General features: G+C 40.4%; 13 protein-coding genes, 1 long non-coding RNA gene and 1 pseudogene across 25 annotated transcripts in view; 4 read left to right on the top strand and 11 right to left on the bottom strand.

Annotated features, from left to right (window-relative positions):
• Positions 1 to 38,946: 38,946 nt before the first annotated feature.
• slitrk4 (SLIT and NTRK-like family, member 4) lies at positions 38,947 to 46,188 on the bottom strand. 2 transcript variants are annotated; one of them, XM_088294210.1, is made up of 4 exons: positions 46,172 to 46,188; positions 44,634 to 45,898; positions 41,458 to 43,981; positions 38,947 to 41,193 (listed from the first exon to the last, which is right to left on the bottom strand). In XM_088294210.1, exons 3-4 carry the CDS (start codon positions 43,937 to 43,939, stop codon positions 41,012 to 41,014), a joined length of 2,664 nt encoding a protein of 887 aa, XP_088150336.1. In that variant the 5' UTR covers positions 43,940 to 43,981; positions 44,634 to 45,898; positions 46,172 to 46,188; the 3' UTR covers positions 38,947 to 41,011. The 2 variants fall into 2 exon arrangements, with proteins under 2 accessions (XP_088150336.1, XP_088150337.1); XM_088294211.1 differs by having other exon boundaries at positions 41,042 to 43,981; positions 46,172 to 46,187.
• A 95,296-nt stretch (positions 46,189 to 141,484) lies between these two features.
• LOC148338443 (uncharacterized) lies at positions 141,485 to 184,547 on the top strand. Of its 5 annotated transcripts, XR_015842944.1 has the most exons (6): positions 155,016 to 155,111; positions 155,178 to 155,271; positions 165,851 to 165,969; positions 166,429 to 166,517; positions 171,371 to 171,425; positions 172,980 to 174,230. It is a non-coding gene; the product is annotated as an uncharacterized LOC148338443 (long non-coding RNA). The 5 variants fall into 5 exon arrangements; XR_015842947.1 differs by lacking the exons at positions 155,016 to 155,111; positions 155,178 to 155,271; positions 165,851 to 165,969; positions 166,429 to 166,517 and adding exons at positions 141,485 to 141,739; positions 141,849 to 141,927; positions 184,233 to 184,547 and having other exon boundaries at positions 172,980 to 173,107; XR_015842945.1 differs by lacking the exons at positions 155,016 to 155,111; positions 155,178 to 155,271; positions 165,851 to 165,969; positions 166,429 to 166,517 and adding exons at positions 141,485 to 141,739; positions 141,849 to 141,927.
• Positions 169,696 to 184,547, bottom strand: LOC148338442 (uncharacterized). Of its 2 annotated transcripts, none has more exons than XM_088294677.1 (16): positions 184,211 to 184,547; positions 182,907 to 182,951; positions 182,240 to 182,509; positions 181,206 to 181,286; positions 179,958 to 180,221; positions 179,022 to 179,285; positions 178,524 to 178,814; positions 176,795 to 176,993; positions 175,441 to 175,498; positions 175,222 to 175,316; positions 173,640 to 173,857; positions 173,300 to 173,562; positions 173,033 to 173,161; positions 172,494 to 172,623; positions 172,380 to 172,427; positions 169,696 to 170,910 (listed from the first exon to the last, which is right to left on the bottom strand). In XM_088294677.1, the coding sequence occupies exons 1-16, from the start codon at positions 184,440 to 184,442 to the stop codon at positions 170,615 to 170,617; spliced, it is 2,883 nt and encodes a 960-aa protein (XP_088150803.1). In that variant the 5' UTR covers positions 184,443 to 184,547; the 3' UTR covers positions 169,696 to 170,614. The 2 variants fall into 2 exon arrangements, with proteins under 2 accessions (XP_088150803.1, XP_088150804.1); XM_088294678.1 differs by having other exon boundaries at positions 184,016 to 184,310.
• Positions 184,548 to 184,616: 69 nt separating this feature from the next.
• LOC148338441 (gastrotropin-like) lies at positions 184,617 to 187,456 on the top strand (annotated as a pseudogene). The gene is made up of 4 exons (XR_015842891.1): positions 184,617 to 186,082; positions 186,177 to 186,337; positions 186,467 to 186,556; positions 187,241 to 187,456. The product of XR_015842891.1 is annotated as a gastrotropin-like (transcript).
• Positions 187,457 to 187,870: 414 nt separating this feature from the next.
• On the bottom strand, positions 187,871 to 188,463 carry LOC148338440 (gastrotropin-like). The gene is made up of 4 exons (XM_088294696.1): positions 188,386 to 188,463; positions 188,161 to 188,321; positions 188,005 to 188,094; positions 187,871 to 187,930 (listed from the first exon to the last, which is right to left on the bottom strand). Exons 1-4 carry the CDS (start codon positions 188,450 to 188,452, stop codon positions 187,871 to 187,873), a joined length of 378 nt encoding a protein of 125 aa, XP_088150822.1. The 5' UTR covers positions 188,453 to 188,463.
• A 2,436-nt stretch (positions 188,464 to 190,899) lies between these two features.
• Positions 190,900 to 191,633, bottom strand: LOC148338439 (gastrotropin-like). Its single transcript, XM_088294695.1, has 4 exons — positions 191,461 to 191,633; positions 191,236 to 191,396; positions 191,079 to 191,168; positions 190,900 to 191,004 (listed from the first exon to the last, which is right to left on the bottom strand). The coding sequence occupies exons 1-4, from the start codon at positions 191,525 to 191,527 to the stop codon at positions 190,945 to 190,947; spliced, it is 378 nt and encodes a 125-aa protein (XP_088150821.1). The 5' UTR covers positions 191,528 to 191,633; the 3' UTR covers positions 190,900 to 190,944.
• An 886-nt stretch (positions 191,634 to 192,519) lies between these two features.
• On the bottom strand, positions 192,520 to 208,703 carry ccnjl (cyclin J-like). Its single transcript, XM_088293835.1, has 6 exons — positions 208,366 to 208,703; positions 207,755 to 207,863; positions 201,380 to 201,590; positions 195,755 to 196,054; positions 195,526 to 195,685; positions 192,520 to 195,045 (listed from the first exon to the last, which is right to left on the bottom strand). The coding sequence occupies exons 2-6, from the start codon at positions 207,821 to 207,823 to the stop codon at positions 194,526 to 194,528; spliced, it is 1,260 nt and encodes a 419-aa protein (XP_088149961.1). The 5' UTR covers positions 207,824 to 207,863; positions 208,366 to 208,703; the 3' UTR covers positions 192,520 to 194,525.
• A 431-nt stretch (positions 208,704 to 209,134) lies between these two features.
• Positions 209,135 to 213,345, bottom strand: c1qtnf2 (C1q and TNF related 2). The gene is made up of 3 exons (XM_088293836.1): positions 211,844 to 213,345; positions 211,443 to 211,700; positions 209,135 to 210,491 (listed from the first exon to the last, which is right to left on the bottom strand). Coding segments are annotated over exons 1-3 (885 nt in total). The 5' UTR covers positions 211,845 to 213,345; the 3' UTR covers positions 209,135 to 209,865.
• Positions 213,346 to 213,500: 155 nt separating this feature from the next.
• slu7 (SLU7 homolog, splicing factor) lies at positions 213,501 to 220,133 on the bottom strand. Its single transcript, XM_088293834.1, has 15 exons — positions 219,965 to 220,133; positions 219,628 to 219,790; positions 218,825 to 218,978; positions 218,664 to 218,744; positions 218,437 to 218,601; positions 217,583 to 217,648; positions 217,352 to 217,483; positions 217,167 to 217,264; positions 216,379 to 216,446; positions 216,123 to 216,262; positions 215,334 to 215,495; positions 215,152 to 215,253; positions 214,991 to 215,068; positions 214,038 to 214,160; positions 213,501 to 213,961 (listed from the first exon to the last, which is right to left on the bottom strand). The coding sequence occupies exons 2-15, from the start codon at positions 219,780 to 219,782 to the stop codon at positions 213,782 to 213,784; spliced, it is 1,704 nt and encodes a 567-aa protein (XP_088149960.1). The 5' UTR covers positions 219,783 to 219,790; positions 219,965 to 220,133; the 3' UTR covers positions 213,501 to 213,781.
• Positions 220,134 to 220,448: 315 nt separating this feature from the next.
• Positions 220,449 to 236,803, bottom strand: LOC148338435 (histone-lysine N-methyltransferase, H3 lysine-36 specific-like). 3 transcript variants are annotated; one of them, XM_088294176.1, is made up of 24 exons: positions 236,712 to 236,803; positions 235,832 to 235,989; positions 233,489 to 234,258; positions 231,923 to 232,058; positions 231,656 to 231,828; positions 229,024 to 230,746; positions 228,819 to 228,943; positions 228,137 to 228,368; positions 227,969 to 228,066; positions 227,311 to 227,403; positions 227,047 to 227,235; positions 226,858 to 226,950; positions 226,430 to 226,553; positions 226,138 to 226,335; positions 225,141 to 225,320; positions 224,775 to 224,931; positions 224,448 to 224,653; positions 224,245 to 224,357; positions 223,899 to 224,168; positions 223,694 to 223,810; positions 223,393 to 223,534; positions 223,207 to 223,313; positions 222,155 to 222,353; positions 220,449 to 221,635 (listed from the first exon to the last, which is right to left on the bottom strand). In XM_088294176.1, the coding sequence occupies exons 3-24, from the start codon at positions 234,239 to 234,241 to the stop codon at positions 220,881 to 220,883; spliced, it is 6,183 nt and encodes a 2,060-aa protein (XP_088150302.1). In that variant the 5' UTR covers positions 234,242 to 234,258; positions 235,832 to 235,989; positions 236,712 to 236,803; the 3' UTR covers positions 220,449 to 220,880. The 3 variants fall into 3 exon arrangements, with proteins under 3 accessions (XP_088150302.1, XP_088150301.1, XP_088150303.1); XM_088294175.1 differs by lacking the exon at positions 236,712 to 236,803 and having other exon boundaries at positions 235,832 to 236,267; XM_088294177.1 differs by lacking the exon at positions 236,712 to 236,803 and having other exon boundaries at positions 227,969 to 228,060; positions 235,832 to 236,267.
• Positions 236,804 to 237,023: 220 nt separating this feature from the next.
• On the bottom strand, positions 237,024 to 238,952 carry LOC148338434 (UPF0461 protein C5orf24 homolog). The gene is made up of 2 exons (XM_088294442.1): positions 238,722 to 238,952; positions 237,024 to 238,484 (listed from the first exon to the last, which is right to left on the bottom strand). Exon 2 carries the CDS (start codon positions 238,479 to 238,481, stop codon positions 237,819 to 237,821), a length of 663 nt encoding a protein of 220 aa, XP_088150568.1. The 5' UTR covers positions 238,482 to 238,484; positions 238,722 to 238,952; the 3' UTR covers positions 237,024 to 237,818.
• A 463-nt stretch (positions 238,953 to 239,415) lies between these two features.
• On the bottom strand, positions 239,416 to 243,086 carry atp5po (ATP synthase peripheral stalk subunit OSCP). The gene is made up of 7 exons (XM_088294441.1): positions 242,969 to 243,086; positions 242,641 to 242,691; positions 242,442 to 242,552; positions 242,227 to 242,356; positions 241,952 to 242,064; positions 241,756 to 241,842; positions 239,416 to 239,686 (listed from the first exon to the last, which is right to left on the bottom strand). Exons 1-7 carry the CDS (start codon positions 243,068 to 243,070, stop codon positions 239,576 to 239,578), a joined length of 705 nt encoding a protein of 234 aa, XP_088150567.1. The 5' UTR covers positions 243,071 to 243,086; the 3' UTR covers positions 239,416 to 239,575.
• Positions 243,087 to 244,297: 1,211 nt separating this feature from the next.
• LOC148338432 (UDP-N-acetylglucosamine--peptide N-acetylglucosaminyltransferase 110 kDa subunit) lies at positions 244,298 to 256,389 on the bottom strand. 3 transcript variants are annotated; one of them, XM_088292649.1, is made up of 22 exons: positions 256,012 to 256,389; positions 255,091 to 255,271; positions 253,738 to 253,981; positions 253,572 to 253,640; positions 250,327 to 250,443; positions 250,154 to 250,233; positions 249,777 to 249,972; positions 249,523 to 249,663; positions 249,341 to 249,441; positions 248,939 to 249,092; positions 248,639 to 248,740; positions 248,346 to 248,525; positions 247,964 to 248,122; positions 247,024 to 247,113; positions 246,801 to 246,926; positions 246,507 to 246,677; positions 246,307 to 246,423; positions 245,957 to 246,127; positions 245,548 to 245,700; positions 245,200 to 245,452; positions 244,976 to 245,099; positions 244,298 to 244,874 (listed from the first exon to the last, which is right to left on the bottom strand). In XM_088292649.1, exons 1-22 carry the CDS (start codon positions 256,046 to 256,048, stop codon positions 244,694 to 244,696), a joined length of 3,147 nt encoding a protein of 1,048 aa, XP_088148775.1. In that variant the 5' UTR covers positions 256,049 to 256,389; the 3' UTR covers positions 244,298 to 244,693. The 3 variants fall into 3 exon arrangements, with proteins under 3 accessions (XP_088148775.1, XP_088148776.1, XP_088148777.1); XM_088292650.1 differs by having other exon boundaries at positions 255,091 to 255,241; XM_088292651.1 differs by lacking the exons at positions 255,091 to 255,271; positions 256,012 to 256,389 and adding an exon at positions 251,734 to 251,824 and having other exon boundaries at positions 253,738 to 253,906.
• Positions 256,390 to 276,776: 20,387 nt separating this feature from the next.
• On the top strand, positions 276,777 to 285,817 carry fhdc2 (FH2 domain containing 2). Its single transcript, XM_088294021.1, has 12 exons — positions 276,777 to 276,949; positions 277,835 to 278,338; positions 278,908 to 278,969; positions 281,110 to 281,212; positions 281,426 to 281,511; positions 281,742 to 281,842; positions 282,031 to 282,101; positions 282,298 to 282,405; positions 282,659 to 282,729; positions 282,919 to 283,036; positions 283,151 to 283,315; positions 283,398 to 285,817. Exons 2-12 carry the CDS (start codon positions 277,886 to 277,888, stop codon positions 285,267 to 285,269), a joined length of 3,210 nt encoding a protein of 1,069 aa, XP_088150147.1. The 5' UTR covers positions 276,777 to 276,949; positions 277,835 to 277,885; the 3' UTR covers positions 285,270 to 285,817.
• A 2,194-nt stretch (positions 285,818 to 288,011) lies between these two features.
• The window catches only part of rhogd (ras homolog gene family, member Gd), a 4,196-nt gene continuing 3,849 nt past the window's right edge, over positions 288,012 to 288,358 (top strand). The window contains exon 1 of the mRNA XM_088292973.1: positions 288,012 to 288,152. The gene's annotated coding sequence lies outside the window, so the exon portion shown is untranslated. The remainder of the gene's footprint in view (positions 288,153 to 288,358) is intronic.

Raw genomic sequence — 288,358 nt, 5'->3', positions numbered from 1 at the left:
TTTAAAAAAGCGCAAGGCACTATGAGTAGCAAAAGCATCATGTTACCATGATCGTAACAATTGTGGGTGGAATTTCATTGATTTGTTTATTTTTGTTCGTTTTTTTTTTTTTGTTTTGTTATAGTTTTTCTTCCATTTAGGTGTTGTCTTTTTGAATAATTTTGCAGCTTGCGTCAAGCTGCAAACTGAATAGGCCAATCAAATGGATCAAAACTGAGTCACAAAAAAAAAAAAAAAAAAAGCACGCTACACATCGATCGATGCGGCTGAACGAGCCAGAGCTGCATTGTCGCGAACAAATTGTAGTCAGCCGCGGGTCCTCTTTTTATTATGAAACACACTTTTGAGGTGCCACATGTACCTTATCATTTTATTGAACTGCAAACAACAACCAAGCGTTTAAGGAAGATGCGGTTTGCCTTGGATGTTGTTGCTATATTTTAATTATACAAAAAGGAAGCTGACGTGAATCAAGGAAAATTTGGGATATTTCACCAAATGGTAGCGATTCCCATTCATTGATAGCACTTGTACATTTCGGCTGCAGCTATTTATTTACATCTAGCTAATTGTTTGGTATTATTGACCAAATATATATTCTGTATATTGTATCTGTACAACTTGGTGATGGCTCGCTGGATTTTTCTCGCTACCTGGTAATTAATTTTTTGGAACGCGACATGGCATTTTGACTGGCCTTACATCAGGGCCTGCACACTGAGTGGCCCGTGTCTTTCATGTGTGCACAATCATCAATATCATACCGTCGTACAAGCACAACGCCTCCTCCTCTGCCTCCTCGCCTATCTCTCTGTGCTGCATCTTGAAATCTTCCCCTCAATCTTCCTCACCATCTTCTCTTCTTTTCAGGTGGCCACTAAGAGAACATATCATTGGAGGCAACAAGCACATGTCTCCTTCCATCTTATCCGTCAGGCATCTCTCCTGTCTTGCTTCCTTTAATGTTGCTTGTTCTCACTGTCGTTCCATCTGCAAGGCAGTGTAGTGTGTGGGTGGGGTGGAGGGATTATACAGACGATAATTCATGTACCAGTTCCCATAGCGACTGCACTGTTGCACCGCAGGAAAAGTCCAAATGGCTGTCAAGCAAATGCCGAGTGGTTCCCGAACTCTTTTAAGATACTGAGGTGAAAACGAGTAATTCTGTTCATTCCTGGTTTGCACGGACATGATGCGAATATGGTGGTTCACCGGGAAAAGTTGTCCGAGTCTTTCTTGATGTATCAGAACAGGAGCAGGAAAAATAGCGCTTCAGACAAAACTTCAAGGTCCTGATGCTACATTGATACTTAAAAGAAGCTTTTCACAAAGGTATTCAATGTGTGAAGACGGCAGCTTGAAATATTTTTTTCCCATGAATATTGATTTTTTTTTTTTTTTACATTGAATTTTCAGTGTTTATGGATAATTAACCAGAATTGCTACAATTACAATAAGCCCCAAGCAGCAGTGGCTATTGAGTAGTTGGCATTAATGTGATCCAATAATTTATTGTTTGAGTAATAAACAGCAAGGCGGTGATAATAGGACCAGTAAATCCAGATTTATCAATATAAAAAATCACGCAAAATCAAAGCACGCACCAACGACATTGTACAACTAATAGCACTCTCCTCATTTTTCTATTTAGCTTTGACAACAAAACACGAGGATATTAAGCAGCCATTTTGTCAAGGTAATACCTGAAACAAGCTTTGCAGTGTTCCTTTCAAGAAAGGACCATGGGAAGTACAATAGAACACTGGGTTGCAAATGACCTGTTGTACAAAACAATTAAGCAAAGGCACAGTAACTCCAAACAAAACTAGCTTGGTGACCGTGCTATTTTCGATTCATGAAACATCTTGGAATGGATCCGTGGTTGTGCTTTTTCTCATGCCGCATCATAGCAACATAGCTCCATGTGTCACTCATTGCACGAGTCTTTGTTTTTGGCTCTAAGGCAGCACTCAGTTTAGCACCAAAGAAATTGAAAACTGCTAGCGATAGCATTATTACGAAGCTAGCATGACAATCTTGGTAATTCATCCCCATCCCTCCCTCGCATGTTATCGTGTTGTATCACAACTTGTACGCTTGACATTTTTCATGGCACTATAGCCACTCTGTGGGATGCAGTTTTAGTACGATATATAGCGAGCAAGCCCTCAAACCGTGGAAGAAGATAGAACCCAGGCAGCCAATCCATCTGGTCTGAGACGGCTAGCTAGCTGTCGCGCGATTGTGCTGCATAGTGCCGCGCTGCGGGTCTTTTGTTGCTTTTCTCTTTGTTGTTCTTTGCGGGTGCACCTATATTAGGCATCTTAAAGTTTTGAGAAAAGTGGTAAACATCGAGTACTGCATGTGAAAAGGGGAAGCCATTGCATTACGATTTGCTAGCCAAACCCAAGGTTCAACTGTTTGCGTAGACTATTTCTATCATGCTCTTTGTAGGATCGCCATTTTTCTTTTTGTCTTCTGAGGACAGCCGCGCTCGTTCACTAGACGTGTGTGCTTGTGTTTCTGTACGTATAGAGATCCACAAGGCTGCTATTTATTAGGTTCCTTTCAGATTACTTGATTCTCTCCCTAGCTTGAGAATTGTGGATCATGTCACTTATAGCAGTCCGATATTTTAAATATAGATCAATGACAGACTACTTAATCAGTCACTTTCTAATAAAAATCTAAACGATTGTGTAACATCATGCAAAAGGCAGAGTACACCTCGGACTGGTTGCTGGTCAACCACACGGCTTCTACAGACAGACAGACTTGTGGTCACCCAGTCCGAGAGCGGAAGTTGAACCCATGTGTGTATGTACTGTATAAATCCTGCATTTTATTTATTTAAAGTCCAATATTCCGTCTTTTCACAGGGAAAGAAAAGGCACCAGTATAACCCATTTCTATTGTTATATTTCTAAACAAGATACGGCAACGCTTGTATTCACTGCCACCCAAAGACTTATTTTTGTGTGCACTGCAGCAGCTTGATAAAGCCTCTGGACACAATAGTCAGGAGACGCGCGTTGGCCACCCCTTGACCTACGCCATACCGGATAACAGAAAAGCTGACAGTCGCTTGCTTGCTGTGTACAAACAAGAAAGAATGTGAGGCACACCTGGGTAGATTGTGTGAACGCTGAGACAATGGTTGTCAATAGAGCTTGCGAAACAATTAAGAACCTGAAGCGGAGCTGACAAGTGCCTCAACGGTGAAAAATGCAAAAGAATGACAAACGTGTTGGAGCAATGATGTTTTAGACAACCGTATGTCATGGGCAATCACTTCCTTGCTCTTCAAATCCATATTTATCTTTTTCCCCCCCCTCTCATCTGTCAGTGCAAATGTCTTATTTAAGACTCTCTTTTGCAGACCCTCCGGCACTTCTTATCTTAGCGCTCACCATTAAGTCACAACAAGGGACAAGCTTGAGAAACATTTACTGCCGAGACAGCATTATATAACTTGGAAAAGCTGGAGAAATGCAGAATTGCTTCGTCACGCATCATGTAGGTGATCCAAAAATATTTACTAATGTATCATATCATTTAGAATTTCCTCTTCATCATAGAAACACTCCACAAGCCATTTAGACTCAGTCTAGAAATATAATATTTTGTGGATGTGAATATTGTTTTTTTATTTTTGCATTTATTGTAAGTTATGCTTATATGTATGATACATATAGATAAATTGTTAACTCTGCTTTTGATATACATTAAGTAACGATACATTTATGTATTGGGGCGCAAATGGTTTTCATGCCAGTACAAGGCTTGGTGTATATGTTGCGTCGTTTCCCAAAAATAAATAAATAAATAAAGCAACATCCAACTGCATACTTTTAGCTTTTTTTTTTTCCTCTCTCATGTCTCCTTTCTCGTCACTTTGTGTACCTGACAGACTGTGTCGAATCAAATGTATTACATAGTAGTTACCTGCATATTAGCGGGTGGAAATGAAACATTTATTTTGTGTAAGTAGTCTCAGACCGTTTGAAGTTGATTAAACCAACCTTTTTTATGGAACTAAAACAACATTTGTTTTTAAAAACAGATTTTTAAATAAAATGAATGACAGGATTTACAATGTTATGTTATTCCTTGTGTGAAATTTGCCACCAGTTTTTGGGGTCACTCCGTGCGTCTCGTTTGCAGTTTCTGCCATGTCTTGTCACGCTTTGCTCCTCGTACCGCCACCTTCATTTCTCACTTTTCACGAGTTTTGTCCAGGTTTTCCTCTTCTCATTACTTTTTGTATTTTGTTTTGTCTATTAGCCAGTCCTATGTGGTGAGTCTGGTCTTTCGATTACGGTTGGGTCCTGTTGGTCGTCTCTTGGTAACAGGACTAAAGGTGCTGGAGACCACAAGCAAAGCAAAAATATGGATTTGGGAACGATATGCCAGATCATTTGTTCTGATTCTTTTTTACACTCAGACAAGATGCATTTTTAAAGAATGTGAACTCATAATTCAATCAAGTTGCACTCTCACCAAATAAAAGCCATTTGAAATTTTGTGATATACCTTTTTTTCCGACACTGCGGGATTTTCCCATGGTGCGTGACACGGCATATCAAATTAGGGACGGCACTCCCGAAAAACTGCTCTGGAAGAGGCCACGGTGGGCTGGAATGACCCAGATGCAAGGAAATGATGAATGAGTCCTTCTTGGGATTGGTTCCAAGTCCGTCATTTCTTACAGAAGCTCCAAATTGTGGAATAGATCATACGATTCAATCATCTTTTGTCTCTGGCATTTCAAAAACAATGGTTATATGACGGCAAAGATACGCTCCCCCGTTGCCTCTTTTGTGGACGCCTCTTGCGCACCTCAGCTGTAGTGATTAACGATGCAAAATCAGTCACTACAATTCATTTCAGGGAGGAAATTTCACATTGTGGGTGTTTTTTATTTATTTTCAGTCAAATGAGTCAGGCCTTTGGAATAACTGCCTTAAGTGCTAAAATGTTAATTAACTTCACATGAATACTCAGGTGTGGGAGATAACCATGGAGAATATTGGGGGAAAAGCCAAAGAAACACATTTGATACTTTTCACTAAACAGAACAGGAGATTGGCAAACTGCTCATGAGCTACTCTGATATAAGCGACAACTTGACGATTGCTTGACAACAAATCACTCAATAAATGTCCTGGTAAAGCACCCACGGAAATAAACAGCTGTCTTTAAAAAGTAATGTACAAGATGAAACACTGCATTGTCATTCTAGGTAAGAGACACTTGACGGCTGAACATTGCCATGCACATAATAGGTACGTAATAATTACATTCGTACTAAATTGCCCCCCCCCCTCAAAAAATAAAGACTGTAGTGATTTAAGGGCTTTTTTGGCGATGAGAATTACGACAAATTGAGCTCAACTTAATTTTTTTTTTTTCATCTGAGCTGTCCATGTCACAGCAGGGAGGCAAGCGTTGTAATATGACGTGCTTTGTCACTTCTGTTGTCTAAAACCATGACTAATTGCCACTAAAAGTCAAAAGCACATTAGTACTCTTGTCCACTTCAATCTGTGAGAGGATAAAAGCGTTCTGCGCAATATTTTGGATTTATTGACTTACGCGGGCTGAAGCGGACAAGAGCAAGAATGTGCATATACTGGTTATATTTTGCTCGGTTACATTTTTGCTAATTGTCGAGAGGCAGCCACAATATTTACAGTCGGTGCTACATTTTGGATGAACTGTAAAAGATGAACCCAACCCACCATAAAAAGCACTGCATCAGCCTAGAAGAGTTGTGACAAAAGCAACAATTGCACTTTCAAAACATCCCGTATGTGCCTCCTTTTTCTGAGGACGATTGATAAGTTTAGTGAAACTACGCCTTCTGGAGAAGACAACGAAAGCAGACATCAATCATCAGTCTGCCAGGTGACTCACGCAGTGAGTTAGTTACAGTACTTCTACAGTAACCAGGCAGCGACAAGACTTTTAGTAGTGATGGGTAAATGAAGCTTCAAATCTGCTTCATGAACCACTTGTAGTATTTTTGGACTCCAGCAGATGGCACTCTCTGTTCAAAAGCACCCTGACTCTGCACTTTTTAAACCCTTTATTTAAACCAACAGTGCCATCTACAGGACCCAAAAAAATACAACAACTGGTTCATGAAGCAAATTTGAAGCTTCATTTTGCCATCACTACTTTTTAGCCCAGTCGTTCCATTTTTAGTCCATTAATCTGCTCTACCAATAAATCCAAATGAATCTAATTTTCATACCTATCGTTCGCCACCTTATTAGTTTCTTCCTCTGTGCTTTCCCGGATGATCCAACAGTATTTGTCCTTTAAGCTCGGCTGAGTCATTTTTAGACAAGGGTCACTAGTTGGCACATTTGGTCATCTTTCATCCTTATTTATATTACTCTCCCTTCATGCTCTCGCCATTCCTGCCATGAACGTCAACAGAACATCACTGTCATGCTGGGCTGTGATATATTCAGTCATTAGTACGGGTGCACTCTCCATTTTCTACGGTAGTGCATGCTGACAAACATCATGTTCATTTCTGCCATTTCCTTTTAAGGCTCCTACCAAACACGTTTTTTGTCTTTGCTTTTCCATCTTCTCAGATATTGAAAGTTGGGAGTCTCCTCTCGGGGGTATGAGGGGGCAATTAAATATTTATGGATCAACATCCATTCCAATGTTTGATGATGGAGAAAGCCTGTGACCGGAAACGTGACGTGACTTGTTTGTGCACCACACGCAGCAGGGATTGTTAGGAGCTTGTCCTCTGCGAGTGTGTGTGCGTGTGTGGGGGTGTGTGTGTGGTGGTATGCAAGTGTGCATGTGTGTTGAAGCAGCAGATAGTATTCCGGTGGACATTTTCAACCAATAAGATTATCTCACAAAATCACAGTAATGTAATGACCTTAAGAGAAATACAACTTGTGTCAGTGATGCAAAAAAACATACTCAATGACAAGTAAAAGGACATTAGACTGACACTGTGTATACTATTTTTTTTATTTCTGTATTTTTTTTTAAATGTATTTCGTTCGCTTTTCCTTAAATACATTTTAATGATGTACTTTTAATCTTGTAAAGCGCATTGAGTTATCTTGTGTATGAAATGTGCTATATCAACGAATTTAATCCCAGAAATTTTCACGAGATGAAACCCCTCAATTCCATCGTTTTGGGGGATTTTGACTGATTTTGCAAGGCCAAGAGAATATTGTGTTCCTAATGCTATAAAAACACGGATCTATGACGTGAAAAAAAAAAAAAAGGGCTAAGACGTATAAATACGTCTTTGGGAGGCGAGGACTATGTTTTTGAAAACGTATATGTATGTCTTAACTTTCAAGCTTAATGAATTGTTTTTGTTTGTTTGTACGTATGTTTCTATGTGTGATGTAAGAGCTCCTCTTTGAACCTGTGACTCATCAAATTACTCACAGTGTGAGTCAGCCAAATATATCCCAGCTCCACATACAGTCCATACATGGCAAATCTGAATTGTTCCAGATGCAGGTGTGGGTGAAAAGCACACAGATGCCCGGCATTTATTTGCAATCATCCAAAGCTCCTTTGGGACTACGTAAGCCACAACTATTAGTGGTCGGAGAATGCAATTGCTCGTCGGTTGTTGTCTTCAACAATAACTAATAGACTCCACTTTTTACTCACATGCAGGCCTCAGCTTCCTGAATACTGAACATCATTCCAACACGCCCCAATGAGGCTGAGAGTGTTTTATGTTGTTTGTTTTCATTTCAGCCAAGCATGACTGCAGTTGGTCCCACTGTTTACCGTAGTGGGTGAGTTGAGCAGCGACACACTCGTCCTCCACATTTGCAGGATCTTCAGCCATGCTGTCTCATGATTGAGAAGGGCCGGCAAATCGTAATGTGGAAATTTAAACAGGGAAAGGAAGCAGTTATGGTGGAAACAATGCAAATTAAACTACAATTTGGGATACATATTATTAAAAAAAAACAGTAGAACCTCCAAAATCAAATGCTTCTTACACGCTACTATTATCCGGAGTGGAACCAAAATGCTTGAGGAAAACCGCCTAAAAATGTGCTGCATGTCAGAATGTAGGACGCAAGGAGTGAAGAGTTGACAATGCTTCCATCCAAGTGAGAGTGTCAGCCACAGAAACACAGGAGAACGTTTTCATTTGACAGCAACGTGACAGCCGCAGGTAGCCTGAGGGAGATCTCGGGGTGCACTTGTGCAAATGTACTGTTGATAATCTTTGTGTACACAGTCATCACAAGTTTGAATATTTTCTCTGTGAGGAAGTAATATTGCAAAGGATATATTATCTTTCTGACACTGATGTTATTGTACTCCCGGAATTTGTAATCGTGAGACCTAAAGTGCAAATTTTAATGTGAGTATGCGATGAAAACAGTAATACAGTTTTATGTCATCAAACACACCTGATAAAATTGAAAAAAAAAATGTCGTGCTATTGCATTGTCAAAATTCAATTCCAGTCTCAATCACACAGAGAGCGAGAGAGTCTTGTGACCGGTGCAAGCTGTCCTTGTTTCGTTTTCTCGTGACTCTTTGCGTTGCAGTTTGAAGGCCATCATGACAGGTCCAACGTGACGGCGCATTGAGAAACTAATACATCTCCGTGCTGCAAATCCTTTGATCCTCTAAAAACGCTCTAATTATCCCAGCAAGGAGAAACTGTGACTAAACCTGTTCATTGGATTCCTCTTGAGATTTGGAATCGGTTTGTGTTGCAAGGCTGCTTGTGCAGTTCTTCCTGGCGAAGCCATAAATTAAGAAGGGCTGTCAGCGCAAGAGACGGAACACTAATGTGCAATTGGAGAAGCGTTGCTCAAGGCTTACTGACTCATGATAATGCATCAGATTGGGAACTACTTTGTCCTTCAGCCCATGTTAGGCTATTGTTTGTGACACGAGGCACTCTCTTCAGGCAGATGAGAGTTCGATGTTGTCATGGCTAACATGGCAGTCGTTATTACTATCACTGTCATCAGTCGTGTGACAGGGTTCTGCTCTGCAAACTGTCTGTTCTAATCTTTGGTGACAGTCTTCTGCAATGTCATGGATTGAGTTTTCCAATGATACACAAGACGTTCCTTCGCCTGACTCTAGGCGTCGCAAAAGTAGGATTCTTTCTCACCGGCTAGGAAAGAAAAAAAACAGGCAAGTACGAATATGACAATAGTGATTGTAACTTTGATGAAGAGGTCAGTAGATATAAATTACAACACAAAAATTCTGTAAATCAACAATGCTCGTAACAATCAGAGATGGGCATTCCGTCCAGACTGACATTTTGATTAAGGCTACACCGGAGACAAGTAAAAAACAAAAAACAAGTTAGTAGTGATGGATAAATGAAGCTTCAAATCTGCTTCATGAGCCAGTTGTAGTATTTTTGGACTCCAGCAGATGGCACTCTCTGTTCAGAAGCACACTGACTTGGCACTTTTTAAAATCTTCATTTAAACCAACAGTGCCATCTACAGGACTCAAAAATACAACAACTGGTTCATGAAGCAAATTTGAAGCTTCATTTTGCCATCACTAGTGGTTAGTACATCCACAATTATGAGGTTGGGAGTTAGGATCTAGGCTTCCTCCCACATTCCAAAAACATTCTTCTTCAGTTAAATAAAGACTTTAGATTGTCCCTTAGTGAGATTGTGACTGTGAACAGTTGTTTGTCGATATGTAATTTAGGTCAATTTTATAAATGTATGTAGTTCACTTAGTTTTCTTTCTTTTTTTAAGCATTTTGATTTTTATTTTGTTAACATTGATGTTTTCTTTCCCCAAATTTAGTTTGAATAACATTGTTAGTTTTTGTTAACATGGTCGAGAAGAAGTAACTGTCATGGTTAGTGGCATTTGCACCCGGTCAAATTCTGAACCCACCATCAAAAAAGAAAAAAAAAGATATTACTCTTTTATGGTAAGGAGTACGGTGCTTCCATAAAGTCGTCTCAGTTGTCGGTGCACAAGTCAAGGCCCCACAGACACCCATTTCACTGACAACTGCCAGAAACACAACCAGCCTGTTTTGCGTGTGTAATGCGCCAATTCACTACTTCAGGCTGAATGCGAACCATCACAACCCATTGCTTGTCTCATGCATGTTCACCGTGTTCGTATGCGGTCGGGAGTGACTTCACTTTGCTTCAAGCTAACAAGACAAGGAGCACGTGTCCTCCGTCAAAACAAAGTTTACACATTGGCAATCAGGTTGGTGAGTGACGGTTGAATTGGCAGCTAAAAGCTTTCTTGGTTGACATTGCAACAGTTGTAAACGATTAAATTCACTCACAAGATCCCAGCCTGTTCAGAAGACTCGAAAAACAAGGAAGAATTCGTAACTCTGTCGTTAGCCTCTCTCCCATGGCATTTTTGACATTTTCATCTTATTTTTTATTTTGCAGTGGCCGGGGCGGGGTTAGATGGGGTCAGGTGAAAAGTAAGGATAAACATGGACAGGGGACGGAGGACCAGCATTTTAAGGAATAAGCACAAAGTGGCGAAAACGGAATGGTTCCCAAGCAAAATAGGGTCAATTGTCCATCTCTGTAAATAACACGACAGATTGGCCAGCGAATCTAGCATCAACGTGTACTGACTATTGCAAATATGGACTCTAAATTTGACTGAAGTTGAAGCCTAATTAAAACAAGGTATGGTGAAGGTGGTAACTTGAATGCGTACGAATGTGGCGAATGCTGGTTTTGTCAACTTTTCAGACCAATGTTGACGAAAATCAGGGAGTCGCCTCTGTCATTAACGACCTTTGTCAACTTTCCCTTTGGAAGATAGATTTCAATCATGAAAGTGAATTCTGTATTTTGCCGACTATAAGGCGCTCCTGGATAAAAGCCGCAGCAACTATTTTTGTTTAAAAAAAAAAAAAAAAGATATACAGCCCACACTAGGCTATAGGCTGCACTTTTCGATGTTGAACAAAAATGTGTCGTTTACTGCATGTACAGAACGATTTTGTACTGTGGATGCACTTCAAGATACATAAACAGATTGTTAAAACAGTGCCTTTCAACACGGCAACAACTTTGCTCATTAAAACAGAACAGACCCGAGAGAAAAAATTTTAGATTTATTTAGCTTATTTTCCGAACGTTTGAGCGCCCCTAGTGGGGAAAGAAAAATCGCACCGTTGTATTAGCCACATGGTTCAAAATCTACTAAAAAAGTTACGGCTTATAGTCCTGAAAATACGGTAATTTTGTGTTACTCGTAAAAAAAAACGTAATTACTTACAGTTTGCAGCAGCCCTTGTCTTCAAATTCCTCTTCCACGAACTGCTTCCCCACTCTACAGCACAGAGTAGTTAGTTCCGTTTGCTGAACACAGGTACATTTAAAAACCACAAAATAAATCTATACCTCTTCTCATTATAAATGACATTCATGGCTACAAATACAATTCTGTTATAATAATAGAGCTGCTAAGAAAGGCACACACTCATTGCAGACGCAGCCGTAGCGCTGCTCAGCCATCCACCGATTGTGTCGACACCACAGTCGAACAAATCGCAGCAGTTAAGCGTGGACGCCATTCGGCGTGCACGCAGGTAAGCAGACGTGGCTCCCGCACACAGATGGCCCCCTCGCAGTGCTTGCTCTGTGCGAGAAGAATACTAATGCGCATTTAAGCAAATCACTTCGGGCATCATTACACGGGGGTCTATGGCATACAAGGGGGGGGGCTAAGAAGGCATGTTTATAGGACAGTCAAGACAAGAGCTAGTTGCTGTTACTTGGGATATTAGCCTAATTATTTGAGCAAATCTATTTGGATTGAGATCGATTTCACAAAATTGGTCTCATTATGCAGATTGAAGTCAATAAAACAGGATTGCCAGATGACAACATGAATTTGAGTGTTAAGGGTTGGATGGCGACCACTCAAGTATGTACATAGAAGTCTCGTAGGCGTGTCCGTAGTCGTGGTAGCAATAGTAGGGCCAGACATGGCAAAGCAACGCAAGTCAGCTTACTTTCGATTCTAAAAGAATTTGCAAGCAAAAGCCATTTAAAAGCAAATTAAAGGAATTTGGAGAAGGGGATTTTAAAAAATGCTTTCAACGGATTTAAGGGAAAAGAGCGTCATTTGTAACCTGGATTTCAAAGCATTTACATTTGGGGCTAACCTCATTTCTGTTGGCATCTTATTCCATTTTTTATGCAGCATAACAGATAAATGCTGCTTCACCAAATTTGATTTGAACTCTGGGCTCCACTCAAAAACCCGAGTCTGGAGACCTGATGATCATTTTTTGACTGTAAAACAGTCAGCATTTCTTTAATCTAACCACTCAGCGATTTATAGACCAGTAGAAAAGAAGAATTTTGAAATCTATTCTACTCTTCTCAAAGCCAAACCTTGATTGCGAGTGTTCAAGCATTAATTTTCATGGTGTCCGACCTAAATTCACGGACATTTTTTTTAACAAGTTTTGCAAAAATTAAACCTCAAAATAGATTGAAATGAAATGTCATTATATATATCTCCATATTCATATCTATCTGTATTCTTTTACATCAAGAAATGTCTCATTACAAAAGCATCTGTGCATTATTGCACTATTTTTGGATTGACAACTCTTGTCTGTAGAGGATGAGACAGAAAAGCAACATCACATCACCATTTTATTTCATTTCTTAACAACAACACGCATTCCCGACGATCTTCTCGAGCAAATAGTCCTTTAGATCTCAACAAAATATACTGACAAGGTGCCAGTGTGTCTGCGTATGTGTGCTTGGGTCTGCTTTATTTTATTTTTTTTTGTGTGTGTGCACTATGCCTGAAGATGACTCCAAATAACATTAAATAGGGCAACCCACATGACCCAAAAATACTTGCTTCCTCTTTTCAGCTCTTTCTGATTCCTCTCATCTCCCCTGACATATTTCGAGCTATCTCAAATGGGGCTCCAACAACATCCGCGGGGCATTGTGGCACATGCACACTCATACACCAGCGCATACTCTCCACCCGATGCTCCAGGCATACAGCGGACTTTTAAACTAGCTTCGCACACTTTACCTCCGTTAAGACAGGCAGATATGTTGCAGAAACGTATCCATCAGTATGATCAACAGTTCCACCAGCATTTTCACATTCGCATATTTTCAACGTCCGCAATCTAGTTTTCACTCAAATATTATTTTTCTACCAATTCGGAGAGCAAATCTATTGAACGCTTTTGATCCAATTCCTCCTACCAGCACTTGAGTTGTGACCTATTTAGCCAGGCCATGCTGGCTGGCTTCCAGTTGTTATCTCAAAACGTTGGTCCCGAGCTGGTAGTGCTGATGAGATGATCCAGTCACATTTCCCGCAAAGCCAGATTTGGTTAAAGCTATCAGAAGGTTCCCCCTGTGAGGCTTGGATCCCGTAACATGATTAACCCACAAGCCACATGAATATAAACGCCACCCAAAAGACACTTTGGATACTAAAGAATGGGTGCAGTGACTCCATGACGTGTAACATTCATTTTACAGTTGAGCCACGACATGAAGAGATTATGTTCTCTGTTGCGTATGTGTGGCCATTTTTATTTAATCCCATATTTGCGGAAAATCAGCTTGTTGGATGCTGGATTTTAAACATTTACATTTGGCAGGTTGTGTGGGGCTTCGTTGGCTTTGGCGACGTACCACGGCGAAGAAACTAGAAAATATTACCGACAGTGGTCACATTTCCTTATTTACATCAATATGGCTCTGTTTATTATGTATTAAATAGGAAAAAGCCTTGGCACTACAAACTATAGGATGAACGGCTGAGCCGTGGAAGGGATTTGAAATATTACACATTATATTCATTTGGAATTATCGAAAACTCAATGTAACCTCACTGATTTCAAACGAGAAACAAAAGACCTTAAAAATAGCACTTCCCTTCTGCGTAAGGAGCACAAGGGAGTTTAGACTTTAATTAGCATCCGTGAAAAAAAAGGGATGGGAAACGACGGTTGCATCATGTTATTTAAGAACATGTAAGTGTAAAGACTTACCTCTTTAATCTGTTAACTGGTAACAGACTGAATTGAACTTTGCTTGGCATCTACTACTTGCAAGCAAAAAAACCAAAAAAACACTGCAGCACTTTTTTTACAAAGTGGATGCGGTGGTGGGGGTGGTCGTAGTTGGATGGTTAAAATAAATACCAGTCAACTGTTTTTTAAAATGTATAAAAACGTCAGGGATAGAAAACTTAATTGATAGAAGGGAAGGCAATTTTTCAACAGCACATCTGGGGGGTCAGGGAGGACCTCACACTTTCTCGAACTATGAGAAAAATGGCCTTTTAAATCCGGACAAAATATGTGCCTGTCTGTTTTTTAGTGGAACAATGTACCTAAAAGTATCTAAATATTTTTCACTTTTCACAATACATTTCTCGATGTGAGATCCAGCCTTGAATAACAAAAGGTTTGAACAATCAAAAGAATATATATACTGTGATTTATTTTTCTTATTCTTGCCAAAAAATAAACATTTAAAAGACGGCACAAAACTGCTGAACAGAAAAACCAACATTAAGTGCAAGAAATAATTTAAGTGCAAGAACTAATCTTATCACAAAAAATACGCTCACTTAAAACTTTTATATTTTTTCAGGTACTCTGTCCTGCATGTCATTCCAAAGCCACAAAAAAATTATTCGGCCAACTCACGCTGTAACATTCGGACGTATAAAATGCGCTAAAAACGCAACAGATGCATATCCGCCATCTAGTGGTGCATGAGATATTACAACATAAAACTATACTGTGGAACCCCGCTATTTGCGGTTGATAGAGACCGGGCTCCCCCATAAAGAGCAAAAATTTGTTTATTTTTGTCACCCGTTGAAATGCGTTGAAAAAGGAACCAAAACAAAAACTAAATAATAAATAGAAATTTGAAAAAAAAAATCTGCAAATAATTGAATGCGTTTGTATAATTTCCCCATAATTGTTTTTAATATATATATATATATATATATACACACACATATATATATATATATATATATATAAAAATATATATATATATGTAAACTTCAATAAGTGACTAAAATTAGTCAATACTAAAGAAATACCATCACACCAAAAAAGCTGTAAGTGACATCGAAACATACATACATAATTCAATAATATGAAAACAACTATTTAAAATAATTAGACTTTGAGGCCAAAACCGACAAATGAACGAAAAAGGGCCAAACCCAAAACTTCATCCATAATTTCTTAATTAGTGTGATGGGCGGGCTGGAGACGATCCCAGCTGTCTTTGAGGAAGAGGCAGGAATCAAATACACCTTGGACCGGCTGCCAACCAATCATGGGGGCGAACATATAAACAACATTGCTTCCTCCCCATGAGCAATTTAGTGTCTTCAGTTAACCTGTCATGAACACAGGAAGGCCTGAGTGACTTTATTCTGATTTGAGGCAAATGTGCTCAACACTGTTTGTGCTGCCCTATATTTTAAACCATATCATTTTTTTTTTAAATAGCAATGCTTGTTACTTCTATTCCTCATTCCTATTCAATTCTGACCTCACTTGTGCCAAAGACTCTATTTTTTTCAGGTTATGTTATTCATTCCACCTTTCAACCTGTTCCGTCAGTCTTCTCTATCTGTCTCCTTTTGGCATCATCTATTTTTCCTCTTCGTTCCCTCTTGTACCACAAGTCGTAACATCTCACTGCTCTCTCCTCATTTGCTTCCAGAGGGTTGCGCACCGATTGAATTCCATTGCTCATATTGCTCCTGATTTTCTCACATTTCACTCCCTCAATACTATTATCTCGCACTCCCCCCCCCCCCCCCCCCCCTTGCATTTCCCGCACTGCCTAAATCCCTTGTTTCTCTTCATCAAACAAAAAGCTACATTATTCAGTAAGGGAATGACAGAGTCGAGCGGAGCAAAGCATCATTTTATCGACCAATCAGAGCCCTGCCATAAACGTACCTCTGCGACCTGGTTGGGCGGACAGGCCGTCACTCAGATTAAATTGGGGTCTGTCTGATTGTGCATGCAGACGAGTGCTCCGGCAACACCCTTTCCATCTCAATCACGCAGGCTTGCCAAGTGCATGCATCCACACAAACAGGCGAGTACGCACAGCACTCGCTTTTTCCCCCCAACAAACACACACACACACACACACACTTTGAAAAGGACTTAGGAAGCTAACAAGCATGTGACATTGAGAAGGGTGAACAAGACTACACACATACACACCAGCGCACACACCGACTACATCTGTATGCATAAATCAATCGGTGTGCCGTGGCTGCATTTACTAAGGTCAAATGCAGCTTGGGTGGGTAGAAAATGGGAGGACAGTGTGTGTGACGCCGAGCTGGGGTGGGGCTGACGGAGCAGCCAGGCTCGAGGAGTGCAATGAAAATACCTCCGAACGGGACTGAGGGAAAGTAGAGAGGAGACGAGGGATGCTGGACTGATGGATGAATGGATAAAGAGGAGGAGACAAGGCAAAAACGTGAAGGTGGAGGAGGAGAGGTGGTCGGCGCCAATGATGAGAGCAGTTAAATGGAGGCTGCTTTGAGTGGAGGTCAAAGGGGGCGCTGACAGAAGGATGAGTGGGAGGATAGAAGGAAGGACACAAGAAGGCAAAGAAAGGGGCCACGAACCCATTTGCTGAGCTGGGTGTTTTGCTGACACTGTCTTGTCTGTGAAACAACTGACTTTTTGATTTCTCAGGAGCAATGACAGGTCGACTTGGGGCATAGAGTGTGACTTGCATTTATTTTATTCCCTACTGTGTGCTGCTTTTTTTTTTTTTTTTGCAAAGAACTAAAAAATATTTTGGGGGGGTAGGTGCTCAAGACCCCCCCAAAAAGGGCATATATCACACAGATTATTATTATTATTATTAAAGGGGAAGTCAACCCAAAAATATTTTTTTCAATTATCTGTTTTATAGGCCTTCACTAGTCTAAACATGGCATCCTGATTAATATTGCATTTGTGGAATATGAGTTTACACCCCCAATTCCTTTTCGTCTCCAAACACTGTCAAATGACACCTCGATTCTTATCTAACAACTCTGCTGGCTACGATTAGCTGCCTTTCATTTGTAAATGAGGACATTACCCGCCAAAGCAGCAGTGGCAACAAAAGCGCCTTTAAACACTATGATGAAGAATATTAGCTAAAAGCTGTGGCGTCAATGGACAGAACTTCAGGATCAGTTGGTAGAAGTGTCAAATGACGATCTTTAGAGAACAGGTGAGCTGAGAACATATTATTGAAAATGTTATTTTTGGGTCGAATTCCCCTTTAAAAAACAAACTGTCATGTATTTATTCATATGAACACAGTCAACACAGTCAATAATCAACAAAGCAGGTGAATGCTCTTGCTCTTGTTCAAATTAAAAATTCATATACTAAAATGGAGCCGAGATAAATTATTTAAAAACATTTTTCTCACTGTTCGTTAATCAAGACAAGGTAAAATAAAATGTATATAATAAAGATGGTAAATAACAAAATTATTTTTTTTTAAATACTGATGAGTGAAGAAACAAAGTTTTGTTCGAACTGGGAAATGGACAAGTTCTTGAGCACCATCTTTCGGCTATGTGTGCATGTGCAAAGATTAGAGTCAATAAAATAAATTGGAGGATAAGTGGTCGAAAATGGATCCTTTTATAGTTATATTTCTCATGAGACATAGCTGACATTAGATGTTTGTAATTTGCTGTACAAATCATAAAGCACATAATCCAAAGACTGTAAATAAATAATGAAGGCAGAAACATTGATGTCATATACTGGACATTGCAAGGTGTCAAAGGTCAATGTGCACTCTTCCAAGAAAACGTGAAAAAAGACTAGCAGAGGTAGCCCACACGGAGAGAAAGGATTTAAGCATGTGCAAGATTTTCAATGTTGAAATTACTTTTTTTTTTTTTTTTAAACACACTAACATATTGTTATTTATTTACTGATGTATCTTCATTTTTGGGAGACTTGACTCACATCATTAAAGAAATTAAGCCCTTAAAATCCCCTATTGCATGAAATTGTCAAGAGGAGGACCAAAAAAAAAGCAGCGAAGTCAGGCAGGCCAAACTTAAATGGTATTTCGTTGACAAAATAAAAAAAGGCAAACAAGGAACTTGGAAAATAACTGAAATATCAAAAAGTGCAAAACAACAGCACCCAACAAAAACTTAACTAAACTGGGTGAGACAGGCAGGAAGAATAAAAAAAAAAAAAAAAACGAAAAAAAACCGACGTGGACACTGACAAGGGCAATGCACCGACAAGAAGGGGCAGAAAACATGGAACTAAATACAAACAAATTGGCGAGACAACGAGGAACACCTGGACAAGACACAAAGGATTGGAAGGACCTGATTGATTAACACTTGGGCTTGGGTAGACCAACACAGGTGCACTCAATGAAGATAACGAGACACACCAAACACAAGGAAAAGACATGAAACTAAGTACTAAACCAAAAAAACACAAATATGGATCATGACAGAAATATTACATAGAAACTGGATTTTTTTTTTTGCTCCAAACTCAAGAGAAAGACAGCAAAAATCTTTTTTAGCGATCCTCCTTATTATTCCATCTTTAGAACTTTTTCTCTCTTTTTTTTATGTTCATGACTTTGGGAACAGCATCTTAAGTGCATAACTTTGAGAGAAAGCAAGTTATGCCTGTTTTTTGTTTTTTTTGTTGACTAAAACAATATATTAAGATGCAACTGGACGACACCAACGTCGTTTCTTAATGCGGCAAACAAGAACTTCTTTTCGGGGCACTTTAAAAAATGAAATCTTTCAACTGTGGCTGCGGTACCCGATTTCAAGCACAGGTGACATAAAGATGGACTGGTTATGGTGACTGTCTGCTATTTTAGTATTTTCTTTCAACAGGTCACCTAAGGATTTTATTGAACCTTTATGGGTGAGATTTTTTTTTTTTTAATAATTTGCTGTAGTAGCATATTCTGTTGTGCGTGTGTTCCTGGCAAAGTGTAAGAAAATGTAAACCAGAATTTCATGTTTCTAAGGCAACCATAGACTTCCTTTGACACTGCAATGCAGCACTCTGTTACTATGATGCACCTGCAAGATAAGCGAAGGGAAAGGAGGTCCTATCATTCTCCGTATTGAAGTGGAACTTTTTTCCCACACTAATAATTAGCCCAAGTACACATCCGTGCGGTGAAATCTAAATCTCTTTTGTTGGCTTTGAGGGTTATAATTTTACATGCAGCACTGCAGCAAATGCTTGAGCCAAAGGCCTCTCCAAGCGCTGGTGAGAGGCACTCAGCAGAGGGAAAATTGGGATTTCAACGTGGGCTATATTTATGCTAATGTCGGGTGGTTACCTTTTTTTTTTTTTTCTTTTTGATTAGGTTCATTAAAAACGTTTGACCTCAAATGCTGAAAAATCTCGCTACAATGTGTTCTTTTTTTACGACTTTTGTAATAAAACTAGAGCTTGCTGTTATATAGTTGTTGCTCTGTTTTAATGAGAACAGTTCCTGCGCTTATTTGCAATGAGAAACACTGCACAGATGTCGTCTAAAAGACATACAGATCCTAATAGCGTCTCTTACACTGTGAATAATCCAACAACGGATTTGGATTGGACTGCATTTCCCGAGGCTTTATTATAAGTATCGGAGGAGTCAAGAAGCCTTGAGACGCCAAACGTTGCAAACAACTTGAGAGAGGCCGCATGGATTTACCTCAAGGACCGATCAAGCCACAAAGAATAGAAAAATGGCAAGATCGCTTATTGGAAAAGATTTATGCTCTTTATCCCTCTACACAACGAGTCTTCCCCTGGCCCACGCTCATAACTGACGGAAGGGAGAAAGACTGGGTTGTGATATAAGACCAAGTCGGGCACACATAACATCGCCATTGCCAAACATGCTTGGCCCAGACATTAGGCAAAAGAACCACATTTTTGGTGCCAAGTGAGCCTGGCGTATGTTGCTCACTTGACAAGTCCGTCATGCAAATGCTAAGATGATTGTGCTCCGAACACATGTGATAGGGGGATGTGTGTGTTTGGCGTAAAAACTGCTGCATCTTCATTTTTTTGTACCGGGTAAAATCGAGTTGACCATTTTTGGAAATTTGGCAGACCTCCTTGCGCCATGCTGGGCATTCTGGTGGCATGGAAGCGTTTTCTGTTAACCCCCCCCTGGCACACCTAACAATTTGGTGACAGAAAGTCTGGTCTAACAGGTCTAAGTTGTGGTACAGGGGGTGAAAGGTGATTGGTGGATGTTGTTGTATTCCATTCCTAAATCTGATGATTCAAATGATTCGAGTCTGAATCAAGTAGCCAATTGTCAAATTTACGATTTCCTTTGCTTAAATTTAGACTCCACTTGACTTTTACTTGGTGTCAAGATATTTTACTGGCCTTTGACTTGAACCAGATGACTTGACAACAGTCGGACATGTTTTATTTTAAGGGAGGTCTATAACTTTTAGATTACTGGACAAGCAAAGATTTGCAAATAGTGGAACCTCGCAATTTCAGAGAGGGAGCATTTCTGTGTTACCGATGACCAGATGTCCGGAACAGGTGTACAATGCCGATGGGGATGGCAATAAATGTCGGGTGACTTATTTTTTGCACAGAAATTGCATAATGTGTGTTCTATGGAGACCGTTAAATTGAAATTTGTTGCAAATTAGTGTTTCTCATCATTAAAAACATATTGTTACAGATTGGTGCCCTCAAGTCAGTGGTAGTAGTAGTCAGTCAGGCAGTGGTCAGTGGCAGAAAGGCAAGAAAGGTTGTTCTCCCATTTGGCGATTGGTAAGTGTCATTGACATTGATTTGGAATCTTTTGAAAGACTTTGCTGGTTTGTGGGATAAATTGCAGTATTTTTTATTTTTAACTCCGAAGTGTTTTTAAGGATTCTTTTTTTAGTTTACTCATTTTAATTCTACGCCTTTTATTTTTACATCAAAACTTTTGTGCTGTAAGTGGTAAATTGAATTTTGTTGCCATGTGCTAAAAATGCAGAGGTATTTTGTTCATTTAATCTTGAGGTCCGGATTATGACAGATTGGCGAAAACATGCTGAGTGATGACTGAGAAGCTGTTGCCTCCAGAATTTTCCACCAGCCAGATGAAGTGAATGCGATTATTGCGTTTTTGAAACAGCTGTGGTATTTGAGGCTTGTGCTGATAAACGGGAGGTCTGAAAGTTTGATTCTGTTACAGTCTGTCTGTCTGTTCTATTTCTACTCAAGATTCAGAACTCTTTTATATTGTATTTGCCTCGCTAAATTATCCAGTACCCGGCAAGTGCCTCTTCAGTTTCACTCTTCTGAAGGTTGGTCACTTAGTTTAATGTCTTTTCCTTGCATTTGGTGTGTCTCGTTATGTTCATTGTGTCCACCTGTGTTGCTCTACCCAAGCCCCAGTGTTAACCAATCAACTCCTTCAAACTCTTTGTGTCTTGTCCAGGTGCTCCTCGTTGTCTCGTCAATTTTTTGGATTTACTTCCCTGTTTTCTTTCACCTCTTGTCGGTGCCTTGCCCTTGTCAGTTGTCCTTGTCAGTGTCCGCATACGTCTTTTTTCTTCCTGCCTGTCTCGCCCAGTTTAGTTAAGCTTAGTCAAGTTATTGTTTTGTTGGTCACTGTTGTTTTGCACCTTTAGATGTATTTTTTTTCCAAGTCCCTTGTTTGCCTTTTGTTTTCATTAGTTGAATACCCTATTAGTTTCCCCTGCCTCGCTTCCCTTCTTTCTTTGGGTCCTCCTCTTCCTCAACCCCCACGCAACCTGACAAAGCCATAGTTTTTCCTATTTTTATTTTATGATTTATGCATTTCAGTTTTTTAGTTCAGTGTTTGGAAGCACATTAACATGGGTTTAAATTGATTATGGAAAATGGTGGATTTGAGATAACATTTTTTTTTTTTATACCCCAGCCATTTGTTCCATAAATGAAACGGGTCGAATATTCCATTTAATTCTCTTAATTTGTTGTTCATTTTAGATTGAAAGGTATAAATGTTCTGTATTTTCAAACATGCAGCATTGCATTTCCCTAATCATAGCAATGCCAAGGAAGCACAAAGTTGTTCATCCTTCGACTCAATATTTTAGTCTGACTGAGCAATAATAGTAATGAAAAGTAATGAGAATTTGCTGAAACACTTTCCATTTTTTGAATAGGTCAGCCCTTTCCCAATCAGCTTTTATGGGCCCTTTCGAAGACAGATTTGTGAAAGTAACTCTGTGAAATAAACATCAGGAGTGTTCGTGTTATCACTGCATGATTAAAGGTTTTATTTATTTCTTTTATGAACCTTCACCCATTTTTTTTATTTTTTTTGGCTAGCAAGGAAATGTATCCAGTGAAATCTGATTAAGAAATACCCTCATTATTTTGTGAACGAAAGGAGCTCTGAAAATGGGGGGATCAAAAGAATGATAGAACCAACCAGATTAAAAACGGTGACAAATGGCAAGCGTCACTCAGCATATCTGCACACCAAAGAACGCGTTGAGTTCCAAATGATAAGAGCTGAGTGTACAATATAAATCGATGTCATTATCTGTTGGCTCACATCAGGATGACACAAAAGATGTGAAAAGGAAAGCAGTATGCCTCTTTTTCTTTACGTATAGATATTTCATCTCCTCACGCAGTTACACAATGAAAGAATGGATTTGTGCTATATGCCTTCATAACACACGTCCCCATAATCATACTTTTCCTTGAAAAAAACTGCAAAACATCTCTCTAAATAGATATTTTGTTTTAGCAACACCATTCACAAAACAAGATCCTCAGACACATCGTTGGTTGAGTTTGGTGTCAAGACTGAGTCTTTACATTTATCAAATATCATTTATAAATATGTTTTAAACATTATTATTTATAAACTGCAATATTTTAGCTGAAGGCAAAAATGTAAACTTTATGATTTCATAATTTTTCTTGGTTTTCTTTCATGTATTTCCCCCAACTCTGCATTATGTATCCTCTACAGCAGGTATGGGCAAACTATGGCCCGGGGGCCACATGCGGCCCATTAAACCTTTTAATCCGGCCCGGCGAACTTGAAAAAAAAACAAATGAATAAACTTATTTTCTAACTACTGTGATTTTTCAAAGACATATATATTGCTGTAATGCTTTTGTTCACTTTCATTTAAAATTAAATGTATTTTTTTTTTCTCCGATGAGGTGAGATTACTAAAACACTCCATCCATCTGCTCTTGGTCTGGCCTCAGTCAAATTTTAGAACCCATTGTGGCCCGCCAATCAAAAAGTTTGCCCGCCGCTGTTCTACAGCAATAATCAATAAAAGGGGAAGTCAACCCAAAATTATTAGGAATAATTTGCGTTCACTAGTCGAAACATGGCATTCTGATTAATATTGTGTTTGTGGAAAGGCCCACTACCTTTGAACACAAATTCGAATGGTTAGTGAGAGACCACAACTGCCACACCCTGACAGAGGTTAGCAGTGTGCAAGAGCTCAATACTGGCACAATACACCAACGTGCATATTGACTTTCAGGCTGAGCACATAACAGTAATTTATATGGAAATTTGTCATTTGCCGTTGATTGTTGCCTCGACTGTTGCCTCCTGAATGCAAACCATCATTTTTGTTACAAGTAATGCAAACACTGCTCTGTTGCTCTCTGTGTTCTTCCTCTCACTCCGGACTCTCGTGCGTGTCATTCTCAGTGACACATTCTCACACTTGTAATGTTTCATTTATATATATACATATATATATATATAAAGCAAACATGTATTAGTATTTTTAATATATTACTTTTATTAGATATGCTTCTTGTGTTAGCCGGAGCAGCCTACAAGTCTGGACTGGCCAGAAGCATATCCACTATATACTGTAAGGCATTTTCACATTTAGAGTGGACGATTTTTTTTTTCTCATGGATTTCAATTCTATTCACAAGTGTCAAGTCAATTCCATGTGCCATGATTTAGAGCCAGCCCCACAATTCAATGAATCACGCCTCATTAGTGTTTGCGCGCGCGTTCCTAAATTACACGCGGTGGGTGTATCATAAGTCTGGATGGTGGAATGTGTATCGATAAAAAGTGTGCAAGCCTAGCCGCGTACGGTAAAAAGTCATGCGAACAGAAAAGTATAGCCATTATTAAACAATGAAATGATCACCAATAAATTATAATAGCTCACCGGCTTGGACAAAACGTCACCCCCCCGGTTGGGAACCCCTGATTTGAACGAATGAAAAACAACTATGACTGTTTTGACATCTGTGTGGAATATTTGCATTTGGCACACATGATGAAGAATATTCAACAACTCAATTAAGTTGAGGCAATAAAATGGTTTTGGCTTGAGCAGCAACAGCAAATGTAAATCATCCATAAAAAAAATATTCAGTGATGCCATTATGCCTTCTAGGCAATATAAACACACTGCAGTCATTAGTGGCTCCTCCAAGTATAATGATCCAGACTGGTGTGTGAATGCATAAACACACCGGCAGATAAGAGCCGGTAGGATGTATTGCACTCCCCTGAGTGTGTGTGAGCATGTTGGAAAGAGACAATATATTAAAGGTCTTCATTATACAGCACATGGAGGATGATCCTGAGAAAGAGAATAACGAATGAGTAACACTTCGAGATGTGAGAAAAGTGTGATAAAGGATATGACGACGGCAAAACACTCATGTCAAACGTACTTCCTATGCACCACAAAAACAAAACAAAAAAAAAACATCACGGTCACAAGAGACCCTGTTCATGAGTTCTTATTGGTGGCACACACACACAAATGAACATTTTTTTTCTAATATGCAAGTACAGAGAGGAAGAGCATTTGGAAGCATGTATAATTTTCCTTGTGAGTGTCAATTAAATCTCTCAGATCTGTCAACATGCAAACACACACACACACTCTCTCGAGCGAATGCATTGTCAACACCGTCTGAGTTGGCAAAGAGCAGAGAGAGAGTGAGCGGGAGAGCGATCGAGGCATGAAAACACTGCAGGTAAAAAGGCACTGCAGTTTTGTCACGCTCTCACCAACACACAAACATTTAGTCTCAGTTCGGGAGAGAGCCGCATTGGTGCTGAGGATGAGCTTTCATGTCACTGATTTCATTTTAGCTGCTGTTATTATTGTAATTATTATCCCGCCATTATCGGATCTGCTCATCCATTCTAATTATTGTTCACGTTATCGAAATTAAAGACCAAGAATAAAGAAGGAAGCGGCTCATTAGATTGTTTACATTATAACTTAACTGAAACAATCACAATCGCTAGAATAACTTGCCTCGCATCAAAGATGAGTACATATGTCTCTTATCAACGCTTCTATTATTTGCATATGATAGTGGCGATTTTGACAGGAGAAAAAATTTAGGCCCGACGCCAATAAAAAGTGAAGTGTGAACCTTGCCCAGTCTCTTGCAGTCAATCTTCCACATACACAAAGTTGTAACTTTCATTTTCCAATAATTTGTCACGAAAAAAAAAAAAGCGGCCCCTTACATCATAACATCCCTCCAGAGTCCATTAAGCAACTTTGATCTTATTTGTACACAATCACACAAATATTGACTTTTGATAGACAAAAATTGTCTTTTTGTATGCTAACCATGATGTTTTGCTGTTTGTGCCAATTGTTTTGAGAAATGTACTTTAACTATTTTGCCAACTTCAATTCTGATCTGAGAAATGTACCAAAGCGACTTAGAAAAACTGCACACTGACGTGACTTAATACTCTGCACAGATGGTAATGATGTAAAGAAACATTACTTTCAAATGCAAGTTACTACGCACAAAGATGAAACTTGCTTTACTATTATTATTATATTATTATTATTATTATTATATGATATTTGATAAATAATTTATTTTAGTCAAAGTAATAAATTAGTGTTACTTATACCAAGTATTTTGACAAACATGAATCGCTATCTTGTACAGTTCCTCACACACAAGTCTAAATCTAAACTGAGGACACTGAGTCATTAACTGCCAACTAACAGATCTGTCATCACCAAGTAACGCATCTAATAGCAGGTCAACGGAGGTCTCGTCAGTATTCCAGCTGCGTCATCAACTGAGCAGACCGCTACGCTCCGAGGCAACTCGCACAGGCGCCACGCGCACGTTGAACTCGATCGACAAGTGACGGTTGACATTTCTGAGGCGCGCCACATGAAGCTCCAAAATGCAAAACGGGTCTTGGGACAGAAAAAGCAAACTGTGTGGCAGCACCTCGTCTCCATTTGCCGTGGTGCCTTGAGAGAAAGATCAACGGCAGTACGAAAAGGAACTAAAAGCTCCCGGTATGAGGTGTCTCCTGTACTCAGATTGACTTCATTTGCCTGATTAGGATTAAAATGGAGCCTTCCGGGCTTGTAACTGTACTTGGCAGTGACTCGCATTTATTGGCCAAAATAGTTTTGGCTATTTATTTCTGTAATTAAGAAGTTATTTTTAACATTTATATCTTTGTGGTTTAGGGGTATAATTATGTATGGAGAATATATATGAAGATTTGACAATAATATAGAAATGGAGAAGAACATTTTGAAAAGAATAGAACAGATTGTTAAAACAGTGCCTTTTAACACGGCAACAACTTTGCTAATCAAAAAAGAACAGACCCAAGAGAAAAAAAAATCGCGATTTATTTATTGTATTTTCGGAACCATAGAGCGGCCCTATCGATAAAAGAAAAATCCACAGAAAAGCAGCACTGCTGTATTAGCCGCATGGTTCAAAGTCGAGGAAAAAAGTAGCGGCTTATAGTCTGGAAAATACGGTAAATGTTCAATTCAGTGCTTGTGACGTCATTTTCTTGAGAGGTTTCATGTTTTCCCTGTACCTTTTTTATGTCTTGTTTTTCTCGCCACTTGTTCTCGTCAGCGCTGTGCCTTGTGTCAACCAATCAGCTGTCTCCAGCCACTTGTGTCTTGTCCAGGTGTACCTCGTTGTCTCGTCAATTTGTTTTTATTTAGTTCCCTGGTTTCATTCGGCCTGTTTTGTCTGTGCTTCTTTGGTGCTTTAAACCTTTTTTTTTATATTTGTTAATTTGGTATTTCGTTTCTTCCTTGCAAATTTTGTCTTTGTCGTTTCTTAAAATAAACTCTTTTTGGAGATTACGCATGTTCTGCTCCCGTGCTTCACTTCTCCTGTTCCCCCGCATTCATTTAGGTCCATCTTTTGCCTCCACAAAGCTAACAGCCCTGCAAAAAGTTGTATTTTTTTATATAATTGTGTATGATTGTATGTAAGATGACAAAAATGAGAGTAGAATACTTGATATTGAACTAAGAAGCAGCCTTGCTTTGTTGTACCTTGCGATGAGTCAATATATTTGACCTACTTTTTGAAGGTGTTCTGACATCAATTTTGCATTAGTACAAAGCCTTGCTGGGAACTTTTAATGTTGCTTCAGAGAAAAAAAAATAGTTTCACACTATTAAAAATTGACGGTTACATTTTAATGAGCAAAACAAACATTGACTGTTTAAACGATGATCCTTTCCATTATGTACTTACCGTCCTCAAGCAAATGATAAAAATAACAGTATTCATTCTGGAAAAAAAGAGGGAATCAAAATAAAAAATAACAATAATTATAATTTGACTGCTTATCATTATCTGAAATGTGCTTTTAATCCATCAAGTAGCTTTCTGATGTTCTGAAAATTGATGGCTGTGCAACACTCTTTAGCATTGACTGACTTAAAAAAAACACACACACACACAAACAGAAAATGGGATGTTGATTTGAATAAGAAGAAAAGCAAACATTGACAGAATTAGGAATAATATTGTGTCAAGATGGGTGCCAGTGATTGGCAGTGCTGATCTGCTCCACTTGGCAACGAGTCATCAGTTTGCGCTACTTTGAGGAAGAAATGCAAAAAATATTGCAGCTCATATTTCTGGAGGCCAGAATATCAACCCATTCATTTTCAATGCCCCGTCCATCAAAGAGCACACAGAGTCACATGGCTGAGTGGTGTTCTAAATCAGAGGTTGTGGGTTCTATCCCCAGCCATTGCGACCATGCCCGTGTCCTTGAACAAGATACCGAACCCCCAGTTGCTCCTCATCCTGCATCATCCGAAGATGAATGAGGAGTCAGTGTGAAGCACTTTGAAAAGACATAAAAGCCCAAGCCCGTTTGCAGTATAGACCACGGCGGATACTGAATATAAGCCGCATCTAGCCCACCACCCGCCTATTTCCGGCCACCATACTGTTGCCGTCTTTCCGAGATCAGGTGACAACGGGCGTTCTCATTTTAGGATGGCCGCAAGCAACACTTTACTTGGTACGGCTCAGTGTGCAATTCGCCAGATCATTCATTTTGTATGGGAGCCTCTCAATGGTCGCCACCTCCTGCGTGCTCGAGGCGCATGAAGTGAAAAATTTTTTGGTTTTGGTTGGGTCGGCAGGAGTCTTCTTCAACCTACACAAAGATACACAATGAAAGCGCCTGTTGAGACCAGATATGGTCCAAGTCAGGGAATATATATGTTCATTTCTATAAAATTTAGAGTATTTATTACTTTTGCACCTCTCATTCACCCAAGACATTTTTATGTGGCCCTTTAGGATTTCAAGTACAGTGCACTTCATATAGACAATGGACACTTTAGGCCAGGTGTGGGCAAACTACAGCCCGGGGGCCACATGCGGCCCGTTAAATGTTTTAATCCGGCCAGCCGAACTTGAGAAAAATAAAATGAATAAACCTTGTTAATGTTTTATTTTCCAAATACTGTGTTTTTTCAAAGACATATATATTGTTGTAATGCTTTTGTTCACTTTCATTTAAAATTGTTTTGTTTTTTTCTCCGATGAGGTGAGGTTACCAAAACACTCCATCCATCTGCTCCTCCCAACCAAGTATGCACCAACCATTGCATTGCAGTTTTATAGCGAATCCTCTTAACATGAACTAAAGCCAGATGATCCATCCCATCATTTTCCTATACTTATTCCCTTCAGGGTCGCGGGGAGCTGGAGCCTATGTGGGCTTACTTCCGGAAATGGCGGAGTATGAGCTGGATTTTCAATCACCGGACTCCTCCAGTATTTAAACAGAGAACCATTTCTACTCAGTCGACTAAACCCACGCTTGGTTGCAGAAGTCAGGCAATTGAGCGACTACGCCGTGAGTGACACTGGAAATATGTCTGAATTGTTATACCAACATCATAATAAATAATGCAGTTACTTGTAGGAAGGCATACACCAATACCACTTTTGTTATTGCTTGCTGTACATTTGAGTCCCACGCACTTGATAATGCTGTTACATCCTGCAATTTAAACAAATATCGGTTTGAATCACAAACCTAAGCCTTATCTTGTAGACATTGTACCATCCGAGAGTCTTGCCATCCATTTCATTTAAATGCAGCATGCAACACAAGCGTCTTTGTCCGGGAATATTTAAAAGGGCTACATTAATTAGAGAAAAAGAAGAAATAAGCGATGGAAAACATAAGAGGGCCCTGTTTCCATAGTCAGTTGCTCACCGTATAAATGGCCGCATCTGCCATTTTTGTGCCGGGACAAATCTAGTTTAGCGTGTTTGTGAATTCGGTAAACCACGCTACGCCTTGATTCCGGTGTACTCTATAGCATGTCCTCAGCGAATCTGTCGATTTTGTATAATTTCTTTCTAATCACAACTTTAATGCAGATGCTGACAATTATTTCTTAGGAGCATTTTAACGTGAGATAAAGCCTGAAGCTATCTGTAATGGTGCCTACCAAATCCAAATAATCACGGTAAGCACAAAATCTGCGCTGTCAGGAGTCTTTAAGCCGTCTACAGCATCATCCACATTAGCACCAAAGCTGGTCGGTCCATGTCCTTCAGGGGCCAATTCATTAGTTAGCAAGAAAACCTAATCAATCACAAGGCATCATGGGAGACTACAGCTCATAATTTAGTTTAGACGAACCAGAGAAAAGACAACAGAAAGACAGAAAAAGGATGGCAATCAATTATTGGCGGCTTGGCTGAATGTCAGAGAGAGGATACTCTGCAATTACGCACTGTTTTAGGTATTCTGTTGGTTCGGTGGTGCATTACGTAGCACGCTTTTAAGTAAAAAGTGGCCGGTACACTGTGTTTTCATTCAATTTTTATTATGAAGTGATAAATGGATCATACTGACTATAATCCCTCTGTGCTGCTTTCAGGCATGATGATACCAGCAGTATAATAACCCCAAGGCATACATTGTGTACACCTGCAAGAGGCAATGATGAGAGGTTTAGCAGCTTATTCCCGCTTAGCCGGCGGCTAGCTAGCTTTTGTAGGGGACCGCAGTTTGTAGATAATTGGCCCTCTTTCTGGGGCCAGCGTGACCTGCTACGGTTGGGCGGACTTCATCCTAACTTTGAAAGTGCCATCACTCTTTCTAGAAATATATATTACTGTCCACTTTACGCCAAGCTGGGTTACAGGTGATTAGCAAGGCTGTAAGAACAGGTCTGGAGACTGTGAGACTAGCGCTAACTAGCGCTATGCTAGAGTATTACCAGAGACATCGCTAAGTAGACGAGAGCATTACACTTTACAGACTGAATCACTACCTACTTCTGCATTGAATACTGACACATTTTATATTGAGGTGGCGCTCCGTGACGAATTTAAGCATTCTCCCTTAGTCTATCTTATCAATGACACAGTGTTTGCTCCCAATAAGAGTACTTGCGAGTCGACAAATGACAATCAGATTCCTACGGTTTTACCCCCCTGCCATGCCTATGGACGCGCTAAGAACAACGCAGGACCCAGGCAGACACCGTTCCTAAAACCTAGTGAAATTTTGAGATTACTAATGTGAAAGGCGGCAGTAAGGCTAATATTTGTCTGAAAACCCTCGCGCATTTTAAAAAGTATCTCTTGAAAGCCTTCCACAACTGGTTTGCTTGTTTGACCCACTTCCTGGGAAACTTGACATTGAGTTGTTTATAATTTTAGGACCTTCCATCTTAAATATTATCACTCTCCTTTGGTTATTGACCTGCTACTTAAGCGGACAAACCTCAACACAGAGTCTCAGTAATTACAGGCCGGTATCAAATTACCGTTTATTGTGAAAATTCTTGAAAAAGTTGTAGAACAACAATTTAATCAGTACATGGCTGCTAACAATCGATTTGACCCTCTTCAGTCAGGATTTATGGCCGACCACTCTCCTGAGATGGCCCGTGCTGAAGTGACTAATGATCTTCTCCTAGCTACGGACTCCAACACTTTATCGATTAGGTTTATTCCTTGATCTTACCGCTGCTTTTGACCGTCGATCATAGAATACTACAAAGTTTTAGAGCGCCTCAAAACATGTGTTGGTATTTCAGGCTCAGTACTTTCAGGTTTCATTCTTACCTCTCAGTTCGGCAGGGATCGTTACTATGCCCTCTGTTGTTTAGCATGCTTCCGCTTGGTGACCGAAATATACTGTACCATTAGCTTTCACTGATATGCCAACGATACACAATTTTAAAGGCCTTTAAATAAAAAAGTTGCAATTGCGGTAATTTACAGGCGTCCCTAGCCGAGATTATACATTGGATGGCTTTCAGATTTTTGTTCCTTAACCCTGATAAAACCGAGATGTTGATTATTACTGCATGTTGAATTGGACAAACACTCCCCCAAGACGATCCAACAACGGCTCCGACTTTCTGACGCTGCTCGTTGCAACAAACAGATGGCATTTATCGACTTTCCGACATCGGATTGGTGTGTTGATGCCTTACGGGACCGAACTATATGCTCGTGGTTCATAATATGCACATAATTTCAAAATCTTGTTCAAGTTTTTGACTAAGTCTAAATCCAATCCCGATTTGAAGGCATGGGATGAGATGTATATTCTGGGCTTTGGTTTCATGTTGTAATTAAAGCTATTAATTAGAGCAAAAGGGAATTGCCTCAGTGCCAAGGGATATTCACACATACAACACGTGTGCGTGCACAAAACACATGCCCTGTGGACATACAGTACCTATAAGTGAATTACTTCTAAAGGTATTCCCAGAGCCCTTTAGTTGCCCCCTTTCCTCATCTGCAGTTGTTCCCTTGCCTTTATTGATCTCTTCCCGATCAATATAATAAAATGGAAACAGGTGAAGATGTGCACCCAGAGGAAATAGATGCACATTAATCAACATCGCTGACAATGCTTTTAAGTTCAGATCAACTGGGTTCCTGCGATAATGGCTTTTAAGTCACCTGACAAATCATTAAGAATTGAAGTCTTCAGTATTAAATACAAATTGAAGTGATCATCAAAGTTTTATTTTGATTAAGCCTTACTCAGCTGACTACACACACTCGGCACCAGTTGAAGAAATACGTCATATATTTAGTATATATACACCGGTGCACACAAGCGGCGCGCCGGTGTGTATTCGGGCTGGAAATTGAATACTGCGCTCCAGTTTAAGTCTGTCACTGCGCTTTTGCACAGCAAGAATAGCTCAGGCCAACCTCCATTCGAAGTAAAGTTGGCCACCACAACAATTTCTTCTGAGGGGCAACTACAAAATAGAAGCTAAGGAGGCCTTGATAACCATGAACAGTGTGACTTTTTTAACTTTTATTTCAGAGTTGTCCGTCACGGAGCATTGCATATAACCTATGAACAACTATTGTGGCTCACTCAAGTAGGTTGGCTCCCCACAAACGGCTGCATTCCAGGGTGAGACTTAGGCGCCATCAATAAGACTGTTATTAACGTGTTACTGCGACGCAGCGATGAATTTCCGTCAAAATATACCCTTATGCCAAAAAAAGTGTTGACACATGGGCGATGAATTTTTTGGAATGGGTGACGCAGCTTAATTGCTTTAAATAAGATTTAAGTGTTTTTATAAAACATTAAATTGTATTCTTGTAAATCTGAAAAAAAAAGTATAAATACTCATATTATAAGGTCATTTGTGCTCATATTAAAAATAAACCCTGCCCAGATGTGCCGGAAGTCTTAAAGTTCATCCATGAGGTTAATGAGTGTGGAAAAAAAATGAGCACTAAACAACCTCTGGTGATCACTTGTGATCACGCCAACATTTTCATGAGCACCCCTTGAATATTTATGAACATATTCATAAAATATATCCTCTCCATTTAACACGTGTTTTTTATGAACATCCCAGATCAGGGGTTGTCTCTGTAGAGTCAAAAGAACAGTTTTCTGATTTTGGTGCCTTCGACACTTACGTTTATTAATTATCAAGAAAATTGCTGTACATGCTAGTAAACACGAGAATTTTTTTTTCGTGAATACCATATATTTAGAGCGGATTTTGTCGAATAAGAGCACATTGTAAAATTGGATTCCATCGGATTTTCTGTACCATTAATTCTGGCTGCCATAGCAGACTGTAGACTGGTCCAAAGGATTTAGGACGGGTTGCGAGCCCTTCACAGGGAAACTGTGTGGATTATAACAATTACAAACAATTGTCATTGAGTCTTTCAACAAACTGAAGCATGCTATATGAATAAAAATATTTGGGGAGAAAAAAAGAAGAGGAAAAAGAACTGTGAAGTAATTCACGAGACAGATTATGATGCTGTCATGGAATAATGAGTTTTACTCACTCAATTATCTTCTTTAAGAGGTTTTGGCACGTGATAATACGGATGTTGGGAGCTCATCCTTTCAAGCCAAGCGTTTGCAAAGTGGTATGTGCAGTGTCTTCAAGTTACATAATATTAATATAAATTTCGATTCATTTTGAAAATTAATGAAATGATGAGGATATGAGAGGCAAAATATCCATTAAAGCAATGACAAATGTGAGAGAAATAGTTATGTAATACTAGACAGAAAGTACTAATATTAATGAAAAAATGTGTGATTTCTTAATAAAATGTTTGTAATGTGGGAATTATTTTAAATTTGTAAAATTTGTTAAATAGTCCCCATGGTGAATTGAATGCCCTGAGCATTGTGAATTTCAAATGGAAATTATTTAAATATTTACTGATGAATGTCTGATTATGAATGCATATATTTGGGAGAAAAATGTAGAATTGTGAAAATGAGGAAATATGGAAAACGGGAAACAAAAAGACCCTCTGCTCAATTGAATTTTTGGAATTTGTTGGAATGGTTTCAATTGGTCTTGAAATGTGGAGGTAAAAAAAAAAAACCGATGGGGTGCATTCCAAAATAAGAATAACGCAACGCAAGGTAACGCTTCAAGCAATCACACGATGACTTCTGGCTTCGGAATTGCAACATCGTGCTCCGCTGAAAGTTTGCATTTTGTGTCTCGAGGCTGGCGCTCAGACGCTAACCAAACTCAACTCACTGTCTCGTTAGGACACGAAACAACATTACCAAGCAACATTTACGACCGCCATAATCCTAAAAGAATCACAGAAAATGAAAAGACATGGATTTTTAATTTAAACAGTGTCTCATCTTAATTGAATTCAACCCAATGACACACACGTACACCAAGGTTCAATTTGTAATAATATCAGATTGTAAAACACATCATAAACTTATGGCTTCAAAATTGCGAGTAAGTGTGTGTGTTTTGTATTGAAAAAAAGTGTCAAGAATCCAGTGAGCTGACATATTTAGACAGCAACAGAGATTTGATGATCCAAGTGAATCAACTAAAATGCTGACCTTCATCTTTGTCATTTGTCATTTACGAATGACAGCGTTACTGTCAGTGAACTTTAGTTTTCTTTCTTCTTTTCTTTCGTCAAAGCATTTGGACAGTCTCAAAGAGGTCAATTGGCTATGTGAAGTCTATTCCCTTATTAGTTAAGAGAAATGTACCGTGTACAAGTCTGGAGTCGATAGCAAGTATTGACTTGGAACTTGGGTGGAGGAGGGCCAATCCAGAAGAGAGACAACTAAAGCAGAAACGTTTCTTGGGTTTAGGAAGAAAAAAAAATTGCGTAGCATAAAGAAAACATAAAAAATAATATATATATATATATATATATATTAGTATGAGATTCGTCGGGCAGATAACTCCAACCAAATTTGATCAGAATGAAGCAAGAGAGAAAGAAAATTACGGAGGAGAAAAAAAAAATAACAGCTGGTGTTACGGCATGAGTATGAACTGCCAGGCTGTAAATGGGACAGCATCAGACATGTTAATTGATGATGTGGCTGTTGATGCAAAGTGAAGGCCTGGCCACGCATCTCCAGGGAGGATTAAAAGTGGAACATGTGGCGAGTAGTATGCGTTACAATAAAAAAAGGTTCTTGGTTTAAATCCCAAATCAGGCCTATCTATTGTTACTTATCCCTTTCTCTCTCCTCGCTCCCAAGCAGTATGACCTCTTGCTCCCAAAGTGGCAGCCAACAATGCCATTACATCTGCAGGAATTACTCCTAGTCATGGTAATATCAATCAATCTGAAATTACATAGCACATTTCATACAATCATCACTAAGTGCTTCCCACTAAAACGGGAGACGTTGGAGGGGTATACGCACACACACTACAGTATGACTCAGGAAATGGCTTGAGGCGAAAAAGTTTATCTTTGCTGAGCAATTTTCTGACCAAACTACTTCATTTGAGGAGCATATTTTGTACTTTACGGGATATTTTTTTTTTTTGTAGACTAATCTTGGGGATCTGAATGAGGTTTTATTCATATATCCATCCCTCCATTATCAGAACCGCTTATCCTCACGAGGGTCGCAGGCATGCTGGGGCCTATCGCAGCCATCTTCGGGCAGTCGGCGGGGTACACCCTGGACGGGTTGCCAGCCAATCACAGGGCACATCATTCACACTCACACCTAGGCGCAATTTTGAGTGTCCCATTAACGTAAGATGCATGTCTTTGGAATGTACGAGAAAACCCACGCAGGCACAGGGGAGAACATGCAAACTCCACACAGGGAGTCCAGAGCCCAGATTCCAACCCAGGACCTCTCCACTGTGTGGCAGATGTGCTGAGTAGTCATCCACCACAAGGTTTTATTAAATAATAAAAAAAAAATATGACAATGTAATCAATGAACAATTGGTTTTCATTTTCTTTTCTTTTTTTTGCAGAATCAACAGCTTTTATTTCTTAAATTCACATTGTGAATAGCTGTAAACTTTATTTGGCAATGACAAAAAAATTTAAATGGCACCTTTTTGAATAATATGTAATATTTTGTCCTTGTTTTTCACCTTCCATAATCTACTTGTCAATAAAATGTAAATGTCCAGACAGAACTTCTTTTCCTTCTGTCCCTAGTGTCGTCTCTGCTCACACTAATTCCTGTGTGAGCTCACAACCGTCGGTTACGTCAGTCTGATATTAATTGCCAAACATGTGTGGGCTTTTGAAATGAACGACGAGAACCAACGGCTCTGTTTCATTCACGTAAGACAGAAGCGTCACTACTCTCGGTTGTCTCGGCGTCTGATTCTCAGCTTTGTGCATCAGTGTATGTTAATAAGGCACCAAGTCCACACATTGACCCACAAACAGGGTTTCCAAACCGCTTTGGGAATGAGGCCCGTTTACACCAAAGGACCATTAATGTTCAGTCAACCACGCGGACATGTTTTTGGGAATGTGGGAGGAAGTTGAAGTACCTGGAAACTCCCACGCAAGCAACATGCACACGCCACTGTGAACGCCCCAAGCTAAGATTCAAACCAAGAACCAATATTGTGAGGCAGCTGCACGAACCACATGAGCGGCATTACTCGCCGAGACCTGGAGGCTATCCCAGCTGATTGTCTGCAAATGGCAGACTGGGACTGGTCCAGATCGAAATTCACCTCACTCTGAAGTCAGATTTTATAGACGAATGTATTTTCAGCACAATGAGATGGTTTCAAAGAACTGAAGAAAAATGCATAAAAAGTTTTTTTTTAAGTCTCTACAATAACATTCCAATGGCTTTTACTTTGACTTCAATCAATTATATCACCTAAGAAGTTCTGCTCTTTATAAGTTAGGAGTCAAGAGCTTGTTTTCCTGTTGCAAGACACTATTTCGAATGACAGAATCTGAAAAAAAAAAAGTCTCACGTGCGCCTAAAAGCGCCTTTCAGAAGCTACACATTTCCACCGTAGAACTTCAGCTGCACAAACAAAGTCGCAAGTCAGACAAAGTTTACATCATTTTGCTTCCGGCTTATGACACCGTGTTCTCATAAAAGTTTCATATTGTCGCCTCATGCTCGAGGGCTTAATAAACTAATAAAAGTGAGGCTCAACAGAAACAGAACACGTTCACTCGACTCTTCCAAACACAATCCAACTTAGCACGATTATTTATCTCCATGAATGCCGCTAAATATGCTGTCAAAATGGCCGCCCGGCATCTACAACTGAGCAACACCACATTTAATGAGGCAGCTGGGCGGAAGGTGAGGCATTGTTTCCCTCTCATTGGGGATGCACAGAGTAATTAGCGGTCACCAGGGGGGACGCCGCCCCCTTTTATCCCTCTTCCGACATCCACCTGACCACAACAGATGCCAACACCGAGACAGTAACATTCCCCAGCACATTGCCGGCCGACAATAGACATGTACCGCTGCGGTTACAATTGTTCCAACGCAGCTTAGCAAGGTGCTTAAGAGGAAATTAGCTCACAATGAGACAACATACCCCAGCAGAACACAATTTAGTACAGAAGAGCTAGAAAGCAAAGAAAAGACTTATATGCATATAAAATGTGAATTTAAAGATGACAAAAAAGCCAGTTGTACAAAAAGAAGGCATTTCAAACACTGACATTCCTAACTTGTTCACATCGTCCATATCCTGTCTTTTTGCACAATAGTATTTCTGTCCCATATGTGATCCTGTAGCTCACAGTGCCCCTTGTGGTCAATGTCATGTAGTGACACATAATTGCCCCAAAGTCCCCACCAGGGTTGCCACGGGAAATGTTCCAATTTCACAAAATTATTCATTTTACATATATCTTGATACATGTATTGTCGCAATGTCAGAAAAAGGTATCATAAATCTGTTGCCATTCATGACTTTCGGCGAGAAAATCAGCTTTGTATTTGATTAAACAGGACCGACTTACACCCTGAGTAAGTCAATTTGTAATTAATTTGAGTCAAGATCAGCCGTATTTTAATAGCCATACTTCCTTTTTGTTTGGTGATTTTTTTTTTTTTACTGTAAAATGGGTGTACTGAGGTTCCCTGGCAATTTTCCCATAAATCATAATAAATATCCCAATGCAAATCCACCAGTTGAGAATGCACACATCCACAAGAGGGCTGATATTTTACATTTGGGTTACAGCAAAGAATTGCATAGCACACTCAACAGCACGTTACCGATTAGCTCGAAGACCCCAACTATCAAACATTCTGACTGCAGTATTACAAATATATATATATATATATATATATAAGTCACTGCAGTAAACTGAGATGACCCCCATTTCCAGCACAATGTAGTCTCCGTTTATCAAACATCCAAGTACAAGCATGACATTACCAAGTAGTGTGATTACAAATATGACCGATCAAGCAAGGGCGGAAAAAAGTGCAAAAAAAAGAAGTGAGCATTCTGTGGGGGAGGACTTATCTAAATTCACTACCCTTTCCCACATCCCTTTTTAGTTCATAACTGCCAACGTATTAATAATTAATGAGGAAAATTCTCTGCCGTCTGGATGAGTCATACTTTCAGCTACTTGGTTCCCCCAAAAGCCCCATAGGTTGGATTAACACAGACGGAAATCCAGATTTTTTTTTTTTTCTCCTGAAATGGAACAAGCATGAATGTTTGATTGGAGCCTAAAACAGAAGAAACCTTTATACCTGTTGGATAAAAGATTTGCGGCACAAAAAGCACATGAGTCAAAGAGGCATTGCTTTCCTCAAAACACGCCAAAATTATTCGTGACTTGACAGCGTGAATACATTCTTGCACATCTTGTTATTTTTTTTTAAATTGAAATAATAAACACAATTTATGTCTCAAATAAACAAGCAGATGCTGCGTTTGTTTCCGGCAACAGTTTATACGATAACAGATGTGTGTTTGTTTCCCACAACAGTTTATATGAATCAAACAGAAGAGCTACAAAAGCTTAACAAGTAGAACATTCTGCCACTTTAGATGTTCCGTGTCCAACGCGAACTGTCAGACAATTCAACTTTGATTTCATTTACAACCGGCACTGCGTGGGAGACAATCAAGCTCATCAAGTGAAAATGTCTTACAAAACCAATAGTGCAACATGAAATAAATTCTGGCAAAGCAGTGCAAATGAATGCTCATTTTAATATTTTCATATTAACATGATAATACAAGAGAAAATGAACCATTATACAGCAGATTGATGACTGATAAAAAAAAATGTATTTATTATACTCTCCAAGTTACATTCTATTCATTTGCGATGGCAACAAACAATTGAACGTCATCGGTTTGACTTTACAATACGTTGAAATAAAAATCCGCATAGAGTTAAGTCAATGAATTTTTGAACTGCATTATTTCTTTCCACACTTTTACCTCCAACTTAAATAAAACAAACAGGATTCGAAGCCATTTCCTACTTGAGTATTCCCTAATATTGCACATTGTCTGATGATATGATTCTGTTCTTATCTTACCAGCGCATATCACCACTCCCGTATCAACAATCCAGAAACCTTAAGTTTAATGCACATTTATTTTGGTTGCATAAGTTCATAAGAAACCTTTTACAAGATGCCGTGGGGGCGGGGGATGTAAGAATAAGGAACCCGATTGAGCCCTCGCAGACTCCACCAGGCTTGTCGTGCGAAACAACACAGATCACATTTCACCATTGTTCATTATGTCAACTCGTTATGCCAACAGAAATAAAAATAAAAACCATTAAAAGAAATCAACAGTCACATCTACCTGTGACGTGGATTAGCTCTGATGAAAGTTAGTTCCTCTCGGGGCACTATCCTTTTTTTTTTTTTTTTTTTAATTATACCATAATCTCTTTAAATAATCCTGCATAGAAAAATAAACTAACTATGTTTTGAAATTCTTTTCCTATGAATTGAGAACTGACGAGAGGTGAGAAGGTTATCACTGATTGAGTCGTTTTCATTCCTTTTGACGTTTCGGGGGAGGGGGGGGCAGTCTCTAGATGATGATGTTCCGCCGTACAGCATGTGTGTGTGTGTGTGTGCATATGCAAATGTTTGTCAGTGTATTTTACAAACCAGTCCCACAGATACAAATAATGTAAGACTTACAAAATAAATTCCAAGTTACGCTTACATGGCAAGCAGCTTTGTACTCTTTTTATCCTTGGGTTTTCATTTTTAAGAAACATCTCATGACAGTGTAATAGTGCCGATTCGGTTTCACCCAAAAACGTACATTTTTTTTTTCAAATAGTAACTTGAAGCGGAAACACAACTCCATTCAGAATACACGATATATTAAAATGGCTCTTTACACAAAGAAAACAAGTCATGAAATCAATGTCTAAAAGAGTTTGGCATTGCTGCCTTCCAATGAACACAAAATTGGAGCCGTTTCGCCTTTCAGCAGAGAGCCACGCGTGTATAATCCTGACAAAATGGCATATAGTCCGTAAGCAGCCCCAGAGATTTCCCCCAAGAACAAACAAATATCCTTAGAAAGTGAAAAAAAAGGACAAGGTAGAATCCACTGAGTCATTCTTTGAAACTAATCCCAGAAAGCAGAAATAACGGATACCTGTACATTTAAGAGCCAAGGAGGATATGACTGAGGTGCCCTCGTTTTTTTTTTTTTTCTGTTCACACCCTTCTGTTATGAAATGAGCCTGCGAGGTATATTCTCAAGGACTGTTTCCACCAACATTTGATTTCTTAGGGGAGGAAAAAAAACTAATAATAAAATAATACAAGCAATAAAAATGGGAAGGAGCGGTCGCCATTTCCATAGCAGCAAAAATACTAAGACTGTCTGGTAGTTTGTAGGCTGTCTTGTGGTGTCTAGTTACGATTCAAACATGTGGCATGGATGATCCGAACGTCTGAGACTGTAACGTGAATCCTCGTTGATCCAAGTAAAAGCTCTGCAGTATGGAGCCATTTTGTCCGTCTAAGCACTGGTCATTACGATTTTCCAGAAGGCACTTTTTTGCTGAATGTGTGTGTGTGCGAGGGAGTGTATGCGCACAGCTGGCTGCAAAGAGAAAAAGGGAAGATAGAAAAGAAAAGGGTTGGGGGTTACATGATGCGTGCAACTAGAGGGGGGAGAAAACAAAATAAAAGCCGATCTCTTTGAGCATCTTTCTACGTCTACGTGTATCGTGTGTGTTTTGTACGTAAGCGCTGCACTGAATCAAACACGGCAATTTCTACATTTTCGTCAGTGCAGTCTGCTCCTCAAGCACCTGAAGGTAATCAGGTGTTCCTTGGAGCTTGGCTTTCAGCTCGTAATACTCACTTTTTCTCTGCTCCACCACAATCTTACTGTGGTTCCCGCCTATCAGCGACGATTTCTTCATCTTTCTGTCAAGAGTTTTCTCCGGGTAGCGGATTTCGTACGCGCCCATTCCTATGCTGTTGAAATCTCTCTTGCTGTCCAGGAAGTTCTGGATAAACATGCTGGGCTCTCGATTTGGTAGGAATTCCTCAAGTTCATCGATTGTGCTGAGGCGCTTGTTGCGTTCCAAGGTGGAAAGTGCGTCTTTATCCTTTTCGGCGCTACTTCGAAGGATAATTTTCTGCCTTTGCGAGTCGGCAAACTTAAACCCCGCGTCCATGTCTGATGAACGTCCGATGCCACAAGTATGGCTCTTGCCGATGTGTTCAATGGTTTGGGGGATAAATGTCTCGCCTCCCAATTCATCTCCCGGAATGGAACCTTTTTTGCCTGATTTATGGCCGTGCCGGTGGAGCTGCAGCGACATGGAGCCACACTCCTGATTGCCCAATTCCTGCCGACCAGCTGGTTTTTTATTCCGTCTGAGGACAAAGACGAGAAGGCAGAAGGCCACAAACACCGTAAGTATGAGCACGACAAGGATGCTAAGGATCATGATGGAGAGAGGTACGGGGCCTCCTGGCGGGGCTTTGCCAACTCCGGCGGGCGAAACCGAAGTCAAAAGCGGGGTGGCGCTGGTAAAAATAAAGGGTGGCCGTGCAATCAGCTTTGGGCACAGGATCTCGTTTTTCAGCAGGCGCAGTTCAATGTTGGAGAATTGCACCGGGGAGGCGCATCTCACCTCTTTAGCTGCCACTCCATCACTTAGCTTGTCCAGCCATAGCTTGAGAGCGACCAAATCGCAGGAGCACTCCCACGGGTTGCCCTCCAGGTCGATTTGAGTCAAAGAACGCAGCTGGTCCAGGACGCCGCTAACTGGTAAAGTCATGAAGTGGTTGTTTTTCAAATTTAGTTTGGCTAAAGTGACGCCTGCAAACACATAGGCGGGAAGACTCCGGAGCACGTTATTATTAAGGTACAGGAGTTGCAAGTTTGGCATGGAGTCAAATGTGCCCGCGAGCACTTCTTTAATGGCATTGTATTCCAAATATAGATACTGTAGATTTGTGAGGCCCAAAAACATCTCAGGGTGTAACTGCTCCAGCTGATTTCCGTTCAGGTACAGTCTTCTTAGATTCGTGAGGTTAGCAAACACACCTTTCTGGACGGTGACGATTTGGTTGCTACCAAGATGAAGCAAATCTAAACCTTCAAATCCTCGGAGGTCGCTCGGGCTTATGTCACGAATGTAATTCCCACTCAAGTGAAGTTTCTTGGCGTTTGGCGGCTTCGGTATGAGATCGGCGAGATTTTTGATATTTCTTTCCTGACAACTGACGCTAATGCCAAAATCGGAAGGGTGGGTTTTACAGCTACACGGCTGTGGGCATAACATTGGCGGGCTTCGTGTCTGAAAGGAGACGATCTGGCTGTTTCTTCCGAAAGGCGGCAAACCGGCTACAATTCCATTCCCGTAAATTTTAGACGAGTCTGTGGTTTTTGGCGATTTTGTGGTAATGCCAACCCCGGAAGTCGGGGGCGATGACTTGCCCGTATCAGGGAGTGCAGGTGGCATTCTAACATCAAAGTCACTTCCTGTACCCATGGGGCAAAGCTCTTGCTTATTCGTTTCTTTCAGCAGCCTGCCGTACAAATCGCTCGGTGTTTCACAGATGGCCTCTCCAATAAAAATATTATAGGGCATGTTTTCAAGCCACGCCTTGAGAGGTGCTAAGTCACAGGTACAATTCCAGGGGTTATCATCCAACTGCAGCTCGACAATCCGTCCAATGTGCTCCAGAACTCCCAAATACGGAAGTTTCTGGATCCTGTTTCCTCTTATATCCAGGTGTGTGAGGGAGGCAAAGCGAAATATGTTGTCAGGAAGTGCCTGTATGAGATTGTCATTCAGAATCACCACTTTCAACTTGTGCAGTTTGTTGAATGCTCCCTTTTCAATGTACTTGATCAAGTTGTAGTCAGCTTGCAGGTACTCCAAGTTTTCGATTCCTTGAAACGTGTCCGCTTGCAGCACCTTCAACTCATTGTTGTTCAGGTGCAGCTGTTTCAATGCACTCATCCCCATGAATGCGCCACCTTCAATGTTTTGAAGCTGATTGTTCCCCAGCTGCAGAGATACAGCATGGGTGAAGTTGAGGAATGAGTTTGGATAGAGAATAATCAAGAGGTTGTTTTGGAAGTTGAGGTGGTATAACGATGACACGGGCGGAATGAGTTGCGTCGGTCGATATACAGTGATCTTTTCACAGTTGACGTACAGCACATTTTCCACCGACAAGCAGGAGCAGGCGCTGCAAGTCTCAGACATCAAGTCCGGAGCAGACGGGTCTGCCATTGGGAGTCCATCTGACATGGAGGGGGATGAGAGGGAGGAGCTTGAGATTGAAGAGGAAAAGGCTGCCAGCAGGAGAACGAGCATCATCTCGCCGATTAAAAATCCTCCCCCAGAAAATCATTTAGTAGCCTTTGGAAAGAAAGAAAAAAAGTCAGGTGCATGCACAAGCATACGCACATGCACATCAACACACAATCATGGTCATTAAAATTCCATTTGAATTTGGATGTCATTTTTAATTGTAAAATCAAGTATTGGATGTTCTTGCCAAAAGATATCAAATGAATAGAAATCTATACCATATGATATTTATTTATTAATTTTCCAATTCCCCTTAATTAAAACAACATTGGAACAGATTTATTTGGATTGTAACACAAATCACCCTATTCACTGGACAAGACAAATGCTTTGAGCGAGAAAAAAAAAAAGGCAACATATGCTCAGGAAATGTTCAACACACCAGCTGTTGTAGTTTTGTTCCCTAAATGACATGAAAATGTCTTAGCATGTAGACCCTCTCTGCATATTCATCATAATCAAAGTCACAAGACTGCAGTTCTCTTTATCATAACGTTCTGGTTTAATGCCAGCACTGCCGCACATTGAGGTTATTTAGGAAAGCCGCTGACAGCACGCAAAAGGTTACGACTGTACAGTTTCAAAATGTTTTTTTCGGAATACACATTTTATAGATTAGATTGTTTTAAGATTTCAGCTCAACCAAACATAATAGTCCATGCAAAAAAAAAAAAATCCCGAAAACTAAATCAATACATACCTAAAGCTGATGTGACAGACTCCTTTTGGAGACTCGTGGCGGCATTGGTGGGGCATGGATGGAAAGGTGCCGCTGAAGCGCTCCCAGCAGCGGAGGAAATACACATTTCAGGGAAGCAACAAGGCTTCCCCGCTCCTTCATTTCCATGCAGACTGCTGCACATCAACGGAAAGCCAAGCGCGCTCGCTTGGATGGGGGTGGAGGGGGGGGGGGGGGTGGATGGGGAGACAGGAGAGCAGGGTGGGCTCCTATTTCACCCGATGCGTCTCTTGCTGACGGGCTGCGCCTGCTTGAAAGCAAATCAACCCCTCTTCTTGCTTGAGTCCCAAGGTTGTCCCACCTCCATGGGAACGGGAGAACATTTGCTCGGCGGTGAGGTTTAAAGGAAAGAGCCGAACGGATTGCAGTAAGGCTTGTGAAATGCAACACAAGGGAGGGAGGCAGATTCTACAGATCTTGATGGCGCGTCCAGCGACTCCTAGGCGTGAGAAGGTGCACAAGGTTGGTGATGCTATGCCACAAGTCAGCCATCCTTGTAATCGTGTTCTTTTGACAACTGGTGGGGGGAGAGGGGTGCCTCAGCAGGACTGTCAAAGCTGTGCGTCCGCTTCAGTCGCCACCGATCCAGTTAATAAACAGTGGTATGTTTGGCAGGATCCGGAGTGCTGAAGTTGCGCACAGAGGGAATTTTTTCACGAATCAAAAGGCAACGCACTTCCATTCTATAGTTCTCCTGTGTGAAATTGATATGTTAGTTTTCCATTCGCTTCACGAATCCCATTTGTATTCATCCAATTTCCCGGTTGCAGCAGGAGAAAAAAATGTTTTTAGCCGCACAAAACGATGAGTGTTAATAGTGCGAGTTCTAATGACGGCAACACTGTCCACACCAAAAAAAAAAAAAAGGAAAGCCACAAAATAGGAGGCAACAAGAGAGACAGCACAAATTGGTGCGCAAAAATGAATAATGCAGTTATTCGACTGCTAGTCCGATGCGGTTCAGGTGACCTGCAGCAAACTCTGCACTTTCCATCGTTAAAAAAAATAGCTAATGGCAAAAAAAATCAACTCAAAGCAGTAAAGTTACTATATATACAGCCAGTTGAACCATAGGGCGAAAAAAGGAGTGAGTGAGAGAAAGAGAGAGAGGACGGAAGCTTGTAGTTTCCTCTTCTGTAAGACAGCGCAGTATCCGTGTCAGGCGCGTTCTCGCTCCTTTCTCAGCCGCATTCACTGAGCCTCACCACCGGAGGAGGATGCAGAGACTGAGATGGGCGGAGGAGAGAGAGAGAGAGAGAGAGAGAGAGAGAGATTGAGAGAGAGAGAGAGAGAGAGAGAGAGAGAGAGATTGAGAGAGAGAGAGAGAGAGAGAGAGAGAGAGTAAAAATGAGCTCACGCAAGATCCTTTAACTCGCAAGATTTATGCATTATTTTAATCAAGAAATGGACATATAGGCTCACATGTCTCGTTTGTCCTTCTATATGAAAAAAAAACAGCTGTCACCAACCAGAAGGTGAGGAAATTTGAAATGATTCACCTGACAAATTGTCCGCTTGGATTTGAGTTGCACGGCCCGTCCCCGCCGTATCATTCTTGGCATCCGATCGGGAAAAGGGGAGGAGGGGCCTGGGGGAGACTGCGTGCGCGTGTGTGCACGCTTACACGCACACGAAAGAAAAAACAGGGTACGAACGCGACTGTGAGCCGCATTTTAAATGGGAGAGTTGGGGAGGAGGAGAGAGAGCTATTGTTCAAGAGTGCTGCAGTCAAACCGGCAGCGAGGAGGTGGGACAACAGTCAATCAGAGGTCTGCTCTTTATTACAAAAGGGAAGAGATCGAAGAGGAGATGGATGGAGTGGTGCAAGGAGTGCCTGAAGCACCAAGACTCCTGCTTTGAATTTCCCCAAAGTATGCAAATCTAGTCATCTAATGAGCATTGATCTTCACTGGTACTGTACAAAAGTCTCTGGCCAGCAAGATTTGTTGTTTTGATGCTGTAGGCTTTTCACATCGAACATTTAGCTCAAGGAGCATGAATTCCATCCATCCATTATTCCAGGTATGGGCAAACTTTTTTAATTGGTGGTTCACAATGGGTTCTAAAATTTGACAGAGGGCATGGACCAGGAGCAGAAGGATGGAGTGTTTTGGTAACCTCACTTCATCGGAGAAAAAATACTTTTAATTTTAAATGATAGTGTACAACAATATATATGTCTTCGAAAAAAACACAATATTTAGAAAATAAAACATTAACAAGGTACATTCATTTAATTTTTTTCAAGTTCGGCGTGCCGGATTAAAACGTTTAACAGGCCGCATGTGGCCCCCGGGCCGTAGTTTGCCCACAACTGCATTATTCCATTTTCTATGCTGCATATCCTACAGTTGCATTCAAATCAATATTGAAGCATAGAGGTCAGTTATTGCCGACTCCAGTCGTATTTATGCTTTGCTCAACCAACATGATAATCAATAACCTGTAGGTTATTAAGAAAATAGATCTATTCGTCGGAAAGTCATCACTTGTGTAGTGTTTGACTTGCCGGATTTCTGTGTAGGCAGTGTGGGTTCAGTTCTCACTCACCAAATTCCAGCGAGTAAACATATTCATGCTGTAGAGTTACCGTCAGACTTTTTTTCCCATTGTGCTTTAGGAGCTTAGAAGTTTCTTTCCTACAAATATTTGTGATGTTGCCTGCACTGCATTCACATTTTACGACATTTACTACATACAGCACAAATTCAGGGTTGAGAAACAGAACCCAGAGGATCCTCTTGCACATCATAGTGATATGACAGTTGTCCAAAAATTAATCATAAAGGAAGTCCAACTCACACCTAAATTTACTTGAACCTGAAAAAAAACCCGCAGTCTAAATATTAATTCCAAATGAAAAAGTCCTGGAAATCCATTGCAAAGGTCATACATTATTTATTTTCATCATCCAGTTTGCAAGTTTTCACAGAGTACTTATGAACAAAGAAAACTTGGGCAATTAATTTATACAATAAATTAATTTTTAGTCTAATGAAAGATGCATAAAAGATGAAAGTCGCCTAATTGAGTTAAATACTTGATTTAAACTTGTATTTTGGTTTAAAAAGAGATGCTTAAAGGAAGCAATGTCTGATGCTCAAACCAATAAAAGAAAAAAAATTGCCATCTGTTTTGTGTGTGTGTGCAAATTAAAACATGGGAGTCCATGAGAATGTTGATATTTGACAGTCTTGGACATGTTCCTGTTCTCTGACTGTGAGTGGCCGGAGGGAAGCAGGCCTACTAGAAAATGAGCCAGACATTTGGCAAAGACTCTGCTTCCATCTCACTTGTCGTTGATCGTCTTGCCATGTGGCTGTGACAACACAGGATAACATAAAAAAAGAAGAGAAAAAAATCCCATCTAATGTGTGCTAAATCACATTGAAGGCAATAAAACAAAGCATTTGACAAGCATTTAGGGGGATTTTTGGAACTTGCTTTGTAGCCATTCATTCCTTTGCAGAGAATTTGAATCGTATTTGTCGCCCTCATCTGGTAAGAAAATGAAGTGCATCTTCTTCGTAAAATAGGTTAGTATTGCTGCACAAGTCTACATAATGGAATGGTTTTATTAGATCTTCTTATATGCTGTCCATATTAACAGTGTATAACGGTACTCAGAAAGTGAATTGAATGTATTTTCTAGTACATTAAGATACCACACCTCAGCCAGTAGCTAGCGCTAGTATTGCAATCAATCGGTTGCCATGACAACTAAAATTTGCAACGTTTGTTTGAGTTTGTTATTATATGAATGTGTATTTGTTTCCAGATGAACCAAGATATGGATGCTTTTCTGTTCAGTCTTGGTCAAATTATTATTTGGAATGTTTTGTGGGCGATTGCTTCCGGTTTGCGGTCGCGTATGGCGGATGGCGCGGAGAGTAGGTCAGACGGAGAAAGACGGAGGGAGAGAGAGAGAGAGGATTGTATCGTGTGGTGGACTTATATTTGATCATCTACTACTGGTTTACAAAGGCGCACACGGTATGTTATTTTGTTTATTGATCGAATGTTTGTGTCAAACTGGTTATTGTAAATATGTATTAATATTTCGAATGTTCTTTTGAGTTTTCACGGTGTTCCATAATGGATGCGCAATCAAACGATTGTGGACATCAGTACGAAGCGTGGTTCTTGACAAGAGTAGATACACAGCCTCCTTTAGTAATTGGCAAATATTTAATGCTCGTGTTGTACTTTCTTTTTGCTCAACCAAAACACAAATATATCCGAGTCAATATCTGATTTGCGCACTGTTCTCCATGCGAGAATCGGTTTTAGCTCTTCTATGTTGTTGTATTGACTGGAGATGGAGACTCCACTTGGCCTTGTCACCCAGCACATATTTTTTGTTTTAATTAATTATGAAAGCTCATGAGTGAACATATACAAATAATTATAACAAATACAAATGGTCAATGAAGTTCATGGGAAAATAAAATGCTAACAATATAACTAAAAGTAGTGTATGGAGTCATGGCGGTAGGCAGGGGGGGAAAAATCTAATCAAAATACTAAATCGGACATAAACAAGGTTCAAATAAAATAATGGCATATTTATTCATTTGAACTCAAAAATGGCAAAAACTGTAAGCACACTGGAGAATACAAAGTGAAAAAAAATATTGTGGCACCGGCAAATAGACGAAGCAATTGCAATAGCCCACGGTCTCCTTTCTGCCACAGCTGCACCGAAACCAGCGACTTGGCAAATGGAAAGCAGGTGTGAAACAAAGAGACTCCGCCCACCAAGGTATCATCTGGAACCCAAATGACAAAATGTGAACTATTTTCTTCATTGCAACATTTTGATGTTTAAATAGCATGTCATTATTCGCTTAGGGATGCGTGTGATTTTAGCCCTTCAAGCATGACTATAGTTGTTAGCATGAGGTCAAAATCTTAAATCGCTTCATTACAATGTGTCACATACAGCAAACCACTTATTTCGAATATCTGAACAAGTAATTAACCTTGTGCCATGCCTGCCCGGATATCCTCATCATCCACAAACACTGCCATCCTTTCTGCATGACTAGCCTCCGTTTCTCAGGTGACTTAAGATACGCCACCAAATCCTCTTTTCATTCAAACCATCATAATGATGTGGAAATACTTTCAGCGAAAGCGTGACCCAATTTCAGATTGTGCTCGTCCTGGCTGAATTATTGTCGTTATCAGCTCGGCATGACAGCTTTAACCCTGATAGTGACAACCTGTTTTGGGCCGAGTGCGGCCCATTACTCTTTCAAATGGTGATGAAAGGAAAATAAATGCTTGCAATGCCGGCTAGTTTTACATAAATCGGCACTGTTTGATAGCTCATTATTAATTTAACAGCATGCGCCACTGTGTGAGGTGCTCGCCTATTTATTACAGCTGAGTGTAAAGAGTCTGCGGGAATGTGCACACAGAGGCACGATGTGTTGCAGGGAGTGCGAGGAGACGGCAGATAAACATCTGCGTGTATGTATGACAGCTAAATCCTTACAACAGGTGTGTTTTCCCTGCTGCTTACCACTTTGGAGAATTTATCAGTGCTCTGAAGAATCTCTTTGGGGTACAGTGCCACCGTGTGAGTTAGGGTTCCGTACAGAGTTCATCAAATTCATCCATGGAGACGCATAAAAAAACAGACAGAGGTTAATTGGGCGTAGATGTACCTCGCTTTCTCAAAGGGCTGAGACCTGATGCTCATCAAAGGCTCAAGGAAGAAGAACTCAGTTGTTTCCATGTGGGGGAAGTCATTCACCTATAGCGGTGTAAAAAAATGGATCTTTGACGTCTTTAGCCGTCAATGGGCGTAAATGAGTTAAAGGGGAAGTCAACCCCCCCAAAAATTCTTTGCAATTAAATCTAAAAATAGCATTCTGATTAATCTTGCACTGTGGAACATGAGGTTGGCAGAAAAGTCCACCCGTTTTTAGACATCTCAGCGGTAGTCATTTTGTCACTTATGGCAACTGAAAATGACATCACACCTGCTCAGGGGTCAGGCAACGACCAATCACGACTCACCTGTTTTTGAAGCTGAGCCATGATTGGTTGTTAGCTGAAGCCATTTTGCTTTTAGTCCCTCGGCTGGAATCAAAGAGTTCATGTAATCCAAAAGCGAAGATTGCTGACCTTGTTTTTAAGCGACATTACCGTGAAAATGATCCATTTGAACCGGAAGCTGCAGGGCAAAGGTACGACTGATGCTAATTTGATCTCAAGTCATAGACAGACTTGGGCAAGCGTTTGAAGACAGGTTTTGTCGCTGCGATCATTTTGAGCCTCGTTTTTCAATCATTTTCAGTCCTTTTATGAATTTTGCCACAACATGCAAGTGGACCAGTGGGAATCAAAATAAGAGCACCAAAACATTAATATGTAAATGATACACTTTTTTTTTTTTTACTGACACTTTGTTTTCACAAGACACTTCTTAATTGCATCCTGCTTCGCTATTTCCACTTTCACAGTTTAATAACGACATACTGCAAGCAATGCGTGAATTGAATTTGTTTCAGTCAGATGCCTTACACATTGTCTTCTTAATGATCCCTGCACATTTTTCTCATCTTTAATCTACTATGTAGTTCCCACATGATCAGAAACACTGATGATTGTATAAATGAGATGTCCCTCAAATATCCAATAAAGAAAGCTGTGGGGATTTTTATTTTATTATTATTATTTCTTGATCTGCTAGTTTCTTGTCCCAAATACAAATAGTGATCTTGAAATCATTCCGATGAACATTAGGTGTCCCAAAACAAACCACTAAGCTTTGACTGTTGAGCGGACTCTTCAGGTGTATTCACACTCCGCAACCGTTTCAGTGTCTGCGACCACCCGAGACCTCACGTCTGGCTTGTTTCGCTCGTGTCAGCACACTGTGTGATGCTCAAGCCCTGCACACGTTCCAGCATGGTTGAAAGAAGCACACACCTTCATGCATGAGCTCATGTGTTTGTATGAGGAGAACAATCAGTGTGATCATTCTCACACCAGTTGTTAATGAAGATGGTCTTCTTGCATTAAATCAAGAGCGCTGTAAAATCCACAAAGACCAAGGTACGCGGGCAAAGCCATTTTAATTTGGGAAACACATTATACAAACATTGGACAACTAATTAAAAATTTTTAGTTCGGCCCATTTTTGCGACGGCGGGCGGGGTTTGACAAATTAAAAAAAAAAAGGAATCGATTACCAAAGGTTGGAGGTTGATATTAGTCCGGCCCACCAATCCGCCCTCGTGCGTGTGATGAACCTACTCACAAAATTGGCAAACGACAAAAATTGCTTCAGAAGGCGTCAAAAGTGTCACTAACAATTTTTTTGTGTATGAAGAGACGTGAGACAGCAGTGTGCGATCAAGTGTCCCTGTATTTCCTTATTCTGACATCACGAAACCTGCGCCTCCCACCTGCAACTTGGGGCATACCCTTACAAGAATAACCAAATCCTTCTAACATCAAGAATGAGACGAGGAAGGAGACGAATTATAAATAAGACCATAATGAGGTAAGATGATTTTAATAGTAAATTAGTCAATTTATTAAATTAGTATGAGTCTTTTTTTTAAATTAATTAATTTATTTATTTTTTTGCGTAAAACAGTTTTCATGAATTAGGCCAGAACGGTACCAAGATTGACTGTCAAAAAGTGTCCATCTCTGGTGTTGACCAGTGTCATCAATACATATATGTTCCACTTTAGCGCATTCCGAGATATTGAAGCCTGCCTCAAAGATGCTCTAAAATTTGTGCCATTGGTACGAGCGGGTGGTCCTCTTGAAGGATGGCTATGATTCACCTCACAGGCGCATAAGTCAAAGCAAGAACCCTTGCATTGCCAAAGGAAAACGATCACTCTAACCAGAGCCAAAATGACGGCAACATGTAGGAGGGAAGATCTGGCACACGGCAGAAACCTTCATGCATCCACACTTTTGAACATCAAGGATCCCAACCTGGCAGCGGCCTGGAATGCAGTCAGAGCAGTGTGCAATAGCTCAGTCCCAGGGCTGTGACGTATCATACATAATGTATAAGCATCAGCAGAGACTCATTATGTGAAGAGGGAAGGTGGCCAAGAAAATATAAGAAGGATGCCTGGAGAGAAAATGTAGATGCAGGTGACATCATGTAGTTCCATATTGTTTCTTTGCTTTATATGGAAGCAACGTCTGGTCTGGAGCTTGTCATTAGTACAAAATTAGCAGCAGCTGGGAGAGGCAAAAAGTCAAATCTAAGTTTGTGCTCGTGTTCTGAATCAGTGGCATTTTCATTTTAAAAAAAAGCTGCATACCAGGAAAGCATTACTCTTGGGTAACGCCTCATAGTTTTGCAGCAATATGTTGCGTTGTGCTGAAATGACAGAGACAAGCCCGAGAACAAGGAAAGCTTGAGTGCCCTATTTCCGTAGACGGGCGCCTGTGCGGTCGTCGTAAAAAAGCATCTTCATTTTTGTTCAGGGCCAAGCCTTGTTTACTGTGTTTGGAAAATTGCGTTGAGCACCACTGGGCAGTCTGGCGGTCGGAGCTGGCGTGCCCCCCGGTGCACCTGCCAATTTGGTGACGGAAAGTGGAATGCACTTGGCTTATAAATCAGGGGTATCTCCATTTTCATGTTGGGGCAAGTCTACTTTTTATTTGTGTATTTGGTAAATCTCAACAAGGGTTCTGCCGTGTTTTATTGCACGCCCCCCCCCGCAGCTGACAATTTGTTGACCAAAAGAAGACTTGATTTTAGACTACCTTAAAGCAGATATAAATCTTGGTGCAGGTGGTGTAACACGATTTTGGCGGATTTGAGAAAGACGCAAGCATCTGTGTGGAATTCAATTCATTGCGCAAATAATTATCATTATCATTTTAAAAACATTTTTAATAGCACATTCTTAACTGCAGGGCACTGCTGGGGGTGATGGGGTGGATACAACCTGGACAGCAAGCTGCTGCTGGCCTTCTACCACTCGTCCATCGAGAGCCTGCTGACTTACTGTGTCTCTACCTGGTACGGCAGCTGCACCGAGGCAGACAGAGTGAGACTCGAGAGGACAGTCAAAACAGCGCAGAGGATTATTGGCTGGTCTCTCCCCTCCCTGTCGGACATCTACACCACCCGGTGCCTCAGCAGAGCGCACACGATCATCAATGACAATACTCACCTGAACTCACACCCCTTCGACCTGTTGCCCTGTGGCAGGCGATACAGGTGCATCAAAACAAAGACTAACATACTGAAAACAGATTATTCCCGAGAGCCATCTCGACGCTGAACACAAAACCGAGACACATTGAAGATCATTACGTGTTTTAATTTGAATTTCCTTTCAAATGCAGCAGAGAGCCAAAAATAACAACATTTTCAAAGCACAACTTGCAAATATCTAATCACATTAATCCTCTCTCTACTAAAATCCGTCAATCTCATGACTGTGAAGGTTGTCGCTGTCATGAAGTTGGTGTGGGGTGAGTAATAATACGAGGATGGTTTCTTATTTGTTTGGTCTGCAAAACAACATGACATTGACCCGATACAACATGTTGCCTTCAACTTCACTGGCTGAACCTGACAGCTGCAGTACACTGAGGAATGGAATATAAGTTGACAGTTTAAGCCTGTGAGCGCAAACTCAGGGAAAACATGCAGAACTCTGAGCATGCAAATTGTGGATTACCGCAGTCATTCAGACATCATGCATGACGGAGTTGGGGTTAAAGACAACCGTAGACATTGGGTTTTGATAACATATTTAAAAGCACATGAACGCGTGTGCTGACTTGGACTCAACATTAGTGGAAAATCATAAAAAGTACAAGAATAGATGTTATGAAGACATATCCAGTAGTCTACCCTTGCAATATTTAATTGACCATGAGAATTAGACCAATATGTATCATTTATGTCTTTTTTATTTGTTTTGGGCGAAGGAAGGAGACCACCGCTGAGGCCGGAGAATGCTATTTGATGATATAATTGCTTTAACCCATATTTTGCATGCAAGACAGAATATGCAAGGGGAAGGAGGGAGGAAAGATGAAAATGTGTGCTTTTGCAGAGGATTTCATTTTGACCGTGGATTATGTCTTTGATTTGATTTACATGGTATTGTGCTGGGAATAACCTGCTGAAAATGGTTGATTCGACAGACAACATGGGTGTGATTAGAGTTCTCGTTGCAAAATCGGCTAGCCAAATTGCATGTGCATATTTTACACACCTTGCGTTTGAGGGTAGAGAGAGATTGGCTTGTTTGGTTTGCTAAACAAGGTTTGCACAGTGGATGGAAAATGTGTGCAACACAAACAAAATGCCATTTCTAAATCCAAACACACTGGATAATGTTACGAGCACATATTTGTATAGCCCAAAGGAGAGGGTTAGAAATGTCAGTCCGAAAATTAATCACAAAAAGTGAACATTTTGCAAAACAATTTCTCTCTTCCTATTGGATGTTTGTACCTTAAAGCTGTGATACTATAAAAGTGAGTTGTTAATGAGATGGTAAATACCAATGTGACTTAATTTCACAACTTATCATGCCTTGCATCTAGGCTGGACGAAGATCCAGAGTCACTTTCCAGTGACGTAGAGCCGCCTGACTGACTTCATTGTCTGAGACACGGTTATGCAATGGCCCAAGCATGCCAAAAGATCAGTATTGAAGCTAAAAAGTAAGCAGAGCTGCACTGACTTTTGTTGGATACACAGAAAAGCATTAGCATCTGATAAACTGGACATACTTGGTTGACCAGTGAAGGAAAAAAAAATAATTGTATTTTCTCACCGTTGGCCCAGCACTGTACAGGAAAGTGCACAGTGCTTATTTGTACGAGACAAGGCAATTTAAATATTGGCTTCAGCAAGGTAAGATAAAGGGTGTGTATAGTGTGCTATAATTCTTCATCATTGGAGTACTTAAAAAAACAAAAAAAAAACACCTGGGAACTCTTGGCAAAAAGCTGAAACCCGGCAAATAAAAACAAAAGCGCCTTCCTCATTTAGACACCCAAGAAAGTAAGAAACATCTTGGGAAATAAGGGAACTTTTTTTGTAAGAAAAAAAAAACAGCAATCATGTTCAGATTTGTTTTAGCTGAGTAAAATTGCCTTTTTTCCTTCCTCAGCACTTTCTCCTGTTTTTTGTTTGGCACTGCAGCCAAGTGCATGCAGTCCTCATGCACATAGTTTATCGATCATATTCTTATTGAGAGCAGAAAACGATATCACCAATAACAAATGTTTATTCATAACCATATTTATTTCACGTGCAATCTCGCTAGTCCTGGTCATCCAATACTGGAGTAAATCTGAACCCCTCACCCCCACCACCACTTCCAGTCTCTTGTGTCGAAACCCACAGACTGATTGTGCTGTGAGCAAGTATAGGCTACAGCATGGAATTATTTGCCTCAGGCAAAGAGACCACAGTGACAACCATGCCGCAATATTAATGGTGATGAAATTGTTTTGACTTGATTTTTTTTCCATATATTTATTGTATTTATTTATTTATTGTATTCATTTATTTATCTATCTATTTATTTATCTATTTATATATCTATCCATTTATTTATATATTTTTTTTTATCTATTTATTTAATATTTGCCCAATCTCAGAAGAAATACCCAGTCTTGACCACACAATTTTAAAAGGCCCAAATCTCCGCACTTAGATGCTGTGACAAACCATTCAGCGAGGCCAGTTTATTATTAAGGACGAAAAGCGACAATGACACGTTCCAAAATGCTCATGTGTATCCTTTTTTTTTTTTTGTCATACTCCACAGTATCACAGCAACCAAAATGTCAAATCAACCATCTGTGTTGTCGAAGAGATTCTTATACTGCCATGACAAGAGGCATTAACACTCAAACTACTATTGCTTAAAAGATGTTAAAGGGGAGCAAAGTGGCTGCCAAATTAACATTGAAAGGTCAAACTGTTTTCTGTTGGTTTGCTTTAGAAATGAACACGGAAATGAGGGATGTTTTACACGAAGCTCAATAGCATTAGTTGCAATTATTTTAGCAAATTGGACTAAAAGCTGTTTGTTATTTAATTGTAATGCGGCATGTGCGTTTTGCGTTTGCCAAAATAACTTTGGCTGAGTCAAAGGGCTTGAATTAGTCAAATGAGCCTTTGCTAGATTGTTGCTCTGCCTAACAAATTGTGCGTGCTGTTAGGGGGCATGTCGACATCTTTTACTGAGAACCCAGTTGCCTATTGGCAACCTCTATCAAAATTCTGGAGAGCGCCATATGTAAAAGAAGGTTTCGTGCTTTAGGTATTGCAAACCGTTTTTACCATGGAGCAAAAGGGAAAGCACGGCAAGTATAAAATGAACATTGAGGTGATGGAATTAGAAGAGACTAAAAAATGTACAATATATATATATATTCTTAATCACAGCACAGTCTGGAGGTCCAAAAAAGTTGCGTTGTGATTAGGGTGCACAATCTTGACAGCACAGTTGAGGCAACGTGATTTCAGCAGTTAACTCACCTGGTGGAATTATGATGTCGACATGGGGGAGGAAAAGATATTTCTTCCTTACTGAAACCGCTCCACTGTCTGGAGCTGGCGCTCTGCAGTGGAAGCTGTGAATTATCCACGAAGAGTGCGGATGCGAAGTTGCAGTCACAAGTCACAGGCACACATTTCATCAGCATGATCAGGACGACAATTGATTTGATTTGTCAGAGCCTTTTCTCGAGATTCTCAAGGCGAGACACCAAGTCTGTTGACTAAGGACTGTACTGTTTGTACCGTCTCCTCCAGAAGGGCCTAAAATGGACATTGTAGGTTTTTTATGAGTTCAGACTGCAGTCCCATCGCAAAACATCGTATATGTGTATGATTAACCCGACTGCGGCTCGTCTTACGATTTCAAAAATGAACCGAACGATGACATGCTCTCGTTTCCGTTTGATTTATTCTTGGGGGTCGCACTACTGAGCGGAAGGATTCACAACTGTGCCGTCACATTTTTTTTTCTCTTCTCGTTCCCTCTTGTCAAACTCATGTCACTACTGTCTTTCATTCCTATGTTTTGATCCCAAGTGTGTTGACAACCGGTCCCAGTCATCAGTGGGCGTCTCCACATGCTGTCATTTATTTCCCCCTTGTGACAACTATCTTTTCTTCTTGCCACCTCCTCAAATTCAGCTCTTTTATGCTAGGTATTTTTTTTTTGTTAGTTGGTGGTGCTTATAGTAAGTTAACTGGACAAATGACAGTAAACTTCTTGAAGATTGAATATTAAAGGTGTTCCATGAATGCCTCGCATTGTTTTGCTTGCTGCCATCCTATTTGAGCACTTTTGAAATTACAATTCTCACCTGATCCCAAAAACCAAAATCGATCAAATAGCAGACAAATACGAAAGGAGCACAGCAACAAAGCTATAAAATTAAAGTCAAAATGAGCAAATGAAATAAATGAATATGAACTAAAAGCGACATGAGAACGGAGGTTCTAAACCAGAGGTGGGCATACTTTTTGATTGGCGGGCCACAATGGGTTCTAAAATTTGACAAAGGGGCCGGACCAGGAGCAGATGGATGGAGTGTTTTGGTAACCTCACCTCATCAGAGAAAAAAAAAATACATTTAATTTGAAATGAAAGTGAACAAAAAGCATTACAACAATATATATGTCTTTGAAAAATCCCAATATTTAGAAACTAAAACATGAATTCATTTAAATTTTTGCAAGTTCGGCGGGCCAGATTAAAACATTTAACGGGCCACATGTGGCCCCCGGGCCGTAGTTTGCCCACACCTGTTCTAAAGCCTACTCAAAATAACATGCACGTGTGTGCACGGACAGGGACTGTTAAACTGAATCAATGCCTCACCATGCATGTGAGTCCGGACAAGGACTAAAAGGTCAGAGGTCAGAGAGGGCGCGTGTGCGTTCATAAGTTAAAAGTAGCTCAAAAGTTCAGAAGCCTCAACGCCATTCACACACTGTCATGGTCTGTGTTTGTTCCTCTTGGTTTCGTATTTAGTTTCATGTTTGGTGCGCGTCTCATGCTAAAATCTGATTGTGTTCAGCTGTGCTTGTCGTCTCATTCCAAAGTGTGAGGCAATCAGCTCCCTCAAACACTCTTGTCCAGGTGTTCCTCGTTGTCTCGTTACTTTATTTGTATTTAGTACCTTGTTTGCTGTCACTTCTTGTTGGTCCATTGTCATTGTTTCCTGTCGTTGTTTGTCTGTTCTCCATGCCAGTCTCGTTTTCCCCGGTCAAGTCCTTGTTTTGCTGATCTCGGTTATTTTGTACCTTTGTCTTTTCTGACTTCCCAGTGCCTTGTTTGCCTTTTTATTTTGAATTAAATTCCATTTAAATTTCCCCGGCCTCGCTTCCCTGCATTTGGGTCCTCCTCAATCGCCACCACAACCTGACACACACTTAAAATCCAAATACAAAAACCGGACTGGCCCCAATGATTGATGAAATCATAATTTAAAATCTTCATTTTATCTCGACTTGGGTTATCTTTGGTACAGTGCAGTTATGAATAACCCATTTTATGAACTTTTCAGGTTATGCGCAAAATTTGGGTCAAAAAGCTGCCTTTGGTCAAGTCCCATGTTTTGTTAAGCGAACCATCAGCTAGATTCGTGCTGTGCTTCTCAGACTGTATAACGATCATTTAAACCCAATTAAAAAATAGAATAAGAATGAAGACTGGCTAAGATTGTTGCGATATTTTGGAATTAGACTCATTTTCAATAGAGGAGCTGGTGTCCTTCTTCCTCCCTCACTTTTAAGTACTTATGTTTGTTTTATGTGGTATTTATTCATTATTTTTACTTGTTTTTATATTATGATGTATTTATTTTCGGCCACACACTGATTAAAATTGAATCTAAATATAACAATTTGTGGGCTCAAACGGATTAATTACATTTGCACTAATTCCAATGGGAAACGTTTTCTCAAGTAACAAAAGGGCTCAACAGAATAAATTAAGTCGGAAACTTGAGTTACCACTTTAATAACGTTCTCTTGATTCTCTTGTTCTTGTCCACACACATTCTTGTTCACGCTCATGAGGGAACTGTTTCTACGAAGCTGTTTTTTGTTTGATTTTTATTTTTTAAATATGCATCTGATTTTATCAGAATTCATCTAGGAAATATTACAATTTGATGTCGCAAAAGGATTTTACTTCATGTACATCTGCCAGAGAGAAGACGAGAGAGTGAAAGTGATCAACAACTAGCACAGAAATAAATAAATAAAATAATGCCACTGTTCCTCCCTCCCTAACTGCGTCGACATGAATACCTTTCACCAGACTGCATCAACATGACGTATGACCATCGATAATTTAACATGATTTGAGAACACATTTTGGGGATTTACAGTAGCTGAGAAGCCATTTTTACGCTTATAAATCCAATTTAAAAACTCCTTCCCCCTGAGCTGTTGATGCCTTCTCAATTACTTTTGGACTTTACTTTTTCAACGCGTGCTGTTAAGGAAGTATAAATATATGACTTTAATTCGAGATGAAGTCGGAACTTTGATTTTAATATAAAATCTCGTTTTGTAAAGTGTTAACGTCAGAAACTTAAACGATGAGTAGTTTATGCTTTGTTTTGGAACATTTTAGCATCTGTGGGAAGTAGTTGACATTTGTCTACCACAAGCTTTAATATGCTCTTTATACAAACAACAACAACAAAGTACTTTGGTTTTCTTCTTTTTCTTTCAACGTAACATATGACGGTTTTGATTTCAATGACGATGCCATTTTTATCGATTTGCCGATGTTTATCTTCATTCAAATTTGCCATGTTCTTTTTTTATTTGTATTGTCCCCCACTATGCGGAAAGAACAAATAAATCTGTGTCTCCAACCCAAGTTAAACTACTCCTCGACAATATTAAACTAACATTAGCAGTGCATTTTGCTGCTTCGTCACATTTACCCTTCACGCCATATGTGAAAATTAACGGCTGTGAGCAAAGCGAAGTTAGAATAAAATAAAGGATAATTACTACCATGGTGATGATCGTAGCATAGCTTAAATGTAGCGCGAAAGATAAAGAGGCATGCTTCCAATGCTAAAGAGGCAACACTGAAGCATTTGGCTTTCACAGATGAACAGCCTTATCGAAAATAAATGAATGCATTTGTTGTTTTTGTGAAAGCAGTTTGATTTAGCTGCTCATTGATTTTACACTGAATATCATCATTCACAGTCGCCAAAGCAATTGGCTTGCACAGCAGTGATTCAAGCGACGGAACTTCTTTTTTTTCACAGCTGTGACGCTGAATGCACACAACACCGAGTGGATATATAAATATTCTATGTGTGCACGCAAACAAAATAACGGATAGCTCGTTTGTTAATCACAAGTGCAAAAATGCATTTGCATCTCCACTTGCGTGCCATTCACGCTTGTGGTTAGCCAGTATCACATCGCAATCATTGTGTGATGCAGGATGCCAAAGAACAGCTCACACACACACACACATGTGCACACACTAATCTTTGCACGTGTTATGGAATCGTCACCCCAATTGATGGATTGGGTTCCTCGTGGCTCCGAAATGGCAAGCTCACTTTTTTTCCAAAGTATCATTGCATCTATCAGACCCTTATTAGTGACTGACTGTGTAAGCTTAAACGTGTGTGCATGAACATGTGCAACAAGCTTCTCATCTCTGCAAATCTGTGCGTGTGACATAAAGAAAGATAGAAACCGACTGTGCAACGCGCCGTAAATAAGTCTTTCAAGAGAGTCCGTATTGTGTGCACTCCATATATCTTGTTAACTGGCAACGCTTTGAAGGCGAGGTTATTTAACTTCCAAGTGAGTGCATGCATGCACACGACTCCGCAGTCAATGAGTGGATTCATTGCAGCAATACACTCGTAAGCGCAGTGACGTGTGGTGAGTTTCATGGCTGGTAGGGTGTGGACATTTGAGTCGGATTTTCAAATGTCTTAGCTTAACAGGGTGGTGTATTTGCCATAAATTAGCAACCTGTCAAAACAAATGGTGAAATGGTGTTTTTTTTTTTGTAAAGCAGAATTAATTAGATCCAATTTTGATTGGTTGTCTAGTTTAACTGAAATATGTAACACACAGGGGGCGGCACGGTGAAGGACTGGTTAGCCTCACAGTTCAGAGGCGCAGGGTTCGATTTCGGCCTCCTTGTGTGGCGTTTACTAGTAATGGCAAAATGAAGCTTTAAATTTGCTTCATGAAGCAGTTGTTGTATTTTTGAGTCCTGTAGATGGCACTGTTGGTTTAAATAAAGGGTTTAAAAAGTGTGCTTTTGAACAAAGAGTGCCATCTGCTGGAGTCCAAAAATACTACAACTGGTTCATGAAGCAGATTTGAAGCTTCATTTACCCATCACTAGAGTTTACTTTCCTACTGTTCGAAGGCAGCCGTGTTAGGCTCCAGCACCCATCGACCCTAGTAAGAAGCGGATCAGACAATGGATGGATGGATGTAACACACACACACACACATATTACTTTAGCCTGACTGTGGAAAAATACACAGCATATTTAAGGTGTCTAAAAACATATTTGACATGATGAAATAGAAAACAGGCACTTGCCAAATACAAGCCCCCTCAACTTATTTAAGGCCATTTCATACTTTCCACATCAGTGTGTCTGCAGGATGTGCATTGCCAGGAGTGAAGCCCAAACAGTTTCGAGGTGCTCTTATAGATGCACGCACAACTCAGTCGCCGTCATGTCTATCTTCGCTCGTGGCCGAGAAGTTATTGTTTATCGTACCATCCACAGTCAGGGTTCTATGAAATGAATTCACAAATATACAGAATTTTGCTCAATCCATTCATAAGCAGGATGAAATCTAAGTGACAAGCAAAGTTTTGCAAAAATATCTTTTACCTGTAGACAAAAATAGACAATTCAATGCATGAGTGCAACCGTGAAGTGTTTTTGATCTTCCAAAAAAAATCAAATGAGGTTTTCTCTTCACAATGGGCTCTGCTTTGAAAACAACATTGATTTCTGTGCCGGTCTATTAAAGTTTAATAGATGCCTTAGCTGTCCAGATTCATGAGCAGTGTTTTTAAGTGGCAGGATGACAGATCCTTTTGTTCGTGTTAGTCATCATTGTTTGGTGCTCAAGACAAATGATAAGATGACAGTGGTCAGAGAAACACGGCAGGCGTGAAGCTACACTTGTGCGATCAAACAAATATTATCCCCAAAATTCCTTCTGGAGTTGGACAGCAGACCTCCACACACCTAGCCCACACATACACACATGTGGGATGCATCTGCATAATATAAATGAATTTGAAAATTACAAATTTCATATTCTGAAACAAAACATGAGTCTTTTAGTCAACCGCTGATCTTTTTATCCGACAGTCCTTTCCACCAACATCTAAGTCCGACACAGGTGAGGCTTCCATTCGTGTAGCTAAAAAGTAGCGGAGGACAGAGGAGGTCATTAAGTCTGTCCGCTGTCATCATTCCAATTTGCAGATACGGTCGAATGAGCAGCATTGTGTTGTTGATTTGATTTCTAGATTGCAAAGGAGCCAACAGGTGAGATGCACGCAGTGAAGGGTATGGGGCTCATTTAAACTCAAACTTTAGCTCATCTCAGCCTGCGGCTTGGGCTTAATTAGAATGCATTTTAAATATTGATGGGGCTCGTTTTTCCCCTAGTGGTAAACCACACATTGAAACGGGAGAAGAGAAGAGGAAATTTGATGAGAGCAAACACCTACTTCAACAGCTCCGTATTGACTTATTCATTAATTAAAGAAGGATGAGTGGCAGAAAAGAAGCCAAAAGTGTGCAAAGCCTTAGCCGCTTTTCGCAATTATTTGGACTAGAACTCTATCGCTAGGTGTGCGTGTTTCAAATAATTTATTCAATGATCAATGCTGTCAATATACCGTATTAAGCAACAGCACACAGTTTTTGAATGCTTTGGCTGTCAGACCTTCACGGTGGATTTCTCGTTTTTTTGGGGGATCTTCGATCAAAGCTAACAGCAAACAACCCATTTTCATTTAAAGCATGGGTGGGCAAACTTTTTGATTGGCGGGCCACAATGGGTTCTAAAATTTGACAATGGGACCAGGAGCAGAAGGATGGAGTGTTTTGGTAACCTCACCTCATCGGAGAGAAAAAAAACATTTAATTTTAAATGGAAAAGCATTACAATTTATATGTCTGTCTTTGAAAAACCACAGTATTTAGAGAAAAAAAAACAAGGTTTATTCATTCAATTTTTCTTCAAGTTCGGCGGGCCGGATAAAAACCTTTAACGGGCTGCGTGTGGCCCCCAGGCCGTAGTTTGCCCACATCTGATTTAAAGGAAAGGCCTTCGTATTACAGTTCTGCATTTTGTAGGTGATTCTCCTGGCTTCATCAAATCACGATCTTCAACTCTGGCTGGAATTAGCACCTCCATATATGAGTTTCTCGGTCCGAAAGGGTGGAATACTCGTTCCAGGTTAAGGAACAGAAGAATTTTGAGGATTGGCCACAAACGAGGGAAGATTTGAGCGGGGGGTCGACAGGCAGGTTGGTGCTGTGCCCGCAGGGATGGCGACTCTTTATCAGTCCCTGAATTAGTGATGGATAAATGAAGCTTCAAATCCGCTTCATGAACCAGTTGTAGTATTTTTGGACTCCAGCAGATGGCACTCTCTGTTCGACATTGGGCTGAAAGCACGCTGACTTGGCACTTTTTAAACTCTTTATTTAAACCAACAGTGCCATCTACAGGACTCAAAAATACAACAACTGCTTCATGAAGCAAATTTGAAGCTTCATTTTGCCATCACTACCCTGAACTATGGTTACAAGCTGCGGGTCATAATCACAAGATCAATGATCGCAAATAAAAGCGGCCAAAAAGTAGCTGAGTAGAGTGGAATGGACACTTTGACCAAGTGTTTAGTGCAGCGATACGTGCCCTGTTGTTGTCTGCGCAATCTCGGGTGCGCTCACTTCTCGCCGAGTCACTTGGCTCCTGCTCGGCTGCAGCTCATCCGCAACCGTAGTGAGGATGGATAAATGAATCACTTCAAATAAGCAACATTGAAAGCAATGTAATAGCCACGTACTTGTGCTTGGAATTTTCAGTTGAAACAACAACTGCAGTCAAGACCCTTTGAGTCTTATTGATTAAAGAGCGGAACAGCGAACAATGCGTGTATCTTTCTGCGGCTTGTTTCTTTCCCGCAAATCCCAATAGAGGCCTAACAACACACGCTACCAGCTGTTTGAACAATGTCATCCAAAAGCTTTTTTTTTTTTTTCAGGACAGTGGAAGCTGCCATACACTGAATGTCACTGTAGTTCTTTAAATAGAGAAAAAGTCAGCCAGGAAAAAAAATGGTAATCGCAATTAAATAAAGGAAAAGAAGAACAATGGGGCCAAAAATGGTTTATAATAAACCAGAAAGAAAAATTTCTAGGTTCCATTCAGGGGGACTGTTCAAACAAACCCGAATTGATCTTGTCGAGGGTCGGCATGCACCAATTGATTTAAAAGCGACAACCCAAGGAAGAGAACCTGGGCACCATCTGTGACTGGCAATCATTCAATCAAATCTTGAAATAAGCTAAATAAGAAAAACAATTGTGAAATGCAAAATAACGAAACTGACGTGAGAATTGATGAAGATAATTATTGCCATTGGGAAACGAAGATCAAATACTCCATCCTATCAAACAAACAAAAAAAAAAACAGTACACGGGAATAAAGTGTTTACATACCACATTATTAGTGGAGATTATATGCTACTGACAGCCGATCAGAAGAAGAGACTACGTAAGAATTCGAATGTCATAATGGTGAGACAAAAATTACTTTTATAAATTTGGATCAGTGTTGAGTCTTTTTTTTTTTTAACATGTTGCTTCTTGAATATAAAAACAAACACGCATTGCGTACATTTATTTAATCAGTGACTCAATTCCAACAGTAATCTATAGTTGGCAGGTGGAGTCTGTGTACATTAATTATTTGCCTCAAAGTCTTTCCATTGACTTTCCCTACTTTCTAACCTTCAACTTTTCTGGAATGCAGCATGAAATCTCTTTTTGAATGCCGCCTGAGGGTCTTTCTATAAGAAGTGTGCATGTTGTCTCCATGCCCACATGGGGCTTTTGTCCAAAAAACAATTTCACCTATAGACGTTAATAAAATATTCTTCTTAAAAATAACATGCTATCTCTGTGATTATTCCTGAAATCCTTCATTTCTGCAGTGAGAATAAGGTTTGCACAACAAACGGGGGCTAAAACTTTTCTTGCAGTCTTGAGCCAATCTTCTGTTGATGTGACGCATCATCATTTACATAAAACAGCTGAAAAGAAGCCAGGTCATTTCTGCAGGCCCGAGTCGTGCGGACCGTGTAGTTTTGTGGAAGGGAAACCGTAGCCAAATTGCTTAAATGTGCAGATGCATGATTCTAAGTCGCGTAGGTGTTTGAAAGAAACCGAGCCAAACAAACGCTAAACTGGAGAAGCTACAGCAATTTGAAAGAGGAACACAGAAAAAAATGTTTGATGCATGTCTGCAATTTGCAAAACTGCTGTCTCATGACTCGTTCCTGATCCGGCTGCAACATAATATTTTCCAACCCTTGCTGGGAAGAAACTTATTTTAAAGACTGAGGGGGCATATCATAAAAAGAAAAACACATTTGGAGTGCAGAATGAGAAAAATCAAGAGCAGGAATAATCCTGCTGCACTGAGTAAGGGTGGTGAGAAATGATATATTCTTAGATAATAATCAATTATTAACTAATGCAATGCTAGCGGAAATAAAAAAAATCTGTAACTCAGAATTGCGACGCTCCCTGAATGTCAATGTGGTGCATTTCAAAGTGCTGCAGTACGAGTATGTGATACGCCTGCGCAATATCAAGATACTTCAGGTAGTGATGGCTAAATGAAGCTTCAAATCTGCTTCATGAACCAGTTGTAGTATTTTTGGACTCCAGCAGATGGCACTCTCTGTTCAAAAGCACACTGACTTGGCACTTTTTAAACCCTTTATCTAAACCAACAGTGCCATCTACAGGACTCAAAAATACAACAACTGTTTCATGAAGCAAATTTGAAGCTTCATTTTGCCATCACTAACATCCGGTATTCCATGACACGGAAATGTTACTTTGCTCGATTGATAGAATTGCAAGAGATTACGTTCTTGCGCACATGACAAGCCGTTTGAGTCTCACTTATAGCACCTGTCAGTTTCAAATCACGTTCATGCAGCTGCTCCGCAAAAACCCGTCTCGCTATCGTAATGAATACACATTTAAGTCAACTAATGACATCTAACACCCGACAAAACGGGATGACAGTCTCAAATTTGTGGTTTGTGGTGAGAGCCAGGTGAGCGTCGCACAATCAGTGATGTCACAACACAAAGCGAGCAATTTGACTTTTGTTGGTGAAGCAAGTGATCAGTGAATCCACTTGCGTAACACTCTAATGCAGCCGATTTGTTAACATGCTTGTGATATTTTTGACCCAAAATGTAATCCACAAAAACAAAACAATAGTTTACTTATCTTTAATGTGGACTGTATTTCAAATCGGATGGTAGTCCTCTGAACCAATCCGATTGTCAGGTGACGAGAGATTCCCAGGCTTAGCACTGAATGTAAAAAGTAAAGAAGGAACTTTGCTAGTTTTAAAATGATTCCAGTGTGAAACTTTAAAAAAAAAACTTTTAAAGACGGCACTGGAAATGAATGCCCTGATCAGTTAAGAAGGTGAAGGTTGTGGCCTTGACTAATCGTCCATAAGGCACAGTGGCAGCAGAGCCACAGGGAGCCACTCTTTCCAACGCTGTGTGTGAGTGTGTGTATGCCTGCATGGGGGACAGAGAGAGAAAATATTATGTAAATATGCATTATTTTCCTGTCAAATGTCAGGCTGCCAGCAGCTTGCCAGCTTTTCCCTTAATAGCCAGGGAAGGCAGCTAACAAGGATCATGTATGCATGAACGCACACTTCGACGCAGACTAAGCAAATTCACTCAATCGTTTATCATGGGCTGTAAGTATACACAATTCATCATTTAAAATAGCGTGAGCAGCAGAAAGGAAATCAAAATCTTGTCAGACAGCCATTGACAACACTGACCATGACATCTTGTCTCGCTGTACTTGGTTGACATCCATTGCAGGGCGTATTCCGCCTTTTCACCGAGTCAGCTGGCATAGACGGGGTCCATAATCATCCATTGAATGTAGACTACAAACGTGTGGTAGGAGTCTCATGCTCTGGCCCATGAAAGCCAATAAATTACATTGTCGTTATAAAATCTTTTTTTTTTTTTTTAATTTTTCAAGTTGTGTTTTTATTTCTAAATTGGTGCCGAACATTTTTTTGATGGTTCCGTGAAATTAAGTTATCTGAACAACAGCGTCCAAAGTCATTTATGGTCAAATAAAATGGTCATTTATCCCATTCAGGAGAGGACCAAGACCACATTGGTTGACTGTTCGCATAACGTTAAAATGACAGGATTTACCTTTGAAAGGCTGTCTTGTGTTTTGCCATGTTTGCTATCATTCCTTTTTAATATGACCGAATGAAGTTGTTGAGTCCTTGAGTATGTTTTCCACACAAACCAGCGCAGAATGAGCGATGATCCACCTCTCTCTTGTGTAATATGTATTCACTTATTCATCAATCGCCTCTCGCAGATTTCAGAATCCCCAAGAAAGCAAAGGCCTGCCAATTGGAATCCTAAACCTAATGTGAAAGATCCCGATGCAGCGGCTGCAGAAGGTACGAATCTTTATGAGTGACACGTAATTTATAAAATTATAACAAGTTGCCTCCTGGTGTGCTGGTATCATAATATCTCATCACGGGTCAGGTGATAATTTGGTAACGCAATGGCAAAAAGATATCCATTGCCAACGCCTCATTTAAAACAATTTGAGATAAAATGGAAGAATCAGAACAACAGACACTAGAGAATATTTCATAGATTTTTAATTCAGGTACATTTTACCCAAAATATGATTTATATTTTCCCAACTAAGTGGCTGTGTGATCCGACATTTATTGGCTAAATTCTTTAGTTTGTATTTCTAACGGGGTACGTTTATTGAGTACATTCATTCGTTGTTTTTTTTATTTTTTGAAAGAGTTGGAATATTTGACAAAACGTTAATAGGGAAAGCTTGTGACTGATATAAAATAGGTAATGCAGTATAATAACATTTGATTTTTCCTTCACTGCCTAAAAATTGTCAGGTATGTATATTTCACATGATTTCCATGGGTGAAATTTACGACTCCACTCAATCGTTCTTTGCAGTGAATTTGCAGTTACGGTTTTGCGATTTATGTGATAACTACTCCAGAGAAATGAAAAATGCCTCTCCAGCCGTGCGGGCTAAAGAGGCCAAAAGGCGAGCATATGGCATGTTTGCAGGTAAAGTTGGTCAGTTTTAGCACGGAGCTGTGATGGTTTCAGAATCAGAATCAGAATGCCCTTTATTGTTATTGTACAACGAGATTGGAGAGCTCCCTTCGACAGTGCAATATAACAAATTCTATTATTTTTATTATTATTATTAATATAAAAAAAGTTTGGTCTAAGGTTTGAGTTAGCCTGGTCAATTTCAGACATTAAGACAATTACAGTGATATTTCTTTTAGATTACCATTTATACAAGGAAACCATACACAAATGACACATTTGCATTTTTTAAAAATTATTTTTAGGTAAATTAAATTTGACTTGAATATTTGAACATTTTATATTTATTATATTATATATATTTATATCCATTTATAATTGTGTTTTGTATAAAAAAAATAATCATTTGAGTAATCGGGATTTGAATTATTAGTAATATAATTGTGATTAATATATTTTTTTTCATAATCGAGCAGCCTTATGTACACTACATTTCAATGGAATACATGAAATAGCTCCTAAAAAATACATCCCATTTTTACTAATACCAAACTGGTGGGGGAAAAAAAATACTGTCATTTATGTGTTGAGTATACATCGGCACCCAGTAGGCCACTTGGAATGTCACTGCATAATACGATTTGACTGCTGAAATCCATATGAAAGAAAGAAACATAAAGAGGGTGAATGGGGAATTGAGGCAGGCAGTTTTTGTGCGAGGAGAATGGATAATCTATAGGCATGGATTTACACTCATCTGCTCTTCTGTGGCGCTTACTTGGCACTGAAAACAGAAGACTTCATCAGTTATGCTGCTTTTAGTCTGTATAGAGACGTCTCTTCCTCGGTGTGTCGGCGTGCGTCTCTGGAAAATCAAAGCATGATGACGAGATCGCTCACAGATTGATTGATTAATAAACAAACATTCATGCAAAAGAAATTGTTGCAACTGATTTGAAATAAAAATAAGACATGTCTGAGGTTAGATGAGCTCTTTCGCTTGATTTTGTTTTCTATTTGTGGTCATCATGGACGCAAACTGTCCCTGTATGAGGACAAGTCCTTGCAACAGTCACATGAATTTTATATAAAAGTCTTGATGGATTTGTAAATGAGATTTGCATATTGATGACAATGGAAAAAAAGATTAGGCTTGCTTAATTTTTGTGGCATAGATTAGAGAACAATTTCCATCTCAATCCCCCCGTTGCACAGTCAAACGCTTTTTAACTCCGCAACCGTGAGCGGTCAGGTCTTTTAATGCGCTTAAATGTCTACTGTTAATATTTCTTGAGCAGCATTTATCAAAATATGACTGTCAGGATTCGGTTTTGCGCTGCTTTGTTTTTTTTGTTTTGTTTTTTTTGCTGTTACAAAGAGTCGGCAAGTGTGTCACACCTGCTGGTGATTGCCATCAGCATGGATATTTCGACACGGGAGAAACAGCGGGAAGATACTGAGTTGTTGTTCTTTGCTCGTCACTGATTCTGTAGCATTTTGCCTGTTTTGCTTTGGTCGTATTCTGCCAGGAGTTACTCTTGGCCTGCTTTTTGCTCAAAAGCACCACTGTGAATTTGGTTTAGTATTTTGTTTCATGGTTTTCCTTCTGTTCCTTTGGCGTGTCTTTCGTTAAAGCTTATTGTGTCCACCTGTGCTTGTCCGCCACTCCCTAGTGTTGACCAATCAGCTCCTGCCAACCTTTTGTGTCTTGTCCAGGTGTTTCTTGTTGTCTCGTTAATTTGATTGTATTTAGTTCCCCGGTTCCTTTCAGGCTGGTCGGTTCGTTGTCGAGGTATCTTGTCAAGTATCTGTCGTCTGTTTCTCGGAGTGAATCAGTCTTGGTTTTGTGACTTTGATCCTTGTTTTGTACTGTAATATTTCAGTTTTTCCCAGTGCCTTGTTACTTTTTTTTTGCATTAAATACTCAATTAAGTTACTTGTGCCTCGCTTCTCTGCAGCTGCCAGGATGGCCGAGTGGTCTAAGGCGCCGCGTTCAGGACCCAGTCTCCCCAGGAGGCCTGGGTTCGAATTTCGCCATTGTGGGACTAATAAAGGTAATATTATTATTATTATTATTATTATTTGGGTCCTCCTCAACCTCCACGCCAAACCGTGACACTTCCTAACAGGATTTTTTTTTGTGTGTTCTTTTTAAAATGTGATTTTAAAGGAATAGAGAGTATAACCAAACATTTACTGTAATTGTAAGGACAAAAAAAACTGTCTATATATTGTCGTGGGAATATAAAAATAAAAAAAGAAATATAAAAAATAAAAAACAAATCGACATATCAGGATATGAAATTGTAAGTATATCTCGCAACACCAGTTACAAAGCATCAAAATAATCCCGTGGGATCAAAATATCGCCTTATGGAACAGCAGTAGCTTAGTTGTACACTAAACAATGTAATGTTTGAGTTCTTGTGAACTGAAAATGAAGAGGCAAAAAAAAAAAAAATTCTTGGAATTCCATATTAATGCTCATTGTTTATTCAAGCTGCATTTTTGTAACTCTATTTGGGCAGCACTTCTTTGTTTATAAATGAACCAAGAATCATTTCAGCTTAAATGACAAAATAATAGTCAGTACGCAACAAAAATATAAGCATAGCCCAAAGACAGTGGATTTCAACCACCGGGCCACGGCAAAAAAAAATATGTGCTGTACTGCCAGTTTAGTTATCACTCTAAGGCTGAAAAATATTTTATATGTAAAAGTGAGGGGCTCCTCTTCGTTTCTTCTATCTATGAAGTGCTCTTAACGTATGCTTATTACGCTAATATTAAACCTAAGATAGCAAAACGAGTACAAAACAGACCACATCCAAAACCCGCTCTGAGTAATATGCAGCAAGCGGTTCTTTTTAATACATGAAGTTATATATGTTCATCCATTTGTTCTGTGGTGCATTATGTTGCCACATTTCAGGTGGATGATGCTAATATAGTTACAGAATGTGGCTTCACGTTTATTGTAACACCCACAAAATCCCCCAATTTTTGTGTTGCTCCTTCATGCACATTATAGTAGATCTGTGGAGTCTGTTTCTTTCAAACAGCGACCATATTATGCTACATAAAAATACACAGTGGATTTGCGTTTAGTGATGTAGCATTTTATTTGTCAGCCAACACCACCTCTGCATCTGCGGGCCCGGTGGCCGGTTCGCAAAATTTATGGAGTTGCTGCACCAGTCCGCGGCGAAAAAAAAAGGTTGGAGACCACTGACCTAAATGACTGTTAGAACCAGGACTTGACATTAGCACCTGCTAATGATGCCTCCGCGCCCACTGAGCACTTTGTCGGTTAATTATGCGACCTATAGAAAAAAAAAAAAGGATATCATTCGAGATGTATGGGAAAGCGTATTTTAAGTGACAAAGGCTTTCAGGTTGGTAGTGCCGAAACATACCAGTGGTGGGCGGTCAAGGACTTCTGTGCTGGTCTAAGATATTCAAGAAATCAGGATCATATTCTTAACATTGATGTCATTTTATATCCTAGTGTTGAAATTTTAGGTTAGAGTTTTTATCCAATCAGAATTCAGGAATCAACACAACAGAAAGTCATAACTGGCGACCGTTGTAAAATTTAGAATATATTCTTGCTTTTTTTTTTTTTAACCACAAAAAGTGTGGATTTAATTGCAGATACACTTGCGAGGCTATTTTCAAGACGTTAGTTTGTCCAATACTCACTCAGTAGTGTCTTTCTGTATATCATTTCTCCAGCCGTGTTGTCATAAATGACGGTCATATAAAGGGGATTTATTCAAGTCGGACAAAGTAGGACTTCACTGAAGGCGTTTGTGTGAAATGCACGGCCTGCCACTGAAACATCCAGACCAATTACATGCATGTTAAAGCTGTCCCATGTGACTTTACTCAAACCTTTGCAATGTAGATTGCTTGTCAGATGGTAATCAATCCTTCTAGCGTAGCTACATAAACGTACGGAGAAATACAAAAGAGCAGTGGTGAGATGTTTCCCAGTTAATCTCCGTTCCCACCCCCACGTATGGTCACAAGCGACTGTAAAATGACTCATTTTACTGGAAGATAAAATGGTGAGTTACAACATCCTCCCTACAAATCCCAATTACTGGAAATGTGCAAGTGCATAATAATGTCAACACTGCATCAATAAGGGGCCAGAGGCATTAATTTGTCAAGCAGTGAATTCTGCTACCTGTCATTTAGTGGAGCGATTAGTCCACCCCCTGCTTTTCTTGTGAACGGTTCCAGCTTCGAGCAATCCTGCACGAGATCAACGGTATGGCAACTAGATGGGTGGATGAATTTGATGTCTAAGTGTCAAGGATCTTCATGTTTTATATATGTCTGTTTGACATTCATACATTGGCAAGGAGTGTAAATAATAAATTATGGATTATTTCAGTCTTGGGTCTTTGTCCCGAACTTTTTTTGGGCTCATGTTGTGAATAATGAAAACTGTTGTAAGTGAATGTAACGAACAAAATGTTTTTTTTTTTTTTTTAATTTTTTAATACAAACATCTTTTTAAAGGTTTGAATAGGCTCGCATGTCGCAGTCATCCTGCATGTTGCACCAACTGCAAAAAGTTAATTCAAGGTACAACCAGTAAGTAGCCTAGTGCAAGGACATTAATCAGAAAGGACAATTGGACCTGCTGTAATCTCTTTGTTCGGGAGATAGACAGCACTATGCACGGTGACCCTACAGGGAGAGGAGGGGATTACTGATGAGCCCGGTGTGTGCGCGTGGGGGTGCGTGTGTGTGCATGCCTGTGGGGGAGTGTCATTTTTTTTCCGAAATGTCTATTCTATTGAAATGGAGTTAAGTTCAACAAGCTATGATTGCTGTAGCCTTCAGTGATGCTGCAACAACTGAGGCTACATCCAAGCATGCAGAAAGTCATTTTTGCAAGACCGGAAAATGTTTGTTCTGAACAATTCTGCCTTCATTCCAACCAGATCTAGAATCTCTTGAATTTCTGTAGCAAAATCCAGAGCTTTACTACTTTGTCATGCGAGAATGTGAAATAAGGGAAATGTCTTACTGATGTTTTTAATGGTTGTTAATAAGAGTGTTTCTAAAAAGGTCTGATACGAGATGACAAAATACAAAAAAAATTCTCGTTATCATTAACCGAGTTATGCTTTTGGTTTTGCGAGTAATGGCCGTAGATTGATAATTCACACTGACATTGTGATGGACTGAATATGTTAAACTGTATCTGAAATTAATTTCAGGACTTCGTTCTTAGGACGTGTGTGTGAAGAACAAAGAGTTGAGATTAAAATGTGAAACGGACTGCATACTTGGATTGTGTTTGGATCAGAAGTAACTCAAATAAAATTGAAATCCTGTTTAATTCATAAAACAAGATAGCCGTGCAATTTCAGACTTCTGACCAACGAAAGTTCAAACTGTGCTCCAGTAAGATATTTCTCCACCGTAGGATTAATTAGGCTGGAGCGAATCAATATTAATTCATAATTAATCAGTCCCTACAGCGATCCATTTCCCTGCGTCTGGCCTGGTGTCGCAGTCTAAGCAAATAAAATGGGAGTTTCCTGCCCCGTCCGTCTTTTCACAGGCCATGCCGAGATTATCTCACCAGAGCGGTATCTAAAAGGTTCCTTTTAATGAAATCTACTGAAATAGATGTGGACTGGTTCTTCTGAGATGTGGACACATTCAAATTTGGAAGAAAATTCCTCAATTCATAAATAGATTGCTCAATACTATCATTGGCAGGAAAACATTAAATTAATAAATCTTGTTAATGTTTTATTTTCTAAATATTGTGGTTTTTCAAAGACATGTATATTGTTGTAATGCTTTTGTTCACAGGATGGCCGAGTGGTCTAAGGCGCCGCGTTCCGGACCCAGTCTCCCCAGGAGGCCTGGGTTCGAATCTCGAATTTCCCCATTGTGGGACTAATAAAGGCATTATTATTGGCTGCCAGGATGGCCGAGTGGTCTAAGGCGCCGCGTTCCGGACCCAGTCTCCCCAGGAGGCCTGGGTTCGAATCTCGTGGCTGCCAGGATGGCCGAGTGGTCTAAGGCGCCGCGTTCAGGACCCAGTCTCCCCAGGAGGCCTGGGTTCGAATCTCGAATTTCCCCATTGTGGGACTAATAAAGGCATTATTATTATTATTATTATTAAAATTAAACTTTTTTTTTTTTTTTTGGAGGTTACCAAAACAATCCATCTATCTGCTCCTGGTCCGGCCCCTTGGTCAAATGTGGCCCGCCAATCAAAAAGTTTGCCCACCCCTTCTGAAGGTTGACAGCACTTCACCCTCCTAAGGCATTTGATTGTTTGCCCATATCGCTTTGAGAGAACAAAGTTTGTAGCAGTTTGTTGAAAATGTTTTGATAACATGCACAAATCTCTTTTGGCAATGGTGTGCACTGCTGTGCAAGGATGCATGCCTTCGTTGCTGGTGTTATATTTAGTCGTAATTAATTTCTAAACGGCCACGATGGTGCAAATTGAAAGCGTTTACTGCAAACGATATCAATTTTGTTGTTGAGTTATTTGCATAAGTTATTAAGTGAGAAAATTGAGTTGGGTGGTTCTTTCGACCTTGGGTTCTTAAAAATGAACTTTCAAGCGCAGACAATTTACTTCGTATGAAATGAGCCATCGCTTTTCAAACACGGAAAGAAAACACAAAGTGAATGACACTCCACCAGTATTTGCGTTTTAATGTAACAATATGCAACATGCAATTCTAATTTCCAATTTTCAAATTAGGTCTAATTTAATTTCTTTAATATGAAGATTAACATCGATCGTTACCCAAAAGTCTTCATTTATTTACTTTAATGATTAGTATTGAGGGCGGCACAGTGGGTGACTGGTTAGCACGATGGCCTCGCAGTTCAGAGGTTCAGGGTTCGATTCCGGCTTGGGTCTTCCTGCGTCGGTTTCCTCCGGGTATTCTGGTTTACTCCCACATTCCAAATAAATGGATGGATGGAGTAGTATTGAACATTGACAAAAACAATGTCTTATTGTAAATGATGAACATTTGTAATGAATGCGTAATAACCATTACGCTATTTACTAGTGGGAAGAACCCACCCCAACATTTATTGAACATATTCTATTATTTCTGCATCATCAATACACATTGGTACAATTTAAAGAAGCAAAAGTCATTGAAAGGAAATCACAGTCATGGATTACATAAGAGGAGCTCTCACTGCTGTCACACCAGACGAAAACTCAAGCTTGAAATGTTTTCTTCTACTTTACTTACTAAATTTGCAAAGGTAAAACCTATTTGAACTTCAGCCGTACTGATGCTTTCTTAGTCTGACAGTCTTAGAATTGGGCCTCGTCGCTGTCAGCCCCCTCGGGAGGCCCACCTCCAACTTTTGCTTCAGAAAATCTCTTCAGTCCGTTTTTACCACTCGTTAAACTAACATAAAGGTCTTATTCATCCTGTAGAGAAGAGTGTCAGTTTCTCCGAAATCTTTTTTTTTTTGACTCCACATTGATGTGTCAATGTTGACTACAGAACCAAATTCAAATAATAAAGAATTGAAACAAAGTCTGCCACGTTTTCATCTCCAGCATTAATAACGTATCTGATTTGTAAGATGCAGTCATGACAAGTAGCACTGCCCCTGTCAAACTGTTGCGCCCCAAATGTGTGCAGTCCCAGGCTTCGAGACTAGTCGACATTTTTGCTTTTTAGAACAGTCCGACATTTCATAACATCTCTGATAACGAGTTCATTTTCTGAATGGTAACCAATAAAAATAAATGTAAGTCCACCATGATTTTCACGTAAAGTATTTATCAAACTTGTCATAAAATATCTTTTGAATTACAAAGCTTCTCATCACCTCTCTCCAAAACATCATCTGGCCTGCTCGCAATGTCTGTGGCGTCATTATTCGGCTTTATGGTGCAGAAAAAAGACCCAAGTCGTATTTTGTCTTTAATGTGTAGTCTAGACAAAAAGCACAACCAAAGACTTCAGCAACCCAGTCTCTAGATAAAGTATTAATGAGATACTGTTGCAGGCTTGTTTGGTTTTGTGTTGTGGTCATGCACCGCTAACTCACGTCCAATAATGTTAGTTTGGCTCATAAACACTACAAGTAGTCTAAAACTACCCCTGGTGATGATGGATAAATATTCCATTTAATTGGATTTCATTTGTTGGAGTCTCGTTCTATTGAACTGGTCTAGTTCTAGTTTTCTATTTAATCTAATATAGGATGGTGTCGTCAGGGAAACAGAGATTGTATATTTTACTTGCACCCATTGACAATGTTCCTTCAAAGCCTTTTAGAGCAGCCATTATAATTTTTTTCCAGGAAAAGATTGAACAGACGTGAAAGTAGGCAGCCCTGTCACACACACACGGGAAGAAAAAAAATCCTTCAGCATTTAGGGGTGTACATGGTAAAGTATTTCCGTTTATTGGTATTATGAGATGGTCCTTAGAATTTCTTTTTTTTTTTTTTAAGACATTTTGCAGTAAAATCTCTTCATCATCACGATGGCTTAAGACACAAATTCTGTATCCGCAGTTCCAGTCTGAATTGCAGTCAGGCCAATTCCAATCACCATTTCCCTCCCTATACCCATACAGTGCCGAGGATGTTTTTCTTTTTCGTTTCTTTTTTTTTTTTCCTGACGCAAATGTGACAAGATTCTGGTTTCACAGGACTATGAATGAAGCGTGTGAGAGTGTGTCCATGTGCTATCCAATTGCTTCCTGCTAAGCCAGGGTCAGCGCATCAATAAACATGTTCCAACACGGACACAAACATTTGATGAGGGAATTTGAGACTGTGAGAGGGACACTGCATGTTGGATCAGCTTGCAATTTACTTGAGCTCGAGCTGTTTGTGGGGGGGGGGTGTACATCCTTTTCTGTGGTACAAGTGGCAAATGTTACCTTCTCTTACCAAAATCAACATACAGTAGAATACACAAACTGTGTTTTATACAAAACTGCTTATTATTGAGGCCTGTATGTTTCAATGTTGTTCAAAATCCACTAATGAGCAGCATGCAGCTTAATACGATACCTTTGCCTCGCAAACATTTTCCTTAATGCACTTTTTAATGAACCTTCATCGGGAGACACATTTTTGATAGTCCAGTGGGGTGTTTTTTTGTTGTTTTTTTTCTTTTAATGGCCAGTGTTGTCATTCATCTTGCAGGTTAATGGACTACCTCATGTTTGTCCTCAGACGTAAGATTGTCCTTTTTTCCCCCATTATGCATGAAAACTCTGACTTGTTTGGTAATGTGGAGCAATTTTATTAGCGAGAGTATGTTACCTTCCTTTATTTGGGCACCCTGGAAAATAAACCAAAACCATCCACAGAAAAATTGAAATTCAAAATAAAACTTGAGAATTTGCAACACCTTGAGTATCCATGAATATACATTATTAAACGGAACATATAAATACCGTTTGGCCGCAGGTGTCCACAGTGTGTGTTCCGCACAGAGATCATCATGGATTAACTGTACCCTCGCCTGCGGCTGTAGACTGGAGGGAATGACAAATGATACTTTGGTGAAAAGAACACCCGCCACTTTCACCTTGTGACCATTTTTTCAGGGTTATGAAGTTTGTCTCGAGTTCAATAATTGTAATTAAAAGCAGAGAACATCATTAGTGCAAATATGAGTGTATTTTTATTTAGTTATTTTTTGCTACTGTGAATATTCAGATCGTCACATCAAAGCTGGGCATATCCACGCTTCACTCCTCGGTCAGCAATTTCACAAGCCTGCTCAGGAAATGTTGTCTTGATAAATGGGTGAATTGATCTTAACGCATGGGTTGAAAATACCCCCTTAGGTTGCCGCCCAAATGAAAATAAAAATGTCATTATTCCATAGCCGTAGCCCGTGATCATGGGCTCAGGGGTAAAAACTGGCACATCTTGATTTTTGTGCCAGTGGAAGCCTCATTTAGAGCGTAATTTAAAGAAAATAAGAGGAGCCGCTTTCATTGGCTGAGAAGTAGGTCGGCTGCTGTTTACTCCCACAACGGTGCAAACATCCATTTCCAGTATTTGTGAAACTGCACCCACGCGCAGTTTTAACTAAGCTTAGCAGTATTTACAGTAAATCCCTATTTTGCAGTTAGATTTTTTTATTTTGTTTATATAAATGACAAATGTAGTGTCAGGTCTTTGGTTGAGAAGGAAGACCCAAATGCAGGGAAATGAGGCACGCAGTGGTTTGAACAAAAGAATTCGCTACGGACCGGACGACAGACACCTGACAGAGACATTGACAATGACAATGAACACTCAGGACAATAACGAGCACAATAACGAACACCTGGACAAGACACAAAGAGTCGGAGGGAGCTGGACGACAAGCACAGGTGGACGGAATAAGCTATAACGAGAGACACGCCAACGAACACGTGGAAAATCATGACTCAAAATTCTAAAATAAAATGAACAAACACAGACCATCACATGTGGGTGAGATTTAATACATTTTTTTCTTCCTACACCTTTTCAGGTGGAATTTCATCCTATGTGTTGTATGTTGGTTTATTTTATTGGTAAAAAAAAATAAATAAGATATGTCATTGCTAATCTCCACAGCGTTCCACTGTGAGATGCCTTTGCCTAAAATAAATGCGTAAATTAAATAAAACGGGGTTGAAGAGAAACCATTCCGGCGTATACTCTGCCTCTCATCCAAAGTCAGCTGGCATAGGATCCAGCACACCTGCGACCCGAGTGACGATAAGCGGGGCAGAGAATAGATGGATTTTTTTTTTAAAGTCATCATAGGGCCTCGTTGTCCCCCTGATGCAAAGTCCCTCGACCGGCGCAGACATGTCGGTATGTGTAGACAAAAGAAAGATGCAAAACCAAGTAGCATCCATTATTGTCAGCTTGTAGGAGAATGCCTGGATTTTTCACAATTTTGACGCCTCATTTTCTATAATTGACATCTCTTTCACGTTCAAATTTGGCAGCATTCTTCTGTGGTGTGTCACATGTAGAATAGATTAATTTTCACTTTACAGGGACTTTAAGATTCAATTAATAATTCTCAAAAGTGCCTACTAATATCAGTAAGTTTCTCACGGGTAAAAGAAACAACTCCAATCTGCCCCCTCATTCTCCCGCTAGTCAAAGTTCTGTTAAGGAGCCACAACTGTACAAGAGGCCGTTTATGGCTCATAGAACTTGAGTAATGGAATGTAATTAACTTTCCCTCTCTGTAGCTCTTCGCCCAGTGACAGAGTCACTGTAGCAATGCGAGAGAGCAGCCCAGACACCCTTGAGAAAACTTGTCATCTACTTGTGTCTCTCATCTTATTCATTCTGTCACCACCCACAGCTTGTGATCATAGATTAGTGTTGGAATGGAAAATGAGTCAGAAATTACATTTCAGCAGCTTTACTTTAATTTTACTGTCCGCCACATTGTTTGAAAAGTCACTCACGTACTTTGCTAAGTCGGCATACTTTACAGATGAATTATTAAGTGTGTTGTTTTTCAGAAACTGATACAAACAACGACACTTTACACTTCAATTTGTTTATGTGTTTGCTTGCAAAAAATAAAAATATCAGTGTCCCCCCCATTACATGAAAATTATGTAAAAAAAAAAATATTCAAATGTCTTTTTCCATAAGTGCATCAAAATAGCAGTACTGCGTGCACTTACACTCTGTTTGTCCATATGACACCGAAAGGAAGTCATTTACCACACATGGGGAGACAATATTGCACACAGCTTGAACGGAATATTATTGTTCCATTTTGACCAGCTGAAATAGCCAACACATTCTTGAATGATTTGAATAGAACAGAATTGATGTTTGCAAAATAGAAAAAAATTGCTGTCTACGGTAATTACAGCTGCGCTGCACATACGGAATTTACAGATGTCTTTATGTTTTTTGGGTCAACGGTTTAACCCGTATCCGGCCAATACAGCCAACCGAAAAAAACCAGGTTGTATGAGGAACAGATTACAATCTGTTAAAGATGAACCTATAAACAACAATATATCACACTAGACATTATCATATAGCTGTTAAAAATGTGTATAATGTCATAAATACAGAAACACATCTCAGAATTAACCTCATTGCATCATCAAATTTGCCTTGGGGACACCAGTTAAAAAGACAAGTGAATTACACAAAAACATGTCACGGGCATTATTTTGTGGTCACGTCAGAAGGAACCCCACAATATATGGTCAAATGTTTTCACAATAAGTATTTCACGTATATTAAGTTACATTAGTATTAAATATTGAACATTTTCAAAGGGATATTTTTTTTTCATCTATTGCTGGATATTAGGCTTCTTGTTTTAAAAAAATACGTGACACTATCTTTTTATAGTTCACATGCACTAGGTGTAAAAACTGGTACTTCTTCATTTTCGTGAATTTGGCAACACCCCCTTTTAACTATGAAAATACCAAATGAAAACACTCCATGTAATTGCGCATTTGGACTGCGCTTTGGGCTTGACTTGCGCTAGGAACGAAACTACGTTTTTGATTTGACCTTTAATTCAAGGCCCTGTTTACACGTTGTCGATTACAACGGAGCTCAGGTGTAAAGCTCGTGCTTTGCGGCAAGCTTTGCTTTGATAGAAAATTGAAATCTAAAAAAAGGTGTGCTCTCATAAGAAAAAAAAAAAAACTCCACATCATCACACTGCTTATAAAAACCAGTCCAGACCTACCGAGGGCCAATTGAATGCATTCATACCAGCGGCATCATGCTGTGGTTTGTTTACGCCACCCAAGTTTACAGTCCAGTCATCCAAACTGCAGAGACTCATGTACTCATCTTTGACCTCCCCACTGAATAATGCAGGGTGAAGCCCAGCATATCCGCAGGGACAAAAAAAAACCCAAAAAACATGTTCTTTTCAGGTGGAATACATGTACTCGCAAAACATTAGTGGATTGAGAGCATCCACACTTAGATTGCGTATTTAGAATGGCTTTTTCCCAACCTCTGCCAGACTGGAAAATCATGAATCATATCCCCTGATTGAGATACACAATTTCAATCTTCGACAATAAATTTGATTTCATTCCAGTTACGTTCCATTCCGACATGACACACGCGTCACAAGCAGTACCGTTCTATTGCTTATTTGTTCTTTCCTATACCACCCTCGGAAATATATTTATAGGAAGAAAAATCCATTTCAACATCTTGCACTTGATTTATTATTGTTAAAGGAAATGAATTTGCTGCGATTGGCTGGCAACCAGTTCAGGATGTACCCCGCCTAGGCACCATTAGACAACCAAGTGAAATGTATCTTGGAGTGAGCTGTTCTGTACTTCTGCCCCACTGTGATGTAACACGGGGCCAAATTCACATCACCATCCTCACGCAGATTTTCTCCCCCAATGGCATTATCATTTACGATGGAAAAAGATTCAGACCCAGTGAAACGGCGAGCGTATAGCCAATACATATACGGCACGTTGGATTAAGCTTCATAGTAGAGCAGTAATACCAGTTGTTGCTCACAAAAGATAAAGAATATATGCCTGCGCGTAGTTATATTACCTGTCGACATGTGTTGCTACACCATTTGTGGCTTGAAAGGTAACAACCCCAACAAAGATACATATTATTAGCCTGTGTGCTTATGGTGTTTCCCATTGTAAGTGCGCATTTATTGTTTATTGTCGTTTTAAATCCACAAGTAATTCTCTTTGTTTTATGTTCAGTTGGACAGTAAACGTCAACTAGGAGCGGCTATTAACAGCTTGAATAAGTACAGAGTATGAAAATATAAGTAATTCATTATTACCCTTACAGGGATAGTTATGATATTATTAATGTGGTCAGTAGATGAGGAATAAATTAATGAAAAGAGGCGCAAGATTGCCCGTTTGCTTAAACTCTTGCCTGATTTCCTGCAAAAATTGCTGTTGGGATTACACGGTTGTCTGTGTAAGTGTGAACCAACCAGAGACATAAAAACGATTTGCAATTAGCATATGTAATATCCTGCCTGTGTTCTCAAATACGTCACCCTCACCCTCATTCCGCTTACGTGGATCAGATGCGTGTAGCCTCGAGCATCGCAGGACCTTCAAATGCATGAATTTTTTTTTTCAACAAATATTAATTTGCAATAACAAGCAAACACATTTGTTTAATTAATTGATCAACTCGATTTCCTTCCATGAGATTTTCATTATGAAAACCATATTACGGGTTTTACTGATTTGCTCGAGCTTCGTGGTCGAGGAAAATAACATCTTGAAGCCTTTTCATATTTCACACACACAGCACAGAATGATCCACTATTCTGACCCTGGGCATCAGAAGTATTCGACAGGATAAATTAGTCATTAAAAAAAGACAATTAACGCCAACCAAATATGACTAAATGATTTGCTCTATTTCTTTAAACAAGAATGTATTTGTATTTAATTGAATTTCCAATGACACATTCACCTCCAATAATGCTAACACCATTTTTTTTGTAACCCTCACAAATTGTAACGTTTTCTTTCTTATCTGCTTGATACATGCATATTTCCCCTTCGATTATCATTTGCGTAGCCGATCATCAATGAGATTCCCCCTCGTATACTGTATATCCCCTTCATATATTGCTACCTTGGCTCTTTTTGCTTGAGATATCGCCGGAGGAAATTGCTTGCGCAAATTGAATTGAAGCATTTGTCCTGATGTTTGGAAGATAACAGGTCATGTTCTGGCCAATTTTCCATTATTTTAATACGTACAGTTTGCATGATGTTGCATATTTTCTGGAAGAGAAAGCGAGGTCGTGAATGACAAACAGTGAGTGAGAGAGAGATGGACAGTGCTGTGTCAATGTTTTGATGGTTGAACTTTCTGCCACCTCAAATAAGCATAAATGATTTGCCATGTTGGCTGACATTGAAGGGAATCTTGGACAAAAAGCGACTGTGAGGGCAGAAGATGAACAGTAAACGGGTAAAAAAAAAAAGAGTGAGGTGAACAAAGTGTTGAAGGCAGCAGCAAGGATGATAGTTGACGCCAATGAAACCAATTTCATGTTCTGTTTTCATCTAATAACAAATTATGAATAAGTGTCAGTCTAGAGGGCATTCGAAAGTATGTTCGACATAATTGTCTGTTTCGCTCGGGCTTAATTAAGCGGTGATCGCAAAAGCTCAATGACTTGAGCATTTAGGACGTTGCCTACTTTGTCAAACACTTTGCTCAGCTCAAAAACTGTCAACTGTGGAAACATGCAGGATTCATATTTGTGTAATTTGAATTGTGTTACAATATCCGGCTATTTAGTTTAGTTTAGTTTATCAAACGTGTATTTTTAAAATGCATTTTGTTGATGTTTCAAAAGGTTTGGTGGAGGGCAATAAATGACATGGCGTGTGGCGCACCTTTGTTACTATGGTAACGTGAGTATGTTCATCTGTGTGGCAATCGGCGAAAAAAAGAGTTGTTTGCAGTAAAATACATGACAAAAATGAATCTCATAAATACAACTACATAGTGGAAGCTGCTCAAATCAAGGTTATAATTGTTAACAAAACCGAACAAAATAAACTGAAATAGAAAAAAAAATCATTACTGAAATAAAAATAAAAATAAAAATGTTCCTAAAAAATGAAAAATAGCGGAAACTACATGACATTATAAAGGTCAACAACAAATATTACTCAGAGACACGTTTATGCATCTCTAAATGTATTTTTGACACAAAAAATTGCATTTTTCTAACGGTTATGGTTTTTGATCTATTCTCAATTTTTAAGTTGGCTCGCACAATATGGATATTGCCGTGCACTGTAATTGTTTCAGAAAACATTCCAGCAGTTGCTGATCCTATCCCTAATCATAAATATTACTAAATATGTTACTCTTTTTCATATTGTGTTACTGTTATCATACAATTATTATGATGAAAACGTGATGCGCGAGAGAAAAAACAAAAAGGAATCGAGGCAAAACAAATCATCTTGAAAAGTTTTCTTTTCTGTATCTGATTAAAACATTTTGTATCAATGTATTTAACAAGTGTAAATATTATTGACATTTCCTTCTTTTTCTCTATTTGCCAATTCATATCTTGCATGTGCTTTCACAGCTTTAAATGTATTAATTTAGATATTTCTGTACGTCCATAAAGAAAAACGAATGTCAAAAACTCCTTTGAGAATTGTAGTTTATTTTTGCAATATTAGTTACATTCTCACACATAACTTAGTGAGATTTCTTTTTATCTTGCACTTGGTAAATAAATAAAATGAAGCATTTAAACTAAAATGTAATAAAAACCAACAAGCTATCCCGAAATAACCCCGGCTGTAATTAGCCTATAAAAACACTTGTTGCTGTGCTGACGAGTTGTGTTTGTGCTGTTCCTGTTTTAGCACCTGTAAGCAGAACACAATGTTTGTTTTAACAAATTGGGCAATGTCTGGCCTCCAGACTGTTAACTTAAAAGCCATGGCTGGTTTTTATCTCTCAGGAATATTCAGCTAATCCTGTCTTCTCCAGACAGATGCTACAATTCATTGCATCGGTGTAGAACGTACAAAGCTATTAACGTTGTAAATCACCAGAAACCGATAGACTAGCTCTCCAGCTTCATTAGTTAGAACGTTATATATTTTTTTATTACCGCTTTATACTGGAGTTATAAATCCAACTCAGTGATGCTGGATAAAATACAACTGAGGGCAGATGGATGTTATTGTCTAGGTAATGAATCCACATTTTAGAGATCATGTAAACATGCTACATCACCCTTGCGTGTGTGTGTGTGGGGGTGTGTGTATAAATATTCATGTGAAACAAAGGTGCTCCTTTCAAGGATCCCCAGAATATGACGAACAAACCTCTGCCGTTTGGTGACGGTGGTCGACTTGCTGAAAGTCGAGCCAATAACGATGGGACAAAGCATTTGTCTTGTGTTTTAAGTCTCAATCTTCAACTGTACGACAAATTGACTGAATTGAATTGTACTTTGCTTTATGATTTAACAGTCTAGCTTCACGCCTCCCTCATTCTCAATGTTGAAGTCAAATCTATTCCAACGTCCAGTGGTGGGTGGTCAATGCGTTCAAGTTCTTCTCTGCTGGCCTAAGATAATCAAGAAATTATAATCATATTCTTCACATTGATGTTTTATATCCTAGTGTTGTCAGAGTTTTTATCCAATCAGAATTCAACTAGCTCGTGTTGCCAGACAGATTTCATATTACCAGTAACGCGCAATATTCGTCGTCGAGGCCTGCGGACAAAATCGTGAGGGCGTCTGTTCTGTGTGAATGAGGGGCTTTTACAGTTGATAGACAGTTGCGATAGCCAATCAGATCACGAGTTGATGACAGTAAGGCCTTCTTGCTGGCCTTACGTTGAAGGTGATGAACGCGGCTTATGATTGGATACTCACTAAAGAGGGGGCCATGTTATGCGGAATCAACACAACAGAAAGTCGTAACTAGCGACCGTTTGGAAATCTAAAATATATTCTTGCTTTTTTTAAGCCACAATGGCTGAAGGAGGGAAAAGTGTGGATTTAATTGCAGATACACTTGCAAGGCCATTTTCTAGACGGACCTTTCAAGAGAAGCTAAGTCGTCCAACAGTCACTCAGTACTGTGTAAGTGTCTTTCTCTATATTGTTTCTCCAGTCGTGTCGTGTCATAAATGATGGTAGTATGAGGGGGATTTATTCAAATTTACTTCACTGAAGGCCTACGTGTGAAATGCACGGCCCGCCGCTGCCAACATCTCATTTTCTTACTGTATATTTCCTGTGCTCCCCTAACACTGTGAATATTTCAAAGACCCTCGCGTCTCGAAAGAATGCATCCTGCTGGTCGACATAACCACCAATCGCTCTGATCGTTCAGCTCACTTCATTCATTCCGTTTCATCTTTTTTTTTGGATCCAAGTCCTCCCTCGCTGTCCATCAAACTTAATTTAACTCCTTTTCTTTTCCATTTTATGCCCCACGGAGGGCGCTGGAGGGGTGCCTTTGAAATCCCCGATCCCACAGTGCAGTTCCTTTCCCTCTCAGGGAAATAAATAAGTCAATAACATGTCTGATCAAGTGTTGTTTGGGGGAATGCTTGGAACTAATGGTGTGCAAAAAGATAAAGGACGCAGCAATGAAAAGCCAAAAGAACAATGTGATTGAAAGCCACCGAGGTATTGAGAGGAAGACGAAGGAACACATGTTCATGTGTAGAGGAGATAACCATTCCCATGGTTAGAAACCATCTGCTTGTTGCGGCAAATGTACTTGGTTGTTTTCCCTGAAGAGATTGCGTGAGTTGTTTTCCTTTCAATCACACCATCGGGCCTTCCATTCCATTTCAGTCCGAATTACTGTCATGTAACACATCATTAATATTCCAAATGAAATCCGTGGCCTCATCAGGTGGGGGTTTGATGTGAAACACTCCTTGATGATCAAAGCCCGGCGTTGAAGTGAAGAGTCGACTCAACAAGTCCAGCTGTAACTTAACTGTAAGAATCATTAGAATGCAATCGGCGGACATTTGTACTCTGAGCCAGGAGACAAAGGTGTATCATGCAAAATTGTCCAAGTTGATTGTAATAGTGTTTGTTTATTGCGTGAACACTTGTACATGGAGATACTTCAGGCAGAATCTCAAATCCAGATGGAAATGTCATCAAGTGAGTCCGAAACAGCCAAGTAGCCTGACAAGTCAGAAACGGTAAGAAGTCAGAGTTCTGGGAAGACATTGTTAATCATAACAATCGCAGTCAGGGTTTCATGAACTAAAATGCTCAAATGCACAAAACCTTGCCCAACACGTCCATAATACAAGCAAGAACAACTAAAAAAAAAACGCTTCATTTACTGACAAACAAACCAAAATTAATGTTTTTGAATGACATAAAACGCACAAGCGTGGAGACTAATGATGAAAGATGAAACCAAAATCAGTAACAACAAAAAACTAAGTTGTGAGGTGGTGGACTAGTATTAAAAAAAAAAAAATGCAAGACCAAAGGTGGAGCCCCATAATTAGAAACATAACGCAAAGAGAGCTTGCTCAAGTTTGACAACTTAAAGGCCTCTCCTACTTGTATGTGAAAACATTGTGACAGGAAACAATAAACAAGACAACTGTATTGGTAGAACAACACCACAAGAGAAGCAAGCAGGCCTGTTAAAGATAAATAGAATATCTACATGAACACTCACAAAGACGAGTTTGAACAAAGGCTGCTGAAACCAAAGTACTGTGAACGCGATATAAGAAATCGCGAGATAAAACAAAAGCGAAACTAGATCGCCGATTGGCTTGAGCTGTCTTTGATGCTTAACAATTTTTTTTCCCGTATCCTGTAACTTCCAAGGGGATCATTTTCTCTCACGGGAGGATGTACATGTATGACACACTTGTTCACTTGAAAGATTTCATGGCAGCACAGATAACCGCAAAGCACACAAGTTGCATATAGCGAGCCGTAAATAGCTAAGCTCCTTTAAGTCACTTTGAAACTCGAGAGCATCCTGTTGTACAGTCGTGACAGCTTTGAGGGCTTTGGTTGCCTCCCTCTGTTTAATATCCCAAAGTGATGAGCAGCTCCATTAAACATTGTCAAAGCATGATGTATTTCAAATCAGCTTGCGGTTGACAGAGGGGTTAAAAATGGGCCACGTCGCGCCTGCAATAGGCATCAACGCCGGCTTGTTTTCAAAGTTAAGTAAACAACGTAATCGTCAGCGCGGTCATGCTCATATTTTAGGATCTGACGATTCACATGCTTCAATTCAGCCTTGGCATCGCTACGCTGATGTATATGTATAAAAACCCGAGGCAACAATTTGGTATGGTACACGCACATTCGGTATACTGACTGCTGGGCGCGGGCGCCTCCTGTGTGGGATCAAAAATGCTTGCTTGTTTTCTCACTTTGCATAAATGGCGAGTCTTTAATTTATGTTTAGACAAAAGAAACAATTCATTTAGAAAAGTAGATCGTGGACTAACATTCACTTTTAATGTAAAACACTTCAGATTTCTTTGAAATGTATTTTTGTTTTATAATTAGCAGCACATTCACAGCACTCACACTCTGAATCTGGGTGTGTCGACGTTCTATCCATGGTAGTGTAGCGCCTCTCTAGCCTGGGTGACTATACTGAGAGGTGGCTAACCGAGGTTCTATCGATCACTCAAAAGCTATTTACTGGGTCGTTAAAAAGTAGTAAATTGCAATTTGCTTTTTACATGACCGGTAACCGTTGCCCCTCTAATAATCTCTCTTAAGAGGACAATAACATTGTAAAATTATTGGACCTCAAATATCACTATTACTCATAACTAGTGCTGTCAGCCGATTGAAATATTTAATCATAATTAATCGCATTTTTTCATAGTTAACTCGTAGTTAATCTTATTTTTTAATTGTAAAAAAAATCCCTCCCATTTTTTGGTATATGATGTATATAATTCAATATTTTATTGAATTGCAATACCTTCAATATATGAGAATTGATTTTTTTTTTTGTTTTTATGCAAAAACAAAGCATTGGATTTGACTCACACAAAACAGCATCTCAACAGCCTTTCTAAGGGATCAAATTGGAGTAATATAAGAATTATAAAATGCCAACAAAGTGCTAATGGGCTGTCATATTGAGGTAGTTATGATTACTGAGAGAAGTCCAGTAATCACCGGTGAGCGCGACTGCTTCCGCCTTCTCCGCTTCCTGCAAGTCCTAAATGAGGGTTGCAATGGCAAACCGCAAGGACAGTTCGTAAGTGAAGTCGTAGGACGCACGAAGCCAGACTTTCGTCCTCCACGATGCTAACACGGAGTGGCCACCCACTTAGCTATGGCTTCGGCGAGTCTCTGTTTCGTTGATCCATCCATCGGTTTCTGCAAATTATCCATGGATGCCTGGGTTTGACAAGGGGCTGGAGAATTGGCATCAGTGGTGTGCTTGGCCATCAAATGGTATTTTAAAGTGGACATGCTGCGATGGTAGTTCAGAGCACAATGACAATACACACAAATGACTTTGCTCTTATCAATGACAGCATTAGGAAACTAAAAAAAAGAAAAAAACTTGCTAATGAGATTCCACACTGCAGTGTCGGCCAGGTCCTCTCAGTCCACTTCTTAATCCACGCAGGCCTCACTTAATGCGTTAGCATGTTGCTAGCTGCTGAGCAAAGTCCATGCGGGCTGATTAGCCTCTCTGTTAGCTGCTAATTCCACGAACGTAGGTCTTCCATCGAGTAGTCCACTCAAACTGACCAACTCTATCACTGTTAAACTTTTCTAGGAGTTCTAGTTGAACACTTTCGCTAACAATGATAAAAGGCCACTTTACTGGGCTCTCGCCTTCGTTACTTTCCTCAGCAACAGCCTCTGCCGCCGTCCCTCTCTCTCTCTTAGCGCGGATGTGATCCGCTCATTTTAATAACAAAAATAAATACACACATTTACGACACAAACTGTGTACCTAAATTGTTTCATGGGCTATAAGAACAAAAATATTCAAAAAGAAATTATAATACAACAAACAACTTGTTAGAAATGTAATAAATCATCCACTATTCAACCTTATTGAGAAACATCATAACCTTATTACTTGTACATAGAGTTGTACTTTTAACAACAATTTTATTCCTAAAACTATGAACTTATTAAACCACATTCAGTAGTATTTTATAACTTGGTGACGGTAGGAAAACAGAAAATATTTTGTTTGACTTTTCAGGAGACTAAACAGTGTTGACATGCAAAGCCATCACACCATGTTCTAAAACAAGTATACCTCTGCGGATGACACAATCTTATTGTTATTTAGGTACTGCCATCTCGAGAGCTCGGCAGGGCGATAAAACTGACAGCAACTTCATAATTGCTTTGATAAACAAGTCAGTGTTTTTTCTTGAGGAAAAAAAAGGTAATCACTTTACACTATCAATCAACTGTTTTTAATTTCCATAATCACAGGACTCTTGGAGCCTGGCAAGCATCCGTTAGTGTTGAGTACAAGCTCCGCCAGTAAATGTTTGGCAGAAAAGATTAATTTTGGTCATTTTCAACCTTTTGTCTGTTCCCTACCCAGATTCGGAGCCTAATGAGAATTACGCTTTGTGGACTAAGGATTCAAGCTCATTATTGTACATTATTTCACAGATACCAGAACAACCTCTTAAACGCGGAATTGTGTTAGATGAGCATGTCATGAAGCTACGAGCAGGAAGACGTATTATGACTCATTTATCTCAAGCTCGGTCAGCCATTTTAACAGTTCTCTTGGCAAGAGAAGGATTGGACTGTATCTTTCTTGAGGAGATCACAAGTGACCTTAAAATGACAGGGAAAGTTGTTTTCGTTTGGCAAGATATTAAATGACACGAGACGAAGCCGCCTCTTTATTAGGTGCGTTATTATGGCACTTCCGTGATGATTGGGATTTTGTGAATTTCTTTCTGCTCAAAACTTTCTTGTCTTGATTCTGTTAGAAAACGCTTTTGGAAAGCGCAGTATTATTTTTGTTTTAGTGGCAACATTGCAAATTTTTTTACTGCAGCCACATAACAGGAAAACAATGCGAGTACACAGAGGGACTGAACACAAATAAACTGTTCCTCAGTGCAAAACAATAGTTGCGAGCCAAGCCTGCGTTAAAACTATACTATTGTGCAGTTGCTTGAGTCCACACTTTTAAGAGGGGGATACACTAGAGAACAAAAAAGAATAGGGAGAGGAGGAGGAGGAGGAAAGAGCATTTTGGAAACCGAAATTGTTGAAATGTATTTAAATTATGATTCCAATACATGGGTGGGCAAACTTTTTGATTGGTGGCCACAATGGGTTCTAAAATTTGACAGAGGGGCCGGACCAGGAGCAGATGGATGCTATGTCTTGGTAGCCTCACGTCATCGGAGAAAAAAAATACATTTAATTTGAAATGAAAGTGAACAAAAGCATTACAACAATATGTCTTTGAAAAACACAGTATTTAGAAAATAAAACATTAACAAGGTTTATTCATTTAATTTTTTTTCGAGTTCGGCGGGCCGGATTAAAACGTTTAATGGGCCGCATGTTGTCCCCGGGCCATAGTTTGCCCACGCCTGTTCCAATACAATGTTAACTCATTGACTGCCATTGACGTCAAAAATGTTTACTCGGCTGGTAGTGAATTCACGCTGACGAAGTTAACTGACAAGCAAACTTAACTAAACCTCAGCAAATTTTAGTTTGGCCCAAGAGCTGACCCTGAAAATTTCCCTCGTCTTTATATAAAACAGTTCAAAGAGACAAGTCATGAACATTTTATGTACGTTCGTGCTACTTCAAGCTCTGGAATTTGAAAGCGCAAGACTTTTCTCTGCCTCTAATGAACCCTGTGAAAAGTGTCGAATTAAATCTCTTCAGGCAGAAACAACAAGGATCAGACTTTTCCGAGCTCTTTGAAAGATTCCTACGAAACAAACCCTCCTCCTCGAATCGAAGTTTTATGGTTATTCCCTTAATGCTGTGGGTGGGAATAATTTCACATTTGCGGTTCCACATTCCTCAGTGTCCCAGGTTTTAATTGCCGTGATGTCTCAAGTATAATTAACGCCCTAATTGCAAACATTTGTTCCGTGGATATAGTGTACACGGTAAATGTATCCACACTGGCATCTTTAATCAAATTCAAACAAGCAGCATCGGTTAGGGCTCTTTTCTATTTGCGTTATTGTATTTATTTTTTTGTCACTCGTCTTTCTCGTCTTGCAGCAGGCCGACTTGGTCAGAACGATTTGCCATTTTCAAAAAGTGTTTTGGTGTCAAAGCACGCTTGCTTTCAGACAGTCTGATAGCCGCATCATAAAAGAGAGTTCAGTAACCGCCACAATCTGTTTTGGTTCAGCTTTTGTTTACTCTCTTGTTTCATGCTCCAAGAATCTTTTTTTTTTTTACTTGGATAATAATGTGCATTTTGATGATATAATTTCCCCATCGCCTGTTTTAGGAAATAAATAGCTTCTTTTTTCTGTAGATTATTCGTGTACTGCCTTGCTTTGCCTAATTCCCAGATCTTGGTTCCGATTTTGGACCCGAACTCCCATCGGTGTCCTCCAGTCCCCCCAGTGTTTCATCGTAAAGATTTTCAGTTCCTCCTTTCATGTTACCTTGCCCTCCAATACATTATACGAGACTCAGATTGTTATTTTTAACATTACAACCTCAATTTATGTAACTCCTTTCCTGATTCTGACTCTTATTTTGATTTCTCTGGTATGTAGTGTGGTTAGTCTCCTCCAAGCCAGTTTTCCTTTTTTTTCTATGCGCCCCACCTGTATTCCTCAAATCTTTGCGTGTTTCATCATCACTTAGTTCCGCGCCCGCCTCTTCATGTCATTCCGCTCATCTCGTGCCAAGCCTGTCACTTCATCTCTCATGGTACAAAACTGTTCACCCGTTCTACCTGGAAATCTCGCGGCTGTGTTCAACTCCTGCTCCGGCTGCGCACATCACGCGTCCACCACTTGACCATTTTTCAGTGACAACTAAACTAAAAGTGGATTTATCATTGCGATTGTACTCTCATACAAGTTAATTTATATCAACAGCTAACGTTACAGTTCCTAAAACGGTGAACAAAATCCTACAACATAATCTGGACAATATTTAAAGTTTATGATGGGCACAAATGTTAACGCTTTTATTTTTGCTTTCTACATTTTATGGGCTATGAAATAAAATATATATTAAAAAAAAAAAAAAGCTTTCTATGTAGATGGCCTATTTCTCTCAAGTATTGTTCCTGTGTGGCTATCTCGACAAAGTAGAAGTGTGCACACTAGCAGACGATAAATTATTACTAGATACGACTCCTAATTGGATACATTTCACTTTTATTATTTCTTCAAAGGAAATATGTACAATGTACAATATTACCCAAGCCCTTTGACTTGCACTGTTTATAGATTCATCAAAAAGCAGTTTGTGTGCTCCTGAATTTTTGTGGTAACTCGCCTTCGGGCTGAATCTTGAATGAGAAGAGCCTGAAATCTGAGGTGCCAGTCTGGATTGGAAGATTCTGTGAAGTGCAAGCACATCCAAATTCTGAACATAGTGTGTTGTTTGTGCTTTTTTTTCTCATAGTAACAATGGTCTAAATATGTTAGAATGCTTTAGGGCAGTTGTGGGCAAACTATGGCCCGGGGGCCACCAGCGGCCCATTAAACGTTTTAATACGTTTAATGAATAAACCTTTTGTAAATATTGTGTTTTTTCCAAGACGTATATTTTGTTGTCATGCTGTTGTTCACTTTCGTTTAAAATAAAAAAAAATTCTCCGATGAGGTGAGGTTACCAAAACACTCCATCCATCTGCTCCTGGTCCGGCCGCTCTGTAAAATATTAGAACCCATTGTGGCCCGCCAATCAAAATGTTTGCTCACCCCTGCTTTAGGGATACTTAGTGAATCAGGCAAAACGTGTAAATTAATTGTTGATTCGTGCAGATTTTTTTATGATTGGTAGCAGTTATACCTATTAAACTCTTAATAATCCTCATTTTTTTCCATTTTCTTTTTTATTTCATTGTTTCCGTTTGATTCTGGACCATGGCAAGACTTTTTTTTATAAAAAAATATATTGAAAATAAATTGAAAATCTGGGTTGCAGTTGGTATGTTGATGGCATGTTTTTATGCAGTACCGTATTTTTACGGCCAAAAGACGCGCCGTATCAAAGGGCGCAGTACCAGTTGAGGGTGCTATTTCTGTATTTGATACATAGATAGAACGCACTATATCATTGGGTGCAAACAGAACCGAGCAACCGAGCAGTCGCGCTGGCTGCTCAGTCGCGCTAGCGCGTTTTTAAAATGGCAGCGGGAGTTCGGTGGTACTTTATTTGAGCTTTTTAACAATGTGCTGAAGTTGTCCTCATCCAAAAATGCACCAAGTCCTTGTCTTCTGTATCCAAGATAAACAGCTGGACACGTTCTCCACCAAACACGAGAGTCATTATCAGTCTGCCTCGCCGTCTCGTTGCCGCGTAGCCCCTCAGATGGGATGCCTACACAATGTCACTAATCAACAAACGATGTGCGGTCACGGTGTTACATCAAAACTAAAACTATCACCCCAAATCAATTTAACAACGTACTCACATTATTATTAATCAGTCATCATCCACAGATCCATCAAAATCGTCTTCTGTATCAGAAATAAACAGCCGGGCAAGTTCTCCCACAAACCCGGCAGGTTCCCTCTCGTCATTGTCAGATTCCCCGTGTCGTGCGGCTCCTCATGATGCCGTCTTTTGCGAAAGCCCTAACAACAGAACTAGCGGACACGTTTGCCCATATAGGGGCATTGGGGGCTGCTTTGCACTGGGGGCGTGCCTTTGCGTTGTCATTCACGCCCATCTCCCCTCTCACGTCCGCCTGCTGTCGTTAGCCACGCCCGCCTTCTCTCTATATAAGCAGTGTGCAGGCAGTTAATGCTCGCTGTCAGCCCAGCGGTGCACTTGGTCCACATAATGGGCGCTCCGCCTCAAAAGGCGCCCTGGCTTTTTTGGACGAGTTTCAGGACTTTAAAGTGCGCCTTATGGCTGCGAAAATACGGTACTTTATTTAAGCATTCCCATTCTAGATATGCAAAAACTGTCGGCATTTTCATTCCAAATCTTTCAGCCGTGTTTCATTTTAATAGCACAATAAGACTCAAGCATGTGACCTTGCGGTAAACAGAAGGAAAGACGAATAAAATAATTGTATTGTCCTCAATCAGGTTATATCCATGTGTCCTCTGTCTGTATGATTTGCACCGCTTCAATGTCATATTATCTCTCTCTCTCTTCTGTTTGCCGTCCCCTTTGCCTCGCTCTCCCTCGACTAGAAATGAATAAAAGGCCCGAGAGGGTTACTTGAATACAACTTTAATCTGCGTCTTTCTCTTGCTAGTCTGTCTTGCGCGTTAAGCCTCGACTGGTTGTCAGCCAGGCAGTGACGGCCGACGCTTGTTAGCTCCTTCTCTTTTCTCGACTCTTTAATGTCTCTCATTGCATTTCAGTAGCCGGGGTGTGAACGAGAATATTGATACACAAATTTGAATGCTGGATAGGCGAAAAGAGCAAAGAAACAACAGATTATTCCCTCAAGGAGCACACGGTTCACAAAAAGGCCTATAATGTCGAAAAAAACGACGTGGACTAGCACAAACGGAGTCATGTCTGAAAATCTTCATTAACAGATCCATGGATTATTTTCCTCCCGCTACTCAGACACTTTTGTAGCACTTAATACCACGCACATTTGTAAATGTGGGTGGAGAGTTGTACAACTGCAAATCAACTCATGTGTGAGTAATCGTGTGAATAAATATGTTAATTATATAAATACCTCAAAAGTGTTAGCTCCAAGTGTTAGAACTACAGTACAGACACTTTTAATTTGTTGCAAACGTGAAACGCTGCTAAATTACTCAACAGATTGTAGATATTAAATTATTCAGACATTGTTTTTATGATTTGGACGTCATACAACAGTCTTCTCGTCGATCATAGCGGGATGCGCCTAGCTCTCGCACCCTCGTTTATATTTTGCCTACATACTTTGCCTACAGTTGCATTTTAACGATCACCTCCTACCTGTCACGTTACTGTGCTGCGAACATGTAGGAGCCAGCCGTAAAAAGGGAACGCTGTTGCAGTCACTTGTTGGTTCCTTTGCTCTGGGGTGACATACCTGCAGTTGGGAGCAGGCAAATGTTTTTCTGTAAGCAAATTTGCATCAAATTCTGACATGGTTAGCCCAAAACTAGAGACGCTAATGAAGGAAGTGCTATGACGTGACGCAGTGAGACAGTAGAGACAGCAAGTAAGTGCCATAAGCAAAAGTTGAAACTTTCATGTCAAGTTCTGTAAAAGTTTTGTTTTTTATCGTTGCTAAAGTGTATATGAGGCAAAAATGTTGAATAAGATTATATGATAGATAATTATACTTAAGGATTGTTGGCCTTCTTGTGGAAAATACAGTCAAGTTGTTTTTTCCAGATATTAAAAAAAAAAAATTGAAACCAAAATTGCGCATCCTGACACAAAATATATCTCGACTTAGGTTTCATGTCGTTGATTCCGTTGTGTCTCATTTTCATTTCTTGTCAACTCATTTGGTTTTCGTGCCCAAATGTTCTCGTCAGGCTGGTCCCTTGCGTTTTCCAATCAGTTCCCTCAGCCACCTGTGTCTTGTACAGGTGTTCCTCGTTTTCTCGTTTGTAGTTTCCTGTTTCTTTTCAGTCTTGGTCTTAGCATTGCTTCTTTTGGTGTTTCTGTATATCAGTCTGTTCCCAGTTTTGGTTTGCAACTTTGTGTCTTGGTTTTTGGACTTCCATCAAATTTCTTCCATGTGCCATGTTTAGCTTTTTGTTTTGTTATTGGAAGCTAAATTCATTTTGTGTTTGAGTTATCCTGCATTTTTGCCTTGTCTACCTGCTTCCTTACATTTGGGTCTTACGTACCCCACGTTAATTCTGACACATTTTGTATTTTGTCGCTTTCAGTTCTCAGTGGCTCAATCCTGTTCCTCGGGATCCGGTGTCCTGCCTGATTTCCAACTCTCCCAGATGGAAATGATCAGGCTGATTATCTACCTTCTGCAGACCTTGCTGATTATACGATCACTTGAATCAGGTGTGTTGCAGCAAGCAGAGATGGAAAACAGGCGTGTATGTGGATGTGTCTTGTGTTTATGTTGAGTGGGTGGAATGGGTTTTAGTTTTTTGTTGTAATTTGGATGTTTTTATTGTACAGCACTTTGAGCTGCATTTTATGTATGAAAAGTGCTCTATAAATAAAATTTGATTGATTGATTGAACAAGCAGGACACCGGCCCTCGAGGAACAGGATTGAGGACACCTGGTTTAGTGGTCATACTCAAACGCATCAGCCAGAACCATCTGACCAAAACCCTTGAAAAAATATCCAGCAATCAACTCTTAAAACTGATTGATTACAATATTTTTTATAAACTTCAATCCATCTTTCGTCGTGAACTCTATAATGACACAGCACTATAAAAGTCAGAAATGACGTCCTCGTGCATGCTGACAGAAGTGGACACTCCATTCTCATTCTACCTGTCTTAAATGATACTCTCAATCATCAAATCATACTTGATCGAAGGCAAAACTGATCGGATGTTTCTGGTACAGCTTTAAAGTGTTTTCCTTCTTACTTAACAAATAGCAGTGTTAATAATCCTGTTCTCTCCGCTCCAGTATAGTGGCTTTGGGCCCATTCTGTTTTCAGTGAACATGCTCCCGTCGGGTCAGGTGTTCAGCAGCTTTCATGAAATGTCAGGTCGATGACACTCGGATCTATTTCTTTGCCGAACCCAATAACTTGAACAGGCTGACCTCCCTCCATGAGTGCTTAGCTCCTACCAAAGAAAGGATTAACCAAAAATGTCTTCATGTTAAGCCTGGAAAAACTCATGTTCTTCTTATCGGTCCTGAAATCTTTGTCACTGCTGCTTCTCAGTTAATTGGCCCACTTTACCAGGACATGAAATCCTCTGCTAAGAATCTCTGTATCGTCTTTGGCCAGTGTATTACATTCATCGATCACGTCAGTGAACTGAGCCACTGCATCTTCGTCTTCACCTATTGACCTCCCCTCTTGTTTTATTGTCTTCTGGTATATTTCTCTGTGTCATGTTTGCTTTCTGATCTGCATATTTGTCTACTTTATATCTGTTTAATTGTAATTTTGCTTGTGTGTATGGATTTTGTAAATGTTTTTTTTCCAAGTACTATATAAGGAAATGCTAGCTTGCTTATTTACTTTTGATTTTGATATTGATTACATCTGGTAGCGCCTTTCCTCATTACTCGGATAAAATATGACAATGGCTATTCAGACAGCTGTCCAGACTGCGACTGCATAACATCACATCTCAATAAATTAGAATATAACAGCAAATGTGAAACTTGTAATTCAAACTAGGGCTTTGCAATTAATCTAAATTCAATTACGATTACTACACTTGATTACAAAATTGGCAAGATCATAAGAAAATATTATTATAGACAGTATATATTATTATATATAAGACACTGTTAAAAATAGTACTGAATTTACGTCTAATACTATCGTGCGTATACTTGAGTTCGAAATTTGGGTGTTGAAATTATTTATTTAGTGGTTACAACAGTTCTATGGCAATTTATTAATATGTAGTATAGCAAGTAAATTGTTTGTTTATGCAAGGAAATTAGACTCAAATGTATACATTTGAACCTTTTTTTTTTTCCTTTTAACTTGAAATAAATTTGATTTGTTTTGAAATTTTTGCCTGAATGCTGTTGGCAGTTTCAACTGTACAAGAAAAGCAAGCAAATAAGTCCAATCAGTGCTACCTAGTAAAACTACCTAAAATTTCCAGTTCATTCTCATTGTTTCCCACAGAAACCTTACCGACATTCCTCATGGAATGTTCCAAAAACATATTTTTGTAACAAATAAATTGCTTGAATAATCGTAATTTCAATTATTACTAAAATAATCGTCACTGTTGGTTTTTTTTCACAATCGAGCAGCCCTAATACAAACGTAGATGCACTGTACACAGTGACATCTTTAGTTATTTTTCTCATAATGTTGAGGATTATAGTTTACAACTAAAGTAAAGATTCACAATCTTAAAAATATATATATTATATAAAGAATGAACACCTTTCAAATTCATGCAAGGTTGGCCTCCCCCACCTAAAAAAAATTTATGTATTGAACAAATGTGTTTATTTTGTGAATTTCACTCAGAATATAAAAGGCATTATTATTATTATTATATTGGGATACCATGAGACAGCTTTGCAAGACGTGAATACGGAGTTGGAGAAAAGATTGCCAAAATACTGCGACCTACTATTTTGGGCACAAGGGGCTACCGTGACCGCCGTGGGCAGAGTGAAAACAAAGCCTAACATTGCTAAATGTTCCTTAGATATTTGTGTGCATGTCTTGACTGGACATTAATTCTATCCCGTCACGCTTTAGGCGGTGGAGTTGTTTGGGCACAAAAGCTTCAAGATGTCAGTATGCATGTGACAGACAACCAGAGTGACAGCTGGCATGAGTGAGTCAGTGGGCTGCACGCAGCTCCACCATACGTCAATATTTGAGCTTATTTTTGTTTTAAGGATGACAACAAGAGGAAACACAACAGCACCATGCCATCCTCCCATGACATACTGTACGTCACCAGCTAAATATTTGGACAACTTTTTAATGCCATTAATAAGCCACCAAGGACTAGATGGTTAGAGTTTTGTTGAGTATGCATTTTTTTTTTTTTAGTTTCTGCTGTCAAACATTGTAAAGGGACTAATGGAAACTTGCCATCGCTAAATAATAAAATGGTGGAATCGCAGTCATGTCTATTTTGGATTTACTGCACATGAAATACAAGCACACAGGATGGTAATGTGAACTATTTTCATACTGCCTAGATACCTAGCAGTGGAAATATAAGCCTCAATCTCGCACAAGTACCGTCTTTTTGTTTTGTTTTTTTTTAAGCTCCCAAAATGTTTGTAGGGGAAATATGTTTAAAAAAAAATGTTCTAAAGTAATATTTTTCAAAATTTTAATGCCAAAATGTCTTTATGAGTATGTGTCATCAGTGTATTCTGAATATGGTAATTACAGTTGTTTTGGATATATACAAAGTAAAAAATACATCATTGCAATACATCAGAGGGTCCTGTGATTTGAATACAATAGCAGACTGCAAAATCGATGCTGTGGAAGTGGTAGAACAATGACGTCTTTTTCCAGTATTACGCTTATTCAAAGTCAAGAATGAGTCATGTGCTTGTATCTGTAGATTTTGAGCAACACAGAAATTGTGCCACTCACACAGTTTCAATGAAGCTTTTTATGTCTTTACCTTTACGCGCGTTTGTATTCACTGCTATGTAAGAAGTATATTTCATCGGGCCGCCACCAATTGTTCTGTCGATGGGTTCGAACAACAAAGTTGTCAGAATTTAACTAAGCATAATTTTCACGCAAAACTTGGATGGCTGCATGAATTGTAATTATTTGTAAGTATTTGTATTTTGCACAGGGAAGTTACTCAAATTACTTCATCTGTTGTTCAAAGAATGACGTTATCAAGTTTTACCACCAATCACTAAAGTTTTGTTTTTCCGTTACCAGCTGAGTAAAATGTGGAACAGTTCCCCCAGTGGTTGTCCACCTCTCACGCCCTTAGAATTTTTCGTGGCACGTCCCGGTTTTGATTTGCAGCGAGTCTGCTCGATAACAAAGTCCCAGCTTTGTTCCTGCCATAATTTTCTTCATCACATTTAATATTAATTTGTTGTTTTGGCTCTCAGATGGTGTAAACGTCTGGCATCTTTGTAAATGTAATAACACTTGTCAACGTCCAATTTTACAATCACTGAAGATGAATTCGTTTCACTTTTCCAGCCAAAGCGCTGCACGTTATAATTTTGAGCTGACTGCTCTTGACAGTGAAATTCTTTGCCGCTTGAGCTTTCTGCCTATGGGGGTTGAATGTGTGTCCCTCCACAGTTAACCCGCCTTACTCCCTCTGTCAAGAAGCAGAACAAGCATGATGACGGATGAATACAGAGGGTGGAGTCGTACATTGGCAGATTTGAAGATTGTCACGCACATAGAAATAAGCAAATAGCAGCAGGGATGAGTCCATTGCACACTGCAGTCTGGTGATGTCATCAACCCATTAATTGTAGTCCTGAAGAGAACATAATATGGATTCAAAGGTGGAAAATATTCTTGAAATGGATGCTCAATGCCATCGTTGCCTATTGTGTTTGCCTTGTAGGCCGTAGCTACAGTGATGGGGTCAAACAAGATGGGAATAGTCAGTCCAATTCCCCCTTCAGGATAGAGTGAGAATGTTTATAGATGAGAAGCTGGAGAGTGACCTCTGTATCTCATCAGGGCTTGTCTTTTTGTGAGGGCGAGTAATGTTTGTAAATGATAGCAAATATAAGCAGAAATGAAAACTTGAAGTAGGGTAAATATCAATTTCAAGCTTTATAGTGCGCCAGAGGTGAAGATTGATTAAATGAGGTGATGGACAAAAGCAAATAGTGTCCATGTAAAAACTGAATGAGTTTTTAATTCACTCTGCAACGTGTATTCAAAACAGGCCTCCTTGATGAAAAACATCACAGGGAGCGAGGTCAGGTGTGGAGGGTGGTTGCTCCAGCAAAGTGATGTTCTTCACGGGCTGAAATGTATGAATGCTCAGGGCGTTGTGAGCTGGCGTCTTGTCATGGCCCTGCGGCATGAACTCGGAGTGGACTCGGTCCCCCACATTGAAGAAAGTCATCAAATTGACTTTGACTATCTTGCTGGATTTGGTCCTCGTGACACTGGAGTCTTAACGACTCATCACTGGTGATGACTCTACCAGGCAAGTATGGTCTCATTGGTTTCATCGTCGCGCACTGTGTTCATTGCTTGGCGACCTGACACAGGGGATATGTATATAAAAACATTTGGGGAAAAAGTCCAATCGCTGCAGAGAACTCTAAGGACACTGTTATATATGCCAGAGGAATATTAAAGGGGAAAACACAAAATTTGCAATACAGGTTTGAAACACATTTTTTTAATCACACCAATGATGGAACTTTTATGACACACCTTGTTGGTGTTAATGTTTTTTTTTTTTTAACCAGACTTTTTGCTGCTCTCAGGGTGTTATTGTGTCTGCAGTCTGACAGCAATATGGAAGGGGAAGGAAACAGTACTCTTGTCAGAAGCTGTATCAGACACGTGTAACTCTGCAAAAAAATGCTAAAGTGTCTATTACTCCCAAAATACTTTCTAGAAGAATTGTTACAAAGACTTTTCAAACCTGGAATGTTTGCACCGTTGCACTGTTGGCACCCTGACGATTGCCGAAGGCTGTAACAGACACCGACTGCAGGGGCATGACCCACAGCAAACACCCCCTGCCCAGCAAGGCGGATCGGAGCTTCTGTCAAAACAGCAGTGTGGCTGCAAACCGCAAGCTATGAATGTCAGTTGGCCTTGTCTGAATAGCAACAAATGGCATCTGAAGGTCAACTTTGAAAGGCTACTCAAATTCACAGGAAGCATCCACAGCCTGGTGTAATCCAGGGCCAGCCGTAAACCCAGATCAACAGGCAGCCCTGTTGGCTGACTTCCCCCTAATCTGCTTCATCTTCCCATGCGAACAACTAATCCTTTTACGTGTACTGTTGTGAAACAGAGACGGGATCACGCAGCTTCCTACTTCGATCAGTTTCCGCGTTGATTGTCTCGTTTGAACGGCATCCGTGCTTTAGATATTAACATTTCATATTTTCACTGTCTTTTGTCCTGCACATATTTTAATAATTTCCATTTTTAGCAAACATCCTAAATGAATGCAAAATGTGCTAATTTTTACCTTAGCTTGCTTACGGGGGGGGGGCAATGTAAAAAGACAACTGTGGCTTCAGGATCTTGTCACCACATCTCTGGGCATCCAAAATGGCCTCAGTAAAATCAACATCAACTTTGTCCATGCATAACTCCACCGCCACCAAGGGCGACCAAGTCCACATGGTGACATAAGTGAACTGCTCCCCACACTCACTGTCTGTTGTCTGGCTCTGCACAAAATGTGAAAACCGAGATTCATTCTTGAAGAGAGCAGCTCTCCAAAGTGTGAGATGGCATTGAGAGTGAGCATTTGCCCACTCATGTTGGTTACTGCGACAAACGGCAGTCAGGTCATGACCCAGATGAGAGCAATGAGCAAGCAGATTGAAATTCATTTACAGTAGTCTAAAAATAGCGTATTTTCACGACCGCATATTATCGGGCGCAGGTATGTCAGGACATACCCTACACGCCAGCATGTATGTTTTCAAAAAGGCAGGGTGGGCAAAACTGAGGCAGTCACATGTCGTTGGCAGTCCCTCGGGCTTGATGGCAGCTTTTGTGACAACTCAAACGGCTGTTGGTCAATCACTTTCTCTTATGATTAGAGAAAAAAAATTTTTCTTTTCATCACGCCGCCTCTATATGTATATTCAAAACTTAGTTACTTATCTGTGCCAAACTACAAAAAAAATGTTTTCCCCGAACACTAATGACTTCAGAACACCCCCCCCCCCTTTTTTTGTTGAGGTTTCCTCATCAATCTGCTTTCTCTGTATCTCTTATCACACTTCCTGATATTACTTTAGCAAAGCACGAAAGAGATGAGAAGTACATGTTACTAAGCCTGAGACTCTCATCTTCCTCCCTGAATTGGGACGGCGAAAAGGATCCCTTAATCACTACTTAACAATTGATGCAGATTCAACAAGGGAAACTGCTGGAGGGGAAGGTGCAAGGGAGCTGCAATTTCATCCCCTCTCACAGGAATATTCCTCAGATGAGTGATGCATTCTCTGGCAAGTCTTAGTTGTTTCAAATAAGCATAGAGAACAGATGAAACAGGCAAAAGATGGACTGATGTCTTCATGCAGAGCAGACAAAACAGTACCTTTTGATTCAAAAGCTTCGAAGACGGTTCAGAGTTTAAAACAAATGACGTCCAAGGCAGAGAAGATTAGTGTCCATTAATTGTCTGACATGGCGGGGTGGGTGTTTCCTTAAATGCCTGCACTTTGATGAACAGAGAAGAAAGAAGCTGAGAAACATCACAATCAGTTTGCAAGATTCATTCCTTGGGGGGGAAGGTTCTTTCCGGGCAATCACAATCTTTGCCCTACCAGGAATTTGGGATGAAGATCCAGATAGTTCTCTTGACACGTGTCTGATTCGCAGAGAGAGGGAAGAGGGTAATAAATAGTTTTTGCACATAATTAACCGAAATTGGAGTTCTTGGTTGAATAATTTCTGACTTTTAGGCAGGAATGAGAGCCTGAGACAGACTGACGCAGGCCCCAACCTGATTGCGGAGTCTGTCAAGATACAGTTTGCCAACATTTGGACAGTGGAATTGATAGATCCTGACAATCTCTTAGATGAGAACATCTGAAGTCTCCTTGGTGGAAGGAAGCTTTGAGTAACTGAAGTGGGACACCCAAGAATATCGCTCTACTGTGATCAAGATAACAGAGTTAGCCTCTGAAGAAAGCCATTAACTCCTTCACATTTTTTTGCCATCTTGGGCCATCAGAAATGCTCCTCGCCACAAAAACGGTCCTTATGCCCATTGGATGGCATGCAAATTGTCCTGCGCGAGCCCAGTGGATGACAAAGAGAGGGAGGGGAACCCAAGATTGAAAGGATAGTTGCTTGGGGTGTAGTGATTCATCGACTACCTCTATTTGTATATTCCTACAATGCAACCGCGTTGATCTCTGCTGTTCCAGCATTTTCCGTTCTAAATTATATAAAGACAGAAAAACATTTCATTTTTGTCTAGTGCTATGATTTCTAGATGTCTCACAATACTGAGCAACAACCTACAAATCTCACAATGGTCACTAATGATATCATTACATTAGAATGAACATAGTTTATAGTATAAAGGTTAATGTAATCATTAGCATCAGATATGCATTAGAATCCCTCTAATCTCGTTGCACTCTTGAGTACAATGACACTAAAGGGATTTCTAATTCTAATTCTAGAAGTGTGTTCTTTAGCGCAGACATCTGTCAAACATTAGATGTGCAGGTTTCACTCTAAACCATGTCATTTCAAACTGGCCTATCAAAAAGTTCACTGTGCAGCACCGGATCACTTACAAGGTTGTAAATGTTTGATACGGCTCTTGTCAGGTTGTATTAATCGTCCCGGGTGCTGTAGCGCGGCTCCCCTCGCAGACCATATGGCCAAGTGCAGAATGCCCTATCTCAATGCTGATTTATTTATCATCGTCTCATGTCTTGAAGGCAGAGAAGCATGGCCTAAATCTGTTCTATCAGCACTGAAAACTATTAGGACCAGTGGAATGTTAATGGGGCAGGGCTTTCACATGTATGACATTTGATCAATATTAGTAAATCACAGATTTATTTTCAATCATCAAAAAAGCTTTCATAAACTTGCAGCGCAGTACCGTGCAACAGCGTACGCGATCAATCACTCCCCAAGAGTTCCAATCCAGAGAGATAAAAACAGAGGTAAAGTTTTTAATGATTTAAATGCATAAATTGTGTGAGGGTGAAAGAAGCCCAACACGATTCTCAAGAAATCTGGAGGCCTTCAACTTTCTGTTTCCCAGTCACAACAAAACATTAGCCCCAATGCCTCCTCTGTGTGTTGTTGTTATTTGAGTCTAATTAGTCCACAATATAGTTTAGCCATCCTGGGACTTCTCCGTTAATGAGGCTATTTTCAAGAAGTGTTTTACTATTGTCTAAATAGGCACAGATCTGTCACCTGTACGTGTTTTAATTCTTCATGGACAGCTCTCACTTAACTGGCAATATGTCCCAAAACCTCTATAGTGTATAGTTATCATATAATTACTTTCTTTTTTTATTGGCCCTCCGAATTACAGCAAGTCCCGATGAGTCCCATTCAGATGACTCTTAACATGCTAATGTTGTTTTAGCAAGAGCTAAGTAGCCACCAGAGTGCAAGTTTAACCGTACGGTTTATTGATTAGCGTTAGACAATTTATACTTCATTATCCTGCTCAAATCTCCGTAGAACGATTGCTCATCTGCTTCTTTCGGTGGTGTCTGATCATCCTCCACCTTTCCTTTTGTTGTTCTCCTCACCTCGGAATCAAAGCGATCGCTGCGGTTGGGCCCGCCACTGTGAGTTTTGCAAAATTTCTTCCTGAGGGTTTCTTTTTTCTTCAGACGTTTTTAGATCTATTGGGTTCATTTAATGAATATTTTCCTCGAACATCTCCTTATAAAATGTGGCCTTAAGTTCCAAATATGTTCGAATGACACGTATTCCGACCCGGATCAGGTTGACCTTTAGCCTATCGCAGCCAGCTGACAGTCGACCGGTCGGCAGTCAATCAACATATAATATACATAAAATCATACAATTCACTCTCGCATTCAAGCTAGCGCTAAGTGGAAGCTGACCCCAAGCTGCCCGCGAGGATGTTAGGCGAGTGAACCACTAAGCTGTCAGCGACTACATTTTGTAATCGTTGTAAAATGCTTGGTTGATTCAAATGGCAAATGTTAACCACACTGTTATTAATTCTCCATACATGCTTGTCATAACACAACGTCATCCACAGTTAAAGAGGAAATGTCATTTGGCGATGAACTAAATGTGAATCGAACATAATGATGATACCGTTCTACCAATAAAAATATTACACTACAATAATTCAAGAACTGTTGCATAAATTGGTGGATATAAAACTGAGCAGTCCGGCCATGTACTGTAGTTATTCTGCGATTCTTGCAAGGGACTTCATGTGTCCTATTTCTGAACTTTTGTATCCCATAAATTTTGGCAAGAAACTACCCCCAGGGATCTTCCATTGGAGATGAATTGATGTCTTCTCGTTTGTTCTTGCACATAAATCACTCATTTTGCAAATCTCGTAATGCGAATGCAAGTCACATAAAGTGCAAAGAGCAAGGGGGCGGTTCCATAAATAGCCAGGTATGCAGCAAAAAAAAAAAAAACTGCTCCTCTGCTATGTACGTCGAAGGCATTGTCGCAACTAAAACCCCAGATCACACTTTTGATGTTCAATGTTAATTTACAGCAATTTGGAAGATTCATCAATTCCAAATATTGGGAATCCTAAGGCAAACACAATCTGTTTGGCTTCCAGATTCTACTTTGAAAAACAATAACAGGAAATAATGGAGATTGAATTCATTTGTTCAATGCTCAAATTATCAGCATCATAACCTTTTCATTCGCTGTCCAGGCAATGTTTTAAGTAGTCATCAGAAAATGTTGGGTAAAGTCCAGACATTTGACTCTGAATGCTCAACTGAAAATTGCACACTATTTATATATGTAATTTTATTTGTGTATTTATCCGCCTAAAAACAATTAGAGTATTGAGCTCCATTTCCAACTGATGTGTCATGGTCTGTGTTTGTTGATTGTGGTTTCGTAGTTGTTACTTTGTGTCTTGTCAGCTGATTGAGTCCACCTGTGCTTGTCGTCCCGGTCCCTAGAGTGAAACAATCAGCTCCCTCCAACCCTTCGGTGTCTTGTCCAGGTGTTCCTCGTTGTCTCGTTAATTTGTTTGCGTTTAGTTCCCCGTTTGCTTTCACTTCTCGTCGGTTCATTGTCCATTCTCTTGTGCCCTTTGTCCAAGTCTGTTTCCTAGTGTTTGTTTCTTTGATCCTTGTTCTACACTTTAATATTTTTTTGTTTATCTGTGTATCTTGTTTACCTTGTTGTTCTTTAAATTAAATACCTCTTTGACCCACTCCTTGCCTCGCTTCCCTGCATTTGGGTCAACCACCATGCCAAGAACCGGCATGATTATTATATTCGCTAATTTCTTTGCGACCCAAGGGCAAATAATTTGAACTGAGCTATTTTTTGCCTCGACGCCACAAGGCAGTTAAAATTAATGATGTCTCGTTGTCTGATTCATTTTACTACAAGTGTTGCTTAGACTGTGCCGTCATTTGTTAATTCTGCTGCCGAAGTGTTACAGTTAAGGAGAGGACCGGTGTCAGAAGGGTCAATCAAAATATGAACATCGTAGCTTGCCCAAGGGGTGGTGTATTTTTTTCAAATTTTATTCCCCAATACGCTGTTATTTTTTAATGTGTGTGCTCATTTTCATGTCAACATTTGCCGTACTTTAATGAGCCTGTGTGGGTGTTAAGTGTTGTTATGTCTGATATAACCTCCTGTTTTTCCATTCACTTCCAGTAATAACACCAGCAGCGCCGCCAATACATTAGGGTTCTGTTTTAATCCATTGTTCCGTTTCTTTCCGTCACCCACGGCACTTCATTTAAAAACATAAACGCGGTTAATGCTTTACCTTGTGGCTTAATGTTTGTCTTGTGATTTCGCCAGCATGCGTAAAAAGATATGACGGGCCATACAATGTAACTATAAATGGGATGTTTACAATATTTATGTGCAAAACAAACCTCATTTGTTGATAGTGAAAATATTGAAGTAACGTGCGTAAGTCACAACTATTTCCAACCCCTGGACAGAGCAACTCTCAATTACCGGGCTGAAAAAGGGCAAATCTTCATACTGTATTAATTTATTCATACCTACAGGCAATTCAAAGCCTTCAGTAATGTGATGCAATGTTTTTGGACCTTGGAAGGAGACCACAGTGCACAGAAAATCGATGCTAGCGCTTGCAAAGTGAATACAGAAAAGGCCGTGCTGAAATTTGAACCCAGATCAAAAAACGTCTTGCTGGTTAAATGTTAAATGGATGCCTTGGCTCAGTAAATATAAATATTTATAGTGCTGTAAAACTGTAATAGAATGTTGATTCAGGCTTTTTTTTATTTTATTCTGGAACCAAACTGTGATGGCACCACCAAAACCAGAACTGGCCCAGATTTCAAACAATACTTCATGAAATTTATTATATCCAGAGGCCTACCAGTGCTTGAAATAGTGAACCATGTACTCTCAGCGGCCAAAATGCAGCAAGTACTGGCGATCAAGGCAGCGGCTTAATAAATATATTCACTCTCCACTCCGCAATTTATAGATAATATGATTTAAAACAAGACTTAACGCATTTCATAACCATACATGTTGGCCTATCCGTCGATGAAGTCGAGAAGTGTGGAGTCTTAGTGGCTAAAATGCTCACAAGTATGGTGTCAGTGGGCGATCAAGGCAGCCGCTTAAAAAAAAAAAAATCACATACTGCACTGCCCTATATATAGATATTGTGATTTAAAACTATATTTAATGAAAATATGATTCTATACTGTATGTAGGCCCACTAGTCAATCGTATAGACACGAGTACGTAGCACTGAGGATGATGCCATTTGCATAGCTAGAGTAAAAAGAACTCAGACGATATTTTGGTTTTAGCGAAAAAAAACTCAGAATATTGAATATAACATTTCTTTAAAACGCTAGAACGTGTGGAATTGATTTCAAAGTACATTTATTGCTGAAAGTTGCACTGGTGGCCCAGCATTAGTGAACTTCGGGTGGCCCCACACAGTCGCGTCGTGGCCCCGGGCCATCGGACTTCGGCTAATGTTGGACCGTGTGAAGCGTTCCAATGTGTCTGAAGTCACAGTAAAGTCCGTCAGCCAAGTTCACTCGGATGTCGTAGTCTGTGTTGTATGCAGAAAGCAGATAAAACTAAATGTTTTTTAAAAAACCCTCACCAGAAAGTTGGTTGTTCTTGCCCATATTTTCATCCCTCCTATTTGGAGACAAAGTCCGCAGTTGACCCCCATTTATCATTAGAGCTCCATTTTCAAACAGCCCCGATGATCATGAACATTTTGTCCTTTGATGATATCACTTCACCCCAGCAAGCGTAACATGTAAAGCCCATAATTTTGTATTGTCTTCCCTTTGTAAAATTTCTCTGCTCGATGTCGTGTCTGTGTTGCTGTATTTAATATTTACGCCACGAGCACAAAGTCATAAATTAAGAGCTTTATTAAAGCCAGTAATGAAGTGATTTGTCTTGTCACAAACAGTAGGCTTCTTATTGCCGCGGATAAAAAGTGAATGACAACATATCCATGTGTATTTTCAACTCACAGTTAGCAGCATGCTGCTGTCATGGTGTGCTTGCAATTTGAAATGAGTCATATTTTTATAGCCAGCAAGTAATGTGAGACAAGTTATCATCCCACCTTTTATTTCCAGCTATTTATTGCATTGTGGATCTTTATCCTGTTGACACACCCGTGGCGTGCCGCTGACACCAATCGAATAACGAGTCATCACGACATTCCGAATTCTTCATAGTCATTTTTGTCCCCGCCACAGCTCAGGATCAAGACACCCTTCTATAAGTGGCCTACTTTGCGCCCTGATCTAAATCCTATATAACATCTGTGAAGGGACCTGAAACATGCAATCGCAAGAATGTACCCTTCAAACCTGAGATAGGATCAGTTTCCTCTTAAGGAATAGGTCAAAATATGCGTATGTATTAAGGGTAGATCATTTTTCATTAGGACCAATTTCTTTTCTTTTCGATACATAATCCAGCCAATGTTTGTAATTTAGTGAAATATTTTCTTCTATGGTGCTTTCCAAATGTTTGTATTGGCTAAAGTCAATGTTTTCTGTTTTGTTTAGGCAGACATCCGGCCCACAGCGAGTCTCAGGTTTTTTTCTCGTGTTTGTTGTCAAGTGCGTGCTCATGAGGCGCTCAGTCAGTTTCTTATTCAATTCACTGCCAGCCACTTTCAAAATTTTCCTCATGTTGCCAGATGTTTTTGAGCATTTTTGGTAAAGAATGGATTAGCTCAACGTCACTGTCATAGACCTCATTCAGGACGATGACCATGACCAGGCTGGAAACAGAATATAAAACTGAACTGAAAATTAATTGGAAAGCTAAACTTGAGTATCTTCGATGGATAGTTTTTGATCCAGTGATCTAGCTGCGGAATCCAAGAATAATCAATAATTAATCATCATTAATAATTAAAACAATCACTTGATGCCAAAGTGTGAATGCAGTGATTGTGTTTAAAGCCATAGATGTAAACCATAACTAACAATCATGAGTACTGGTACCTATTTAAAAATGCATTGCAGTTAACATTTCCCACTACCAATAACATACAAAAGTGACCTTTTTTAAGATATGGTGAAGTTTGAGTGAGAAAATTCCAGTCATGTTCTCTTTGTACTTGGATTAGAATTCCACTTTTCAGCACGCTAACTCATTAATTAAATCCATTATCTCCGTTTCTGATGAACTCAAAACCCTTCTTGCATAAATTATGCAAACTACATTCGAATGCGTGAAAAAACTTTGATTCTATATGTTAGTCAAAAAACCTGCCTGACGTGCAAAATAATTCCTATAATCGCTCATAATCTCTTTCTCCCAGAATCGATATATTGTAAGAATTTCAATGCAATTTTATAATTATCAGTCCCGTAATTGAATGGCAGCCAGACCGCGGTGTATATTCCCGCCTCGCTGTAAAAGTCAGCCGGGATATGCTCCAGGTCACTCCTTGACCCAAACAGGATGAGCAGTGTAAAATGGATGGATGAATAATGTGACGGATTTAATCATTTAATGGTACAAAGACGCAACGAAGAGTTCCTTCTAAATAGGACTGAGTTCAGATTCTGATTTGGGGAGAAAAAATATTGTATTCTGCACATAAATTTCCAAATATTAACATATAGTATGCCATAGGTAGGCATTGGCCGATAATGGGTTTTTAAAAAGTAAAGGTTTCAATAACCGTTATAGCGTTTTTCACCAATAATGAGCAGTGGGGACTTCTAAGCAGGGCATGATATGATTAGCTGTTTTCAGCGATGAGCAAATGAGCCACGTCTGGTAAGTTTATTAAGGCTTTATTAAGTCTTTTTTTTTTTTTTAGGATGAGCAGAGCGGGGAGGGTTGAGCAGACAGAAAAGGAAAAGGCCTTTTTGCTCTCTCGAGTCCAGTGCATTGTCCTAAAAAAAAAAAGGTTGCCAGTGGGTCCGAGTTAGCCCCAAGGACAACACAAGTAGCCCACGGATTTATTCTTAAAAATACTTCACCAGTGATGGGACACTGTTGCATATGAACACGAATTAAAACAGAAGAATAAAATGAGTTATTTAGTTAAACTTAACATTGTACACATTTTTCAATGAGCCAAATTCTCTTTTTTCCCCCCAAATTTTGAAAAATTTGAATACCTTGATACATTGTGTGCGTGGCCTTCTGTCGAAATAATAATGACACTTAGGACAGAAGTGCGGTTATGCAATCATGGCAAAGCAAAGTGTGACTGCGTCGCAGTCCGACTGGGCCTCCTGTTACGCAAATGTGCTGCAGTTTAATGACTTTAACAACAAAACATATTCTACATACATTTAAATGTTCAATGTGGTCGGTTTGCTATCCTCATCCTGTTTGGAAATGGCAATTGAAATACTGTCAGCATAACAGTGACGACTTTCTCCATGTGGCTCACTCATTGTGGTAATGTCGGACATTTTTCAAAGGCGGTAGCCTTAAAAAGAAAATCAGTTGAATAGTTTGACATGTATCAAGGTGAAAACAAAATTGTTTTGACCTTTGATCAGCTCAAAGGAATAGGGTTCACTCTTTCGAAAGAGAGAAATATTCCCAGAATAGCTCAAAAGCATCACGTACCTTCCAATTTTACCCTTGAGCCCACCGACAGCAGTACGTTATTAATCCTTCGAAATCAATGTGGTTCATGCATTCTCATTTGCAGTGAACACGGACCAGGGACAAGCCTATGCAGACTTTTTTTTTTTTTTCAGGGATTACCTTTACTGTGTTAGTGAGGAAAAAATGTTCATTTGAAAAGTCTCAATCTATTTTGTTAAACAAAAAAAATAAAAATAAAACACCTTTCCATTCCTAAATCTGTTGAGTCTGTGTGGGATGGAAAATGAACAAAAGACATGAAACACAAACGTGTGGGAGAGCGCACGTGTTCTATGTCAGTCTAATGGGAACTGCAGATTTAAGTATAGTCTCACTCATCTTGGGGGATTAAAAATGTAAAGCTTCTTTGGGAAAAGGAATCAGCGTGAGTGCGTGTGCGCACCGATGGAATATTATCCTGTAACTACAATTATTGCTGAGATGATGTCATTGGTGGGTGTCCGAGACTAATGTGCACTACACCTTTGTTATATTGTGCTTTTTGAACTCTGCGGGAGAAGAAGGCTTGTTTAAAAATAGTACTAAGAACTCGAGCGTATCAAAATTCCACAATAAATTCTTTTGCGGTTTTAAACCATCTTGTAATGGTTCACATCAGATTTCTTTTTGAGAGCCTTAAAACATGCTGCAGACAGCAACTATTCACTTTTGTAACTTTAAATGACAAGTTTTTCAAGTTTATTGATACATGCAAGGTGGGCCTACACACTGCATACCCTCTGTAATGCAAAATAAAATAAATAAAAAAACAATACTTTTATTTGACAGTTTTAGGTCAACCATTTCATTAAGGGCAACCAGATTTAGAGATTTATGTAAAGTGACAGATGGATTATAGATCTTAAAACAATGCTATTGTACGTGAGTCAAATAAATTAATTTTGAAGGCATCCGTTTTCTACCGCTTATCCTGATCCGGGTCATGTGTGAGCTCAAGCATATCACGACTGATGGTTGAGAGGTAGCTTAAACCCTGGGACAGGTCACTAGTCAGAGACGTGGCAAAAACTCAACAATTATTCAATTAATACTTAATTCACAAATGTTACATAAAAAATGTATCTAAATAAACATTTAAACAGTTTACTGTTAAGATTCAATGCAAATTTATTTTACTAAAAACTGTAATACAACCGAACTGTAGAAAAGCTGTGATTCTGTTCAGGACAAATTTAGGCATAAAACTGCTAGCATGCTAGCTCAGCCAGTTTTTGGGTATGGTTACAAAAAAATTCCACACCCACCAGGCAAATTTTTTTTTCCTCAACAGGGCTCAACAGAACAGCAATTGGAGAGCACACGCAAGCAAACAATCATTCACACTCACATCATACATCCAAAAGCAATTTAAGTCTTTAATCAACCTAACATGCATTTTTTATGGAGTGTCCAGAGACAGTGAGGTCGCTGCACTAACCACATGCTCCACCACGTTGTTCTCTTTTTATTTATTTGTTTTGAAAAACATGAATTTGGCCGAGTGGAGCAAACATCAACCATGGTGAATAGGACAGCAGTGTAACTGGAGATTTACACCAGCTAGTGTTGAAGCTGTCACTTTGTCACTTTGTCCCCTCGTGCTGCCAGTGTGAGCCTGTCAAAGAGGCCCCGGTGGTGCTGTCTGGCTCTTTACAAGTGATTTCACACAGTCTGGCACACTTTTTCTCACATTGTCTAGTTGGCCTTTAAATGTGGAGGATGAAGGAAGCTCAAAAAAAAAAATGGGTTCGGGTTTCAGCCCCTTCTGAAGCACCACGCACAGCAAATGGACAAAAGCACAAGCTCAACAAATGCATAGAACAGTCTTTTTTATTTATTTATTTTTCATTTTATTTTATTTTTTTTAGGCCTGTCAATTTGAAGAATCTATTCCGATCAAAATGACTGACTGTTTGGCACACGTTGAATATAATGATAATCAATTTCTTTAAATTCCACATAGATGCTGTATATTCCTATCGAGAATTCTGAAGGGAAGAAATCAAGCACGGCTAAAAACTGCACTACCATACCTATCAGCTAATGATGGGAAAAGGAAGCGTCAAGATGCTTCATGAATGAATTTTTGTATATTTTGACACTTCTAGATGGCACTGTTGGTTTAAAGAAAGGTTTGAGAAATGGCAAGTCAGTGTGCTTTGAGCTCTACGTCGAACAGAGTTCCATCTGGAGGAGTCAAAAAAATACAACAATTGGTTCATGAATCATCTTGAAGCTTCATTTTCCCATCAGTACTTTTTAACTCCCTGACAAACTAATAAATGTGCTTAAAAGGGGCGCGTTCAGACAAAGTATTAATTTGCATTCACAATCACACCTCGAGACAATTTAGAGTGTTCCATCAACCTAACTTGCATGTGGGAGGGAAACCGGAGTTCCCGGAGAAAACCCATGCAGGCATGGAGAGAACATGCAAACTTCACATAGGAAGGCCGCCCACAGTGCCGCCCTTCCTTTTTCATTTTAGCCAAATATCCTTCCAAAAACACAATGAGACATTTTAGCCCTCTAGGAGGAGTTTACACAAAACGGTTTTTACCTCTAAACTAACGGGGGAAAAATGCTGGTTTTGCTGTATGTATGGCAACTGTGTTTGGGAGAGCACAATATCTGATTTCACATTGGAGATTTTTTTTGCTGTTCATTTTTTTTACACTGACTAATGTTCGCACAAACCAAGAGGAAAGAGTAAAAGATGAAGGAGAAGAACAGATAAACAACTATGTCGGGTCACTGAGCTGTCACTCGAAAATTATTCAGCCAATGACAAGCCCACCCACCCATGAGGTTTGTGCCAGAAGTCAGGAAGCGTAAATGAGAAATTATGTAATCAAGAATAAAAATCGAATCAATGAGAAAGAAAAGGAGAGAATGTTGAACAAAGTTGACACAAATATTTTCACTCTAATTAAAAATGTTGCTTTTAGGATAGGTTTTTTTTGTTTTTTTTATGTTTTGGGTATTTTTGCTGCATACAGCCTGCCATACAATGGTATAAGGCTCACACACGTTAGAATTAGATCACATATTTTAAAAGTGAATGATGTACACACCACTAATCATGTAAAAGTACTTCACTTACAAATTACAATACATGCCTCTAAATATCTCCGATCACAATTGAATGGAGGAATTCGAGCAATGTACACCAAAAGAGAAATCTATGAACTTAAATAAACATTTACAACGGTATTCACTTTTAAAGTATTTGCACCCATCAAGAACGAAGCCTCAGCTATAGCTCTGAGCTCTTTTTGCTACTTTGATACAAGCTGAACAGACGTATCTGAAAAATAGAAAATTGACTCTTGTTTCATTCCTAATATCAAGGAGAAAAACGTCTACTGGAAAATAAATTGGAAAGTGGTGTCGGAGTAGAAGCGGTGTTCACGATAACCACTGGCAGATAAATGCCTGCACACTGTTGAACAATAGCTCCACAAGTGAGCAGTGTTCAACTACAAAAGTAGCCGTGTGTGTGCGCACGTACAGTAAGTATTCCCACCAACGGACCTCTGTCAAATGGAAATTCCCTCACCCGGAAAAAAAAACGTATGCCTTAAATTCTCTACTACTATATTACATTAACGATCGATTCCTCACAACGGAAATTCTGATATCCGGAACCCGGAAGCCAAAGCGAAGCCCGCAGTAGCGCTAACTCAAGCAGTTCCCGCTCCATACAACGGAAAAACGTTGACCACTCCGCCATGAAGATGACTTCTTTGGCAAGAGTTTTGTCGTCTGTCGATCATGGCATCCAAACGACGAAAAACGGTTAGGACCACGGAAGAGAAGGTGAAATGCATCCGATTAAGCGAAGCAGGATACAAAAAAAAAAAAACAAGGCCTCGATTCTGGCTCAGTATGATTCCGGTAGTTTACCTGCTCAGAGGAAATTGCTTGCGGCTTGACGGACAAAGTAAAGCGGCGTAAATGAACGTGTCCTGGAATGCTTTCACTGTTGTGCTAAAAAAAAAAATTCCCGCTAACTGGACCGCTAATTAGAGAGAAGGCTATTTTAATAGCGCTATCTATGGACATGGAGAACTTCGAAGCGTCCTGCGGCTGGCTTCAAAAGTTGCACGACGTCAGTTGAGCAATGCCGTCTTGTGTGGTGAGGGAGGAGATGAAAAGTTAGAGAGCGAGTGAGTGGAAGAAAAAGCTAAAAAAAACTAAAACAAAAAGCTGTATTTTGTTAACATACTTGCACATTCATACAGGACTTATTATATAAAAGGCGTGAGCAAACTAAGGCCCGGTGGCCACATACGGCCCGTTAAACGTTTTAATCCGGCCCGCCGAACATGAAAAAAATTAAATGAATAAACCTTGTTCATGTTTTATTTTGTAAATACTGTGCTTTTTCAAAGACATATATTTTTGTAATGCTTTTGCTCACTTTCATTTAAAATTAAATGTATTTTTTTCTCCGATGAGATGTTACCAAAACACTCCATCCATCTGTTCCTGGTCCAGCCCCTTTGTCAAATTTTAGAATGCATTGTGGCCCGCCAATCAAAAAGTTTGCCCACCCCTGCTGTATAGTATTCACTGGCTTGCTAGAAGTTTTACTAATAATATTTACAAATAGGAAGACCAACACACCAATAATTTATAATTCCACACCTTAATTCCCACTGCTGTGTAATTTCTGGCCTTTCGTCTCGGCATTCATTAATTTCGGAGGGAATTTTATTTTCCTGTTGACTAAGTTTTCTTTGCCTGTTTTACATATGCTGGCCTGCCTGCTTGCTTCAGAAAGAAGAGGCGCTCTGTGCCACTAGTGTAAGTGTCGGCCTTGCTTTTCATCTCTGACCCGTGTAATATTCGGCCTGCTTCTTGGGTGTCAAAGGCCTCACTGGGAAGACACAATGACAAGAAGGCCTATCAGCAATGACAAAGAGTTGACCATGCATACGGCATATCAATTAGTGATGCTCTACTTCTTGGCAGTGGACATCCACATAGGAGATGGGAAGAAAGTTGGAGAGCCGGGTAAACTGTCTCCAAAACCCAAAGGTTTTGTTTTTTTATTTATAGCGCCAGCACTGTTACTGTTCTGTTGCGTGCAACGCTTGATGCAAGCTAAAACGTTTGTCCCTCACTAAATCGCAGACGGTTCACTTTTTCCAGGTTCTGTGCTTTGAAGATTGTTGTCACTCTATCCCAGTGAATATTACAAATGACTTCAGACTTGCTAGCAATAAGTGCAAGCCAGGAGGAACGATTGGTTTAAAGACAGAGAATGTGCAAAATTTGGGATCGGTTCAACGCAGTTTAAGTGCAACATTTTGATTTCAAATTAAACTGGTTTAAATTACGCAGTGAACGCATAGTGAATTAAGTACAGCCTGCTATCGACCTACTCGTTACACATTGCAATCCATAACAGGTGGTAGAAGGAGGATGGACAAAGCCACCGGTGCTCTTTTAAGTGCTTTATTGAACAAACCGTTACAAAAATAGAGTAAACGAGCACATTCTTAGGCATCTATCTATCTATCGTTTTATTGCTACAACTATCAATTATACTTCATCAGTCATTATTTGTTAGACCAATGATCAAGTATACTTCAATACATAAAAAATAATGTTGCTGATAATGGGAACACATTTTGGCAATTTAAACGTATCTTTCCCGTGTGCGGAAATTAATTTGAGTTACTAATTTTATTTATAGTGTGCAGTCTGGGATTATTGACCGATCAAATAGCAGTTTCAATATTTATATTTAAAAAAAAAAACATTTTTCTGATACACAATCAAAAGGCAGTATTCTCTCATCATCGAGTTGAAACATTTAACATTACACCCCACACTAATACGTTGTTAAATATCTTCATTAAAAGATAACTTGAGCTTAATTTCAAATTTTGCTTACTGCTTTTAAATTTTTGTTTCCGATATTATCAGTTTCTTGATCAATATGTGTTAATGAGTTTCTATTAAATTGCCTCACAATCCACAACATTCTGGTGTTAGTTCATCATATCATTTTTTTTTCTTTAGTTTTTTTCCTCCAACATATGTCAAGCCTGTTTCTCGAAACCTACAATACATTTCCATTCAACTTAAATTTAGCATAACTTATTACTCTACACAGACGATAATATTGTAAAGAAACAAAAATGTAAGTTGTAGTCAAATTCCGTCTTGTGATTTCTGGAAGCAAGCATCAATAAGCAACAGTCAGCCTGTTTGTGTTGAAATAACCTTTTAGCTTCCTGTGGGCATTCAACTCTTGTTTCTTTTCTGATTTGTGTATTGTCGTTCCCAACTTTGAGTTCCGACTTGGGAGCCAAATCAAATGTGGCATTAATCTACCATTTCATACCTTGAAGTTACGATCAGCTTTGTCTTGCGTTTGCACTGTAAGCACCGAATACATATTCCTCTGTCATGTTTCCCTTACATTCCTCTTTCTCAAGTTGTACCCTGCAGTCCTCAATATTAGTTTTCTTTCTCGCCACATGTCCCTTGCGCGTGTGTTGTAGATAGAAAAGTTGAAAGTACCGTGCCAAGGGTCATTAAGCGATGCTGCAAACTTCTGGAAGTGTTTCTGTCAAAGAGAAACAGCATCACTAATTTATCCTGCAGATCTCACCAAAAACTTTTTTTTTAGAACCATAACAGATTAGGTCCATAGATTGGTTTGCTTTTGATATTGTGTGGCGTGATGGACAACGGTTTGCAAAGTAAGTAGCCCGTTTCGCATACATAAATTATGCTCTTCTTGAGAATGGCACATCTAATTTGAGCACCGATTAATTAACCGTTTCATATATTACAGGTAACGTCTTTTTTTCCCTTCAGACCATAAAAAAAAAAACATCCTCCTTTAAACATAGTTGGGAATTGATTATCAAAAAAATTATTTGTTTATTTATTGGTTACAAGGCCATAATGTTGCTCTTTAACTGAAATTATATTTTTAATTCTTAAATAAAGTTTATTTAAATAATAATAAATAAGTTGAGAAAAATTTGATTGGGATGGCAAATAACTTTTATTTGTATTCCTGCACCAGAAAAAATATATATTTCAGGATTTTTTTTTTTTTTTACAGTACATTCTATCGTTTGTTAGACAGTTTCCTGGAATTAATCTTCTCCTTTTGATGACAGGTGATCTCATAAAATAAAGCATATATTGAGCACTGTATAGTTTTGAATGTAATAGTTCTTCCCCACAGGGGCGCCACAAAACACTATCAGTAAAATAAAAACATTTTATTGCATACATTCAGGTTTTACTACCAATACAATTTTTGTCGAGATTACCATAAAAATAAGGCAAGGAACAAAAAATATACAGTCAAGAGCAAGAAAGAATCATTTGAAACTGATCAATCTTCTGTTGCCTGGCTCCAGTCTACCTTCCAGAGTTTTATTATTCAGTGCTGCCTATAAATCCATAAATCTGCCTGACAGCATCTCCCAAAACTGGAAAATAGTAAACAGTGATGACCTACCCAAGTGCATAACACAGAAATATGTCACAGAAAGTTTTCTCGTGATCTTTTTGACTCAGTATAACATCTTAATTATTATATAAAGTTGGCTAATGAGTCATATTATTCTTGCATTTCACAATAATTAATTTTCATTGCGAAATATTTTATTTTATTTATTTTTTGGTTAACCTGACTGATTGAGAACAGTTTCTTGTTTACAATCCACACCTAGAATGTTCAAAACACTGACTCCGAGAAACATGAATGTCAATCTATGTACGGTATGTGTGCTTGCAATTATGAAAATACTGTATGATCCTTTCTCACTCATGTTTTTACTAATTATCCGTCTGTGGCTCCTTACGTGATGTTTGGTTCATTTTTATGTTCATGTCATTTTATCATTTATTAGTCAGTAGTGCCTAAATTAAAAATGAAAATTGCTACTTGTGCTTTGTGAGAATTTGTTTAACTTCTCTGCCATGTGACCGCTGTGGATCATTGAAAAAATAAACTAAGATTCTGTGCATTACATTTGAACAGAAGACCTACTCCAGACAGATTCGAGCTGGTCTAATTACAGTTTGTAACAATTCACTGTAGGACTACTACCAACAATGTCCCACACTCGCCATACCTCAATTGCACATCTGTCCTCTGTTGTCATGCCAGGTTCAAGTCGATAAACTAATGAGAGCAATAAATCTCGACGATGCATGGCCAGTTATTTTCCTGTCGGCCATAAATGACCACATTTTTAATAAAAAAGAAGGAAAGACATTTGTATTGTAAATTGTCAGCTTTTTGTGTCAATAAACGATATTCATGTCAATGTGGTTTGTCAATTTCTGTCCGTAAAAGTCCGTCCATGTAGCTGTTCCAAGTTTTAGGCAAACTAACAAATGAACGTTTTTTTGGGAGCATTTCTATCCTCCCCTAAATTCCAACAGCAATGATTGAACTAAAACAAAAGCCAGTGGCCCAGTAATAATTCTGTCTGGCCTGTCAAGTCATGTCTCAAGAAGATAAGAGCTTCTGATGGCATTTCGTCTGTGCCGTCTGTTGACGTGAAGGTTTCCAAGGTCGCAGCTTTATGGAATCGGGTTTACTCCATCAGAGGAAAGTTGTAAATTTATTTCTGTCTCCGTCGCTTTTCATCTATCTCAGATTGTTCTTGTCTTCAGTTTTCCCCATCACGAAACTCCTTCTTAAAACCAGATCTATTGTTGGTTCACCCTCCATATCTTTGCAGTCTCTCCCTCTGTTGTGTGTCTGCGCGTGTAATTTTTGTGTTTCTTTGAGGGTATGCAAGTGGAGGTGACTTCTATGAAGATTTGCAGCAAATATGGAGCAATATGCAATTGAGTGGAGCTTAACTTACTTTACATAATTGTTGCCTGCCAATGCATTGGCAACGTCTCAGGGTTTAAGCCCCTGATATGCTGAACGGGAGGAGAAAGGAGGAAGAGGCAATCACAGGTTACTTGGGAAGACAGAGCAAGAGAATTTCGAGGGCACGAGTCAGTCATGAGCGATGCCTCATAAATCATTCTATTTTTTGTGATTTTTGTTCATTGGGATCTTGTCACTGTCAGAGGAACCTCCTATGTCCAAATTTAGTTAAGTGTACATTCTTTTCCAGAAATAGTCACTATTGGTGGGTTTGTTACATTTGTGTATTGTTGACAAATTTAAACCGTTGAAAATGGCTTGCACTCCTTTTTTGTTCAAAAGTAACGGTTTTGCAGATACGGGGATTATGTCAGTGATCTATGAACCACATACACGGTTCATTTGTGCTACACAACAGTGACGCGAAAGCTTTAGTAGACGTCTGAATGAAATGACGACATCGAGGCATGATCGTTTCATTTCTCCAAAACGTTTCTACCTCCTCTCAGAAAAAGCCTCAACAGTTTAGAGATCACAAATAATTAGTCAGCGGGCTTATTGTAGCCCAATACTGTATATGAATACAATTAAAATATATTTTGCTATATCTAATGTTTACGCAACATTTAGTCATCCATGTGAGCACCCCCTATGGGAAAAAAGAATGCGGTCTTTTTTAAGACACAAACTTTTTTCTGTCCAAAGTTAATATTAGATTCTTCCCTGTGAGCCAAACTATTTATATTCCCCCAACAAATAAAACAGACATCAAATTAGGACAACAACCCATCTTGACTACAAGTTTTGGAAAAGCTCTTTCAAAGTGGTGGATAAGTTAAGCAGGTTTAATCCTCAATGTTGGTCTTGCCTCCTTAGTAGACGATCCAGCCATGCAATTTATGCTTTTTATTAATAGACTCTTGGCTCTCAATTATAACGCCATGACATTAGCGGCGCATTTGTGTCAATTAGCAGTAAAAGCTTAGCCACTTGTCAATGCCTTAGCCTTTGCCTAATGCTGGTTGATTGGTCACAGATTATTCCGTGCAAAATGAAGCCTCAAACTGGACTCTATTGCTGCAAGGCTCATGAACTCATTTTGACCTTTTGGGAATGACAATGTAAGACCAGACGTAATAGAGATGCCCGCCTGCTCCCCGCACCTCCCACAATGATCGGGTGTCAATTGTGAAATAGCAGTTTGCAGAGCACACGCTTCTCAATAGGCCACAAAGCCTAAGCCATTCTCCCACTCTGCATTCTCGAGGGTTGTTTCAGACTGCTGCTTGGTTCTCATCCAGAGATGACTGCTTTGTTGGCCAAGTGTAAACTCATCAGTACGAGCAGCATTTTCTCCTCTGGCTGTTGGCCTTGTCCAAATCCCGACTGCTGCCTTGCTCCTGGCCTCAGTGCAGGCCAGATAAGAGGATTTTCCCCAACTGCGTTTTTGTACCTCGGACGCCAGCTGCTGACACTGCTGAGCCGGTTCAACATAGTTTCACCACAGTGTCATGTCTCATCAGGGGGTGCCGCTTCTGTCACAGTTTCACTGTTTTTTCTTTTTTTTTTTTTTATTATTTTGTGTGTGGCTTCAAATTTATCTGCTGGATGCTGTCTTGTCAGACTAGAATGACTAAGCATCTTGCCATTTTCATTCCTTCAAGAGCAAATATGATGTAGATGAGAATGGATGATCAGAAACATTTGTTCAAATAAACTCCACACTTGGATACATATTTATTTATTTATTTTTTAGCAGATCGACAATTTATGTGGGATAAGTGACAAAATCCACACTACTCCTCCTAAGTCCAAGATTCAAGCTCTTGACGGGCTCTGTTGTCCAGCAACCCTGAGTAGACCTTTACCAAGTAGGCTGAGGAATATGATTCCTCTGTTCTAGGGAGAGTATCTTTATGTATCCACATTGAAGCTTGGAAGCAATCTGTTGCTCATCCACACATTTGGTATTTCAAGTGATGTTTTTCCAGAGGGAAATATATGTCACTTTAGGTGCTAAATGATGTTGAGCCGCTTCTGTTTGTTGGTAAGACGGTGTTGCATACTAATACTCCTTACTTGGTCTTATTGACCACTTTCAGGGATCTTGTTGCATAGAATTTCTAGACTATCACATAAACATGAAGGAATGCTAATGACTTAAAAAAAAACTTTTAACAACTTATATTCTCTCTAAAACTACAATAAAATTCATATGAATGCTTTGATAATAGGGATTGATTTTGGAAGAAACGACATTACATGCGCAATATCACCTCCAGAAGGGCAAAAGTTCATATTCCAGGAAGTCGACGTTAAGAACATTTGAGGATGGTGTGTGCCTGCTTCACCAACCATTTCTAAATGATAAAATTAAAGCCTACTTTTTTCGCCCCTTTTGCTGGCAAATGACGGGAAACTACCAAAAACTGACTGAGTAAGCACAGACAAAAATGGGTTTTTGTTCGTCCCTGATTGCTGTCTCAAATGTGACGTTGCCTAAATTGAAGAACATCAACAAATATAACAAGAAAAAGAACAAGAAGAAGCTTAAAATGACGATCTGCCGATGACAGATTTGGTTGACTTGCAATAATGACGGACGGACGATGACAAACGGGTGGGTTGGCCGCTGGCGATTGACAAACGTCAGACCCGCAAAATTTACTGATGCGACCACCTCTATCACCAACAGGCTTCAAAAAAATCTTTGCTTTGCTTCAGCATCATGCCAAGCTCCTTTTGTGTCTGCCCGCCCAAGTTCTTCTGTTTAGTGGCCTGCTTCTTTTCCTGGATGCAGGCCTTTACCTTTTGTTACGAGTGGCATATTGTTGAGGATGTTTACAACAACCTTTTTGAGAACAATGCTGCCAACACAAAAATGTAAGTCATCTGTAATAGCCTCTGTGGTCAAAAATACTCCAGCTTGTCTCACTTAGAAGTTACCTCTCAACATTTCTATGCTTATACATTTTGATGCAACGGTAAGAAAATTCTAACCCAAGTGACTCATGAAAAAGTTTTACAAGATTCATAACTCATGGACGCTCCATATTCTTTTTAACCCAACAGATGCGTTCCTTTATCTTAATCTGCTTCGAGACTCTTATTCATTGGGAGAAGAAGCCAACATATTCTATGTGTGAATGCTTAAATTTTTAAAAAGGGAACGAAAGCAACAGCCTTGGCACTGCAGTTAGTGTAAGAAAGTCCGCGCACAGCACGAGTCATGGCAGTTCATGAATTAGTGTGATTTCACAAAATGTTCCTCAGAGGCACGTATTAAGCCAAGTGAAAATGTTTCTCTCTCCCACTATTCTTGGAAAGAAAATGTTGCTCCTTCAAAATAGTTGTTATACATGTTAGACATGTTTTGCGGGGTTGGAAATAAGGTTTAAATATTTGACTTTAGCAACCATTCATTTTCTATAGCACTTGTCCTCATTAAGGTCACAGGTGAGCTGAGCTGGAACCTATTGTGATTTCAATTTTTAAATTAAAATTTCTTCAAGCAATGAAACAAATACGCTATAAATGAGCAGAATTTTTTTTTATTTTAGATATTCCGATTCCCTAGCAGTTAAAACCACGCATGCACTTCTGCTGCAAATGCTGTCAGGACGATCAGTACTCGAACTTGACTGAATCTCAGACTGCACTATATTCACCGTATTGTGGTGTGTCGTGTTTAGGAGGAACGAGCAAATCCACCATTATAAGCGCTCTTTCGGCAGGGCCAAGCGGTGCAGGAGATGAGAAACCAGGGTGAAGATTAGGAATCCAGATGGAATAGCATCAGATTGAGTTTGAGACAGGCAACTGTACAAGTCAACTGCTTCATCACAGAATTTTCTGCCCGCTATTATTTTTCTATCACTACCATAAACATGGACAGCTTCTACATGTTAATTCTCTTTTTGCCTGCATTGCAATGCATCTTCACTGATTTAACATTCCTCCCCAACCTTATTTCCCACCCCCTTTACTACAGAGCCAGTTAATTCACGCCTTGGCAAAAGCCACACTTTAATCCACTAAGTGAAACTAATTGTTAGACAATCAACACTCTATATAATCACCCACTTGATTTGAATCCCAATTGAAGCAGATGCTTCGGGGGCATAACGTCTCGCTGTGGTTCAACATTATTACTTCCCGTGCATCTCCCTCTGCCTACCAACATACCACTACTATCTTAACATGGTCGCGTATTAAGTGCGGTCCTTCTTGTCGCCCAGCTATGAGTTATTATCCCATCTGCTCTTCCATCCCTTAGCTCTTTAGAGTCTTGTAGCACTTTGCAAGCCATTATTTAGCATTGCAAGTACTGTTTTAGTGCAATCACTATTGGGCCGGCATCCAAAATTAATGCTGCTACATTTGTGCCGACTGTGTATAAAGGCAGCTAAAACATTCATCATTCCAACTCGGATGATAAAACGCTGGTTGCATCGCCCTAGAGTACTTAAATCATTCAGTTAATGCCGTAAACAACGGGGTCCTATCAGCAGCGTCTTTTGCAGCGCATCCGTGTCCAGTCGGTGTTCTTGAGGCCCATCTCAATTATTATCCCCGAGATGTCATTTTGATGCATATTTCATTTTATTCTTCTCTTAATGCATCCAAGGGTCCTGACACTTGTCACCAAACTTACCTCCATGAAACTCATTCCGTCCTGTCCTTACATCTTCCACTCCCCTTCCTTTTAACTTCCCATCATTCAATGATTCAGCGAGCCGTAGGGAGTCTGACAGTCTGTCTACCCCTTCATCACTGACCTTCCTCTTTCATTTTGTCGTCCTCCTACACTTGTCTCCTTCCCTTCTGCATCATTGTGCTCCATTCGCTCATTTGCCCGCAGTCTTCTTTTAACCTCATGTCTTCTTTTCCTCGCCTTCTTTTTGTCTTTTGTATTTATTTCGCTGTACCGTGCACCTCTCTATCTGCTGGATGGTGGTCTGTGTCCTCTTCCTTCTGTTTTCTTTGTAGGCCTATGGATGAATTTTGTTTACTTGCCTGTAAATTGCTTTATACAAATGGGCTTAAGCTTGGATGCTTATGAACGTTACAGTTACAGAACCGTTTTTAGGAGTTCCAAATCAGTGAAACCTCCAAAATCCAAATCTGTTTTATGTTGGTGGTCAAGTTCCAATTTGTTCTTAAAAAAAGTAAATATATATATATATATATATATATATATATATATATATATATATATATATATAAAATAAATTAGCAATGATTTTAATAATTCAATTGTAACTTAATTACTGAAAAGACAATGGTGTAAGATTATGATTTGTCATGCGAGTATAAGATTTAAAATGTCTAATGAAAGAAAGCCAATATGATGTGATGAGTATAGTGTTGTAAAAAAACAAAAAAAACTTTTAAATCCGTGTGACCAAAGTGCGTAGAAGGTTTGCTAACCAAAAACATGCCGACATAAATTGGCCTTTTAGACAGCTTTATCTTGCAGACAAGTGTATTAATACTCTAGGTAAAATCATAAACTGTAAAATTTTCATCCATTCATCAATTTTGTTCACTTATCCAAGGTCAGCTTCCAGTTTCCCTTTAACAGGGAAACCCAAAGTTCCCCAACCACTTTAGCCAGCTCTTGCGGGGGGATCCAGTGTCATTCCTAGGTCATCTTGAAGAAGTTTCTCCAGTGTGTCCGGGGGTCACCCAGTCCCACTTCCGTCCCAGTAGTATGTGACCAGAACACCTCACCAGGAAGACTTCCTGCTGCAGAATAATTAAATGCCTAAGCCACCTCATCCATCTCCTCTTGATGTCGAGCCGCAGTGGCTCTGTTCTGTGCCCCTCTCCCGAGTGATGAACTTCACTCTTAATCTGTAATGCAGAGCCTGGAAACCCAGCAGAGGAAACTCATTCTGGCCACTTGTATCCGTATTTTGTTCTTTTCTTTTGGGAACATGGATCAACCGGTAAAGGAGTTTTGCCTCTCAGCTCAGTTCCTTCTTCACAGTCTGATGCAGAATCCACATCGTACCTACGCTTCAACAATCCGCCTGTCAATATCCCGCTCCATTCTTTGCATTTTTGCAGGTGTTGATTCTCGTCCTAACCACTTTGGACTCGGTTTTGCACCACTTCAAATACGGATAAAGATCGCGACTGCAAAAGGTTGCGACATAATGTGATATCCTAGAAACACTCATCGGAAATGGTGACAAAGGGCGGCGTTGATGTAGTCCAACCCTCACTTTAGAAGAATCTAGCTGACCGTCAGGAATGCGAACCAAATTCTAACTCCGGTCATTCAGGGTCCGAACAGTCAGTATTTGGTATTCCAGTACCTTAAACTCCCGAGCACCTCACCCATGAGAGCTTTTTGGATCTCATCCACCCCCAAGGCGCTGCCATCGAGGATCCTTTAAACCACTTCAAGCGTTGTCACCTCCAGAAATAGGAGAGCCCATCTCAGAGTCCACAGACTGCTTCGTCACAGCAAAGCGTGTCTGTGAAATTCAGAAGGTCTCTCGAAGTATTCAACATCCCGAGTTGAGGTCAGTAGCAGCCTATCACTGCGATACACAGTTTGGATAGTGCTCTGCTTTCCACTCCTGAGGCGCCGGATGGTGGATCAGAATTTCCTCAAAGTAGTCCGCAGGTCATTCTCAATGCCCTCACCAAATTCCTCCCACGCCTGAGTTTTTGCCTCAACAACTACCAGAGGACAGGACGGATTACTACAAAGCTTGGGAATGATTGTGATGAGATTTCATGCTCTCAGAAGAACACTTTGTACCGAGTCAAGCAAAAAATAACATTTAAACGGAACTATTTTCCGCTATTTCCGTCTGTGCAAATTCCGTGTTCGCAAACCAAGCAGAAAAACTGTGAGTCTCTTACAAAACACAGAGGACATGCACGTATGCGTGAAACATATGTTTACTTCTAATTATAGGGCATTTCTGTTCCAGGAGAACAAGTTCAAGATGCAAGTCGACTTAGTCATATTCCCTCAGTTTCATGTGAGCATTCAAATGCACAACTCTCAGCGAACACAATAAAATGAGAGAAGAGTCATCGCCTTTTGGAGTGGAGTGGGAACGTCTGAAGACCTTTTAATGACCTTGTAGAGGGATTAGTCATTATTTTGTGGAGTGGTCCACTCAAGCCACCAACGTCTTGACAGCTAGCAGGAAGAGGCCGAACAAAATGATTAAGGATGACATTTCTGGGCTGAGACCTCACCCATGGAAGTGGAGTCAGAATTGTGGTTAAAGTATCATGTCTGCTAAATGGCGCACCTCCTTCAGCCACATGTCAAGTCCAATTTTTGAAAGAGAAATATTGCCGGTAGATTTTTACTTCCTCACTGCACTCACGAGAGGACACTGCATCTTTACTTTTAATTACAACACTTCAACACGACCACAATTAGAACAGGACTTGGTCCATTAAGCAGCTTTAAATAATGCGTAAACCGATTATATTAATGTGCAATGAAATACGGGGTATTTATTGTTGTCGTAGTTATCGGTTTACACTTTAAATGCATCTAATTTAATCTTTTTCTTTTTACTTTTTACCACCATCCCCTAAAATTAACACGATACGTTAAATTAAACACCCGCCGAAACAACATTAAACTTTATATATTAATTATTCTACTCGGAAAGTGGTTACAAGGCCATGATTAAATAACCTCTAGAGATGTTGTCTTTTAGAAAGTCTACACACATTATTTAGTCTTACGGCTACAAGTATAATCATGCCATAAACAGAAAAAGTGAAATCATCTGTCAAAACCACTCTCTGAACATTTCTCGTTTTTTTCAAATAAATCTTTCATTTTAAAAAGTGTTTTTTTTTTTTTTTTACAATTTTACATCTAACCACAGACGAAAAGATCTGAAGGATTGCTAGCACACACAATGACAATTCCCAATTTCTTATTTTGTTTCTCATTTCCCTTTTTTGAATTATATATTATTTGCTTAACTGATTATTTTTCAGACGCTTTTCATGTGAAAAGAAGAAATATGGTTCACTCACTTGTGACAGGAGATTTTTTTAACGGGGTCAGATGAGGATACGAACGGCAGCAGTGACGCGGCAAAACCCTTTTTGGGGAGTGGGAAGTGGTGGTTTTGGATCAGAAATAGACCTGACATTCGGGAACCTCACAAAATTCTAATCTCACCTGCGTCTTATTTCTAGTGCTCAGGTTGACTCCAGAGTGAATTATATATATATATATATATATATATATATACATATATATATATATATATATATATATATTTATTTAGTTTTTTTTGTGTGGCCAGACGGGAGAGTGTAAATAATGGTCATAATTGTGTATACTTAAGCAACTAATTTAGTAAGCAGTGTTTAACTGTTCTGGAAAAAAAAATGTTTGTGTGCTTTTAGTTTTGCAAATAGTTTGAGTGGTTCTGCTTTAGATCTTAATAGTTTTAGAAATTATACTATACTATATATGAATCGCTGTTAGAGTTTAAGCATTCAGAGAAAACAAAACGTCAAGAGCCACACTGCCAGATTCTGGTTGGGAAAGCGAGGCTATGCTATGATTCAAGTCATGGGTCATCCAACAGGTTAATGAGCCAAACCACAAAACACACACCATCTGACCACCTCTGTGAGTGTGTTTGGGTATTTGCATTTGCAAGAGAGCGATAGGTTTTCTGTGTTCCGTAGTCCTTTCTTATGGCTTGTCGTGACGTTCTCATATCTCACATGAAATTCTAACAGAGGGAGAAAGTATTAAAAATATCAATATAATCTTTCAGGCCATCCTCCTCATTGTTCCATCAGTTGGTTAAACGTAGCAAGGACCAAGATACTTGAGTCTATGCTGAACTCACAAACTCTGCTGACGTATTTTCTCAAACTGGTTTCTCATGAAACAAAATCAAGAGCGAAAGTGCATGCAGGGTTATCGTTGCGGAAATGGAATTCAGGGTGTTTGGAGAGTGTGGTTATCGGCTGAAAGATACTTGCATACTTGAGCAACAATGGTGTCATTCCACCTCAGAAGCGACACGAACCAATTTATTCTTGTAAATTCTGCCTTTCGTACAACTTTTCACATTTGTCAGTAAATTATTGTAATTTAAGTTTGGATTACATTTTACAGGATCATTTAGTTTCTTTAATATCTAAATACATTAACACCTAGCTGAGGGGTCTGCAACCCGCGGTTCCGGAGCCACATGTGGCTCTTTCATTCTTCTGCTGTGGCTCTCTTTGACTTTGGAAAATAATCAGTATTTCACCAAAATTTCAATTACAGTCTTATTCTCAATACAATTGTAAATGTGAAGATTATGGTGGCCAAACATTTTAAAACGTTTTTTGTCCTTGAAAATATTGACACGAGACTGTCACTGTTCTGCTGTTCTTCTGGTATCTATTGTAAAATGCGTTTATGTGTTTTAATTTGTGTTCTAATTGCCTGCTAATTTATATTACACCATATGGAAAGCGCTTTGTTACAGCTCCATCTGTTGTGAAATGCGCTATTCAAATACATTTGAATTGTATTGTATTATTTTAGTAGTATGAGTGTAGTAATTGTAATTGAATTCCGATTAATTACACACACATCTAATCTGAACCATATTAGTTTGTCATGTTATTGTGACCTCCAACAATTATTGGAGCCTTTTTGTCTTTTTTCAGAATGGCACCTACGATCCATTGAGTCATGTTGCGTGCAACAAGACATTGTGAATACACAATTTGTATTAGGGAACCCATCATTAGCACAATCGTTAACTTGAAGCCAGCATAGAAAGACATGACGCAAATTGTTTTTATCCATGCCAAAAAAAAGTCGCCAAAGCACTGTGGAAGCTGACTAGCAGCAGGGGCACTTCTCATATGTTTGGGGTAGACGTACAACTGCTGTGTGTGCGCTAATGGCCGACACCATACAGTCACCTAACAGCGAGGAGCATGATGAAATGGTGTTATGTTTTGAACGGTGGGGGTTGCCTCAGTGTGCGGGTGCAATTGATGGATCCCAACTTTTCATTCTTGGCCTAGACCAATCCCCACTGGATACTTAAATGAAAAGAAAATAACAAACAAGGCTGGCATTCTATTGTCCTACAGGCAGTTGGGGATGGAAGAGGACTATTTAAGATTGCTTTTATTGTAGCAGCAGGGATTCTGCAAGATGCCAGGTTGCTACCCTTGTCTGGATTAGAGGGTCTTGTAAAGAGAGCTTTTCTCCTCCCGTGTGAAACCCAAAACATTTATGGACATGATGGTGGATTATTTTGTCCTTGGCTATGCTGCCTGCTCACGCCAAAACTGATTGACTGATGAAATGGACAAACTTGCGCACCAGCAGCTTTTGTGCAAGACGAAAAACAGCATAGCCAGTGTGGTTGTTGGCAATCCAATTGGCAGACTAGAGGGCAGATGGAGGTGCATATTAAAATGTAATGACTGCAGTATAGAGAGGTTCAAACCTCTGGTGATAATGTGCAAGTGTTTTGCACAACCTCTGTGAAATGAATGGTGATGAGTTCCGAGCGGAATGGGGTTCCATGCCTTTAACCCAGCTTGAAGGGCCACCTGATGTGTTCGGGCCGTCCCTCCATAAGTATCTGCATAATGTGGTCTACGAGCTTATGATTTTGATGCTGTGCACATCTGGGTCTCGCATCCTTTTTCCCTGAGAGTGTTGACAAAGTGATTGCTTCTTTTTCCTCTTTGCTTTAAAATAAGGCAAGACGCCACAACAAATAAGTAATGATTTTATTTTGTAGTATGCAATTTTATGACGGCGTCCTTCAGAGAGGATTGGCCAGGAATATTTGTTTTCTGAGAGCATGTAACTGTAGCCAGCTCACACTACTCTTAAATCATTCACTGCCATTGACGGATATAGAAGGCAAAAAGTAGATTCATTTTATCTGGAGCTAAGCATTAGCATGTACGGTCAAAAATGATGCTCAAATATTTTAATTATATATATATATAATTTTGACTTTCTCTCAAGACCGCATGTCACTGTTGGCACGTAATTCTTCCAGTCCTCTCCCTCACATGGTCGCTTTGTCCGTCTGCCCCCTTTCTCAACCACACTTGATTGGAGCAGCTTGGGAATAGGCCCACATTCTTCCTCCGACGACTTTGATACGGCAATGCTTTCATCATAATTTTGTGTCTTCTTTGTCTAATTAGAATATATGATTTCACTTTGTTTTGTCATTTACCTTTTATCCACAAAGAAAGGGCAAAAAGAGGGTAATTTGTCAAATAATTCACAATGACAGTAAAAAGCTTCTTTCATTAATCATTAGACCGACCTATGCGGCACTGTAACGAGAAGGACTATGAAACCGCAATTAATGTCTTGCATTTTTTTTATTGTTTTTATTTAATTAAAAAGAGGGGTGAGCCCAAATTGATTTTTGTTTTCCCCTTCTCTAGTTTCATCTTCCAAAAAGAAAAATATTCTTAAAATATTTTTGAAAAACAAAGAATGCGACAGACTACTTGGGGTGTTTGCAATCATCGTTAAAGATGTTTGTTTTAATTATCTTGATCACTCTTTCAATGGCAATTCAAAAATAGCTTCCTATGACCACATGACAGCTGACGGGTTGTTTTGATTTGATTTGAGTCACATTTTGGCACAATGACACATTTTCTCCTGGGCAGAAAGTAGTCATGCTTTTTAAAGCCAAAACATAAACAGTGTCTCACTTTGAAGTACACTTTGTAAAATATCAGGTTTCCCTTAAAAAAAAAAAAAAGGACTCAACCTAAGTGTGCACTTGTCATGCAATATGAAATACGGTTTATTTAGTAATTATGTCCACATCAGGGCGTGTTTAGGTTACTAAATTGAAAGGAATAAAAAAATTGTAATGCCAAAGTCTGGAGTGTCAAACCTAAGTCAGCCCCACCCCCAAGGGTAGTCTAAAACCTACAATTTCTTTGAACGAATTAAGAGGATGTTTTTTCTTCATTGTTACTTCGCAGAGGCCGAGGTTTGTGGGTTCGATGCCAGCTGCGGCCTTCCTGTGTGGAGTTTGCTTGTCCTCCCCGTGCCTGCGTGGGTTATCTCCGGATACTCTGGTTTCCTCCCACATTCCAAAAACAAGCATGGCTGGTTGATTGAACACTCCAAATTGTCCCAAGGTGTGATTGCAAGTGCGGATGGTTGTTTGTCTTTGAGTGCCCTGTGAAGGGCTGGCAACCAGTTCAGGGTGTCCCCTGCCTACCGGCCGAAGACCAGCCGGGATAAGCTCCAACACGCCCGCGACCCGTGTGAGGAGAAGCGGCTTGGATAATTTATGGACGGAAATTTCCCACACTTGATTTTCACCCTCATTGTAAGGAATGGAAAAATGCCTCCTATGGCCAATAGCCATCATTGAACAGATACACTTTATAGACTGTGCGATGTGCAGTTTAAGACTACCGTTATCTGTAAAGTCATAAATAAGGCGATGAAGTGGTCGTTGTTCAAGTTATCACGGGCCATAACAGGGTTGCAGGCCGTGCATTTTACCTGCTAGTCTGACTCGTCTGACTTGCATTCAAGTTCTTCATTGATGAATGGGTTCATGGTTGTAAACTCAGCTAGTTTCCCATGTAAACGTGATATGCAGGTTTAAAATGTGGTTCACAGTCAAGACATACTGGGCCAAAGCAAGTATGAGGTACGGTCTGTCGGTGATCTGTGAACAGAACATATCAGTCATACAGTGTTGGGTTGGTTCGCCATCTGAAAGATCTTTCGCCTCATTGCCTCTCGGAGCAGAAGGGCAGCAGGCCAGTGGCCTGTCAGCACATCATCGCTCTCCTGTGACTTTCATTTATTTCTTGTGTGGTCCCCCCCACACCCCAAAGTATCTCCACAAAACAAACACTTTGATTGTCTGCTGCTACATGTGAAGGTCAGCCTTTAGTTCAGCTTGTTGAGGTTTTATAATGGAGAGCTTTGTGTGTTGCTTGGAGACAAACAAGACTATGTAATGCTCTCCATATAATGCTAAACATCAAAGGTAAAAAATATCCTGTCATATCTTTCCCTTTGTGTGATCTCTATCTATCTATCCATCTATCTATCTATCTAGCTAGCTAGCTAGCGCTAGCTAGCTTGGTAGCTAGCTAACTAGCTCTACCTAGCTAGCTAGCTTGCTATCTATCTGTTCTCAGTATTTTTCTTTTAAATAATGATATTCTGTCATTTGTAAACCCTGTTAATTTTCTGGGGTTGCATGGCAACTACTATACGTACAAATTTGGGAGTTTCACATTGTCAAAGCTATATTACTGTCACTGTAGACTCTGATCCGCCCACCATTTGACTGGTGTGAAGGGTTGTCGTTCACAAGGGAAATAGTTTTTCTTCTTTATTGTGGCTTTAAAAGTAACTCCAAGCAGTATTTGACTATTTAGTGCTCACCATTCTTGACTGTTTTCAGATTGACATTGAAACACTTGTCAGAATTTAATAAAAGTACTTTGACACAGAAGACACTGGAGTGTATTCATGCTGACTAAGTGGATGTGCTTACTCCTTTCCTACTGTTTTTTTTTCCTTACCACCATCAGAATAAATGTCAAAGCCAAAGGAAAACACGTACGGAGTTACTCCATCAATCCTGTCTGAAATTAGTTCATTTTTCTTTTGTTTTTAGGAGCACCTGAAAAGATTGAAGCAGTACGGCAAATGGGATTTCAACAGGCTTAAAATAGACTTCTTAATCATTGCCATGCAGTGAAACAAACACATTTGGGGGGGGGAATGTTGACTCCTGTGTTCACAGCAATGCGCAACTTTAGTGTTTCAACCATCAAATGGCACACTAAAACAGCATGTTCTCTTTTATACAACAAACACTGCTGTCAAACAGCAGAGTGAAAAGAAAAACCTTCAACTTGATTTGTTGATTTGAGGCGTGGATGGAAAGGTGGAGAAGTGAGGCAGGCGAGCAGGAATCGGCGTAAAAAAGTTATTTACGAAAACTTAAACGAAACAAGGTACTTGGTCACATCAGAAATACACAGTTAAAGCCAAGAAAAGTAAGCATCATGGATCAACTCTAAGCCCCTTCCTCTTTGTAATCCTTATAGATAGTCTGACAGATGAGGTTAGACTGGAATCTCCATAGACCATGATGTTTGCAGATGACCTTGTGGGCTGCAGTGGAAGTAGGGAGCAGGTGGAGGAACATTCACTAAGGTGTGCTCTGGAAAGGAGAGGACTGAAGATGAGCAGGAGAAAGAATATATGTGCGTGGGAGACGAGATGGTGAGGGTAGTACTTGAAATACTTGAGGTCGAGGTGAGGTGAGGAAACAAATTCTAGCGGGTTGGAATGAGTGGAGGAAAGTCTCAGGGTGTTATGTGATAGAAGAGTCTGAGCTAGGATGAAGGGGAAAGTTTAGAAAACATACAACACAATAGAAGTGAAGAAACAACAGGAAGCCAAGCTGGAAGTGGCGGAAATGAAACTGTTGAGGTTTTCTTTCGGAGTCACTAGGATGGATTAGATTAGAAATTAGCTCATCAGAGGGACAACCAAGGTTCGGTGTTTTGGCGTAACAACTGAGACAGCCAACTTCGAAGGTCTGGACACGTCCAGGGCAGAGAAAGCGAATATATCGGTCAAAGGGAGATGAGTATGGAGCTGCCGGGAGAAAGAACAAGAGGAAGACCTGAGTTGATGGATGTAGTGAGAGCTCGAAAGGATGACACGCTGTGGCGACCCCTAACGGGACAACCCAGAAGGAAAGGAAGAAGAAAAGCGAGATTGAAAGTAACCAAGGAACCCGATCGACTCTACAGACTACGGCAACATGACGTACCCAAGCACACTCGACGTACGATGAGCAGACTGGAGAAACCGCTGAGCTCAATTTAAAAAGAACAATAAACTGATAAGACACAAGAAGGACACACCTGAACATGACCCAAGTGGCTGGAGGGAGCTGATTGCTTGACAGGCCTGACAAGAAAAGCTCAAAAATCTAAATTAATCGAGCAGACCAGGAAAAAAAGTCCAATTGACGCATCAAAATAATTTAAAGTGAAACAAAGTCAACAATGGCAGAGATCATGACGTCATTAACTCAATTATTCATGCCTTGCCTACCCAGGCATCAGTCGTGGCTCATTTTCCACTTGGAGGTGATTTATTTATTTAATTTTAACGTTTTCTTTTTTAAATGCAAATATATTTCTAAAATGCACAAATTGGGTTTGCTTGACAGATCAATTTACAGGTCAATCTAAGTTCCACCCTCACAAGCTCTGGGCTGTGAACAAAAGTGCAAGGTCACTAATCCAAGCAGCAGAAATAAGTTTCCTCCGCAGGGCATCTGCCCTGACACTTTGAGATCGAGTAAGGAGCTCGCTCATTCGGGAGGGATACTTCTTTTCCAGTCTAGTGAACTTAAGTGTGCGTGTTCGGGAGTTGAGCTGAGGCCGTTCGCAGCCAGTTAGCCACAAACCTACTTCACAGCAGCTTGTAGGTGATGCCTTGGAGGTGGAACCAATTAGAAAGCAACACTAAGAGATTATTTTCGTCACAAAATCTTTAATTATCGATATTGCTTTACCAGCAATTAATCATCCGTAAGGAAAACTGTAGCTAGTCAGCAGCAATCAGAGTCCTGAAAATTTAAGTTTCCTTAAATTGTGCCACAAACTACTTTGTGATTTCTGACATTGCAGCTAAAATTTTCAGACATTTTTTATTATATCTATATTTACTGTATTCACTTCATTTTTAATTACTACGAGCCCAATCTTAAACATAATTGTCTTTCTTTTTTTTAATACATAATAAAGGTTCGGGTAGGCAGTCCAATGTAATTCATTCTGTTGCCTCTTTCACCTCACTCATTCTGAAGTCAAGTCTGCTTTTGTGTGTGTGTGTGTGTGTTGTCTTTGTGCGTCATGATGATATATTGGTGTACAGACTCAGCAATCTCTGTAATCTGTCTTAGTTGTCTGTATCTTGATTACCTGGCATGTTCACAACAAGTTTGACGTTGGAAAGCATCATAAAAGCTCGCCGATCCTTCTGCTTGTCGTGTGTCCCGTGCGTCCTATGTCCTACGTCGACGTCCCCCGCTGAGAAGCATCATTTTTCATGTCTGGCTGCGTACACATTTAAAAGACTGTATAAATGGACCTGAATGGGTATACATGCTTTGTTCTTAATGGGCGATGTCAGCAAAAGGCAATAACACAAATGTACTCATTCATCAATCCATTTTCTGTTTGGCTTTTCCCTCGTTAGAGTGGTGGGTGAGCTGCAGGCTGTCCTCGCTGACTTTGGGCCAGAAAATGAGGTACACCCTCGACGGGTTGCCGGCCATTCGCAGAAGGATATAATGGCGCCTTGGGGTGCACGTTTAATTAGTTCTGTGATCATACTAATAACAGTGAACACTTGTATCCTAAATCATTTTTCCTGATTGAAACAAATGGAAATGACACTCATCTATGGCCAACAAAGAACAACCAGAATTTTTGTATTGTGCTCGATATTAAGGAAAATTACTAAAATACTTACATGTTCTGCTGCCACCAGGGGGCAGTACAAATCCAGTCATATACTGTGGATCCAAATAAGTTTGAGTTACCGCTCCTTACAGGGATTCTGTCGGTTGCAATAATATGAGTGGATTTTTCACTGAGGATAAAGAATGTATCTGTTAATGTTGTAATATTGTCTGTTTATATGTATTGCGCCACCGTTTGTGTTCAAATATCTCTTGCTTGAAGTGTTGAGTGCTGCTGCAGGAAACGTATTATCGGAAATGGAGACACACTAACGTTGGAATAAAGAATGCGCCTTTTGTAAGAAACAACATTTTGCCAATTCAGTACAGCATTGTGCAATATTTTGGATTTATGTCTGTGGGATTTTTTTTTTCATGCAGAATTGCAATTTGTGTAGTTGGGAGCTGATGTGGAGTGAGTGGGCCTACCTTACAATTTATGTGAATGCATTTCTGAGGTTTTTGATGTTTGGGAAGACGTATCAAGGTCAACGACACGTCATGTATTCAGTTTGTGCATGATGTGTAATAGAGAAGCAGACCTTGGCCAAACTTCAGGCTGTTTTATTCATATATATATATATATATATTTAGCTAAATGCATTCATCTCCATCAAGCCCTGCAATGGATTATACTATTTCAAATTTGGAATCCAATATCGCTTCCGTGCATACTAATGTACTTGACAGAATGTGCCTTTACATTCAGAGCAATGATTGCCGATGCAGGTATGGTGTAGGGTTGCAGAGAGGGGGAGCTTGAGAAAGAGCTGTTGCGTTTGACAGCTTCCACGTGATAAGTTGAGAGAGCAACAAAAGAGATATTATGACTGGGAGAAAATAAGTGTGAATCAGTGGAGCTCAAATAGTTCTGTAAAGCTATGCGAGTGATTTGAAGAGCACAAGGAAAGACTCTTATTTAGGGACTGTTTGCCAAGCTACAAAGGTGAACACGGGGTAGCTGTGGAGCTTCTGTGAACTGAAGTGTAGCCATCATCATTCTGTTTTCGTGAAGGTATGAACTAAAACAAACTATAATTATAGAGAAAATGTGTTACCAAAAGATTTTGTATTTGGCAATTAATTTAAGACTCGAGCCTAGGATTAAAATAGCACGGCCGTTTCCCAGAAGAGGAGAAAGTTGAACAATCATCTGGGAGTTGTAGTCCTCTCAAAGTTTGTTACACAGAAGCAGCAGTCAATAAAAAAGAGCCAGCAAATGACGTCGCTCCTCGGAGACGAGTTTGTGTGGCGTTGGCACGAATGGCTCAGCTGGTCTTGACTTTAACTCAGCCCGAAATGCAACGCTAGGTAAAAAGTGATTTCCTCTTTTGGTACATACATGAAAAATGTATATACGCTATCGAAAAAAAATTGTACACTGAACACGTAGGTGAGTTAGACACTTGGCAAACAAGGCATCCTTCGCTTTATTATAATTAAGGCGCATGGATGCATTTAACTTTAAATCTTGAGCATGTGTAAAACACTTTAAAAAAAACTAAAACTAATTCAAACTCAACTAAAACTAGGTGTTTTTGTAAAAACTAAAACTAATAAAAACTAACACAACCACCCTGAAAACTAATTAAAACAAAATAAAAAACTATTATAACCCAGATGTGGACGTTTATATATGATGAAGGGATGAGGGATTCAATGGGAAATATTGTTGCCTACTCTTCAATCATCACACAATTCATTTTCGGTTATTGTCATGGTGCCAGCGCAACTAAAAAGCTCTCAGCAAAATGGCAAGTTCGGAGGTTTAAAAAGAAAATGTTTTCAACTTCTATTTGGCTAAAATAACTCTAATCGTTATTGTTCATTGTCTTATTATCAATATTTATTTATTTTTTTACAGACTGGAAGACCCGGTTACCGTTGGCATTTATTTCTCGAGGTGACTTGCATGTCAAAGCCAAATGCTGTCGGTGTCAGATGTTCGCAGCTTGCATTGGGATCTAATTAAGAACTTTTGGAAGCCAAAATGTCAACGGAAATTCAGTGTACAGCAAACAAAAACTTTCAAACACCCCGACACAGAATCTTTATATTCTTTGACGTGGATAACCTCATGTCGTGTATCTTTGCACTCGAAAGATAATGTGGTATTTGCTCAATGAAATTAAGATGAAAAATAAACAAACGTGTGGAATGAAGGTAAAAGCCATGGATGTTTGTTCTGCTCTCTTCAAGGCACAGTCAGCACAATCAAGAAGGGTTTTGCATCCATCATTAAGACTTCATGATTGTATTTTAATTTGCGGCTATACACGAATTATTGTTTGATTTTGTAAAAAAAAAAAAAAAAATAGCATGTGCCCGTTAATGTCCGGTTTTGGCATGGTGGAGGATTGAGGTGAAGGACCCATATAGCGAGGCAAGGGTAACTTAAAGGGTATTTCATTGAAGAAAACTAAAAGGCAAAAACATGGGCCTCGGATATACAAAATGATCAAAGTACAAAACAACAAGGATAAAGTAACAAAAAAAACTCAGACTTGACTCTGAAAACTGAAACACGCTGAGGAACAGATGACATTGACAATGAACCGACAACACTGAAAGGAACCAAATGCATACAAACAAGATAACAAGGAAGACCTGGACAAGACGCAAACGGTTGGAAGGAGCCGATTGGTCAACCCGAGGGAATGGTTAAAAGAACACAGGTGGACACAATAAGCATGACAAGACAAGGAAAAAACTGAAACTAAATTCCAAAACCCAGAAACAAACAGACCATGATAGTCAAGACTTTTTTTTTTTTTTTTTTGTAAATCGTCGTGTTGGTGTAATTATCTTGTGATGTTAATGGACGCGAGGCTCATTTTATTTTGATCATCAATTTCAGAGAATGTTTATTTAAGTTCTCCTCTTTAGCATTTAACTAATTCCTCCCGTCAAGCAGGAAACCCAATTACTTCCACCAAACGAGAAAGCGCAAAGGCAAGAGGTATTGTTTTCACTTCATTGAGTTGGATTATGCAAAATCTACCACGGCGGGTGCGAATGCTCTTTTTCTTCCCAATTCTTTTTTTTTTTTTTTTTTTTACAAACGGCAGCCTGCCGAAGATGTAATGTTGCAACTCCTCAGCGATATCTTCATCAATCCGGCAGTCCCTCTCCTCATAAAAGAAAAAGGTAAGTCATTTCAAACACAAGGAAATAACACACCACTCGAAGAACTAGCAAGCTTCCGGAAGCGATTCACGCAACAATGAGCTGGAGCTTGAGCCACCCCCACCTTTGACTCGAGATCGTCAGAGCAGATTTGCTTCGCAGCAGCCGCTACACAAGCAATCATGAGTATGAGAAATGATTGCGGCAGGAATTCGCAAACAACATTGGAAACCATAGTTGTATATGGTTTGAGGTAACAACAAGTTTGCGTTATCGAGGGGATGTTTGACTTTGCGCCTGTCAACTTACTGTTGCCATGGTAACTGTGGCTGCACTGCAATTCGTTTTTTTTTTTTATGGTTGCATAAGCGGTCATGCTGATAGATGTAGATGGATAACCTTTCTCCAGGTGCTGCTCGGTGACAATGACATGATTGATGACAAGTGATTCTGAGTCCAACAAAAACTAGACGCATGATTTAATGTTCATAATTTATTCTTTTTTTAAATAGATAACATGGGGTAGTGGCTCATGGAAGCATTTGGGCTTCAGCTTCTTGTCAAGAAATCACTCCAAACAAATTGGCATCAGTTTCAAGGTTGCGTTCAAGTTCCAAAGAAAACGATTCATTAATGATGTTCCATAATGGCGATGGCAAGGACAACCAATGATACATAATGACTTTGATTCTTCCGAGCCCGTATCTTTGTGTTCCTGCTCTGATGCAGTTTATTTGTGCCGCATTGTTTTGTATGCAGCAATGATTTTTTTTTTTTCCCCCCGCTCATTTTGCTGCCAGATTGTCACACCTCATTCTTTTCTTATTTCTCTATTACAGTCCATATAATTGACAATTTGGTGAATATGTCAGTGACTATTTTGGGATCGTTGTCCACTCTCTGCCTCCATTTTAGCTTTCATAACTAGACCACTTATTCATTTACTTGTATTATTTCATTGATGTTGATCGAGTTTCTGTTCCAAATGGTACCATAGAATTCAATCTTGATCTCCTGCATTGTCTTAAAATGATTTCACCTCATATATTACGAATAATGGACATGAGAAGAAGAAAATATTCCCCCACAAACTCATTCATCATTATTATTGTCGACCTCTTTTCATATTCAGTCTTTTTTATTTGTTTTATTTCGACAAGTCGCGAACATTAATGGGCATGTATAAACAGAACTACCCAAAAAAAAAACAACATATGGCAGTGTTAGCTTAATGCTAGTTTTTAATCCATATTCCCTAATAAATAACTCCACCCAGAACAGATAATGTATTTGTTTTTGGAATTGGTTAAGCCCTTGATGAAGTTTGGCTTATTGTCTATATTTGCTCAATTGTCAGTAACTGCGAATAATATAATTGGAGACAGTGAGTGACTCGTGTTTGACACAGCAGCTGCCTTGATTATTCGAAGACTTTGTGCGCTGGATTTCACTCAATTGCTCTTTTTGTAAGAAATTAACTCAACTTTATATAACACTTATACGAAATGCACATTATTATTAATAATAATAATATTTATATAGTTTTTTTAGAATAATGGTAATGAGTAAAATGTTCATTTTGGACAAATATACCTGAATGAATTAATACAATTCTTGATATTTCCCCAGTGTTAATTACAGTAAAATGGAAGCTGTTTCTGCAACAAACAGCAATGCCCAGAAATTTACCAATGACCCGAGTAGAAAAATCAATAGGATAAGCAATTGTTAAAATATTTGTGAGTGAATGCCCTCGATGGTGACAAGTTGCAATGCTTGTATATATATATTAAAAAAAAACGTAAAAATCATTTAGCAAAAGTGCATCCCAAATATACGTTGCAGTTACAAGACAATTTAATTTACCCAACACACACACACACACACAAACAAAATTTGATTTGAATATTGTTTTACTGTTTTTCTAAGTAAAAAAACAAAAAGTGCAAATCGGATATTATATTCCCATAATGTGTTGTGGTTCTTTCATAGATCATTTCTTCAGTTTAATGTCAAATTGAATCCAATCAGTGACCAGCAGAATTATGATGAAAGCACAACGTCCTATTTTTAATCCTGACTCTTCAATGAAACATTGATCAAACAATGTTGCAACACATTTGACTTCTGGTGTTCTATGTAAGTTCACTGGTTAGGTTTGTTCTGCCTCTGATGATATAATTGCTAACAAGTTGCATAGTGTGATCAATTCAAGATCAAATAATATACATGCGGCTGAAGGGAGTACCAATTGGAATTTATATAAAAAAATAAACCCACAAATTTTCAACTTTCCACTCTACTGCACAAAAAATAAATCAGATATAAGTGGCCACGTCTAATAACAGACATGCACACTAAAGTTAATATCCTGCCAAAGAATATATTTTGCATTGGCTAGAAGTATTCACTAATAAATGAAAGCTACTAGTAAATAATTTGGCGGTTCAACAACAGGTTCAATGGAGATTAACGGCACAACATTTCGGGCAGTTGGCACTTTAAAAAAAACTATAAAAAGATTTAGTCTGAGGTCTGTCTTCATACATTATACAAAAACATATTTCAATAAATGGAATTGTAGCATGGCTTGAACAAACATCTGGATAATTACCTCAAACAGAACCTTGTATGCTGTGAATCATATCAAACTATACCGCTCACATCTCAAACATTGCGACACTGCGGAGCAATTATTTGATTTACAATCAAGCAACATCTGCTGGATCGCCCTTTAGGGGCATTTTCAAGAAGGAAAACTGATGACGCCGACAACAAAGGATTAAGAAATTAAATGGGAGGGGATGTCTGGTCTGTTGAAAAAATATAAAGTTAGTTCAGTTGAATGAGGTTCTTTTAAGCCGATGGAGTCTGTTTCCATTTCAGAGTACAATAGTTTGCGTGTGTGTTTGTGTTTGTGTGTGAGTTAGTCCAAGTTTAGGTAGGACCAGTCAACAGTTTAATATATTAAATTCACCTGTATGTATTTATTGATATATTACACAATATAAGTCTGAATATTTTTTTATTATAGGTGTCACAGGTTCATTTGTGGAAAGAAATGAGAATGATGGCACAGTAAAAAAAAAAAATGAAGTTCAGTGGGTTTTGATGACCCCCAAAATTGCCCAGTAGGTGAAAAAGATATTTACAGTGACGACTCAAGTGACAAAATAAAGCAACCCAAAACAGAGAAAACATTTACAATTGAAAATTCAACTTCAATTTAGTGTGGTTCGCTTAGGTCTTGCATCAGTTAGTCACCCACAACGTTACTAGGCTCAGCCTTGCTGACAAATGAAGTCGAAACTCTTTAAATATGCTTAGCGCCTCCCTCTGGGCAAACCATTTAAGATTATTTGGTATTTATAATAATAATATTCATATTTCACATTTTGTTAACTAAAAAGGAACCCAAATAATATCGGCAAGTTGTAAAAAGGGCTTCATATCACAGGTGTCAAATTACTACAAAAAAATACAAATGATTGGCTAAAAATGGTTCAGTCCGAAGTCAGGTGACCTCTTCTTCCGCCACCGATCGCCATTTAAGGCACGGTAAGGAATGCCTTGATTTTCTCTGTATATCGTGTGCGACCTAGGCGGCAGTATGCAGGGGAGTGTTTTGTCGTGTATGCGTGTCGAGCGAGTGTCGAGTGTGCACCCCCAGACACCAGCAACGAGTTTCACGAATTGTCCTGGCAGTGATGAAACAGTCTTTATGGAAAGTATGACCGGGGACTCTTGCACAGGTCCGCGGGGAAAAAGTCAGAATGGAGCGTAGCTTCGCGGGAACAAAACGGCCGATGCGGCGAGGGAGTGACGTCATTCAACGGCGCTCCGTCTCAATAGCGTTTAAATGTGCTCTTTGGTCAGAGTTGGGAATAAATACAATTAGCAAATTACATATGCCGTTTTTGGTTTCAGTAATGACAATACGTTACCGACAATGAAATGAGGCACGTTAGTACGCACACCACTAAAATGATCTGGGTTTGCAAATGGCGGGGGTGCCCGTTTCTAGATATTTTTGTTGGTCATAAAAGTCGTTTTGCACAAGCCATTTTCTCATTGTTATTAAATATGTAAATATGTTTTTGCTCCCATTGGGTTGCTTTTCTCCTGAATTTCATATGAAAAACTGATTGGTTGCAGATGGAGTACGTTTGTTTGTGCTGGTCAAATTGCTTCATTGTTTTGGCTCCAGTGAAAACGTGCCACGGTGCACTCCCGTTAGCAGTGCATATGTGGCTGTTGTAATATCAGGACTATTCTTAATTAAAATTATATTTAAAGTTATGTATTCTTGTATATTTAATATAATTATTACCTCCTGTGATATTTGAAGAATACAGGAGACCGTAAGTCATTGTAAAATGACAATTCATCTGATGAAGTAAATTTCAATCACACCAATCTGCCGCAAATCATTTCAGTATCCATCATTGCATTATGGATAGCCAAGAACCAAAACCAAAATGTCAGGAGTTTAGAGAATAGTAAAAAGTTAAAATGATGACAATCATTGCTCCAAAATGTCAGTTGCTAATTATCCCACCAGAAAGCCTGGCCTCCCATTCCAAGTAGTCGTATTCTAAAATGGCAGTTTACAGATCACAAATAGATCCAAAAGACTCATGTAAAAATTGTTTGGCATTTCCATACAAAGAACTACAAATTAGCAAGACGCACAGGGAACTTTAATTATCTCCACCGCCAGTGTTTGTGTTTGGCACAGGCCAATTATGAAAATAAGGTTCAAATAAAACCTATTGCACCAAACATAATCGCTTCAAGACCAAAATGTTGTCCAGTGAGAGCACAATGCGTGTATATCTATTTATCAAAACATTTTTCAAAATTACATTATTAATTCATCATCTTGAACGCAGATATTCTGTCCTGAGTCAAAGGTCTGTCTCAAAATTGATTCACCTAGAAATGAGTTTGGCCGACTGGAGGAACCACGGGGAGAACCTATCCAAGCGCTGCCCTCCGACAAAGTTTTCACTTCAAAATGTGATGTCAGAGTCTTTTGCCCAAAATGAGCCCCCTGTTGTTTATGAGCAGCGAGGCCAGGTCAGCTCACCAGAAGGCTTGTCAGGCAGGTTACACCATTCGCTCCCCCCAAAAAAGTATTTAACTAACAATGTGACCCCGGTTTGTTGGCCATACGCTTTTCAAATCACTAAGTTGTCACCTGTCAGGAAACGGCGCACCTGCTAAGGCAGCATCTGGCTCTGTGATACGCACGCACGCACACCAGCGGGATGTCGTTACTATGCAGCATGAATATTTAACTGATTAATGTTCTCACAACTTTTAATGGGGCTGTTTTAAAAGTGGGGGATAATCAACATTATAAGCTAAGAAAGGGAAGAAAAAAGATTGGCAGTTCCGGTAAAAAAAAAAAAAAAAAAACTTTTAAAGGACTTTCCTGAGGTTATAACCTTGAAAAAAATACTTTCACACCTTTTTGAAAGGCATTATGTTGCGTACGTTACCATTTTCAGGAACCAGTCGAGTAAGAGAAAAACTGTAATGGTCAACAACACCTAGAACGAATCATATTTAATGTACCCCTGACCTTGCAGGGCCTTGGGGATGACTGATTTGCAAAAAAAAAAGAAAAAAATGATGGAGCCATCCTAGATAACCTACAAGCCGATTTTCAGTATCTTGGTGTTTTGTTTTGTTTTTCCACTTCCCTTTATTAGTACCAGAAAGAACAACTAACATCCTTTCAAATCAGTTTATGCGTCGCCGTCCGGCACCAACAGATGCAATTAGAAAATTGATGAAAAATGAAGCAAAGATAAATTAGACCACCAATACCGGGGGGGGGGGATACCAGAAAGTGTCTGCGGTAACGGAAGGTGACCAGTAGTGAGCGTCACCACAATGAAAAACCAAGACCAAAAACTTGTGAGAAGCATTAATTAATAATTAAGAGTTTCGAATTCACTGATTGTTGTTTTTGATTCCGTCTAATGATAAATGCTGAATCAAGTGCTTTTTATATTAAGCGTTAATGACACCATATGTTGCCCAAAGCCTCACATTCACCTATTCACACACAAATAGGAGGCCGTTGCCATGCAGGGTATTGCCAGGTCCACTTGGTGCAAATTCAGGTTCAGTGTCCAACTCAAGCACGCTTGGACATGGTCGCAAAAGTTGAGAGATGTTCGGGTTGGGAGACGACCTCTCTGCCGCTGAGTCATGCCGCTTGAAATTAAAAAATTGGCAACCATGTGGGTGGAAGATGAGCAGCTTCCTTAATATCTGGTTTGGAATTGTACTCGGGTCCGAGTGATGACACCTGACATTTAATGGAATCCTACTAGATAGTGTGGTGACTGCAGGACTCTGAAGCCTACATCTTTGTGAAATTTGATGAACACACAGCAGGATTGTGAATTGAAGGAAGAGACATGCTGACACTCCGAGAAAAGCAATTCTGCGAGTGAAATGATATGATTTGACAGCTTAGGTTTTCCTAAGTAATAGAGTGAACACAATAGGATATCGGGTTTGGGAGACAAGTCAAATTGGGCCCTATTTCACTCGGGGCGGGGGGGCTGGCAATGGGGCTAAATGTCATTGTCAGAAAGTGGGAAGCAGGGGAAAAAAAAACATTCGGTTGGGCTGTGACAAAGAGGAAAGGGCACATTATTGGGAGCGTGCAAAGCATGTTCTTACCGCGACCTTTATAGTTCTGTTGTAACACCGACACAGTCATTTGTGATGTTTCAATAAATGATAGAAGGTAAAATGAATTTCACATATATCCGATCAGAATATTTCTTCCCTCGACCGGCTATAGCAGATGTGGGCAAACTATGGCCCGGGGGCCACATGCGGCCCGTTAAACGTTTTAATCCGGCCCGCCAAACTTGGAAAAAAAATTAAATGGCTAAACCTAAATGTTTTTTTCTAAATAATGTGATTTTTCAAAGACATATGCTTTTGTTCACTTTCATTTAAAATTAAATGAATTTTTTTTTTCCAATGAGGTGAGGTTACCAAAACACTCCGTCCATCTGCTCCTGGTCCGACGACCCTTCTGTCAAATTTTAGAAGCCATTGTGGCCCACCCCTGGGCTATAGCGTACGACATCGTCTCTTTATCAGGATAGCGTTAGGTAGTTTCCTTGTGTATTTATTAGTCTTGACAACTTGCACTTTTTACATGTTTTATTTATATCGCAGATTTCTTTGCTGTTTAATGACCTTCCAACATTGTCATCCCGATTGTTATGAAATGTTTTTTTCAGCCGTGTGCTCATCCGATAGCTCCGAATGTTAGCCATAAGGACAAAATTTAAGAGTTCGTGCCTCATCAGGCTACGGCTGTGAGGCGAGACAGTTTTCGATCCGTTCTTCTATTCCAGCACTGTTTGTGAAACATTGCATTCAGTTCACTCAAGAGTCACAGCCGGGAAATTGCCCAGCGATGGATCCAGTTGAAGAACAATATCTTTTGCAAACAGCAGAGATGTAATAACTGAAGCCACCAAAGCAGACGCCCTATCTCCCCCACTCTCACTTTTTGGGTTTTGGAGTTTTTGATTAAAATTGAGAACAAGGAATAGAGTCAATTTTGTCCGCAGTACGTTGCGCCAGGTGGCGTCCTCTGTGGGGAAATATCTTTATCCGGGTGTCCAGCCCGTCTCACCTCTGTCACTGGTTTACTCAAGTCCAAGTCTTAGCGCAGTTATAATTTCCCCTTCTTACTAAATCCCTCAGCGGGCGCTCTCATGACTTGTCTGAACACCGAGCTGAATCAGACCTCTGTGACTCCCAGATAGTGAGAAGGATCACTGCTTTCTATAAAGACATCAGTGTTAGTTGATAGCACATTGCCTTGAGTTCAGACTTGACAAGATATAGCTTCTCTTTCTCAGAGGGAAAGTTATCCCTCGTATACATCTCTCCTGACAAGACCTCGGTGCTACCTTGTGAGCGTGCCAGGAGCCTTGACTCTCACAAGCTATCTATCCTGTTTTGCACTGCTCACATTGTTCTCTGCAGCTCGGCTAAATCTTGGCCATTTTTCACACGAGAAGCCGCCCATCTCATGTCACGCCTCACTTCTTGGCATCTTCCAAGTTCTTTTGGCAAGCCTCTTTCATCACACCATCGCATTTGTCACATCTTTACACAAACCTTAATTCTAGTTTGGATTTTGTTTTTCCATCTTGATCACACTGGTACTGTATTTGTCACAACCCCTTTTCCGTCATATTCATTATTTCGCGGCAATAATTTCAATGATGACAATTACACTATACGAGTGATTCGCTATCAACTTTGTGAAAGTTTAAAAAAAGCCTCTGTTAGTTGCTAAAATGTCAGCAGTGGCAGAGCAAGACTTTTATCCTTCGGGGCACCATTAGCGCCCGAAGCTCTCTCTGGGGGTCCACAAATAAAAATAGGTCCCCTCCGAGCCCCGTCAGTGAAAAGAAGTTCAAAATTCACTTGTGCCGGTGCAGCTTGTTAAAATGTACAAGTTGTCAGCTTTTCAATGTGAGTGACGGGAAACTCTATAACTTTACAGCATTGTCTCGAATGGTGTGAAATTATTCTATAGAAATGACGAGTGAGTTGCGACACTGTTTTCCGCTTTGGCACTCAAAGATGAATTTCATTTTCCAGTGAGAGCGCAGGGCCGCGGCAAGTAATGGCATATGTTTCTTTGAAAGACTTGAGACTGGTCAGATAAGACTTTGAATGCTTGGTGTTTTTATTTTTTTCCTTTTCCACATCATTTAGAAGGATGTGGTGGGACCTGTGAAACTTCCAAAGCAGCCAACAACAAACTTCAAAAACAAAAGTCAGTTGAGAGCCACAGGCACACATTTAAAAAAAAAACAAACAAACAAGTACTCCAGTCAAAGCAGCAAAATAGATGTGGTTGTTTGATTCAGTTTGTCTATATATACGCAGGTACAATTGTAGCACAAAACCACACTGAATGGTTTTGTTGTTGAAAAGAAATTTACTGGCTGCTTCTAACTTCACAACTCCATACATAAAATGCCGTTTCTCTACGAGACGGATCGGCTAATATTTAGCTTTTTATGCAAAATCGATGATCAGTCGTAAAGTCCTAATTTGTTGATCGATCAATGACGCCATTGATTGGATCCGCAAAAAACTATTTAGCAATCTTGTTCACCCAGTTCTGTGTTGATAAGCCAAGATTTCTCAGCATAAACTGTCCCACTTTCTTCCCCCCCTCCCAATATTTTAAAGTAAATTGTTTTGGGGTTTTTTTGGGATGTGGGTTTTATTTTCCCCTCACTCCATTTTTTTCCATATTAAATATTTCTCAGCGTTTTTGAGTGAATATTTATGATTTTTTTTTTCCAAATGTATTTCAATGGGCATAGATTATAAGTCAATTTTGGCGATCCGTGGGGCGGGCCAGTCCCAATCCCACACGAATAGCGAGGGTTGACTGTACAATAAATAAACAAGTTGAAATAAATTAATCCATATTCTGATTGGATCAGTGATCTTTTTTTTTTTTTAATTTGCTGATCCGCTCCAATATGCTGGTCCTGTAAAGCCCATTTTATATTGCTTATGCTGTTCAGGGTCATGGCAGTTGCAGCCTAACTCCAACTACAACCTTGACCCTGCACAAAAAACAAAACAAAAAAAAAAATCAATGGATGTCCTTTAACAAGTCACTAAACCCTCAACTTGCAAAGCAAAGATTCCCACCGCATCCAATCCATACATTGTTGACGTGAGTGCTGGCCAAAGCATCACCATCTTGCTCACATTAAAGCTCAAAGTAATTAAACTACCGCCGTCGAAACCTAATTCATAAAAGCAATGAATAATAACATGAATGTGAAAAACGTCTCCACTGTGACCAATCTTCTAACCACAAAGCCTTTAGGAAAATGCAAAACAGAAAGTAGACCATGCAGCCAGAGTGCGAATAGTAAATCCGTACAATCCGTTCAACAAATCCAAAGATGCTTATACACGACTGAATGAGCAGAGGCTGCGCCATGACCAAGAAAGCGTATTCATTCACAAAGCCAAAGCTGAGTCTGTGCCGTTAACGGGTCACATAAAGCACGAGAAGGTGTTGGGGTTATCGGCAGTGATAAAAGGTTTTCTCTGTAGAATGTAAAGACTCAAGAGTATAACTGGGGGGGGCATTTTCTCTCTTCCTCTTTCTCACGCCCAACGAGAGGGCGTCATTGAAAATTGTTGCAAGCCAGGCTTCACTTCTGTTGAGCAGATTCATAATCTCTGATTAATTTAACTGATATATTGAATTCAATTAGTTGTTATATTGCACTGAAGAGGGGGGGAGCGCTCCAATCTTGTACAGTGAGTACAATGACAATAAAGCGCATTCTGATTCTGAGTTCTGTTTTTCCCGATTGTCTTCGAGACCTTGAAGGTGTAACCGAGTGTGATTTGTGATTGGACGAAGGAGTCAAGGGGCAGGGAGAAAGGAAGTAATTTAAATAATTTTATCGATAGTTCACTGCTTGTCCTGGTTGCTCTAGTGCTGACAATCCTGTGATCACGGAGTCCCTCTCGCAACCGATGTGGGGGAAAAAAACGATTTAAACTCTAGAAAATTGGGTTTCATTTGGAGCGAGAGAGAGAGCAAGAGCTCAATCTGTGACCAAGTGGCCCGGCGACCACTAGTTGCCCATGACTAATTTAAGACGTTGAACATTTACAAACAAAGTCAAAATCCGACAATGAAGTGTTGTGTATCCCGTTTAATTGCAAAGTCTTATTCTTGACTCAAAGAATCAATTGTTCGAAACACACTGCCCTCGAGTTCTTGTGCAGTCTTGCTATCTGAAGCTCTTATCACTTACTGCCAAGGACCCTTTGAAATTTCCAAAGGCACTCTTCAGATCCTTTGGCCGCTGTTGTTTGTGGAGGTTTCACATCAATGTAGCGCCGACTTTTCAATAAGTCCCGAGGCCTAAAGGCGGCCACAATGCCACAAAGAAGTCACACGTGGGAAATGCGGTTATCACACTCGACGTCGAACCAAGCTGTTCATTTCAGTGCAATGCATGCTGATCACATCTCTGTAAATGTTGAGTGAGGGGGTGGAATTCACCTCATGAGGTCATCCAGATGGTTTGTCAAGTGGTATTTTATTCCAGAATGTTCCAAGCAAAGTTGAATATCAATACAAGCTCAAATACAAATTTGCAAATCAGGAGCTTGTTTTCGTGGACTTTTCAGCACCGAGATTTGTTGCTCTTGAATGTCAATATTTGCATAAACTGCACTGAAATATTTTTTGACACTACCGGATGAAACACCTGTTCAGAGATGGTGCACTTAGAATTTAGCTGCATCTCATTTAGAACATCAAATTTGGGCCTGATTTACGAACGGTTTGCACATGTATATGCTCAACTCCAAAGTTGCCACAAATCTCGCTTTTTTTTTTTTCCAGACCATGTTTGAAGACCCACAGGCCTGATCGACATTAAATGTTTGTCGGCTTGCAATTGACGCATGTCAAGATGCCAATGATCTTGGTTGTGCATTCTGATAATATTAAACACACAAACTGCCGAAATGAGTAACCTGAGCATTACAGCGGCAAGTAAACTATACGCAAAAGATTTCCAGTTGAATGAACCAGTCTGCTTTGGAAAAACAGTTGTGGACCACCGGACTAAAGCACAAATGAGTGGCCCACCTCAGGTTATCAAATGAACTCGTCTTGGAAAAACGGTTTATCAATTAGTGCGTACGTTTGACTCTACATCTTACCCCCAATTTTCAGTAAGATGCTCACATTTTAAGGATAGCCATGCATACGTCTTCCATGTGGCATCCATGTGATCACTGTAGGAATGAGACGATATTGTAAAAAAAAAAAACGCATTGAGTACCGTAACGGTAAAACGGCGCCAATTTAATCTTCTTAAAGCATGATTAAAGCCTTCCAATGCATTGTGTTGAGAAAATGGAGCCGGGGCAGAAAAGTTAATGTAAGGTCATCCTCTGCATATAGGCTAGGGGATTTGTCTTGGAAAAGATGACATAAGGTCAATTTTTCTTTTTTTTTTGCTGCTCCCTGCGCCACTGGATGAACGGCAGACCTTTAAACCAATTCACCGTCAAGCATTTCACCTAAATCATCCCGGACTGAATGACAACTCGTCGATGCGCTAGTCCTACCTGAAAGCGCTCCCACCGCGCTCCCACCCTTGCAATTCAGTCGCCGTGGCAGTGCCAGAAGGAAGACAGATGGCATATCGAAAACAGAATGAAGTTAAGTATTAATTTTAAGCATGAACACACAGATGTTATCTACCAAGGACCACATCAATATAAATGAAACATGTTTGTCTGTGCGTGTGTGCGTTTAAGCAACCACTGTCAATGCAGCACAGCAAATAAATTACAATCAGTAGAACTGTACAAGTGAATGGACGTACGTGGACTTGCACGCAACTATGTTAACACGTGTGGTACTTTATCACTCGGCGTGGGGTGAAAGTAACATTTTTATTTTTTTTTTGCGACACTTCAGTTGCAAATAACAAATAGAATCACTCACAGCGGTTTTCATTCACAACGTAACACGATTCACATCGGGGAATTAAAACATTTCAAATCAGTTACGGAGTTACAGAGATTTAAAGGCCGAATAAATAATTTTTTTTTTTTAAAAAGCATACAGTGCGCCCCCACTAGTCTAAACATGGCATTGCGATTAATATTGCATTTGTAGAAAATGAATTAAGGAGCAAAACATTCTTATGCATCGCTGTCAAGCAAAAATGACATCACAGTTGCTCAGGGGGGGTCATGTGACATTCGCAAGTTGAGCCGTCATTGGTCGCTAACTGAGCCCAGAAGAACACAAGAAGACTTGTACGACTAAAAGCTTTAAAAACGTTCATATCCTCTGTCGTGCCGCTGCCGTAGTCTTATCTGCTCTAGTTTTTGAATATTTTCTGACCATCAAAAGCCGACAAAACCTCTCCTCAAATTGATTGTTGGAGAGGATCCGATGCCCCAATCAGAGATTTCGCATTTCTCTTCTACATTTTCAAACTGGTCTCATCATTTCTCTTCCCATCTTACTTTCCAGCTCAGCTGTGACTGGTGCAGATTTTTTTTTTTTAAAGATCCCAGCACTCAGGGGGTGATTTCATCCTTCAGCGGGCCATGAAAGCTTTTTATAAGTACACCGCCACCGCCAGCGCATTAATCGTCTCACATATATTGATTTGGCTGTTCTGTTGTGCAAGGCGGCATATGGAAGGTGGGACAAGAAGAGACAATTGGACGGCTATACAAGGAACGGGCAATCGAACGGGAGAAGAACCAGAGCAGAAGAATCTGGTAATTAGACTTCTATAAAGAGGTCGTTTGAATCCCACTCATGCATATCGCTGTCATGGAAGAAAGCAGGAACTATATAACAGATATGAATTTAACAAAGAAAGTGTTAAATGCAAGACTGCTGCAAGAAATGAAGTCCATGAATTGGACTAGAAACATTTATCACTGTCAGCAATCACTACGTGCAGCAAAAAAAAAAAAAAAAAAAGGGCGGTGAAAGCGAAATGCGCTTTGACAAAATTCCTATTCATTTCTACAAGGCCAGTGGGACTAAAATGCAACCGAACAAAACAGTTGATTGATGGAAAGTGTAGTCGCACTTCCAACAAGGTTGAACAGCACAGTACAGACATACCGATAACCTGGACGGATTTAACTGCCACCCCACCAGTCGGTCACAAGATAAATAACATCCATGTCCTCATCCCGCCCTCGAGATCCCCTTTCCGGCCTGTTTTCAATATCTCCCTCCTCCAACACACAATGATCACATGATCAGAATCGTTATCAGGCTGTTGAGCAGATTTTAATCAGGTTTGTTGGAGGGGCGAGACATCTAAAACAGGCTGGATAGTGGCTCTCGAGAACCAAACATGGCCACCCCTTGATGTTTACATTCTCACAAACAAATGTAATTGGAAGTGGGAAAACATTCCATACAGCAAGTCATTTCACAGCACCCCAAAATCAATCAGTTCTCAAATTGTTAGCCTGGTGTGTGCTTTTATCAATAGTCGCATGGATTGTGTCTCTAATGGCTTTTTAACGGTCGCGTTCTAAGAAGACCTTTCAACAACCATGACTCATTTAGCATCACCTGTTGTGACGACAAAACCCAATACTGCAGTTCCTTTTATATTACACACTCCTTTTTGTGACTTAAGAAAAGTGGTGCTTCAGCTGTAATTCCAGGAATTTATGAGATACATTGACAGAATCTTTGCTGAGTATTCACAGGTCCAGATTTGACTTCCTATTCATTATGAGGCCAAGTGGTTAGCACGTCTGCCTCAAATGACTTCAATTCCTCGCCAACGTCCTATTGACTGTGGCCTTTGATTAAGAGGCGATCAATCCCAGGTGTACCCCCCACCTCTTACAAAGACTTCAACCCCACTTCGACCCTGAATAGTATAAAAGGTACAATACAGAAAATGAATGGATGGCCCTTTCTATTTTTTTTTTTATATATCCCACCAGCTTTCAAACATGCATTTATTGGCCTCAAAAAACGTGAACGTATGCGTGACTCTGCGGAAAAAGGATCGATTCAAATGATGTAACCCTGAGCCCATTTTTTGAAGTCGTTGCATCAGAGTGGAAATTAGAGTTCACGTACTTGTTGACAACAAATCTTCCTGACATAAAGGTTCCCTGGCTTTAAAATGCGGTCCTGTTGATGTGCCAAGCCAATTCAACAGCAGCTGTCAAAAAAAAATAAAAATCCATTTATCAAAAAACATTGCGAATATGCGTCAGAGGTTTAGCTGTTCTATTTTTTGTTTGTTTTGCTGATGTGGTGTGAAAAAACATTGAATTATCCATCCATATAAAGTATCCAAAGCAAAGTTTAATAAAATGCTCACTTTTAATTATGACCCTCCCCCATACAAACAGAAATCAGAATTTGAACTATCAACCTTTTAAGGGTGCATAATTAAAAAATGGACATGCCAGGCAAATTTCAACAGTCATTCAAATGCAATGCAACGTGCGTGATCAGAATGGAGATCACTCATCTAAAAGAGGCTGGTTTAGTATGTTCGACCAAAGTCCTCGAGGACACTCTTGGTTCCCAGCGAACACAACCGCAATCGGTGAAGTTCAATGATATCACATCAGTTCAGCATCCGCAAGTCTATGCAATCCCACAACATCAGTTAGATCTGACATTTGCAGTGCATGGCAGAGCTTGTGTCTTCAAGTGTGGCGAAAGAAGACTGCCGATGACGAGTCAGCATGAAACACGTCTGAGTCACACAAATATGATAATAAGAGACCTTGTCCGAGGAGGAATTCATCAGCAGATAATACTGATCCAAAGAATCTGAAGAATCCTAGTTAAGGCAAAGAAAAGTGTGGTTTGTTTATTAACAAAGAGACTAGCGAGATACAAGAACGGAATAAGCTGGGTCATTGTAGCCAATCAGCTCACTGGATATATCATGTGCGTATCGGTCGATCTCGCGCCGGGAACCAATCACGTGACTTAAATGAATGCCCGTGGGTACGTACAAAAAGCCTCCATGCCGACTTGCCTCGGCTGGATTTTTTTTCTTTTTTTTTTTTTATCTTTCTTTCTTTGTTTAAGAATATTTGGGGGGGAAAAAAATACTAAAAGCCATGAAAAATGAATCACCAAGGGGCAATGCAACACTGCGCTCCCATTTTTTTTTTTGTCATGGTCCGTTCCGTCATGTCATGTTTTTGTTTATGTTTTGCTCAACGGGCGTGGGGGCGTTCCTTTCCAGCACGTGTCGAGTTGGCTGGAGAGACACGCCCACCAGCCACGCACCTGTCACTCGTTGCCTTCCTTGATCACCTCGCCGCTGGAGAGACTCGCCACCTGCGCCGCACCTGTTACTCGTTTACTCATTTAATAGTCACTACTTAAACGCCCGGCGCTGACTATTCGTCGTCGGTGCATTGCCCCTTTTTGCCCAATTTCCGGACATCACTGCCTTGCTTTGCCATTTCGTCATGCCACTGTTACTCTTTGCTCTCGTTCATGCGCATAGATCACAGCTCAAGTTATTTGTCACTGTCCCTGTTTCATAGTCCAGTTTAGTTCTGTCCCGTCGCGTTTTGTTCGTCCTCATTGTTTCGTTTATTTGTTCCAAGTACCTTGTTTGCCCTTTTGTTTGTTTGGTTAATTAAACTCCCTTTAAGTTACCCTTGCCTTGGCTTCCCTGCATTTTGGGCCGCCCTCTTCCTCTCCTACCTCCTCCACCCGCGGAGCGTAACATTTTTATTTTATTTTATTTTTTTATTTTTTATTTTGATGAACTCAAATCAAACCAGTGCATCGTTCACAAATAAAATTGGGCACCAATAATTTGCGGAGTTTCGCTATTTGTGGGCGGGGCGCGAATAGCAGAAGTTGACTCGACCCCAATTTTTTTTTAATACACATTTGCAAGAATTGAAGCATGTGAACTGTATCGAACTTCACGTCTGTCTGCATAAATCCATAAGAAAAATGTAAATTTGTCGTCAACAAAAAAACAACACAAATTTCAATAAGCAGTCAATGAGTGAATATTCCTAACCACACACACACACACACACAAACACCTCCTAACATTTCAATCAACTTTATCTTGTTTTTAATTTGAACTTAGGCTCGCTCAATTACAGGTTTCCAGCACACAAAGCAAAACAATGAAGCAATCCAACCTTTCCTTGGCCAGTGTGTGTACCAGCCTAATTAATGAAGAATATATTATCCCAACTTCACTTCTGTGGGTTCATTTGAATATTTGTAATGGCAACGTAAGGTAATTGCATGCTAATGTAGGCAAAGGTGCCTGGAGGGTAATTTAGTACACAGAAGTGTCAGGAGGTGAGTTGGGGAGTCAGCTCCCATCTGTGCAGCACTTCAGGCCGTGGACTTTACCACTGTGGACAAGAAAGGACAGGTGCTGGAGGTTAGAGAGGAGGGGCAGAGCGCATCAGTTTTTGTCTCCAAACAATATGTGTGTGTGTGTGTGTGTGTGTGTGTGTCAAATAGACAGATGCTGGCCTGGCAGGTGCACCATCCCCATGACAGGTGAACGCTTTAGCGGCTTTGAAAGCCTTATGGCCAACAGAGCAGGGTCACATTGTTAGCTAAGTACTTTTTGATTCTTCGAGGGCGCCATGCTTTGACCTGTCTGACATGGGGATGCAGTTAATTAGGTTCTTCCGAAAATGCCGGCAGCATTTGCCCTCCTTCTGTGACGAACACTCACAATTTAGAGGCTTAATAGCAGTTCACGGCAAAATGTGTCCTTGTATGAAAGAAAAAAAAAAAAATAATAATAATACCTGTGATTAACTCGGACTTATCTTGATTCCAAACCAAGTGAAATTGGGTGTTCGTCTTTGACCTACGAAAGAAAGTACTGAAAGTTTAGTTTATTGTGGTTTGAATAATGCTTGAAAAGAAGAGAACTATTTGCATTAAATGACTTGGCATTTAAAAAAAAAAAATGTAAAACAGAACACTATACTTTTTTCAAGGTTTGTCTTTCACTGGAATAAATTGTGTGGGAGCTCATTTCACAGATGGATGAGCAGGACAGACTAACACATTATTGGCTTTTAATCATTCTATAAGATTTGGTGCAAGTCAAGAACTCGTCTCAAAATGCATTGCTTACCCGATTTCTTAAAACTGTCTTGTAATAATTCCTTACTTGCGTTGTCATACACGGCTGTAATTTATTTCCGACTCGGCAGTCGTCAGTACACGATAAATGTTTCACCCGACTCAATATTTTTATTTTTCTGATGGATGATGAGAAATGCAGCAGCTAAGAAAAACATGACAGTGCGGCAGTAATATGTGAACATTTGATATGACTGAATTTGGTGGATGCAACGCCCTACCTTTTCTTACAGCTTTTTTTTGGGGGGCAAACAGATTTGTATTTTGGCGCATAGATGACTACTAAGATGCTGTTTTTGAAGGACCTGGCCCATTGATGAGTTGGGCACAGGTGTGAACAAAAACCCTTCGATACAGATTTTTCTTAGAAACTTTGTAACAATAGGTGGGCTCGGTGCATGACCGGTTAGCACATCTGGCTCACAGTACAGAGGTGCAGGGTTTGATTCCTCCGGCCTTCCGATGTGGCGTTTGCAAGTTCTCCTCTTGCCTGAGTGAGATTTCTGCGGGTACTCCGGTTTCCTCCCACATTCCAAAAACATTCATGGTAGGTCTGTTGGACACTCTAAATCTGGTGTGGGCAAACTACGGCCCGGGGGCCACATACGGCCCATTAAACGTTTTAATCCGGCCCGCCGAACTTGAAAAAAATGAAATGAATAAACCTTGTTAATGTTTTATTTTCTAAATATTTTGGCGTGTCATATTGTTGAAATGCTTTTGTTCATTTTCATTTCAAATTTTTTCGCATTTTTTTTTTTCACCGATGAGGTGAGGTTACCAAAACTCTCCATCCATCTGCTTCTGGTTTGGCCCCTCTGTCAAATTTTAGAACCCATTGTGGCCCGCCAATCAAAAAGTTTGCTCTATATTGTCCCGAAGTGTGAGTCTGAGCGTGGATTGTTGTTTGGTTTTGTGTGCCCTGCGATTTGCTGGTAACCAGTCCAGGGTGTACCCCACCTATGGCTGGGATAGCTTCCAGCGTGACGAGAAACGACTTGGATAATGGATGGATGGACCTTGTATCAGCACAATTTAGAAACTTCTCGTAAACATATTGGTGACTTTGATTTTTTTTGTTGTTGTTGTTAGAAGGCTCATTCAGCTCCCCTTAATTCCTTCACGCAACGGGTCCTCGGTTTATGATATCTGAGTTGTTGTGGTTATTAACAGCTTCCAATGAAATCGTCTGCGTAGCTGCTTACTAATATGTCATCACGGGCTACCAAAAAGGCACACTCGTTTTCTGCCATTTAAAATTTTATCTTTGGTATTTGATATTTGTGGTTGAATATTTTCTATACAATTCTTCACTGTAATTAGGACTTCAATGCTGTGTTAACATAGCTTACTTTTATATTTGTGTACAAATCCAAGTTAAAGACGCTGCAGTAAAAACATTTAACAGATTGTTGTAACCCAAGGACACTTTTACATATTTAAATATCGACCACCCTCACACGACCTCTAACCCAAAATATCCATGAATACAACCTCACAGATATGTCTATGTTTTAAACAGAGATGACGAAATACCTCGTATCCATCCAACCATGTAAATACTTGGCTGTTTAGGTTTAGAACATCTCCGAGTGGAAATTTTGCTCACTCGCTCGAAGACATGAAACTCCAGCAATACAATGTTGCAGAGTGAGGTGTCTGCGTTACGGTTGACTGTCCCTTATTTTGTCCCACTCCTATCAAGAGTTTAGGTCTGTTAATATCTCGGATTGCAAGTCATTCATCAAACACAAGTGGCTTCAAGTGAGTCCAGCAGACCGCAGGTGTGCTTCTTAGATATCGGAGTGCTCAACAGTGTAGGTTGTGAAATGCGGAACAAAGCCGTTCACTCTTTGAATTGCAATCTTTGGCAAATGGCAGGTGTTAAATTGGTCCACATGGTTATGGGATTTCTACACGGAGAAATTAGAAACATCGTCCTGGAATTATTTATATACAGTCGAACCTCAAGTTAATGGACTAATTGGGGGAAGTGGACATCCGTTTGCTGACCGTTATATCAAAGTATTTTTTTCGTGGCCTAAAAAAACACACCGTACAGTACAAAATTGTTTTGTAGTTTTTTTCATAGCCTAAAAGTGACTACAAAAATATTTAAAAAAAAAAAGAAAATTCTTGGAACCTGTTTGAAAAGTTTTTAGCCAAATTTTCCGAGTTTGTGCTTTGGGGGAGGATAACGTTGAGCGTCTGGTCGAATTCATGAGCCACGATGTCAGCGCTTCCTTTTTTCTCTTTGTTACGATCGGATGCCATTGATAAGGCTTTGCAAAAAAAAAAAAAACAATTATAATTTGTGTACGATGACTGCCCACAAACAATCTGGAAACTATTATTCCTGCTTTCATTTCATCCCGGCTTGATTATTATTTTCTCTTTTATGTATGCTCCCAAAAAAATCCCTATCAGCACTTCAACTAATTTGAAATGCAGCTGTTTAGGATTTGAACAAGTTCTAGGAAACATGAGCACATCTCATTTTATCTTCCATCAGTTTTTAGAGTCAACTTTAAAATTTTTCTTCTTACATTTAAAGCGCAGAACAACCAGGCCCCACCTTATACCTCCAGTCTGTTAATGACGCTGGAGCCCCGAGGTCCTCAGATGCCGCCCTTCTGAATAGCCCTCAAACGAGGCTGAATAACAAAGGCGATAAAGCCTTTGCAGTTAGGCCCCCTTCGGCTTCGAAACAGCCTTCCAGCGGAGATCCGTGGGGCGAAGTCATTTGCTTCTTTGAAATCACTCCTTCAAACTCACTTTTATTGCGTCGCTTTCCTTTAATTTCTTTTTACTCCTTCCTTAATGTTGATTATTCTTTGCATTATTGTTTTTATTGTGTATGATTATTTTCTTTGGCTGATTTTATCATGACTCTTACTTAATTTAACTTATTTTCTAAAGCACTTTGTGAATCCTGATTTGAAAAAGGTGTTATATAAAAAAAAATCATTATTATGAATAGATTAATACTGTGCTTTTCAATTATCTTATGTTACGCCCCCTCTAACAAAAAGAAAACACTTGGCGCCCCCACCACCCGCTCTCCGCCGCAACTATAAATAATAGCTATTTCGTTGCAAAACAAACCTACACCGTAGAGTTAATACTCGCTGCGCTCAATGGGCAATGAGAGCGCCACTGCCAACTACTGGAGTGGATGTGCAATTACACATTATTGTAGTACGGCGGGGAAAAAAGCATGTTCCCCAGGGTCACACGCGCCCCCCAACGGCATTGCACATAAACCGTTTTTTTAACTATACATAATGTACGATTTAGCCATTAAATTTAGATCATTTTTGAAATTTTGCCAGGTATCAGCCAATACAGTTCAAACAAACACTCACTCTGAAATTTGATTTAGGAATGAGAGGAAACTGGAGCACCTGGAGAAAACCTTTAGAAGCACGGGGAGAACATGCACCCTACACTTCCAAGTTGTCCCAGTTGTTTATTTTTACTTCTCATCTCGAAAGGCTTTCCATAATTTTTTTTCAATTGAGTTGATCACATTTGTGATGAAAAAAGCTTTGAAATTATTTATCTTGGGCTCATTTTACTTGAGAAAAAAAAAGTCAGCATCGCCGGCTGGTATGTAGCTTTATAGGCATGATCGAATTTCAATAATAAATGTGGGTGAATAAGATGCCAAATTTAAAGAAGGGATGTTAAAAAGAAAATCATGGATTTAACATAAAACAAGCTATTTTGACATCTAACTGCAGACAACTTGATGAGACTTTCACTGAGATCAGTCATTTCCAAAGTCGCCATAAAATAATTTGTATTCGTTTCAGGTTTGAAACAAAGTTTTAACAGATGGCGAAAAAGAATGAGTGTCATTACAGAGATGAAAATTATATATTACCTACATTTTCTTTTCAGTAACAATCAATGGTTGTATTTGAAAAGGTTGATGCGTCACAGATTTGTGTTCATTTCCCAGCTGGCGCTCAGATTTCATGTCGAGACAACTTTCTTACCTTACAACACAACACTTGACCATTAGCTTTTTTTTTTTTTGCAACAAAAAGTGACTCCTCAATGAGAACCAATTTAAAAGCAAATCGCTTTTTTGACAGGATAGACACACAAGTCCCATTAAATAGAGCGCATGAATGAATGACAAACTAAGAAGGCTGCAAATGATCTCCTGTTTCTATTTTCTGCCAATGATAAAAATAAACAATTACATGCATTGTTTCTCCTGCTCGCACTGCAATCGCACAAATGGTCAGAACCACAGCGCAACTATATATAGATTTGATCTTCAGCAAAGCAATCCATTTTCTACATCCATCTATTTTCTATAACGCTTATCTCGTTCACGGGTCACAGAGAAGCTGGTTCCTATCTCAGCTAGCCCAGGGCAAGTGGCAGGGTACACCCAAGACTGATTAATCACAAGCCTGACACGGAGACCAGTCACAATTACCCTTTGCGGTAATTCAATCAAACACCTTTGGTTATACAACGTACAGTGTGGACTGTGGGGATAATTCTGAGCATGTAGAGAAAGACCACTGAAGCAAAGGGAAAACATGTAAAGGCCTAAACCAAGGCTGTCAAAGTTGTTCCTCCCTGTTTTCGATATCTCACTCCTCCAACACCCCTGATTCAAATGATCAGCTCAGCAGCAAGCTTTGCAGAAGTCTGATAACATTCCTGATCTCAGGTGTGTTTGGAGGAGTGAAACTCTCAAGACTGGACTCGGGCAGTGCTGCCAAAAGAGTCACCAATCGTCATAGCAACCTTCATAGCATTGCGTACAACTCAAAATGAATATTAGGCATGTTGGACGGGTACTGGGGCCCGCCCAAAACAAAAATCCTCCTCTCACTCGTTGTAGAAAGAGAGAGAGAGAGAGAGAGGAGGAGAGAGAGAGAGAGAGATGAGAGAGAGAGAGAGAGAGAGAGAGAGAGAGAGAGAGAGAAGAAGAGGAGAGAGAGATGAGAGAGAGAGAGAGAGAGAGAGAGAGAGAGAGAGAGAGAGAGTGAGAGGAGAGAGAGAGAGAGAGAGAGAGAGAGAGATGAGAGAGAGAGAGATGAGAGAGAGAGAGAGAGAGAGAGAGAGAGAGAGAGAGAGATCCAATGGGATTTCGATTGGGTTACATACGTTTACGTACAAAAATTAAAATGCTGTGCTTAATTAGTCAGAATTGACTAACCACTACGACACCATGCTGCCCTTTTTATCACACCATTAAGAGAAAAGAGCAAGTATGGTAAATCGAAGTTCATAAACAGCGTATAATTTGGGTGGAAAAGGTCAAAGCAGTTGATGGCTCCATCCATCTAAGATAGCGTCTGACCTAATAGTGGACCGGACGGGCTGCCAAGGTTGATTTAACAGAGCTCGAGATGCTCGACAGCTTTAAAAGAAGATGCAGAAAGCCAAACCAACCAGTGGAGTTGCTTCCAATGTTCAATTTCTGTCATTTAAAATTTCTACCTCCGAAAAGGAAAAATTGTTCTCCCAAGGACTAAGTAGGGATGAGAATCTCTAGTCTGAGATGTTGATTTTCTTATTTTCTTGACGCTACTTTGTCCTGAGCCTTCATCATATCTAAACCCAGTCTCAACCAGAGGTTATCTGCTGATGGCCTCATCCATCTAATATGACAAGCAACCTCTGAGATCTGCTTTGGAATCACGATGGGTCAAAGTGAGAGAGAGGAGGGGCCAAAATTCATAAATAAAAGCACAGAGAAAGTCAAAAAAAGAGGAGAAAGTTGAAGTATGAATCTGTTCCCTTGCAATACAGTTCTGATGAATGACGTGGGCAAAGATCAGGATTGACAAGATAAGGTTGTTCTAATAAAGCTGCGAACGGTATTCCTTGACAGTGGATTTTGATTGATTTCGTAGCAAAATCTAAACAACAAAAGTGATTAGCTGCCGACACTGTTGAACAAATACAGAGCAGTTTAGCGTCAAGCTAGCGGACATCATGGCTAGCTTGTAGCAAACCTCTTACAGGTAATAATGCTCATACCTGTACGCACGTCAAGAATTCCGATTAATGAAAAGAATTTTTGTGCCGATGCATTGTGCTTGTAGCAGAATCCCTTCAGTTCAGATAAATATTGAAATTTTTGATAATCATCTTCAGCAGGCTTTGTACCTGATGTTGATCTTCATTGATGTCATGAAAGCATTCCTTAAGTGTTTTCACATGTTTTGTGTTCCTCAGGGGAGCTGCCCTCGGTATCACCAAGTTTTGAACCCTTTCACTGATCCGGTGAGGATCTGCAGAATTGTTTTGGGTGAATCTCACTGCCTTGTGGGAAGTGACGTTAATACAGAGACGAGGTACCAGGGGGATCCTTTTAACGCTCAGTATATCATTTCATTCCTATTTTTTTAATTGAAAAAAATGATAATAATAATAAATAATATAATTTGTATTTATAATTTGATAATAAATTAACAAATATATTTTATATCATATTTATATTATTTTTTTATGATTATATTTAACAGAAGTACAGTAATCCATGTGAGACCAAAAACACATTGTTTATCATCATCGATTCATTCTAAGTACAAACCAATTTACTTATGTCACCATAAAAAGATTGAAGAAATGCGTACCGATCCGTTCTGCTTTGAGATCACCACAACCTGGCGTTCGGCTGTTGATTTAGAACGACTGACAGGTGTCGCTCATAATGCTGTCAGCTGACTTGAGGACACTGTAGCAGGAGCACCATTTGCTCATCTGGTTGCCTGCCTCACATCTGAGATTGTATTTCTGTCCTCTCCTGTCAGGCGAGACCTTTCATGTCGTACCTCGTCTTGCTTAGTTTGGTGGTGACTTGACAAGCAGATAAATCTTCGAAAGCACATTTGGCTTGAAGGTATTTTTATTTATTTCTTTACACTTTTAAAACTTTTCAAGGTAAATGTGGCTGATTGGATCACAGACAGTTGGGTGGTCTGGCACGTGATAGTGAGGGTCGAGGTTCATGTGTTCATATTTCACGCGCATCTTTACTAGTGAAGCTTCAAGATGCTTCATAAATCAGTTGTCTGAATGATACTCGCTGTTCAACATATGACTGAAAGCACACCAACAAGCCATTTCTGAAACCCTTTTATTTAAACCAACAGTGCCATTTAGAGGAGTCAAAAAATACAACTTGTTCGTGACACTTCTTGAAGCTTCAACCATGTGTCAATATTATTATATTATATTATATATTATTATAAATATCATGAACACGCAACCCAAGTTTGCTTACCTGTGGGGTTTGATCGAGACATGTGTCATCCAGCCGTAACGGCACCGCGTCTCCAAACAACTCGTCGGTTGGCACAATTATGAATTTCACTCCCAACTATTTGTTTCGATTCAATAAAGATGCAAATAGAATATAAACTAAATAGGCTCCGAGGTCTGCAGAGTCAGATGTTGAGTTCCAAGTAAACATTGTGAAGCGGCATTTAGCTATTATGCTGCACACCAATGGAATAACCTGCTCACAGAAGTGATGTCAAAATGTCAAATAAATAATCAAAAAAAAAAATAAATCAGTTAGTCTGAAAGGTGCCAGCTGTCTTATTTTTCTAGCTCCAAGTGCATGTTAAAAAGTATGCTTTTAACATTTAGTCGGTCCATCCTCCGCCCACCGCTCTTGACCTGGACAGTCGTTACTCATTGTTCTTATTCATGAAAGTAATCGTCCTCCACCCTCGTCCGTCTTCGTCCCTTTAAAGCGTCCTCTCGTCCCAACAACAAAAAAAAGACTGTGCATGTCTCTCTTTGCCAATGCATCCCTCTTCTTTTCCTTCCTTCTTCTTCTTCCTCGAATCTTTGTTCTTCTTCATCTTTTTCTTCTCCACGTCATGCAGACCAAACGTTCCCACTTGCGCGTTTTCAATGCAGTACACGCAGTTGTTGCAATTGAAAAGTTCTAAGGCAATTTTTGTCCCATTTTGCGGAGTAGGTTGAAGTGAACTTTAGGCCGCATCGTGTCGGCATCGAAAACGCATGTAGTATGTCACGCACACGCATCAGGGACGAATATAGGGGCGGATGAAAATCCACTTTGGCTCTTGCTTGGTCTATCCTTTTTCTAAAACCTCTCGCCACTCCATCCCAAAAATGTACCGCAATAGTTTTTTTGTGTGGTCGCGCCGAACTGTGTACGTTTTTCAAATCTTGGAAATTAACACTGCCATTGACGGTTATAGAAGCCAAAAATTACATTCATTTTACCTCGGCTGGCAGTGAAGTAAAGTTTTGGACAACTTTTGCTTCAAACATTTATGTTGTGGCCATGTCGACCAAATGTTTGTTCCACTCTCTTTTTTATGACTTTGTAACTTAGTCCAATAATTCTGATGTACAAGGTGCTGTGAAAAGCAACGAGAAATGCCCTGCACCTTGTATTTACCTTCAGGGCCTGCAAGGTCTCTCACTGTGAGAGAAAATGAGTTTTGACAATTAGCATTTTCCTAAAATTATCATGTTACCCTTCATCCCTCCATTATGGAAGTTTTATGAACAAAAGCTAATAGAAACTAATCTGCCTTTTAATAAAAACAACCTTTGGACATGAGCAAAGGACACATTTCTGCCGATTAAAATTTCCCATTCATTGTATGGTGGAAAAGGTTATCAGGTTAAGTCAACGTTTTTACCGTCCTTATAATTATTACAAAATTGGTCCATGGAAAAGCTGACAACAGGTTCTGATTACTTATGAATGGATTTGAATAACTTTTGAATTATGCAAGGCCATTGGTTCTAAGCTGTAGTCACATGGGGATACCGCTAGTGACGTCATGACCCACTTTTGATAGGTGTGAAGAACAATTAAAAAAAAAAAAAAACATACTGAAGTAATGCACACTATGGCTACACGTTCAAAGTGCCTTTGAGAAGACTGCAAACTGAAGACCAACATGCCAACTGAAAAGACAAAATGTCTGTAACAATGAAATGTCATGTCTGTATCGTTGCAACGTGACAAACTCCTGCAATTTTTTATCATCTGTCCGAGACCCACCCAAAAAAGCTCGGCAACCCACCAGTTGAGAATCACTGAGCAATATATACCGTATAATATATTTATTTATTTGATTTTGACATTGTATGTTTTAACTATAAACAGTAAAGCGAGCCTCTTTAGAGTTGGCTAACTTTAGCAACGGTTAGCTTGTCAGCATTATTAGGGTTTCAAACTGATGCAGAGAAGAATCAGGAAAGAGTTGCAAAGATGTTGTAAATAAGAGATGTAATTTTTTTTTGTGTGATGAAAACAAATTTTTCTTGTACTGCTAGATGCAAGATGGAGCCTTTTACGAAGTTCAACTCAAATGATTCTTCCCATTTATGTTCATCAAGTTTCACCTGGCTTGGAACGAACCCTCGAACTAAGAATGTTGATTAGGAATGAACATGGTAGAAAGGAAGAAATGCTCAGTTGAGGCCCAACCAGAAATGTGAGTTGAGAGTGCTTTTAGTGTCGTCATTCTGCAGCCGTTGCGGCAATTAAAAAACAAGGCAACAGCACCCTCTTGTGTCTGAACATGGCAGGGGACATTTTAGAGAAAAAAAAGTGAGTAGGAAGGACCAGTGCTGTTGCAACATACTTAGAAAGTAAAAATCCTGTATTGAGTGATCTTGGCATATGGTCAAATGTAGAAGTCAAATTTCATGTACATGTGTACGTGTCAAAAATATGACATGACAAACAATCATTTCACACAGGTCTCTTCATTTCCCGCCCTAAGAAAGTACAATGCCCCCTGTTTTGTTTTGACCTCAAATATAAATAACGTGGCCCATTGGTCCTTTTGAAAAATCAAATGTGACTCCTGAGCATGAAAATTTGTACATCCATGAGCTACATTCATTTGAAAGAGGTCTCCCAAGAAATTTAGGGGTTCCTTGAGACGTCTACTGTAGCCGTAGGTCGCATTAGGACACGATTGTGTATTCAAAGCAGTACAATTGGGAGGCAGCTTCATCAGTTCTGAAAAAAGAGTTTAGTTTTTGGAAACATTTGTATGATAAAGCGACACACAAGCAATGAACCAGGAGACTTTATTATGAAATATTTGCGATATATACTGCATATATAAAAAGAATGCCAAGTCATTGAAATCTGATAATATCAAGGTGAACAGTTGGTTGATATTTTTACAATAATAATAGTAATTACAATAATCAAACAATAATTACCTTCTTTGAATAATCCCTTTTTTTGCCTGCTGGCTGTACTTTAAATCAGAATAAAAACGTTATAGTGTGTGCTATAATATGAAATGTTTGTGGGAGTTATCAATAATATTTATTTTTTAAAATATAATTATTGGAACTGATATTTTGTCCAGTAAATAAATAATCCCAGACTACGAACCATAAATGGTATTATCAACATAAAAAATACTGTACATATTCAAAACTGAACGATTTTTTTTTTCTTTATCATCAAAAAAAAAAAAAAAAAAATAGCAGCTCCGTGGCAGACGATTCGCATTTTGATGGAAAACCGCCAATCAGAATGAGCACTATTTTACATACTGCAATTGATGGTACAAATTCTCTCAAATCAGATCTAAAAAGCAAAATGACTTATTCCGTCGCAATTTATTCCCTGCTTTTTCGTTTATTCCTGCTTGTATTTTGAGCATGTTTTGCATTTTATTTTATGAAACCATGACTGTGATGGGTGACACACAAAAAAAAACTTCTTAGCCATTAAGGAGGCTGCTCATCGTGGAAATCCAAATGAAACGCTACAGAGACGAAGGTCTTTGCAGGTGAAAAAGATACTTCTTTGGAATATAATCAGGGCAAATTTGGGGGTGGTTTTGGTTTGAATTAGAGCGCAGATAGAAAATTATAAGTCAAGACATATACGTCAAAAAAGTATCCATGAAAGAGCCCAACACAACAACTTAAGTCTTTTCAGGAAACTCCCTCAGCACTTTCATCTCGAGAAGATCAAGGCATCTTAGTTGCTTCGAGATCTGCAATGGAGGGCAGCCTCAGCAGGTCGTGAAGTGTACGGTCTCGGCGCTCAAGGTGAAAGATCATCGTTCTGGAAGGTTCGGGTCCTTTCCCCCTTACCATATCGATCAGTGCGCGTGCTCTGTCGCTGGTTGTCATTTTCCCCTCGATTATTGTATTTTTCTCACCATCATTCAGGACTGCTCCCAAAAGGTTATCCAACAATTGATTTACAATCTCTGCATTGACCCGTTCCGCAAAGTCAGCTCTCACTCTCAGAAGCTCATCATCTAGAATAAAAAAAAAAGAAAAAATCTTAAAATTGTTACCTAAATTATGCTTTGGATTAATAGTGTTTAAATTAAGGGACTTAACTTCCAACAAGGAACAAATTGTATTGCGATTTTTCTGACACACATATTGCGATTTTGATTTCATTTGCAATTTTCTTTAAAATGTATTTGCAAACATGACAGAAAACTACGAAACTACTAAAAACTACTTTCTGTCAAGTATAATTTTGGATTCATGAGCAATTGTGTGTATAATTATGTCAATAAAATCAATCCATTAGCAAAGCTAAATTGATTCAAATATATATTTTTGAGACTTCTTATTGCATAGAACTCAAAACTCACGACTCTGAGGTGCAAAATGGTGCAAATATTATTGAGGAGATAAATAAATATTTAATCTACGTTTGACATCAAACTTCTTCGTCATGATGACATCAGTCGTTTCTGTGTTCAGGTCTGAGAGCGTCTGCTAAATGGCTAATGTAGCCGTCATCTTATTTCATATCGAGGTACGTATTGATTGAAAAACATTTCTGTTCATATCTGCTGTCTCTCCGCCCTAACGCAGGTCTAGCCAAACATCTGTTAAAAGTTGCCAGTACACCTATGCACTTAATTTGTCTTTCCCAACGCTGTATTTCACTTTAGCGATTAGCAAGCATTTTAGCAACACCTCGTTTGCCTCCTCGTTTAAAAATGCTATTTCTTTGTGGGGTCGTTTATTTGTCATTACGCAGCCCGTTGCTGCTGCTGCGCACGAACTTAGATATAGTACGAATCACTTTGCCGAACAGCAGCTTTGACGATCTTGAAATCGCATTGTCTGAGATTGCGATTTCGATCCCTAAACGATCAATCGCTTTCTCCTACCTGATGCTGATAATGAACGACAGCAAAATCGTCGGAGTTTGTGCATATCAAGGTTCACAGTAAAGACACTAGAAGATAAGCAGTTTGTTAACGTTACACTTACTCCATTGTGAATATCCTACGGACTCAAAACTGAGACGGACTTTGCAGTGCCGTGTGTGCCAACCAATCACAGCCTCTCCATACGCGGCAGCTTTTCATTTTGGAGAGGTGTGCGGCAAAGCGTGGAGGTGTGGAGCACTCCGCGAGAGCGACCAGGCTTGAGTGACGGTGAACTAACATGCGGCATCTCCTTTGGTTTTTTTTTAATTAAATTCTCTTGAAAACTTCTTGGCGGCTGTCTGTTTACTTGAGCGGCCCGCCTAAGTATTAACAAGGTGTGGGAAATACATATATTCATATTCCATATTTATACTTGATTTATATTTTTTTTTTGTAGAACTTTCTTCTTATTATGCATTTTCCCTCTTCTGTGTGATTCTTATCACTTGCAATAGATACATATAATTAGCTCATAAAAAAAGAATTAGTTTTTTTTAAATTAATGAGTGTTTTCAGTAAAATCAATGCAAAAATAACAAATAGGCTGTCACCATATGTCTTCACTTCAGGCAGAAAGGGTCCAGCACTTGAGTAGTCACCTGAAAAAAAAGAACCCATCTTGATAATATGTTGGTGATGGCATTTCTGAAATGATTAGCACGCACCTTGTCGAATCTCACATCTCCACACTGGCCCAACTGCATTTTCAAGTGTTAGAGTGAATTTATGCCCTGGTTGTTTGATGAACACCTCAATAAAATTTGGGTCCCAATCTTCATATGTGAGCTTAAAATCCTGTGAAAGCAATCGAAAGGAATTTCAAATAAAAAAAAAAAAAAACGCTGAAATCAAGTGAAAATGTCAGCATTGATGACAATTTCAGGTCCCTACATAATTTGTTTATTCATCCAGGGAGAACCAATAAAACCCGGCAGTGACATTGAGGCATTACAATTTAGTGCAGAGAAAGTTTTAAACAGGTGCAGCGATCATGTACAGTAGCTTTCATTAACTTTTTAAACGAATGAGGTGGGTTTCATTATTTAGTGTTCCAGTCGTTTGGGGCAGAAAATCGAAAATCATGGGAAAATGAAGCTTCAAGGTGCTTCATGAACCAGTTTTTGTACTTATTTATTTTTCTACTCCTCTAGATGGCGCTCTCTGATCAGGATTTAGCTCAACAAAGATTGTTGTTCATCCATACCTTTGGGTTTATTGTTGCACCGTCAACCTCAGTTCTGAGATTGAAGTGGTCATCCATTTCCAAGATCCCTTGGGGGTAAGACTTCACAATCCTTTCATAACCTGTCTTTTCTGCTGTCTTTTTTAGTTCCTGTGGTGGAGAAACACACTACAGTCAGCAGAAGTTAAATGAAAAAAAAAAAAAGGGTGACTGCAGCAATTGTGCCATCAAATGACTAATAATTATTATTTCTGCAAGTGAGGATGATTGCCAATTCTGAATAATTACCACTTCAAGAGCAGGGTCGCTCGGGATCAGATAAACATGCAGCGTCAGGAATGCTTTCCTGGTCTGGTATATGAACACTTTGCACTTCAGGAACACTGGCAAGCCAACCCAGTGGCAGAAGCGGAGAAGTACTCCTCTTGCAGAGAAAGCTGGATGAGGTAGCTTGACATGGGATGGCGTCACCTCGGACACTTTTTCCACAGAAATTCCATCACTATGTGAATGCAGAACTGCAAACTTCTCCAGAATTGTAGGATCGGCAGCTGCATGAGAGAAAAAGCACCATTATCATTTCCACAATATGAGACAATGTCTTCTAATGACAGTCCTCCTCACTTACTTGTGCAGATCCAGTGTGGCAGATAGACGTCGTCAAAGTGCCCATCAGTAACTGTGATGTCCAGCAAGGGGCCTGCAGGCTTGTACTGCAGAGCCTTAATCGTGTGATCGTGCTCCCACCATTTTCCAAAACGGTACTTAAAGCTCAAAGGCGAACGCTTACAAATCCAGCGCAGGCCTGAGACATTGCACTCAAATTTACCCGGTGGAGAGAGGAAGCTGGTGGGACACAAGGTTGTTATGGTAGATGAAAATAAACATAATCATACTCAAATTGAAAAAACACAAATGAAATAAAATAAGAACCAGTGTTTGAAACATGACCAACTGCATTTGAAATTTACAGAACTTAGAGTGTCCAGAAAAGCACTACATGAATGTGATGTATTATTATTATTATTATTAAAAATATTTTGCCATCATCTGAAATTTCATACACGTTATCAGGGTTTATTAAAAAAAAAATGTAAGCATTTATTCTGTATTACTGTGCGGTAAAACGATCGTTTGGGAATTGCACATTTCAGAGCTGGGCTTTTTTTTTTACAGAATTTTGCTGGTCCATCATTCGTCATCCATCAGCGGCCAGTCCGTCATTCAGTCCATCGGGTAGTTTGTCAGTCAGTTCTTTGAATTCCGTCAGTCCGTGGCTGCCTGCAGCTGTTCTACTCCTAAAACACCAAAAGGTTTTAATTTCAACTTTAAAATGGTTTCCCTTGAACAGAATCCAACTACGCATTCTGGTCACGGGTAAATAAAATCCAATACAAGTAATGCACTCCAATTGCTGTTTATGAATGCATGCACTCTCACACGCATAAAGAAGTCCTCTCTAACTCGGTTAGTGACGATTACACTCATGGATGCAAACCCACTTCGGACCGGTCCGTCAATCTGACGGAATGCCCACCTCTGATAGTTCACTCACATAAGTGTCACCTTGACGCAATGTCATTGCGCAACTGCCCCTCTCTCGCCAAAAGTTGACACATTTTTTTAATCTTGTACACAATACCATGTATTGGGAAAATACCCAAACTAAAATGTACACAAAAAAAATGGTATCAAAAACTAAACTAAAAGAATAAATAATAAAGAACAAACCCACTATGAAATCTAAAAGTAACTGAATTTGAAGAACAAAAGTCAAGAAAAATTAACTATAATAAAAACACAGCAACTGTTCTAATCCTTGTGGGACAGGAGAAAAACTAAAAATAAAAATAGTACATAGAGATGCTGACTGTTGCCACTGTTAGAATAAAAAAATAAAAAATAAAAAAAAAAGCGTAGCACTGCCCCTCCTCACCAAATTTTCTGTTCACACAGCTACTGTTCGTTCCAGGAGTATTGTTTTAAAAATGGTCCTCTATACCGTATCCTGTGATGTGGTATTTTTGGGGATCATGAGCTGTTCCATTCCTTCTCTGTCCATTTCCCTTACAATGATTCTGGTACCAGTTGATCATGTTGTCTTACATTCATCAGTAATTAATTCTTTTAAAATGATGGCCGCAACACCAGATATTATACTGGATTGGATTCCTTCTGAGCGTAGTCAGAGTAGTGAAAATGTGTTTCACCTGTACCAGGTACAGCCACCATCCTGGTTCACCAATGGCTCAAGTTTAGTCCATTCATCATCGGCAACTTTTGGAATTTCAGTGAACCACTTTGCCTGGAATGAAAGAATGAAACATGAAATTACAATGTAGATCGGACGTCAATTTTCATCTGCAGGGATCGGGTCAAGATTCCAAATAAAGGAAGACAATCGATATTCGGTTACAAGATGTACTTACTGTGACCATTTCAAAGTGTTTACTTTGGTTACACTCCAGTCTTGATGGCTCACTTTGCCTGAAAGAAGTTTAAGAATTAAAAAAAAAAAAAAAAAAAAGTTTAGACATTTGTGTTTGGTGTGTGCCAATGTAAATTGCTCTCAATCTACACGGCATGTTCCCCCCAAAAAGCTTTGGAGCACCTCTGCGCAGGCACCCTGCTAAACAGTCGACAAAATCAAGCAACACAAGTTTCTGATCTTCATCGTGATATCCCGCAAAAGTAGATTGTTAAAACAACCAGAGCACAATCAGCTTTTTCACATAAATAACTATCAGAGGCGAACAAACTCCCAAGTGGGGCGCTTTGATAGCTAGCGGTAGTTATTATTACTAGGCGCATTTCTGCCGCTAACGGGTGCGGTTAGCTAACCAGCTATGCCCACACATAGAAAAGGAGTCTTCCCTGGATGCCACAATTTACGCAAAAGCTTGCCTTTATTTAAAGCGAGGAGGTGACAACGCAGCTGAGCGTGTCACCTGACCACCGGCCGAGCCTTCTTCTGCAATTTGTAGATTGGGACATTCATTCTTTGTAAACAGCGCTCTGTTTCTTTAGTGGAAGTCAAGTCCAAAGTTTTCTTGGCAATATTATGTTCTATATCAGGAGTGGCTAAACTTTTTGATTGGTGGACCATAATGGGTTCTAAAATTTGACAACGGGGCGCGACTAGGAGCAGATGGATGGAGTGTTTTGGTAAGATCACCTCATCGGAGAAAAAAACAAACATTTAATTTTAAATGAAAATGAACGAAAGCACTACAACAAAATATTTGTGTTTGACACACCAGATTATTTAGAAAAAAAATTAACAAGTTTTATTCATTTAATTTTTTTCAAGTTCAGCGGGCCGGATGTGGCCCCCCGGGCTGTAGTTTGCCCACGACTATTCTATATGCTTCTAAATCTAAACTCGGCATTCCTATTAATATTGCCTTTGTTGAATAAAAATTAAGCAGAAAAATCCACCTGTTTTTATACATCTCAGGGGGCGGCCATTTTGCCACATGCTTTCAGCTGAAAATGACATCACAGTGCCTAAGTGCTCACCATGCGATCCTCACATGACCAAACCGGACCCGTTTAAAAATTAATATATGAAAAAAATTAATAAGAAGTGGAAAAAATCATCCAGCTATACAGAAGAAGTACATCTATTTGTAGAACATAAAAAAATTTATCCATCCATTATCTGAACCGCTTCTCCTTACGAGAGTTACGCATGTGCTGGAGCCTATAAGCAAACTAAAAAAATAAATCATCCACATACAGTCACATCCAAAATTCTCGCCCTTGAGGGGCAAAAAAACTTACGCTGTGTTGAGTGTTTGTGGCTCAGGCTGAAAGATGCAGCCGAGGATCAGTTTTTGTTTCAGATTATCAAAGCTTTTCGACACCTTCTCTTCAAGACTTTGGATGGCTACTTCTCTGACTTTGAGTTCATTTATTTGAACGTCAGCATCTCCAGCCTTCATCAACAGAATGTCTTTATATTGATCAACAAGGCATTGCCCTGTGGAAAGGAAGAGAAAAGATTTACAAATCCCAGTTTGGAGTGTACGGAGCCCCTTAGGGGACACGGAAGAGAAAAAAAAACTTTGCGTTGCCTCGCAAAATCTTTGCGTTCCCTTGCAAGGATTGCATTCCCTCGCAAAGTTTGCGTTCCTTCGCAAACTTTGCGAGGGAATGCACAGTTGTTTAGTTTTTTCTTCGAGTGAATGTTTTTTTTTTTTATTATTTCTTTGTATTTCAAGACAATTTCAAAGTAAAATTCAATTAAACTCGCCCACGGGTGAACACACTCCATCTTTGCTGCGTTTGTTTACACGGAAGATGACCCGGAAGTACATAAACGCGCATTAAAAAAAATAAACATTCACTCGAAAAAAAAACAGCAACTTTGCATTCCCTCGCAAAGTTTGCGAGGGAATGCAATCTTTGCAAGGGAACGCAAAGTTTTTTTTTTTTCTCTTCCGTGTCCCCTAAGGGGCTCCGTAGGCTTGAATATTTGATGTTCAAAGTTGCAGTAGTAGTTAGTATTGGCTTGATTATCCAGGACCAGTACTTGCTTATTGTGGTATGTGAGGTGCGATTGTGTTTAGTCTATAAACACACAACTGGTGCTGCGTTCTAAAAAAAAAAAAATCTAGGGGGTGCTATAGTGGGACATCTTTTTAAACTCAGTAAACAAATAAAACATTGATGATTTTGCCAGGCCTAATATGTGTGCCCTACCACTACGATGAAAAACAAGTCTTCAGACCTGTACTATTATCAAATGTGAGAAATCTTTCTAAGAAATTATGTGATTGATTTTGTTGTCAAAGCGACATCAAACTTTAAAGTCAATAAAAAATGGCCGACTTCCTGTTTGGTTTAGCATATGGCTCCAAGAGACTGGACATGTAACATATTCCACCAAAATTTTCACAGATCTAGGTGAAACATCAGGGGCCGCTTTTTTTTTCTAGGGGGCGCTAGCTAGAAATTGAACAAAAAAATTATTAAAATATTGATGATTATGCCAGGCCTAATGTGTGTGCAAAATGTCATGATTTTTCGTTCATATTTAGACCCTGAAAATCAGCATTGTTTTATTGTCGAACTGTGTGTCGCCACAATTTTTCACCAAGCCTGATGAGAGCGCAAAATTTGGTGAGTTTTTCTGCATGTTTAGCGTGTCAAAAATGTGATGACAGAATTGGAAAAAATAAATAAATAATACTAATTTCTCCAAAACAGTAGGGCCATCACAGCGGTCGCTGCTCGGGCCTTAATAATAATAACGTAAATGGTGTTGAATAACAATGAAGTTATATTTTGATGTTGCAATCGTTAAAATATAGGTGTGTCTGGTTGGTAAAATATCGACATATGATGGCTGCCAGGATGGCCGAGTGGTCTAAGGCGCCGCGTTCAGGACCCAGTCTCCCCAGGAGGCCTGGGTTCGAATCTCGAATTTCCCCATTGTGGGACTAATAAAGGGAATATTATTATTATTATTATTATTATTATTATTATTAAACAAGGTTAAACAACTCACCGTACAGTCGAGGCATTATACGATTCAAGCAATGCAACATCTTCGCCCTTACTTCGGGACCTTTCAGCCAGACTAAATGATTCAGTTGTAACAACATACTTTGAATATCAGGTTTCAAAGAGATCACCAAACTTTTTTCCTTGGAAATCAAAACCTGATCCGTTTCAAGGTCATCCATCAGTCTAATTAAAGCTCTCTCTAACATAAACTCTGAGCTCAATTCCGGAAGCTCTTCAAGTTCTTGAAGCTTTCGTAGCTCATGAGGCAGCAATTGTCCTCGGTGATGGTCAGCTGAAAACAATGCAAATAGAAGACGTCAGTTCTATCAGACGAGGATAACGTGCACTCTTTCCCAAGTGCTCATTCAAGGTCCTCTGTAATTTATTGATGATCCTGGACAGAAAATTTAGGTCTACAATACACAAGTCGTTACAGGAAGAGTTATTCTTATAGTCTGAGTGGTAGATGTAATAAAAGTAGTAGTAATAGAAGACTTACAGACATGAAAAAAAGTAGCATCTCTTTGCTTCATGAAAAACAACATCTGCTTGCTTGCTTCTGGACTTTTGTCGAGCAGCAGCTCAATCAGAGACTCCGCTTTTACTCTCCTTTGAGCTATCTCAAACAGAATATCTCGACTTTCGCTGTCTCTCAAGACATTAGCCTTATGAAGCTCGAACAAAAGTTCATATAAAAGTGAAAATGACACCCGTAGTATAAACCCAAGCCACAACTTTCGAAGCTTTATTGGTCCTGGGCCATCTGAAAAACAACGTTAACAGAAAAAGTCAGGACAGTAAAGCACATCTGAAGTGGATGAACAAATGTACAATAGTAAACAGATTAATTTTGAAAAAGGTCTCTTTTTTTTTTTTCAAAGTGCTTGGTGACTCAAAACGTGTAGTAGGAGGAGCTTGAACTCTTTTCGCCATAATGATGTTCAATACGAGCTCATTTCAATGTTAGCTCAACTAAATTCATTGGGAAAACTGAACAAAACGTACAGGGACTGGTGCCGCTAGCGCCAGCTTCTAAATAACATGCCTTTACAAATTTACGGATGTTGTTTTATTGCTGGTTTCGTGTACCTTTATGATATAATTCAAGCAGTTACACTAATAGTGATCTTTAGCATTTGAGGAGTTATAGTTAGTGATGGCAAAATGAAGCTTCAAATTTGCTTCATGAACCAGTTGTTGTATTTTTTGGAGTCCTGTAGATGGCACTGTTGGTTTAAATAAAGGGTTTAAAAAGTGTGCTTATGAACAGAGAGTGCCATCTGCTGGAGTCCAAAAATACTACAACTGGTTCATGAAGCAGATTCGAAGCTTCATTTACCCATCAGTGGTTATAGTGCAGTCAGTAAGTTATACCGCATGTACAGTGGTGTAAGCAATTGCAATAATTCCTCATTTACAAAAAAATAATACTCACAGACTTCAAAAAGAACAGGATCTCTTTGCATTAGGAAAAACAACATCTTCCCATGTGCTTCTGGACCTTTGTTGAGGACCAGATCAAGCAGTGAGTTTGCTCGTTCTCTCGTGTGCGACATCTCAGACATTATCCCTTGGGATTCCCTGCCACTCAAGACATGATTCTCTTCAAGATCATCCAACACCTCACATAAAAGTGAAAATGACACCCGTGATATAAACTCGGGCCACAACTGTTGAAGCTCCATTTGTGCAGAGTCATCTGAAAAACAACGCAAACAGAAAAGGTCAGGCCAGATCGCTCAGACCGGTCAAATATACAAGTGCTCCTTAATAGACTTCATTGAAAATAAACAATTTACATTATTGTTTGAAAAACCGCTTAAATAAAAGTAACAGTTCCCAAAAACCAAAAATACTCTCAAAACACGAGCAGTTAAATACAGTAATTAAGTAGTTGTGATGGCTAAATTAAGCTTCAAATCTTCTTCATGAGCCAGTTGTAGTATTTTTGGACTCCAGCAGATGGCACTCTCTGTTCAAAAGCACGCTGACTTGGCACTTTTTAAACCCTTTATTTAAACCAACAGTGCCATCTACAGGACTCAAAAAAATACAACAACTGCTTCATGAAGCAAATTTGAAGCTTCATTTTGTCATCACTAGAGAGCGCCACTGCCAACTACTGGAGTGGATGTGCATTTACACTTTTTGTAGTACGGCGGAAAAAAGCACCCCCCCCCCCCCCACACACACACACTATTTGAGAAGCACTGGCTTAAGGGTAACAAAAATTGTGGCTAAATCATGATTCCATTTTTTTTTTTAATTCAGGTTCCACATTTTTCCTTACTAACTTGTGTTCTCAGATTTAAAAATAAGCACTTAAAACAATCGAATACAAATATATTGTGCATAAAACTAAAAAAAAAGTACACTTGATCTGTAAATAACAAATGTACTTCACTACACAGATGAATGTTGAAAATGTTATTATACACTTGTTATAACTGTTCCCCAGACTAAGAACAAGCTACAGTGTGTCATAATCATTTCTTTTCAGCAAAGTACTACTTATCCCTCAAAAAAACAGACTTCAGTATTGAACTTGATGCTTGTCATGGTGAGAAAAAAGTTTCAGCATTTTTGTTGACTCAAAATGTGTAGGAGGAGCTCAACTCCTTTCGCCATCATCATTGAAATGGTAGCTCAGCTAAAGTATTTGAGAAAAGAGGACAAGACTTACAGCAACTGGCGCTACTAGTGCCGCTGGTGCCACTAGTGTCGCTGGTGCCACTAGTATCCTTGCTGCTACTGGCGTCAGCTTCTAGAAACATGCAAATTTACAGATGTTGTTTTAAAATTACGTTCACGGACCTTGATCTCTTTCAAGCAGTTTCAGTATAAATAATATAATATGCCCCATTATTCTAAATAATGGCGCTAATAATTTTCACCATCTTATCAATTATTTTGCTGCTCACTTTCAAACTCAATCCAGCCTTGTGCAGGTCTACAATCGTGCCGCTTTCTTTTGACAGCCCTTAAGTTTTGCACATTGAGGTATAGAGTAGTGGTGGTTAAATGAAGCTTCAAATCTGTTTCATGAACCACTTGTAGTATTTTTGGACTCCAGCAGATGGCACTCTCTGTTCAAAAGCACACTGACTTGGCACTTTTTAAACCCTTTATTTAAACCAACAGTGCCATCTACAGGACTCCAAAATACAACAACTGGTTCATGAAGCAAATTTGAAGCTTCATTTTGCCATCACTAGTATAGAGCTTGGAATGTAAAGAAATTGATTCGTCGAACCGGTGTGTTTTAAACACAAGTTGAGATCCGTACTGAGGATGACTGGTAATTGGTTGAATGTGCACAGCTGTGTGGCACACTGCCACATGAGCAGCTGTCAATCTGTAGGGAGCCAGAATTCAGTCTGAGATGCGGATGATCAATATTTCATCCTTCGGGACGAATGGCGGGTGGATGCACAACACCTTGTAAATTTTTAGATTGTGCACTTTTGACTCATATTCATCCTATTCCGGATAACTATACAAATCCATTTGAAACTGGAGCTATTTTTTTTTAAATAGGTCAGCAAATTTAAAGATTCTGCAGGGAATTGAATAATTATTTCCTCCACTTTATATAGGAAATCTAAAATGAAATATCACGTGTCACACACAAATAGGATACACTGCGAATAATTGTCTTTTTTTTTTTTCTATACCGTATTGGCTAAAAGTGGTTAGTAAAGGACAGTTTCGACTCACCGAAAAGTTCTTTGAAAAGAGTAGGATGTTTATGCTTTATTAAAGACAGCATCTTCTTGCTCGCTTGTGGACCTTTGCGAAGGACATGATCAGTCAGAGACTCTGCTTGTCGGCCCACGTCAGGATTGTCTTTCACGATCTCATATATTTCGTGGAAACTCAAGATATGATCCTCTTCCAGATCATTAATCAGCTGTTGTAAATGTGATAAAGACACCCTCGATATAAACACCAGCTTCAGCTGCTGAAGGTCGCTTTGTCCAGAGTCAGCTGAAAAAGATCGCAAACGGACAAGGTTTTATTTACTTGGAATGTCGGAGTGAAAAAACTTTTTCAAGTAAATATCACTCTCTCCATTTTTTTACGAGACAGTTTCATTTTGAAAACGTTGCCGATGTGATACACCTGTTATAAACCTCCCTCCGATTGAGAACAGCCACGCTGTGTTGTCATGATTATCGCACTTTTAAGGAACGTGCTCTCGATCCCCCCCAAAAAAAAAACAGACCTCAAAAATGAACTTTATGCTTGTTTTGTGAGACTTGACTTTCAAATTGCTTGAGGACTCAAAATGTGGAGTCGTAAGAGATCGACTCCTTTCGCCACAACCATATCGAACACAAGCTCATTTAAATGGCAGCTAAGCTCTAAACAGGAAAAGACTTACAGGTGCTGGTCTGACTGGTGCTGCTGGTGCCACTGGTGCCGGCTTCTAAAAAACATGCAATCACAAATTTACAGATGTTCTCTTAAATGGACATCCTGGAGCTTGAGAAAGAACTTGAAAAACTAAAGTGATGGTACTACAGATTCAGATGGGGACGCTCGTGTTTTATTTGACCGTGCCATGGCGGGATGTCGACTCGTTCCACTTCAAGCTCCAACTTGCCGCTCATTTATAAACAGAGGAGCCTAAAAAGCTGAAAAGGTCTTCCACCAATTCTATTGTACAGGCCCTGATTGGTGTCTGGCCAGAAGTCAGCAAATACTTTCATGAGACGTCTTCCTTTTCCTGTTTCAGCCTATAATTTAAGTGGGATTGCTTGTTTAGCGCAGGAAAAACAGATGTACGATCTAAATGATAAAATGGGCAACACAAATAAAAGGCATTTTCGATTTGTGACTGCCCCCTACCATGTTTGCGGAAATAATGACAAAGAATCCTTTTAGGAAGGGCACTCCTCGATTGAGTCTTCTGATAAGCTCAAGGCATGAAACTCGGATCTGCGGGAAAATGTAACTTTGCAACAGTTGCAGGACAGCCAAGACCGGTACAGGCAAGATGCGCTTATGACTCCTCCAATGCAATTAGCTGATAGACGTATGACGATATGATTACAGAAAAATTGAAAACTTGCAATAGGTCCGGTGTACATAAGGGAACCAATTTTCACTGTCTGTGGCAATCTCCAAGTGTGGGGGAGATTCTGAGAAGAGATTGGATTTAAGGTTCCAGAGATTCTTTCCTATAGATCAGAGCTAGAACCAAAACTCTTTTTATTTGGCCTATCCCCTGGTGCGTGTCATTTGAAATAATTCCACATTTAATGAATGAATGAAACAATTAATTTTAGTTAAACATTTCATGCTTTATTTATTTATTCATTTATTTATTTATTTCATTTGAGCACTCCTCCATACCTTTGTGCACATCTAACACTTCTGAAAAAAAGGCACTAATAACCATCTTTTGCTGATGGCTTTATTATGCAATCGAGCCTTGTTCAGGGCTACAATAAAGTCCCTGGTCATGCACAAAAAGGTATCGATACTTGCATTCATGAAATTGATTCCACCAAACACACAGATTTCTGACGCGGCTCCGGTGTAGCGTCGTCCCTGCTCGTTGTCGCGCGGTCGAAAGTGAAAGCAAACATTATTAACCCGCCCATTTCCGGTCGAACTTTTTACAGTCTACCGTTACTTAAGAGCTATTCTAGAGAAAACAAAAACATCAAAAATACTAGTTACCGGAACTTTGTTTCCCCGCCAGATACCCAATCTCCTCGAGCGAAGCGTTTACAACGTTGTAAGCTTCATCGTTGCCCAGCGAGGAAGTCAAAACGCTCAGCAGTTCGTCTGTCGTGCTGTACGTCCCCTCCTGCAACGACCCTCGGCTCACCAGTTGCTGACACAACCTCTGGAAGTCAGCAAGTGTCAATTCTGACAGCGTCTGCGTGACATTCGTTGCGCTTGAAGCCATCGTTGCTCACAAACCTCGGCAGGTCGCCGTGAAATTCAGGAAATCTCGAGGAGGGGAAAAGAATGCCTCAAATCTGAGACATCGCGGAAGTTTGTTCAGTGATGGCGGTGGAGGTGGCGGTGGGGTGGCCCAACTTTGGGGTTTTTTTGGGTGGGGGGGGAGCAGACTTTACAATTCAATAACATGTGTCATGTACAATTAATTCCAAAATGTAATACATTACATATTACATGTGAAAGTAATAAGTCCCTTTACAATATTACTGTCTTTAGAGAGTAGTTAGTTACTGAAGTTTAAGATGCTTTTAAATATTTTTTTTAAATCGGGGATTCATTTGTTTAATAAAGACTTTGACTCTTTGAAAGGAAAATGCTAATATTTTTTACCATAGCGTAGCTGTTAAATTTAACTAGAAATGAGGACATTTAACTGTATTGTGTGGGTTATAATATTAAATGTTTCCTCTTGATCAACATTTGTATCAGTAATACTTTTCTTTTAATATAACTATTTTAACCTATATTTTCACAGACTTTAAACCATACGTGAAATTATCGACATACTCAAATTAATTTACACTCCAAAAATGTGATGGATGACGTATAATTGATCATCCTAACAAAACAGGGAATGTGTAATAAAAATACTGTATGTATTGATTATGTATTGGTCAAAACTGACCTGAATCAGTTGTAATTACATAGAGACATATGTTCGAGGTGAAATAACAAAGATATGGAAACAATAAACGAGCGCACTGAAATCTAATTTAGTGGCGTGTATTGTAGTTTGGATAATGACCTGTGACGCGACAGCTCAGTGCTGCCACCCAGTGTCCATTTTGCAAAACAACATACTGATCGACCAGCAGTGAGAAAACGATGGCCCGGGCCCACATGCGGCCAATTAAACGTTTTAACCCGACCCGCCGAATTTGAAAAAAAAAAAAATGAATAAAGCCAGTTAATGTTTTATCTTCTAAATAAATCTCTCAAAATAAAGCAGAAATTTTCACATCAGGATCGTACTGTTTGATTGACGGAGGCTCGATGTGCGAGTGGTTAGTACAACCGCTATATAATATGACAATTTTAGGGTTGTTGATTCAACAACATTCTACTCTATGACTGATATTTCATCCATTTGCTCTACTTATTGGCCGCATATCTCAGTTTACCTCAGGTAAATTTCTGTCACATTTATATTGGATGGCCGAGTGGTCTAAGGCGCCGCGTTCCGGACCCAGTCTCCCCAGGAGGCCTGGGTTCGAATCTCGAATTTCCCCATTGTGGGACTAATAATAAAGGCATTATTAGTGGTAACAAAATGCTTTCGAACAGAAGCGCTGTAGTAGTGATGTACACATTAGTAAAGAATGCAGTTTTCCTCGAGGAACATCTCTTTGGGGCGTGTTTATGTTTCTCCTGGCTGTGTGAGTGACATCCTGAAGTATGCGCTAGGATGGCTTGGTTGGCAGTGTTTCAAAGAGAAACGAGCATGTTGTGGGCGGCTACTCCTGTTTTGATTTGTCTCATGTTTTCCTTCCTCACGCCTTCTCTTTTCATTCACCATAATGTCTTTCACGGGGAAATATGAGCTGGAGAGTCAAGAAAACTATGAAGAATTCCTCAAAGCAATCGGTATTGGATTTCTTTTTCCATCAATCGATCAATATGAGCCATATCGCTCACCTAACCTTTGTTAAATGTCTGTATTTGGAATTTTCTGCCAAAGGACTTCTGAGTGCCAAGACTGACTGCAAAGTCAAGACAGAAGTCCTTCAGGATGGGAATGACTTCACGTGGACTCAAACAACCCCCAACTGGACTTGGTCTAATAAGTTCACCACCGGTCAGGAATGTGAGCTGTTGACAATGACAGGCTCGAAATTCAAGGTGAGTTTACATTGTTTGTGGGAGGTGGGAGTGCGGTTTTAGGGGTTCTGAAAAATATCGATATTTGGGGTTTCGATTACAATCACGTGAAAGTTGCATGTGTAGAAATGGCATTTATTGTTCTTACAGGCCCGCGTCAGTATGGAAAGTGGGAAGATTTCAGTGCTTTTTCCGCAGTACCTCTTCACAGCTGAGATGTTGAATGATAAATTGGTTGTGGTGAGTGTCATTCATAATCATAATCCTAGATTAGCCATAAAGTGGACATATTATGGAAAATGTTTTTTTAAACTTAGTCTTGTGTAGAAAACGTTTGGTGTCTGTAGTGCCTGTCATCCTGTCAAACGGGAAATGAAACCACAATGTAATTTGGCGGTATCTGCTAGTGATGGCAAAATGAAGCTTCAAATTTGCTTCATGAACCAGTTGTTGTATTTTTTAGTCCTGTAGATGGCACTGTTGGTTTAAATAAAGGGTTTAAAAAGTGTGCTTTTGAACAGAGAGTGCCATCTGCTGGAGTCCAAATATACTACAACTGGTTGATGAAGCAGATTTGAAGCTTTATTTACCCATCACTAGCATCTGCCTATTTCTGAACATGTGACAGAGAGCAAAATGTTCTACACTGTCATAAAACAGTTTGAACAAATTTACATAATTATCACAACCACGTCAGCTTTCTCCTCATATGTTAAAGATATTTAGAACTGAAATAATGCTGCACAGATCTGATTCTTTGTCAATTGACAATTTTGTGATGAAGGGCTATATAAAGGAATTTGACGAGATTTGAGTTGCTAGGCGACATAAGAACACTCCCAAAACTTCTGATTTCCGTTCATTTGAAGTAATAATATGCAAACCTTAAACTCATGTTGCTCATTCAATATGCTCGCGTTATAGATTTGCGTCACTCCTGGAGAGAAGGGTGTGACTTTTACAAGAGTGAGTAAGCGAATGTCTTGACTGCAAGACCCAACACGCTTGAAAAGAACCGACGCCGTGCCCGGAGAGCAGACCAGAAGTTGTTGTTTGCCAATACTGTAACGATACAAAACATCTATTGACTTGAAATGTACTTTGACATTTTAATGTGTAATAAAAATATCTCGTCACTCATTTTGACTCTGTGATTTTTTTTTTTCCATGAAGGTATTGGTAAAAATTAGATTTTTTTTTTTTTCGTCAAGGGCGTAAGAAAAATGTTATTTGGATGTCCCCTCATAGGTATAAAATGAGCATACCCAACATACCGTTTGACAACAGTAATGCATGATCAATTGAATAACGTTGTGTGTGTGAGTTTTGTTGTTGTGTCTTCGTTTTGTGTCAGAGTCTATCCACATCACAATTTTGCTCATTCTGATTCTCCTTTGCTAATAATCGACTGTATTAACATTAAGCATGGGGAAATTCTGCAGGCACATCCCACACGGTGCGACAATACACACCAATAAAGATGCAGAGGCGTGGCTTGTTAAATGGTTCATTCTTTTAATTGTTATTCAAATTGGATTTTGAAATATATTTTGATTACTCTGCTTGTCTCTTGCTAACCATCCTGTTGGTAACCCCGCCCGGAATGGAATTCATCTGGAATAAAGATTAGACAATCAGGTTCTATCTTCATAGAAAAGTTCTCAAGTGTAAGCCATGTGTATGCTCACCTCAATGAGTTTATCACCAGATATCTCAGCGGTGTAAAGATATTTTGGGCAATGGATCTTGATTTTACCTCCATCCAAATTGACAGTGCCCTAACAATGAAAGACATCAAGTTTGGTGTACAATTATGGTGGATTTTTTTTTTTTTTTTTTTTTACCGTGAATTGTGTGCCATCCAAATCTTCCAGTTCTGCCTCCTTGCCAAGCAAGAATGTGTTGGTCAGAGTTTCAGCACCCATATACTTGGTAATCCGGAAGTAAGGGCCCTGATAGATGTCTGTCACAATGTCTGCATTTTCCAACTCCACCTGTGTCACCCCTGCACAGAACATGACACGAATCAGTCACTTTGATTTCCAAGTCAACATTCACGCGTTTCCTACCAATAGCTTGCAGGAACTCCGTGTACTTCTCCCGGCTCTCCAGCACATATTTGCCGTTGAAAGCCATGATGAAGACTAGCGTACCGCTTGACTGTTGTCCACAAGCTTACTGCTACCAGTTTTTATACTCCACTTTCTTGTGTTCATACAAAACATTGGGTTGGTCCTAACTGCCTCACGCAAATTGATGAAAATCATCCAGTCGTCTGCAGGCATTTGTTCCGCTTCCAAAGCAAATTCTGTATTTTCCAGTCTTTTGCATTCTGGATGACAGGATCTCATTGGGTTCTTTCCAAACTTGAGTTTTACGGGGTCAACTTGTTTCTCAGTGTTATAAAATGAAAGGAAACGTGAGTTGGCAGTGAAACACATCCATTTTCTTGTGCGTGTTTTCATCAGGGTCCAGGGTGAGCGACTTGAATGTCGTTAAGACCATGTGATGAAGTCACACATTGTCACATCGACTGGCCACTCTGTGTAGGGGGGGGCCAAGTGAGTATAAGATAGAAATCAAGAAGGGGGGGGTTGACCTTCTTTCGCATCTGTCTGAAAGGGCTCCACAGCTGTCTACTCGATCTTTCTTGCATTCATGAAGTACTTTAGCTGAGTATTCAGGCAGTTAATGATATCGCTTTCACCAGATTTGTCAAAAAGATTATTTCCATCTGCAGTCCATCTATTGTTAGAGTTTACTTGTACTTTATTTTAATTTTTGCAACAAGGGCTATACTGCCACATTTTTTCCAATTATATTCATTTTTATTTTATTTTATTGTGTAGCAATAAAACATATATTTTAGAAATAAATGGAGAAAAAAATCCCTGGAAATTGCTATTCACTTCATGTAATTTTACGATACGACATTCTGGATAGGCGGGTCAGAAAATGAAGGGATGGATGGGTGGATGTATTTGGGTATAATATCGTAAATCGGATCTAAAGTTACCTGCATGGAGAGATTCATTTTTGTCCATGTCAGACATCTTAGACATTATCTGTGATGAGAGGCAACAAAACGCAAAAACCTCATCGCTGTACTTCTTAAGAACAATTTTCAGGTATCAGTACTTCACTTTTTACTTTACTTTTCTACTGCTTTTCCTGAAAAAAATAGACTTGTTACTTTTTGGCAGCACAAAAAACACGATGATTTGGTTGATTGATTAATTGATTGATTGATTGCTTGATTGATTGATTGATTGATTGATTGATTGATTGATTGATTGATTGATTGAAAATAAAAAGCATACTGTCTATACTAGCAAGTTTTGGCATTTAAAAATAAAATATAATGTCTGGTCAGTAGTTTTGGAGTCTCACTTTGGCTTCTCCTTAAGGACTGACTATTTGTAGTGTGTTCCTCTACGGTTATTCTTTTCATGAATATGGAAAACCTAAAAAAAAAATATTAAAATGAATGTGTGTGTGTCAAACAGTCTAAACACTTTTAATGAATATGAAACGTCTGGATTCAAACCCACAACCAGTGAGCGAAGCTACATGGTGGCCAGGGGTGGCCATGTCAACCTTTCCTGACATGTCACATGGATACAGTATTCGTAGATCCGTTGCAACTCTGCCACCACACATCTATATTGACCGTATATTTAAAGAACAAAATCGCACTTGACATTAAACTCTTTAAGAATCTGCCTTTCGTCAGGATCATCTGATGCTTAACATAATTTTCAATCAAAATCATGACTTTCAGTTCACGTCATAGAAAGCGAAACATCATAGCTGACATCATACCAACCACAGTCATGGTTTCATTATTCATTATTATTATTATTATTATTATTATTGTTGCTATTATTATATCATTATATAAAATGCACACATATACCACTCATGTTCAATACGTTAATAACACAAGAAGGACAAAATCCCATCAAAAAAAAAAAACGATATGATAAACAATGACTTCTCAGTTAATGAAGGGGGGTGATGTGAGAGCAAATGCACACGCACTTGCCTTTCAGTAAAATGTGTCACCCTGGCCAGCCCGCTGCAAAAGTCCTACACTACAACAAGAATGAACATACTAATCATTGACATGTCAGTGTCAATCAAAGCAGGATTATCTTTGTAAAAGGCTGAATGTTTTGTTTAAATTCAACTCATTCTGGAAGAAAGCTGCATTGACAAGCTATCTCCACTGAGAGGCGCTCTCGAGTCAGAACGGGACCTTCGCGTCTGGATTTACGAGTACAGCAAACCGCAATATTAGTTATGTACCGTTTTGTTATGCCTATGATTTGATTTGTACCATATGGACATTTATCTGGCTCCAAGGCCACATCTGTGACCTCCGGTATGAATAAAACTGTGTAATAATAATAATAACAAATCCAACGAAATCCGATTCATATAGAGTATAGACAATACAAAGAGATTCTCACAAAACACAAAACGCGTCATCCCAGAATTGGAGGAAATAGAATTGTAACATGCATGCGCTACACAGATGGACAAGAATACAGAATAACACAAGCACAGAAACATGTTGAATGCTTGTTTATTAGGATTAAATGCAGTTTGTAATATCTTTTGTCACATTACTCTGCTTGTCTCTTGCTAACCATCCTGTTGGTAACCCCGCCCGGAATGGAATTCATCTGGAATAAAGATTAGACAATCAGGTTCTATCTTCATAGAAAAGTTCTCAAGTGTAAACCATGTGCATGCTCACCTCAATGAGTTTATCACCAGATATCTCAGCGGTGTAAAGATATTTCGGGCACTGGATCTTGATTTTACCTCCATCCAAATTGACAGTGCCCTAACAATGAAAGACATCAAGTTTGGTGTACAATTATGGATGATGATTTTTTTATTTTTTTTTTTACCGTGAATTGTGTGCCATCCAGATCTTCCAGTTCTGCCTCCTTGCCAAGCAAGAATGTGTTGGTCAGAGTTTCAGCACCCATATACTTGGTAATCCGGAAGTAAGGGCCCTGATAGATGTCTGTCACAATGTCAGCATTTTCCAACTCCACCTGTGTCACCCCTGCACAGAACATGACACGAATCAGTCACTTTGATTTCCAAGTCAACATTCACGCGTTTCCTACCAATAGCTTGCAGGAACTCCGTGTACTTCTCCCGGCTCTCCAGCACATATTTGCCGTTGAAAGCCATGATGAAGACTAGCGTACCGCTTGACTGTTGTCCACAAGCTTACTGCTACCAGTTTTTATACTCCACTGTCACGCGGTTTATTATCTTCATGCAAACCACTGGGTTGGTCCTAACTGCTATACCCAAATACATGAAAATCTTCCAAGTACAGTCACGGTAATCACTTGTGTTTAGGCAGTCAGTCTGCTTCGATCATCAGGCAAATTAATCACAGGATGGTTTTCTCACCTTCACATGCTACATGATAAAAAGTTCCACGCCACAAACTTGAAGTCAGGCATTAAACCCAGTAACAAAATCATGGATTAGAAAAGCGCTACTTAGCACGAGTCGACTGCTGTGTCAAGTACTAACATTTCTGTTTGCAACAACATTGTGGACGAAGGCATATTTCTCCCTCTTGTAAAACGTTAGTGCTGTAGGGCTTTGGGATGGAATATTCCACCCTTGCAAACAAGAGCAGGAGTGAGAAAAAGTTTATAATCTGATGAGTTCACAATAACGCAGTGGTGGGCTTCAATTTACCTGCATCGGCCACAACAAAACATATCAGCACAATCTAATGCAGGGATTACCAATATGGTGCCTTCAGGGACAAGGTTGTTTCCGACATTTAGGACCAAGAGTAGCCATGGGTATGTTCTAAAAATAGCTCACCAGTAATGGTCACGTAGAAGTGGATATTTGAAAATGGAAACATACTTGCAATTATTTCTAGAAATAAATTGTTGCATATTGATATTTACCGCTTCCTTCCGAGTTAAACTAATCATTGTGAGAAATAATTAATATGAAACAGCGTCTTCACCTAGATTCATAATTACTAGTTCAAGGTAATTTCAGTTTTTATTTCTAGAAATGTTAGTTCTTTTTCAAAAAAAGGTTGGCGACCCCTGTTCAGAGATCCAAAACAAGCGCTGTATCAGAGTAAAAAAAATAAAAAATACAGACACAGACAGAAAAATGGATTAACAGATATTGACATCCCCAACCTCAGTTTACATGTTTATTTTTCCATGGCACATGAGAAAAATACACCATTTTACAATTCAGTGTGACAAAGCAAAACTAGTCGATACATAAAAAAAATTAAAAAAAACGTAAAAATATAACTTGGAGGTTTGTGGTGTGTCAGTGTAGTTCAGTGCGAGTCAAATCAGCACCAATCACAGGAGACAAATAAAACACGCAGTCATGCGCTAAACTAAAGACAACTGCTTCCAGTAACATCTCTCACTCAACGGTGGCGGCTGCAATATGCAACAGTCAATGTTTGTAGAGCCTACTGCCCTCTAGAGGAAATACAGAAGTAAGTCAGGTCACACAATTGTTCCAAATAACTTAGAAATAACAGTGAAGCGGTGTCGTTCAGAGTTCAGACAGGAAAAAAAGCATATTGCACCTTCGTGGGAAGTTGATCAAGAAGTCATGAGCATGTTGAAATCTACACGGCACCAGATTCCCTAAACGCTCAAACCACAAAACTAAACTCCGAAGAAAATGTCAAACTGTACATAAGAGAATGAAAAGGACCCTTTTATCAGTGGAGGAAATAAGTACTTAACCGTCAAGCCCATCCACAACAGCTGGGTCGAAAATAGAGACCATTTGAGGTATCGCCTTGAAAACTGGCACACGGAATCTGGATGCGTTTAAAAGAACAGGAAGTGGAAAATTGGGCACTTTACAAACGCGGAACACAATTTCACGCGACTGGATGCAGATGTTTGTGGAGCAAAACGCCGACTGCCAGCTTGTTCTATTACGCAGATTTCACAAACGTATACAATACACTTTTTGGCCCCCAACAGTGCTGCGTTGGGCTATAATATGACGGAATGATCGAGCAGATGTTTGGAATTATGAGCATGTGGGTTCAATGTTTAGGACATTTTTATAACAGTCCCTCTGAAATTGTGTTTTTAGAAACGCATGGTTGGTCGGTTCTCCAACCCGGACTTAAAGCATTATAGCACAGTATAAAGGCTCGTTTTAGCCTGGAACCTGAGCCGGCTTGACAACAAAAATCTTGTTCTCGGTTGGTATAGAATAAAAAGATAACAAAACCAGAGTTTATAAATAAAAGCTATGGCATGTTCCAATGTAATATTCAAGTAATCTTGTTCAAGTCCCTGATACTTAAGTGGTTCACGTAAACATCATCAACACAGACAGAACCAGCAGTTCAATCGAAGGCAGCAGCAGCATTTCTTATGTACAGTACACCACGTCCAGGTTTGCTTCTCCACGCTGGTCCAGTCACATCAAATCTTTGACACTTGGTTCACCTTACGTGCGCTGCAAAGGCGCGACTTTGGAAGCGGAGAGGAGAGATTCTTGAAGGCTGGGGAGAGGGGGGTGATAAAGCGGGCCAGTGCAGGCTTTTTTTTTTTTTTAAGCTGTCGACCTCACCTGCTGTGCACCAAACAAGGAATTCTTCCGCCCCTCGAGGACTAATGCAGTGAGGAATTCCCAGAGGGGCCCCTTCAGGCTTGACGCAGCCCACGCGTGTTTAATTGATGTTTGGTGACATTCAGCGCGCATGCTTTTCCTTACAGGCCAAGGACTGAAAATAAAAACAGCTCTGCAATGGTGGACCCCATACTTGTGTTTTCCCTCCCAAAAATGTGGTTATTTTGGTCAAATTAAGTCTTTTATAAAAATATATATACTGTATAATCAAAACGGCAAAATATTCTTTTCACAGCTTTGTTGTTTTTTTGCACTTTTACAACACTTGGCACTGCTCGCATCTTAGTCTGAAATATCAGTCAGTCTGCTGAGACGTGGGTCATGTCAGAGTGATGACCTCCACGGGGTCTCTTTTGTCTTTGGACCTCTGCTTGCGTTTGAGATGTCTCTGTGAGAGGGGAGGGAGGGCGGGACGCGCTGAAGGTGTTGCCGTGCCGACGGAGAGAGAGGACAGATCTGCAAGAGGCAGCGGGGACGGGAGCGCCGCGGCGCTCTCCCGCTGCCGTTCTCTCTCCGTCTCCTGGCGTCACCTGTCGAAGCAGCCGGCTGCGAAAGTGTGATGGGCACCCAGGTAACCTCCGGTGTAGGCCACGCTCAGGCAGTGGTGCGCCTCTCCGGCGAGGGCCATCTGAACGGATATTGGCCCCTGCAGCGGCAGTGCACGGGCCCCCGCCTGCAGGCCGGTGGTCAGACTTGAATAGGAAGGGAAGCCGCCTCCGGCATTCAAACAAGAAGCGCCGCTTAGGAGCCCCATCCGGTGGCTCTGGAAAAAGTCCTGAGGCACGTTGACCACAGGCCCCAGAGCCTGAGCGTCGGCAAGCGTTTGCAGCTGAGACAGGGAGGGGGAATGCTGGGTGATGTTTGGGAAGCGGTCCGGCTGAAAGAGCAGCTGTGGCGTGGTGGAGGTGGACGACGAAGACGGCGGTCTCTGAATGGCTGACACCGGAGAGAGGTGAGAAGTTTGGCCCTGAGGTTGCAGAGAGGAAGCTCGGTGCGGAGGGGTGCACTTGGTTTTGTTGGCCTCTTTGACGTCGTTGTCGTGCGCACTGGGGAAAGGCACAACTGTGTCAATTTTGGGATTCAGAGAAGACAAACTAATATGTTCCTTAAACCTGAGCTAGTTTTGTATCGAAACATTTAACTCCCACAGCCAGGCTGCATGCAGGACCATTAAAAAGTATGAAAATAAAAATGAAAACAGCTCTATATCAATCGAGGTTATAATCATTTTGGATTTGTCAGTTTTGATTTTGCTTTGAGTTTTTTGTCTCGTTAGTTTTAGTCTTTTTTTTTTAGCTTGAATTCCTGTTCGCACTATACCACAATCCACCCGCTTTTATCTGTCACATTTAGGTCAATAAAAAATCTAATTCCAATTTTTGTTTGTGTTCTTTTTTTGTTTTTTAAACTCTCCTCTTTATTTGATTTGATTAACGCTAATGGTTTTTTTTTTTTTTTAAATTTTGATTTCATTTTGTTCATTTTCATTAACTGCAATAACCTCGGTGTGTATGAGTGTCTCTTACAGCAGCATGAGTTCGATGCACTGGGTCAGGTGGTCCCAGGTGTAGCCGGTCAGTAGATGCAGCGCAGTAGTCCAGCTCGGGGAAATCTGCAGGCAAATACGCGACGCTGCCACACATGCGGCAGCAACTTGGGATGGTCGGAAACTAAGGAAAGTGTGATCTAAAAAAATTTTTAAAAAAAGGTTTAGTCAGTCGTGAGCCCAAAACAGTTTGTTACCATTTGACTCACCTTGCAGTGAGACTTCCAGGAAGTAGTGAGTGTATTTCTCCATGAAAGCCTTGGTTTTAGAGAGGGAGGACAGGGGCCAGCCATTGTACAGATCTCCCTCTTGCACCGAGGCATTGAGGTAGTAGTCGATGAAGTGGGCCGGTGTGGGCATGCACAGATTCCAGCCAAACGTCTCCAGCAGCAGAAGTTCCATTTTGATCAGATCCTTCTTGTTGAGAATCATGTTTAAATTACACATGAAGCCCAGTGAGTTCAGTTGCTCCAGTTTGGGTACTCTGTCCTCCTTCTCTTCAAATTTACCTGAAAAGAAACATTGACACGTCACAATAACAGAAAACATTCTGGGGCCAACTTGGCAATAATTATTATTGAGTATCACTGTATGGAACAGTTACACATCGACAAGCGCATGCATGTAAATATTAAAAACATCTTTCACTCATCTTTTTAACTAAATCATTACATGCAATACGAATTCTGAAACGCTTTTCCATGGCTCCCTAGGACTTTTCACACTGCACTTAGCACAGCACAGTGTGTGGTCATCCAACACATTCATTGTATAGGTGCTCTGTCGTTGTGATGACAGACGGCCCATCCAATAGAAAAGTTGGTGGCAGAGTGATTTCAGAGTGACGACAGCAAGAGATTCGGCCAGAGTTGTCCAGTAAACGCCATTAAGAGCAATCTTAACGCAAAACTATGCGTGCAGCAGTAACGGATCTTAAACATCGCTCAATTAAAATCACATGATGTAATCAGACAACTTGCTTGACTGTATGCAATGCGAAACTAAAACTGGGACGGATCCAGGAGCCCCACCAGAGTTCTATAACATTGTTTCAAAATGGTTACCGACAGGCCAAGATCATTCAGGTTTATCCGATGTTAAATGAGCAATTAACATCGACAAAAACACACTCAGTTGCATCAGGCATCGGATCATCCTTAAAGAGCCCAAGGCCAGCAATCACAAAGCAAGCACCTGCTTAACATGAGCGGATAAGTTGACCGGCACTGAACATCTGGCAGCAAAGCAAAGGCATTAAGCTCGCAAGTGGCGGAAGTGTCACTGTGATACCCACGAAGGATTACACAAACCTAACGCTGTCTATGAAGAAGGCAGCTTCAGCCCTCGTGTGGTATTTCCCGGCCTTATAGACATTACAGCAATGCCATCATGGAGAGCTCCCAGCCCAACCAGAGACACCCCCCCCTCCCCCCCGCCTTTCTATTTCCATAGCAACTGCCCAAAGCCTAGGGGGTCTGTGTGACCAAATGAGGAGGGAAGATTCAGCCTTGAACAGTTTAGGTCAAACGGGTATGCTTTGAGTGCAAACGTTTACTAATCACCAAGCGGAGATATTTTGGCGATAAGATACTGACTGGTTTGATTGGGAGCGCAGGTACCAGAGAAAACGCTGAAACTTCAGAGCCAGTGGCTTTGTTGGGGAAAAAAAAAAAAAGAAAAACAAAGCAACATCATGTTTGATGGAACTCATTTTGTGTCAAGAAAGGGAGTGCTGCGCCTTCCTCCCGAGTGTGAATTTTAGCACTGACCTACTGTTAAGTGGGGGGGGTTGGTGAGTGAGCGAGCCTGAGCAGTCTGGGTGAGCGGGGAACTGCAGCTCAACTGGCCGTGGGGGTAATTAGCGGAGAGGCAGTAATGGCGTCTCTCCAGCAGAACAGGAAGCGCGGCGAAACAAGGCCGTTTACACTCGGCGGAGCTCGCTCCACTTGCCACATTCTGTCACCTCGTATCCTCTGCTTGCAGGCAACTGTCTGCTGCCGGACTGCTATGTCCACACAGACGCTGCCATAAAAAGTCATCAACACCCCCAATCTCCACTTGGCCGCAGCCTCTTTGATCTTAAGAGACACAGCGAGTCCATCTTCCTATTGTGCTCTTTGTCTTCTGGGCTCCTTGTAATTGGTAATCGACAATATCAAATACATGGAATGTCTGCTTTTGAAAGGGACAAATTAAAAAAAAAAAAAAATCAAAGCAACTCGACAAAGGCTTAAGTGCACCATTTTTGAACAGCCAATCAGAAGTCAAAGGGCGATTTTGGAAAAATGTTTGCATTTTTGGTGGGCAATCATATGCTTGGCAATATACAGGAGTTTGCTTCAAAAAAAGCAAAAGTGACAATTTCGGGGGTGGAAAGCTCTCAGTCAGTAGAGCGGGGGTGAGGGTTCAACATCAAAATGCCAAACGGCTTCAGGGAACGATTTTTGTATTGCCCTTGCATTCTGACATCCGATACAAATAGAATCATATATCAATCCATTCTGTGAAATATAATTTTCAGACGCTGGATAATGTTCCTCGACAGTCTCTTGCGGCACAGTCCATCAACAAAATACAGTAGCAATAAGATATTTTAGCTGTTAACAGTAAGCATTCCTCCTTTATACATAAGCGACATCAAGCTGCATACATATTGTAAGGCAAATGTTACATCAAGACAAAGGCCAGCTTTGTTTTGCCGTGACAGAGCTGGCGCATTCCTAGCCAGTTAGTTCAGCCTACCTGGAATGCAGGCGACAAGATGATCCTATCTGAAGCCAGCGGCTAGAGGACGTGATACGATTTCGTTATGTTCAATTCAAGGACAGGACACCTCCTCTTTATCATTCTCACGACATCCACAGGTGATGGCAAAGATGAGAACAGGACGGGTAAACAGAGTGGGGTTAAAGGTCAGGGGTTAGGATAAGGCAAGACAAGGATGCAGGGCCTCTTCCCAGGTGTGCCGTTGGGGGAAGAGGTGGGTCAGGGAGGGATTAGAAACCCGAGTGCGGTTGCTGCTGCTCAACAAGAGATGAAGACATCAAAGAGTATACACTTTTCACCCCAAGTGAGATTTCTCGAACGTTTTTCTGAATTCAAATTGATGGTTCGACTCACCTGTGAATTCTTGTCAGTTGCAATTACACTTTCGTTGGCGTAATCATTTTGGCAACATTAAATGACTTTTTAAAAGGAAACATTTTGGGTGTGTGCACATTAACAAATATTTCCAAAACAAAACTGTTGGTTTATAGTACACTCCTTCATAGCACTTAACTAAAATTGAGAAGGCGCTCAAGACCTCCATACGAAGTGCACTGATAATAGTAATGAGATTAATAAAACAAGAAAATTGATTAAGCATCCAGGCCACATAAGAACTATGAATTTAAAATACAAACGTGTAAAAAATATACATTCTGCGCTTCATCCTCCTTTCTTTTTTCCCTCTTTGTGTTGACGTCCATGGAGGAATTTCCTTAGCCCGCTCCAATCCTTTTATTTGCTGCCTCATCTTTCATCAGGAGTGTGAAATTGCTCACAGCTCCATCATAGAATCTCCTTGTTGCCACCCCTGGCTGTGGCAGCTCTCACAATGCAGGTCCAAGTCGACCCTTGACCTTTGATGCTAATGGCCAGTGAAGTGGCCACGAAAAAGCAAAGAAACTGTGTGTGTGTGTGTGTGTGGTTGGAGGCTCTGGATCTGTTACAAAGCATGTAAATGCTGATCCGAGTTTGTAAGCCCCTTGCACGACACAAAACCTTCTTTTTATTCTTAAATGGAATTCTGCAATATTTTAACAGCACATTCAAATGACACGTGGGACTATGAAAGCCTCGATGTGCCAGAACTAGTCTCAAAAAGGATACAACAGTGGAGGTGGGTTCCTTTTGATATACATTTTGGGGTGGTTTCGTTCCAACATATCCCACTTTGCAGCCGCCCCTGTTTAACATCAGCCGCTAACTTTCCTTTGAAGTAACACGCCGCTCATTTCCCAACCGCCCCAAGGATGATGGGCTGCTTTTACTGGCTGCCCTGCCTCAGGACTGACTTGCTATGCCGGTCCGAGACAAGGTGAGACAATCAAGTGGAAACAGACCAAGTAGCGAAAGGTAAAAGGTCACCACAAGAGACCCGGCAGTTTAAAACAGGAATATGACTTGAATGTAGATCTTGAACGGGTGATCAGTGTAAAAATCTATACGAGCTGGTCACAAGGTTGTCCTAGCAACCAACATGTCATTTAGCAATGTTAGCTTTAAGTCTCCGCCATACAAGCACACATCCTCTCTGCTCTCAGTCTGCATTCCCCTCCCCCTCTCCGAGAAAGGTCTGGCTCCATGTCCTGCTTGCATTGACAGGCTTTTGTTTGAGGCCTGACTCGGAGAGCATATGGCAGGTGCCCCTCAGCCCTCAGTTCCTCCCCACCCCGAAGGTCAGAGGCCTGTGGAGGTGCAATGTGTAGAGTCTAGAACCCAGAATTTTGTAAGATGCTCTTTTTTGTTTGCTCTTCTGGAATCAGGTCAAGTGTCCGATAAAAGAAATGTAATTGCAATAATTTGGTGTTGGTGTGTTTAATACTCGAATTTCCCCAAAGGGGATCGATTGTCATCTTATTCAACTACTATCAAGTGGCAGCATATCTGAACGAGCTCAACCAAATGCCAACTAAAACGGCAATAAGAACTCATGTCATTCATCTTTGTCAGTGTCAGTAACAACGGAGCATTAAATTACTTTTTTACATCCAATTCAATGTTGTAGCCAGTCATTGTAGTTCATTTCTTTCTGCAACACACACACACACAAGTCAGGATGTGTGATTACAGCCTCTAGATAAGAAGTAACATAACATACCACAGGGATGTTTGAGGAAAACAACAAGGTCCCTAAATAAATGCTACTAACAGCCAGTAACATTTGTTCCCAGGGGGGCCTGGAAAATCAGACTATAATCTTACTACAGCAAAAGAAGCTCATCCATTATCAAACATCCACCCAGAAAGACACAATGGAGTAACAGGATTAAGCTGTGACTCCTGGGAGGCACAAAGGAAGTAGCGATTAATTAACCACAGCATTTTTAAGAAAGAATGAACGTCTGAGCCAGTTCAATAATTAGGCCAGATTCCAAGGCAAGCCCAGAAAGATAAAAAGTATTGACAACTCAGAATCAAACATCCTTTCAAGCCTTCATCAATCATGGTGAGACGACTTGGAGAAGGCAGAGGAGAGCGACTCCACAACAAAAACATATGATCAAAAAAAAAAAAAAAAGAGCTTATCCATTACATACGCAGTAATAAGCGCTGTCCGGATTGGCTTGACGTCTATAATCACCCTCAAAACATTTCTTTTCAATGTAAACTATTTCTCGTCTTATTCTAATCCATCCTACCAAATAGAAGACTGATTGCAAAGTCTGGCCCGAGCATCATTCCTCACTTGTACACAAACATAGGCTGCACCCTCCCAAGCAAGTGGGCCCCGTTCCAGACACCATCATAGTCTAATTACCCATGATGCCAGAAGTTGCATTCGAGTACCACAAAAAAAAACAAAAAAAAACCTTGCTGCCAGTTCATCACCAAAAAGAACGGCAATTCCAGTATTTTTGGACTAATAGCTAGTATTGTACTCGTATCGAAGCACTGTGAACAAATTCTTATTTGTGGTGCTAGCTGAAATACTGAAAACAGCAAGAACAAAAAAGTACCAGATATTTAATAAAAACTGGATTTGTGTGGAGTTTTGCGAAGGTGAACGATGAATTGTGACATGACAGAAAAACACTGTACATCGATTAGAGTGCCATGGTTGGACTTACTGGCTAACAGCAGACATGACAGGGCAATGACATAGAGCTGCTTGACAGCCACATCGTAGTGGTCCATGAAGAGGTCCAGCAGGTAGACGGCCAGGTGGCGAGCCGTGGGACATAACTGGTAGCGATTACTCAGAATGGCCAACAAGTCCGCGAAGTAGCGACGCATGCCAATCTGGGGCGAATGCGCTCGGTACACGGGTAACTTCAGCTCCTGCGCAAGAGAAGGAAAGACGAGTAAATGATGAGGGTGGGGGCAGCAGGGTGGACAGGAAGCGATGGCGGAGAGATACGGGGGGTAGTAAACCACATGCATAATAATGGTGAGTTGCGCATGTCTCCCACTGACACGGTTTACGGGCGTAAAATACTCCGAAAAGCCGGCTTCCATCACATCTTGATTATGGTGTCCACTCATTTCAATATCATTTATTTCTCCTTCGCTGCAGCGAGGAGGAGCTAATTTGGGTCACTGAAGAGGTCTGAAAGTATTGGGCATGGGTGTTTGTGTCTGTGTGTGGTTGGCTGGGTCGAGGGGGTAGCTCTTCTCGGAGACGGAGGAGTGGATAGGATTAGGTTTCACCCCGAGCACATCTCCCATTCATGTCCAATTAGCTGCATGTGTTTCAAACTGGAAGGAAGATCCTCAGCGTCTCCTCACTCAGCCATAGAAAAAAACTAAACTAAGAAAGCACAAGGCTCTCGTTTCTCTATCTGCCCCCGGAGTATTCAAGGCATATTTTGCTTTGTGCACTCACAGAGGAGCTACGTTCACCACGCATAAGCTGCTTAGGGCACAAAAATATTTGCGCTTCCAAAAATGTTTTGCTCTCTGAGAAATACAGTAAAAACAAAGGCTTTTGATTTGGATTTATTAGGAGATTGGGGATTGCCGGAGTAATCCTATTTGAAAATTGCAAAGGGTCTTTACAGGAGGAAAATAGCATCGGGGCAGTTGCTTAGAAGGCTGAACTCAACACTCGGCTGAACATAAATTGCTACGGGGGCAAAATGTTCACTCTGTTAGGATTACACGAAATGTCACCTATTTATCTTGAACACCATTAAAAATAAACAGTGCCCACCACCCTCCCCCGCTTCCTACCACCCCCAAATCCACATAAAGCAACTCCACCCCCTGTGCCAGAATCCACCACACCATCCAGTCGGCCCCAAACTCTCCTCCCACTGCTTCGGGTTCTGCCTCCCGTCCATCTGTCTGTCTGGGGGCACAAGGGCTGCAGGAGAACTAGGGGGGGTGTTCGGGAAGAGTGGAGGGGGGGGGCTCTTAAGAGTTGGTGAAGGGGGGAGTGGAGAGGTGCCTTTGTGGAGGACCTGCACCATAATTAAGGAATCCACAGCTGCCTCTGGCTGATTTGCATGTCTGATAATTTGCCACATGCTCCACAGTGCCACTATCTCCCACATCAGGGCATTAGCACTGCAGCACACGTCATTAAAAGCTGGAACAGACCGTGGGGGAGCGGGCAGCATGCAGGAAACCACAACACTGCATGAAGATGTTTTGCTGCTCCAAACTCCGCTAGAGTTTGTTTGTTTTCATTGTGCCAATGAAATTACTTCAAATACTCATGTCTAAGTTGACATCGCTAGTTAAATAACAAGTGATTTGGTCACTGTGCATCCCATTATGTACTCTTAGTCAGAAGCAAATATTAAATATCTTTACTGCAGTTCCGCGGAAAGACCAACAGTAATAGACAATGTGCACAAACTTCATTCCAGGTTGATTGTTTACAAATAGCCTACTTAAGGATGTATTTGATTAGACTTTACGCAAGTTACGCAACTTAGCTGGACACAACGTGAACATATTAAAGTCACTTACGGAGCACAAATCCCATTTTTGGGGGGCAAAATTTATTTTAAATAAAAATATTTCTTTTGGAAAAAAAAAAACAAGACCTAAAACAGTACAGTTTGGATCCGCACCTAAATTCCCTGTTCCCTAATTGTGGTTACGTTTGAAAATATGCTCGGAGAAAGCATTGCTTCACTCCCAACTGTTCGTAAACTCAGAGATTCATTCAAATGTGCCGTCCGGTTATTCAGTTGCCCAAAGAAGCAACTGTGCAAAAAAATAAATGAATAAATAAAATAAAATATAAATCAAAGTAGCATGTGTATATCATTCTGAAAAATCACACAATCCTCTTCCACTTTGTAATACCTCCAGCTCTATTTTTTTTATCTAGCACTTTTTGGAGGGATGACTCAAAAAGTGCTGCACATAGTTAAAAAAAAAATAGTCAGCATTAGGTTTTAAATTGAGGTGACCTCTGGGTGTTGCCTTAACTGCCAAGCTCAAATATGTCTCAAGATTTTCAGAATGCGGTGGAGACTTTTTGCCACGACATTATTTTAGGCTGCTGTGAAAATAAGTCTTGTGTAACAGTCTGCTCTTTCAAAATACATGCATGGAACCTGTGTCTCAGACCTGGACTGAAGGAAATTCTGTCCTCCACGCCTCACTGTTTGCGTGTGATACGCCTCAGAAGCCACAGTAGCCGAACGCCACACATCACGAAGGGGCCATCTCGCACATTTGGGGTTTATTTGCAGCTCGGACTACATTCAGACAGCCAGGCCAGCTGACAGCTCACTCTGAATCACACCCTGTGTTTCTGAATAGAGGATTGTGCAAGCGCACGTCTACTTTTGTGCTCAGAAATATTACTATCAAAATCTGAAGCCTTCACTTCACTCGACCCGCACAGGATGTCTAAAATAGTCATCTATAATCTACTCTCAGTGTGACGCTGGCGTGGACTTGAAGGTGCCAGTCAAGTGACAGATGTCTCCATTAAAGTGGCACGGGGGAAGAAATATGACCACGGTTAGGGTTAATTAAGACAATCGCAATTAATGAGCCTCAAGTCAGCCATGTAATGCAATTAAGATCATTTTAAATAGGCAACTGGGCCGTGTAATATTTTCCCTCCAACGTGGAACATCAACATTTCTTCTGTCTCCACAGCAAGATGAGACGCATTTTAAGAGGGCAAACTATGGCCCGGGGGCCACATGCGGCTCGTTAAATGTTTTAATCTGGCCCCCCGAACTTGAAAAAGATTAAATAAATGTACCTTGTTAATGTTTTATTTTCTAAATACTGTGGTTTTTCAAAGACATACATATTGTTGAAATGCTTTTGTTCACTTTCATTTCAAGTTACATTTATTTATTTTCTCCGACGAGGTGAGGTTGCCAAAACACTCCATCCATCTGCTCCTGGTCCGCCCCCTCTGTCAAATTTTAGAACCCATTGTGGCCCGCCAATCAAAAAGTTTGCCCACCCCTGCTTTAGATCAATCGTGAACCTCAGCTGTGCAAACCTGACATATCTTCAGAAGGAAAAATAACGAGAAAAAAACAAACCGAATTGAGGACCTGAGAGTTCAGAGCGGACTTAGCCCCCTTAATCAACACTGTCTCTCTGAATAAATGATTAATCTTACTACGTTTAACTTTCAACAAAGAGGATTTTTTTTTAAGTACAAAGCATGAAAAAGCTAAATCTCACCAAAACTTCCCCCGGGTTTCCCATTTGGTTGTTATATGCGACGGATTTCAGAACATGTGGAATATACCGTTTTCCATCTCCACTTGTTGCCAACGATGGTAGTAGAGGAGCAAAAAAGGCAATATCATGCTCATGACCTTCGCCAGCGCTAACGTTTCACGGCCATCAACCACCGTTGCTATAAATGTTTGCGGTGTTCACGTGCGGTCACGCGAGAACTTGGACAAGCATGTTATCTTCTCAGGATTAATGTCTATTGTATATTGAATGGAGATAGAGATGCCTTTGTGGACAAACCACAAGCTTTTTAACAGCACTTAATATTTCATAAGAAATTAAGACCGTTAACACGGTCTGAAAGACGTGTGCGTAGATTATCAAAATGTTTTGCGGGGAACAAAAACATCCCTGACGGGCCTCATCTAATGCCTTTAATTTAATTTTCAGTTGATTTTTCTTTATCACTGTGAAACAAACCAATCAGCGATTGTAGAGAGAGAAGGCATGACCAAAGTAAGCGTCAATCATTTACAATTATCGTCGCCACTCACAGAGGCTCATGTGAACAAACAGAGGCTCTCGCAAAGCAGACTATTATAGTTTCTTCATGTCAAGGGTAATAAACGTGTTCTTTGAGGCACGGACGGCTGCATATGAACAGCTCCATATGAGGTCATCAGGTAAGTTGATCACCGTTTATTTTTAAGTGATAGTACATTCCAAAACAATACATCATAAAACCGGTAACATTTCATTTTTGGCAATGTTCCGTCATGAACAAGTCAAGCTAGCAATGTAGCACCCTTGCCGTTTAGAGTACATTGAGGCTACATTCAAATCTTGCTAGCACGCTCCAGCTTTAATACCACCACCACTACCAAGTCGCAATTTAAGAAATCATCAATGCAGCACAAAAACGCTGCGTAACAGCAGGAGTTTTGTAATTTCAGATTGATTCAAGAAACACGCGATGGACTGGCGACACTGATTGCACGTGTTTCGTTCGGCAGAGCAGCTGCATATGAATGAGGAGCACAGTTCATTCCTTTGTTGTTGTTAACTTGGCTGATAAAGACATTTTTCATGGATCACCCCCAGTCATGTTTAACATACAGTACAGTATGGCTTTATACTGAATTCAAAGTGGGCCCATTTTTACTAAAATAGGGACTTTTCTTGAAGCTGGAAACCTTTTTCACTGGCCAGCATTCTTTTGATATGCCAAAGTTGTTTTAATGCTTAATTTGGGGTAATTTTGTCCTGCTCCGGAAATGACGTCTGTTTCTTTGATTGGCTTGTTTTTGCAATATCGATATTTTTGACAATTAATTTAGTGCGCTTACAAAATGTACTTTTATCATTATTAAAAGTTGTGTTTGGGCATTTTATCACCTGTGCTTGCATTTGTTTATTGATAACTTTGCCTTACTTCTGAAGTTTGGATTGATTTTCACATGAAACATGACGAGCGTATCGTACATACTAATAACATAACTGCTTCACTAACTTTGCTGCCATAGTCAGATTTTTGCATACATATTTCTTCATAGTTTAATTTAAGGCATTTTGCAACATATGCATTGGGCAATGGAGAGACATTTCCTGCAAAAATCTGACTTTGGCAAAAAAAAAAAAAAAAATTAGGCAGTTAGTGTTATTAGCATGACGATATAGAAGGCTCTGCGATAACGATTGCTGTCTTTCATAATATCACATCAAGAACGAAAGAATACCATACAGACATTATTCCATTGTTTGGACCAGCACAGAAAAGATCTTCATAAACAACAAATTGCACAAAATCGAGCAGCTTCGTTAGCTTTGAGGTGCCCTTTCCAAACTAATGTCAATGCATTGCATCATGCACTGTTATGGATGAAAGTCAAGGACATATTGTCGTTGCATAAAATCTGGACCTCACACAGACCTTTCAGTCTGTTTTCTAAACGACTGTCCACCTGTAACAGACATGGCTTTAATACACCACAAGCCTCGAATATAAATTTTTACTTGCCTTTACCAACAACTAATGCGCTGAAAAATACTTTCTATATCAAGTCATTCCTTACTGGAACTTGCCACCTCCACATATGATATAATTAAGCAGTCATGTTATCTTTGAAACAAAGCTAAAAAAAATATGTGATCAATGGTGAAATTTGGCTAATGTAGCTCAAGTAATACACCTGTCTAATTGTTTCACTCTTGTATTTGTATCTTTACGGTTGTGGAATTGTCCATAATTTGACTTGTCCCTATTGTTTACCTGTTTGTAATTTGTAAATGTAATTCTTTTAAGTTTTTCTTGATTGTGAGTGGACCCTGGGAAGAATAGTCTCTGCAAAGGTAGTGACTAATGGGGATCATTACATAAACAAACATTCTTGAAAATACAGACAGAGCTTCATCAAAGCTGCAGCATAAAGAGAACAATGTCATAAGTTGTGTATTTTTTTTTATTTAACAGAAGTAATGAATATTTAAAAAAAAACTAAAGCACGTTTCGGGGGAAAAACCTTGGTGTTCAGATTCAGCAACATCACAAACCCATTCATGTTGCTAAATCGAGATTCAAATATACATCATCAGTGCACCTTAGAGAAACTGTATGGGATTAAGAGACTAAATTGTTGGAAATAGATTGTCACTGCACTGATGAAATCTTTTAATTTTGGTTGTAAATGTAATCACTGCTTCTGATTGTGTAAAAGGTTATAAACGAAGAAATGGCCTGACTGTCCCTGGCAGTCAACCAGTGATAAAATCGAGACTATCTGTTTCTACATCAGTGTTATGTTCAACAACGTAACAGCCGCTTGGCAAGGTGGACTCACCTTGATGCGGAGGGACTGATGGATGTCTGCAGCGAGCTGTCCTTTCCACCATTGCAACTCCCTTTCCATCTTTTCCCATCCAGAGGAGACTTACAGGATCAGCTTGGACCTACAGAGACACACGTGGTCCACAACATCAAATGTCAAGCCGACGTAGGTTAATGATACGATTTTCTCCTCAATATATATACTCCCGGGAGGAATTCTTATAGGATTTTTACAATGAGCAACATGGAAGTCTTTTGGGGATTTCATAGCATCCTAATCGAAAAAGTTCATATTCGGTGTCGGTCTGATGCCATTTCCACTGATGGGGGATTTAAATGGCTGATCAAAGGCATCAGAGACTCTTTCTGATAAGCCTTTTAAAAGTCATTAAAAATAATAAACTACAAGCAGATACACATTCGGGTTGCTGTTACAATGTGTTAGCAGCACCACACGTTATACACAAGTTAAAGAGCCCTCAACACTCGTGTTTAAAAAAAAAAACGGGGCGAAAAGGAGCGCGTTGTGATTATACGACTTTGCCCCTCGTTCGGACAAGGTTATTTCGTCTTGAATGCAACGGGAAACTTTCCATATCCGACCTTGTTCAGTGTGCCACTCACCGCTCCGACGGGAATGCCCCCCAGACCCCTTTGTCTCAGTCCGACATCCTGAATGAGACAACTCCGCTTCGGCTCAACTTTGAAGAAAGCCCGCTTTATTGGGCGAAAAGGCAGACTTGGTGTACTCGGAACGAGTTCGCTCAAAGGCTACTAACTCCGAATCCCGGTACGGACCGTTTTGCGGCTGTGTTGACACTTTTCCGAGCGATTTTCTCGGCGAAGCTTCCGCTGCAACAGTCGCCTGCTCGGCTGCACCAGCTGCCGCTGTTGCGGCGCGAGGCTCGTGCGCTTGAGTGGAGGGTCCCTCCTACGGACTGGGAAATGTAGTCCTTTTCCAATCTGGCTCTGTTAATGGACTACACAGCTCGGATAAACTGCCATGCCTTTATCCCACCGCGCTTGGTGATGCCCACAATAAAGTCATTATCTTTGTTCAATTTATTTTTGAATTGCACCAAAATATCAATGTAATTTTTTTTTAATTGACAATTTCAGAGAAGAATTTAACAAACAATTATACAACGTTGACTACGCGACAAGGAAACTACACACAAGAACAATATAATGCTAACTTGTAGCTAAAAACTGATAAATAAATAAATAAATATTATTCAAATATAAAATTGGTGGGATGATAAGAACAATAATAATTATTTTGATTTCAGAAATTTGGAATAATGAGTGAACGCTGAAGCGCATTGTCAACATACTAAAGGTTACCGTACTTCACTTTTATTCATTGTTGAATAGCGATTTAGCGTTTGTTTTTAGCGCCATCTGGTGTCAAAGTTTGTTCATTTAACCAGGGACGGCCAAACTTATTCCCAACCGAGGGATACACACTGGAAATATTGTGCGAGTGGATGTGCGTGGAGTATATGTTTATATATTTTAGAATTAGAGTTATATCCGTGATATTAAAAATATTTTTAAACTTTTTATTTTGCTTGTAACGTTCATCTTTTTCGTGTTATAATGTTGCATGGAAATAGCCAATAGTTTGTAATATTCAACTTTTTTTAAAATGACAAATAAAAAATAGCATGACAAATTTTGATTCGACTATTTTTCGGGGGGTTATTGAAAAGAAGAGTGTGAAATCTGTAACAACTTCTTTACATTTTAATTAAATTTATTTTTATTTTATATATTTACATAACAGCGCCCTCTGCTGTCAACTGAAATTAACCTCAACGTACCCTCTGGCTCATATTGCAAACATCCCACCTCATCTGTTTTCGAGGTTTGGTCACATGAGTGCCCGATGGCACTTTGACATAAATTTCAGTCGACAGCAGGGGGCAGTGATGAGACATTGAGATTGATAAACATTCATCTTCTTCAATGCTATGAATCTGAATACCGTGTCTTGGACATGAGAGGGCACACAGAACCTATTTTTGTTGAGAACATTTTTGCTTCGCGTTCCCCTTTAAGAAACAGGGAAAGAAAGATGTGGAAAAAAGATGAAGAAAAAAAAGAACTCAGTAAAGTGAAATATCAAGTATCACCCTGTAAATTAGCTCTTTTATCATCCTGATCAGCATAGACGAGGAAGCCTGTGAAAGTGCTGTCAGTCCAGAAGGGGTCAAAGAAGAGTCCATTCTGCTCCGAGTAAAAGATCTGCAACCAAACTTGGTCCAGATGCTGCAGATGGAGGACGGTGGAACCGGACGCCACGTCGTGGTTCCCTGTATTTGCATCAAACGTCTTAATCTTGTATTGTCCATTGTGCACCAGCCCGATAGCGAGGTGCTTGTTGGCCACGGTGATGTCATAGGTGAAGTAATACACTCCGGGGATAGCGCAAACAAACTTCCCACTGCTCGCATTGTAGTGGTTGCCGTCGTTGAGCAATATGCGGCTGAAGCGGATTGGTGTGCGTTCTTTGGGGTAACTCTTTGACACGGCCACAGAGAAAGCCGAGCGGGCGGCTGTGCCACAATTGCAGCCTCCAGCTTCTCCTCTCTGACCCGCATCCCCCTCGTCTCCTTTCTGCCCCCTTTGTCCAGCTGCCCCCGGTGACCCCCGTTGGCCCTTTAGTCCGCGAGGCCCGGCCTTGCCAATCAGGCCGGCGCGGCCTTTTAAGCCTGGTTTGCCTGGATTTCCGGGCCTCCCATGATCCCCTAAGTGAGAAATTAGAAGTGGTGTAACTTTTTATACATCTACATTGGGGTGCTTGAGTAGATTTAGGCTACATTTGTATGAATGCTAGACTATTTTATAATGTCTGGAAAAAAAAAAAGGCGCCAAGAGTCACTGACCGCTGATGTGAACTGAAACGAAGACAACAACTTGTTTACGGTTGTGCAGCCAGACGTATCCCAATAAAGTTTAGCTAGGCTTTTTTAGATTACCTCACCCCCAAAAAACTATTCAATTGAACATGTTAGTAAGGAGGATAAATGGATGAGATGTTATTAGAAAAATATGTTAGCGGAAGACATTGTCGAACAGGAATCGCTAACATGTTTGGTTGCGTGGTCTTTGAGTAGTTTAGCGAAACAAAATGGTTAGCCAGCTAGCTTGCGCCACCGCTACAGCACGCTATTCATTTCAGGGTCAAAGGAGCACACATGTGCCATCAATCAATTTAATAGCCAGTCCCTCAAGCATGATATTAATATCTCTGAATTTCCACCACATCTATTTCTAATCAACTTACCGTATTTTTACGACCATAAGACGCGCTGCATCAAAGGGCGCAACACCAGTTGACGGTGCTATTTTCGTAGTTAATGCATATACTAGGCGCGCCGCACTACAAGGCGCGAGCTCAGTTCGCGCGAGCTAGCGCTAGCTCAGGAACTTAATTTACCACATGTAGAATCAGCTTTTGGCTGATGCGTACATTCTCACCTTGGCCTGAAGAAGGCTAAAATCATTATTCAAGCCATTTCATTTTTTTTTTAAATCACAGTGCTTTTGTCATATGACGTCTAAGATTTATGCATCGGTGGATTGAGCTGCACAACAAAAATGTTAAATTAAATATCATAGATTGTACAACAATTACAATAAGACAATGAGCCGTGCTAAATGGTCAGCAGGAAACAGACTTCCAAACCAACAAGTACCTCCATCTCCTTTTTCTCCCTTCTCTCCATCCTGCCCATCTGGACCATCCTTCCCAGGTGCCCCCATTGGCCCAATTGCTCCGGGCGACCCAGGATCTCCTGGATTCCCTGCAGGCCCCACCGGGCCTGGCAGGCTGCAAACCAGATTAGAAGAGTGGATAGTGATGTTGCGTCCTTTCTTGGGTGAGGAATAAATGGACTGGGAGAGGACCGCCGTCAGCAGACAGGCCATCACGCACACATGAAGCACAGCGGCCACTGAGGAGTCATGAAAAGATTGAGAACATGTAGGTTAGGACCAAATATTTGGTGCAGCTTCTGAAAACATGCAAGCTCAGGCAGTTAAAATGAACTGAGGCTACATTCAGTGATTCTTTACAGTCAGTAGAAAACAAACTCACTGGTTGAAAATGATGATGGGCTCTTTCAACACACTCAGTGTCTGTCTTCTGCATCAGGTAGCATTCGGTCCTTCATAATTTTTTTTTTTTTCAATAGTCAAACCAGAGTGTATTCTTTCGGAGAAACGCAGCAAGGAAATGTGAAACTCAGCGACTCGCAGTCCGTAACATCCGCCCAGCTCCTCAGCCCCCCTAAAAAACAACAAATACTTTCACCATGATGTCATTAAATTCAAGTCAGAGCAACAGTTTAGCACAGCTGAAGTAATTAGGATTTGTAAACTAAGATTGCATGAAGGTAAAATACAATTTTCTAAATTAAGAAAAAATGAATGAAAATGAAAATTCTTCCTGTCTGAAATAGGTGTATAAATGATTCCGGATGCATTTGTCATTGTGATGCATGGTCCAGCTGTTGGGGGAATGTGTGTGCTCGGACACCACCGTATTCACGTTGAACTTACACCACATGAACAGAAATTGGAACAGCGTGTTCAGAAAGAATTGTCGAGAAATCCAAATATTGATCACTTTTATCAAAGAAAGAATTTAAATGAGAGTTTTATATAGAGAGAGAGCAAGAGGGCATGAGAGAGCGAGCGAGAAGGCGAGAGAGAGGGAGAGAGAGAATGATATTCATCACTGAGGCTTTGCACTAATAGAGTTGAAATTAATTAACTCATTCACTACCAGCCGAGTTAAAAAAAAATCTTTGACTTCGTTAGCCGTCAATGGCAGTAAATGAGTTAATCAGCTATCACTTTAATCAATAAGAATTTTAGAGAATTGATTAATCATTCCAAAGCCTATCTTAATTTAAAATTGTTCAAATCTTGGTATTTCGGCCTCAACAGTAAGTATTTTCAGATTTCTGTCATTCTTCATGTAAAGAGACTGATCTTTGTTTTGAATAAAAATAAAACATCCCAAACATTTTTTGGGGGGGGGGAGACTGAAAAAAAGGAAAAATTTTTAGTCCTCTTTTCTGACGTTACGGACCAAACCAGTAACTGGATTTAAATTATTTGTTTTGGCATTTTCTGCAGTGTGTTAAAAATAATGCTCTCTTTTTGAATTAAGGGATTCAAATTATATATTTTTTTTTGGGAATCCGATTCAGCGAATGACAAAAGTATCAACAGATGAATCAATGATTACAATAATGGTTAGTTGCAGCCCGAAACCAAACTGTACTTTTCCCAGTCAATAAATAGTATATAATAATAATAATAATAATTTTATAAAATGCTCCTCTCGTGATAAGCACTTCTGGCTCCATCCTTCCTGCACGGAGTTGGCATGTTCTTGTAGTTGTTTGGTTGTAATTCAAATTTTGCATGTTAAACTCGGAATCATCCATAGGTGTAAATTTGAGTGTGAATGGTTGTCTACTGTACATGCTCAGCAATTGACTGGTGTCCAAGTTGTACCCTGCCTCTTACGCAGTCAGCCAGGACAGGGTCCGACCTACTGTTGACTAATGAAGATAACCGCTCTAGAAAACGGACAAAGTGCGGTGTGAAAACTTTCAGAATAATTCATGTTTGGTAGGAATTTAGCTGATGATTAATTTTTGGCACTGTTATAAAAGTGTTTTTCTTATCTCAATTGTTTCCTGCTTAAAGTTATAAAAATAAATAAATCCAACTAAAACACATACCACAACGCAATTTTATTAGAAAAAAATGCATGAAGCTCTCATGACTTTTCTTTGATTTAAATTACTGTGAAGGCAGTTTTAGATGACTACAATGTAGGTAAAAAGAAAGAAAGCTGTCAATTTGTCAACAAGTCTCCCGTAAAGTGGAAATGCCCAATCACTTCCGGTCCTTTGCGAGACTAAACTTATGTATACTGTGCGACATTGTTTCCCCGAGCAGCAGCTCTGGGAGAGGCCTTGGCTAAAGTTTTGCGGGGGCAACGGGTACGAGGGAGGGGTCACTGTCCAAGAAAGGAAGCCATTGGATCATCAGGCCGGCAGCGTTTCATGCGGAAGGCCTCGATCTCCTCCTCGGTGGGGGCCTTCACTTCCTGCAGGCTGTGGTACGGCCTCTTCCTCTCGTCCAGCTGCATCATTGCTTCCACATGCTTCACGCGCTTGTCTTCTGCTTCCAGAGCCTGCGAGGAGAAAATGGGTCAGCAAACCGGAGACAGCAAAAAGCGGCTGGCGGGTCACAAAGGACAAGCAAACGACCTTCTTCAGCTTCTCTTTCTTTTTCTCTTCATCCTCTGAATCACTGTCGTCACTGCTGACGTGCTTCTTGTTCTTTTTGTTCTTCCTTTTCTTTTTCTTCTCTTTCATCTTTTCTTGGTGCATCTGATGGTTGACAGAAAGATGGGTAGATTAAAAATGTAGTTATGTGATATTGTATTGATTGCTGTTTAAGGCAAAAGTGCAGTACTCCCTCCAAACCAGCAGCGGTGCTGTTGAGTTCATCTCAAGAACAAGACGGCTTCCAGTACAACAGTAATGGCATGGTTTCCCACGTATGATGTCTCGCACTATTGTTAGCATTAATCTAACATACTTTTGTTAAGAAATTAAATTAATTGGCTGAATAGTTTGAGTGCTAAAAAAATAAGTTTACTTCTCTTTTGTTTAATGTGCTACAGTAAACGTCTACCGGGAGTGACAAATAAACAGCTGGAACAAAGCAAGCATACTTTGCCTCCCTCTTATTTAAAAAACAGTATGAGCAAGAGTCTTCATTTTGTTTCTTCAAAGTGATGTGTGATAATCTGCCATTTCTTGACTTTGACAGTCAATGGGAATTTACGTTGACCGCTAGAATTAGCACTCGGGATGTTTCTAAAACTAAGTTTGTCTCGTATTAAAGTACAGGATAGGTGTAATTATTTTGGATGTGTGTTTAGTTTTACATTAAACTCCAACATGGGCGTCAATGAACATACTAAAGCACTTTATGGAGGGCAGAATAACATTCGTCACAGGCTGGCTGTTCAAGCAACACGGCACATTCAGGGTGCCTTCACAATGTCGAAACTTGCCAACACACATCGCTCTGTTTGGCACATCAATCGTTTTTCTTCTATTTTAATGTTTTTATGATGGTAAGAAGCCAAAATTGAAATCAAGATCACATTTCGATGACTAACTTACCCCTACTAAGCATTAGTATGTCTTACCTCCAACAGAGTCTTGGGCTCCTCCTCCTCTTGCAGCTCATTCGCACCGTCTTCGAATGGAACACACTCAGAATTGCTCTTCAAGATTAAAACAAAACAAAAAAAACTACATGAGTCACAATGTCAGCCAGAAAAAATGTGGAAGTGCCCTCTGCACTCACAATTCCAATGCCGGCATCTCCTGTGCAGTAACTTTGTTTGACCATGGAGTGGCAGCACTTGTATCCCCAGAAGCCTTCCTTCCAGTAGGAGCCCCAAATACACTGAGGAGCACAACATTTTGGTCAAGGAAAACAGAAGCCAGCCAGTCACATACCTTCAAAGCGTGCTAAGCCGTTCTTACGGTGTGATTGTTGATGAGTACGTCTTCTTCATACTTGGAGCGAGCAACGGCTTTCTCGAGACCTTTCAGGACAGCGCCGTGGCGAGAGTACTCCACATAGTCTTCTGTCTGAGCCAACAGCAGCTCTCGCGGGGGTGCGTCCAAGTGCTCCTGGCCTCCATACTAAATAACACACACACACACACACACACACACACACACACACAAAAAAAAGACACCTATGGAACAACATTTTACAAACAGGGAGACCGTATGCCAAAAACTACAATTTATCACGACATATGGTTTGTTCAGCAATGCAGTTTTGGAGCTTCTGAATTATCTGAGGGCTTAGTTGGAGCCAGAAGAAGGAGTCATGTAATGCCAGCCATGAATAAAGTCCTTTCAATTCAGTGTTTGGGTCATTTCAGTGTGTGGTGTTATTTGGTGCAGGCTTTTGCAAGAGATGTTTTTCAGGTCTGTTCGACAAAGTTGCAAATGCAATGTTACATAGGACGGGGTAGTCAAGTAATTGCCATACAACGAGGATGAAAACAAAAAGGCTTTCATGTGGCTGCGGGCTTCACCAAAATTATTCTCTACCACATGCCGTTAATGTATTTTTGGGGTACAAAAAAAGCTTTCACTGATTCTATAATAATATCATTATGAAGATAGCTGGCAAAAATATCAAGATATGAAATTTGGGCACAGGCTGAACACACACACAAATTGGGAATGTTGGTAAATCCGCCCCTAAATATTTCATGTAACTGAGTCATGGCGATTCATTTTCAGCAAGCAGTGTACCCTCTCCAGGATGCTCTCCCTCTGCTCCTCTTTGAAGTCTTCTTTCTTGACCTTAAAGGACCGATGAAGTAGCTCTAGCTTGGTGGGGTCAGCCTGCAGATGAACCTCAGAGCCCCTCTCGTAGGCTTCCCAAGCGAACACTAGCAGGAGATACACAAGCATGCTATCAATCGAGACGTAACGCTCACGGAAGCGGCTTTTTAATGTAACTCCTGTTCATGTTCTTCTCATGATTAATGGTTTCTTTGTGACTTACTTTGTGTTTGAGCCATGGTGATGGTGTCACCACTGTAGCGGGCAAAGTTGTCTCCGGCATAGCCCACTCTGTAGACAAAAGCCGAACGGAATATCAATGGGGAGCAACTGAGGATTGAGGAAATCAAACACACATAAAAAAAAAATAAAAAAATCCATTGAATTTCACACTTCAACATTTTGTAAGATAGCCGTTGAAGTCAGCCAGAATGGAACAGAAGACTCAAGACGGTAACAATTAGCGACCAACCAATTGATGGGCAGGCCCAATTAATAAGACGGAATTAGCTCTTTTAAAATCAGCCATTTTTTTTGCATTTTCTGTTTATATGCATCACTACGGTGGCATTAAAAGGAAACTCAACTCAACTGTATTTATAGAGTAAGACAACCACCGCTGTACACAAAGTGCTGTACATGGAGTAAAAGTAAGTCATACAAAAACAAACAATAAAACAAATTAAAGAATGGTGGAAAGAGAAAAGTATGAGGACGGTGAATGGGCTGTCACTTGAACAGCGCTTTTCTACCTTCGGCACTCAAAGCGCTTCTAGCGCTTTCATCTACCGACTGATGACATCATCAAGCCCAACTTGGGGTTCAATATCTTGCTCAAGGATACTTCGACATGGTCACAACGGCCATGGATCAAACTCATTGAGCCACGACGCTGCATGACATGTAGAGTTCATGAAGGTATTATGATGACAATTGTTTGAACATGAAATGGTTTAATTTCATAACTTTTACAGTATTTTAGATGTTACAGCCTTATTTGCAACAACTTACTCGTCTGGGTTCATGCCAGTGCTGGAGTACGGGTTCTCTCTCATTGCTCGGGTCTTTGGATCATAGTAGGCAGAGTTTGGATCCAGGTTCCTCAAGTACTGTGGGAAATAGAAACACAAATTAATGGACATACACGCACACACAACACAACCGTGATATAAGCACTTGGGGCAGGCGCCTCTTACTTTAGCTGTGTCTTCCCTGATACGCAAATTCCTGACAGTGATTCGTCTCTTAGAGTCAAAGTTCTGACCGGGCATGTCAATGTCATCTGCGTATTTATCTTCATCCTCATCCTCGCTGTCATGTTCCCGCTCCTGCAGAAAAAAAGATGTCAAACAACAAAAGTGCTTTTCATGGTTAGAGTTTAAGGACAAGAAGACCAGCTCATTGTCCAAAGAATCCAGAACGCTTACCGATTGGTCCAGTTTCCCTGATGCCAACTCATCCTGAAGCTTGTGAGCCTTCAGTGTCCTTTTGGCCTAAGAAGTGAAAAAATAGGACATCGTCAAATAATCGTTTTAATCAGATGGGAAAATGTGCACCTAATGTGAGCAAAATACAATTTGAGTTATATGTCGCTAGACATGGGCCGATTACAGGTTTGATGGTTCACCAAGGTTTTAAAATGTCAAGGTTTCGATAACCTCTAAAACTGTCTCTCACCGATAACGAGCTTTTGTTTTCTTTTCTTTTTTTGAGAAGACTTCCAACCAAGCCACACCCAGCTTCAATATGATTGGCTATAAAAGTATAGAATAGAATAGAAATCCCTTTATTGTCATTGTACACAAGTGTGCAACGAGATTAGAGCAGTCTCTTTGACGTTAATGATGAGAGGCCAGACACTTTTTTTCCCGTTCACAGCTAAGCAGAAAGGGGAGGGATGAGCAGTTACAGTCCACACAGAGAGAGGTTGGGAGCAAGGGAGACGAGAGGGAGCAACTACTTAGATGGATGCCTTTTTGCTATGTCGATTAAGCAGTAGTTAGCCCCTTAGTGTCTGTTCTAAAAATAGCTCATCAGTGATGGGACACTGTGACTTACTAAGACAAATAAAAAACAAAAGAATGCTAATGTTTTTTTCTTTGTCTTAACTTTAACTTAACATGATGGAAATTTCTCAAAGTGCCACATATTCTATATTTTGTTTAATAATATAATAGATTGTGTTCAATGCAAACATGCTGCATTTATAACTGATTTTCAAGTTGTAATTACCTGAACTAGATTTCACACACAGTCCACGAAGTTAAGTGAGGTTGCTTACCAGATCCACTTTTGCGTACTCCTCCACTATGCGCTGGTGCTCCTCTGGGTCGTAGCCATTCCAACGATCTCTCTTTCCGTCATAATCCAGTTTGAGTTGCACCTGAGAATGTTCATCGGGAGCGATACCAGTGCCTGTGAACTTTGCCCCGACTTTTCTGGGTCGCTGAGAACAGAAAAGTCATTGATTTAAAGGCACCAGTCCAACAATGGAAGGTATCATTATACCTCCAAGCAGTCTTTCTTCTTATGCGTCATCGCACCACAGTTTTCACAGGCACCCTTGCGGAATTTTGTAGTAACAGTGTTCTGTTGGCAAAGTTGACATGAGTTAAGTCATTTAAGAGTTCAATTTCTTCCATTCCTAATCGTGGCTTGTTTCTTCTCACCTCTTGCACTCCTCTCTTATACCATTCTCCAATGGCAGAATAATTCTCTTGTATTTCTCTCTGTGGTCGCTGATGTTTAAGTGTGGGCCTTTTGGAAGGGTCAATATACCACGGCACGGAGGATATATACTGAGGGATGTGTGGGTTTATGTCTCTAGAAAAGTAGTGAAACAAAGAACAAGTGATGACAATCTGGACAATCTAGTGGATGCCCGATTTTTCTTTATGCCTCAAGTATTAGAGGCTAGTAACAACAAAATTCACGAGTATCTGACACCTCGAAATAAGGCCTGAGTCAACACAATACCAATATGTGGTATCAATTCAGCCAATTTTTGTTTCATGTGCTCATTTTACAGTAAACATCAATTGTGAGTGACAAACCAATTTGGAAAACTGTGTGAGCATGAAATTGAGAACAGATGAAAAGGAAAAAGTTGCAATGGAATGTTTAAAAACGTGTGTGTTAATACATTAAAATCGTGTTGTAATAGATTTAAATCAGTTTAAAGCGAAACTGTGCCTGACTAGGAAATAAACGTGGGAGAGGGCACCCTGGACTAGTTGCTCGTCAACCTCATGGTGAGAGGTTTGTCAGTGTTGTGATTTTCTGATTATTTCAAAAACTAAAATCCATCAACCCATAACTAACAACGTGCGAGCCAGTGGAAAATCATTATCTTGCTAAAACAACCACCAAAAACAACAATTACAGTCGATACCTGTACTGTAAGCACAATACATTATTGTTACTTTCACAACACAAACACCGCTGACAAAACGTGCACTTAATCTTCACTTACTTGCCCTCTTCGTCCACTTCAGCTGGCGCGTTCCCCAGTTTTCTCTGTTCTTCGAGTTCCTTCTTCTTCCTCCAGTCCTCCCGGGTCATCTTTTTGGGCTCATCCAGGTCCACGACGCCCTCCACAGCGGCGTTGCCGTTGTTCTGCTCCGTCATGACTTAATCTGCAACACAGCACATACGTATACATATGATTTAGCCATCGACAACATTCAAAAGCAGAACAGATTCTGTCCACATTATGGTAAATACATTTGTTCATTTTAGGTGTGCCGTAATTCAGTGGCGTGGCCGGAATATTTTATATCTCATTAATGATTGACGAACAAACGGGTTACCTTGTCTGGTTACTTATCCAACACTAATGACTGAATCTTCTCTCGTAAAAGGCTACATACATAAACACAACATTAGCTTCCAAGGTTCGCCATTTTAGGCCAAGGGAAGTACGTCACAAATTTTCTTGCTCTGTGGTGCGCAAACGTGCCAAAAAGTTAAAGAGCGCCATCGAGCGGAGGCGATGGTCAAGTTCAGTTACTGTTTCCTGTATGAGCTCAAACACGTTCGTTCCAAAATATGTTATAATAGATTATATTGCAACGGTTATATTATAATATGCCTTTGAAGAAGTGGGATCACCTTTCACGTGTAGAATTTTTTTTATTTGATTGTAACAAAATGTAAATTGAATTAGAATGCAACATATATGGATTGCCTTGGGCATCAATGTATTTATTGTGATTGGGTATTGTATAAGAAAAAATATTTAAATGTTGTAACTTGTAAAAATTTTGTTACTTATAAAAGATGCTTGTCTCAGTATGCAATGACTCCAGTGTGTTTATTTTTTTCAAATGGGTCAAAGTATAACATGAAAACAATGACGTGAGAACATTCCAATGACCACGCTTGTTTTTTTTCTTTTTCTTTAGAAAACATTGTTAAAGATGGCAACAACAAAAATGCCCTTGTGATTACAGTTTTGTCAGATAAAAAAAATCTTACTTTTTATACTCAAGAAAAGTCTTTAAAAAAGGTCAGATGTAAACAATGTGTGATAGAATGCACAACTGAAGCTAAATGCACCAGACACAAACAAACAGATATCAACAGAAGTAAAAGAAACTGAGTGAATGTGCCCCTCAGGCCTTAGCACCGATATGAATCCCAGTCAGTGCAGCTGTCCGAGATAAGGCAATGTTGTACCAGGGAGAACGCAATGTCACATTTGAGTACAGTAGATCACTTTAAGGGTCACTTGTCATCGTCTTCGCTTCTGCCCTCATCATCCCCCTCGACGTCTTCATTGCCAGCATCTTCGTCTACATAATCACCCCAATTGCCATAAAAGTGTGGCTCCTCCTCCTCTAGATTGCCTCCGTACACTAACTCTATCTCTCCAACGTCGTCATCTGCTTCATCATCATCATCTTCGGCATCATCATCGTCATCATCATCATCGTCGTCGTCATCATCATCATCATTGATGTCGTCGTCGTCCAGGTCTACCTCTACTCCATACACATCCCCTTCCTCCATCTCGCCATCCTCGCTCTGACCTGTGGAGGACGTTGGGCTGGAAAACGCTTTCTCTTCAGATTTGTCTGTGAGGTAAGACCCGCTGGAGGGGATGAAACTTGAGGTAGCTGTCTTTGTATTTATGTAGAGACGAGGTGGAGGAGGAGGCTTGCAAGTTGCTGAGCCAGCCTGACCGCCGTCCGAGGTGGCGGGTAAAGAACCATCAGATCCCGAAACTACAGAAGAAGTAGGTGGTGCAGCAATTGGCTTTGAGGTGGTCGCGTCGGGCACGTATTCGCGAATCTCGCCTGGTTCCAGGGGGTCGGGCCCGCAGGGGTCGTGTTCACTGCAGGACAGCTTGCCATCCAGCTTGGAGATGAAGAGCATGCCATCGAGATGCGCTTTGCAGAATGAGCTGGGGCACATCTCACAGAAAGAAGCCGCTTCTATACCGCAGATGTCACACTGGTGCCACGGACACTCCCATCGACCTGGAAATTACATCATGGTCATTTATTAGTCATTTTTTTGGGATGGGTGCCAAAATTACACATAAGGGATACGAGTATCGGGTACTCTAGGAGGATGTCGATACTAGCCAATGATGCACTAAACTGCAGGAGTTGGTCACATAGACGACTCCAATTGAAGTACATAAATTAACGGTCTTTTCATATTAATTCATGTTCAATTGCCTTTACTTTAAGGTTAACCCAGCCTATGAAACCAAAACATGTATATACAACAAATCTGATCTTTTTTATTGCAATAGATTCATTCATTACTTGAATTTGTTTGAAAAAATACATGGAAAGAGGACCTGGAAAAAAAAAATCACGTTAAATTGCGATTGCAATATTGAGACATTCAACAAACATTCAGCCCTTAGCTACAGTCCAGAGGAAAAAAAAAAAAACTGTTCACGTCTTTACATTCTCTTTTGTATCGTTTACACAATACAGCCAACTTCATGACAGCCAACTCACTTGACGGCGTAAGACACTACTTGCCTGCAGGTCTCTTGGCCAGGTTGAGACAGTCAGCGTGGTAGACCTTCGGGCAACCGGGCTTCTTACATGACACGATCTGGCCCCCATCACCGCAGCTGAAACACTCATCCTCCCTCTCTTTGGTCACCGCTTGCTTGGTCTTCTTCTTCATGGCCCCTCTCCTCTTCCCTTCCTTCATTTTCTCAGCTGGAGGCTGGTTCTGAACAAGAAGGCAAAGCCATATCGCACATCATCGATTAAGTTCATCTTGCCAGGCTAGTAGTCAAGGATACATGGCCATATTTTGTTAATACCCAATCGGTCATTAACGGTTATGTGGTTATTTGTGGAGACACTGGATTTACACTACTTGTCTGACTGAGATGAGAGATTTTTTTCACAGTGTCAAAGGTATGCACCACGGAAGATTCACCGTAGCTTGTGTAGCAAAGTAAGTGCGTGTGTTCAATTGTAATACCCAAACATTTGATCTAGTCACTTGTAACTGTGCTATAAAGAACATTCGAGTGTGATTTTCATCCACATCAAGGCCTCATTCTGATCAGAGGACATGTGATAGCAGGGTTTTTCTTCCACTTCTACTCCACTTAGTTTTTTTTAGCTACCCACCAGATCAGATTGTCAACACATTATGAAACGGACCTTGATGTAATACAGGAACCTACTGCTGTCGTAAGACTGGCAGAACCAAAAAAATAAACATAAAGGCTTGTGTGTGAAATAAAGAAAGATGAGAAGGAAGGATATTTCAGCCCTAATTGTAGTTTGTCTTGATTAGTTTCATAAACAGACAACACTGCTTCAGGTAGATGGCATTAACAAAAAAAAAAGTTATTTTCATGTACTTGGCAAATATGTTTGTTCAATTTAGTTTGTTGCTTACATTAACAATAATAACATTGTAGTAAACACTTGATTTTTTTTTAGACACATTTTTGTGACAAAATCCTACATTCAAGAGTAAAGAGGGCAAAGAAAGGCAAAGTTCAACAGTCTGAAGATACGTGGTCCTAAATCAAGGACAACCAGCATCAGAGAGTTGGAATTTTTACCTTGGGTCGAACACCAAGGAAGCCGCTACAGTTGGGTGCTCCACATTTACAGGCTGTTTTGCCATTGCCAAGACACTCGAGGTTGTAGTTGAAAGTTAGCTCCACACCTAAAAAGTACACTTTTTGTCAGTACATTACTCAGTATCGCGCAAAGTATCACAACGTGTCGCAGATTGTCGCTCAAACCTTTTGGGATGTCTTGCAAAGCAAACAGTCCCACGCGGGTGTCCCCATTCACAGTCCATTTCTGAGTTTCACAATTTGGCTGGCAGCTGTGATTCATGAAGCGAGCCTGATTCCCTTTGGGTCCCGCATCGATGATTCTGTCCTGAGATTGAAAGCCAAAACGATAAAACATGCATTATCACGAATATGACTTGTTCATCGTTTTCCATTTATTAGTGTTTACATGCTGGTGTCGTTTAAAATATTTGTGTTCTCAGGATACCATCAAGCAATACAGTCGAAGGAGTAGTCAGAATCTTACCTTGTCTAATGTCAGCATGTAGAAGTTAAAAATGTCTTTTTCCTGAGCATATTTGATTCGGGCCCGACATTCTTCTTCGTCAATCACCTCCCCGACATATTCACTCACAAAAGCTCCCTGTGGCGAACCACAGCAGCACATCAAGTGAAAAGCGCGACCAGAACAAACACAACATGTGAGCTATGGCGCTACATTTTGGACCCACCTTCTTGATGTCGGACACACTGCGTAAGCCCCAGCCACGCGATAGTGTTCTGAATATCTCAACAACGGTGTACTGCCGTTTCGTGAAGGTCTGATTCTGACATCGCTCCCCTGCAGCGCAAACTTGAGGATGGCACTCATACAGCAGCATGCGATTAATGCACTCCGAATCCACGCCGCACGGGTTCTCGTCCGACGCCTTACAGTTGCAGCGTGGGACCTCGGACAGGTCAGCCGTGATGATCTGCACCTTCCCAATCGGCTTGTTGACCTAAGAAGCCAAGACAAGTGCTTTTATTTACAACGAACTGCTGGTGACAAGGAAAACACCCATTGAGAAAAATCACCTTGATGTGTTTATACGGAGGAGGTTTTTTATGAATCTTTCTGTCCTCCTGAAGCTGCCTCATTTCCTTTTCAGCTTGAAGCTTCCGGAATCTCTCCGCTGCTTCAATCAGGGCTACAAACAAAGACACCGCTTCGCTGATAACATTCAAACAACACAACTTGCCTTCCAGATGATTATTCAAAATGCACGAGAGTGCATTACCTTTTTTGTACACGGCATCTGCCCCTTTGCCCATTTTCTCAATGTTGTGCGTGTCACCCTCCATGTAGGGGAACACACGTGCTTGGTAAGTCCAGACAAAATCCTTGGAGCCAAAAAACTGCACCGGGAACTCCCCGACCTCGTGTTTCATCCGTAGGATGTTATTTGGGACATCTTTGGCCAGACACACTTCAGCAGGCCACCACCTACAAAGAGTTCAAAGTTAGATCTCATTTTAGCAATACAAAATCAGCACAAGAGAATCACACGTTTACGAGCATATTACAAAATTCTTTCTTCTACTTACATTCAAATGCAGAACCTCACCTGTAACGTCCCCATTTGACCCACAGTATGTCTTTGATCCGCGGCCTTTTTCCTGCCTTGCAATCATTGCAGAACCAGCTGCCTTGGGGCATCTCTATATTGAGACATTCCTGGTGAAAAGCAGCAGGGCAGGCTTCACAGCAAAGCAGGCTGCCTCCTGCAAAATCATAGCAAAAGCATTCAAAACTGGGATGACGCCTTGTATTTATCATGATGGTTTTTGTTGACGAAAGGCTTGTAACTCTGATTTGCGACTATGAGACGAGGAATATTAAACAAAAACGACAAACTGCATGATCAAATCCCAACAATCAAATTCAAGTTCATCCATAAACGATAAAAAGGAGATTTCAAAAGGGGACTTACCTTCCGAGCACACGAAGCACCAGCTGACATTGATGTGCTCATGGTTCTTGCAGCCCTTCCGAGGAGTGAAGTGGTTTGGACAGAGAAAACCGTTGTTGGCCAGCACCACGCTGCCAGCTGCCATGCAGTTGTCATTAGCGTGATAAGCCACAGGGCAGCGCACGCAGCGAGCCAAACGTCCTGCGGAGCATGAGAAGAAAGTGCAATGTATTTATTGTCATTTCGGTGAGAATGTACTTGGCTTTAGTCAAGGAAACACATACAGCACATTGGGCTCAACCCAGCACCTTTACATAATGAGTCATTTGAGTGAATCACCAGAGTAACATCTGTTTTGTTTTTTTTTGTGCATGAAAAATTGCCTGAGGTTTTTTCCCCAATATTTCTCACAATCACAGCTATGGATAATTTAGAGCAGGGGTGGGCAAACTTTTTGATTAGCGGGCCAAAAAGGGTTCTAAAATTTGACAGAGGGGCCGGACCAGGAGCAGATGGATGGAGTGTTTTGGTAACCTCACCTCATCTGAGAAAAAAAAAAAAAATTTTTAAATGAAAGTGAACAAAAGCATTACAACAAAATATATGTGTTTGACGCACCACAGTATTTAGAAAATAAAACATTAACAAGGTTTATTCATTTAATGTTTTTCAAGTTTGGCGGGCCGGATTAAAACATTTAATGGGCCACATGTGGCCTCCGGGCCGCAGTTTGCACACACCTGATTTAGAGCGTTCAATCAACCTGCCAAGCATGTTTTTGGAATGTGGGCGGAAACCAGAGTACCCGGCGAAAACCCACGCAGGCACAGGGAGAACATGCAAACTCCACACAGAAAGGCCGCAGCCGGAATCAAACTATTTAGAATCCGTAAATTATTAATTAATTGTTAAATTCCCTATAAAACCTGCCCATGGAAAGTTTGCAACTGATAGTACAGATTGTGGAAATGTCTACCAATACAAATCCCCCAGACACATAATATATGAAGCTTCTTACCTTTGGAGCTGCAAGCATTGAGAGGATTGGCGATGTGACATGACAAACAAACGTGTAAGGGGCAGCGGAAGCTTTTGTTATGTCGCTGCGAGGCTGAAAAGGCCATGATACAGTCGGTGTGATAGAACTTTCCACACAGTGGGATTATACATCGCTTCACGCCACCAGACTTCTTACAGACAAAGCATGTGTGAATTCCTGAAATCGGAGCAAAGGAATAATGTGCTTTCAGTTCATTTAAGGCAACACAAACCAGTCGTAGCCATCATAAATAGACAGAAATCTCACTCACCGGAGGTGCACTGTTGGCAGTGAAATTTTCCCTTGGGAGCCGCAGACAAACCAATACACTGTGGGTGAAAGGCTCCATAACAGTGGCCGTCACATACCAGAAGGTCTCCTGTCCTCTCACACACCTACACAAAGGCAACGAGAAATCAAGGTCAACCACCTCCGCTTACAAGTACAGCACAGTAAAGTAGAGTATCTCCCTTTTCCTATACACAACAGGCATTTGTCAAAGTTTTTTTTTTTTAACACATGTATGATTGATAATGTTCCAAAAAAATACCACATGCATGACCCACTTCTTAGTTTTTTTTCATCACAACAGTCATTTTGATGAATCATTGGTGGAGCAGTGGCTGAACACAAAAATACCAAACAAATTGAGAGGACTACCTGGGTTAAAGTTCATACATTTTAGAAGCACCATCTCACCTGGCAGACATTCTCCTTAAAGGACGTAGCACCTATTTTCCCCTTAACATCCCCTTGGGAAGATGGACTGTCTATCAAACTGGCATCACACACCTACAAAAATCATGATCATCAAAAATCATCTATGCCAAATAATAGATGGACACTTTTTGTTTTTATTTTCAACAGACTGAAAGATAGATTGATCACCTCAGCTTTGGGAGTTTCAGTGTCCATGTTGTGTTTCTCTTCGGTGCTGCAGGGCATCAACTTGTCCCGCTCAGGGGACTTGGTCAGAGTGACATCCTTGACATGTTCATCTTCGGAGAGTGGAGTGGTTGTAACAGGAGCGGAAGATGCATCGGGAACAGGTTTGTCTTCTTTCTTTATAGGAGCAAGCTGTTAAGAACAAATGTATTTATTCTATATTATTTAAACATCATAACTTTGGTAGGCGCTGGGACTAATACTGACCATGTGTTCCATAAGTTTGAGCTTCTGAGGTACCACAGTTTTCTCGACCAACACTTTTACTTCAGAGAAAACCTTTGGCGGGTACTTCGGCTCCTGTGTGAAAATGCAGTAAAATTAAAAAAAAAATGCAACACACATGATCAGCCAGGAACTTGACAAAGGAATATCGTCACATAATCCTCTATCACACAACTTATCGATAATTTTTTAAAAATATTATGTTGCACTGGCTGTTTGCACACAATACAGTGAACCCCCTGTAAAGACCCAATGCCACAAATTTTCAGACAGTCCTTTACTCTCCCGTAAAAAAACGCAAAAGCCCAAAAATCCATTTTTGGGATTGAAGGATTGGATTCTTAAAAGACGTAAAAATGCGTCCCTGGGAATGAATGAGTTAAAAATTATCCATCTAAATTCTATTCTGTAATACAAAAAAGTTGACAAATGTGTGTTCCATTTAAAAAAAACATCGGGGCCACTGCAGGTCAATCGCCCACAGCATTGCACAACCGCAAGAGACTACCACCTTTCACTTTTTCTTTTTTTTTTTTTTTTTAATGAAGAGACTTCTGATACAATCCAATAGTGGCTTTGTCGTTAAGACCTGTGCCTCATGAGTCTATGAATGCACAAAGAAGAGCCGCTCATTACTTACCACCTTCTTTGGAGTGACCGACACTTCTTCAATGGTACAATCCAAAACATTATGAGACAGCTTCCGAGGCTTTTTCCTTTCTGGTGTTAAATCTGTAACTAGGAGCAGAAAGATATTATCACGTAATGTCCCGGAATGACACATGGGATTGTTAAAACACTACAACACCAGAATTCGGAGGTAGATCAGCTTCTTCGGCTGTGATTGCATCATGAGAGGGTTGAGTTGGTGCTGGGGAGGTGGGGAGCCCGTCAGGGGGGCAATGATCCTGAGATTGATCATGAGCCTCTGTAAATGGAGATATAGAGGGCACTATGGAGACTGATGGTGAGGCAAGTGCCTCAGATGTGATGCTGAGATCCAGGACCGGCGACACATTTTCACTGGTATCACTATGAACCTGAGAGGCACAGATACAATTTATCAATACGACCTTTAATGTTTGACTACCGCGGAGAATAGACTCTAAACCAAACAATGCAGGCTGATTTACAGTTGTCTTAATCGGCTTTCATTTGGTAGTTTCTTTTTACGTAGAGAGCAGTAAACACAATAATTGGAGAGGCCTTGAGAGATCAGGCAGAATGCTCGAAACTCGCTGGCACTCCAGAGGTTGTTTTTTTTTTAAGTGAGTTCATTTAGTTCTCATTTATTTAATGGCAGCATAAATTCCTTCAATGAATCACAAACAAACAGATACTGAAGTCTCTCTTTTGGACATTTTAACATTTTTTTCAATGATTGTTTGAGAAAATGTCTTCAGATTAGCATTTTTTTGCACCTGGGGAAGGAGACTTCCTGTGTGGTTATGATTGGTGTGTATGGAATGGGAGTGCAACGACCATATTACCGTAGCGGATAAATCTAAGCTGTGTTTCAGGGACTTCTTTTTTGTGGCGAATATTTGTTCATATTCCTCCATGGACTCCAGGAGTCTTTTAGTTGGTTTCCGGAGACGTTTGTTCTCTGAATGACCTGCGTGAACACACAAAAACCCTCTTGGAGTCAATTTTAACCAACCGTGTGGCCAAACTGAGTAGTAGTTCTTGACTTACCGGCTGCGCTGCCTTCCTCTGAGAACGAGTTATTGTCTAGCAGCCTCTCAGATTCCAAGAGAACGTCTGGAGATGCTCTCATAGAGTATGATCCGTTTGTTTCGTTCTCCTCAAGCATCTGCCAGCGCTTCTTTGGGGCAATAGGAGATTCAGAACTCTTGTCAAAGTAAGCGGCAGCAGGATCGCAGGGAATGGGATGATTAGATTCCGCTAAATCGGCGTGGCCACTGACAAATTCCCTGCCGAAAGCCAAATCGGCCATGTTGGCGGAAAGGCCAGGTAACTGAAGTTTCAGTTTGGCGGGAAGTCTCTGTTTTCGCCGTTGCTTGTCAGAATTCTCAAATTGCAACGGAGAATTTTTATAGTGATAGGTATCTGCTGACATGAAAGCTTTAGTCCTCCACTTGGTTTTCACAGTTGATAATTTTCTCGTTTCTTCAATCTCCGTTTTAATTTCTTGTCTCAAAGTGCCAGAAGTACCCCACAGCTGATCACCGCATGACGTTGAAGGAACGACTAAAGGCTCCTCTTTGATCAGCAGCGGCGGTGGTGGGACAACCAGGGGCCTGCCCTCCTTTGCTCTCGTGTCATGAATGTCTTTGAGGAGCATGAGGAAAGTACTGAATTTATAATTAGAATCAGTCCGAAACGTAGCCACCTGGGAGTCGCTGTTCTTGTCAACAAGAGACTTAAACGTGACTTCCTTTACATCCAGGAAAGCATCCATGGGACACAGTGTCGAAGAAGGGGAAGGGGAGGACGATGATGAGCTCACAGGGCTAACATTCTCCGTCTTAATTTGAATATGATGAGGCAAGGAATCCTTTATTAATGTGCCAACACTATTTTTTTTCTTGTCAGGCTTCCTTATCCGCTTCTTTGGAGTGCTGTGATTTACACAGGATGACGCATCAGTGACTGATTCCCAACAGGGGGACGTTTCCGATTTTAACAGAGATGTATCACCTGGTTCATTCAGACGACAATCATCAGAGTGGGATGACATTTGGCTTGCAGCCAATGAATTTTGGAGCTCAAACCCATCCTCCGCTTCCACGGCAGTCGTCTTGAGACGACCACTCCCAAGAAGATTCACAGGCAGATATTTGATTGGACTGTGCGAAGTTTCTTCATCGTGCTTCAATCTCAGATTTTCACAGTCCAAAACGTTCATAAAAGCGCTCGCAGGATTATGTGACTCTGCAGAATGTTGGACTGTTTCTGTGAAAATTGTTTTTACTTGTGTGAAGGGCTTTTCTTGTTCCCTTACTGGAGACACAGTCACGCGTTTTGAACAATGTAACACAGGAACCGTTTCCAGCTCTGTAAAAGGTGAGTCTTGTGGTTCTTTTTTCAGTGGCTGGCTTGTTGTGCGAAGGTCCAATGTTTCTGTGAAGACCGATGATCCCGTTGACCCTCTGATGATATGCCCAAATATGTCTGACAGACATTTCTTTTTCTTTTTGTAAGTTTTGCTCTGATTGGACAGAGATCCTGCCGAGTTTCTGGCAACGTGTTGCTCAATGCTTCTGGGAATAGTGTTAGGGGATGTGAGTTGACCATCGTCATAGAAAGCGGGGGTGTCCTGAGGTGGGCTGTTGACTGACTCCTCTCCATTGAGAGACACGGCAGGCAAACACTTGGGGTTCCATTCTCGCGCAGAGAGTAAATGTTCAGCTTCCGTCACACTGACTTCCCATGCTGACTTCAAACTTTTGGGTACCTGCAGAAAGTAAAAACAAGATTTGATGGCAACATATGACATTTAAAAAAAAAAAGAAAGACAAAAATAACAGGACGCAATAAGAGGCGGGAAGGCAGGGGGGGCGTCTGGTCTGGTTTGTCATACTTCGATAATAGATCAGATCAAAAATATGAATATGGAAAGAAAGTCCACAAAACTGAGTTTGATTTTATATGTCAAGAAACGTAGATAAAATGTAACCATTTACACTCTGGAATAATTTTTTTAAAATTATGTTCAGTTGGTCTATTTTTTTTTTCCAGCAAGTTTTTCTCTCTACAGCTTATTCTCCAGATAAGCAAAATTCCACTGATAAGCTGTGCTAAGACGAGCTGATTACGATTGTACTCATCTACAGCTACGTGGCAAATTGTTTGAGCGGTCCCAATGGAGACAGTGCAGTGAGAGGTGTGTGCAGCTCCCATATACAGTAGGTCAGTACAATCATTACAGGATATACAAACAGAAAGCTAGCAAAGTAGAAATTAGTGCTGACTTTTCTCTTAACCTTGCATGGATGGGAATTTTCCATTTTGTTTTATGCAGTTTTTTTTGTTAAAATAACAAATAAAATGATCAGTTACTTTTTCATTTTTGTAATTGTAATTTGTACAGAACAAATGATATATCGATTATGTCGCCTGTCTTCCTTCAGTCCTTTCCATTCCCACTGGCAAAAATGTTGTGGAAATCGGTTCAGTAGGTTTTTCCTGTTATGCTGCTAAAAGACGTGAGTCATGTTTCCACCAATTGCGACAGTTCAGTTAGCGTGTTGGTTTGTGTTTTCTCTACTTGGTGTATAGGTGGGAAATCGCATTATAAAAAAAAGAGTTTAAAACCTACACTACTGCATTTTCAGAAAAACAACAGTTGAATACTGTGTATTACCATGTACTTGTAGTCTTTCTCCTTCTGCTTCCCTCTCGGTCTCAGCATGGGTAGGTCATCAAACTGATAGCCCCCTTTGAAAGGTAAAATGGCGTTCCCTGGGACCCAGGCGCACTCGACCATCTTGCCAATCGTCTCCAGGAAGTACATGCGACAGGGGCGGGGACTGGGCACTTCAACAAAACAAATTGGAACGATATGATTAAAGATAAAACATTATATTATCATCATGGCATCTGCGGTCGGCCACTCTGAAGGAAAGCTTACGTTTCATCTTGGTGTGGAGGCCCAACTGAGGGTCGCAGAGAACTCGGCAGGGCCACCAGGGCCGTCTGTTGAACTTTGCCCACACTAAGTCGCCTTTTGCATGTTGCACTGATGGAGGAGGCCTTGTTTTTGGACTCTTGGATTATGAGAGAGAATCAAATCAATCATTTCAAATGTATCCATGAAACAGGTGAAAATGTCACTTCCGATAATCAAAAACATTTGTGTTTACTGAGTTAAGTATGACAAGTTGTGTCAGAAAGGTTCCAGGACTAGTGTCACAAAAAACATACTGAATATAAAATCCAAAATACAAGTTTCCTCTTTCAGACCAATGCACTTTCCCAGCCTTCCCTGCCACACTTTCATGCACTATTCAAAATAGTCTTCCGGGATTCTCTACAGTACCATCATCATTTGTGTTAACACTTTCCTTTTATTTTTCGTACAGTTATCATATTCTCACAAAATGATTCCAAAACGAATCACCGGAGTTGCCTATATTGAGAAAGAAGTATGTATGGGATCTATTTAAGTACAATTGCTTCTCTGACTTCACCCTATATACTCATTCCCTGCCCGTCCAGTTAAAAGGAATCTTTGACGTCTATAGCCGTCAATGGCAGTGATTAATAGTCACAATTGTGCATAGTAAAACAAGCTGACCACATCTTTGTAGTGGGTATAGCACACCATTTGGATTAAAGTTAATTTTTCTGTCCTTTTTTTTTTTTTTCAGCCGTCTACTCTATAGACAGAGTAGCACGCTCTGAGTTTTGTTTCGATAAACTCATTTATGATCAGCTTAAACCTGAACTCTGGACTTAGTTTTTCCTGTCTGCCTTTAGTCAATTTCTTCCAAAGTTCTGAGGACTAAGTGCGACTGTCTGCCTGTCTTTTGTCAGCCTGCTGACCGCCACAACAAGCCCAGGAGAAAAGAGCTGCTCGTGACCGACATGGTGACCGTCGGCCGATCACAGCTCAGTCCCAGCTAAGAGACTCATTGTAGTTTAAAATATTTTGGGTATCAATCTTAACACACTGCTTTCACCTCTTTAGGCTCAAACTAATGACATGAGACACATGTCAATATATTTGACCAAATATGTACAACAATATGATACAGTGCATTTCTACACCACTGTGAACTAAAACTATAATGGTGTGTGTCTGAAAACTAAACAGTCAATGACTAACCTCCAATGTCGAGTCTGCGATTTCACTTTTCAAATTTCATAATTGACGCAACTCTAATCTAGCATGCAATTGCCAATGCTTTAGCGGTATTTTAGATATACGGCGGGTTGTTTTTAGAAAACGCTCAATTCTCATCTGCAGATGTGAAATCCCTTTTTCTTTTTACACTGCCATAACATGTCTCCAAACTGTGCCACTTGAGAGCAAAAAATAAATTCTAACTTGTGTCACTTGACTCACAGTGTAAATTCAGCCTTCGAGGCAGAATTCCCCCAAAAATCTGGCGTAGTACAACCAAGAAAGACTTAGACACTAAGACTAGGTTTTCCTGAGGTGCCAAACAAATAATTTGCAGTGTTTGCAACTCACATCAGAGTTGCTTCCAAATGGTGAAATAAGCCTCGGATCCGTAGAGGCAAGATCCCCATCACTTTCCGATTCCTCGTCCATGCTCCACCCGTCTCTCGTGGTGATGTCTGGCAGTGCGCTCGGACTCAGAGTGGGGTTGAGTTCCGAAATAGTTTTAGACATCAAGTTAAAAACAGTAGGTTTGTATGTCCTTATGTCTGAGCCTGAAATGTTTGAGGCGCGAGAGCCTGTAACAGCATGCTCCCAAGTCTGGTGATAAGGGTTGAAGGCCTCGCTCTGTTTGTACACGACATGGTCGTGTTGCTGCTGCTTTGTGTCACTACTGTCAAACAACGTAGTGCCAAAATGCAGGTAGCCATTTGAGGTGGGAGAACAATACTCTAGGCTGTCCGGACTGTGAGGGGGGAAGCCATTTCTGTTGAAGGGTGGCAGAGATTCAAATGATGTGTTATCGTTGCACGGCAAGGGAGGCAGAAGGACAGATGGTGGCTCAAACACATCGTCCCCGACCGGGCTTGAAGGGCGCAAGAGCTTCCTAGCCTGGTGGTCAACCTTCTTGACCACCGCGTTAAAGTCACACAGCGTCTTCAGCGGGCTGTAACAGTTGGACGCCGATGGCTGCTCCGAGCCAAGCTTCGCCATGCCGCACTGCCTTCTGTAGGAAGCACCCACAAAGCCATTGCGCGGCCTCGGCTCCGGCTGGCTGGCGGAGCCAAACGCTGAGCGGAAAGCCGGTTTGTATGACTGACTCATGTTGTCATGGCTCGGCCCTGTCAATAAAAAAACAAAGGGTTGTTAGTTTTAGCTCTTATTTCCACTAAAAGTGCAGTCAGAGCAAGCTCAATAATAATGTAGAGTGAGAGAAGTGGTGGAGAACTTGTTTTCATTGCAATCGCGGTTGCCTGAAGGGGGGCAAGTAAATGTCATCAATGTCGTAAAATGAAACATCATCAGCTTCACTCTTTAATTGTGAAATTTGATAACATTACCAATCATTGGTATTCTTTTTAGGAAATGTAGGTTGGAGACAAGAGCAACAGCAACAGCTTGAACCGTCTGAATTATTATGCTATATAAACACTTAAATTTGTTTTGGCTCCATCTGAAGATCTTGGGAAGATTTTTTTTTCTTTATTGAACATATCGTTAGTCATAGCATTTTATATATTATATTATCCAGAACTTGAACTCTGCTGTAATTGTTTACAGACTAAGCATGTGCTTAGCATGCGAGGGAGTTACAATTTTTATCTCTTACTTACTACGTTTTGTGTAGCTACCCTAATAATTGCTGTATCAAATTGCTCATGCATTTAGTCATGTCCGCTTTTAGGGCTAGTTTTGAAAAATGTACACAATGTAATGCAGAATTATGAGATGTAACGATATATTCTTCCTTTACTTTACTGGATTAGTACTACAGATGGGCTGACTGTAAAACCAAACTGCCCTTCTGGGACTAGTAATGGATTCTGAATATGAACAGCACGTCTGCCCCAGTTCTGAGATTCTGGGTTTGAATTTTGTCTCCTGCCGTCCTGTGTGGTGTTCGCAGGACTATTTTAGCAGGCCAGCTTCATCCGATATTCCAAAAGTAAGGATGGGTGAGTACCAATACCACGTATCCTATCGGGCTTGTTTAAGAGTACCGGGTACTTATCAAGGCTACCGATACCAGCCTCCAATACTTGAGGCAAAAGGAATTGGAACATGGGATTGGTGAGTAATCAAAGAGCGAATACTCATGCTGGTATCAGTCACAAAAAGGGACAAATCGAACATCCCTATCCAAAAGCATTCGTGCTGATTGAAATTGTACGCAGGTCTAAATGTGTGTAGAAATTATTTGTCTATTCGTGCCAAGTGATTGGGTGCATCTGAGATCTCGTCCTAAGTCAATTAGTTTCGGCTCCCGCACAACGGTGACCCTAATGAGGAAAAACAGTAAAGAACAGGTAGTGATATTTAGATTATCTAAAAATAATACATGTGTTTCAACATAGATGTCAGGGAACTTGCTAAATATTCAACTGTAAAGTGTTTTCCCCGTTCCTGATTTTGAGACAAGTTGTCATTACATGGCCTCAATACAGGAGGCGGGTCACAACAAAACCTAACTTGTGCGTGACACATTTCATTCATAAAAAACCCAGCACAGTAAAGCTACTTGGATTGACTGCTGAGGTCCACTGCTATGGCGGAGGAGTCAATGGAGGAGGCTGTGCAGGAAGGAGGTGGTGACACTGAACCAGCACACAAACACATATATGGGAAAGCAGACATGGGAAGCAACAAACAACTCGGGAAAATCAAGCACGTGTGGAAAGGGGGAGAAAAACTCACCATGTGCTGGTCGGTCACTACGAAACCAACAACGGATGCGTGATTATGAGGCACAAAGCAAGTGTTAGTGCACAGATGTGCACAATCCCAGCAGCGGTCCCCGAGTAGGCCGAGGCAAGGCGCTCATTCTCTGCGCCGGCCCTCTCCGCGAACTGCCACTGTAGAAACACAAAGTAGCACTTCTGAGAAACACAAAGCGAGCTCCATAACGACCAGCTCGTGTCAGCGAGCCAACGGCGGTCCCCCCTCTGGCACTCCTGCTAGCTTATTGACTACATGATCCTCGCCTGGTTGGCCTCCGGTTTGTGTTAAAACAAGCCCAGAGAGCGAGCGAGTGTGTTGGTGAGCTGCAGCCAATCGGCACCGCCACCCAACCCCCCAGTCAGTCCGTCAGTCTGCTTGCAACACAGGCCGTGACACCCAAACCTCCCGAAACGCGCGCGCGCGCACACACACACAAACACACAGACACGGGTGCATTGCGCACGCGCATAAGGTTGACTATTAGGACACAAAGCATGCATATGAGTCAATAAACGAATTTATGAATGGCCATTTAACCCAACGCGTGTTCCCACAGCGCGGGGCCCGTGTGCGTTGAATACAGTACAGTGTTACAAACAGCGGCGGCCATGTTGCTTTCTCACTCCGACGGGACGAGGAGCGAGGCCGTTTGGGCAAAATGCGTTGAAGGGAAACGACTGTAAACACAAAAGCTAAATTTATCCACCGATAAAGCTGTTCACATTGCTGTTGATTTTGACTTGCTCGCACAGGCCCGTGGGCGCCGCTTCCAACTTTGCAGTACAACAAGACTGCGGGCCACAAGATGAGACAAAGAGAGGCTTGTACACACCGCCCTGACAGCACATGTACTTACCTCGTATTAGATTTGAGGTTTTACACCAAAACGCTGCCAATTTTAGTCACGGTTTCGGAGAAGAATCATCTGGAAACACAAGTACTTGTTCACTCTCCCCGCCACAGCACCGTTTAAACACACAATGTCACCCTTTATTACACCCCAAGCTGTAAGCACATCATGTGAGCTATTACAGGTTGTTATAAATGTATCGCCAATTAATTGAACAGAATGTTAACTAATGTGTAATTTTAGGTTAATTGTTGTATTTAGAGACGGGGGCCCTCTGGTGTGCATCGACGGAATAACGCCTTCGATTTAACAATAAGCCATGAGCATAACAATTTTATTTTTGTTTTTCAACAAATTGTAACAACATGCTGTGGATTTATACATAATACGGTTACAAGATATAGTTAAAAATATGTGAGGGTGTTTAAAACCTTCAGTCAGACAAAAATGGTAAAAATAGCACTCCCAACTACAATGTATTAATAGCAAGTAACCTCCAGTAGTTTATACAGTAATTCCCAACCTGTGCCATGAGCAATAATCAGGTGAGTCACAGGAAAGCGACTAATTGTACTTAATTGGTCCAAAAATGATATACTAGAAATTGTGTATCTTTGCTCAACTATTTGTCAGCAACATATAGTGACAGGCCGGGCAATTAAATGCCTTCTGTCAGGATGGCAGAAGGTATGAGTACATAATTATCCATGAACCTCCTTTAGTGCCAGTTTGTTTTGGTTTACGATCCTGTACATGCATCATAAACAACAGTATTAACACTTGAACCAGCTGTAACAAAAAAAATGGTATTTACAAAAAAAAAAAAACTATATTTGAAGTGGATAAGACATCTACCTAAGCTCAAGTGGTGGTGGTATAACTGGCTGTTTATCACAAAATACTAATATAGAAAATTGTACAAGATACTGGTTCTATGTTTTGAAGGAGGCATCACATTATGACAAAAGACTCACTTTTTAACACTAACATGATAACATGCATGCTTCCCTCCCAAGTGTATCTTGGTAAAAGAGAAATTGTTGACATAGATTAGACTGTACATTAAAATAGAGTCAGGAAGTTGAGTGTCACCATTTTTTTCATTCTCCAATGTTATGAACTGTTTTCATCCGCTTTAACGAGAGGCTCGCACAAGTTTCTCTTCTCTATCATGGCATAGGCAAGCAGTGGAAGATCACAGCCAGTGAAGTCCAGTTTCGGCGGACTGAAGTCGAGTTTCTTGGTAGCATCAACACCACTTTCTTGCTCCTTGAGCCTCGCAGGACTCTTGACGCTACCGGGGGGCCTGCCGGGGCTCACCTTATAGCCGGCTGCTTTGGTGGTACCGAGGGGCCTCCCGGGGCTGGTTTTAAAACCAGCAGCTCTTGTGGTCCCAGGTGGACGCCCAGTACTTGTGCGGTAACCAGCTAACTTGGTGGTCCCCAATGGTCTACCTCTCCTCCCAGACTTCACTTTGCCTGTATTTTTTTTGCCGCTGTCAGGCCCGGAAACCTCCCCGCTATTGACTGTCAGTGGCTGAAGCTGAAAAGGATTCTGGGTCTCCTGCGTCGGACCCGCCATCACCTTGTGCATGTTCTGTGGCAATGGAGCCAAGCCTGCAAAAGACAGGTGCAAGCCAGAGTTTGTTGGTGAGCAGGGGTAGAACTTGTTAGATTGGAGGCTGCATAAATCAAAACGGCTTGCTGGGTGGCAATCCTCTGCGGGTCCACTCATACAGAAGTCACTGCCGCTGCTACAGGTCACTTGATGCATCATTTTCTGTTGGGGGGTGAAGAGGGGTGGGGGCGCCAAAATAACACAGTAACTGATGTTATACACTCAACCATAGAAGTACCGGGATCACACCGAATTTTAACGCTGTACACGACAACACGTTATTCTCCACTAGTCAATGAGGAGTAGCATGCATATACAAGGAACGTAGTTCTCTAAACTAAAGAAATGTTAACCTAGATTTGGGTAGGAGGCGGTGGGGGGTGGGGTGGAATCACCTACCTCAGTTTCGTGATGACACACAGCAAAATGTTAATATAGTAAAGTTAACAACGATCATGTCTGCGACCAGGTGTCCGCAAGTAAAAGCGAGCAAAAGCTGCGATTTTTTTAATCCTTCAGACAGTAGCCGAGATCAGACAGGAAGCCATTTTCGCCTGAAAAAAAAAAAATCATGTAGCAAGATGGAATAACCGCGCATGCGCAAACCGTACGATGTCGTACTTCCGGGAAGAACGTCATTTGAATGAAACGGTGACGCAAACAAGCAAAGTCCCAACTGTTGTACATTTTAAATCCTTTTTTTGCGGGGGTTGTTTCATTATCAAATTACACAGAAAATACATTTTTGTAAAGACCTTGTCACAATACATACCATGCTAAAACGAGGCAAAGTAAATGTGGAATAGCATTGTTTTGGCATTCAGAATGATGCAGTCAGTGCGTTATAAAACAACCACAATAATACATCAAGCATAACAAATAAACCGGATATAATTGTCCCTTTTCGGGGTTTCTGCAGGCTGTTATAATGTCGCCAATCAGCGGACATAATTGTCCCTTTTCGGGGTTTCTGCAGGCTGTTATAATGTCGCCAATCAGCGGACATAATTGTCCCTTTTCGGGGTTTCTGCAGGCTGTTATAATGTTGCCAATCAGTGGACTTACAATTGAAAAATAATTATGCACAAGTGTATTATTATTGAGAGGTTTTATTAACATCCAAAATGAATTGAAGTACAGACACTGGAGATCTGGAGCAACTGCAATGCTAAACAGCTAGCAATTTACATTTATCAGCATTTGTCCACTTGATGGTCATTTCCAAAACAGATGCAAGATGAAGTCCACGGGACTTAGGTTTCTCTCATAAGCTTGGTCAGTTTCTGAACCTTTGTCTTTGTGGACATGTCCACGTACTTGTCCCCGATACTGACGATCATGCCGCCCAGGATTGAGGGATCGGACTGGAAAGAAGAATGCATTTAAAGTCACATACATTTTATTACGGCTATTGCACAATGCTAATGGTACAATTGTAGATCATACAGAATTACAATAAATCAAAATGAGTCCTGAAATGGGAGATTTTTTTTTCTTAATGAAAATATCAAATAAAAGGGCATTAACAATGACATACATCTTTAAGTAATTTGAGAAATCAGTGGACGTCCCAACACATCATCAGTGTGGCATTTGCAAATTCACAGATTTTTTTTTAAAGGAACATGCCCACTGTTAGTTATTAAAAAAAAGTGCCCATTTGTGATTTCCTGAAACATGACGCAAAAAAATAAGTCTGGGGCTAAATACTGTTTTCAGCAGGGGTCTCCAACCTCTTTGAAATAAAAAGTTACTTCTACCCATTTCTTACACACCCGAAATAATACCTCCTTTACGAATCCCCTACCCTTCCCAACTGTCTAAACACTTGTTACACTGAATACATTTTACTTTTAAATGCTAAATTAACAATAGCGGCTGCCGATTGTCGTCTGCGTGCAGAAATTAATGAGTGGAGCAAGCTCTGCCGCAGACGGTATATGAGGATGACGAAATATTCGTATATACATTTCTCTTAAAATGTTTTTTGTTAACCAGAATCTCAAATCACATTGTTGCTTGAGGTACAATCCTGAGAGATAAATGTGATTTGGAAATCCTTGTGTAAACCAAAACCAAGTCGCCATGACTTCAACTTCTTCTTTGTCAATGTCTCTCTCTCTTCTAAAGCAGACGAAAAAGCAACTTCCACCGGCAGTTGAGAACCGCAGTTATGGCAACTTGGTTTTGGTTTCTGCAAGGATTTACAAGACGCATTAATTCACGAGGATTGTACCGTTGGCAACAAAGCAACACAGGATTCTGGTTAAGATAGGCTTTTTTAAGCTAAAACGAAAAATTAACATTGTTATTAAGTGGCCGCTTTGTCATCTTTGTGTGCTGGCAGAGGTAGAGCGCACTCCGATCCAATTTCTGAAAGCAGCTGCAGCAGTTGTTTGCTTTCCTTGAATTGGGCTCTATTTTTTGGGGCAATCTGAATAACCAGGGGTGGTCATTCCACCAGACTGAAGGTATTTCAGGCCAATCCACGAGGACCCCGTCCGTTCTTTGTTGGTGACAGCTAATTGTCATCGAGAACATAATTTTCACGTCACACACGGGCACTGCACAAGTCAATGACTGCTCATCAAATAAAGAATTTTTTTTTAATAAAAACAGACACTCACACACGCAAACCACAGTGATTGGTGAAATAAAAACAATTTGAGACATGTCATTGAGGTCTGTAGGAGTGAAAGGTATACAACACTTATTTTTTCTCTGTATTTGACTGCATGTCAGGTAAGCGGAAACTGTGTGCGACGTATTCGCTGTGAGTCCATTTTCTATGACGTTCGGCTGTCGCCGAAGAGGGTCTGAGCCGGCCTAAAATACTGATAGAAGTTCAACGTCTGACGATAGCCACCTCTGTGGATAACTGAACAGCACATTTAAACGTTCAGAGTTTGCTAACGGTCTGAGGAGAGCAATGCGCGCAAAGCTAATTTCCAAACCAGAATGCACCCACGTTGAGGGAACGTTGTATTGGGGGTGACGAGATGTCTAATGTCCATGTTCTGGGTTTTTAGGAAAGTAATTACGAGCCAAAAAAGCTTTTTTTTTTTGGCTGGTCTGGCTTGGACGAAAGAAAAATGGCAAAAAAAAAAAAGTGATGTGATGGTCACAAATGAAAACCCGTAATAGAGTAAAACCGCAACAACTGAACTGCTAAGCAGTGAGGGAACACTGCACAGATATAGGTATTGTAAATGCTCGATGCACATGCTTAGCTGTTCACGGTTTCCTACACTGCAACGTTTTGAAGAGTGTTTGAAATGCTATTCAAGTGTTTATGGTATATGTATGGTTTCATCTATTAATAGAGTGCAATATAATTAAATACAATACTGTCTGAAAAGCAAATCTTATGATACACCTACCACTGATGAACAGAAAAGATGAAAAGAAAATGAAATGTTAACAAAAATCATACCTTGGTTTCCAACTTGATAGTTTCACCCTTCTGAAGGAATCCATTAAGTGCAACTTTCAGCTCAGCGAGATTAGCTGGATCCAATGGCTGTAATCAATATATATTGATTGGGTGCATGCATGCATAGATAAAGTAAATACTAATGGACAACATGAAAATGATAAATAGGATAGGCAGAAACATTTGTGCGACCTACCTGAGCAGTGGTTACCATGCAGATCACCTCCCCACGGTGTGCACTCATCATCTTGCCAAAAGCAGCGATGACATCACCAGTTAGAGTCAGACGACCATTGTCAGACAGAACATCTGGAGAAACCAGAAATACATCAACACAAGTACATTTTTACCCAAAGCTCTAAAGATACAAGTCCGGCATGCAACACTAAGCAAACATACTCTGATATTGTATTTCTCACCAGCGGTAAAACATGTATGATATTCCGAAATTAGCTTCAAGTGACAACTCACTGATGAGGTTCACTGTGATAGGGGAGACTTTTGCCTTTGCAAGGGCATCATGGAAGGTCTTCTGCTTGAGGCTGCGCTTCACATGGGGGTTCATGACAATACTAGAAATTTTGGGGTCCTTGATGAGGGCCTTTGGGGTAAAGCAATATACCAGAAAAGTAAATCAACTTTGCAATTTTCCAAAATGGCTTGGACTTACAAAACACTACACTTACATTCACTTTACCCATCTCCTGCTCCACTTGGTCCAGTTTCTTCTGCTTACTGGCAGCTGAGAACAGAGCAGTAGCGTAGCGACCCTCCACACCATAAACCTGGATGGGTGGCTTGAAGGAAATTCAACATTATAAAAAAACACACACAATCCTATTTTCGTAGTAAGGTCGGCCACGCTACATGTTTTATAATTTTTACCTTGACCAGTTTGGCTGCGGGCCGAATGGCTGATGTGCTAAACTGGCGGGCCTGCACAAACACAAGGAGCAAAACTTTAACATGAACGAGATCGAGAACGTAAGCGTATTAAAATTAACACTCATACTGTCCATTGTAGCTAACGGGTAGGCTAGCACTTTAGCAGTCATTCAAGTGCAAAGCCGCGTGTAAATATTCGTGCCGATCAAAATCAATAACGGGTCTTCATTAAGTTTATAGTACGTCATGACGACTCGTAAACACATTAATATGGAGTTTAAACCCTAGTAAAACTAATAAAAATGTTCAAAATCATTGAACATCTTACCTGCTGTCCTAGCATGAGTGCTGCCATTTTCTCCTCCAGCTGTCCAGACTGGAAGCATAGACTGCGCATGTGCAATGAAGTGATGATGACTCGTTGATCCATGGGAGTTGTAGTCCTTTAACTCGAGTGTGGCCATTCGATGCACAAAGAAATATAAATATTACATACGTCATATTATTCTTCGGAGTTCCAACATAATTACAGTCCTATTAATATACTTTGTAAACTTCAAATTTGTTGTGTTTATTGAGTCTCTTCCCACAAGCTGTCCAAGACTCGTGGCGAACGACACTATCATCACCATTCCTCATTTATGATGAATTTAACCAGAGATAATCGTTTATGCTGTTAACTAGGAGTTTGCTGACTTTATTCTATCTAGGAAATGTTTCGGGTGGACTGAATCAATATTTTATATATCTGTATTCAAAAGTCACTTTTTGTGTTCCCGCGGTCTATTGATTTTATGATAAAAGTCCAATAAAATAAATCCAATATCAACTTACTAGTCAATCAATGCTTATTCCAGCAAAAATGCACATCAGTTGTTCAAGAAAGACAGTATATATTCTAAATTCCCTTCAAACCAATCCACACCAATGTGGCTCAAAACAAAAATGTTCAACAGATGAGGGGCGAGTCACATTTCTTCAAAAAGTGTGCTTCTTTTATAAATGTGTGGATGAAACTGTTTGAAAACATATGAACTGAAATTTATCATGCCTAGCCCATCAGCTCAGCACCGGCACCAACCTTTCCTTTCTTCTCTCCCTCATAGTTGCTTTATTTATACGTCCATCCAGCCTTACATGAAATAAAGTATATTAATGCCTCTATTTATAAATTACCATACGCAGACAAACAAATGCTTGAGACTTTTGTTTTTTCAAATTGCCATCTTTATTTTCCCCCATATCAAGAGCAAATCATAACCGACAGCATCAAGACTATACAAACCATAACTGCTAAGAAAATACTTACCTAGGCTGCTCCTTCAGTGTGATTTAAAACAAGACCAATCCGCCCTTTCAATATTATACAAATTTAGAACTTGAGCTTCTTTATCCAAATTAACATTGTTAGCAAGCATCGTAACATAAAAAAAAAATACTAGATTGCAAATTTGGTGAAGCATTGTTCTCATTACTCGAAAAAACAAAACAAAACAAAAAATGGACATCTACTCATTTTTCTCATTAAATAACGCAATACGAGAAACTGGAGAGCAGTTGCAATATCTGCTAAAACAAAATCTTCAAAGCTGAAAGAACTTGCGTAAGACTTACAATTCCCATTGTGTGATATTCTCATACAAAAAAAACAAAAGCAAAATATTGATCCTTTTATAAATAAAACTATAAGGGTCAGATATTTGCGCCACAAGCTTCAATTAGTCGTGTACATCCAAAAACACACACAAACAGAAGAGAACGACTACTGAGCCAAGAAGTTAAGAGTGTTCAGTGGTCACTCAATTGTCTCATGCTTTCCTCTACTGTAGTCTTAATCACGATACAAAACGTGATTGGGAGTGAGGGGGGATAAATGTCTGTGTTCACGACACTTTGAGCTCAACTTCCAAGAGAATGTGCAACACAATCATTCACAGAAGAGGGCTGCGAGTTAACCATTCAAACTAGGACGCTCAATGATAGTTTGGAATAAAGATGGTGGGGAGGAAACACTGTGGTATTTTGTGAGAAAATTGTGGGAGGGCTTCCAGGTTCAGGCACTGTCACCAGTTTCAACTGTGTGGACTTGAAACATGTGTTCTGGCTTGCTGCCTTTGCTGTGGCGCTCCCACATCTGCAAGTAGAGCCTCTCCAAGTCCATCGTGTACTGCTTGGTGTTGAAGAGAGGACTGCAGATGCGCTGCTTCCAAACACGTGCCCTAATCATCTTCAGGCTAAGAGAGGAAAAATAAAGGATTAATCAGCCTCATGTGCAACAAACATTGAGCAAAAATAAATAAATGTTTTTCAAAAGGTAGTAAAAACATCTTCCTACTATTCCATATCGGATCCCAGTTTGACTGCTATGTCCTCATAGTCCTGTCGACTATGGGCGATGAGTTCCGGACAGCCAAGGCAGCTGAGTTGTGAAGCAGCCACGCGTGACGCAAGGGTTTCACCTTTACCAGGATGTTAATAGGTGGCAATTAGTCCATTTATATTGCTCGCATACTCTTGACAAATAGTGTGTGTTTTGTCCCGATATAACCAAAACCTCACCTGGCATAGTGACCATGGGTGTTCCGGCCCACAGAACATCCATGCCTGTGGTGTGCCCATTGCACAGAGGCGTGTCTAAGCACACATCAGCCAGCTGACCCCTCCTAACATGTTCTTCTTTGGGGGCCACCGGCGAGAAGATAATGCGAGACGCGGGGAGGCCCATGTTCTGCGCATACTGCTGGATGTTGGGCTCACCCACTGCGGGGAACCGAAGGAGCCACAAGACACTGTTCTGCACACGCTTTAGGATCTGGACAAAAGAGGAGTTGCAAAACATTCTAAACACAATCTTACAAGGATCATTTGCTATCTGTGTAGTACAGAGTGGAGGCAGCTCTAACTTACATTGGCCCACATTTGAAGCGTTGGGGGGTCAATTTTGTAGAGTTGGTTGAAATTGCAGTAAACAATGGAGTCCTCTGGGAGACCATACTGGGAGCGGGTTGTCACAACAATTGTGCGCGGCACCTCCTCCCCTGTGGCAGCTTTATTGTTGATCTGGAAAGGGTGAAAATAATCACTTGAAAGAACTATTACAGCACACTATCGCAAAGCATGCAGGGTTCCTTCACATCAAGACAAAATAATGGTAAACTGTTGGCTAATTGGGATTTGTTACAAGGTCTTTTTCTTGTCCCTGAACCACCAAACCAACTTAACACATTTCTATCTGGATGAAGACCTACCGCTTGAACATCCATTTGCACTGGCTCGATAGAAATGTGGAAAATGATCATCTAACTGTTATGCATACCTGTGTGGTGGCAAGGCCATTGCTGACAGTGAAGCTGTTGATGGTGACCTGTATTTGGCCCTGGTTGATCATATTAATGATTGCTTCAGCAGCCGTGTTCATCGGGATCACAGGCATAGACAACGCTCCATTTGTGTCTGCAGCAGGTTCCTGATTGTTGTCACATTTCATCTGGCCAACAGAACAGATTCCACCAAAGTTTTGAGATGCATATTCAGCAAATCTTGCACAAACAAAAGTCTTACTTATTCAGATGTCAACAATAACTTTTGTGACCGAGTTGGTGCTTCAGTATCGTTTAACACAACCCCTCATATCACTTTTCTTCCATCGTCAAAAATCTTATCTACCTTAATCACTTTGACATCTGGCAGACTGTCCAAGAAGGCCTTCAGGTCAATACCATTGAGAACGATGCGGTTATCAAAGATGTGACCATTTGATTTGAAATCAATAACTGCCTTTTTCTGTGAATACAAAAAAAATATTGGCACAACCTAGTTTAAAAAAATAAATAAACAAACAAACAGCACATGGAGGCAGTACAAACCTTGAGATGAGGAAACATGTTGGCATGATCGCCAATAAAAAAGGTATGTGGCATATAGGCAACCTTCTCAGAATATTGCTCTACTACTTCCCCGGGCGATGTCTCCTTGTCGGTGATGATGTAATCCATGAAGGGCGCGCCGCTGGTTCCAGGGTAACCTAGCCACATAGCCTAATGCAGGGGAGGAAAACTAATTACTTTTTAAAATTTTTTTTTTTTTAAATACACAAGATTGACTTGTTTCGACAATGCAAAGAGGAAGCTTGAAATTAGGCATCAAGATGTCGACTTTACCTGAATAGGAGCAGGACGGAGGGCAAAAAGCTCATTCCTGGCCCCTTTGGTGTAACCATTCATGTTGACTAGAATGTGGACCCCATCCTGGTGAATGCGATCAGCTGCCTTGCCATTACAAGGAATCTACAAGTAGAGAATAGTTTCAGTAATCCTGAGTGTTTTTTTTTTTTTTAAATATTGATTCATTAGCAATGACCTTCAGAAAATGTTAATCAGTCACCTGTGAGAGGTCTGTGAAATTATGAGCCTCTGCCACCACTTTCACTCTGAAGTTTGTACTGTCATCAGGGCTCAGCGCATAGCAAAACACCTTGGGATGAAAGGGAAAATGTAAGTTATAAACAATTGATCAAATAAATTATAAATACAAATTATAAACAAACTGTCAAAGTTTAGACCCATCTAGAGGCTGCCTTTTATTTTCTAAAATTCAGGAAAAAGTGGCACACACACAATTCAAATGTCATGGAGGTTTTCGAGTCAGGTTTCAAGATGATGTATAGCACAGAGTCAGCCCTGTTACGAGTTATTAATAATAACTTCCTGGCAAACGACAGCGGAGACTGTGTTTGTCCTGTTTTGTTGGCTCCGACTGCAGCGTATTTTTCTGGCTCGTTCACAGCACCATCTGGGCAATTGTGGTAGCGCACTAGATTGGTTTAGATCCTATTTGGCTGGCAGGACTTTTTCTGTTAACCCAGGTTGCGCTGAGTCTCGTTCTGCCCCTCTGTCATCCACAGGGTTCTATTTTGGGGCCCTTGCAGCATTATTGTAATGCACTTTACTTTCGAGTCAACCAGTCCTGCTCGGTGCCTCGGGTCTGCAAGCCCACTTTCAGTCCATTTTTTCCAAAACTAATTTGAAGACATTTTTAACTTGAGACTGTTCAATGTTCTGCCGTTTTCTGGTGTCTACCGTGTTAGTGTCATTAATTTGTATTTTGACTTACTACTTTCACAGTCTTGGTTATTGAATTATTGCTTCTTTGTGTTTGCGCTGTGCGCTTTGTTACAGCTGCAACTGTTATGAAATGCGCTATACACAAAGTTTTATTGTATTGTATAAATATTTCTCTACAACCCCCACCAATGATTCTTTTTGGGAAAAGCCCAATAAGAGAACACCACACCAAGTTAGCATTTACAGTGAAGGTGACTCACCTCAAATTTCTCAGGATTGTGCATCCCAGGAATAGACTGCATCAAGTGGGAAGTCGGATGATTGCCAAAGTCTGAGCTGACATAACCTACACGCAGACGTCCACCATTGGCAGTCAGGTCTTTTGGATGCTCGAAGGCAGGTTTGTGCAACGCATTGATCTGTTCAGAAAGCAAACGTGTAAAAATGGCATGAGTCGAGATGCTACACTAGGAACTTGCATAGTGCACTTTGCTACAACAATCTCAAACATTGATGCTATTTATATCTGCAGGCTAATCTTTGACAAAAAAAACCCGCAAAAACCCAGTGACAACAGTCACTTCCACCAAGCCCCACCATCCCCTAACAACTTAAATGTTATTCGCTTTGATGAGAGCGTACCTTGTCCAGGCAAAGGTTTCCATGGCGTTCAGCTATGGCCTTGCGAAAGCCATGCGAGAGTGGGTACAACATACTGTGGTGAGGGTGCACCGATGGTAAGCGATTCTTGTCCAGCTGGTCAGCAACAATGCTTACTAGTTTTTTCATTCGCTCATCATAATCCGTCCAATCACACACAATCTAAAATAAATTGGGAAAATATCATCATTTCCAAAAATGCTATTATAAGGTAAAACATTGCCCATTATTAAATATGTAATGACAATATATTTAAAAAAAATATATATATCAACCTGCAAACAATGTGCCAGGTTACAGTAAGCATCAGGGAAATCAGGCTTGAGTTTCAAGGCGGTGCGGTAAGATGCAATGGCCTCAGGGATGTTTCCAGAATCCTGACAGACCAAAGATCAGCATACATTAGAAACATGAAACATTCTTTTTATAAACAATACTTCATCCATCTTAGTGGCAAGGGTTATCGCGCTGCAAATACCAAAACTATTAATTCTTGTATTGACACTGCTAGAGAGAAATGACATGTCAAAAGGTAATTGGTGCAACAGCCAAAGGAAAAGTCCAACAAAGCATACTTTGTGTATTGAAGCCAAATTGCTGTGAGCGTCAGCAAAAGCAGGATTGATCTGGATGGCACGGGTATAACACTGGAGCGCTCCTTGCACATCTTGCATTTCCTTCAGCGTGTTGCCCATGTTTGAGTAGGCGTCCGCAAAAGTGGGGCTAATCCTGTAAATCACAGACAAAGTGTTAGTGCCTTCTATGAACCGCAGTGTGATCTGTGAAGAGCATGATTACTCTTTACAGTCAACATGTGATCTGTCACGTTCTGCCGCAACAGATTAAGTCAAAATATATGTATAATAGAGGCAGTTTATCATGTAACAGCTGTAGTGAAAGAACCACAAAAAAATACATCCAGGAATGGCACCAGCTTGATGATCAGTCATCCTTTTTCTTATTGCATGAATACAAACCTGATGGCTTCCTTGTAGTGCATGAGGGCCTCCTGGAGTTTCCCCTGCTGTTGCAAGACACTGGCTAGGTTGGAGTGAGCTGCAGCAAACTCTGGGAACACCTGGAAACATTGAAGCCATTTTGATGATCCTCTTGAACAGACATTTTGCCCATTAGTAAACTCTTATCAAGAAAGATGTACCTCTAGCGCTTTCCTGTAAAGCTGAACTGCCTCCTCAATGTTGCCCTGTTCACGTTTGATGTTAGCCAAGTTGTTCAAGGAGTCTGCGTGCGTCGGGCACAAACGCAAAGCTGTGTTGTAGCACTCTTCTGCCTCAGACACCTGGAAAGACATTCGCAAAGTTAGCATTTAGTCATTGACGTGTCGAATGATGTGATGGGTCCGCCAAACTTTGGGTCAATTGCACAAATCTGTGCTCCAAGTAGTTGCCTTACATTGCCCTTCTCCTTCAGTGCATTCGCCAAATTGCAGTAGGCATCTGGAAAGTGAGGCTGCAACTCAATAGCTCGACGGTATGTGTCGATAGCCAGGTCAATGAGACCTTGCTCATAGTAGACACAGGCCAGGTTTCCATGAACAACTGCATGGTTAGGACTAAGACTTAGGGCTCTCAAATATCCCGCCACAGCTCTGGAAACACAACAGATGCATGGTTAAGACTCCTATTTAATCAACAACAATGAATTGTGTGCAACTGTGTTAAGTGTCCTTAAAATAACATTTATTTTATTTATTCAACAACAAATGTGGTTACTTTAAACAGGCCAGATAAGGAATACACACAAAAAATGCCAGGATTGAGATGACCGACCTGTCAAAGATTCGGGCTTCCTTCAAAACGTTTCCTAAATTGATGTAGGCATCAAGGAAATTTGGGTCCAGTGTCACTGCCTAAATAATTGACATTCAAGTACACAAGTATATGGGATTAACAAACAATATTGAGACATTTCCTACCAGGTACTTGAAAATAAAGCAACAGACCTTTTCAAAATGGTGTATGGCCAACCATATCTCCCCCTGGGCATTGAACACACAGCCCAGGTTGCTCCAAGCCACTGCAAAGTTGGGCTGAGTCTCAATGGCTTTCAGGTAGCAAGCCTTGAGTTCCCAATGGAAAAAAGCAACAGGAAAGGAAGAGAATAGATGGAAAGGGAAAAGTATAGTTTGGAGAGGGGGGATAGGGGATTGTAAAATAAAAAAAGGTGGAGAATAAAAGAAAAAAACAAAACAAAACAGGGCAGAGAAAGTAAAATTAGTGACTTATCTCCAGGAATACAAAAAGTGAGTCTACAGCATGGGCTCGCATGCGCGTAAATCTGCTGCGCTAAGCTGCAATGCTTTTTCCTACGCCGCGCAGATCCAACCAACACCTACACATCAGCCCTCATCGTGCAGTTATGGCCACAATTTTAAAGCTTTTGTGGCAAATTTTATATATCTGGCCTTCAAACTACTCATGAGCAGCAACAAAAACTGGTTCACTCTATTATTGAGCGAAATAACGTTCCATGTACAAGCAACACGTCTTATGAAGGCATGACATCTCACAACCTGCGATGGCGAACTGATTGTGCAGGTGATGGTCCCTGAAATGCATGCGCGACAAAATCACGCAGGCGCGCGGGGTGTATGATTTGCCACCACCACAATGCAAGACGCTTGCGCAGCCTCACTGCTGGCAGAGGCCATCGCTTTGCCGCTTCGCTTGCTTAACGGCCTGGTGCAACGGCCACAGACCGACACCCTCTGGCAGAGAGCCGGCAACACCAGACTGGCACACTCTCAACCCCACTATCTCTTTGAATAATTGCAGTTGAGGAAACATTAGCACAGAAACAGAAGTCTAGGTAAGGATGCAAATAAAACATTTTCAAGTCAGTAGGGACTTTTGAGGGCAAACTTGTACATGTCCAAAGATCAGAGATATCGGAGGCTTTTGGGGGCGAGGCTGGTTTTAAGGGTAAGGAGGTCTGCAACCAAGAGGCCATAGGGATTGGGGGAGGGGTCGCATGCTGGCGCGCTGTGCCTTTTTAGTGGCCAGGAGGGCATCGCTGCGCAGCCCCTGCGCTACTGTAGACTCACAGCGTAATATCTGCATCATCAGAGCGCTGCAACTCGATAAAGGAAAAAATAAAACAAAACTGGAAAAATAATCAAGAGTTATGTAAGAGTTAGAGCGTTCTTACTTGTTTTTCACCATTACGGCTTCCACATCCAAGTTTCTTTATACTTATAGAACTCAGTAATTAGTATAAGCATATCTTAAAAATGCTTACTGTCATTTCTTTTGCTACTTTTTTCATTTGCTCTTCAAGAGATGCCACAAGAGAGGAGCTCAAGCGTGAAGTGAGGTGGTTTTTCTTTTGCTGGCTGTTACAAACCCGTTACCATATTTTTGGACTTTGTCAGAGTGGTGGCCGCGGCTGGCTGGAAGAAGAGAAGACTGAGGCTGCCCCTAGTGTTCCTTTCCGCCGGGCACCTACGCAGGAAATAGTGTCACCCACCTGAAACCTTCTATACAACAATTTCAGTTGAGGAAAACCCAAGAGAGACAAAATCAGAAACAACATTGTTAGTAAAATTGATAAACAATGCATTTGTTTTTCAATATGGATGGTTCTTCCAAAACACAAATATAACCAACTCTATTTAGTATTCATTCATGCAAAGAATGCTGTGTTTAAAAGAAAACCCAAAAAAATGTTTTGGGGAAGAGGGGGGGAAGAAAGGCTTTTGTGTGTTTGTACGTTCACATTCAACCAGTTGTATGAATTCAATTTAGTTGTCACTACAGGAGGGTAGATACTGGCTTGATCTTAAACATAATGAACTGATCCCATTGCTTTGGGGAAATTACATATCTGAAGCAAAATGGAAGAAGAATTAAGCATCGATTTTCTGCCTTTTTGCATTTTCAGGAAATAGTCTAATCTTTAAAATGCTTTGTCCTGGCCTGCTCTCTTGAATCCTGGCCAATGGGGATGGGAGAAAAGACTGTGGTTTATTTGGATCTAGAAGCCTCCACAGCTCTGAAATGAAGAAGTCATCGCCGCTGCTGCGCACACCTATCCTTTTCAAACCGCATCTGACGCAGGTGGTGGAGTAAAGATTGCGAGCTGTCTGCCTGACACCGATGGAAAGCACCACTGTAAGGTACTTGAGTTTAAGCTTTAACAACTATATGGGTGACTAAAAAAAAAACTAAATAAGAATGGGCACATGAATAACACTGTTGAAAAGTTGTCTGAGACTTTTTTTCTGGGTGTGAAAGGTCAGGAAGACAGCTCTAGGCGCGCACACTCCACCAATCCTTAGCAAGCGCGCGGGGGTTGGAGCGACAGAGCAGAGGAGCGTGATACTCCTTGATACTCCATCCCCACTCCTTGACACCCCCATCTAGCATAAAATAAGAGGGCCTGTAACCTCTGGGACAACTGCACACCTCCAGATTTGACCCGGCCCAGGGAACCCCATGTAATTGGAAAAGAATTGAAGTGGCAAATAGAAGCCTAAAAGTTCTCAGTGTGAATGGGATGTGGGGGAAGAAACAAGTGTAATGTCTATTAACTGGAGATAATACTGGAGTACAGTCGCTAGGTTACAAACCATCCTATCTTTAGCACTGTAAATATAAACTAGTACTTATCAGTTCATATATTATTCACAGACCGAGCCAGCATTTTCCCCCCACAGTCAACTATCAAATGCACGAAGAAAAATTATAAAATGTCAAGTGTTTGACTTATTAGAGCCTTTCTTCCTAAAGGGTGGGGAGTGTCCTCTTGTAAAAGGTCAAGGTAAACCAAAAGGAATAAGGACAAATGGTAATATATTGAAGGGAAAGAAGAGGTCTACTATACTGGGGAAACTAAAATCTGTCTTTTAATTCTATAGGAAATGATTTATCACAAAAAATAAAACATTTATTTCTTTAGGTTTACTCACTTGGGCATTAGACAATTTATGGTCCAAGACACCAATTGATTATTATATATGTTTTTAAAAAGTATGCAATGCATACTTCTAGCGAGACAAAAAAGGTCTGTTTTCTGCGTTATATGGGGTATAATACGCTAAAGGTGAGAGTCTCTATTTCCTTTAAAAAAAAAAAAAAAGGAATAATGACAGTGGAATAAGGATGGCTTTAGTAGGAGGGGTGACACTAAAAACAACACACAAAACCAATCAAAGCTCGTCATTTCAAAAGCCAGACCAGGATGACATACCTTGGCCTCTTCCAAGCGCCCAAGTGCTTTAAGCAAGTTGCCCAAGTCACTGCGCACACAGTAAAGATCCTGGGAAAGAGAAATAAATCACTTGTGAATATTTTGCAAACAAGTATCTTACAGGTTACATTCTTGACCTGAATTCAACGTGAAGTATTAGACTTACAGGGTTGTACTGTAATGCAGACACATAAGCCTGCACCGCTCCTTCCATGTCCCCCGCAGCGACCAGAGCTGCTGCCAAGTTGATGTATCCGTCGATGAAATCGGGCTTTAGTCGCAAAGCATGTCGGTAATGTTCGATGGCCTCCTGCAGTTGCCCTCGCTCCTTGTATACGTTCCCCAAATTGGAGTACGCTTCGGCTAGCATGGGGTTCTGTTTGATGGCCAACGTACTGAAATGCGCTGACCTGATGGGTTGAAAATGAGACATATGGGTCAAAAGTCAGGAAGTGAATTTCAGGCACCACCTGCAAGTAGTGAGAAGGAGCAATAGCACAATATGATAGGAAATTTAAAGAATACGTCGATCCATTCCCGCATATGACCTTGTACACTCATTAACTCAACTGCACAAAACGAAAAAAGCAGTAATTACAGCAGGCAAAGGAGAGTGGTCAGAATTAATCTGCTCATACTGGATGCAAGTAACCTCCTGGAATGCTCACTTAATAGTAGTAAACTCATTAACATGACGTAAGATTTGACACTTAAGCTAATCGGAGACCGTTTTTGAGTGCTGCTATTTTGATTACTGTATTAATGCAACTATAAGGCACACATAAAGATGATACATTTTCTCCTCAATGTATATGATGGAGCGCACCTTGTGCATCCGCCAAGCTCCAAAATCTCTAAATGTTGTGCGACTTTGATGAGCGCGCCACTTGACCTACTGAGAGCATTTTCTGGCGACACGCTGCTTATATAGATGAAAGGTGGACATGAAAGAAGGATTAAAGAGGGAAGGGTCGCATAAAAGAGGGCGCAAAAGAAATGCCCCCAGTATTTAATTGATTTATTGAACATATAAACACATTACAAGATAAGTACTGTATAGTCCAGCAAATGAACTTGGAGCTTGCCATCATTTCAACCAGTGGACAGCGATGTAAACAGGGCATTGAAATTGGAGTTGCGAGTAGCATGCGAGCGATGGAGGACAGACAGCGAACACAGCTTGACTAAAACTGGGAGTGGGAGGCAGTGTCGGGTCAGTTAAGCAACAATTTGTGGATGGATTGTGGATGCTTGGGCTTAAGTGTCTGCTTGCACTGTTCTAATTTAAATCAAACAAATTCACGACCTGAAAGTTAAAAGTTTCATCCTACAACATATAAGACAAGAATTTCATTATGAAACCTGTAAAGAAAGAGCTTGGTCAACGACTCAAAGGCTAAGAGACCGTATTTAATTCACAAGCGAGCAAGCAAAACCCAGAAAATGGTTCTTTAATGACAGAGGAAATCGTACTGACTAAGAACCGGGTTGCTTTGGACCCTTGGTGAGCCCACCTCACCTGTCAAGCCTTCGGCACTGGAAGTGAATGGAGGACAGCAGCAGCAGAACGCCTGTGTTATCAGGCTCCTGGCGCCACAGCTGCATGCAGTGGCGCTCTGCTGCCTCAAAGTCCCCTGACTGATATTCCCGATGTGCCAGCTCAGCCAACCCTTGGAAGGAAAGAATACGTTTTGTCGGTTCTGGAGCACCAACACAGGCCAAGGAGCAGGAGGGGAGGGGGGAAACAAGACATTAGATGTGATGGATGGAAAATGGCAGACAAATGAAAAATAAATCATAAATATTGAAAACATAAACTCAACACAAAGCAAGATGGTGATTTTTACTCAACAATAAAAAGGTGTGGTTGTCCTTGGAGGTTACAGTAAAACTCAACTAGCCATTGTGTGAAGAGGGGCATTTTTTCCATGCATGAATAACTGCCTCCACATAAAAGCACTGCAAAGAGACAGCACAATACCTGAAGTGTGCATGCTGCCTTGCAAACAAGTAACCACTTTACTTACAAATGATGAAGAAAACATGCATGGGTGGAAAAAAACATATAGGAGTGGGACAGCATAGCATCATTCATTTACAGAGATTGAGCACCAACGCACAAGTATTGCTTCACATTAATCCTGCATATGATATTCAAGTAATAAAGAGGAATTAGGACGCAATTAAACCTGCAGAACGGGAAATAAAACTCACATCTGCCGTAGCAGGCTTGATCACGTGACCAACGTGTATTACATAATCGATGTAGAATCTGACAATACGGGGTTGCCGTATTAGATCACTACGATACACGATGCAGAACAAAATCTTGACCTTGTACTAGCTCGGTCACATAACAATTAAAATGACACCCCGTTATTCGATTTATTCCCGCACCCCCCACCTCTCACGCTATTTTCTCTTTTAAAACGAAACCAACCTGTGCTGTCAGCCACGTTCCCCACGGAGGTCGTCATCTCCTCAGCCTTCGACTCTTGCACGGTGGACGTTAATGTGTCAGCCGTCAGGTTTACAGTTTTAAGAAGAAAAACGGGCGACCGGGCAGTCGTCTTTGTCCAACAACGAGCAGCAAGCACGTTGCCAGCCAAACGGCCAACCGTTACCTTTAATTTTCGTCACGTCACACGCTGCTAAGTCAATGTTGTAGATTGTACTTGGTTAAAAAAATCGCGAGCCAATTCAAGTCACACGATAAATATACAGAGTGCCATTAAATCAATTTTTTTCAAACGAAGGCTAACTGTAGCTTCGTGACAATGCACCCAACGACTAGAAAATGGCGAAGTGGGTGTAACCAAATTTTGGCCAAAAGTAGTTCCGCACCTTGTGGATTCGACAAACGTATAAATCATCCAATAATATTGTATTCGTGTAACATTAAAAACTGATATGTAAAAACGTGTGTTTTTTTTAATCAACTACTCACAACGTGCTTCTCTCTAACCAAAAACTCAGAAAATACCAATGACGAACTATTATGCGCGGACGTATACATTAGCGCAGTAATGATAAGGACAGCCACAGTAAAACCGATGCGCGAAGTGATCACGTGACAGTCTAAAATAAAGTCTGTGCAGATACTCAGATGACAACAATTGCACCACAATGTAAAATTCATATATATATATATATATATATATATATATATATATATATAGCCTATCAAGCTATCTTCGGGCGGTAGTACAGTTTTACAATATAATACAATACATTGGCTTTATCTGGGACAATGGGCCATACCACAACATAAAGGGGGTGTCTGGGTTAAACCATCACCACCCGGTACATACACACAGATCACACCACACTTTAATATATATAACGCATTTCACGACAGTTGGAGCTCTAACAAATCGCTTTCCATACAGTGTAATATGAATTCGTTTTGTGATTTTTGACCTGCATCAGACTGAGATTCGATTTGTATTGTGGTTCATTTATTGATCATGAGTCTTCCAGCAATATGAATAGGCCTGTATGAACACGTATCACCTTTTCACTGGTATTTCTTTTGACATCGTGTTGTTTATTTTCTATCTGATCGTTCTTCAGTCACAGCCCACTACATACAGAAATTCCGAATGTGATGAATGGGCTGTGAATGGCACCACTTAAATTCCAGTCTGTCTTGTACATATAGTGTTGTCGTTTATCGGTGTTGTTATCGTGAAACGAATGAATAAAAGCTGTAAATTAGTTCACGGCTCGATTTTGTTGAAATGCAGTATGACAGAATGGTCAACAGGGGGCATCCTCTGTGAAGTAATTGGAGTCAAAATTTACGGAGCCCTCCAAATGCTGTTTCGGGTCGGGGCCAAGGATGTTCTCGGTTTCCGTCCTTACGTCGGGTATGAATTCTTTACTAAATTGGAAATAAAGACGTCTTGGCCCAAAAACAAGAAACAATCCAATGAAAAACAGTAAATATGACGATAAGTGAGAGCGCGCCGTCGGTCTCCCGCATGAGTCATGAATTTACTGAATCATCCACCACTCAAAATGATTCATTGTACACCGTTCATGACCTCACAAATGCCGCAATACAGTAAATATCCACACTAAACAGACTAGAGGCCACAAATACAAAACAAACAAATCATGAGTGAGTATCCCTTCTTGTAAAGGTTATTCTTGTAAAGGTTATTCTCTAAACTTGTAATAATGTACTGCAAGTTCGAACTGCTGCAAACCGAGAATCCTTTGTACACTATCCCGTCAGATCAATGTATATTTACACGATCTGTACTTTGTGATTTTGCAGTTTAGATACCTGAAAACAAATTTATGCACGGCTATCAAGGGTAATTAAAAAAAACGTAATAATGTAGAAATATATCAATAATGTCTAAAAAGTAATTTAAACATTTAACAAAACAAAAGGCAAAGAAATAAAAAATTATAAGCTTCACAAAAAGTTTGCCATTGTTTTGTTTTTGGGTGACATTTCAGCATGGATCTAATATGATCTACAGGCTGAACTCAGATTGACCTTCTGTAAACCTTTGGCTTAACTCCCACTGTTCAATGTTTCAGAACGTTTTGTGCAACTTGCTGCTCTTTAACAAGGATCTAAATGGCAAAACTCACAACAGGTGCTTGCTCCATGAATGGACCAATAACAGGTTAAACAAGAACTGTTATGTCAACACTCTTCATCCTGCATTTTGTCATCATGAAACCAAAATGAAACTGAATCAACAGAACCTTGCCAACGTAAGGCTTCAAACAGGAAGGAAAAGGCCATCCTTTAGAATGTTCATTGATTAAAAACCTGTGGTGAATTGTGCCATTCATTTGTTAGAGTTAGTTCACATGTCAGGACAGAAAGTATATAGTTAACCCTAAAACAAAATATCACTAACTAAGCATTCTGGTGTATTTAGGTCGGCTACATGCTGATATTATTTTGATTCATGCTTCATCACAGCTTTTCTTGGACTCCGGTGTAATCATTGGACTCATTCTTTCATTAACATACCCTTCTTCCTTGTATATTTTGACAAGGGGGGAGGAGAGGGTTCTGCTTTCTGCACCCTAATTTCCAATATTGTTCCCTTGTGGGAAAGTAGCTGACATCATTGCCCCCGCTTGGATTTGCTGTGTGTGCTCAAAGCATGCAAGGGCTTCAGCGTTTGTGTACTCTTTCCACACGTTTCCCTCCTTCGCTCTCACTCTTCACACAACTTTCGTGGTCACCCGATGATGTCATGCGCGCTTGTATGCGTCGATTGCATCTGACGTGCTTTATCTTTGTGCAAGCCACATCCTGGCATTTAGGGGGTGAGCACATCTTCACTCGCGCATCGAAAGGGTCGGCGACAGCTCTCCGCAACAAACCCCGCTTTCTTTCACACGGGCTATTTTTGGACATACGTGAGAGAAAGAGGTTCAGTAGCTCATTGGGCAATTTAAAGTGGTCATTATTAAAACACCATAATTCATAGTTTTGGCTGAAGATGTCACAAATTTAATTGCTGCTTGTCAATGGGTGGCCTTAATTTCAACCCAATGGATAAAATCCAATACAGCATGATGACCCACATTTTTTAAGACTGCATTCATTGATATGTCAATACAGTTGATTTGAGGGTTGAGGGAGTTCATTCATTAGATGGATTACATCAAAGTTTATCAATAAATGTGAATCACTGCATTACCCTTTCATCAAGTTCTGGTAGAGACAATAAAATCCAAGGTGGTCAAAGAACGAGCCTTGTTTATTCGTTTGGTTTCATCTCACATTTTGGAGCACACCAACATGGACTTCATTGTGCTTGTTTGTTTACAGACACATTTTGGCCTTTGGTCAAATAATTCACAAAAACGGCGAATGCTTACAGATTGTGCAAAAAAAGGCAGCGATATTAGATATCTCCCAGACATATTAATCATTTCTAGCAATTTGAATCATTTTCCAGGCCTTTATTGAAAACATTTGCCAGCTGCAGACTTATGTTTTATAGCTGCTCATTTCGTCCTTCGAAGTCGTGTCAGAGCATACAAACTATCCACCCCTGTAAACAGCTCGACACTTTGACGTTTGGCTTAAAAAATACACAGATCAGTGTTGAAATTCATGGTGTTTTCCCAGTATATGTTATAAAAGAAAGAGTTCCTTTAGAGTTTACGTTGCATGTTACATTAGTTACACATGTTTATATGGAGTCTTTTTTTGTCATTTTGATTGAAATCGTTCCAAATGAAGATTTCTGGTTTACATGTGCTCCACCCTGTTAATCAGATCAGCTGTGTTACAGCCGTGTGACATGCGGAGATGGATGTAAAAGTAGTTTATCAAGATGGAGTTTATTCACCAATTTAGCAAAGTATTTGCGATTCACCCCATGAATCAGAATAAAGTTCCATTCGGATTCAGCCCTTTTATTCTGATTGAGGTGTTTATATGGTGCATTTTTATTCAGTTTGGTCATTTGGATCCTGTCTAATTGGAATACATGTAAACCCGGCTATAGTCTGACTCGAGATCGGCTTGACCGTTTCCCATTCAGTTATTTCAATGTTACTGTCTTTGCCACGCTCCTCGCCATGCAAGTGTTTTCATTTTTCACTTGCGCGCTTGACCGTTCGTCTCACTAAATGGCTACGTATGTCAGTGACTGTCACTGTCCTTTTAAAAAAAAACAAAAAACATTTGACTCAAGTGGCAGCGCATCTGATGCTGGCTTGTAATTTCAATTTTGTAAATTGGAGCAGGTTATTACTGTTGATTATATCCCGCCCCGGATGGCTAGACCACACGCATGCGCCAATGACCGTTTTAACCGTGTGTCCATCACCAAGAGCAGAACAGGTCAGATCTCAGATGCCAGGTGTCGAGGCCTGTCTGCTGATTCCGTAAAATCCCATCATTCCATCACTTGTCATTCATCATGACTTCCTGACCCGTGTCTCCGAAATTCTCTTTTCTCCTTCTTCTGTTTCGGAGGATAGTTGTGGCGCAGTGGAGGACCCGGTGACACCTATGGTGACAGCAGCTGTTAGTCTCCGCTATCAGTTACACCAAATGATTGACATGACTCTCCAACCCTGCTCCATTCACGCTTAGAATGTCTTCCAGCTATGACAGCGAAAATGTCTTGACTCGGCCTTTTTTGCCACTTCCGGCTCTTGGAAAGCGGTGCGTCACAGACACACTCCCTGTTTTGTAATATTATCCTAACCACAGACATGCTTACTTACGACATGGTACACCGCAGGGTTTTAATGGTAAGTGCGGCCTCCCCTAACGGGGTTAAGATTCTATCTCCCATGAAAAATATTCTCTTCAGGTAGAAAAGTCAACTTATCCTCGCTTTGCCAGATCTCATTTAGATCCACCCGAGGGAGCATCAGATGGCGCACAATCCCAGAGACGGTATGTCTGGGGTGGGGGGGGGGGATGAAAGTAGACTCCCCCAGGCTAGCTGGAGTATTGGAGGGGCGCTTGGATGTCTTTGTGGGGGTACGTTGTACAGTTTTCAACTCGCAAGAAGAATCAGTCGTTGTTTCCTGACAATTTTCTTTCCATTTTTGGTTGCTTCTGCTGTTTCATGAGCTTGCAGCTCTGTTAGTCAAGCGTATTTTATTCTGTTGCACAAGCATAGACTTGCTTTACGAAGCGCATTGTGGCAGTTCATTCCATGTCAATTTCATGTGCTTATTGTGAAGTCTCAGTTTCAGATCATCTGTTATTTGAAGCCCCAATTCCGTTTGTTTTGCACAAACCATATTATGTTTACAGCAGCACATAATGAGTCATGACCCGGCCAAATCTTTTGTGAGAATTTTGTTGGTTTTGTTTCTTTAAATTGGTGACAATGTATTCTGTAGAAATAAATGACACAATGTCACAGGGGGAAATTGCTATAGTTATTTTAAGCAATAACATAATAAATAAATAAATAAATAAATAAATAAAAAATAATTTTTACATTTCGAAAAAATTTTCAATAACAAAATAATTCACCCATTCTGAATAGTTGGCGGATCGCAAGTGTTCTAAATGTATATAGTTGCTGTGTTTAGCATGCTCAAGATTATATGACAAGTTACCAGAAATGACTGTTTCCGCAAAATTCTCTAAATTATAAAATAGATGTTTTAAGATATCAAAGAAAAAGGCAAATATTTGTCACTTATACACCTTCTTAAAGTATTTAGCCAAATATAAGATCTACAGTTATCAATCCCAAACTTTTTAATTTGACTTTACCCTAATAGAATATCCTTGTTTGAGTGTTTAAACTCTGGAGTGGATTGTACAATGTTGGTGGCTTTAAAAAATAAATAAATAAATGTAGTCTGGCTTATGTGCAGTTGTCATAAAACAGCGACCATATCGTATTAAATTGTATCTCATGCACCCTTGGTTGGGAATCCCATCACTGATGCATGTAGGGTAATCATATCATGATGTCAGACGGCGTTTAAACAGTCCTTGAAATAAAAAAAAATGTGCATGAGGCTAATAATTACTGTACGTTTACTGTAAACATCAATTTCAGGGAACATCCTGTATTTATACTGTACTGGGAATAAAAAGGTGTTTGCCTGTGGGGCTCGCCCCTACTCCACCGAAAGACTCAATCGCACTTTACAGCGCTCGCCTTCTGCCAATCGCTATTGGCTTTTCCGCATCATTCAAAGTGGCCTTCCCCGCCAGTGACAGTTACAGCATACAGTAATTGAACCACGGCCAGCCCTGAGCAAATAGGACCAGTGTTGTGTGAGAGGGAAAAAAAAATTGGTGAAACCTTTTATCCAGAAAAATGGATCATCCGTCACTGACCCCCCACTCCCCTCTTGGTGCCCCTCTCCTCCCTCAGGTTGCGTAAGAGGCCCTACCTTGCGAGCCAGTCATGGCGAAGGGGACTTTTTGTCCGGAGAGAAGGTTATCACCAGGGAGTAGAAATCAGCCTCTTATTGGGCTGTGACCTCAATACACTATTGTCTCATCCTTAAAACCATTTGCGACCAGCAGGAAGGCGTTGTTGAACTGCGTTAATGGCAACCAATCTCTGTCCAGTTTGACAGTTCTTAAGTCAAAAGTCATTAATGACCGTCTTCATATCCTTGTGAGAACTATTCCCTTTCTGTCATATTAATGCAGGCTCAAATTATGTAACAGCACACAATGTCACAATAAAGGATTAGGACTGCTCTGAAAAGATAAGCTTTGTGACCCAGAGGTGTTTTTCTATCTTTTGGTGTTTTATAACTAACTTAATTATGTCATTTACTATCATCGGTTATCGCAACTGAAGCAGACATCAACGGGCTTATGCGCCTCTCACAAAATGATCCACGTGTTCCTCTCGTACGGTTATTATACTGAACAGTTATTTACTCATGCAGTTGTTTGAACAGTTTAAATCATATCTGTCTTTTCCCACCCAGTTCTTTTCCTTTCCAGGTATCCTGTTTATATGATTCACACAGTCACAGAAATACAGCGGAAACTGGGACACTTTGAGTCTGTTTTCTAGAGCAAATTCCGCTCACACACATTTGAACCTTTGAAATTGCATTCTGAAAAAGTATTAAAATGTTTACCCAAAAATTGGACTTGAGGTCATATCAGGGCAAATGAAGTGTGGATTTATTCATCATCAGTGCAAAAGCAGCCCAGCCGGACCGCAGCGACTGTGAAAGGAACAGGGAAGGAATTGGGAGGAAAAGGCGTATCTGCACCCAGTTGACCGCGACATCCTCTACCCTTGCCAGGGGCTGCAATAAAACAAGAGGCAATAGACACAACACACATAATGGACCATAGAGTCAAGTGCAGCAATAATTAATGCATTTGCATCATCTGCTTAGACATATGGGACCATTGGAATTAATTTATAGCCATTGTTTTTTTTTACTAATCTTTCCGCAAGACCACTTTAGGTCCTGCAAAACTTTCCTGTTCTTTCTGTTCTTATCCTACGCTTCTGTCCCGAAAATTAAAAAACAACTGAGCATCATGTGGTAACATCCTCCTGATTTTATGAGATTAAAATGTTTTGTGTGGACTATACTTTTGACCGTCCTCTTAACTTGAACAGTTGTTTCAATGAAGGGGGAAGAGAACGTGCGATTGCATTCAGGCACAGCTGTCGGGGGCCTAGGTCACTGGTGTCACAGGAAGAGAGCAGAGGTTATTGCCGTTTATTCCAACAAGACTCTTCTTTGTTGTTGTGCATTCAATGGCCATCTCAAGGTTCTCTCCATGTTGAAACATTACAGGAAAAAGTCATCTTGCATATTTTGTTTTTTTTTCTGCAATCTTGCAGATTCACACAATTGCATCCCTTCTGCGTTATCTTTCGAGAAAACAAAACAGGAACCGTAGACAATTTTGTCTTGCTGACTGTTTGAATGAAAACAATGTCAACTCAAAACTGGGTCCAAGTTTAGGAACTTCCCTTGGCTCTCCTATGCTTACCTCAGATAATATTTATAGGAGGTTATCTGTATCTGAAGTCAACAAGCACTCGCAATAGAAATGTTCAAACAATTTGCGAGAATACAATAAACACTGTCGTAGGCAGCAGTTTCCCCTTGAAAGGACTGTCAGGTCTACACGTAAGAATTATTTCCTCCAGCTTCCATCCAGGAAGCAGACATGGCAATAAAAGGTTTGGGATTGCAGATTCAGAAGTGAGGGTCAACGAGAGAGTGGATGAGGTGCTGACCTTTGACATCATCGTCCCGCGGTTGCAGACTACACGTCTTTAAATACAAATCAATTTCAAAGTCTAGTATATATGTTGGTAAATAGTAAATGGGTCACAATCACTTTTGGAGTCCGTCTCCTGCACACTCGAGCTGCAAAAGTAAAAGGGCTTGCCTAAAGTCTCCCACCATTTTGGAAATTGTCAGAAATCAAAGGGAGGTTCGCTTCAAGATTTAACTGTATTGCACATCATGGTGTATTTTTATTTTCTAAGCAGGAGCACCAAGGATCCATTACAACACGTACAGTTCAAGGGTCTTTGCATTAAAGGCCAATTCTGTGCCAAGGCCTACGCCCCAGGACCACCCACCCCGTTGTGCCACATAGTAGCTTCTCACTCTACTTTGACGCCCACATTGTCACGATTGAAGCAATCAACCGTGTTGTGTTGATGCTTGACCACATCCCCGGCGAGGGCTAGGCATTACGACAGCCATGTCTAATATGTGACTCTTTTGTGGGTCACTGGACATGGCTGGGATACATGAAAATCTACAGTAGAGGCTTTTGTGCAACCAGACTCAAAACCTAAACGATGCCAAGGAAAAAGCTGAGATTGACAATGGTCCATCAAACGCAGGCTTATGAACCCGATGGAGTGTAATACTTCGAAAAGAACCATTTTCTGTAATGCTTTCAGGTTCACGGGGGAGGAGTCCACAGATCCACCAAGACCCAAAAACCTTCGCTGGGTTCGACACACCCGTAGAGTAGTTGGCGGTTGGTTCAAGCTCGGTGCTACTAACGCCACAACAGCTAGTTGGTAACAAGCTTCGGCTGGCTACTAGTGCGGCTAAACATTTCGGAGTTTCTCCGAAATCAGTAATCCTCGCCTGCATGGCGACGAATGAGCTGCACTTTTGAATAGTATCGTTCTAACAAAGGGCTGACGAGGAAAGACGGAGGAGCCATGTTAATTGCTAATATAAACTAAAATTGACAGGTGACATGATTAAAGGCTTGGGTGATTGAGTATGTGCACTTTTCACGAAAGTCTGGCTCTAATCGCGTTAAAGCGGTGAGCATACAACTTGTGACAGCAAAATGGCAATTTAACAGGCAATTTAATAAAGAACTTATTCAATACAATACACGACTTAACAGGACAGAAACCAGAAATGGATTACGTCACGTTTAAGCGCACACAAATATTGAAAATGGCAGTTATATTATTTGTCTGTTTTGGAGTCTGGAGTTTTGATTTTGAGGTTGACACAGCAAATGTTCTCAAAATTACATTACCATATACAACCCATTCAGAAATATGAAGTTTAAACTGAAAATAATATTTGATTTTAAAATTGAAAAATGTTTCTACAATCGGAAAATGCACAATGTGAGTTTAAGAAATAAAAATGGTTCATTATATAAAAAAAGAAAACCTATTGTTTATTTGTTATATTGTCATAATTTTATTGTTCATTAAAACCCTTGCTCCAGTTCTCTAACCTGCAAAAAAAATGACTACTCAAAAATATAAAACTGGTCCTCAAATGAAGTCATTGATTCGAAAAACTGCTACACAAATTATTTCAAGACTTGTTTATAGAGACAGATAACCATTAACACCGTCACTGAGAGATGATGGAACCCATGCTGCCTGCACAAAAATAAGCACGGCATACCACTACACCATAAGTGACGCTACTAGGAAAACACCGTTTTGGAACTGTGCCATTGGGGGATAAAAGTTTTCTTTTCAACACAGCCCCCGCATCCCCTCCTCCATGTCTTGCTCAGGTCACAGTTGGAAGACCATTGAGAATGCGCCGTAGTCCATCCCCCAGCAATGCTCAATGAGGGAGGCGTCAAACATGAGCTTTGCCATTCACGTAAGCGCATGTGTGTGCATGCGTGTTTATGTCAGGAGTGACTTTTCTGCCCTAGCGTCATCACCCGAGCCAAACTCCAGGGTCAGTCACAAATCACCCATTTCCATTTCTTATTACAATGTAATTACCGGGTTCCATTCAACTCACTAAGCACACATACATACACAGACATGTTCCAGTGAACTTTTTACACTCCGTTGTGAACAACAGGCAGGTGTGAGCGGTGACAACAGGATGACAGGGTTCAACACTTCTGCTCCCCGCTGACTTCCTCTCGCACGCCCCAGCTCCACTGTGAGCCACACCTTGCATCAACAGAAGATACAAGCGCACAGCACACAAAAATGTGCTTGTGTTTGTGTCTGGGGTTTCGACACACGCCTGGTCACCAGTTTTAATACCCGAATACCTCGACGGCGTTAATCCATTCGACTGAAGAAATGCCCATCGACTCAGGCTTCAGTTCACCTCAAACCAATGCTGATAACCTACAAGGCTAACCTGAGACCTTTGACCTCAACCTTAGGGCTCTTCAAACAAGACATTGGCCTCTAGGGTTTCAGTGCGCATATTTTAAGGGGTTTCTTTTTACTTTCCCTATTTTGCTTTCTCTCTGTGTCCCCGTCTAGTCGTGGATCTGGTTCTGCTCTCTCGGTGGTTCGGTTTCAGGGGCAGAGCAAGATAATCCATTTAGTCTGTTTCCTTTGGAGCCCATTTGGGGTTTTTACAACACTTTGCCAGAGGTTGGTGCGGCGCACATGTGAGGAGTAAACATCAATAGATGATTTTGTTCATCCCCGAGGTTCCCTGGTTTAATATGCCGTATCTTGTTCTCTTCTACTTTCAGCCACCGAAGTCTCCTATACACCAAATAAACAGTACATAATAAATGGATGGCAAAGGCAATGATATTTGTTTATGTGTTTTAATTTGTGTTCTAATTCCCCGCTAATTTATATTACACCATATGGAAAGCGCTTTGTTACAGCTCCAGCTTTTGTGAAATGCGCTGTATAAATAAAGTAGCATTGTACATTTTATATTTATGTTTACATTACAGTGGTCCATTCCAAAGCAATGTTTATTAATTTGGAATAGGACAAAACAGTTGTGTTTCTAAAACTCAAATGATTATATTGTAAACACTTCCACTTTGTACTTCACTGTGTTTAAAAAAAAAAAACATGCAAAACTGTTCATTGTTTCAAGAGTCAATTCCGTCTTGTCAGAGAAACCAATCGCTCCCATGACCACACAAGAGTCACAAACGGAGGATGAATCGGAATCATGACTCAAGCCTTCTTCCATGAAAAAAAAAGAACAAAGGAAGATGTTAAGCATGTCAGAGAAATTAGGAGGTTGTAAAATACAGATCAAGGGCTATATTTTCGTAGACAGCACATATTCGCCCGGCCTAAAAACTGTTTCAGCTCCATTTTCATAACATAAAAGAAAGACTTGAGGCCCCGGAAGTTACAAAAAATAATTACAATTTAACACCACAATTTGGACAATAACATACATAAATCACACATTTAAAGGGATGTTAAAAATAATATATACATATGGTTAAATTGAATTAAATCCTAAAGATATTGAATAGTTTTTTTTTTTGTTTTGTTTTTTTGCACAAGGTTTCTTAATAATTTCTGGAGAATTTAGCTAAAGTTTCTTGACCCACTCTGGAAAATGAGTTCCACTTAGGGATCCAAACTTGTTCAAATCCATTCATCCCACATACCAAAACAAGCATATTAGGTTAATTCAACATTTATTCTTATTCATAGATGTTATTTGAGTGGAAATGGTTGATTGTTTGCACTGCATGTGCCCAGCAGTCGACTGGATTCCAGTCAAGGTTGTTCCTTGCAGTCCGGAGAGGTCCCAGCTCACCTGTGACCCGAGTAATTATAAGCCACATAGAAAATAGATGGATGAATGGGAATGGGCGATATAAAGCATCCCTATCAACATCAAAAGCATTGTGCACAAATGTGAGCTTTAAAGCTCTCATGAAAAACAGAGACTCCATTTTCCCTTTTGATTTGTGTTTTCATCTCGATAAACATGCTTCGAATTACAGTTGCACGATACACACAAAACCCTTTTCTGCTTTGCATTTGTCAACATCACTCACGACTATTGAGGCTTTCCTTGAGCCTCTTGTTGAGTTCTTTAGGTCCTCTCAGGGTTGAGTGGTTCATAAAGGCTCAGAGAATGCGATGGGAAGTAATGGTGGATAATAATGCTAATTGGAGGCGATTGCAAGCGCTTCGAAAGCAGTAAAACTGTGTGAGGCCTGCTTCCTTTCAATGCGCTGTTTTTTTTTTTTTTTTTTAAACGTGCAGCCAAGCAACAACCCGTCCCTCCAGTTTGGACCAAATAACGCAAGTGCCGATCAAAACTCCGCAATGGTCACTCATCGTTTTGTTCTTTCTCTTTGCACCCGTTGCCAAACATGTCAGATCTTTGTGTGGAAGGGACCAAGGGCGGAAGAGAGAGTCCTTGCACGTGAGCGCCAAAGAGAAGAAAAAAAAAAAAAACGTCTGTGTTTTCCTCCCATTTATCTGACCTACATTTGCTTATTACTTTGCTCTGACTGAAATATGAAGCCAATGAGTTTGGAAAGTGCACTCTCTTGCCAAGAAGAGAAGGCCGACACTAACAACTCCAAATATCAGCAGGAAACAGCAAGAAAAGTTATCTTGTTGAAGAACAGAAAAAGGGCACGGCCGGAAATGTGCACAAGGATATTTAGGGATTTTCACAGATTGTTGTGTTTCAATAACAATATATATTTTGGTGGGTTTTGTCTTTATTCGGGTTCCAGACTGCTCCTAAATATTGGCATTTTGCTCCTAAAATATGAGACACTGAAACCACAATTTTCCTCTACTCGCATCACTGCGACCAGTAAATTTGCTGATTTCTTCTTTTTTCATAATTATTATTTTTTTTATCTTGCTGGCAAACCTCTGATCCAGACTTCAGCCCATTTGTCATTAATTGTGAGAATGAGAGAGATTATTATTTACTTTGTAAGCAGATTTACCGTGTGTGTGCCCTTAAATATTCTGTGCTCCAAGTAAAAAAAAAAAAAAAAAGAAGAAAAAATAGTTTGTCTTGAGCCCTGTTTTTATACAACCACAAAGGATTTGAAATAAAATTAATCAAGCTCAATTGCAGGGGGTTCACAAAAAATATGAAATGCACAAATTATAGCCAAAGTTTTTGCACAAATGACTTAATTGTAAATATAACCAAATATCTGTTCATCTATTTGAAGTATGATGAAACTTGGGGTTGTGGTTGAACTAGAGCTTCTCTCAAATGATTTTGGGCCAAAGGATGGGTACACCCAGGACTGGTCGCCAGCCAGTCACGGGGCTTCACATTCACACCTATGCAAACAAACGACAACAAAACACTGAAAAAAAAAAAACAATTTGAATTCTAAAATATTTTGAATTCTTTTTAAAAGATGTAAGTGTATCAAACCAAATGGAATCATTTCACTTTTGTCAGGTTTGTGTGGAGGTTGAGGAAGAGGAGGAGCCAAATGTAGGGAAGTGCCGGAGGAGTAATTTAAAGGGATGTTTAACTGACGAAACAAAAGGCAAAGAAGGAACTCGAGATAAACTAAAATATCAAAGACTGGAAAAACAACAAGGACCAATAAAACACAACGACTGACTTGACTTGACAGGCAGGAAGACAACGGACACTGACAGGGACAATCCACCCAAAAGAACTGAAACTAAACAGGGAACTAAATACAAAGAATTGAACGAGACAACTAGGAACACCTGGACAAGACTCGAAGGCTTGGAAGGAGCTGATTGGTTAACACTGAGGCTTATGCAAACTAACACAGGTGGACACAATGAACATGACGAGACACCCCAAACACAAGGAAAAAATATGAAACTCAATACTAAACCAAAAACAACAAAGACAGATCAGGACAACTTTGACATATAGCTAGAAACTTATCGAATCATCTATTATTGAATAGACAGACCTTAGAAAGCTCAATTGCACTTTTAAAGTACTTTCATGTTCATTCAAATGTATGACAATAATAAAAAAATAAACAAAAAAGTAATTGTAGTTTATGCTCGCGAACTGATCAAATCGAATCAAATCGTAGCCCAACTGAGTCATATATATATATATATATATATATATATATATATATATATATATATATATATATATATATATATATATATATATATATATATAAAACATGCAATTATTTCAAACTTTAATGCGCATCGCCACCCAATAGTTGGACATTATCTATAGAAATTACAATTAATTAGCTCACAACCCATTGAGCCTGTTTATTTTGAAGCATGAAGAAAATGTAGTACTTTTATTTGAAAATAAACATTTCATTTCCTCAGATACATGTTAAATATCGCAATAATATAATTTCCAGACTTGACCAAATTATGAGCTTCACTGTATCTGCCTTCACTCACAGCATGATTGTGGGCCTTGGTGCCTTCACTTTTGTCTTCAGTAAGTAAATAGCTTGCTTTATTGGCTTGAGATCAGGCCCCCCATATTCTGGAGGCTTTGGGGGACCCAAGGGTGCTATGTTTCGCCAGAAGCCCCCATGCTTTAGGAAAGGACAGGCATCATTGTTATGCAACAGTTTGGTATGGATGAATAGATTTGAGTGCAAGCCCAGTGAATGCATGTGGAAATGAGCGAATGAGAGGAGCGGCAAAGGGGATCCCTGAGGGAGTCTTTAGCCCTTTATGTCTTCTCTGTTTGTCTGTTATTAACCTAAATGTGTCCTAAATGTTAGGAAAATGGCGAGGTGGGCAGCGAGCAGGCTTCATATTGTGGGTGTGAGAGCATCCTCTAAATACGAGAGCACCAGTTTTCTATTTTATCTTGAAACTGCTTAGTTTTTTGTTTTATTTTGAGGGCCTCAAATGGATTTATTTATATTTAATGGAGAATATTTTTTTTTGTGTGTGTTGTAAGCTATTTGTCTTCTTAAAACTCCAAATGTGACTTGGAGGAGACAAAAGCGATAAAGTGCTTGTTAAAATGTAATAACAAAAAGGTCCTCTCTGTTCTGCGAGCAAAGCTGACCTCCGGCTTAGAGCCAATATTCCCACTGTCTCTCTCTGTGGATGACATCACTGGTTGGCATCAAGAAGCGTGGGGGAATAATTAGGTTTTCGCTGGTTGAAGTAACTATGAGTGTGTGCTATGCAGCACGGAATTTGCACGGATTTACTCAACAAGAAGCACGTACAATTTGATCGTTGTGGAGGTAAACGGGACTCCGGAATATGCTTTTGGGGAAATGAAATTAAATCAGTTACATTTCAGGTCAGCAATCTTTTGATGGAGAACTGTTCTTTCATATCCAATCGCTCAGATTAAATAAATAAATATATATGCCCTGAGATCATGTGACAAGACTGTGGGTTGGTTTATCTTAAGGATGCAAAAGGAGCAGAACCTGTTTAAATAACTCACTATAGACTTCATACATGACCACCCCAGTAAAGCCTTGCAATTCGCTTCGCTTTGCACTACATACGCAGTCTACACAGCGGAAAGCCTTTATTTGCACGATGCGCTTTGTCAACCCCTATTTAGTTGCTTCTTTACAACACACCCAGGCCCTTTGAATATTAACTGTGTGATCACTCTTGCCACACAAGCAGCCTCTCTGGACCCCCAATCAACTCAGCCCAGCTCCCCTGCCGCTTGCTTCAGGGCTTTGTGCCCAACCACAGCTTGGTATACACACAATTGTCATTCACTGTGATGGAAATGTAGTAGAAGCGATGCTTCACTGACGTCGTTGAGACATTTCGATTCGCACATCAAACAAATTGCGAAAAGTCAGGAAAAACTGTCCGATTTGCTGCTGGATGTCTCTGCCTCATTGTGAGCTGCCAGTGAAGTGCAACTGTTGTCCTCACCAGTGTAATGAGCGTAGCAGCTGGGGCAGGAAGGTGACTGAGGGTGGGAGAGTCTGAGCTGGTGTTTTTGCAGGCCAATAATCTCCTTTATTGAGTCTCAGGAAATCCTAATTGGAGTCGGAAGTGGCCCTTGTGGCCAGATGTGCAAAGACAAACGGTCAAACCCTGCCCCCGAGGACAACTGACCGCAAGCACCTCAGTCTCCTTGTCACCCGCTAAGTTTCATTTTAACTCGCAAGCACACGATAACCAAGAACAACTGACCAGAAGTACCCCGCCATCTTTGGGGAATCCCTCTTTGAAGCAAAACAAATAGGAACACATGAGCCACCCCCTCACATCCAGTGCTAAAATGTTATGCCACACTTGGGTAATATTGCAAAGCATCAGATAGACACTCAGACTGGATATAAAAACACTTAACAAACCTCATCCTGGTTTTCAATTGAATAAGGCATCAATGAAAATTCCAAGGTGATTGATTATTTAGAGTTTATAAACAATTGAGGATCACGTAAGAAGCTATTAATTCACAGAAATTCCAAGAGAATGGTAAATTAGTCATTGGGTCTGCGGTGGTTCATACAGCTGATACAGCCAATTAACTTTTTTTTTCTCCGTCAGAACGCAACAAGACGCAGCTGTTTGACTTAAAATTGAAAAATATTTTCATTAACGAAATAAAATCAATACTACATTTGAAGACCCTCTTGGGGAAAAGCAGATTGGATAATGGGTGGATGAATGTACGGGTGTACAGAAGATGGAAGTTCAAACAGTCATTTGGGAATTGTACTATATTACACAGTACTTAGAGACCCTTTTTTAGCTTGCACTTTACAAATACTCCATATATAAAAAAAAAAATTAAAACTAAGACAAAAACTAATAAAATCTAAACTAGAGCAAAAAAGAAATAAAAAAAATAAGAAATCCACTCCAAAAACTAAAACAAAAGTCGAAATGAAGTAAAAACCCGAATGGAAAAATCCTAAACTATTATGAGCCTGCTGCGATGTGCTGATTTGGCCATTGCAAGTGTTTCCCATGTGGTGTCCCTCACATTTTGAAATTGTTTTTTTTTTTTTTTTTTTTTACAAATAGTACCCAAATTAGTCAAACATCAAGGGTTTACGAGTGACATACAGATGATGCAAACTGATTTGATGAATAAGTAAATGCCAAGATCATCTGGCAATCGTCACTGCTGCATCTTTTCCGGCCATCTCCCGGAACACGTGGGCTGAGAAGAACTAATAGCTCACATTAAACACCAAGCATTCACACAAATATGTTGCGGGGAAGCTTTGTATGGTCTGCCTCAAATCCTGAGTCATGGTCTCTAATCTCTGTGTCTCCACAATGTTTGTATCACCGTCTAACTCCATGTCTGTGAACCCCCGCACAGCAGCAAACAGTGTGTGAAGTCTCATTGAGCTTTTCATGTATCGCTGCATGGGGGTTGACTCGTATAGATTCGGGAGATCTATATAGATTTATAGTGTGGGAGTGCAGAATGACGCTAAAAGAAGCTGACCGACCCGATTGAGATTCTACGCATCTCTTGCCTGCCTTTTGCTCTGACTTGTGGTCAGAGATTGTTGTCAGGCCATAACTGCACGTGAGTGCAGATCTAAGGAACCTGGATTTGATTAAGAAAGAACCCCCCACCAGACTCACTGTCACAATCCCAGATCAGACCCAGGTGGTTGTGCGTTTTCTCATACAGGCTGTGTTTAAAAATACCACTGCACACAAACATAGTTCCACTGACCTATTTATTCGACCACAAATCCCAGAAGGCATGATAATTGCATACTGCAACATCAATACTTTCAGTTTTACAGTCCCATGTAAATGGGGCACCAGGGCTTCGGATCCATAATATGGATTTCTTTACATCCTGGTTGTTGTCAGCAATGCAAAAAAAATTGCATTTGAGACTTTTGAGTAGAGGGTGACGGATGGGGATTTTATGTTCCATCTTACTCCCTCAGGAAACATCCTGTGCCGTCTCATGGTAAAAGAAAAAAAATCCTGTCCATCCCGGTGTAAACGACTCTGATCCCATCTGGCTCCCGTACGGAAAGACTCCCACTCCCATGCCGCTCCAATTTTGGAGATCAGCTACATAAAAAAATAACGACAAAAATGGACTCTCACGCCCCTATGAACCTCTTATCCTGTACTGTCCCAATCCTGTAATTAAAGGTAAAACTCTGGAGGGATTCCCGAAAAAAATCAGCCTCGACTTTTGAGTCACATCACTATTACAAAAGTAAATTTTGTATTGTGATGTGTGTGTGTGCAGTCAAGGACAAGGGCAATCGTTTCCCTTTTGTGCCGAGCTTCAAGGTCTTCTCACGGTGAGATCATGGTATAAAGAGATTGTTAGATTGGCCTCCACAATACTCCGGAGGTTTAATCGCTTGCAATTGGTCAAAAAACACGAGGCTCCCATCGAGATGTCACACGTGAACACCCTCATGCACATTCATTCATTAAATAATGGAAGCGCATGCACTGAAGCTCACTGTTACGGAAAGAGGGCCTGGAAACACACCGCAGATTGTTTTGTCTCCTGAATATTCACCCGTTACTATCCGCTGATTTCTAGACTTTACAGGTGTAGCTATTTTGCATTAAGGGAATATCCGTGATCTGTCATAATTTGACGATCGATCAGTGATGTAATTGATCGGATCCACAAAATCAGTCCAGGGACTTTCTTTGCTGCTTAATCAAGGTTTACAGTCAGATTTTTTCTCAATTATTTTTCCTTTTTATTTTATTTTTATTTTTTTTAAATAATTTGTTTGTTTTTTTTCATTTCAGGGACTTGTGTCAGTTATGAACGAGTTTAAAATGCATTGGTCCATCTTCTAATCTGATCAGTGATCATTTATTTATTTATTTATTTTCTAACTCGCTGATGGGTAATCGGCAACAAAATCCATATGTCGTAAAGCCTATTGATCTCTGCCACCATGTCAATTTACATAAGTGCTGGCACGAAAAGTAAAAATGTCTCTCAACAGTGTCATTTCCTCGTATGCTGAGAACTCGACTGTACACTGGGATGTGATCAGCTGAATAGAAAATGAAGTTTCCTGAGAGAGGTTTGTTCTGGCATGGGTACACTACAACCATGCCCCAGTGCACAGCAACAACAATGGCCAGATCTGCGGGGTCGTAACCTCCTAATTGCTGCAGACCATGAGGAGATGACAGCAACTTGTCAGTGTAGCCTGTGAAAGAGGCTACCTTTGCTGTCGCACCTCAGATGAAACGTCATTATGGGAAGGGGTCTGCCAGTATCTGGGCCATTTCAGCACCAAACTACAACTTCTACCGTCTTGGCTTTCACCCATGATATCTTTTTTCCCAACTGACGGAAATCATTTGTCATGTCTGAGAGCCATCCGCTTCTGCTCTCGGGTTCTCAATAGGATATGTTTCTTAGCTTGATCAAGGTCTTCAGCACCGGTTGGAGATCACAGTCCTGCTTCGTAGACTGCGGAGGCTTAGGTGTCATCATAATGTACGGTTATATAATATTGGAAAGCAGTGGTTTGTCCATTAACTCTACGCTTGTGTGGGTTTTCTTACATTCCAAAAAGATGCATTTAAGGGAAGATGAAGATGCCATATTTTGCGGTCACCTACTTGGCATCAAAGTTCAACGTGAGTGCAATCATACAAACCACAATTTGAGGGAGATCAGTTGAATATTTTCAGAGGTTGAAGTGGTCATGAGTAGAGATGCACACATACATTTTGAGGACAATTGATCATGGTTTTCGGACATTAAGCAGGACTCCGATTTTTTACATCAAGCGTTTTGGACAATCCCCTGATGGGTGTCGCCTGTCTTGAGTTTGGAACTTTAATCGATTTGTGTTTGAACTGACAAAAGTTGTGATGATTTCCCATATAACCAACACCTTTTATGGGCATTTATGTCTATCAATCCACTTTCTATAGCGCTAGTCCTCATGATGGTTGCAGGAGAGCTGGTGAATATCCCAGCTGACATCCTTGACAGGTGTGTAATTTTTCTTTACTGATTTTAGTAGCAGTGTCATTGTGCTTGGAGAAAAAAAGTGCACACTATATAATGTTAGTGCTGCACTTCAGCCCCAGAAGTGTTTGCACCTTGTTTGTGTGTTTTTGCCTCATTGACAAAAGGCTTCAGGCTACCTCCCATATTCCAAAAATGTGCATGGTAGTTTAAATTATGTGAATGTAAATATGAGTGGATATTTGACTGGTAACAATTTCAGGATATGCCCCAGCTCTTGCATCAGTCAGCACGGATGGGCTTCAACTCTGACGGTGAGCACGATTAGCAGCAAAAAAAGGATGGAATGTTGGTAACAAATCACATTTTATATTGGTTCAAGGGCTTTCCACAGAAGCTCACATAGGGAGTGGTCTCAACGTTGCTACAATTTCAAACTAAAAAGTGCTCTGAGATAGATGTCAATTTTTGGTCACTGAAATTGTAATGGATTTTCATTTTGATTTCAGTTTATCAACAACGTCAGATCTCAAAAGAAAACATTCGATGTGGAACAAAGTTGAGTGAAGCTGAGCGTCCTGCCACCTGACCACGCGAACTCCGCACCCGATGGGAAAAACTGGGAGGACACAATCAAGACATCAGCCTGAGCGCGAGAGCGCGCCTGCGCGTTCCCGACTACAAGTTTTCACTTCTCCTTATCGAGTTGACTCCAGCGGGTGGATCGGTTGTCTGTACTCCGGGATGAAGATGAGACAAAAGTGAGAGTGAAATGTTCACTTAAAGTAGTTATTTACCTCTTGGAGACGTTTGGTCGCTTACATCAGGTAAGTGAACGCTTGACTGGGCACACAGTCGCGCATCCAAATATCGTAATGTCGAGAGTATATTTAACGCAATTTCATCCTGACAATTTTGGATTTAAATAGCAGAAAATTGGGTTGTTTCAAATGCGGTGTTTGTGTGGCCAAATTACCCTCAAATGCCTCATTTGTTGTCTGCGCGTGTGTTATCAATATTGTTCAAGTTTAAATCAAATCACACAGTTAAAAAAAAAAAACGTTTCGCATAGTGAGCTCAGACTTAAAAACTTTCGCATAAGTCGTCATTTTCTTGCAAACCCAATAGCCGCTCAGTGTTTATGTCCAAACGCCGCGTTGCGATTAACAACTCGTCTTTGAATCAGCATGTTGAAACTTCTGAGTCATACCTAATTGCATTACTAATCCTGCTTAAACCTGCCGGCACAAGTGTGTGCAACCAGCTTTCAGCCGTTAACCTCTCATAACGAGGGAGAAAAAAAATATAATGTCAAGTCTACACCCTGTGCTTTTTTTGTGTGTGGTTAAACTTGCATCACTCTCCATCCCCGTGGTGTTTCCATCAAATCTAATTAGAAGGGATCGGTGCACGCTGGAGGTGTGTTCGCATGCGTGTGAGCAGAACAGGATGGGACAAGCATTTCAAACAGCTTACTGTGCAGAACTCATATATTACCATATACTTTCCTTACCTTAAAAATTCCCTTCAACTTGCGTGGAAAGTTGAAGCAGAGGTTAAATTTCAAGTCTGAAGTTCTAATGAAAGGGAGGAGCCAGTAGTCAGGTGAGGTTAATTGTGACTTCTGTGGCAAAGCTATGTGACGCTCAATTTCCTCATTCCCTTTCACACTCATTTAATCCCTAAAATTTAATCTGTGTCTTCTTGTTTAGAACGGTGTACCATTGAACTGTGAGCTTGGAAAGATATCTCCAACCAAGTAGATGCTTATCAACCTGACTCTCACCGTCAAGGAATCTCGTGCCTTTCATGGAACAGTGCCTCCTGTCATCGACGATCCAGCATCTGTGAAAGTGAAAGTCATGGATTCATGCACGGTGGCGGTGCCTGTCCTGGCACCTCCACCGCCACCGCCACCGCCACCTCCCCCTCCTCCACCTCCACCACCCCCCTCCTCATCGCCTTTGACCCGGATGGACAGCGCCCGTCGGAGCCGCCTGAGGAAGCTCAACTGGGAGCGTATCCCCAAAGAGAAGGTGGAGGGGAGGAAGAGCGTGTGGAGCGGTGCAAGTCCGGGGGAGGACGAGTTCCCCATAGATCTGCACTCTCTGGACGAGCTGTTCGGCCAGAAAGACAATACTCAGGACAGGAGCAACACTTTGAGACGACGGTCTGCTCTATTGCGCTGCAGAACTCCTCAGGACAGCCCAGAGGAGGTCAGTGCATTCACTCTTAAATGTGCTGGCTCGAAATTAACCCAAATGCATCCAAAAGGGACAGAACTAATGTAGGTTTGTTTACAATACAATCAGTGCATTGGGTTGAGAATTTGACCAAGCAGGTCAAAGTTTTGATCAAACAAGGAGTAAAAGCTAGCCATACTAATGATTTATTATGTTACCATGTTATAAAGCAGTGGTTAAAAACAATACAAATTGTATTACCAATATTTGAACCCCGACCCTTGTTTCCAAAGCAAGCAGTGTTACCCACAGAGAGCATCCAGCCACAGCTAAGAATTTCAAAGAATGTTGCACTGTTAAGTAAATTGAATAATTTACTTCAACCTCAGTATACAAAAAAGTCACAAATAGCAAGCAGCTCCAGCAATTCACCCAAACCGCTGGGGAAAAATAATCATCCCTTTGGTAAAAGTAACCCAATCTGCTCAAAATCCCCAGCAACGTGGGTTAGGAAAATGACACAGCATTTTTTTAGTGTGTTCCAGCAATTAATATTTTGATTGTATTATTTTCTTCTTTTTACCATGACTTTCATTTTACAGATTTCCCTACTGGACTCCAAACGCAGTATGAATATTGGGATATTTCTTCGCCAGTTCAAAATGTAAGCCTATTTCTTTTTAATGGCACCGGAACTATCAAGACACATAAATGATTTCATCACACATCAGTTTACAGTTTTGTAAGCAACTACGAATGTGCAAAAAAGTGACATTTGAGATTCGTTTGAATGACAGAAAAATCCTTTAACGTGATTGGATTCTCTCAGAATCAGTGTGATGTATGATTCACAGAAGTACCGCTCATTTTAATTTCTACGTAGGCAATTAAATTTTCTCTTTATGATGAAAGGCGCTCAGAGGTTTGACTTGTTTAACAATATCTACTTTCACTAGTTACTGTTTTCCACAATATTAAGAAGTACATTTTATATATTACATCAATAGAAACCATGATAACACTATCTGATGAATATAATACTCGATTAATTGATCGTTAAAAATCCAGTATATTAGTGATTGTTTTTAAATAATCGAGACAAACAGTTTGCCCTACTTGGCTTCAGTTCGCAGAGACGTTACAGGACAGTTTTTAAGAACTATTGTTGGACAAAGCATCTATCACACTGTTCCTAGTGATTCATTGTATTTGAAATGTTTATAAATAAAATAATGTTAAAAAAAATAACAATCAATAAATTAATTAATTATTAATTGTCCCTATTGTCGATTCAGGCTAATTTGCCAAATGCCTACCCTTACTTTGGACCAGCATTACGTATCAAGGAAAAAGTTGGCAAAAAAACCTTCTCTTGCAACATTATCAAAAGTGATTTGAAAAAAACAAACAAATCTGGGACGTATCTCTCTCTCTATATATATATAGTTTCCTCATGTCTTGTCCAATCCAATCGTGCAGACATGCTCAATTGTGCCCAAGGGGGACAACACTTTGACTTGAACTACCATAAATCAAACAGCATGGAGTTGGTGTCAGAAGATTGAAGGCAGAATGGGCGGTGCGAGTGTCATGGGTGTGTTGTTTCTGTCGATATTGCACGGGGACAGGTGCAGGGGAGGTTCCAATCAAAACAGATGGACTGAATGTCCTTAAGTGTCCACGTCGACAAATGCTAAGGCCCCTCGAGAGTGTCTCCTGTTTTGGTGACCTCTTACTACGAAGTCCACTGGTGACCTTAAGTCATCCACTCTCCTATTTTAATTTCACTGACACAAAGCTAAACTTCCCATGAGCACAAGAGTTTTGTAATAGAGCATCTGAACAAATGTTGAGTTTTTGTGTTGCGCTACACTGAGTGACATGTCTATTCTAACCTGGATTTGTTCAGACTTGTAAGTGAGCCCAAATGTGAAAAGAACCGCTTTATGTTAACATCTGTCTCGTCTGGCGCTTTCTTAACTTCTGTCGGTGCAAATGGAGCTTCTGTTGAAATGCGGCATCAGTTCGTTAGTGTCTTTTTGTCTGCTTTTCACTGCATCGGAACGAACCTCACTATTTTTATTTTTTTCTGAGTCCGACAGGACCAAAGGCAAAATTTACCGAGTTAAAAAAACAAGAGCTATAAATAATGATTCCTGGGAAAAGAACTGCTCATAATATTTCATTCTCATTGGCACATGTATCGAAGTATCATAATCTCATTAAGGAAAATGATATGAAGACTATCTGCCAAGTCCCAAGGGGGTTTTGAAATAAACAAACGATGTTCACACCCAACGCTACCACAAATGGAAAATAACTGCAACAGATGTGAAGTGTTCTCACCAAGGCTGATCTAAATGAGAAAGTGCCAACTTTGTGGCATGGGCAAACAGCCATCAGATGAAAAAAAAAGTTTCCTCTACTTCATCAGGATCTTCGCTAAAATGTAATAATAGTGATTCAAGTTGTCGTTGTAGTGTGCTGAAGGTGAGCTGTGCCACCCTGTAAGAAAGCCAAAGGTCAACAAAATCAAGTTCTTTACCATCCCAAAGAAACTCCTGACAAGTTGTGCATGATAGACACACAAGTTTCCAGTGTGGCGTCAACCAATCGCCTCTCGTCTGCATGTTGACTGATAAGAAAAGGGAAAAACCTCATTATCTCATGATTGTGTGAAAACAAAAGAGGTGATATTGCTCACAGGAGGGGGTTGGGAAATGACACCAGTGCAAGTCTGGTAGCCCCACTGCATGCATGATGTCATACTCGTTCATTTTTGTTTTGTTTGTTTTTTTCCACAGGCCAGCTAAGGAGATAGTTGAGGATATCAGGCACGGAGCTGGGGACCGTTACGGAGCAGAGAAGCTCACGGAGCTCTGCAAGCTGCTACCCGACAATGAGGAGGTAAAGTGCGCACACACGCCACCGCTCCATCTCCTCACCTCCTCTGCCTACTCATCATCTGGCTCTGGTTAGCATGATCAAAACGTTTACTGTTACACTGCGCTGTATGATGTGGTTTGTTTCTGCACAAGGAGCATGGTGAAAGATATTGGAATCGACCGTTAAACAGCGATCTCCTTCGCCGGATTTTTCTCAACATCTGTTCTCTTTCAGGAATCTCGCCTGAGGAGCTTCAGCGGGGAACGTCGCTGGCTTGGAGAGCCTGATCTTTTTATGCTCCTGCTGGTGGAAGTCCCCAGGTACGCTCCACCTTAGCCCTGCTTTGGATACTATTACCGAGCATGTCCTATTTTACACCACTGTGCCTATTTTTTTTGTTTTGTTTTTCCAGCTTGATTCATAGCTTGAGTAGTCCGTGACTCACGTGCTTCCTTTTGAAATGACGCGTGTTTATTTAAGTGATGACCAGGAGTGCCTTTTTGTCTTCATCATCACTCATCCGTCCCCCCCGTTGCTCCCCTTGCATTAGTTTTCGCCTTCGTTTGGATGCCATGATTCTACAGCAAGAGTTTGACCCTGCTCTGACCTCTCTGTGTGTGGCAGCCAGATGTCTGAGGGAGGCGGCCAGAGGTAAAATAACAGCGGGGAGTTATGTACTCTACTGCTATAAAGATCTTTGTCTTTACCCTTTTTGAATACTCCTAATGGAATTAGTTTAGGGTGGTAACTACAAAACGTGGACTATAGATGATCTTGTAAAAAGAGAACCTTGCCATCAAGCTCAACTAAAATAATTTGATCATTTTTGACTTCCTCAGAACTGCTGAGCTGTCCTGAGTTACACTCCATCCTCCGTTTGGTGCTTAAAGCGGGGAACTACATGAATGCTGTGAGTGGCCCTCTTTCTATGTCGTGCACAATTTCTATTTTATTCTCCTGAGCCAGACAGTGCCACATTTTAAATTGTGCACAGTATAGTTTATTATACGCTAGGGGACTATGCCCGGTGCTTGTATCATGATTGGTTTTGAAATTGTCATGAGGTGTGCGTCTGTCTTTATCTGACCTTGTACGTGACTCCTTAGGGTGGCTACTCTGGGAATGCCGCTGGATTCCGAATTTCATCACTGCTCAAATTGGCTGACACCAAAGCGAACAAACCCGGCATGAATCTGCTTCATTTTGTAGCTATGGTAAGAGCTTCTAAATAAATAAATAAATAAATAAATACTTCTATACATGGGGTGCGATCCAATTCTATGAAAGTTCGTTTGAATTTATTCAGTGGGATTGATGCAATGAGTCTGTCATTACATGCACAGCAGTACAAAGTGTGTGTAGTCTGTAGCACGACTGATCCTCAGAGCATGTATTTGGCAGCACTTGCAAATTACATTTTACTTCATTTGGAACAATAGGTCTAATCATTTGTGTGTGTCTCCACAGGAAGCTGTGAAAAAGGATCAGAGTTTACTGTCGTTTCCGAGCCAACTGGGCCATGTTGGCTCCGCCTCTAGGTCAGTCTTTCCCCAAAACATGAATCCAATTGAGTAAATATGAATATTATAAGCTTACACTTATAGCATCACTGCACCCCTGCACAAATTTCAATTGAGATGTCATTAAAATCTTTGTGAAAAAAACGTGATGGTTAAGAATGTATTCCATCCCGATAGACTCTGGTTTAAGGTGTAAAACTCTGCTAGGTTGTGCGAGGAGTCTGTGTTGGAGGACTTATCCAAATTAAAAAGCAGAGTACTGGCGGTGAAAGCAAATGTCCTGAGTGAGAGAGAGATTCTGCAGCATGCGCAAACTTTCTTTGAGGTAAAACTCACTGATTAATACCTTCATTAACCAACTTAGTCCCACAGAACCGCCAACATTTTTCTCCAAAATACATGAACAAATAGATTGTTGAGTGTTTCAATCTGTGTTCAGGTTACAGAGGAGCGTCTAAAAGAGGCAGAGGATGAAGTTGAGGGCATGAGGATGTCAAGTCGAGCGTTGGTGGATTTTTTCTGTGAAGAAGACAGCACATTTAAACTAGAGGAAGCCTGCAGGGTCTTTGACTTATTTTGCCAGCGCTTCCAAAAAGCTGTCAAGGTTAGATCTACAAATGAAATAAGCGCCTTATCATATTGAGGACAGCTCAAAGTTAAATACACAATTCCCTCTTTGGTTATAGGAGAATGCAGAGCGTGAGTTGAAGGAACAGAAACGTCTGGAACGTCAGAGGGAGATCGTGGAAAAACGTCGCTCGGTGGCTGTCTGCACAGGTCTTGACCTGGCCCAAAGCCTGGCCAGAGACCCTCACAGTCAAGAGAACCAAGGGGAGCTGGAGAGACTCCTTGAGAAGAACTTGAGCCACACCTGGAGCCGTCGTAGCCTGAGAAGTTCTGACTCACGGAGGTACTCTCACTACCTGCCTGGCGACAAGAGCTACCCAGAGCTGGGCATCAGCAGCCCGACAGCCATCAGATGTCACTCAAACAGCTCGTCTGATCATGAGACATCCACTGTGCTTTGTAGCTCTCCAGAGACGGATGGCTTTTGTTCTCCAGTTGGGCAAGGAAGTGTTTTGAAAAGTGACACTAAGAATCAGTCTTGCCAATACCAGGCAATCAGTCGGTGTATGGAGGTTGTCGAAGAATCTCTCGTTGGATCGTATTCGCAACATGGACATGGGTTCACGGTCGGGCAACATGAATCTGAGAGCATTTCTCTTCAAATAAAGGCATCGGAAATGAGTGTACTCACAAAAGAGAATGCAATGACATGTAAGCAGAAGGCTACCAAGAACACTGAGTTTTCACCCAACTCCTCTCGGAATGCTGCTCCTATAAACGCAGATACCGATAAAAACGAGAACTCCAGTAATAGACACAGTTTTGGAATGCCCCAGACTGACAAGAATAATTCTCTTCAGAATAAATTAAATAGCTGTCGAGTTGGTGGGTCTGAACCTCAGTCTACGCACAAGAATGGAATACTTCAACGTGTAAACCGCCCCACATCATTGAGCTTTCGTAGAACTGCAAAGGAATCACGTTTATCTGTTAATGCTACAGTTAAAGTGGAGTTACCGCCACTCAACAGAAGGATTAAAGCAAGTGCTGCTATGTCTGGGCCTGAGGGTCCGAAGAAGCACTTAAACACAGAAAGGTTGTTGACGCCTGTCGGGGAGAACTGGATGCCTTCCAGTCTTCCAGAGTTCAGCCAGTCGCACCCAGAAGAAAACTCGGGTGTGCAGAGTCCTGAGAGGGAGCTTGCGAGGTCATACTCGCGTGTGGGGGAAACTCTAGAGTGCCACACTCTTGTGAAAGGCCTCCGATCCTATGACACACTGTCCCCACCAACATCTCCAACCTCGCGACCAGGGCCAAGCCTCTGCTCCAAATGGAGAAAAGAGAGGGAGGTTGATCCGAAAACTCCAGCCTCTCCATCGCTAAAAGAGGAGAGTCGCGCCTTGAAGGTTCCTGTACGTGGCAGCACCAGGGCTAAAAGAGGGCCTGCGTCCCGTGCAGCACCTTCCAATAGCGCAGGTGTTCCAAGAGTACGCCCCAAAACTGTGGCGACAAATAGTGCCCCGGTACCTACCCCAAGCAGCTCACGTTTATCCTCGCATTCGTCTCCTACAACGCTGCCTGCCTCACTTCACGCAGATGTGAAAAGGAGTGGCAGTGCACGAGAGAGACCGCAGACTGCAAATGCGCCACAGATTCCTGGAAAGCCTCCCCTAACCCGGAGGACCTTGGACAGACCAACGACAGAGAAGGTCCCAGGCAGGACCCAGTCAGCATTCGTGAGAGGAAGTCCTCTCCGCGTGTCAAAACGAGTCGCCCCAAACTCTGAGACTCAGTGTACCACCAAGGCTCTCCCGGCTCACGGTCCCTCTTCGGCCACCGCTAAGACCATACGTACGGTCGTCATGTCTATATCCCGGAACAAAACTACTAAGACCACCAACACAAGCAACTGTCCTACCTCTAAAAACCCTTCACGAATTCCTGGTCCCAAAATGCTTCGACCTCCTACAACTCAGCCACTGTGGAAGTGAATAGAATATATTTGATGCCTTTTTCTTTTTGTCTATAGAGAGCTGGTTATCTCTGTACATGATCCGTTTCATTCCATTAAGCTGATACATGTGCTTTCTAGCTGATCTATTTTGATATTATTTGTGACACATTAAGTTTTGTGTCTCATGCACAAGAAGAGTAAATCCTCTTCAGCCCTACCTCGTCTTACAATGCGTATCCGTTGCAGGCAATAGGATATAACTCAATTGGTGTTTAAACAAAGAGCCAAATCATCACGATGTACCCAATCAGACCGCTTGTGCTCTTCTTAAAGTGTATTACGCAATCAAATTTTCTATTTTGAACACTGTGAGCCCTCTGCTATAAGGAATAATTGTGTTCTCATCCTGTCTTGGTACAAAACTCCTGTCCTCCTATTGTACACAAACTGAAGAGGCAGCGAGGAGACATTGTGCGTGTGTGTGTGTGTTTATTTTTTTATATTGTATCATAAGAAAATATAATTTTATTTAACAGCATTGGCTTTTATTTACTGTATTATGTGGATATGTAAATAGGATAAATAAAGAAGGTGATATGGACAAATGTGTTTCTCTCTGCTCAAGCAGTATACCACAGTTGGTTAGCGTTCTGTTAACTCAGACCAGCCATTACTAAAATCATTTCATCCAAAAATTTGGTTAGCGTTCAGTCAGGGTGTGATCTTTTCTGCTCACCTAAACACATTCAGAAACAATAACCTACATTTACAATTTCCTTAATTTTGTCACTATTTCTTTGCTACACTGCATCCAGTCTCCTACTTATGCATGGATGTTAATTTTTTTTTTTTTGTCAAGTAAGATTTGACCCCGGGACTTTAGAGTCAGTAGTGATGGCTGATGTAACTTGAACTGCACTATCAATGTAACTGTTTTTTTAACCTGTCAAATTTCAAATTCACCCCACGGATCCAGTTAGCATTTCTACAAGAATCTCAGCATTTTCCCATCTTTGATTGGTTGGTCAGTGCATGCCAAGTTTGCTTGCAAAACGCATCTGTAGTGACAAGCTGCGCACTTGTTATAACATTTAATAATCAGCATATCTGGTGAGTCTGACAAATTTCATTTATGTTCGGAATGTTTTTATTATGTCATTGGGTGACTAATGATACTGCACTACACGAAAGTAGTGATGTTGATTTAATCATGATTGATGGAAGAATTGGAGTGCCTTAATTTAAACATAGTTGTAAGTTAATTGGCTTGCCTCACACCATGAGACTAAAGTGAACCATGATGAATAAAATTGCAGTCAGCAATTCTTCTTAATTATTATATCAAAATAATATTAGATGTTTAACCTTGCACGTTTTCAGGAATGTGCTCACGCACATCCAGAGATTCGACGAGAACAGTTTGGGAGCACTAACCCATGCGCCCTCCATTTGAACTATATATTCCTGCACCTTGGCCATCTTCTGACATTTTGACACCATTATTTCTTCTGAATTATGCTTCACTGTTGTATCTTGACAATTCTGTAGGTGGCTGTTGCCATGGCAATGCCTTAGACGTTCTGCGTATTCTCCTGCCAAAACAAGTGAAAGGGTTGGGGTAGAGCCTGACTGCGGGTGTTGAGGTCTCAGTGGGAATTCTCTCTTCACAGGCTGCAGTGACGCCAGAGCCTTTTGGGAAGGGCGATAAAGTGATGCCGCTTTTTGTTCTTGGGTGTCCGGTGTGTCGCACAGCACTAGCCTCTTAACCTCAGTGTGTAGAGATGACATCATGTGGGTCTCCAGTGTTGCAAGACTGAGTGATCCCTCTTTTAGTTGCCTTTGTTTGTTATACGTATAATTGAACACAACCTGTTGCTTTAGGTTTTTCATTTTGTTAAGTTCATATAAATAGATGGATGTCCCAAACTTCTGTTTCATGCTTCCCATAGCTGACTTGATGTTGTACTGAATCAATACAGCATATTTGGGCTGCAGCCAAGTAGTGTACTTCATTTTTCCTCTTCGGTAATCCGCAATCAATTCCACCCATTGGCTAGAATTCTTAACAATCAATTAAAGTAATACAGCAATTTGATAATTGTGGCCATCCTTAGAATAAACGCTGAATATGTTTAAAAATAATAATAAATGTTTAGATCCCATGGTCTTCTCAATTATTTAAGTATGTAGGACTCTTGACAAATGGATAAAGCCATGTGTTGTCCCGGCCATACTTTGCCCACCTCCGCTCTACTAGGACACAAAAGAAAACAAGGGAAGTGAAGGGAAAAGGGAAAGAACCACTTGAGTAGCCTGTAGGCCTGTTTTAAAACTAGCTTGAAAGTGAAGGGACATTGTGATTTCCTCGGAATGTCATGTGAGTGTTTGAAAATCACTTGTAGAGAATTATAGAATTAAAGTGCTGCATTGTGATATTTATTTGTTTCCAAACTTGTGCGAAATCATAGACACGATCAGTGTCATCGGATAGATGAATATGCTAACTCATAAAAACATACAATGAAAGATAATTTGAGCAATTTATACCCAATAGGCTGTTCAAAAAACGTTAGTTACCCCAGTTCAAACCACTCTAACCATCAACACACATTTATTAACATGTTTTTTTCGTCAATTACTAATTATACAGTAATTAATTATGTTACGAGTCATTTTCGCTAAACTAGAGAACTGCAGTTTGTGAGGGTAAATTAATGTTTTTGTCGTCCACGCTGAAAAGTTTGGAGTAGACAACACCGCTATCTAGCGTCAAGTAAAACGACTATCACAAGACAAACAATACATTTCCCAGTTTGCACCGCTCCATTACGTCACTTCTAACGTGTTGGGCAGCTCCCCGGATGCGGCGGTGACCTGTGATTGACTATACCAAGCAGAAGAGATCGCTAGCTAAGTGGCGGTAAGTGACAAAGTCCTTAAAATGTCATCGTTTAACTCCACGCGAGCGTCTAAAACAAGTATTGGGATGAGGAAAATATTATACTCTTGCCGCGAGGGCTTTGTCGGGTTATCAAAAGACGTTTTGGCGCAGTATTGTTATATAAATGCACCAAGTTGTTTGCTAAGTGTCTAGCTTGCCTGCTATCATATGCGCTAGTTCCTTAG

The sequence above is a fragment of the Idiotropiscis lumnitzeri genome, chromosome 4 (assembly GCF_059441095.1).
Source record: "Idiotropiscis lumnitzeri isolate Australia: NSW breed Sydney's pygmy pipehorse chromosome 4, RoL_Ilum_1.0, whole genome shotgun sequence".
NCBI classification, from domain to species: domain Eukaryota; kingdom Metazoa; phylum Chordata; class Actinopteri; order Syngnathiformes; family Syngnathidae; genus Idiotropiscis; species Idiotropiscis lumnitzeri.
The sequence above is the reverse complement of the archived record's forward strand: the minus strand, read 5'-3'. Positions and strand labels throughout refer to the sequence as shown.

Excerpts from the sequence above, each read along its gene's own strand:
- c1qtnf2 (XM_088293836.1), bottom strand. Across the intron at positions 210,492-211,442 it reads GGGAGAAAAAGGAGATGGAG|GGGATCATGGGAGGCCCGGA; the intron begins GTACTTGTTGGT and ends TTTCTCACTTAG.
- atp5po (XM_088294441.1), bottom strand. The coding sequence starts at position 243,070 with ATGGATCAACGAGTCATCATCACTTCATTGCACATGCGCAGTCTATGC. Across the intron at positions 242,357-242,441 it reads AGGAGATGGGTAAAGTGAAT|GCCCTCATCAAGGACCCCAA; the intron begins GTAAGTGTAGTG and ends TTTACCCCAAAG. Across the intron at positions 242,065-242,226 it reads TATCACAGTGAACCTCATCA|ATGTTCTGTCTGACAATGGT; the intron begins GTGAGTTGTCAC and ends TGGTTTCTCCAG.
- LOC148338439 (XM_088294695.1), bottom strand. The coding sequence starts at position 191,527 with ATGGCTTTCAACGGCAAATATGTGCTGGAGAGCCGGGAGAAGTACACG. Across the intron at positions 191,397-191,460 it reads GGAGTTCCTGCAAGCTATTG|GGGTGACACAGGTGGAGTTG; the intron begins GTAGGAAACGCG and ends TGTTCTGTGCAG. Across the intron at positions 191,169-191,235 it reads TGGATGGCACACAATTCACG|GGCACTGTCAATTTGGATGG; the intron begins GTAAAAAAAAAA and ends TTTCATTGTTAG.
- ccnjl (XM_088293835.1), bottom strand. The coding sequence starts at position 207,823 with ATGGAAAGGGAGTTGCAATGGTGGAAAGGACAGCTCGCTGCAGACATC. Across the intron at positions 195,686-195,754 it reads CCTGGAAGTCTCACTGCAAG|ATCACACTTTCCTTAGTTTC; the intron begins GTGAGTCAAATG and ends AAATTTTTTTAG. Across the intron at positions 195,046-195,525 it reads TGCATCGAACTCATGCTGCT|TGCGCACGACAACGACGTCA; the intron begins GTAAGAGACACT and ends GCCTTTCCCCAG.
- slitrk4 (XM_088294210.1), bottom strand. The coding sequence starts at position 43,939 with ATGATGCTCGTTCTCCTGCTGGCAGCCTTTTCCTCTTCAATCTCAAGC. Across the intron at positions 41,194-41,457 it reads TGTGGTGGAGCAGAGAAAAA|CCAGCTGTGCGCATACACTC; the intron begins GTGAGTATTACG and ends TTCTCTTTGCAG.
- LOC148338432 (XM_088292649.1), bottom strand. The coding sequence starts at position 256,048 with ATGACGACCTCCGTGGGGAACGTGGCTGACAGCACAG. Across the intron at positions 248,526-248,638 it reads ACCTGGCACATTGTTTGCAG|ATTGTGTGTGATTGGACGGA; the intron begins GTTGATATATAT and ends AATTTATTTTAG. Across the intron at positions 246,678-246,800 it reads TCCGTCCTGCTCCTATTCAG|GCTATGTGGCTAGGTTACCC; the intron begins GTAAAGTCGACA and ends CCCCTGCATTAG.
- LOC148338440 (XM_088294696.1), bottom strand. The coding sequence starts at position 188,452 with ATGGCTTTCAACGGCAAATATGTGCTGGAGAGCCGGGAGAAGTACACG. Across the intron at positions 188,095-188,160 it reads TGGATGGCACACAATTCACG|GGCACTGTCAATTTGGATGG; the intron begins GTAAAAAAAAAA and ends TTTCATTGTTAG. Across the intron at positions 187,931-188,004 it reads CTGGTGATAAACTCATTGAG|ATGAATTCCATTCCGGGCGG; the intron begins GTGAGCATACAC and ends TCTTTATTCCAG.
- LOC148338435 (XM_088294176.1), bottom strand. The coding sequence starts at position 234,241 with ATGAGTCAGTCATACAAACCGGCTTTCCGCTCAGCGTTTGGCTCCGCC. Across the intron at positions 223,811-223,898 it reads GTGTGTCCGACATCAAGAAG|GGAGCTTTTGTGAGTGAATA; the intron begins GTGGGTCCAAAA and ends GGTTCGCCACAG. Across the intron at positions 222,354-223,206 it reads TCCTTGGTGTTCGACCCAAG|AACCAGCCTCCAGCTGAGAA; the intron begins GTAAAAATTCCA and ends CTTCTTGTTCAG.
- fhdc2 (XM_088294021.1), top strand. The coding sequence starts at position 277,886 with ATGCTTATCAACCTGACTCTCACCGTCAAGGAATCTCGTGCCTTTCAT. Across the intron at positions 282,406-282,658 it reads TGCTTCATTTTGTAGCTATG|GAAGCTGTGAAAAAGGATCA; the intron begins GTAAGAGCTTCT and ends GTGTCTCCACAG. Across the intron at positions 283,316-283,397 it reads GCTTCCAAAAAGCTGTCAAG|GAGAATGCAGAGCGTGAGTT; the intron begins GTTAGATCTACA and ends CTTTGGTTATAG.
- slu7 (XM_088293834.1), bottom strand. The coding sequence starts at position 219,782 with ATGACGGAGCAGAACAACGGCAACGCCGCTGTGGAGGGCGTCGTGGAC. Across the intron at positions 217,484-217,582 it reads CAGGGAAACTGGACCAATCG|GAGCGGGAACATGACAGCGA; the intron begins GTAAGCGTTCTG and ends TTTTTTCTGCAG. Across the intron at positions 216,447-217,166 it reads ACTGGCATGAACCCAGACGA|AGTGGGCTATGCCGGAGACA; the intron begins GTAAGTTGTTGC and ends TTTTGTCTACAG.
- LOC148338434 (XM_088294442.1), bottom strand. The coding sequence starts at position 238,481 with ATGATGCATCAAGTGACCTGTAGCAGCGGCAGTGACTTCTGTATGAGT.
- LOC148338442 (XM_088294677.1), bottom strand. The coding sequence starts at position 184,442 with ATGGCTTCAAGCGCAACGAATGTCACGCAGACGCTGTCAGAATTGACA. Across the intron at positions 175,317-175,440 it reads AACACTTTGAAATGGTCACA|GCAAAGTGGTTCACTGAAAT; the intron begins GTAAGTACATCT and ends CTTTCATTCCAG. Across the intron at positions 173,858-175,221 it reads GGTGGCTGTACCTGGTACAG|CTTCCTCTCTCCACCGGGTA; the intron begins GTGAAACACATT and ends GTGTCCCACCAG.